The following is a 219,766-nucleotide window of genomic DNA, read 5'->3' as shown; positions in this document are numbered from 1 at the left end:
CACGGCTCTAAGAGGCAGCTGCCCCTACCTGCATCGCACAGATGAGAAAGGAGGTTCCGAGGATCTCGGCAACCTGCCCAGGTCAGGTGGCTGGAGGTGGCAGAGCAGGACTAAGACCTGGGCCTGTCTGGTTCCAGAGCCTGTGACCCTACCACCCACTATGACTCTGTCTCCACCTGTTTTTCTTGCCAATTTATTTTTCTTTTTAGCAGTATAAGAGTGGGAAAGTCTGGCTTCAAGTTGCTCACAATCTAGTTAAGAAGAAAAGATAGAGAAAAAGCATTTCCTTCTCTGTATAATGAGGAGCCCAGTGTTCAGGGGTTCTAACTGGAGCATCAGACCAGATGAGCTGAGCTGCAGATGCTGGAACAGAGCCCTGTGGGGATTTGGGTTAATTCTGTCCAGAGCGGTGTAGGGTCAGTGGGGGGAAATGCAGTGGGAAGCAGTGCAAGTCAGAGGGACCTGGATTTATACTGCTGAATGATGGGTAAGGTGTAGTGTAAGGGCAACCTCAGCAGCTAGTATTTATTTGGGCTTCACCTGGGCCAGGGTTTAAGAGATTTACAGGTTTTGATGCATCAAATCCACCTTCCACCCCTCAGATTAGGTACTGCTGCTCAGCCTGTTTTCCTTATGAGGGACAGAGATGTAGGGAGGGAGTTAGGGAGCTTTCTAGGCTGATCCCGCAGCTAGTACATGAGGAACAGGGATTTGAACCTGGGCAGGCTGGCTCCAAGCCCAAACTCTTACTATGCAAAGGACAGGATAGGTTACACGATGTTTCCTCTTGTAGAGCACCATTACACTCATCAAAATTGTAATCATTGCCTACCGTCTGTTTTCCCCACTAGACAGTGCCTCCAAGGGGGCAAAGATTATGTTTATCTCTATCTCAGAGGCCATCCCAGCACCCAGCACACAGAAGTCACTCAGAAGTTTTAAAAATGGACAAACGGCATTGGAGGTAAGGAAAGGATTTCTTTTCAGGAGCAAGCCCATCAGTGCCCTGTGGTACGCCATTCAAAAGCTGGTGAATATGGCCCTGGCTGGTGTGTCTCACTGGATTGAATGCTGGCCTGTGAACCAAAGGGTCACAGGTTCAATTCCCAGTCAGGGCACATGCTTGGGTTGTGGGGCCAGGTCCCCATTTGGGGGTGTGTGAGAGGCAACCACACATGATGTTTCTCTCCTCTTTCCCCCTCACCTCCCCTCTCTCTAAAAAAAATTAATTAATTTTAAAAAAGCCGGTGAGTATGAGCAAATTTCCTCACTTCCTCCTCACCTCAGTTTCCTCCTTACCTAGGTTTCCTCATCAGTAAAGAGGGGGTGAAAACAGAGGTGCAACTTTAGAAAACAGTCTGGCAATTCCTCACAAAGTTCAATGTGGAGTTACCAGATGACCTAGCAGTTCTACTCCTGAGTATTTACCCAAGAGAACTGGAAATACAGTATATGTTCACACAAAGATTGTATGTGAATATTCAGAGCCCTGTTATCATGAAAACCAAACCGTGGAAGCAACCCAAACGTCCCTCCGTGGATGAACAGATAAATGAACTGAGGTGCAGCCATGCGGTGGAGTAGCACTGGGCACAAAAAGGAACAAAGCATTGGTAACATGTTCAGCATGAGTAATCTTCAAAAACACCATGCTAAGTAAAAAAGGCCAGTCAGAAAAGACCATATCTGATATGGTTCTGTTTACAGGGAATGTCCAGATAGACAAGTTCATGGAGGCAGAATGTAGATCAGTGTTTGCCAGGGCCGAGGCGCGGGAGGAGTGGGGAGTGTTGGGGACGGGGGAGAATCACCCCTGTACCATTTTTTAGTTCTTACGGTTGGACTATTTACAAAAGAATAAAACTGGCACAAGACTAGGTTAACAAGAAAAAAACCAAGTTAATATGTGCACAGAGGAGAATCGTAGTGTAATATTCAGATCATGAAGTGAGGCTGAAAGAAATGATCAAGCTAGATAGCTTTCAGTACTTTTTAGACAAAGAAACAGTGACTCTGTGAGAAATTGACAGAACACAGAACGTTAGTGCTCATTAGCAAGGACTCTAAGCCAGGGTTGGGCCTGGGTGGTACATTAGTAAAGGAGCTGCAGGGTTAGTCTATACAGGCTTTGTCATCTCTGGGTTGTATAACCCCTGCGATAAAGTCGTCTCTCGGCCCTCAGCAGCAGGGAGGGAACCTATCTCGAGGAGATTTGTGTCCTGAACTTAGGAGGGTCAGAGAGCTCTTCTTGCTCCTGCTGCTTCTCAAGTGATTTTAATTTTAAACAATTAATATGCCATTGTGAGATATCTTACAGGAGTCACTACTAATGGGTACAGGGGTGTTTTTTGGAGTGACCCAGATGTTCTGGCATTAGGTACTAGTGGTGATGGATGCTAATACACTAAAAAACCCACTGAATTGCACACTTTAAAAGGGTGAATATTATGGTATGTAAATTTTATCTAAAAAAACAGAATGAAAGTGAGAACAAGGTACTAAGTTCTACATAAATTTAGGTTGGCTACTTATTTACATTTTGTAGGGGATTTTGGAGTTCTGGGTCTAGTCTCAACAATAAGGTTGGATTTTTTTTTGGCCCCTGGTCTTGTTCAGATGTGATGCTAAAAAGAAAGTCAAGAAGGAGGGAGGAGACACACAGGTTTCAGACTGGGATCCCCGTGCTTGTGGCTCTACAAGGCGGTCGGTAGTGCAGAGCATGTGGGCAGGGGACCGGCCAGCTCTAGACTTGCTTAGCCTAACATTCCAGAATTCTCCCTGCCCTTTGCCTCCATCCACTCTGCCAACATCCTGTTACAAGCCACCATTATTTTGTATCTGAACTACTGTAATCGTTCATTCCTGAAATATTTACGGAGCGCTGTCTAGTGCTGGGCACTGTTCTGGGTACTGGGGATCAGTGGTGAACAAAGCACATGAATGAAATCCCTGCTCTCATGGAGCTGATGTTCCAGTAGAGTCAGACAGTAAACAAACAAATATTCAAATTGTTTGATGTGTTAGCAAATGGTAAGTACTCCAGAGATAAATAATGCAGAGGAGGGAGGCAGTGAGTGTTGGTTGAGTTGCAATTACACATTTGGAGGTGGGGAAGGCCTCCCTGAGAGGGTATCATTTGAGCGAAGACTGGCAGATGAGGGGGTGGGCCATGTGGATATCCGGGGGGAAAGTGTTGCAGGCAAAGGGAATAGCCATTGTGAAGGACGCAAGGCGACTGGCCTGGAGTGGTCCTGTTTGTGGAAAAGCAAGCAGGTTAGTGTGGCTGTAAGGACAGAGGGAAGGAATGAGGTCCAAGAGGTAAAGGGAGGGGACACCCCCTAAAGTCTTAAGGTCATTTATTCTTTCTTCTCTGGAAAACTTTCCGGTGGCTTCTAGCTCCTTCTCACCTACAAGGTTCCACATGGTGTAAGCCCACTGCCTCCCAGAACCCAGAGCCTCACGTTCCCCCCTCACTGCTTTGCCAAGTTCTTTCCCACCTCAGGCCCTTTTCCCTTGCCATTCCTTCTGCCTGGAAAGGCTTTCTCCCACCTTCTCCTGTCTGGCTCATTGAAGTCATTCTAACTTCAAACCTCACCTTTGCTGTGGACCCTGTGTGAAGTAGCCGCTGCCCTAGTTACCCCATTACTGGTTCTATTTTCTTCTCGCTTTATGACTACCTAAAATGCTCTTGCTTGTTTTCCATGTGAGTGGTCTGCTGTTTGCCCCCCTAAAATGGAAGCCCGTGAGGTCAGGGACCTCGTCTGGGTCATTTACCTGGTATCCCTGGAGCCTTCCTCGATAATTACTTATTTGAATGCACAGATGACTTTGATGACCTCAGCCTTCTGGGAATTCCTGTGATTGAAGGGGTGGTTACTGGGTGTCACCAAAGCTAAGCTTTCCAGAGGAACTTATCACTGCACTATCCAGACAACCTTTGCCCTGGGGGGAGACTGTGTGTACCTTAGGCTGGGACCCAGAATTCTTTTTCTCTGTCTCTGTTAAGGACAATGCTTTATGCCCTCCACCTTCTGTTTGCCCTCAAGAACTTTCAAGGTCCTATCTGCTTTTCTCCTAATCTCACTGCAATGGACCAGTTTTCTGAAACCTGGGGTTAGGGAGAGCTTCTGAAATGACTGATCTCTGAGATTTGAGAGTACTGCATGGACTATCTGGTGAAGAGAGTCCAGAAAATTCATGTTATGGGTGGAGACACTGCAGCCTACAGTAGGGAAACCCTTCAGTCATGGAGAATTGGTGGAAGGTCCTAGGTAGAAGACAGGGAGGTCTAACTCTGAGTTTTACCAAAACCTCTAAAGTTATGTGCATAGTTTCATGGTAACTGTCATTTTTCTGAGAAGAGGATTCATCAATGTCTTAGAGATGTCTGCAATGAATGGCCTTAGGAGTTAAGAACACTTTAAGGGGCATGAACTCCTTTGAGACGATCCTAACTGAACTCCTTGGGGTGTTGTGTCACTGTTCTCCCTGTAAACAGCCGTGCCAGGCTCATAGCAGATGCCCCCAAATTATCTACTGAATGAGTGAATAAATGAATAAATGAATGAATGAATGAGGAATAAATAAATAAATCAATGGATCGATAGGTGAAACCATCTCCTCCATTTCATTTCAGTACTCTTTTCACCAAGTCACAAATGGAAGAAGTGAACCCTCGCACAAAAAGGACTGAGGACGTGGGGTTCTCATGGCCTCATCGCCCGGCTGCCCTGCCCCTCCTGCATGATCTCCTGGGCTGGCTGCACATCTCTGCTTTGGGGGTTGGGCAGGCCTTGAGAAACAATCTCTGAGCCCTCTGTTGGACCAGACCGTCTGCTGACCTGAAGGTAGTCCCATTGTACGTAAAGACTCAAGCTTTCCCTGACTCTGCCAGGTGTTAAGGAACCCAACCTCCTGCTCAGTTTTAGTCCTTGGTAGCCCAGCTCCGACAGGGACAGGGGCCAGAGAGGGGAGAGTGGATAGAAGTTCAAACTTTCCTGCCTTTTCCTGGCATACACCAGTGATTCTCCTGGGGGTGGTTTACTTTGGGACATAATAAGGTTCGTTAAAAAAAAAGTCACCAGGCCAATCCTTGTGTTTTAGACCTCAGTTATGTTGGCCAAGAAAGACCCTGACCAAGGCTCTGGGAACAATTGAGAAAGGAAGAGTCAGACTCAAGGCTGGGAAGGCTGCCAGGTAGAGAGTGGGGGGTCGGGGGGGGGGGGGGTGGGCCGGGCAGGAGGCTGGGGATTGGGAACTGTAAATATGGAACTTTCACTGTCAGGTCCCCTATTGTGAAAAGGGCTCTTGGCTGTGACTTTCGTTGGGAGCTCTGAGAACTTCCTGCGGCCATGGGGAAAGAGCACTGGACTTGGAGTCTGGTCTTAGCTTGGCTACTTAGAAGCTGAAAGGGCTGGGTCTTTGGAGACAGAGCTGGCCCTCTCTCTGCCTGGCGTATGATTTAGGACAACATGCTTCATTTTCGGAGCCTCGGATTCCTCACCTGTGCAATGGGGACCCTGACCCATTTTGATCCCCACCACCCTATTAGTTCCTTGCCCTGGTGCTTGGTGACAAGCTTAGGACAGGGAATGTCCCAGGTCCTACTGAACTGCCCTGAGGGCAGTGGGTGCCTTTCTCATTGCTCCTGACTCAGGCAGGGCCCTTCTCCTGTGTTAACATTGAGCCTCCTGCCTTGCAGTTACTCTAAGGAACTTCTCTTCCCCCAGGGTTTTTAGTCCTTTTCCTGCCTCATTTTCTCCCCTGCCCCCTTTTCCAATTACGTCTCACAGTACTATTTTGGGGACAATATTTGCTGAGTTTTTTAGACAAGGAAGGTGAGAAATTCCATGCCAGTCACCCCTTTTTAATGACTCCTCTAGGCTCCTTGCTGACTTCACGGAACCAAGGGAATGATACGGGGGTGCAGCACAGGCTGACGTCAGAGCAGAAAGCTAGCCCTACTTCTTGTGCTTGGGTTCCACGAATGCAGCTGGCTCACAGAGTGGGTTGGGCAAAATTAGCAATTAGTAGGCAGCTACAGAATTCCTTCTTTACCTACTGGTCAGGGGCTGGGTGCAGGCTGGAGGGAGAGGGGGTTGCTGTACAGATGGAATGATACCAGAGGACATTTCTTGTACCCTACTTATTTCAGAGAAAGCTTTCTGGATTTTTTAAAGCTCTAGGTGACCCCAATGTGCAGCCAGGTTTGAGAAGTAGGAGGCTACAGAAAGGGAGCTGTGAGCCTGGGTTCCCACAAGACCACCTGACCTACAGAAAGAAGGAGCAAACACAGCGGGTGTGGAGAGCTGTGGAGCAAGGAACCAGGAGCCTGGGTCCTATTCACCAACTCCTTTGGGACTCTGTGAGCCTTGGCCAAGGCCCGGCCCTCTGACGGGCTCAGCTCCAGACTGGCATGAGGAGGGGCTGGGCCCAAACCTTGGTTAACATCAGAATCACCGGGGAACTTACAAAAAAGTATACAGTGGTAGCTTGGTACTAGTTGTTAATGCATTCCAAACTTCTGAAGGAACTCCTGACAAATGCTGAAACGGGTGTGTACCGAAGGAATTTTTCCTGTAAGAAATTTTCTCTTGTGGGGCAGTGTCATGACTTATAGAAGTTCTAGCAAGTGAGACAAGCCCCAAGCAAGCACCAAGTGCTGAAACCTTGTCTCTCGTCAAAATGCAATGGGTACTGGGTTTGACGAACTCTGAAGCCGACCAGTACCGAGGTGACTGCATCAATCCCTGGGGCCTAATTTAGGAGGTCTGAGGCTGGTTCTGGAATCTTATTTGTTTATTTATTTTAAAAAAGGATTTTGTTTATTTATTTTTAGAAAGAAGGGAAGGGAAGGAGAAAGGAAGGGAAAAACATCGACGTGAGAGAGAACCATTGATTGGCTCCCCTTGAATACGCTCCAACTGGGGACCAAACTCACAACCCAGGTGTGTGCCCTGACCGGGACTCTGACCAGCAACCCTTTGCTTTGTGGGACGCCACCACACCAGTAGGGGCTTGTTTGTTGCCCCTGCCCCATTTCCTCAGCCAAGTTTGAGCACCATGAACTTGAGCTAGTGTGTACCAGAAGGCATTTGTTTGTTAAATACCAATGGTTGGGTCTACTCGCAGAATTTCTGATTCTACTGATCTGGGTTGAGGCCCCAGAATTCACATTTCTAGTCATTTCCCAGGTAATGCTGATTTTGCTGGTCTGAACCACACTTGGCCCATATCAGAGCAAAGGGATTCAACCTTGGCTGCATAGTAGAATCACTTTGGAGCTCTTTCAACTCTTGACTCATGGGCTGCACCAATTCAATCCATCTCTGGGGCCCAGGCATTAGGATTTTCTTTCCAACACTGCATCATGAGCTTTGCTAAATGTTCAAATGTTATAAATGTTCAAATATATAGCAAAACTCAAAGAATTTGACAGTGAATAGCCAAATACTCATCACCTAGATTCTGCTGTGACCATTTGACTTTGCTTGAGTCGCCCATTCCTCTAACAGGGTTTCTCAAAGTTGTAGCTCCCCAGTGTTCAGGCGAGTTTGAGAACCAGGTGCTAGTGTTTCTGGGCTTCTCCTCGGGTAGGCTGCTTCTGGCTGTAGTTTGCAGAATCTCTGCAGATGCTCCTTATCCCCACTTCCTGGGGTTTGCCAAGAAAAAAGACAGGCATTTATTCAGTGGTAGGTACCTACCGAGTACCTACCATTGTGGAAACCCTCTTCCTTTAGCTGTATTGCCTAGTGGGAGATTTCATTTTCTGAAATGTTTTGAAGTCAGGGAAATTCAGACCAAATTGCCTAGTGTACTTAGTATGCAGCCCCGTACTGGTGGAGAGGGCCCTGCCGTCCTCTCGTCGCCTGGACCTGACTGGATCTGGACGTGACTTGTCCTGGATCCCCTATCTAGTAAAGACAGGGAGGGGGTGACGCTTCCAGAGGGTGCTCCTGAGTCACTCATTCCAGGGTATTGACCAAGTTGTCGCTGTGAGACCTGTGCCTACCCTCAGGGCTCAAGGCTCTGGAGGGGCAAGTGAACTGCCCTTTCCAACCTAGCGCAATCCTATGTGGTGAGTGCTCTGCCAAGGCCCCCAAGGGAAGCTCGCCCTGGAGGGAAAAATGATGAAGAATTGTTCTGTTGTGTGGAAGCTTCCAGATGGGCAAATCTGACCAGTAACCATCCCTCCTACCATACCACTTGGCGCACAGCTGGGCCTCAGAATATAGAGGAAGAAGGAGAAGCCACAAACTCATCAACTGGCCCCAGGCTGCCTGAGACCTGGAGTTTCCAGCTGGCTGTGTACCTTTTTTTTTTTTTTAATTCTACATCAGTTTCTGGCAGCTGAGATAGAGGTTTTACCAGACAATGGGGTTTTGCGGGAGAGATGGTTCTGGGGTAGAGTAAGTGAATGTGTGTTCTTTTATTTCTAAGGAAGCAGTGGGAAACTTAGTTAACGAGGAAATCCAAGCCACAGTTCCCCTTCTAGGCTGCTTTCCCACCCTGTTCAGAGTGAGGAGTGGAGAGGCAAAGATAGCCCAGAGAGGTCAGACCACACAGTAGCCCTGCCATCCTGAACACAGGGCTGGCCTCACTCTCCGGCGGGCAGGAGGAGAGTCTGGGACTTCCTGGCTGGTCAGCAGGGTCAGGAAGAACTTTCTGAAGTGAAGGGGATTCCCCTCAGTCGCCAATGAATCAGAAGAGCTGCCATTTAGAAATACAACTTCGTGTAGAGGTAGTTTCAGCTCTGCTGGTGACTGAAACTTGGGAGCTGGGACTTCTTCAAACACTTTACTTCAGTCATTTTGAAAATGGAGAATTCTTTCGGGCCCCTCAGACTTGAGTCCCTTTTGCTGGGGCTTTTTAGTGTAATTCACTTTGTATATCTTCCAAAGTATCCTTTCATTTTACTGCAGTGGCTTGCTGATGTTCCTTGGGACTTTAAGGGCCAGTGGGACCTTGATCTTTGGGTGGCGCTCCAAAGTCATTGTTGAGTCAACGAACACAACTATTTTCCACATTGCCTCCCCCCCAAAAAAGGTGAAGGCCCAACAATGGGGAAATAATTTGTAATTCTGGCACAGGAGCCAGGACAGAAGAGCAGGTAGCCTTTGAAAAACTTAATTATGAAGACCAGGTGAGCATATATAAAAATGTAAATGGTGGGAAAATATTATCCCGTAAGTAGGTTGTGATCATTGCTGCTGTTTGAAAGCACGACGCGCATGTTGTGGTTTCAAACCAGAGGAAAAGGCAAATGGAAATCATTCTGCTAAGGCAGTGAGGTTATGGGCAGGGATGATTCAAGGTTTTTCTTAAATTTTGACTGTTACATCATCAGTATAAAATAAAAACCCAACCTCTGCAGCATGTTTCGTGATAGACATAACCAGGACTTGGGTGGCCGAAGTCCTTTGCTTACCCTGGATACATGAAGCTCTTCATGGGCAGGGTCCATTTTGTTCATGCCTCTCGCCCAGCCCCACACCTAGCACGTAGTCAGTGCTCAATAAATACTGAACAGTGGCTCAGTGGGTAGCTTATGCAAAGGTTTAGGTGCATTTTGAAGATACCCGTGGTGTTTTGATTAGGGAGGACAAAGCCTTGGGAAAAGAATCACATCTGATCCACAAACCACCAACCAAAGGAAAAGTTTAAGTACTGTGACTTCTTGTCTTAATAGTACATAAGTTGGTTCTTTTCAATTAAAGTGGTTTAGTAAATGTATGACCAAAAAATTTAATTTAATTTTTACCTGTAAGCTTTTTTGTGTGTAAACAAAATGTAAAAGGAAGTGAAAGCCCTTTGTCCACATGGCACCACATTCTGGGTTCAGAGTCATGGGGGTGATAAAGGCCACACTCAGGGAGAAGCTGCCACCTAACTGACGTCCCTTTTGACCCACAACTGAGCATTGATAACTTCGGGTGGATCTCCCTCTCGCTCCAAGCATGGGCCTCTGTGGCGCTGGGGGTGGGCATTCACTGCCATCTCTCCCTTCCTGGGGTCCCGGTGCATAAATCCACCACTCTGCCAGGCTCGCCAGGGCCTTTCTGCCAGCACATGGAAGGACTTGGCTTGTAGACAAAGAGCAAGTGGGGTGTTCCGATTTGGTTTGACATTTGCTAACTGGTACAGTCCCTGCCTCCGAATATTCCCTCACTAATGCCTTGTGTCTGAAATACCTCCGCTAGTTCCTCCTTGACAGTAGGGTTTTGAAGGCTCCTGTTCAGGTACAGATCTGGAAAGGGAGCCTCTCTGGACCATTTCTCCAATGAAAAACCAGCCACTGGTGACTCAGCTCTGAGGGAGATCAAGCACGGAAGCAAGTTGGGAGACACTGTATCTGGGAGCTGGTCATACGTCCTTAACAAGGGAGGCCCAGAGCAATTCTGTCTTCTCTAGAGTGTCTACCTGGACTAATATTAATTCACACATCCGGCTGGTTGGTCACTCAGCCAGCAAGACCTGAAAGAATGGTTGGTGTCTTACCCTTTGCTTTCCAAGATGTGCACTCAGTCCTCTCCACATAATATTCTCTTTCAGCCTTCTTGATTACCCTGTGAGACAGATATATCCTTACTTTACAAGAACAAAAACCATGGCTCAGGGATGTGATTGGCCCAATATCTTGCAGCTAAATATAATAATGGTAATTAATAGTGCTTACTACTAGAGGACTTCCTTAATACTTGTATCATCCTTTCGAAGGAGGTAGTATTACCCCATTTTCACAGGTGCAGAAACTGGAGTGCTGGAAGGTTAAGGCTCCCCAGGTCATCAGCTGGCAGACATCAGAGCAGAGATGAGAAGACAGACAGTTCCTGTCAGTTGTGTTCTCGCCCCCCACGCTGTGTACGGTAAGTGTTGGGTCCGGCTACGTCTGGTCTGCAAAAATGTCCTACAGCCTGCTGTGCACCAGGCACACACAGCCTGCATGGAGATCCCACGATGGTGCCATAGCACCAGGGTGGTCTGGAGATAAGCCAGAGAGAAGAAAGTGTTAGGATAGCCAGGAATAGGACACCCAGAGGACAATGGGCCCGGACAGGGAGTGGCCTTGCTTCCTGTCTCTGCTTGCATGCAAAGGGCAGTCAGGGGTGAGCCTAACCTCATCCTCTGTGGCTACCCTGAGGTAATGATTATCCTCCTTGGGTGACTAAAGCAACAGTCAGGTGTCTCTAAGGCCTCTTATCTCCAGGACTTGGACCTCTGTGGGGTCTTGCCTCGCACACCCATTGTGAGTTTCCCCCTATCTGTGCTTCACACACACACACACACACACACACACCACAGAATAGGAGATGCTGCCGATAGATCTTATCAGAGAAGCTCCTCCTAAGATTTTGAGGCCAGGAGTAGGGGGGTTAAATCGAAATTTCAGTAAGGGAAAAATTATGTTGGGCTTCAGGGCTCAGCCTTTGGAAAGCCTGTGGTGTGATCTGATTTGCGTTGTAACAAGCTGATTATGGCAGCTGCCTGGCGACGGGTTTGGCAGGGTATGAGTCTGGACTCTTCGCCTGACAGAAGCCCACCTTGGGTTGGGAAGGTCTCCTTTGTCCTGCACTCCCGGAGCTCATCCTCAGCTGATTAAACTGTATCCTTAGCTCCCTTAGCAGTGCATCCTCAGTGTGCTGTGAGGGATTACATGTGTTAATGTGCTTGAAAAGTACCTGGAGCCCTGCCTGCTCCTATTTTACAAGTGAACAGTTATTGTTATACCTACACCTGGCCTTGTTAACAGAGATGAGCCTATGGGTCGGCGTTGGTTAGGCCAACCTGGTAGAGTTGTGTGAGGGTCGTGTCTCTCACTCACACCCTGCCTGGCCCATAGTAGGCCCCTTCTCCCTCAAGATCAAAGAAAATGGGTTTAAAGTTTTGCTCCTGCTCATTTTCCTTCCTTACTCCCCAGTTGTCCACCCTCTTGCAGCCCCTTACCCCCAAGTGGCCCATCCTCCAGTTTCCGGATCTTTGTGTCTCCTTACAGCCTCTGTCTCAACCAGGACTACTATCCTTTGGTCCCTACTGTGGCTGTCTACCTCTAGGAAATGACCTATACCTTTAAGGACTTCTAACTAATGGTAAGGGTGCTTACGTCCTGGGTACCTGGCTTTGTTTTTTATTCTTTGTTCTTTGTTCTTTATTGCCAACTGCCAGGTCTTCACACAGATGTTTTTGTTTGATCCAAGTGTTCCTAGGAGGGTGATGTGATTATCACCCATTTAAAAGATAGAAAGACTGAGGCACAAGTGGTTAAGTAACTTGCCTGACACCACAACTAGGACATCACAGGTTTGAGCCCAAGCAGCCTCCGTCTAGGCCTCAGCTTCCAGCCACTGTATTTGCTAACCGCCGTATGACCCCGTGTTTAGAATCCATAAGAACTGGGAAAAGGAGTGTCATCTTTGTCCTACTGAGTGTCAGAGTTTTATGTTCTTGCTTTTTTTAAGGCAAAATGTATTTTACTCCAGAGCTGGGCGTCTCTAATTTCCTCTGGTTATATTCATCTCCTTCTAAGGAAGAAGACATTCTTTCTAAATCTCACTGAACTCTGCTGTACTCAGAAATAGGCATATTTTTGCTTGTTCTGTCACCTGTAGAGACGGAACACTGCCGATCAGCACATTCTTTCACATGCTTGAAAACAGTCTTATGATTTCTCAAAGTCTCTCTGAGCCTGTTCTTTTCTGAAGCAAGAGGGGCCTGGCTGGTTTCCTGTCCCTGGCCCTGAGTATTCCAGGCTCTCTCCCTGTACTGGTCATGCTCTGGACAATGTCACACAGAGTTCAAAGCAAGCCACACCAGGGTCCTCTGTCCCACACAGAATTTTATTTTACAATAGCTTAATTTATTTTCATATTCCAGAATATTTACAAATGAAATAAAAGCATAAAGAAGTAGGGAAAACAAGTTATCACTAAGGCCTCCTCCCCTGACATTTTATGCAGATTAGAGTTGACTTTGAACCTGAGGGGCTGCCAAGTGCTGGACGCTGCATCATAGACCTATGGCAGGGACACCATCCTTGCCCGGAGGGTCTTACAATCTGAGCTGGTGAGCATCGAGAACAGCACTGAACAATTTTCCATTTCCACTGTCTACCGTCACCAGGCGTACATCAGGAAACTAGCTTACGTTCTAGTGGTGAAGGCAGACAGTGAGTTGATAAATGCTACAGCAAAAAGAAAAGGGAGGGGGCTGGGGTGCCTGGCGTGCCAGGGCAGACCGCAGTACCAACTGCAGCGCTAAAAGGGCCCCTCAAGAAGGTCAGATTTGAGTCGAGACTTGAAATAGGTGAGGATTTAGCCGTGCGGGAATCGGGAAAGAGTGAGTTTCAGGCAGCAGGAATAAAGCCTCAGAGGAACAAGATCCAACACAAACATCAGGAAGGGGCCACCGAAAGATAAGGAGTCTGAGAAAGGCTATGGGGGAGGGAAGGAGGAGGGCTTGCATGCCTGCATTGTGTGGCTGCCCTGTTGTGTGGGGTTATTTACCCAACCCTGGAGACCAGGCTCTGCCCAAACCTCTGGGCTAACTGAAATCAGCTCTGATCCAGGCTCTTTCACAACACAGATGCGGCCTTGAGTAGGCTGCGTACTGGCCTCAGTGGTCACGTCTGTAAAAGAAGATAGCCCACATCTGGCGATGCTCTAAACTCGTGCCTGCCAGTCCTGAGTGCACTTTGTAGTAATAACAGTAGTAATAATAGTAATACCGATAACATCACAAATAAGATGACAATTGCAGCATCTTTCCAAGGTGAATGACTTATTTATTCTTATTATTGAGACTTTATAAAATCAAAAGTAAAACCATCTATAATTTCTGTGGTTTCTGAGGAAAAGAAAGGTGAGAATGTGGCCTTTGTTCAGGAAAAAGAATTGCCGGTAGGTGAAGGAGGCGAAAGGCTTCCTCTCACCAGCCTTTAACGGTCTTCCCCTTGTGGGAACTTGCTCGAGGGCCCCTCTTGGCTCCTTGAGGGTGTTTCCTTAGCTGAGCTTCAGCACATCCGCAAGCAGCCAACGGTCAGTCCAGGAACGTTTGGGAGTGTTATGTAAAAGGTGAAACAACGGTCTTTGACAAATAAAAAAATGAAAACCTGGCAAAGTTTCCTAACTTTTGGGATGTTGGGGCCAGAAATGCAAAATTGTGTCCTCACAGTCCACTGAGCTGCTGAAAGGAGGGATTTGAAAGCACCATATTGTCAGACATGGTTTTGCCCAAACTCCAAGATTCAGGGTCCTGGACCCTGCGATTCAGGGTCCAGGTTTCAGGAAAGCCCTGCAGGGCTTTCCCTGCAGACAGAAGTGCTTTGGTTTTTTAATGGCGGGAGAGAGGTAGTATGGGCTGGTTGGAGAAACAGGACTAACAAATACCCGCCCCCTCCAAAAGTTCATCCAGAAAGGAAAGCTCACATGAGGGGTCACAGAACTGATAAGGGTCAGGGTCAGAAGTCAGATTACCAAAAATAAAATTCCACATGCATGTACACCGCTCTGTGCCTCAGTTTCCTCATCTGTATGGTAGGTGTGACTTCATAGGGCAGCTATGAAGATGAAGTGAATCGATCCTCAGGGAGTCCTTCGAATGGTGCCTATGCCCTAGAGGAACAGCCAACAGTGGGAGCTCTTGCCTTTGGTGACACGGGCTTTTCCTAACTGATGTCTGAGTGTTTTTCATCGAGAGCTGCCTATTTAGAGGACATTTTCAGTGCAAGCACACTTTCAAGTCATGCACCTTTTTTCTTTCTAACCAAGGGTTTCCTCAATCATAAAGGGGCCATCATTTTCTAAGCCAGCACTGTCCATCAGAAATGTAATGCAGGCCATGAGTATATATTGCCATATGCGACTTCAAATTTTCTAGTAGCCACATTTAAAAAATAAAATGAAACAGGTGAAATTAATTTTAATAATGTTATTGACCCAATATATCCAAAATATTATCGTTTCAATATATATTCAATATAAAAATTGTTAATGAGATCTTAATGTTCTTTGCTTCCTTACTACAGCTTTGAAATCCGATGTATGTATTACACATACAGCACATTTTAATTCAGACTAATGGCATTTCACATGCAGTAGCCACATGTGGCTGCCATGCTGGACGGTGATGTTATAAATGACAGGAGGATGGATCTTAGCCTGGGTGAGCTAGTCAGGCTGGGCTCTGACTCTCTCCCAATCACTGCTGTGATGACCAGAAAGGGCTGTGAGATGGTGAGGGGGTCCTCTGACCATACGAAACAAGGAGGATCTTTTTTAAAAAGATTATTTATTTATTTATTTTTAGAGAGGGAAGGGAAGGAGAAAGAGAGAGAGAAACATCAATGTGCAGTTGCTGGGGGTCATGGCCTGCAACCCAGGCATGTACCCTGACTGGGAATCGAACCTGCGACACTGGTTCACAGCCCGCATTCAGTCCACTGAGCTATGCCAGCCAGGGCACAAGGAGGATCTTGATGCAAGCCCTCCAAGTCCAAGAGTGCGGTTTTAAACTGAGACCTATTGAGTAAATGCTTGTGTGCCCTTAACGGTCCTTTCCTCCCTCCTCACTAACCCCAACCTCCATCTCTTCTTGTCTTGAGGATTAAATTCCGAAATCAGTTTATTCAAAATTGTCATCCTCTATTAAGATGCAAATGTTGGGGTAATACTGTCATTGAGTATCCACTGTGACTAAGGTAGTGAGATAGAGATTAAGATGGGAAGCAGAATGCCTTTTGGGGTTCTTTTGGAAATCTCTGAGAAGTGACATTGCAGAGCTGATGCTGCAGGGTCCAGACCTTTAATGAGCCCTTTGAACACAAGTCACTTAGCTGTAATGGGCACTTCACTAACTAAAAGCAGAAGCTATGAGGGGAGGGGCTGATACCAACATTCTGGGCACCATGAGTATGTACTTTTCTAGGTGAATAAATATGAACCTGACAACTACACAAGGAGTTTCTTAAAATAGGAATTTTCAGACTTGTCTGCTAGTCCATTCCCAGCAGCCCAGAAGAAGGAGAGGCCACCTCTTTCCTTCTGGGGAAATGCCCTTTGATCCTATTCAAGGAGATTTCAGTTTGGTCTTTAAAGAAGGATGTGTCACCCTGACTGGTGTGGCTCAGTGGGTTGGGCATCCTCCCACAAGCCTAAAAGTCACCAGTTCAATTCCTGGTCAGGGCACAGGCCTGGGTTGAGGGACCAGGTCCCCAGCTGGGAGTGTGTAGGAGGCTGCCCATGGACGTTTCTCTTGTACACCAAGGGTTCTCTCCACCTCTTTCTCCCTCCCTCCCCTCTCTCTAAAAATAAATAAATAAAATCTTAAAAAAAGATAAAGTAGGATGTGCCTTGGAGAAGGCTGACTTCATTTCAAGGACAGAAATTTCTCACTTTATCTCTTCCTTTTCTCATTCTGTTGTTTTGGGGTGAATTTACACATCTTTCCTCCAATTCATATTATGATTTATATGAAGAGAGTCTCATTTCCCTAATTCCCAGTCCTTTGGAAGAGTGGAAGGGGCCTGTTTTACACCCATATGCTAGTAGTGTTATTACCTGGTGGATACTCTAAAATGTGAAAAGAAACTCTATTCTTGTTTCATCAGTGATAAGATTGAACTATCTACTCATCACACAAATGTTCTTTCCCTCCAGTCTTCCTGACTACTACGTTTTCCCTGTCTGCACTATTCCCAGCTACATTGCCTTGAGGAAAACTGCTTTTATCAGGCAGTTCCTAGTGCTGATCTCTGACCCAACTTTCTTAGTCTGGCTGTGCCCAAGGGGAGGTTAGTCAAAGAATGTTCTCCCTTAGTAGCATTTTTTAAGTTAAACTTTTTGCCAACAAAGTATGTTTATTGAGTTGTTTTTTCTTGATTACTAATATATGTAATTTTTTTCTGTAAGTTTGGCATAGTCTGGAAAAGATGAAGAAGAAACATTTGTTATCCTACTATTTAGAAAACACCACTACTAACTTTTGGGCAATCAACAGTGATGACCCTGGCTGGGTAGCTCAGTTGGTTAGAGCATCATGCCAAGACACCAGGGTTGGGGATTCGATCCCCAGTCAGGGCACATACTAGAATCACCAATGAATGCACAAATAAGTGCAACAACAAATTGATGTCTGTCTCTCTCTCAAATCAATAAAAATTTTTGAGGTTATCATATTTTATACCAATCAAAAATATACCTCTAGAATAATCTTGGTGTGAAGATAAGACTAGCACACGTGGCAGGCTCTCTCTTTGGAATGTGCCCGCACTTTCTTCCCTGTCAGACATGCATCTTAGTTTTCTCACCCAAACACTAAGGGTCTCCCAACCAAGGAGCAATGGGCAACAGCATCTGTCTGGGGCTTACCCCTGGAGCCTGTTTCCAATGCCCCTTCCCTCTGTCTTCTCAGGGAGCTCAAAGTAGCCCCGCCTTGGTTCACTTTTATCCCAGAATGTTTCTAGGGAGTCAAAGCAGAGCACCACCCAGGCTCTCTCCTGTTGCTTATTCTACCCTCAGTCAGAGGTCCCCAACCTCTGGGTCATGGACCAGTACCAGTCCGGGCCTTTAAGGAACTGGGCTGCACATAAGGAGGTGAGTTTGCATGTAATGTACTAGAATCATCCCTAAACCATCCCCTACCCCTGTCCATGGAAAAACTGTCTTCCACAAAACCAGTCTCTGGTGCCAAAAAGGTTGGGGATCGCTGCCCTAAGTCCTTCTTTTGTTTCACTGTTCCCAGCTTTAATGAACATACTCTCAAAAAAATAAAAATAAGAAGACTAGCACATGCAACAAAATAGAAGAGTTTGAGACAGCATTCATTCATTCCTTTGGGGGAATGTACAGAAACATACTAAACTAATCTAGAAGTTTAGTCCATCTGGGGATATCATCAAATAAAGGTCATCAAATGTAGACCAGACTATCTAAGCCAGAAGAGCAACCGGTTCTAGCAGTAGATACTATCTTTTTGGATGGAGGATGGGCACTTCCTTTTATTCTCTGGGGCAGGGAGGGTTGTGTTAAAAGGCAAGGTTTCCCATGAGAAAAATTTTTACTGTCTCAATGTAGTAACTGTGACCAAATGGTCAAGCTTCTAAATGGTGTTTCACTAAGGGATTCTGTTCATTTTTCATGTTTGTGACCAAGACCATAAAAAAAGAGCCTAGACAAAGAATAAGAACCAACTGAAGTGTAGTAACTTAACTAGTCAGTGTGGTCAGCCTTGGAGGCTTGAAACCAGTGAGCCACTGCAGACCTGGCTGATGCTCTGTGGCTACAAATTAAGGGGCAAGAACTTTTCTCTTCCTTAGTGGCCAATAACCTTAAGTATAATTGCAGAAGTATGAGTAAAATTTCAGTATGTGTTTTTGGAAATAGTGAGGTTGCGTTGTGAAGCTTAGGGAATATTATCACTGAGTTTGGGAACTTGGGTAGTTTGCTTATCTGCAGAGGTGATGAATTGGTGGATGGGTTACAGATTGGCTCGTTAGTTCTGGGGGCGTTTGTGGGACCGGGTCGTGCCACGGAGTAAGGTATAAAATAAAAGCAATAAGAGGAGATAAGGAGGAACCCAGTGTGCCAGCAAGTAGTCTGTGCCACTTTGAATCACCAAAGGCAGGGTAGGGCAGTAGTCTTCTCTGGATACAAGGTGATGAAAGGTTTGTCTTTTATGTCTTCCCTTGCCACTCCCCAACTGTCCACTTTTCCACAGTAAGCATTATTAATTTTTTAAATTTGAATGTATGTATAACATAGGAAATATAGTCAATACCATTGTAACTATATATGGTACCTGTCAGTTACCAGAAATATCAGGGAGAACACATTGTAAAGCATATGATTGTCTAACCACTATGCTGTACATCTGAAGTTAATACAAAATAATATTGAGTATAAACTGTAATTGAAAAAAATTTAAATGTAATTTACTAAAGATGTAAAAAATAACTTAGAGTAGGATTGATAGATAGTATGCCTTGGAAACAAGATAAGACTTAAGAAGTCAAATACAGACTTCCTTTCATGATTTATTTTTAAAGGGTCTGATTCTCCTCCACCTACATGTCTGCTCATGTTCTCTCATGTCTAAAATTTTCCTGAAGAGATCTGTTTCCAATATTTCTGATCCCTGTGAAAATATTCCCAAGAGAAGTGACACAGCCCCCTGTTCCCAGTTATTTACACCAACGACACCGAGCATGTGGCTCTTCCATGACAACTTTTGGTTTCTCCGAGACCTATAATTTTGGACTTGGAATGTCATGTTCTACTAGACTGAAGGTAGCATTTGAGAAGGCTTTACATCTTTAAAAAAATAATTTATTTTTATGGCAGTTTTAGGCTTATAACAAAATTGAGCAGAAGATACAGAGATTTCCTATATATCCTCTGCCCCTAGTTTTTTGTCTTGTGAGACTGTAGGCCCAAACTATGGTGGAGGAGCTCTTTTCCACCCTGTCCCAGTCCAAGATTAAAACAGTGAGGTTCTCAGACTTTTATGTTCTTGACCTCACCTGGAGAGGCTTCTGGGCTAGGGCCGTGGAGACCTTCAACAAGACAGGGATCCTGCTCCCGGGAAACTGGATGTGTGGCTACAGTTATGAGAGGGGGCTCAGCTGGGGGTGCTCAGGAGGCTGTGTCCTCTTCCATGGCTCCCACCCTGTGGGCACCCATCCACTGATACTCAGTGACCCGACGAAGAACACAGTGGTAGCTGCTCCCTTGAGCCAGAAATGTCAAGATGCTTTTCTGTCTTGGTTGCAGTCTCCCCATCCACCAAGGGGGAGGAGGTGAGAATGAGGATAGAAATGAAAGAATGGGAGACTCGAAGGCGGTGAGACCCATGAATATAGGAGTCACTTTTTTGGGAAAATAATTTTTTCCCCTGCAAGGTCCCTTTTATAGTTAGATGTTTTCTTATTGATATGGACTTCAAATAAGATAAAGGTACCCTTTTAAAAGACTGATTTTAAAAGTGTTTTACCATGGAGATTCTCAAACATATATTAAAGTAGGGAAACTAATATCATGAACCTCCATCTACCCATTGCTCAGCTTCAGCAATTAAATGTTCACTTCTATACCTCTCTTATCCTCCTTCCTCAAAATGAATTATTCAAGAGCGATTCCCAGCCATTTTATCATTCCAAATAGAAATACTTTGGTATGAATCCCTAAAAAGTAAAATAACTAAAAGGAATAACTCTGGTGACTTATAAATCTTGGTCTTCTTTTCTCATCATTCCTCATGTGTCATTGGACTTTGAATTCAGTAACTTGAGTTCTTGACCTTGTTTTGCCTCTCACCAGCTGTGTGATCAGTGGCAAATCATGTACCTCTCTGGGCTTGAATTTTCCCATTGGAGTGGGTGAAGTAGATGATTTCTAAGGTCTCTTCCAATTCTAGAAATATAAAAAAAATGCAAGTATCATCCTTTAAGCCTCAAGAAACACATGACATATTTTGGACTATAAGACGCACCCCTCCCCCCATTTGGGAGGGATAATGGTTGTTAATGCTGCTGTTGAGTTCTGTTTATATTTACATTGGTGAAATATTATGTTATTTATGTTATTAAATATTTTACCACATTTTTTGCTTCAAATTTTTTTTCCTATTTTCCTCCTCTAAAACCTTGGTACATCTTATGGTCCAAAAACACATGGATTTGGTACAGGATCTGTTTGCCGTTTGCTTTCTTGGTGCAGTGCCCAGTTCACAGTCAAGACCTTCCCATGCTTCACATCCCAGAGACTGCTGAGTGGCAGAATCTTTGACATGGAGCTCTAAAAAACAAATGAGCTTTGGAGGCATTCCTCAGGATGGTTTTATGTGCATGTCATTATCTCACGGCCTCACTGCATCTTGACAAGTGTTCTGCTGAGTCGTGATGCTGGGAAGGTTCAAGTGTTCCAAATGGATCCTTGTTTTAAAAAGACCATCCTGTCTCAGCTCGTGTAGCTCAGTGGATTGAGTGTTGGCCTGTGAATTGAAAGATTACCAGTTCAATTCCCAGTCAGGACACATGCCTGAGTTGTGGGCCAGGTCCCCAGCTGGGGTGTGCGAGAAACACTGATCAATGTATCTCTTGCACATCATTGATGTTTGCTCCATCTCTTTCTCCCTCCCTTCCTCTCTCTCTCTCTCTCAAAAATAAATAAATAAATAAATAAAATATTTTTTAAAAAGACCATCCTAAAGCCTATAGCTAGTAAAAAGTGATGTTTATATAGTTTGGGGGTGCAGGGGGTAAATTACTCTCTTATACAAGGAACTGATAGGTATCCCGTTACAGGGTAACTATGGAGAAATAAAGATAGCCATTCTACAGGCAAATCAATGGAGTGTAAAGTAAGGTACACTTAAGGTGCCTGGTAAATAAAGGATTAAGTCTGGAATAGAATATGTCTTGAAATTATGGAAAACATGCTTATTGTAGGGGCTAAGGTTTAGAGAAAGATAGGAGTCCTCTTTGGTTAACGGAAGAAACTTTGGGCGAGAAGATGGTACCCAGCCCAGAAGAGCACCACCAATGTGCTCCTCACAGTATGTGTCACGAGCTTTCGTGGGCACCCTCCACGGTTTCCCACAGCATCCTCAGAGCCAAGACAATAGGACTGAAGTGCATGTGGTCCAGCATGTCTCATCTGGGCAGTGAGGGAGACAAGCTCTGGACCAAGTTTCTGGCCGCCGCTGGCATCTGACCCATTCCTCCACAGTTTGAAAAGAACCAGTGTAAGGAAACTGGAGGGAGGCTGTTCGAGAAGAAGAAACTTAGTTGTCAGTGTACCAGCAGAGGAGCAAATGCTTTTAAAATCTGCAAAAATATTTTTTTAAATCACACCCCAAAGAAGGAAAAAAATGAAGTACCCAAATGGAAAAAGCCTCCAAAATCACCATTTCAAACACAAGTTTTAATCAGCTCTGACATTTTGCAGGGAATTAATTGAAGTTATTGACAGGGATTATTGTTTTGGTGCCAGGGTTTTAAACCAGGGGATAAGATTAAAAGGGACCAAACTCGAGGGCTGTTCTTTCCAGTTTAAACCAATATTCCGTAGTGGGAAGTTCACTGCACCTGGGAGCTGGGCTTGGTTACGGCACTCACAGGGGCGCCTGGACACACTTCTAGCTGGAGGAGGGCCAAACGTTCATTCTCAGTGACCCCGTGGACTCTCACCACAGCCCCTCAGAGATTAGATGCCGAGGCCTGTCCTCAGCAGGAAACGGTAAAGGAATCAGCAGGAAGCCGAAGCCAAGGGAAGGGAAACTCCTCCCTCCTGTCCAAGGACTGGCCGGAGTGAGGATGAGGCGGCAAGTGGGAGCTGTAGGCTTGGGAAGGGAGCTTGATTGAATCTTGAATGGAAGGAGGAAAAAGCATGTGCCCCAAGGGCAAGAACTGGTGATGGACTGTTGTGTTTATCTCTCCCTGGTGATCCTCAGTCCTGCGGAAGTTGCACCATCCCCTCATTCACAGGGGCGCTGGTGGATCGTGTGTTTTCTGAGGTCCAGTAGCCCACTGCGGACAGCCTCCTCTTAGTCCTGATTTTCGGCTTATTCAAGGCCAGAGGACCCAAACCTCAACTTGAAATTTTTTACCAGGAGAAAAGAGGAAAGTATAAATGGCATCAAATCGTAAGTACTCAGTGTGAAGGAGCAGAGGAATGCAAAATCATTTTTGTTTTACCTGGTTCTTTGTAACATAAAATATTCTATTCTTGAGCTACAGGGAGAGTCTGTGTTTCAATGGGAGAAACTGAGTCCAAGAAGAAGAAACTGATGATCTGGAATCTGACAACACTTTTCTTGTATATTAGAACTCCGATTTGAAGATTCACGTCTTGAGCTTGGCTCAGGGAGTTATGCTACTCTTGAAGAAAAAGAAAATTGAGAATATCTTGTGTGGAAAGTATTCAGTGATGAAAAAGCAGTACCTAGCTCCCTTATCTCATCAACAGTGCAGTGGACGCCAATGCTAGCAATTTCCTGTTTAGACTGTTACCTGAAGAAAGAAAAAACAAATGGTACTGAATGCTGATTCTACTGTGTCAGTGGGAAAAAATTTTCTGACAGGCAAATGGCAAACAACAAAGCTTTTGAAAAGCCAGGCCTGGGGAGAGTAATGCAGTTTCATAATGGGTATGAATAGTTATTTTGCTGCTTTACTTTTTTTTAATCTTTCTGGTATTTTTTTTTGTTGTGGGTCTCTTTCTATTTGTTCAGGAAATTGTGACGTGTGTTCTGGGCAGGGTCTGAGGTTTTAGAACCCTTCTAAAAGGCGCAGAGAACACCCTGCTACATTTCCTAATCGTGGGGCTGGCGTGCAGGCAGTGGAGCTGAAGCGAACTGGTCACGATGCGTGTGCTTCTCCCGTGCAGTCGGCTGGCCCTGGCTCTCGCCCTCATCCTGGTTTTGGACTCTTCCGTTCAAGGTAAGCCCCTGGACTCGGGTTCTCCTATAATCTTCTTCGTAAGCCCGGGGGCCACACAAGTGGTTCCACTCACGTGAAGGTACAGAACGTGCTCCACTTGGGAAAGTAGGCAAAAGAGGAGGATTGTGGTGACTGAACTTCTTCGTGTGAGTTCGGTTAAGTCTGATCCCAGGAAATATTAAACTCTTAGACAGACACAGCCTTGTAAAGTCTTACAATGACTGAATTGCACTACTTGATTTCTGGATGCATGTGTATGGTTTACAAATTTTTAAAAGCTCGGAGAGGAATAACGGCCTGTCACTTGGAGGAGACGGCACCTCCAAGGTTTTAGAGCATCTGCCTACCCCCGAGGGTTTGTCTGCATCTGTCCCAAGTTCTACAGTGGTGTCATGATTATTGTAACACTGGGAAGTGCTAGTTTTAATCAGAGAATTTTCTTTTTCATTTTTAAATGTAAAAATGTGTTTATTCACAATTCTTGAGAAGTCATCATTCCTTCAAAAATTCTTTATGAACAAAATGCCAAAAAATTACAATAGTATCTTATGCCAAACCAAAAATATATATGTGAAGTATACAAACTTTAGAAAGCATAGCACAGCATTGTAAATGTAGATTGTCTTTAAAATATTTCCCACAACATAGCTACAACTTAAATTATGTTAAGGCATTAATAATAACATTATCTAAAATGTTTACATATTTAAAGTGTCATATTTGTACTTCTTTGAGATAAAAAGATGAAATTATAGATGTCATTACCTAGCACTTCAAATATTGACAGGACCATGATTATTTTTTTAAGTACAACAAGGACTTTAAGTTACTGTTTCTCTCTGGACCTTCCTATGTTACTGAGAACATTCACTATCATTGTTACCAGAAAAATAAATTTAAAAAAAACTGAGGAAAAAAATCAAAAGAGTTTGCTTACTGAAATCATACCAATCCTCAGCAAAATCAAGACAAGAAATTAGGGAGTATCTTTTAATTGATACCTAAACTTCAGAGAAAAGAAGCATTCACTGCATATCACAAAAGTAGTTATATATATTCATATACTTGTGCTCATTAATGTGCCTTGTATTAAGAGGCAAAGGAAAGCTTAATAAAAATCGAAAGATCCTCTCACACCAGAAAGGATTTTATTTACTTTGAAATACCCATGTTACCCTTTTAGGTTTTCTTTTCTGGTTAAATCATGCATAGGGAACATATTCCATGTAAAATCCTTCTGAGACCAGTCATTGGAAATATAAAGTTAAAAAAATTTCACCTAGAAATTTAATGTATCAATTAACTTAAAATCAATATTCACTTATAGTACATGTAAAAAGAAGTGAAAAACTGAAGTCTATTTATTTTCTTCAATGTTATAATCAGGGTAAATTTATGTGTATTTTTCTTCTTTTTTAACTTGGTTCTTAGTGAAAATTCAATTATAGTTTGGCATAGTTTATGAAAATCCTCTCAGATTTTAAAGAGAGACCAAAGAATTTTAGTATTTGTGCTGTTGTTACTCAGAGAAACATCACATTTGGAAATTTCTTGTTAGGTTTCTTTGTCATTTAAGGCTGTCTAGTCAGAAACAAAACTTTGAATAACTAAGAAAACAAAAATGATCAGTTTCTAAGGAATATACAATGTCTGCTCTTTCAGTAAATAAGAGACCCTGTGTAAATAAGCCAGGAGGTCACGGCCTGACAAATAGATGGGAGAATTTACATTAGAAAAACATGAAGTTTCCCTAAATCGTAAAGGAAATACTGAGTCACGGTGACACATATGTCCCAGATTTGTTCCTTTGAAGTAACTCCTTCTTTGGCTTTTACTTCTTGCGGAAGTGAAATCGTATAGATGATCTCAGATACATGAATTATGTATTGGCACTTTATAAAGTCATTTTTTCTTGTCCTGCAATCATTGAAGAACACACAGCAAGTAATGTTGTGGAAACTTTTCCGCTAATCTTTTTATTTTTTAAAGTATGAAACATTGTTAACTGTAGGGAATAGGCTTCACTCGGATCTTTTAGGGAATGTCTTCAGCTTGGTGAAGTGGTTCCATGTTCTTACAAGGTCTGGAGCAGAGAGGCATGTGTTTGCCACGCAGCCTGGAGTGGCCAGTGGTGCTGGGCCCGCCCTGGCCAGAACCATGTGAGTCTTTCCATCGTCCAGGGTTCCCAGAAATGTCATGTTCCCCACTGAGATTCAACAGGTAAAACTAGAATTAAAACAGAACTATTCCTATGTAGTGGGTGTTCATCAAAACAAAGTGAAAAGAGAAAGAAACCCTTATGAAATTGTATAACAGACTAGCATTTATGTTCTCACCCGGTAGGTTTAGCTATGGGTTAGAAAAGAAACCAAAAAAGAGAACACAAGCGGAGTGAAAAACTGGGGTGTTTCCAGAGAAGGGCACTTGGTGTTGGAATTAAGAGTTTGTGTCCACTTCCAAGTAAGAGGGGAACTAGACGCCCACCCACACGGTGTGAGTGAGTGAGTGACAGGCACTCAGGGCTGCCAGGCAAAGGGCCATAGCACCATGTCACTGTGTAGTCACGTGGTGCCAGCTTTGATTCAACAGCATTCTTTCCCCCTCTTGAAAGATTTTTACTTAACCCATTGGTTTAACTGAACTGATCAAACTGACTAGGCTTTTGGCTTTCTTTTACTGAACAAATTCAAAACATCTTAGGTTACTGTGTTAGTTTGCTAGGGCTGCCATAACAAAGTATCACAGGCTAATGACTTCAGCAAAAGAAATTTATTTCCTCATATTTCTGGAGGCTAGAAGTCCAAGATCAAGGTTAATTTCATTCTGAAACCTCTCTCCTTGGCCGATAGCTGGCTGTCTTATATCTGTATCTTTACTTGGTCCTTCCTCTGTATATGTCACGTCCCAATCACCTCTTCTTATAAGGACACCAACCACCTTGGATTAGGGCTCATCCACATGACCTCATTTTACTTTAATCACTGCTCTTAAGGCCCTGTCTCCAAGTACAGTTCCATTCTGAGGTACTGGGAGTTAGGACTTCAACACACGAATTGGGGGACACAACCCAGTCCATAGCTGTTACTATGAGTCAAACCCAGGTAGAGACATGGTGTAACACTGTCTGCCGAATCAAAACCATGGAAGATTGGCGATGTGTGGGAGACCCTGGAGAGCACGGGGGGAGGGGGGGGATCCATTTAAAGTAGAGAGCTCTAGGGGACTGATTCCTGATGAAGCCTGTGAGTCCTAAACTCTTTCGTTGCCTCTTTTTTGAAGATACCCATAAAGGGAGAAACTATAAAATCCATGCGTAGGTGTGGTGCAGGGAGTCAGGGCTGGAGCACGTGTCCACTCCACACTGTCTCCTAGATCACAGTAACGATGGCAGTCCCACCCCGTGTGCCACCGTTTGGTGGCAGTGGGTTTTCACATCCATTCCCTGGTAAATGATCACTACATTCTCTGTGAGGAGGACTCAACACCGATACAGAGGGCAGAAAACTGGATCATACGCTCATCATCTCATTTGCTCTTTACATAAAACTTTTGCAAATAATTTCTGAGACTTGCCCAAGGCCCATTACAACTAATTAATGGCAGAACTCATCTAATTTCAAGGTCAGTTAACTTTCTACTGCAATTTGGCCATCTTCATGGTGAATTAGAGGTTTTCTTTATTTGCAAAAAACCTTGCTTTGACTAGAAATTGAAAGTAAACATGACACTTTATATAGCTTGTAAAACCACTCAGGGTGGGGACCCCCTCCGTGTTGTAGAGCTGACTGGTCAGTGGGAAGCAGCTTCAGCTTAGACAGTGAGGTCTGTTCGAATGCTGCCAAATGGTGAATCAGAAGGGTCTTTCCCCCCCTCCTCCCACGGCAGTTTCTGCTTAGGCTGCTCTAACACACCTGCGGCAAGTCCCCATTAAAACAGGAAATTAGTAAATCTTGATGATGTTGGGGGAAAATTGGTACTGTAATATAAAAGGGTACAGAAAGCTTAGTGGGGTTGAGTTATTTGCTCTGGTAATGTTTATTTATAGAAAGTATTTTGGTAAAGGAGGACTAGTGACAGAGAGAGAAGAAGGGCAGTGGGCAATGAGGGGAAAGGATTCTAAATAAAAGCCATTCTTCGCCCCAGGGTCCACAACAAAATTAACCAGCAGATCCAGTAAGTGAGATCTTTTAGGAAGATAATCGATCTTTCTGTTCACAAGCATACTCCCTTTTATTTTTTACAATATGGTAATCATAAAATATTTCTCTTAAGCAAGATAGCATCAAGAAACTCTCGCAGCATCGGAGGCTGGAACTGTTGAGTTTTCACATCCTGCCGACACCCTTGGAGAGTTAGGTCCAGGGCAGTGTGTCTGTGCCCGTGTTCTTTATTTTAAAGTAGATTTCCAAGCATCAGTCCCAAATCAAATAAACTTTTGGAGTGGGGGGGTCACTTCTACCTTTAATTTCTTTGTAAATCTTTAAACAGGTTTATTGAGATAGAGCTCACATTCCAAACAATTCACCCACTTAAAGGGAAAGCCTCCCATTCAGTGGTTTTCAGTGGATTCACAGATGCACACGACCATCCCCATAGTTGGCTTCAGGACGTTTCATCATGCCCCCCCCCAAAAAAATAAACCCCCTTTATAAATTTTAAAAGCTGATATTCTGAACTCTGGGGAAAAATTTGTATTTTAGATTTTTAAAAATTAATTTATCAAAGTTTTATTTGTTATACCAGAGAAAATATGTGGTCAATCACCTAGTTCCTCCTCACAAACTATGAGATTTCCTTTCTGTTGCACTTTCTATCTCTGTGAATAGTTTTTTGGCTCGGTACCCAGTGCATCACCACACACGGAGAGGACTGCCTGGACCTGCTCTGTCCTAAACAGTAGTCACCAGCCACTCGTGACTACTGAGCTCTTCAAATGCGTATGATGCAGCCGGTCCAAACTGAGATGTGCTTTAAGTGCAAAATATTATACCAGATCTGGTCTTAGTATGAAAAAAAGAATGTCAAAAGCCCACTAATAACTTTTATATCAATTATATTAAACAACAATATTTGAATATGTTGGTTTAAATAAAATGCATTAAAATGAGTTTCACTTTTTTCTTTTCACTTTTTGAAATATGGCTGCTATAACATTGAAAATTCCACATGTGGTTTCATCCTCTGTTTCTCTGGGACAGCATTGGTCTAGACCAGTGATTTTCAGCCTTTTTTAGCTCATGGCACACATAAACTTAATTGTCAAAATTCTGCAGCACACCAAAAAACATTTTTTGTCAATCTACAAAAAATAGGTATAATTTTAATTCATTTGCACCAGATGGCTGTTGTGTTGCCTGTTGTCATTTTTTTATTAAACAATCTAAGGGAAAAGAGGTCAGTGCCCCTGATTAAATAGTCAGGTACTGCATGTTTTAAAATTCTTGCCACACACCCATGGAGAATAAATAGCTGGTCTACACAATATAGGGTGTGAATATAGCGCCCTCTGCTGGATGCAATCTTGCTCTGTTATCTACAAGATCAAGCTTGTAAGTAGTAATTAGATTCCAAGTTTAAGCTGCTTCGGGAAAGAATCAAAGGAGAAAGAAAGAGCTAAAATGTATTAAATACCTACCATATGCAAAGGCTTGTGCTAGATGTTTCACCAATGTTTATCTCGCTTAAATAGGAACCCTTTGGGATACTATTTTTCACACTTGAAAGATGAAAAATTGAGAATCAGAGAGAGAGGCCTTAAATGGTAGAATAATAATTTAAATTCTGGTCTCTCTACAAGCTATTCTCTATCAGAGATAGGTCTTTGTTCTCCTAACCAGAGAAACTAGCTCTTAAAGAGTTATGCCCACGGTGCTATCCTAAAGACCTGATATTTGCATCTCATCATTGGGTCTACCATTGTCCCCATTTTATGGATGAGACAATTGAAGTATAGGGAGGTTAAGTAAGTTAGTCAACGCCACACAACTGGTAAGGGGCAGACATTGTGATGCCATCTTGCTACCTTACCCCCCACCTCCAGGCGGAGACAGAGCTGACCCCTCATCAGTGACAAGCTGTCCTGGACCTGACATTGTTTTGGGACCCATGGGGAAGACTGTGATAGGATGGTGATTCCGAAGGAAGGAAGGAAGGAAAAAAGGAAGGAAGGAAGGAAGGAAGGAAGGAAGGACGGACAGTGAAGAATATTTACCTTTTTCTACATTAGAATCTTGCTTTTTGTTTACATTTTTAAAGAAATATTGTTTACTATAGCAATTTAGAAAATAAATGTGAAAAAATCCCCAGTCTATCGCTAGTTATTTTTGTGTATTTTCTCCCATTTCCTTTCATATCTGTTTATGTAGCTACATGAACTATTACACACACAGAGTGCTATTCTGCTTTTTCCATTCATTTTAAAATACAGATTTTCCTATGATGTTAGATAGTCTTTTTCCATAGCCAACTACTTTTTTACCATTTGGTTAACATTGTCTCATATGAATGCACCATAATTTATTTGAGTATTTTCCTTTGATTACTTAGTTATTTCCTTGTTTTGAACAATAGAACAGTTTCATATATCTTTTATATTTTATCTATGTATATATTTTTCTATAGATATATGTATGTCTTAATGATATAATAACTTGTTATATTTATGAAATTAGTCAGAAATGCTAGCTAGACAAAAATTGAGGATAGAGATAATAGACAATCAGCAGGAAAGGGAACATAATAAGGAAAGAGGACATTGTGGAAAAGTTAACTGGTTCTGCAGTCTCTTCAGAACAAGTTTGTGGCCATTCCATTGAGATGTGATGTGAACCTGACCTCAGAAGAGGCTCCACTTTTCAACCTGATACTTGCTGTCAGAAGAGAATGGAACACAACTTGTGCACACTCCCCTAGAAACACAGACACTGAGGGGGAAAAAAAGCAAAACTCCTAAATCCATGAGCTCTGGAGAGTTGGATAATGACATTAGTGGTAATTTTCCCTTTCGTTTGCTATGTTTTTTAAAGTTTTACTTTGGGGTGTGCTGGATATGTCCATACCCCTGATTGTAGTTGTGGCTCCATGGGAGTGCACAGAGGAGGTCTGTCCAGGAAAAGTCCAGCCACTGTTAATATAACGAGAACAGTTTGCGTGACACTGGTGTAACCTGGCAGCCAAGGAGAGTGGACTGGAATGCACATGCATGAACAATGACAACTTCACTGTGCTAGTCAGTGAGGGCAGTAGACCCCATGTTGAGTGAGCATGGGTACTGTGTGGCTGTCACATTCAAAATGAGTGAGTAGAGCAACAAATCTGCATCAAATTTTACATTAAGCTTGAACATTGCTCTGTGGAAACTCTTCAGATGATTCAGAAGGTCACAGCTACGGGCAACTGGTGACTGGCAGCTTCATCACAACAATGTGCCCGCTCATGCATCACATCTTGTGTAGAGTTTTTTGGTGAAACAATAAATTATCCAGGTGACTCAGCACCTGGGTGACTCAGATTTTGTGCCCTGTGACTTCTGGCTTTTCCCAAAACTAAAATCACCTTTGAAAGGGAAAAGATTTCAGACTGTCATTGAGATTCAGGAAAACACAACAGGGCAGCTGATGGCAATTGGGAGAACTGTGTGAGGTCCCAAGGTGCCTACTTCAAAGGGGACTGAGGCGTCATTGTCCTGTGTACAATGTTTCTTGTATCTGGTATCTTCTTCAATAAATGTCTCTATTTTTCATATCACATGGCTGGATTATTCTGAACAGACTTCGTATGTCAAAACATTATATTGTATGCTTTAAGTACATTCAGCTAATTGAATGTCAGTTCCACCTTAATGAAGCTGTTACAAAATAAAAAAAGTTTTTTGAATACACAATGCATACATATGGCTCAAAAATCAAAAGGTTCACAAGGAGGTGCAGTGAAAAGCCAGTGTTCTCCCAGCCTCCAATTCCCTCCACAAAGGCAATCAGTTTGTAGTGCATCTTTTCTGAGGTGTTCCGTGCGGTAAACATTTATGTGACTGTGTTCTTAAAAACACAAACATACATAAGTGGTGATAGACAATGCGTAGTGTGTGTTACTTTTTTTCTTAATAATATACCTTGGAGATCGTTGCATGGCAGTACCCAGAGAGCTGCTTCATTCTTTTTATGACTGTATAGTATTGTAAGCTGTACCTTAATTTATTTAACATTTAATTTTCTAAGCTTTTGCTATTGTAAAAAATGCTTCAGTGATTGTGCACAGCATTGTGTGGTTTTTTTTCCTTAAATAGTTGTTATTGTTTACATTTCGATCTGTACAGGACAGCAGTGTGCTGGCCTTTAAAACCATCTTTCCTGCTTTTTAAGAATTTTATGTCAACTATAATTAGAAAAAGAATTTTCAACATGCCCCGTCCTGTTAGGTGATTAGTTGCACTTACATGAATAGAGTGTGTGCTTGGGTGAGGAGGAGATGAACCTTTTGAAGGGTGAAGTATTTCTTACCACTACCCTTGTTAAATTGAGGAATGAAGAATTTAATGAATTAATTAGGGATCTCCTATACAATCTCAGAACACCAGATTTGGAGCCTTTTGCACAGAAGTGAAACTCAAATGAAGCTATGATAGATGAGGGCATCCCAGCCTGTCTGTCCCTCCAAGAGAAGCCTTGTTCTTTTGAAATCTCTGACTAGATAGGAGGGCAAAAGAAAAAAACAAAAAGGCCAAGTTTTTGACTACTTTTCATTCTTAAAAACACTATGTTGCCCTAAAGAATGAGGCCTCTGTAATATGCTGGGTATGTTCACTATATGCCTTAACCTTCCTAAACGTGACTGGACTCATCTCTAGGAGCACAGACACGTTTGGGGGTCAGACACAGGTTCAAACCCCAGGCCCCCTGCTTAACACTTGTGCAGCCTCAGTTCTCCTCTGTGTAGGTGGAGATAATGGTGCAAACGTAATAATGGTTAGTATTATCAAGTGTTTACTGTGTGCCTGGCACTATGCTAAGGTCTTTACCTGCATTTCTCATTTAATTTTTGTGACCAGTTTATGAAAAAGAGACACCGTTCACCTCTTGGCTTTATGGGGAGGGCTCAGGGAAGTGAGAGTTCCACAGGTCATTAGTGGCAGAGCTGGAGCTGATCGCCAGAGTCTGCTCCAACCTTGAGCTCCGGGCTGCTTTGTAAGGGTGTTGTGAGAAGGACACACGGTGCACATGAAAGACCGGTACACTGGGTGCTCCTGTTATATTGGTGGTCATGAAACCTCGCCACACCTTGCCTTCTACCAAATCTAGAGTCTGCTTAAACATTTCTTGGGGACAGAGGGATTAGAAGCTCTGTAAGAGATGATTATTCACCACGTGCGTTGTTTGTTTGGGCAGGTTTACCTGCGCGGAGAGCCAGGTACCAGTGGGTCCGCTGCACTCCCGACAGTATGTTTGCAAACTGCATTGATGAAAAGGGCCCAGTGTTCGACTCACCTCCGGGTGAATCCAACAGAATCCCCCCTCCGAGGACTGACCCTTTTTCGTAAGTGGACTTGCCCTCTTTCGCTTTCACCAGTCTCTGCTGGGGTCTCCGCATGGAGGTGGGAGGGGTGTCCAGGGTGTGTCTTCAGGCTCTTGCTTTGACGTTTGGTTTTCACTGCACAGGGCTGGGTGAAACTGCGCTGTACCTGCTGGTGGATGAGGCGCGTAGGAACACACAGTTCGGGTTTTCTTCTGCAAAGTCTCTTTATCGTGGCAGAGACGAAATTGAGGGGAGGATTTGTGAAAATTGGTGAAAATATTTTTCATCAATAGATATTAAAAATGATTGAACACTATTTTATTTGTGTAAATTGAGCACAGTAAATACTAAAATCCAATAAAAGTCCATCAGTCTAATGCACACACAGAATGCGGTGTGTCCTGAGGTGTGATGTTATTTAGTAACAAGAAGGGATGAAGTATTGGCACCTGCTACTGTACCGTCTGGGTGCATCCTGAAAACATTATGCAGAGTAAAAGAAACCAGACACAAAAAGCCACACATTCTATGATTCCATTTATAAAAAATGCCCAGAATAGAAAAATCCATAGAGGCAGAAAATGGATTAGTGGTTGCCCCAAGCTGGGGAGAGGTGAGGGATAAAGAGCAATTCAAAAATTGCTAATAGGTAATGGGTTCTTGAGGGGGTGATAAAAATGTTCTGGAATTAGGTTGAAGTGATTTTTTTAAAGGATATTAGAGAAAGGAAGAATAAATGGCTATGACTTACAAAAAGAAAATCAAACCTCTCTTCTTGATTAAATAAAACCTGCTTTACATTTGCAAAAGAAGTTCAGGAGGAACTCATAAGCAACAAAAAAGTAAATTGCATTAGAATCCATTATTTCAATGAATATCAAAATTACATATCACACAGCAGAAATGAATTATTAAAAGGATTATCATAAAAGTTTTAATCCTTAGATTTAAACCTAGAAAATGCCAAAGCCAGGCATTTCTCCCCAAAGCCAGGTAAATCATCTCACCCAAACCCGGCGAGTCCAGCAGGGCCTTCGAGAGCCTGTTGGCCGTCTTCATCGCTGTGCTCACAGGAGAGGAGACTCCATCATCGCCACCCTCAGAATGAAACTCTGCAGTTCTGCCCCGTATTTTTGCTCTAAGTCCCCGGTTGGACTTGGACTGTGGCAGCTTCTGAGGCCTCTTCTCCTGTGCGGGCTGCACTGTCCCCACACATCTGCTCCAGGACCCCAGTTCTATAGTTACCCTTCTGAACCTGGCATGTGCCTCCCATCAGTGTGCAGACACTAGCTCGTATCTCCTACTTTCAGATAAAATCCCTTCCTTGACTCTGCATCCTCTCGCACTCTTGCCCTGTTCTCCACTCCTCTTCCCAGCAGCTCTGCCTGAGGGTAGCCTGTGCTTGCTGTCTCCCCCTCCTCTCCTTGACCCCTCCTGTTTGGACTTCCTACCTTCCACCCAGTGGGCTTGTTAAGATCACAGTGACTCCTGACAGCGCCACTGGTTCCTTCTCTGTTTAGCTTACCTGAGTTCTTAAATGCCTTCAAAAACAAGTGGATCACCTGTCCTTTGAAATGCTTTCTTCTCTGAACTTGCGTGGCCCCACCTTATCTTGGGTTTCCTTCTGTGTCCCTGGCTGTTCTTTTCTCCTCTGCTCAATATGTAATATGTTGGTGTGGCCCTGGCTCTGTCCTGCGCCTCTTCTCTATCTGCATGCTTTCTTTGGTGACCTCATCCTGTTCCCTGGCCCTTAATACTGTGTGTGTGTTGTGTGAAAAACCACCAAAGCTGTGTTTCCTGCTCTGACCCCTTTTCCCTGACCCCACAGTCTAAAATAGCCCCCTGGCCACCCTCTATTGCATTACTATACTTCATTTTTCTGCAAAGCATCTAGCACAACCTAATGTTTTTCTGATTTATTCACTTTTAATTGTCTGTCTTCCCCACTAAGTCATAAACTTCTTGCATAGGGATCTCATCTGTTGGTCTCCATTCTATTCCAGGTACTCAGAACAGAGATCAGATATTCAGTAAATATTTATTGAATGCATGCATGAATCAAACTCTAATCTGTTGCATGGCCTGTGGTTTATCATTTTCATGGAGAAAAAGACCCATGGGCTCTGACATTCAATGTTTGTCTCTGAACGTTGTTGCCTTCATTTGCCACTGAGTGGTGGCACCATTGCTCCAAACTTCTGATCTCAGTGAATTTCTAACCAGCATGCAAAACCCAGCTGAATGAATGCACTTATTTTTTTAGAGGAAATTGAATGTGAATATACTGGCAAATATAATGCTTAACTTGTCCCAATGAATTTCTTACAGAGGGCTTTGTTGAAGCACTGTGAATTATTAGAAGTTTTGTCAAAATTCTAAAATAGGAAGGGATGACATCAGTCTAGGTTGACTTGTTCATTCTTTCTTTAGTGGGAGAAAATGGAAAAAAGAGTCTTCTTTTTTTTTTTGAATAAAGGATCCCTTAAGTAAATTCCAAATATAGGATTGCTATGCTAGTGATAAGAAAATCAGCATTGTTCATATGAATTTGCAATGCATAGATGTGGAATTGATCAATGCAATGGGTTGCATAAAATATGCATAGGTAAACATGAGAAGGTCTGACTTATTTTTTGTTTCAAAGCATTGAGTAACTGGGAAATTTTAAACTTTTAATTTGATTAACTGGATGACTGCATTTATTTTCTTATCTTAAAACATGTATTCAATTATCTTTTTTATATCTCCAATTTCACTGTGGTTTTTTCATTTTCCTGTCTCACTTCAGAATGGCAAGCACTCAGAACTTGAACGATGTCTTCCCTCTTTCTGAGGACTATTCTGGCTCTGGCTCTGGCTCAGGATCTGGAGGCGACTTCCTGACGGGAGTGGAACATGAATACCAACCAGTAGATAAAAATGATGCTTTTTATTATGACTATAAGCCTGTGTCCTCAAACAACCCGGACTTGGGTCAGAATGGACTAGAAGAGAATTTTATTATGTAAGAAAGAATGTTCCCGCCTTGACACCAGGCAATGCATTTGGCGTATTTTGTGTACCATAGCAAAATGATTAATTTTGGGACAGAAAGTTTTATAGAAATTTTAAAACATCTGATTTATTTACTTTTATTGTCTGTCTGAAAAAGAAGTTTAAGTTTTATCACCTTTTTTTCTCATGGATTATTAAAGCCTCTGTTATCTATACTATTTTCCTTATACTTGCGTTTCCTTATATTATATTCAGCCAACATCACTGTGAAAGTAACTAGATTCCAAATGTCTATAAAATTGCTTTAAAGACTAAATTGTACTGTTTTGTTTTTTAAAAAATCGGTTTGAGAAGCAAATTGACAGGCAGTATTTCATATCTAAGTCTTCAGGAACCTGACTCTGATTTTGAATTATAGATATACCCTATTTTTAATTAAAAAAAAAACCCAGATGAAACACACAATGAATTTACAGAGTGGGTATTTGACATTCTTACAGTGGAAAGTGCGCAGCTCTCACATTACCTCTGGCTGCGTCTGCAGAGTGCCTGGACGTGGTTTGTTCAGAAGCACGATTGCTGTTACCATGACAAACTTAGGCCCAATTCACAGCGCAGTCGTGCTCTCAGTACCTCGCATGCTTTACCTTTCTCCCGGATATCTGTGTATTTTCCAATGTTATCCTATTAAAGCATAAGCATAATCAAAGGGTTAAGCTGTCTGGAATTTTTTGTTCTAAATGCAGGATAATACTTATTTTTGTGCAAACATTTTACTAACAAAATATCTACATTTTGCTATAATGAGATCAAACTTTGTAACTAGAGTCAAATCCTATTAACTAATAGATGAAGAAAACAATCATACTATATAGCAAGAGGGTTATTCTTGCCCAAGCACTTCCTCTTCTTGAGGGTGATTCCCATTTCTGTTTCCTCTAGTTCAGGGGTCCTGTTGCTTTGATTGTCATGGACCCTGATCTGCACTGTCCAGACCTATTCAGAACTGAGGACTCACATTAATCTTTGCTACAGAGAGCCACCCGTCCAAGGCCACACCTTCTTCTTAGGGCAGCCTGTCTCAATGACTGGTTGCTGTAGGCATATGAATGTGAGGCTCCTCCCCTGAATTTGGGAGCAATTTAGAAGGGCTGTCATGGATTTAGAGCTCCCTTAGGGGTCTGCTGAGTCTGTTGGCACTGCTTTGCAGCTCAATTTCTTCCTTAGTCTTGCTTCCTTCCATTCCCCTCACAGCTATGCCCCCATAGAAACTTTCCACACTCTAGTTTTCATCAAGAATTTGCTGCGAATCCAACCTGTGACAAAATGGGATTTTGGAGCTAAATCACCTGCTGCCTGGCTATCAATGAGAACCCCACTCTGGCCATAGATGCAGCACAGGCACAAAATAGCATTGCAATTGCTAAAACATCCACTGAGGATGAACTGGGATGGTGTACCAGTGGAAGGAAGTGTTCCAGGGTGTGACATATCAGGTATTTGAGAACTCTGGGGATGTAGGAATTATAAAGACAATGGTATTAGATAGTTATTGCTGGAGGCAATTAATGCTTTTAAAAGAGACAATGAGCTCTCATTGGTGTGGCTCAGTGGATTGAGTGCCAACCTTTGAACCAAAGGGTCACTGGTTCAATCCACATAAGGGCACATACCTGGGTTGTGGGCCAGGTCCCCAATGAGGGGCACGTAAGAGGCAGCCACACATTGGTGTTTCTCTCCCTCTCTTTTTCCCTTCTTGACCCCCTCTCTAAAAACAAATAAATAAAATCTTAAAAAATATAAAATAAAAGAGACAATGAAAGGCTACAGATGATTAATTAAAGGTTAATGGGAAAACTAGTGGGCCTCCTTGGCAGCATTTTAAGAAACTCTTCTTCAGTGGAAGGGCAGAGAAAGCTGAGGACCAGGTCCAGGATGTAATCATAAGAATATCAGAATTCAAAAATGTTTCATTGTCAACCTAGCCAAGTTGATTATACAAGGTCAGGGCCCAGATTGGAAAAAAAAAAATGGGACCCTGAGAGATAAGAACATCTGGAATGATACATTCAGATTTTAAATTCCCAGATTTCCTCAAACCCTTGGACTCTATAGAGGACCACTCTTTAAGAACTAGTGATTTCCTTTAGCTTGAAGGTGATTAAGAGACTTCTGCCCTTCAAGTCCACATGCATAATCCCTTAAGGTCTGTCCACACCTTCCCTCCCACCCACTAGATCAATAACTAAAGTTTAAAAAAAAAAAGAAGTAGGAAAGTGTTGAACCTGCTAAAGAGGGAAGGTAGCACACTCTGAAGGTTCTGCAGGACCTGTCATGTACCTCAGAAGCAAGGGTAGTGTCTATGCGACTTAAATCTAAGAGTGCTACATCACGGGAAGAAGATATAAAACATGAAGTTGGACAAGGCAGTGTTTACCAGTATTACTGGACTAAAGGTGTTTGCCAGCATGCATCACAGCCCAATAAGACACACACAAGAGCTTGCAGCAAAGAAAGTAAGGGTTTATTAGTTGAGGAAGTGGCCCACATCCGGAGTCACAGGTGAGCTAATGCGCAAGACCTAGCTTCCTGATGGCTCCTAGGGGATGGTTCATACAGGGGAAAATCATTAATTATGGTGACCAATGGAGTCAGTGTTGCGGTCAGGGTCGGCATGTCTACTGGTTAGTCAGCACTGGGGTATGAGGCAGTTGGTCATTGCATCTGGTCCTGATAACAGCCATGGCATCGCTTCATCTGGTTTCATTGCTTTTCTGAGCCTGGAGTTGGAACACAACTGGAACCTAGACATTATTTTTACTTTGATTGAAATGCTGTCTCTGGTCAATAGACCTGAGGCTTTGTTCCTAAGATTATTTGATGCCACCAGGTGCTTGCTGTCCTGAGGGCTTAATGATTAAGAGAGTGGACACGCAAGGGAGAAGGAAGCAGGTGAGTGGGAATGCTGAATGAGGCACTGAATCCAAAGGGAATAAAGGAGAAAAGGTCATATTAGAGAAATAAAGTTTCTGCACAGATACACCGATATGGAAGGACTCTTTTAGCATACAGGTTTTAACACCCTGGCAAGAACCCCAGAAGAAGGTATTGACATGCTGCTAGAACGGCTCTTAGAAGTTTGGAGAGAGTAACAGCCCTTCTTAAGTCAAGTAGAAAGGCTAGAACTGCCATGGAAGGAAGTGGAGGACAGGTCAGAGGTTTAAGGAAGTGAGCGTGCTGGGATGCACAGACTGCATAAGCCTTGAAAACCCTCGAGGTGACTTTGTTCTGTAGGAAGTCCAAACAATGAAGAATGTGCTGGTGAGAGAGACAGCATCTCTGAGCTGCCAGTAGTAAACCTCCTCTGAAGGGGAGGGTTGATGGTATAGATGTCACAGAACTGGGTTTTCTAATAGCAATAGGAATGATAAGTCCCCCAAATAATAGAGGCCAGCAGTATTCTCAGCCATCAGAAGCCAGGTGGTACAATGATCATAATGAGCACCAAGGTTAGAATGAAATCCAGGAGAGCCTGATGGGCAAAGAGTTATGGAGAGGGCCTCCCTAGAAGTAAAATAGTTGGTAAGAGTTCTGCATCAAATTACAATGTGTGTTGGAGAATGTGGGGCACCTCACCCCAATCAGCCAGTCTCCAACAGTAGCCAGGTATCTTGTAATTTACCTCAGTTCTGAACTGCCTACCTATAGATAGCATCAGATTCCACAGCTTACGGGCTCAGTCCCATAGACTGCTGCTCTCCAATCACAATGGTCATTTTTCCAGTCCCCACGTTATAATTAGGGTGGACATACTTGGCAGTCAGCATAACTTCCATGTTGCTTTCTTGACCTGTGAGAGAAGAGCTACTGTGATGAGGAAGACCAAGCAAAATCTTCTACCACTACTCCCCCCATATCCACCAATAAATAAAAAACATTTCGCCTGGGTGGGAATGTGGGAGATGAGCAGTGCCTTTAAAAACCTAACGAATGCAAGGATGCTGGTCCCCAGTGTATCTCCATTTAATTCACCAGTCCAGGTCTTGAAAAAACCAGGTGAACCCTGGAGGACGACAGTGGACTATCACAAATTCAACCAAGCAGTACTCTAATTGCAGCAGCTGTGCCAGATGTGGAACTTTGGCTGAGGCAGACTCCCACAGCGTCAGGTATGTGGTAGGCAAGCCCTGAGCTGGCAGGTGCTGTCTTTTCCAACCCTGTCAAAAGGAGGATCAGAAACAGTTTATGTTCTCTTGGGTAGGACAACAGTATATATTTATAGTCTACTCCCAGTGCCAGGCTAACTCTTCTACCCTCTGCCATGGTGATACAAAGAGACCTGGACGGCTGCACATTTCACAGAATATCACGTAAGTCTACTGTATAACAGGGTCGTGTGTGACCAGATACCCCACCTCATGTACCACTGATGCCCTGATAGCTCTCCTTCAGCTCACATCTGTGACTATATGGTGGAAGGGTATGTGGGTTCCTTACGACCAAATGACAGAGTAGGAATAAGGTCAAGCTTGGTTCACAGATGCACTGCCCTGGTGTGCGGGTGCAGGTCCAAAGTGGATGGCAGTGCCCATCAGGAGTGGCCTTGGGCATAGCTATGACAGGAAACCCTTCTGAAGTGCAGCGCTTCAGAAGGTGTACCCGGTCACTTACTCTGCATGGAAAGAGAACTAGCCCAACATTAGAAAACAGAGTTTTATGGGTAGTGGTGAATATTTTGGTCAGTTGGTTAGGAGCCTGAAATAGAAAGATTAGAAGTTTGGGGACTAAGAAGTCTGGGATAAAGACATGTGAATAGACCAATTACAGAAGATAGCAAAGTGTGAAAATCTTTTTTCTTTAAGCATTTTATGCCCTGGCTGGTGTAGCTCAGTGGATTGAGCATGGGCTGCGAACAAAAGTGTCGCAGGTTTAATTCCCAGTCAGGGCACATGCCTGGGTTGCAGGCCATGACCTCCAGCAACCGCACATTGATGTTTCTCTCTCTCTCTCTTTCTCCCTCCCTTCCTTCTCTAAAAATAAATAAATAAAATCTTTAAAAAAAGATTTTATTTATTTTTAGAGAGATGGGAAGGGAAAGAGACACAGAGGGAGAGAAACATCAATGTGCAGTTGCCTCTCGAATAGCCTCCACTAGGGACCCAGCCTGCAACACAGGCATGTGCCTTTGACTGGGAATCGAACCGGTGACCCTTTAGTTCACAGGCCAGCACTCAATCCACTAAGCCATCCCAGCCAGGGCCCAGAAAATCTTTATCAAATAATAATATCTATCAAAAAGCATCCATCACTGAAGAGGCTCTAAACAACCAGGTAGACAAAATGACAGGGGCAGATGTCAGCCAGCCTCTGTCACGGACCACCCTAATGCTAGCCCAGTGAACCAGTGGGGGTGGGGGGAGCCATAATGGCAGGAAAAAGGCTACAAATGGGCTCCCACTAACCAAGACTGATCTAGTTACTGCTGTTGCCAAGTGTCCCACATGCCAGCAACAAAGTTCATTGCTGAACTACTGATGTGACACCATTCTTCAAGACCTTGGTGGTGAGTTGCCTATTAGTCTCCTTCATCCTCGAAGGGGGGAGGGTATGGGGGGGAGGGGGAGGTGGGTGGGGCAGACATTTGTTCCAATAGAAACAGACATGTTCTAAGTATGGATTTGCCTTTCCTACCAACTAGGTGCCCTTAGGTGAGTTACTTAACTTCTCTGTGCCTCAGTTTTCTCCTCTTTAGAATGAATGATAATGCCTACCTTATAGGTTTGTTGAGAAGATTAAATAAATTAATGTATGTAAAGTTCTTGGGGGAATCTCACTGAGTAGGTGATCAATAAACATGGGCTATGATCATTACCTGTACTAGAGTTTAACAATATTTGCCCATAGGGTCGTGGTGAAGATTAAATGAAGCAATGTAAGAGATGTGATTAGCTCAGTGCCTGGTACACAGGACATCTCTATAAATTCTAATGACTAAAATGTGTGTCATAAGATTATTTTAAAGATTCCACGTACCAGGTACTTTGCCAGGTACGTGCGATACAGAGAAAAACAAGGACAAGCCAGACAGCCTTTGTCCTTGAGCTTCAAGTCTAACAAGGACTGAATGGGAGTGAATGTGATGTTAGTCTTGCTTGATGCAAAGGAAGGTAGATAGATGAATATGAATTTTCAGGCACAGAGGGGAGATAATGCATGCAGATGAGTTCTTTCTAATTCTTACTCTTTTACCTCTTGGGTCCTATTTGTTAATTATTTACCATAATTATAGGGTATTGAACTTTTTTGTTTCAGCCCTAATTGGCTGAAACAAAAAATATCAAATTTAGATATTAAACTTTTTTGTTTTAAAAGCTTAATATTTGACATTTGCAGTACTGAATCAGCTTGAGAGAAATGTGAATTCTCAGGTGATATTTTGTGGATCTGTAGCACTTATACTTCTGTAAGTGCCAAAGCTTATTAAAACTGCACCAAGACTTCAGGAGATACCTTATATCTTCATAAAAATGCCCTCCTCTTTTAAAACTAGTACTTTCAGGGGCTGTGCTGTATATCTGCTTTGATCACCAAAGTTATTTTTCTAGATTTGGTAATGGAAGGTCATGAGGGGCAGTGTTAATTCACATGTAATAAATTGAAAGAAATTAAACTCTATTAATAGTGATGTGTGAATGAATATGTGATATGAAACAGCTTTTCTATCCTACATGTTTTTTTAACTTTATTTTTATTATTGAAACTATTACAGGTGTCCACATTTTTCCTCCTTTCCCTACCTCTACCCAGCCCCCACCCCCTTCCCTCTGGCCATCACCACACTTGTTGTCTGTGTCTATGGGTTATGCATACGTGTTCTTCAGCTAACCCCTGTACTTTCTTCCCTTCAGTCCCCACCGCCCCCGACAGCTGTCAGTCTGATTCGTGTGTCCGTGCTTCTGTTTCTCTTTTGTTTGTCAGTTTATTTTGTTCATTAGATTCCACATATAAGTGAGATCATGTGGTATTTTTCTTTCTCTGCCTGACTTATTTCATTTAGCATAATAATCTCCAGGTCCATCCATGCTGTCACAAAAGGTCAGTTTCTTTTCTTTTCTTTTTTTTTTTTTTTTACAGCTGTGTAGTATTCCATTGTGTAAATGTACCACAGCTTATTTACCCACTCATCTACTGATAGGCTCTTGGGCTGTTTCCTGATCTTGGCTATTGTAAATAATGCTGCTATGAACATAAGGGTACATATATTCTTTTGAATTGGTGTCTTGGTATTCTTAGGATATATTCCCAGAAGTGGCATCACTGGATCAAAAGGCAGTTCCAGTTTTAATTTTTTGAGGAAACTCCATACTGTTTTCCACAGTGGCTGCACCAGTCTGCATTCCCACCAGCAGTGCACTAGGGCTCCCTTTTCTCCATATCCTCACCAACACTTGGTGTTCGTTGATTTGCTGAAGGTAGCCATTCTGGCAGGTATAAGGTGATCTATCCTACATGGTAACTTGACTGTAGTTTTGCTATTTAAGAGGAAACACACAAATGTTAGAAACCCTTATCTCAGGCTTTAAAGAGCAAGGAGCATATCTTGGCTCTCAGCAGTATCCCCCAGACCTGACAATCAAAAATGTCTCCAGACACTGCCAAATGCCCGTTGGGGAGAAATACACTTCCCTCTGGAGAACCACTGTACTAAGCCATGATTGTTTTTGGACTAAAGTCTTATCAGTTATGTTCATACCTTATAAAGATACAGTATGATTTATCATTTATCATTGGTCCATAGGAACTAGGAACTTCACTACCACAATCATTCAGCTACTTGATATGCAATTTGTTGCAGAAGAAATTATATCAGTGATTTATGTACAGATCTACATTTGTAAATGTTTACATGTTGACTACTGAATGTTTTGTTTGTCTTCAAAAGGACAAAATGCTAATAAAATGGAGCTTTCGGAGAAGGAGAAAGAGCTCTTGAAAATGAAAATTATCATTGCCCTCATTAGTTATCTATTGCTGTGTAATAAATGACTTCAAATTTAGTGGCTTAAAATAACAGAAAACATTTATTATTTCCTGGTTTCTGTGGTTCCAGTTAGGGGTCCCTTATGAGATTGCAGTTAAGATGTTATCTGTGGCAGCAGCCATTTGAGGATGACTGGGGTGGAAGGGTCAGCTTTGCAAGATGACTCACTCACACGCTTGGCAGTTAGTGCTCACTGTCCACAGGAGGCCTCAGTTCCTCCTTAACTGGGCCTTCCCACTGGGCTACCTGACAGGGCTGCTGACTCCTTGGAGGGTGAGTGATCCAAGAGAGAGCCAGTCAGAAGCAGCCTTGAAAGTCACATACCATCACTTCCACCTTATCCTGTTGGTCGCATGGACCAACCATGACAGAATTTGAGAAGGGGCTATATAGAGGTATAAATCATTGGGCGCCATCCTAGAAGCTGGCTACCATAACACAATAATAAAAGGGTTGGAGCTTAAAATTAGGGAAAATTACCTAGAAAGGAGACTAAAATACAGATAGATGGAAAATAGAAAAGAAAAAGTAAGAAAATGATATAATCAATCCAAAAATGCAGCTGAAGTCAAATATGACTGAAGATCCACAAAAACAGAGGAAAGAAAAGAGATGGGAAGAAATTATCAAAGAAATTTAGCAAGATTGCAAGATACAAAGTCAATACAGAAAATTGTTCACACATATTCATACCCACAAGCATTGAGCAATTGGAAAATAAAATTTTAAATTCCACTTAATACGATAGTGTCAAAAGCATGAATGCTTGGGATAAATTTAACAAAAGATGCAAAAAGACCTCTACACTGAAAACTACACAACACTGATGAGAGAAATTAGAGACCTAAATAAACAGAGAAATATGCCATGTTCATGGATCAGAAAGCTCAATACTGTTAAGATGTTAATGTCCCCAAACTGAGCTATAAATTCAACTCAATCCCAATAAAAATCACAGCAGCTTCTTTTTGGTGGAAGTAAATTAATGATTCAAAAATTTATGTGTAAATACAAAGAACTTAGGACAACCAAAATATTCTTGTATAAGAACTGAGTTGGTGTAACTGTACTTTCTTACTCCAAGGCTTACTATTATAAAGCTATAGTAATCATGATAATGTAGTATTGCATCAAGACAGACAAAGAGAATAATGAAGCAGAATGAAAAGTCCAGAAATAGATCCATTATTATATAGTCAATAGATTTTTGACAAAGTCACCAAACCAATTTAATAGGAATAGGAAATTATTTTCAACAAATGGTGTTAAAACCACAGGATGCAAATAAGTCCTCAAATCCCACCTCACATTATTTTCTTTCTTTTCTTAAATTATACTTTATTGCTTATGCTATTACAGTTGTCCCAAATTTTCCCTGTCTGTTTCCTTTCATCCAGCCCTCTCCACACTCCCTCAGGCAATCCCCACACCATTGTCCATGTCCATGGGTCATGCATATGTTCTCTGGCTACTCTATTCCCTATACTGTACTTTACATCCCCATGGCTATTCTGAAAGTACCAGTTTGTACTTCATCTCCTCACCTTTTTCACCCATTTCTCCTGACCCCCCCTCCCATCTGTCAACCACTAAAATGTTGTTTGTATCTATGATTCTGTTTCTGTTCTGCTTGTTTATTTTCTTTTTAGATTTGATTGTTGAATAGATATGTGTTTATTGCTATTTTATTGTACATATTGTTCCAATCCTACCTCACATTATTTTCAAAATTTAATTTGAGATGGATCACATACCTAAATGTAAAAGCCAAAATCTTGGGTCTTCCAAAAATGTTATTAAGAAAATAAATAGGCAGGCCAGAGACAGGGAGAAAATATTTGCAATTAATACATCTGATACAGATATTTAATAATAAATATGATTGATATATTTAATAAACTATAACTCAATAATAAGAAGGCAAATCTCCCAATAAAACATTGGCAAAAGTCTTACACTTCAAAAGGGAAGTATACCGATGGCTTGTACATGCACGAAAACTGCTTGACATTGTTCATTATAAGGACATGCAAACTAAAACCACAGTGAGATAACCACAAACCCACAAAAATGGCTAATATTGAAAAGGTTGACAACACCAAATGTCAGCAAACATATAGAGATACTAAACTTTCATATACTGCTGATAGAAGGGTAAAATAGCACAAGCATTTGGGAAAATGGTGTGTGGTAGTTTCTTGGAAAGTTAAATATACACCTACTTTACCCTGCAATTCCACTTTAGCTATGTTCACAAAAAGGACTTGTACATAAAAGTTAATAGCACTGTATTCACAAAACAGATGTTCCTTAACAGGAAAAAGGGACAAATACTCTGTGATCTATTCATACAATGGAATACTACTGAGCAACAAAAAGGGAAATGCTGATACATGGAATAACGTGAATGAATTTAAAATCATTGTGCTTAGTGAATGAAGTGAGACACAAGAGAGCACTGTGCCATTATGGAACACTCAGCGCTAACTAAAATTGAAAGAATCGGAATGGTGGTTGCTTCTAGGAGATGGGATTGAATGAGAGGATGTAAGAAAGTTTTTGGAGTTGATGGCTGCATTCTACAATTTGACAGAGGTGTGGATTAAACAAATGTTTGCATTTGTCAAAACTGATTAAATTGGACATTTAAGATTTGCACATTTATAAGATGTAAGTTATATCTTTACACATGTAAATTATATATCAATAAAAAAGGAAAGGGGAACAATGAGATAAAATATTAAGTATGAATACATTTAAGAAAAGAACTGTATGAGGTCTGTCTGGGAAAAGTCCAGCCATTTTTTAATATAATGAGAATGGTTTGCATGACATCCATGTAACCTGGCAGCCAAGGAGAGTGGACTGGAATATACATGTGTGAACAATAACAACCTCACTGTATTAGTCCATGGAGGCAGAAGACACTGTTCAGTGAGCATATGTACTGTGTGGCTGAGGATTGAAAATGACTGAGCAAGTTCAGCAATAAGTCTGCATCAAATTTTGTGTTAAGTTTGAACATTCTCATGGAAACTACTTGGATGATTCAGAAGGTTACAGCTATGGGCAACTGGTGATTGGGAGCTTCATCACCACAACATGCATGCCCATGCATCATGTCTTCTGCAAAGTTTTTTGCAAAACATCAAATCACCCAGGTGACTCAGTACCCCTACAGCCCAGATTTGGTGCCCTATGATCTCTGACTTTTCCCAAAACTAAAATGACCTTTAAAAGGGAAGAGATTTCAGACCATTGATGAGATTCAGGAAAATATGACGGGGCAGCTGATGGTGATTGGCAGAACTGTGTGAGGTCCCAAGTGCCTACTCTGAAGGGGACTGAGGCCTGATTGTCCTATGTGTGATGTTTCTTGTCTTGGGTCTTCTTTGATAAGTGTCCCTATTTTTCATATTACATATCTGGATACCTTCTGGACAGACCTTGTATATTATGAAAGAAATATTTGGCATTTACAGTAGTAACTCAAAAAAAGGAAACAAGAATATATATCATGATTACAGCAGCACTGGCTGAAGCTGTTAAACAGACTATATTCTATCTGTTCTGGGAGGTTAACAGAAAAATGTGTTTTTCTACATATTGACATGTTTTAAATTAGATTTTTATTTTTTCTTTATTTTTTGGCATGTTTTTATTTGGTTCTTTTTTCTTAGCTTTAGCTGTCAGGCCTTCAGATAGTTGCTTCTTGACATTCTCACAATTATTAATCTTACTTTTTAGTCTTCATGAATTTGAATGAATGGCTATTTTTCTCCTAATTGGTTCCTGGTAAATAGAGGCTCAAATTATATTCTCAACTAATATTTTTTTAACCTAAACCTGATACTTTTGTTTGTGAGAGTAAACACTCATAGTTTAGTCGTGTTTCCCCCCACTTCTTTTTTTGCAAAGAGAAAACTTAGAAATGCCAAAGTGCTTGGCTGTTGGGAACCGCCCTGCCTGGTTTCAGAAGCTGTAACCCATGCCATGGCTAAGGCTGAGTGAGAGACCTTGACACCATAAGCCACTAAGGAGACAAAGCTTATCTCCCTGGCAGGGGTGCCGCCTCTGCCCCCTTTTACTTCACCCTGCTTGGCCCCCAATGCTTGATTGGTTAGCCAATGACAGGTAAGATTCCTCAAGGGAGGGATGACTTAAGACAGGCACGATCATGGGGCCCCCAAGGAAGGCCTTGGGGGCTATAGAAAAAGGGGGTGATGGACCCTCAAAACTCAGCTTTGACATAGCCTGAGTCCTCATTCTGTCTGCGAAAAGTCTCCTAATCTCTTGGCTACCTTACTTCCTCTGCCTGACTTAAATCTGAAACAATGCCAGAGGGCAGTGCAGCTCTGGGCAGGAATGAGCAGTTCCCTGAGGCAATCAGGCCTAAGAAAGAATGCATAAAATCCTGTGAATCCTGCTTTGCTAATACCCTCAATTTTCTGATAAGAATCCAAGCACTAAATGAGCTTGTTGACCAAAGTTTTATGGCCCTTTAGCTAACTGATCCTGACTCAGAATAAGCCTTCATAATTTTTTGTATGTTATCCATTGTTTGATCCTTACTGCCTGACAAAGATTGATGAGATTTACCTGTATTCCTGTGCAAACCGAACTCAATAAAAGCCCATTGAGGAAAAGGCTCCTGGCCCTTCTCCTTTGAGAGATCGGCCACCTTTCCTCACCATGCTGATCATGTCTTGGTAGATTTATTCTCATCCGTGGTGGACACGGGGGCTCCGAGGGTGGAGTTCCCCCACACTTGGCTAGCAAAACACTGTACATCTCACACTCTGGCTTTGACTTTCTGTCTTGACAAATAAAAAGAGAGATAGATAGATAGATAATTCACTCAATAATTCTGTTGTTCCTTGCATCTATTACAACAGCACAGTTTTTGGGTTTTGATCAATAGAATAGATAATTAGTACAAATTGGTCTCTGCTGTAACCTTTGCCAGCTCTTATTTATACTTGGATTTACCAGTGTTTCTTCACTGCTGCTACTTTTATTTATTCTCTTTGATATGTTGAAATTTAAGTCCCCAGACTAGAGCAGGAACCAGAATCACCATCAAGGTAATAGGCAAGTCTTGTAAGTGGAAAAAAAAAATCATCTTCTTCTTTAATTCATAATGTCTTATTTCATGAAGACGTGAATTGTTTTTAACTTTTTCTTCTCACAGTGTGAATGAAAATACCAGTGTCAGTACAGTTGTAAACAATGTACTACTTAATACAACTTTTAAATAGTTTTTAGAAATTACTGGACTCCATCCAAATCTATCTAGCTTATTAAATGTGCTTTTACTATAGTCTGATGCAGTGATTTTTAACCAGTATGCTACAGCAGTCACACTGGTGTGCCACAAGAATTTTTAAAACATGCAATGCCTGACTATTTAGTCAGGGGCACTGACCTATTTTCTCTTAGATTGTCAAATTTAAAAAATGACAAAAGCCAAAATAATGGTAGCCATCTAGTATAATTGTCCTGTCTTGAACCATAAGTATATAGGTCATATAATAGAGTTGCATCTCATTGGTCATGTTGCATAATAAGATTACATCTGATTGGGTAATTCTTGGAACCAAAAACCTTTATATACAACTATAGGCACTTGATTTTTTTTAAAAGTCACTTTGGAGCAAAAAATGTAGGTTATTCATTTTTGGGGGTTTTTTTTTTTTTGGTAAATCAGTAAAATTATACCTATCTTTTTGTCAGGTAAGCAAAAGTGTATTTTTGTTTGTGCTGCAGAAGTTTAGTAATTTTGTTTATGTGTGCTAGGAAATGAAAAAGGTTGGAAATTGCTGGCATTATTTACTAATGTCAAGTGGTCAGTATGAAAGAGTTAAGGAGCATTCTGTACTGGGAGTCACCACAGTATTCTATACTAATCAGTTGTTCGGTCCTAATCCTAATAAAACATAAAGGTTAAACTAGTTGATTTCCAATTACATCTACAGCTCTAATTAAAAATCAAAACAAAATATTTACTGTAGGTTTACTGACTTTTAGGTGTTATGGTTGCCAGATGTGGGATGAAGCTGTCGCTTTTTGCCCCTTCCCTAAGTCTGTTAGGGAAGACAGCATATAGTCTAAGGGAGTAAACAGAGTGCTCCACTGGAATAAGGATGGAAGACAGGCAAAATCAGAATGTTTTGCTTTGAAATTCTGACTCAACAATCCTTCTGGTTCTGGAAGTAAGAGAGCAATATATGGATTTCCTCATACTCAACTGTTCTCTAACTGTTCCTCATCCTGTGTTACTTAACTGTCCCTGTTATTCAACGGGCTTCAGTTACACTGTCTTTCCATTCCTGGAAAGAATCAGGCCTTTTCCTGGTTCAGGACCTTTGCATTACCTGCTCTTTCTGCCTGGGATAGACTTTCTTCCTTCAGTGCTTCTGATAGGTGACTCATCCTTTCAGATATCAGTTTAAATGTCAGTTTCCTATCATCTATCTAACAATAGCTCTTTTCAACCCATCATGTCACCATGTTTATTTCTTTTCAGTGCTTTTTTTAATGGAAAATATTTGATTTAATGACTGGCTCTTGACCATTTCCTACAGTAAAATTTTAGCTTCTTAAGGGCAAGAACCTCATTATTCTTATGCTTGCTAAGTGGTTCTATATGCACAGCATACAACACCTGGCATTTAGTGACCACTCAATAAATGAATGTCAGGATCCCTGAATGCAAATGTCTGGCTCCAGCAAATACTCTCAGTTACTTGACAGAAACTATATAATTAAACACAATCTACAAAGGGGAAAACACTAAACATTCTTTCTCCTTTGGTTTATCCTTTTTTCTTTCACAGCCTTAGATAAAAAGGCTTGTATATGTTTCATTTCATACTTTATCTGTATATTATAAAGCTGACCTGACCATCAGCAATAATCGAAATACATTTTAAAACTTGTATTAAGATGTTGCCTCACTCTACTAAGTAGGAATTTTATAGGTACATGAAGGAGCACATTTAATTACAATGTAGGGCCAATCCACAGATCACTATTTTCATAGAAATTTCTGTGAAATAGACTTTGCTTAGAATTTTTGCAGCTAAGTTTATGAAGGATATTAAGATGCAATTTTCTTTCCTGTAATTTTTTTTGTCATATTTTGGTATCAGTGTTATGCTGGCCTCATAAAGGAGTTGTGTTCTCTCTTCCCATATTCTCTGCAAAAGTTTTGTGTAAAAAAATTAGTATTACTTCCGATTAAGATGGAGGCATAGGTAAACACACCTCACTTCCTTGCACAGCTATAGCAAAAATTACAACTAGATTATAGAACAAATATCATTCAGAATTGTCAGATAATCAAGCTGTATGGAATACCAATAACCAAGGATTTAAAGAAACCACATTCATCTAGATGAATAGGACAGGTGGAGAGAGACACAGATGCACGGAGAGGTGTGGAGGGGTGGAGAGGTGTGGAGAGCCACTGAGACACTAAAGGAGTGGTCCCACATCCTTGTGTGGTGGATAAAAATCAGGAGGGATGGCTCGGGAGCAAGGGGTTCCCGCCCCAGACCAGATCACCCAGTTCACGATTCCAGTGCCAAGAAAATAAGTCTCCATAACTTCTTGGTATAAAACCAGTGGGGGTGGGAATGGCGAAAGAAACTACAGGATTCTCAAGAGACTCCTCTTAAAGGGCCTACAATGGATTTAGGACTCATGCAGACCACCCCCTCTGGGATTCAGCACCAGGACAACAGCTGGAAGAGCACCTGTGGCATACAGGGAGAAATGAAGAGATTGGGAACAGAGTGAGTGCCTGGAGACAGCTTCCTCCTGGACAAAACTCCAGAGACCAGGCAGCAGCATTGCCTCCTCTCCAAGCCCTCCCCTCACACAGAGCCACAGAGTGGTGACAAGGGTTGCCCCACTCTGGTGATTACCAGAAGCTCAGCCCCATACAATGTACAAGTGCACTTTTGTACAATAGGTCATGCTACTAAGACAGGGAGTCAAAGCAGCTCTACCTAATACATAGAAACAAACACAGGGAGGCCGCCAAAATGAGAAGAGAAAGAAATATGACCCAAATGAAAGAACAGAACAAAACTCTAGAAAAACAACTAAACAAAATGGAGATAAACATCCTATCAGATACAGAGTTCAAGACACTGGTTATCAGCATGCTCAAAGAACTCACTGGGTACTGCAACAGCATAAAAAATACCCAGGCAGAAATGAAGGTTACATTAAGTGAAATAAAGAAAATCTAAAGGGAACCAACAGTGGAGGGGATGAAGCCAAGAATCAAATCAACAATTGGAACATAAGGAAGAAAAAAGCATTCAATCAGAACAGCAAGAAGTAAAAAATAATTATTTTTTAAAAATGAGGATAGGCTAAGGAGACTCTGGGACATCTTTAAACATACCTACATCCGAATCATAGGGGTGCCAGAAGGAGAAGAGAAAGAGCAAGAAATTGAAAACTTATTTGAAAAAATAATGAAAGAAAATTTCCCTAATTTGGTGAAGGAATAGACATGCAAGTCCAGGAAACACAGAGAGTGCCAAAAAATATGGACCCAAAGAGGACCACACCAAGACATGTAATTAAAATGCCAAAAGTTAAAGACAAAGAATCTTGAAAGCAGCAAGAGAAAAGCAGAGACTTACTTACAAAGGAGTTCCCATAAGGCTGTCAGCTGATTTCTCAAAAGAAACTTCGCAGGCTAGAAGAGAATATCAAGAAATATTCAAAATGATGAAAAGCAAGAACCTACAACCTAGATTACTCTATCCAGCAAAGCTATCATTTTGAATTGAAGGGCAGGTAAAGTGCTTCCTACTGAAAGTAAATCTAAAGGAGTTCATCAACACCAAACCATTATTATATGAAATGCTAAAGGTACTTATTTAAGAAAAAGAAGATCAAAATTATGAATGATAAAATGGCAATAAATCACAACTATCAACAATTGAATCTAAAAACCAAAGCAAGCAACAAAGCAGAACAGAAACAGAATCATAGATACGGAGGTCATTTAGAGGGTTATCAGTTGGGAGGGAGCAGGGGGAGTATGGAGAAAAGGTGCAGGGATTAAGAGGTACAAATTGAGCCCTGGCTGGCGTAGCTCAGTGGATTGAGCACGGGCTGCGAACCAAAGTGTCACAGGTTTGACTCCCAGTCAGGGTACATGCCTCAGTTGCAGGCCATGACCCCCAGCAACCGCACATTGATGTTTCTGTCCCTCTCATTCTCCCTCCCTTCCCTCTCTAAAAATAAATAAATAAAATCTTTAAAAAAAAAAGTACAAATTGGTAGGTACAAAATAGCCAGGGGGATGTTAAGAACAGTATAGGAAAAGGAGTAGCCAAAGAATTTATATACATGACCCATGGACATGAACTATGGGGATTATTGGAGGGAATGAGGGTACTGGGTGAAGGGGAACAAAGGGGGGAAATTTTGGGAAAGCTGTAATAGCATAATCAATATGATATATTTAACATATTTTTAAAAATTAAAAAGATTTGGTACTATTTCTTCCTTATATTTTGGTATAATTTGCCAGTGAACTCTATGGCCTAGAAATGTTTGTGGGTGGGAAGATTCAGTTTAACTGATGTAGGGCGGTTTGGATGTTCTATTTCCTCTTATGTTCATTTCAGGAAATTGTGTTATGGAACTTGTCTATTTCCCCTAAGTTGTCAAACTTAGGAGGAATAAAAGTTGTTCATATATTCCTTATTATTCTTCTGATGTCTATAGGATCTTAAGTGATGTCCTCTCTTCATTCCTAATATTGTTAATTTGTATTTTTTCCTTATTTTCTTAATCAATTGCTAGGGTCTTATTAATTATATTAACCTTTTCAAAGAACAAACTTGGATTTCTTCATTTCCTGTGTTTGCCTATTTTCTATTGTTAACTTCTGTTCTTATTTTTCCATCCTTCTACTCTTATTAATTTGCTTTTTTTTATTGTGGTAAAAAATACACAATATAATATATACCATCTTAACCATTTAAAAAAAGATTTTACTTATTTTTAGAGAGAGGGGAGGGGGAAAAAGAGAAGGGGAGAAATATCGATGTGGGAGAGAACCATTGATTGGTTGCCTCTTGCATGTGCCTGAATGGGGGGTCAAACCCGAATCCCAGGCATGTGCCCTGACCGAGAATCAACCTGCAACCCAGGCATGTCTGTGACTGGGAATCTAACCAGCAACATTTTGCTTTGCAGGACAATGACCAATACACTGAACCACACTGGTCGAGGTCCATCTTAACCATTTTTAAGTGCACAGTTCAGAAGCATTGTGAAACAGATCTCCGGAACTTTTTCATCTTGTAAATCTAAAACTCTATACCCATCGAACAACAATTCCCCTTTCCTCCTACACACAATTTTTGGTAACCACCATTCTACTTTGTTTCTATGAATTTGACTACTTTAGCTGCCTCATACAAATGGAATCATACAGTATTTGTCTTTTTGTGACTGCTTATTTCACTTAGCATAATGTCCTCAAGGTTTGTCCATGTGACAGAATTTTCTTCCTTTTAGATAGAATAATATTTCATTCATCTGTCCATAAGCATTTGGGTTGTTTCTACTCTTTGGTGCTATGATAAATGAGTGTGTGTTCATATGTGCTATAAATATTGAGATCCTCCTGTCAATTCTTTTGGATATATACACAGAAGTGGGATTGCTGGATCACATGGTAGTTATATTCTCAAATTTTTGAAGAACCTCCATACAGTTTTCCATACTGGCTGCACCATTTTGCAATCTTACCAGCCATCATAAGGGTTTCGATTTCTCCACATCCTCACTTACACCTATTTTTTTTTAATAGTAAACATCCTAATGGATACGATGTGATTATCTTGAGGTTTCTATGTGCATTTCTTTGATGATTTGTGATGTTGATAATCTTTTCAGGTGTTTGTTAGACATTTGTATATCATCTTTGGAGAAATGTCTATTCAAGTCCTTTGTTTCATCAGGTTATTCGATGTTTTGCTAGTGAGTTGTGAGTTCTTTATGTATTCTGGATACCTTATCAGATATATGATTTACAAATATTATCTCCCATTCCATAGGTTACCTTTTCACTCTTAATCCTTTGAAGCACAAAAGTTTGATGTATTCCCATTGGTTCTATCTTTGGTTCTCTTGCTTGTGTTTTTGGTCTCATAATAAAGAAATCACTGCCAAGTCCAATGTCATGAAGATTTTCCCTTTTTTCTTCTAGGAGATTTATAGTTTTAGGTCTTATGTTTAGGTCTAATCCATTTTGAATTACTTTTGTATAAGACGTAAGAGAAGGGTCCAAATTCATTCTTTTGCATGTGGATATCCAGTTTCCCCAACACTGTTGAGAAGACTGTTCTTTCCCTATTGAGTCATCATGGCCCCTTTACTGAAGATCACTTGAGCATATAGGTGAGGGCTTTTAATTTTTTTTAATAAACTTTATTTTTTAGAGCAGTTTTAAGTTCACAGCAGAACTGAGTAGAAAGAGTAGAGTTCCCATATAACCCCTACATCCTCTACATGCTAACATGCTTTTTAAAAGCTTCCTCATGTGAATTTAGATTACTGATTTTAAATCTTTCTTCTTTACAAATACATGCATGTAAAGCTATGGGTCTCCCTCTAAACACTACTTTGTCTGCATCTCATAAATTGTTATGTTGTATTTTCACTATCATTTAAACTATTTTTTGGATATTAAAGTTTTTTAAATTGATTTTTAGAGAGAAAGGGGAGAGGAACATGAACCCTGCTGTTGCACCCACCCACGTGCTCTTCGGTTGACTCCTTTATGCCCTGATAGGGATGGAATACACATCCCTGGCACCCTGGGAGGACGGTGCAACCAACCAACCAACCAACCAACCAACCAGGCTAGGGCTAGTTGAACTATTTTTCAAGTTCCACTGATGTCTCTTTTGACACAGAGGTTTAGTTTTGTTGCTTAGTATCTGTGGATTTCCTGGCCATCTTTTTATTTTTAGTTTAATTCTAATGCGGTTAGTGACCCTAATTTCAATCAAGCCTCTTAAATTTGAGACTTGCTTTATGATCCTGCTTCACAAACTTGATTTTGTTATGATGTGTTATTATGGTGCACTCAGACTCCCTCACCCCGCTTTTGTTGTGTAGAGTGCACTATGGTAGTTAAACACTGTTTTGAAATTCTAAAACAGCATTCCATCATCTGGAGGTTCTCCAGCCTGACATGACAGTGATTAGGACGAGGTTAAAGCCAGAGTACCCTTCAGCAGAATCATCGGACTTTTTGGGAAGGCTTTCCCCCCTCACGGAATGGCAAGACGATACGATTTATCCGAGAGCCTTCTACCTCGGGGTGGATCGTTCACGGTCCATGTACTTTAGGAAGCGACGTACGGTGGTACCCCAAATTTTTTCAATTGCTTGTTTCCTTAGAGGCAACAAAGCTAACAAGTTCTCAAAACCCAGAAATTCTCAGAGAAAGTGGTAGCTGGGTGGAGTTCGAGAAAGGTGGAGGAATGCCTCATCTCTGGATTAAATACATTACTAAGCCTAAGGCTGCAGGGCTTCGAGTAACAGCTTCCTTTCCCCTCCGCGGCTAGTAACCCACCCGCGGAGAGCGGCTCCCGAATAAACGCTTCCCACCTACGTCCTTTCCTAGCTACTCAAGCAGGGAGGAGGAACCAATCCAAAGGAGCAAAGAAGCCAGGAAGCAACCGCCGTCACATGATTAAAAGGAGCGGGAGGATGACCAGGAGAGCCAACGACGGCCCAGGCCCCTCCCACTTTACGACATCGCATTGCTCCGCCCCCTACGCTGTAGGGTGGAGCACGAGGCCCCGCCTCCAAGCAGCCTCTTTCGCACTATCCGGCTAGCTAGTAGGGCGGGGCGAGAGGCCTGGAGGTGGCTGGTGCGAAGGAAGGGAGGGAAGGCAGGCGGAGGTCACGTGCGGTCGGTGGCCCTAGGTCACGTGACACAGCGCGGGGGGCTGGGAGTTCTGAGAAAAGAGGAGTGAAGCTAGGGGGACGCGGTGGCGCGGCTCTGACAATGGTAAGTTCGCGGCTACCCGCTCGTTTGCCTCCTGCCCTAGCCCGGGAGCGCGCGGCGGTACGGCCAACGGCGTACCGGCGTCGCGGAAGGGGCAGTGGAGAGTGGCAGGAGGGGGCAGGCTAGCGGGGCCGGTTAGGCCTGTCGGGCGGGCCCGGCCGGGTCGGGGAAGTGCGGGCGGCACCGTCTCTTCCCGGTCTCCGCCGGGCTAGAGCCCCTGCGGGCGGCGACGCGCTCTCCGGGCGATGTCGGAGACTCTGCCCGCGTTTCTTAATCGGCTGTGGGGGCCCTGGTTGGTCACTCGGACTTCGCCTCTGCGGGAGCTCGCCGCCGCCTCCCCCTCCAAGGTAGCCAGTCTGTCTGTTCTTCCCAGGCAACTTCGGTGTCTTTAATGTGGGACGACTCTTACTCCTAGTTCCGGACTCGGGGGAAGAGGACGTGGTCACTCTCTTCCATAGTGTCACTAGCTTGATAAACTCTGTGATTTATTTATTTATTTTAACCTGGATATGGTGACATTCTGAGAGCTCCTGGCCCCAGTTACGCCTGATGTTGACACTTGTGGAATAAAAGGGAAAAAAGAAAAGGATGTTGGAATAGGGGACGTTTTTTAACTCAAAGGACCAAGTTCCGTGCCCGCTGGTTTAAGCACTAGCTCTCATTTACTTCCCCAAGCTATTTCTAAAAACTTAACGCTTTGGGTTGTTAAAATAACCTAGGGGGTAGAGGGCGGAAAGTCAGTATTTTAAACAGTGGGAATCATAAGCGTGAGCACGATGGCGTTTAACTTTGTGTATGTTGGCAATCTCTGGGTTTGGTCTCTTTTGACACATTTTATGGTAGTATTCGTTTATTTGTTTAATTTAGTAAGCATATCTTGAACGTCTGCTGTGTGTTCTTGTACAACCTGCTTTCCCAAAGCTCACCGGTTCAATAAGCTGCATGACACTTTTGGCTCAAGACCAAGCTAGATTTATTTTTTAAAGTTATGTAAAGAGAGACATGTTCCTTCTTAAACTTGGAGCCTTTTTCCCTTTTATTCAACAAATAATTACTTAGGTATATCCAGGTGCCCTGAGCAAGACTGAAAAAGCTATTGCTCTTGTAGTTTACAATTTAGAGGGAGATACACATTTGTGTAATTATTTGTTTAACGTGGAAATTACAGTTGTGATAAATACTAAGAAGGAAGTGTTGAGGGACCTTGCCTAGACAGGAGGTAGGAAAGTCTTTAATTGAATATAATTTGCAAAGAAAACTTTAAAAGGCCCTCTTATTTTTTGCTTACATTTAAAATAGCTACTTCTGATAAGTTTTTGAATTATGTTCATGAGCAATTTTATTTTCAAGTTAGTCATCAAACTAAATTCTAAGGCTTTATAACCTTGAAATGGGCACACATGTAATATATGTATGAAAATTTGCTGTTTCATTGCTGTGCATGGGCTAAGTGAGTAAATTTTGAGAGCCTCCCTTCACTCACCTTGAGGTGCATTTCTTTACATCCATTGGACCTATTGAAATTTCCTCAGTGAGAGCTAAAAAGTTCGTCTTTTATTGTAGCTACATATAGTTTTGTTAGATGATAATACTCAATATTGGATTTAAAAAATAATACGAATAATCTTAGGTTAACCTAAAGTCAATGATAGGAGGTTTAGGCGGCCATGATTAGATTAACTGTAAAAACAATTGCTGTAATGTTTTAATGGGCATATATTGCAGTCTAGTTATTTAAAGGCTACCTAAGTATTGCTCCTGAGAATCTCATATTCTGAATGCTTACTTGAAGATATCTTTTCCAGGAAAACTGAGTAGCCTTTCACTTTAAAGATCTTAAAACTGCTTTCAGTAATGTCAGCAAAAGTCTATGTTAATGCATCTTAATTTTATTTACAGTTTTTATCCTTGTTTCTTCTCAAGTCTCCACCAACCTAACAATTCTGTATTTTATTTCCTCTTTACATATGAGAAGTATTTAATTTGATTGTGAATAATTAAAAACTTTTATGACTTTTTGTTTGAAATGACAGGAGATACACATTTTGAAGTAAAAATTCTAAAAGCAAGACTTTGTGTAGAGAACTTTTCCTTTCAATTCCTTTGAGAAGGAAAACAAAAAAGAGACTTTTTTTTCTGTTATTTTTTCTTGTTAAATATAAGACATCCACAATTTTTGGAGGCTTTTAGTAAGACTAATTCATTTTTGATACATCCTAGTGATAAAAACTGGATGTTAATCCAGTGCTAAGTTTTCATGGTGTCATTAACTAAACCTTGTTAAAGTGTTATAGTTTACTTCTCAACATGCTATTATTTTGCCTATGTAATACAGTAGGTTGTTAAAATATCTTCTGATCTCTTCCAATCTTACTATTGGGTTGGCCAAAAAGTCTGTATGGTTTCTCTGTAAAATAAAAGACACATTTTTCATTTTTACCAATAACTTTATTGATTTGGATATTTTGAATATGTCGGCTATCTCCTGCATGGTATAACATTGATCGTTCTCAATTAATCTGTTGATTTGATCCCTGTCATTTTCAACTGGCTACTTGACTGAGGAGCATTATCAAGTGGGAAATCTCCAGCACGAAACTTCGAATATTTTGACACTTTCTATCAGTCAGAGCACCTTCTCCATTCACTGCACAATTTTTTTTTTTTTAGAAAGTAGTTCATCTTTAAAAAAAAGATTTTATTTATTTATTTTTAGAGAGGGAAGGAAGGAAGAGAGAGAGAGAGAAACATCAATGTGCGGTTGCTGGGGGTTATGGCCTGCAACCCAGGCATGTACCCTGGCTGGGAATCAAACCTGCGACACTTTGGTTCGCAGCCCACGCTCAATCCACTGAGCTACACCAGCCAGGGCTTGCACAAATCTTTTTTTTGTTCTTACATTTGAGTTGTGTTTTTACCTTCCTTGAAATAATAAAGCATAATGTCTTGAAAATGTCGCTTATTTTCTTCCATCTTCAATATTTTTAAAATGGCTACACAAAAATTCACCAGTTTTGGTAAGTTTTTTTTTAAATGCAGGCTGATATGACAGCTGCACAATACAATCTCACAAAATTGTTTCAAATGAAGCTGAAATCAACTAAGTGCTACTAGAGCCATCTTATGGGAAAAAAAACAAACTTTTTGGCCAACCAAATATTTTTATTGTGTTGAAAATTAAGTCTACATTTAGTTTTTGGGTATGAAATATTTAATGGATACAGAATATAATAAAAGATGACAGTTTTTACATATTTTAAATGTTTTAGAATTTTTAATTCTTATGTATTATGTCAGAATAAGACTTATTATTTAATTATAATCATGTTATTGTGAAGTTTTATAAGACAAGTCTGTTTTACATTTTAATTTGTGTCAATTTAAAAGATTTTATTCATTTATTTTTTAGAGAGGGGAAGGGAGGGAGAAAGAGAGGGAGAGAAACATCAATGTGTGGTTGTCTCTCATGCACCCCTGACCAGGGACCGGGCTGCAACCCAGGCATGTGCCCTAGGCTGGGAATTGAATTGGCGACCCTTTGATTCACAGGCCAGCACTCAACCACTGAGCCACACCAGCCAGGGTGGCAATTTTAATACTTATTTTTGATTACTTGATCTTTTCGAATCAGTCTTTAAATTCAAAGTTCAGCTCTCTGTGTTTGGGTAGATACCTTGGGGTGTAATTGCTGGGTCATAGTATATGTTTATCTTTAATTTTACCAGATAATGCCAACTGTTTTCTAAGCAGGTGTTCCAATTTATACAGTCACCAGCACACTGAAGGATTTTAAACAGAATGATGATCAGATTTATGTTTTTAAGAGATCACTCTGGTTGTTAGGGCAGAGTAAGAAGGGATGTAGGACAATAGGATAGGAGACTGTTCTCTGTAAATATTTATTTTATTTATTTTTAGAGATGGGGAAGGGAGGGAGAAAGAGGGAGAGGAACATCAGTGTGTGAGAGAAATATTGATCAGTTGCCTCTCACACGCACCCCAACCTAGGACCAGCTGGTAACCCGGTATGTGACCTGACCAGGAATTCATCCAGTGACCTTTCTCTTTGCTGGATGACACCCAGCCAACAGAGCCACACGGGTCAGGACTGTACATTTTTAAAAAATACTAGAAAATTAGGTTTCGTTTGTGACAGTAATCCACGACTATATCTGATATTGGAATTACTAATGAATTTTGTATTACTAATATGCTTTGGCATTCATAAGCAATTTATCTTTGTCTCTTACAGTTCTGTCATTTTCAGGATCTGCAGAACAAGGCTTACACATTTTCTTTGTAAAAATTCACAGAAATTTAATTATTCTCTCTCATTAGAATGAGTTTTATTCTAAGGGCTTACACATCCTATTCAGACCTATAGAGCAGTAGATTTTATAGGAAGTAGTACATTATAATAATTCATTTGGATTTGTACAAGCAATTTGGATTTATGAGTTCTGCTATAATGAAAGAAACTTACAGAAGTATATCTAAAGGTAACTTTTCAAATCCACATGTTAAGAATTTTTTATTTCAGGTATATGTATTTGTTTACAGTATTTTGCTATGTGTAATACATACTTTTTTGCCTAAATTTTTGAGGGAAAATAAGGATGCACATTATACATGGGTATAATGAATACATATTGTGGGTATAATAATCTGGTGTGTGATGTGCACAAAAACATAGGTGCACATTACACCTGGCAAAAACGGTATTTATAGTAGTTACTTATGGAAATGATTGAAATTATAGCATGTTTAAATTTGTGTAGTTTTGTTTTTATTATAAAAATCAACATGAATTTATTCTCTTAAATTAAGTTTACAGTATTAACTGTAAATTTAAGTTATTTCCTGTGAATTCACAGATTTGCAGACTATTTAACTGTAGGTCATAGGTAATTAAATTTGAATTACCAAACAGTGATTGAAAAAACATGATCATTATGAGCATTTTTCTTTTATTTCAGAGTTTTCTTGGTGGCTTTTTTGGTCCCATTTGTGAGATCGATGTTGTCCTTAACGATGGGGAAACCAGGAAAATGGCGGAAATGAAAACCGAAGATGGCAAAGTAGAAAAACACTATCTTTTCTATGATGGGGAATCTGTTTCAGGAAAGGTAAATTGTTTGTTTGTAGGATGCTAGACTTAGTCATCAAAGTGTGCTGTTTCTAAATTTGAATGATTTTATTAGAGATGGAATTCTTTTAGAAGGTTAGCTAAAATTCTTGATATATAACATTTACAGGAAAGATTCTTTTTTAAAAAAGATTTTATTTATATTTTTAGAGAGGGGGAAGGGAGGAAGAAAGAGGGAAAGAAACATTGATGTGACAGAGAAGCATTGCAGCAACCCAGGCATGTGCTCTGACTGGGAATTGAACTGGCAACCTTTCCCTTTGCAGGATGATGCTCAGCCAACTGAGCCACATTGGTCAGGTCTATAGGAAAGATTCTTAAATTGAAAAGGTTACAGGGGCAGAGTTCAAATTAAATTGTGTGCTAAATTTTGTGTGTTTGTGACTGTCTGCTTCAGACAGTTTGTCCAAAGGGGCCGCAATCCATGCAAAGTTTATTTCTTCTGTAACTTAAAGTTAAGTTGTAGAGATTAAGGATAATTGTCTAGTATACCTTTCTAAAAGTCTCTTTCTCATTCTTTGTAGCTTATCTTTCTGTACTACTGCCACTGCATCTCTCATTTCTTGGTACCAAGTAGAGAACTTAAGTACATTTGGAATGTGTTTCTACATGGTCAGATACATTTACGATATCTTCTATAGCGTTTCACTTTCTCTTCTTTTCCTTATCAAGTTATATATAAGATTCTTATACTTTAGGAAATATGATCAGTATTCATTAGTCTGTGATACTGAGGAATGGTCATACCATAGACAAAATCAAGCCATAAAACATTTGAAATAGTTTAATGTAACCTGAAAATTGTTCTTCTCTGCTTGTTAAAGTAATAGCAGACACATGTTCTTTTGGAAAATAGCTATAATCCCGTCATATGGAAAGATTCACTTAAAATTTGGGTATGTTTCGTCCTAGATTCTGTATTAATTAATGCTTATGTGGATATAGTATATTAAGCATACATTTTCCCTATTATTGGATATTTAAGTAGTTTTTGTTTTTCACATGACTTGTATAATCTATCACAATTGTAATATATCTATATATATAAATTTTCCTCCAAATTTCTGTAGAATAAGATTAATAGAATGAATCCCTGGAAGTGAGTTTTTGGACCAAAAGACATGAACATTTGAAGGGTGTTGACATATATTAATCTGGAAAATTTGCATCAAATCATATATCCATTATAATGTCTTGTTTCACCCAAAGGAGCATTGACTATAATCACTTTTGAATCTTTGCTGTTGTGATAGGTAAAATGATATTATTCTTATAATTACCATTTGTTTGGTTAGTATTATGGATAAGTTTAACTTAAGTTTATTAGCCATTTTACTGCATTGGCTGTTCTGACCCTTTGCCAAATTACTTCTATTGCCGATTTGGCATTATATCTGAAATAAATGTTTAGGTTTTCAACTTTACTTTTCTGGTATTCTTCCTTTAAAAAAGATAGGAAGAGAAGAGGCTTAAAAAAAGAGCAGACAAAATTATCAAAAGTAGGGAACATGTCAAATGAAAGAAGAGTAAATAAAAGTGTTTGGTCTATAGAAAAGAAGACATTCGTGTGGTGGGGCTGGAGGGGTAGGGATACCAGTGTAGTACCAGTTTGGTCTTTCTAAGGAAAGCTTGAACCTGCTAATACCTCAGATATTTAGTTTATAGATATGGCAAGTAAATAAATATCCCTACTGCTAGGTTAAAAGCCTTTGAAGATCAGGGAGTCAGTGTGTGCATATGTATTTTGTATAAAGTATAGTCTATTTATATCATAGGATCTCACTGAATATTTATTTGACTTGTTTATTTACGTTTTTTTAAGTCTAGTAGGGAACATTTCATCTGGTTTAAAGTAATCTTGTGTCTTCTAGGCCAATTAGGCTGATGTTTATGGAATAAATAAAGGAAGAAGGGAATGCTTAAGGAAATACAGCTACCTCAGTATGGTTTTTAAAAAACAGCTGGCATTCAAATTACATTTTTGGAATCGTTAGGGGTTGTATGTAGGCCTAATCAATAACTATAGAGCACATTTAAAAAATGACAAGCCTCTTACAGGTAAATATTTTGCTCAAAGGATAGTATATCTGGAACCTGATTATTTATTCACCTGAGATATTTTTGATTTTTAACCTTTTTGTGAAATAAAACACATAACCCATACAAAACAAACATTATGTAAAGCATACAAGTATTTTCTTACAATGACCATTCAAGTCAAGAAGAACTTTGCCAGCTACCTCATATGTTTCATCGTAAGCACAGCCCCTTCCCCTCAAAAGTAACCACTTTGCCAACTGTTAAAATAATAAACTATGTTTCTTTTTTCTTTTTTTTTTTTTTTAAGATTTTATTTATTTATTTTTAGAGAGGGAAGGGAGGGAGGGAGATAGAGAGAGAGAAACATCAATGTGAGGTTGCTGGGGGTTATAGCCTGCAACCCAGGCATGTACCCTGGCTGGGAAGTGAATGAACCTGCGACACTTTGGTTCGCAGCCTGCGCTCAATCCACTGAGCTACGCCAGCCAGGGTAAACTATGTTTCTTAATTGTTTAGTCTTGCTCCTTTAAAACGAATTTCTATGGCATTTAAATCCCTTTTAATCTCAGGTTCCCTCTTAATGCCTTTCTTTATAATTTATCTGTTGAAGAACCTGGGCCATTTGAACTATAGAGTTCTCTCTGGCGGCATACTCATGATGTAGTTATTGCCTGTTAATTGGCAGCTGGATCCAGAGGCTTGATTATACTCAAGTTTGATTCTTTTGGCAAGAATACAGGTGATGGTGTTTTTTTTCATCGGGGGTGTGGGATATCTAGTTTCCTGTTTTTCTCTTTTCTTTTTTTTGCAACTCTTGTAACTGTTGTTAATGTTGATTCTTGGCATACCTCTATAACAGGTCATTAAGTACGATTTATGAGCATTTTGAAAAAAAAGTTTAACAGAAAAAGAAGAAAAGCATTGGTTATCTCTGACCTAGCATGGGTCATTAGGAACATGTCTTACCACACCAGCCTGGGCTTGCTGAAATGTCTGGCTATAGAGTTGGGAGATTTAGCCTTGACTTCACCACTGTCTTAGTAGATAACTCTGGGTAGTCGTTTAACTTTCTGGAGCTCACTTGTAAATTGAGAAGGTTGGACTGAATCATTATTGGTTTCCAAGCCAATTCTCTGCTTGAAAATCCTTCATATATTAGATAAAATCTTGGAGACCTGGGAATTCTGACATCCTACCCAAGGCAAGAAGAATTCCACTGAACCATACCAGCCAGGGCAGAAATTTTCTTAAAAAAAAAAAAAAAAAGCCTTACTGAGTTATAATTCATATGCCACAAAATCCACTGTATTGAAGTGTACAATTCAGTGATTTTACTGTATTTGCAGGTTGTGCAACCATCACCACTATTTAATTCTGTCACATTTTCATCACTCCAAAGAAACACCATACCATTCACAATCACTTCTGTAGTGCCATAGGCTGAATATATGTGCTCTTGTAAGATTCATGTATTTAAACCTAATCACCAATGTGATGGTATTTGGAAATGGGGACTTTGGAAGATAATTAGGTCGTGATGGCAGGGTTCTCATGAATGGGATTAGTGCCCTTATAAAGACTCCCAAGAAATCTCATGCACCTTCTGCCACCTGAGGATATGGTGAGAAGACAGCCATCTGTGAACCAGAAGGCAAGCTCTCACCAGACACCAAATCTGTGGGCACTGTAATCTTGTACTTCCCAGCCTTCAGAATTGTGAGCAGGAATTTCCTGTTGTTTATAAGCCACCCAGTCTATGGTATTTTGTTACAGCAGTCCAAATGGACTAAGACACCTATTAACCACTAAGGTATAAATTTGCTTTCTTTCACTATGGATTTGCTTATCTTGGACATTTCATGTAAATAAAATCATTATGTGTATCTAGCTCCTTTTATGATGTTTTCAAGATTCACATCTTTTAAAAAATTTTTGGTAAAATATATGTATAAAGTAAAATTTGCCATTTTTACCATTTTTTAAGTGTACAGTTCAGTGGCGTTAATTAAATTCACAATTTTGTACAACCATCACCACTGTTTCCAGCATTGGTTTATCAGTCCTAACAAAACTTGGTAATCATTAAGCAATAACTACCCATTTCTCTTTTCTCCCAGTCCCTGGATACTCTGATCTGCTTTGTTTTTCTATAAGTTGGCCTGTTCTAAACATTTCATATAAGTGGTCATACAAGATTTGTCCTTTTGTGCCTGCCTTATTTCATTTACCATAATGTTTTCAAGGTTCATTCATGTTGTAGCATGTATCAAAACATCAGTTTTGTAGCTGAATGAAAATTCTAATATATAATCACGTGATATGTGGATATGCCACATTTCCGTGTTTCATTCATCAGAACATTTGGGTTTTTATTTTTTGGCTCTTATAAATAATGTACTTTCATGAACAAGTTTTGTGTGAATATGTGTTTTCATTTTTCTTGAATGTACACCTAGGAGTCTAACTGCTGGGCCATATGTTTAAGTCTTTAACTTTTAGAGGACCTGCCAAACTTTTCAAAGCAGTTGAACTTTACACTCTCCCCAGCAATGTATGAGGGTTCCAGTTTCTTCCATTCTTGACAATGCTTATGATTGTCTATTTTTTATTATGGCCATCTTGTCGGTATGCGGTGGGGTCTCTATGGTTTTGATTTGCATTTCCCTAATGACTAATTATATTGGGCAGCTTTTTGTTTGCTTATTGCTGTTTGTATATCTTCTTTGGAGAAGAGTCTATTCCTATTCTTTGACCTTTTTTCATTGAATTATTTGTCTTTTTGTTGTTTTGTGGTATGTATGTATGTATTCAAAATGTGTTTATTGGGATGTTTCCCCACTCAGCCTGATTCAGGTGCCTTTAGTGCTCCTTCCCTCTCTAAGCCTTGCTTTTCCTCCTGTAGGCTGACAGGACAGCGAAGCAATCAACACACAAAACTACTGTTTGTGTATGGCCAAAGATAGTGGTGATTTTATAGCATCCTGGGCATTTCACATCCATGAAGTAGAAATGGGGGTTCTGCACCAGGCACTTCCTGTGTTTCCTCTTTGTCTCTTCTGGAGAGGGGTGAAGGAGATCCTTAGTGAGAGGCTTCTTCTTGTGGGGAGGTCGTCACTGCTGGAAAGGTGTCTTTGTTGTCAAGTTCTTCATATAATTTGGATACAAGTCCTTTATCAGATATGTTTTACAAATGTTTTCTCTTATTCTGTGAGTTGTCTCTTTCTTTTGAAGCGCTAAAGTTTTAAATTTTGATGAAATCCAGTTTATTTATTTATTTATTCTTGCTGCTTGTGCTTTTGGTGTCACCTAAGAAAGCATTGCCTATCGAAGATAATGAAGATTTACACCTATCTTTCCTTCTAAGACTTTTGTAATTGTAGCTTGTATATTTAGGTTTTTGATCCATTTTGAGTAATATTTGTATATGGTATGAGGTAGGGATCCAACTTTATTCTTTTGTGTGTTGATATTTATTGTTCCAGCACTGTTTGTTGAAAAGAATATTTTTTCCACATTGAATTGTCTTGGAACTGTTGTGGCACACACATTTTAGGGTTAAATTTAATTGCTTTTGTCAGAAATGCTTTGGAGAGTTTTTGAGGCATTTCTTAAGACAATTGGAAATATTTAGATTATCACAAGATAAATTGGGAAATTTTAAAAAGCTACTCAGGTTCTTTTTATCCTTAGAATATTTACTGCTTTTGCTCATGTGACAAGTCTTCCTTGAGTCTAGAACAGTTGGACTGTATTACTGTATCTTCGAGATAGTGTTGCTGTGTGATTAATTATTGAGGTATATTTTTTTTTTGAATTGTGAAAACCACCTCTTGGGTCCAGCCATGCCCTTTCAAGAAAGAGAATAAGAAAGATTTATTTTCTTCTCTTTGACAAACTGTTGATAGAATTTTGTGTCAGTGTGGGGTGTCTCTTACTGTATCCTAGAACCCCAGGATTCAGGGAGGTGGTAGAGTGGCAGTGGTGATGAGTAAATTGTGTTGAAGTGATGGTACCCGGACCTAGCCACTTACAGTGAACTCTGCATCTATTCTTTATGGGAAGAGTGAGCAAAGTCTGAGATTATAAAAGTTTAGAATTTAGATCTTCAAGCAACAAATAATTATTGTAGTACCTCATGTCAACATGATATGGACCATATTCTTCCAGCAGCATTTGGGAACTAATCTTGGATAACCACAATCTCCAGCAACAATAATGTACAGATATCCCGGTGTCCACTGTAGATCACCCTATAATTGGCATGTAATATACTGAAATATATTTGTCTTAATACAATGCAGATGAATTTCACCCCTTAAAAGCTTTGAGATTGGCTTGTTAGAGCTGTTTTCATGGCCTTTTAAATATATATATATAGTCTCAAGTTTCTATACTGTAATTACTTATTAATAGCAAAAGGAAAAATAGTAACTTCAAATTGGACAAACCTGGAGGGTCACCTTGACCAAGTTGTCAGAGTGAACATCACCAATATTAGAACAAACTGGCATCGTGTGCTTCCTAACAAGATACACTGAGAAGGACACGACTTCTCTTCTGTGGTGTTCTTGCCCAAAATGCATAAGCTGAGTCTAATTGTGATAAAACATCAAACAAACCTAAATTGAGAGACATTCTACAAAGTAACTGACTTGTATTCTTAGAACATGAAGGCCAAGAATGGCAACAGCTGAGGAATGTACTAGATTAAAGGAGACCAAAGAAAAATAACTATGTAATGTATGATCCTGGATTGGAGTCTCAACAGGAGCAAGAAAGGATATAAAATACATTATTGGAACAATTGATGGAATTGAATATAGATTATGGAATGTTAACTTTCCTAATTTTGATAATTGCAGTATGATTATGTAAGAGAAAGTCCATTTCCTTAGCAGGTACATATGAAGTGTTTAGGGGTATCAGGGCATGATGTCTCCAGTTATTCTCAGTTGTGAAAATAAGTCATGTATGTGTGCATGCACATGTGTGTATATAGAGAAGATGATAATGATATGGAACAGATATAAACACCTGATGGGTTTGAATAAAGGTTATATAGGATTTCCTTGTGCAGTTTGCAGCTTTTCTCTCAGATTGAAATTACATAATTAAAAGTTACAAAAGTGTGACTGAGTTGGTGTTAAAATTCTGTACCAGTTCACATCATAATTTCATTTATTTTTCTATGCTCTTTTGCCGAATAGCTTTTAAGCCAATATACTTAATTATTCCTTCCTATTCTAGGATTCTTAAGATTCCAGAATAGTTTGAATTAGGCTTAAAAGCAATTATATTTTAACACCAGTGGGAATCAAGGACAATTTCAGCCTGTTAGCAATTTGGTGGGAACACAGAACAACTGTGCATTTCTACCTTTTGTGGTTTGAGTGTTTTTTTTTTTAACTGTAAATTTAAAAAATGTTCAAATAAAGATACTATTATATTGTTGCCAAATAGGCATTTTTTAAAGTATACTTTTTTTCTATGTGCTTTATTAGTACAGATTAGAGAATAGCTCTAATTACTGTTTGGCATACGAAACAGCTGGAAGTTATGCTTGTTTTATTTGTGGTTTAAACCTGAAATTTAACTAGTTTCTGTGTGTGAAACATATTTAAGTATTACCTTTTTTCTTAAGTATTTTTCTGACTTTGAAAGTATTATTTGCCTAATATTTTAAAAAATGAAAAAAACCCTTGAGAACTACAAGGAAGAAAACAAAATTACTCATAATCATACCTTCCAGAATACTCTTAACTGCTATCAAGAGTATTTCTTTTCTGTAGTTGAAAAAATATGTAATTGGCATGATAGTTGTGTACAGTTTGACCATGCTTCTTTCATGTAACATATCATGCACATCTTCCCACATCATTAAAAATTCTTTGACCATATTGTTTTAAACTTTAATAATATTTCATTATATGATGTACCACAATTTAATTATTTACTTATTTTTTTGAGATATTAATTTCGAGGGCAAGTAACTAACTCATCCTGGTTACAAATATGGAAGATGCAGAAGAGTGATTATTTTAATTTATATAGTTTATAACAGAAGTAATTGGACCTCTTTTTTTTTTAATTTTACTTATTTATTTTTAGAGAGGGAAGGGAGGGAGATAGAGAGAGAGAGGGAAACGTTAATGTGCGGTTGCTAGGGGTCATGGCCTGCAACCCAGGTATGTACCCTGACTGGGAATCGAACTTGCAACACTTTGGTTCGCAGCCCACGCTCAATCCACTGAGCCACTCCAGCCAGGGCTTTGGACCTCTTTTTTTATTGGTCTTTGATTTCCATTATCTCTTGAGAAGCATTGTTGAAAGAAAAAGCTTTCAACAGTCAAGTTACTAATATTTTTTATAGTAAAGCATATGCTTTTTTTGTTTGCTAGCTAATCCTTAAACATTTGGAATGTTTTTTAAAGATTTTATTTTTAGAGAGAGGGGAAGGAGGAGGAAGGAATAGAGGGAGAGAAACATTGAGCACCTGCCTCTCGCACTCACCCAACTGGAAACCTGGCCCCCACAGCCCAGGCATCTGCCCTGACTAGGAGTTGAACCAGTGACCTTTTGGTTGGCAGGTCGGCGTTCAATCCACTGAGCCATACCAGCTAGGGCAGGAATTTTATTTTTAATATGTATGTACTTTACAGATATTTTGTCAAGTTAAAAATTCATAAATTTACAGTTTTCATTTGGCAGATATAAATTCAGGGATTTTGAGATTATGCATTTTGCTTCATAAGTATGTAAGATAAATCATATTCAAAATTTAAAATTTAAATCTTTAAACATTCTTTAAATCTTTAAACAGTCTTTAGGATGAGTAGCAGACTCAGGACAAAAATTGCTCTTAAGGTTAGAAATCATAATAATTCAGCCATGGTTACCAAAAGCTGAAAGTGATCTTTTAGATCAGTTCTTAGAATTAGTGATTTACTTTACATTAAAATGCTATTGTAGGGTTGTTAAAATATTTGACCAGAAACACATTTGCATAGTTGAAAGTTTTCCCTTTTTTTTTTTTTTTTGATTGAGTCTTTATAGCTCTCCAGCTATAAGAAGGGTTCCTTCCTAGCAAAGCTTTAAGTGTACATGTAGGTAATACGTTCATCAGTGATTGTATATGAGTAGGTTATACGTTCTCTGGTGCTATAAAGGTCATCGTGATCTAGGTATGTGGTGGTGTCTCTAACTTCAAAAATAAATACCTGAAATATTTACACATTGCATTCATCTGGAAGGAATCAATTGATAGGCCCACTCAAAGGATTAACATCTCTTACAATTTCATGTTTTGGCAGGTAAACCTAGCCTTTAAGCAACCTGGAAAGAGGCTAGAGCACCAAGGAATTAGAATTGAATTTGTAGGTCAAATTGGTGAGTTGTGAAATAGTATTACTTTTTTTTTCTTTGATAGAGGGTTGGATTAGCACTTAAATAATTGAATTAGAGTTTAGCTATGTGGAAGGGCTTGATTTTGCATAATAAAAGATAATTTATTTTATAAACATTAAATTGTGTTTTAATTGTATATTTAATACAATTAACTCATCCTGCTTTTTATTATTAAAATTAATTACTAAAAATGAAAGGAGTTAACCGACCTTGAAAAATAATTCAGGTAAATTAGTCCACTCACTGAAATTTCCATCCACCTACATTTTTTTCACCAGCTTTACTCACACGTATGTGTCACCTTCATCTGTCACTTTCTAATTAGCTATGCCATTTGTCTTCCTAACCTAGTATGTACTTGTAGCCACTCACCTGTCAACAGAAACTTCCATGTGAAAAGGAAAGGCATAATTTCTTCTTGACTTAGATAAAATTCTGTACATTTCCATACATATATTCAGAGATACTTTTGATTTCACGGGAGTTTAACTGTATAAATCTTTTGGTACCGCAGATTCAGAAAATAGAAAATTAGTCTTTATAAAACTGTATACATAGCTAGTTTTAAATCTAGCTTTCTAAGTTTTATTGTGCATTCTTAAAGCATCAAACTTGGAATGGGTACATGTTATTTACATGTCTGCTCTACATGAGATTATGCTTGAGGGCCAAATTTTGGTAATTAATTGGTAGTTGACTTTAGTTTTTTTGTGTTATATATAGTTTTATCAAGATAATATATTTGCCTAACTAAAGCAAAAGAATAAAACACTTTTGGCCTTGAGGGGAGAGGGTTCGAGTAATTGCTGGAAATGTGTCTTTTAAATACAGCTTCATATTGGGCAAACCCTAACTGCATTAAGGAAATGAATTCATTTTTATTTGCTTTGGAGGTAGAAATTTGGGTTTCAATGAAATGATATTAAATATAATTGGTCTTTTTGCTTTTTTAAAATTTCTAGAACTTTTCAATGACAAGAGTAATACTCACGAATTTGTAAACCTAGTGAAAGAACTAGCCTTACCTGGAGAACTGACCCAGAGCAGAAGTTATGATTTTGAATTTATGCAAGTTGAAAAGCCATATGAATCTTACATCGGTGCCAATGTCCGCTTGAGGTATGCATAAGGTGTAATAGAAACTGTACAGTGTCAAAACTAGAAAATGATAGTTGTCAGAACTTCTATTATAATTCTGGACTGGAAGACTTATTTTTAAAGAGTTTTAAAAGTTCTGTCAAATGTTTTGTCTGGCTAACAGTGATCTGAGGTAATAAGAGCCTTCTGTCATTATAGATTTAGGGAACCTTGTTATGAGAAGTTTTAATCTTACACTTTCTTTGTATGAATTTTCCCTTATACTTTATTTGTTGTGTAAATGGAATTACTCTCTGAATCCATTAGTTTCCCAACAGTTCTCATTTATCATTTCCTATGTGGCTAGAGTGGTCTAGAGGGATTTTCTCCAGTAGGCCTGATGATAGCACTCCAAATTCATTTGAAAAGTGTGTACACTAGTCTTGAAATTGAATTCTTTTTTTTCCATATTAGGGGCATTTATTTAAAATTAGAACTCCTTCATGAAGTAAGTTGATTACAAAAGAGTTCTAGCAACGGGAAAGCTGAGCTAAACAGTCAACGTGTGGTTTTTTAAAACACTGAAATTTATCATAGATTTAACTTGATTTTTCCATTAACTTTGTAGGTATTTTCTTAAAGTGACAATAGTAAGAAGACTGACAGACTTGGTAAAAGAATATGATCTTATTGTTCACCAACTTGCTACCTACCCTGATGTTAACAACTCTATTAAGATGGAAGTGGGCATTGAAGATTGTCTACACATAGAATTTGAATATAATAAATCAAAGTAAGTACCTTTCACAAACAGATAAGTTAAATATTTGGGGAAAATTAAGAAGTAAGCTTTTCAGGTTTTTGTAAATTGGTCAAAATGAGGGTAGAATTGACATTAACCTGATTTTTTTTTTTACATTTATGGTATTTATTGAAAAACAATCCAACTGTAAGTGTACCCATGCTTTTCAAAGGTTAACTGTATTTCTTAAATATATTTTATTGATTATGCTATTACAGTTGTCCCATTTCCCCCTTCATTCTCCTTCACCCTGCATACCCACTCCCACCCACATTCATCCCCCTTTAGTTCATGTCCATGTGTCATAAGTTCTTTAGCTTCTACATTGCCCATACTATTCTTGCCCTACCCCTGTCTATTTTCTACCTACCATCTGTGCTACTTATTCTTGTACCTTTTCCCCCTCTCTCCTCCTCCTACTCCCCTGTTGCTAATCCTCTGTGTGATCTCCATTTCTGTGGTTCTTTTCCTGTTCTAGTTGTTTGCCTAGTTTGCTTTTGTTTTAGGTGTGGTTGTTAATAAGAGTAACTCTTTAAGGGTGTTAAAGAGTGAGTTTGCTGTCATTTTACATGTTTTTTATCGTCTTTTTCTTAGAGAAGTCCCTTTAACATTTCATATAATAAGGGCTTGCTGACGATGAACTCCTTTAACTTGACCTTATCTGAGAGGCACTTTATCTGCCCTTCCATTTTAAATGAAAGCTTTGCTGGGTAGAGCAATCTTGGATGTAGGTCCTTGCCTTTCATGACTTGGAATACTTCTTTCCAGCCCCTTCTTCCCTGTAAGGTCTCTTTTGAGAAATCAGCTGACAGTCTGATGGGAACTCCTTTGTAGGTTACTGTCTCCTTGTCTCTTGTTGCTTCTTGGATTCTCTCCTCCGTTTTTACCTTGGCTAATGTAACTATGATGTGCCTTGGTGTGTTCCTTCTTGGGTCCAACTTCTTTGGGACTCTCTGAGCTTCCTGGACTTCCTGGAAGTCTATTTCCTTTGCCAGATTGGGGAAGTTCTCCTTTATTATTTGTTGAAATAAGTTTTCCACTGGTTGCTCTTTCTCTTCTCCTTCTGGTACCCCTATGATTCGGATGTTGGATCATTTAAAGATGTCCTGGAGGTTCCTAAGCCTCTCCTCATTTTTTTGAATTCTTGTTTCTTCCTTCTTTTCTGTTTGGCTGTTTCTTTCTTCCTTCTGGTCCACTCCATTGATGTGAGACCCAGCTTTCATTCCATCACTATTGGTTCTCTGTGCATTTTTCTTCATTTCACTTATTGTAGCCTTCATTTGTTCATCTAATTTGTGACCAAAATCAACCAATTCTGTGAGCATCCTGATCACCAGTGCTTTGAACTGTGCATCTGATAGGTTGGCTATCTCCACCCCCCCCCCCCCCCCCCCCGCCCCCGGCTTTGGTCTGGTTGCACCTGTTACGTATGAGGGGCGGAGCCTTAGGTGTTCAGCAGGGCGGGGCACCCCAGTTGCTGGGTTGTGACATTGTACGTGGGGGCAGGGTCTGAGAGGGAGTAATGGCGCTTGCTCCACTCTCTGTGGGGCCTCAGTCCCTTCCGCTGCTTCCTTTGAACAAACTGGGCCCCTCTGGTGCCAATTCCCTTGTGGGTGGTCTTGTGCACACTGTGGAACTCTCTAAGAACTTCTCCTGTGAGGCTGGGAGTCCCTTCCTGCTCCTCAATCCCCACAGGTGTCCTCAATCAGTGCCCCAAGGCTCTGTTTCCCAGTGCTGTGATCCTGGGTTGCGCGCAGTGCCTTGCTTCACAATCGCCGCCTCGCTGGGTGTGCCAGTTGCCACCCCTCAGCCGGGGTCTGCCCGCTGTGGTCTTGCCGCCCCGGATGCCTCATGAGCCCGGCTGCCTGACACTGCCCCTCCTACCGGTCTGGATGAACACATCTGTTTTCTTGGTTGTCTGACCTCCATTCAGATCACTTTTCTGTCAGTTTTGGTTGTTATTCTGTTTCTAAATTGTTGTTCTCTCTATCTTGGTTGTGCGAGGAGGCACAGTGTGTCTACCTATGCCTCCATCTTGGCCGGAAGTCTGACATTAACCTGATTTAACAGACCAACAGAATCTCTGAGCTGAAAGAAACTTTAGAAGTTTGTTCTGGCTTGCGACACAATGCAAGTGTCTTTCATATTCTATACCTGAGTAGTCTCTGTATGGTCATTTTTTGTAGAGCATCTTACCATCTCAGAAGGTAGCCAATCCCTTATGTCCATAAAAATTTACTTTATTGGCCTAACATCACTTTAGCCTGGTCATCTTTTTAAAACTAAATAAAAACACTTTTTTTTCCTAACAAACAATACATTTTCATTATTAAAAATTTTGATAATGTGCCCTGGCTGGTGTAGCTCAGTGGATTGAGCGCAGGCTGCGAACCAAAGGGTTGCCAGTTAGAGTCCCAGTCAGGGCACATGCATGGGTTGCAGGCCAGGTCCCCAGTGGGGGCCATGTGAGAGTCAGCCACACATTGATATTTCACTCTCTCTCTCTCTTTCCCCTTCCTTCCCCTCTGTCTAAAAATAAATAAAATCTTTAAAAAATTCCTACTGAAAAAAATTTTTTGATAATGTGGGAGAGTAAAAGGAAGTAAACATATCACATATTTTCACCTTTATCATTTAACAATATATTCTTTTTTAAAAAAAATATTTTATTTATTTTTAGAGAGAGGGGAAGGGAGGGAGAAAAAGAGGGAGAGAAACATCAGTGTGTGGTTGCCTCTTCAGCACTTCCCTACTGGGGACTTGGCCTGCAACCCAGGCATGTGTCCTGACAGGGAATCGAACCAGCAACACTTGGGTTTGCAGGCTGGTGCTCAATCCACTGAGCCACACCATCCAGGGAATATATTTTCTTACATATTTTTCCATATGGGAGAGGGAGGTATGTATTTTTGTATATGTTGTGCTTTTACAGAAATGAGCTCGCCTTTGTTTAGTTTAATTTTAACTTTATTATGGAAAATTTCAAACATGTCCTAAAGTATATGAATATTATAATGAATCCTCATATACCCATTGCCTAGCTCCAGATTTGTTTTGTCTGTATTTGGCCTTACATTCCCCACAGATAATATAGCAGCAAATTCCACACATAAGATATCATTTACAAAAAATTACGTATCATTTTTAATATGACTGTACTGTTATATCTAAAAATATTAATAATTCCTTAATATCTTCACATATCCAGTTAATGTTCACATTTCCCTATATTGTTTCATACATAGTTTGTTCAAATCTGTATTCAGACAAGATTTGTTCAGATTCAGTGCATCCAAACACATTGCATTTGGTTGACTCTTAAATCTCATTTAAAGGTTTTTTGTGCTATTTTTTTTATTAAAGTTTATTTGTTGAAGAAATGGATGTATACACACTGTTATCTCTTTCCTGTGCACTCTTCTGTTATATATGACTTTTAATAGTTGTCACTCCCTAGTTTATATCACTGAAAATGTGAAATGTCCATTTAGTTTTTTCCATAAAATAAGAGACATGTTTTTCATTTTCATCAGTAATTTTATTGATTTGGATATTTTGAGTATGTCAGCTATCTCCTGCTATTGGCTTCTAGTGGTTAGAGGCCAGGGTGCTGCTAAACATTTTCCAATGCATACGACAGCCTCACAGCAAAGAATTATTTGGCTAAAATGTCAGCATTCCCAAGAAACTTACAAACCACTTTTGACATGATTGATCAGTTACAGCACCTTCTGCATACACTGCACGAATCTTTTGTGTGTGTGTGTGTGCTTCAGTGTCATTTTCACCTTTCTTGAAATAATAAAGCATAATAGGCCAAAAATGTTGCTTATCTTCTATCTTCAGTATTAAAATGGCTGCACAAACATTGATCAATTTTGATAAGTATGTTTTGACATGCATGCTGATTTGACAGCGGTCACAATACAATCTAACAAAATTGCTTTGAACTAAGTTAAAGACAACTAAGCACTACTAGAGCCATCGTATGGAAAAAATGAAATGTACTTTTCAACTAACCCTATATATTGTTGATAAAATTATCAGATGGTTTAGGACTTAAAAACTTGAAACTGGGAACCTCCCTTCAGATGACATAACTGCATCAGTCAATTCCTGGGATATTATTTTGAGATCCAAACCTGGGAAGAAGGCTTAAAAAGCCTTCTGGGTATTGTGGGAATTCCCAGTTTTATTACCATTTCAAGTTACTTGGTAAAGGTCTTTGATTATTAGGTATTACAGCAACAAACTCAACTAGGAAGTCCCTCTTTGAGTCCAAGTGATTTGTTAGCTACACTATTCTAGCACTTGGAGTTATGATACTAAACTCTTGTGTACAGTTTTTATTGTTCGGAAACAATTTCATACACCAAATGAATATTTCAAATATAAGAATCTTAACTTTCTGTGCTTACGTTCTTTGGAAACTAAGTTAACCTCTGAGTAAGGACTAACAATCAGGCTGTTTTCCTTCTTAGGTGTATTGATACTCAGGTAAAAGTTTGATTCCTTATTTTTATAGTACAGTCATTCACTGCAGAACGACATTTCATTCAACAACACACCACATAGACAAAAGTGATATAACATAAGCCTCAGTGTATAGTAGGCTATACTATCTAGGTTTATGTAAGTGTACCCTATGATGTTCACACAACAAGATTGTCAGTGATGCCTTTATTGGAATGTATCCCCATCATTAAGTGGTGCATACCGTAAATTGATTAATACGTTTTGAGAAAGAGGAACATAAACAACATGAATAATTATTCTGACTATTCTTAAATAGTTACTAATCTAAAGATGTTCAATAAAGCCTTTAGGCATATTTCACTCTTTTTTTTTTTTTAACTATTTAGTAAGTGAGATATATTCTTTTCCCAAAGGTATCATTTAAAGGATGTGATTGTTGGAAAGATTTACTTCTTATTAGTAAGGATAAAAATCCAACATATGGAGTTACAACTCATCAAAAAAGAGATCACGGGCATTGGTAAGTTGAAACAGTATTTGAATGGAAATTACTGTTTTAGTTGAAATTTTAAAATATTATTTAAACATAAATGTTCACACTGGGTACTAACTTTGGTACTTAATATTGTTGGCAGTAAGTTACTCATTTATGTATTTTAAAAAAATTGATTTTTGAATACAATAGTTCCCATATACCATGGAAGATACATTTTAAGACCCAGAGGGGATGCCCGAAACTATGGATAATATTGAACTCTGTATATACTTTGTTTTTTTTCTATATATACAAACCTATGGTAAAGTTTAATTTATAAATTAGGCACAGTAAGAGATTAACAATAATAGTAAAATAAAACAGTTAAAGAGCATACTGTAATAAAAGTTATGTGAATGTGGTCTCATTCTCTTTCAAAATATCTTTAAAAAAGATTTTATTTACTTATTTTTAGAGAGAGAGGAAGGGAGACAGAAAGAAAGGGAGAGAAACATCAATGTGTGGTTGCTTCTCTCACGCCCCCAACCAGGGACCTGGCCTGCAACCCAGGCATGTGCCCTGACTGGGAATCAAACCAGTGATCCTTTGGTTCCCAAGTCAGCACTCAATCTACTGAGACACACCAGCCAGGGCCTCTTTCAAAATATCTTATTGTACTGTACTGACCCTTCTTTTGATCATATGAGATAATACAATGCCTATGTGATGAGATGAAGTAAGGTGAATGATGTAAGGTTACTTGAACATAAGCCCTGTGACACCATGACAGTGGATATGATAACTGAGATGGCTACTACATGAGGGACAGCTTACATGGCGTGGATACACTGGACAAAAGGATGATTCACACTCTAGACAGAATGGAGCAGGTTGGCACGATACTCAGAAGAGCAAGCAATTTAAAACTTATGAATTGTTTATTTCTGGAATTTTTCAGTTAATATTTTTGGATCATGGTTGACAGCAGATAATTGAAACAACAGACAAGGGTGAGAACTATAGGTAATAAATTCACATGATTCAGAAATAAAGTATAAGGGACTATGCAGTAAAAATCGTCCTATTTCTGTATTCCAGCTCATAGGTAATAAGATTATAAGTTTAAAAATCCTTCTAGACTTCCTTTTTATCTGATATCTTATTGAGGCAGCTGCCCTTTGACCCTATGGATAACAAGAAGAAAGATGTCAGAAAGTCTGCCAAGAAAGACAAAGACCCAGTGAATAAATCTGAGGGCACAGCCAAAAAGAAGAAATGGTCCAAAGGCAAAGTTTGGGAGAAGCTCAATAACCTAGTCTTTGACAAAGCAGCATATGACAAACTCTGTAAGGGAGTTCTTAACTATAATGGAATTTCTAACTCCTTATAACCCTGGCTGCTGTCTCTGAGACACGAAGATCTGTGGCTCCTTGGCCAGGGCAGCCCTTCAGGAGTTCCTTAGTAAAGGACTTATTCAACTAGTTTCAAAGCACAGAGCTCAAGGAATTTACACCAGAAACACCAAAGGTGGGGATGTCCCAGCTGCTGGTGAAGATGCAGGAACAAAAGGTCCCACAAGCTGTGCATTTTGAAAAAGGAAACTTTGTTAAATAAAAAACCTAGAGATTTATGCACATAGGCCCAAGTATCTCTAGTTAAATGGTTCCCTACAGTACAAACGTGCTTTTTCACTTGTATCTTACAGATGTTTTTATATCAATATGTAAGAATGAACACTTCATCTTTTTTTATAGTACTCCATTTGGTGTATGTAGCAGAATTTAATCACTCTTATATTGGTGGACAGACAGGTTGTTTCCAGTCTTTTGTTATTAAAAAAAAAAAAGCTTCAGTTAATAATGTCATTTTGGCCCTGGCTGGTGTGGCTCAGTGGACTGAGTGCTGGCCTGTGAACCAAAGGGTCATCGGTTCTGTTCCCAGTCGGGGCACATGCCTGGGTTGAGGGCCAGGTCCCCAGTGAGGGACAAGCGAGAGGCAAACACACATTGATGTTGCTCTTCCTCTTTTCCCCTCTTTCTAAAAATAAATAGATAAATAAACTTTTAAAAAATGTCATTTTGCCCGTGTTTGTATGTATGAAGGATAAGTGGAATTGCTGTTGCAGAGGATATCTTCATTTTTAATTTTGATACATAATACCAGTTTGTCCTCTTTAGGGTTTGTAACAGTTTGCACCTACCAGCAATGAACATGGAGGAGTGCCTCTTTTTCCCTCTGTTCTCACCAGCACAAGGTCATAAAACTTTTAGCTGATCTGTTGGGTAGAAGGAAGAAGTTCCCCCATTTACTTGGAATATAGTTTTTCATTCTGAGTGAGAGTGAGCATCTTTTCATGTGTGTAAAAGCTATTTACATTTCTTTTCTATAAATTGCCTATCCATATCCTTTCCTTCACCTCTATTGGATTATTAGACTTTTTTATTTATAGAAACTAGATATTAGGGAAATCAATTTCTTTTTCTGTTAACAGCAAAAAATAATTTTTTTCTCTAAGATTGTCTTGCTATGGTGGTTTATGCCACATAGAAGTTCTTGATATTTATGTAGTCATTTATTAGTTTTTCCTTTCTGGACTCTGGGTTTTGTGCTAGAATTAGAAATTCCTTTTTTACACTGAGAATCTAAGAATAATTTTCTTTGCTTGATTCTACTAAAATAATACATTATAGTTTGGGAATTTTGTTTAAACCATTTTGAATTTGTACTGATGTAAGATAATAGTTATGGATTTAACCATACTCCTTCCAGATGGCTGACTAGTTACCTACAAATCATTTATTGGTTCATAAACTGCCTTTAAAAAAAATCCTTCCCAAGGATGTGTTTATTGATTTTAGGGAGGGGTAGGAGGAGAGAGAGAAAGAGAAACATTGATCAGTTACCCCTGTACATGTCCTGACCAGGGATTGAACCTGCAACCTAGGTATGTGCCCTGACTGGGAGTTGAACCCGCAACCTTATGGTTTATGGGATGATGCTCCAGCCAACTGAACGACCCCGCCAGGGCCATAAACTGCTTTTTAATTTTAATTAGTATGTAGATTTAGTTTGTCCTTTAACTTTGTTGAGGTTTTTTTTTTTTTTTTTTTTCTGAAAATAATTTCAGGCAACACTTTTTAAGAACTTTACTGGTAGAAATTATTTAAGAACTCATATTCACAAACATCTGTGATTTCTTAATCTCCATATTTCACCTAATAAATGTTTAAGTGATACAAAGACATTAAAAACAAACTCAGGTTTCCATTTAATTGTCTATTGAAATATTTTTTCTGAGTATAAAAATTATTATAGAAAATTTTAAATAAAAAATAACCTGTACTTATAATCCAGAATAGACTTCAGTCTTTGCATGTTGTTTATTTTACGACATTGGGATCATTACTGTATGTTTTGGTATACTTTTTTACTTACCACATCATTGACTTTTTAAAAATGTCTGGTACTTAACTTCGGCAGCACATACACGAAAATTAGAATGATACAGAGAAGATTAGCATGGCCTCAGTGAAAAGATAACACACATTTGTGAAGCATTCCATATTATTTACCCAATAAATAAATAAATAAAATGTCTGATTCCAATACTTTTTAGAAGGTGAATCCACAAATTTAAAAGAACTGTATGTCAGTCAAATATATAGTTTATGTTAAAGTTAACTTTAACTCCAGGAGAAGACAGTTTGGGTGTTGCAGAGGAAACTAAGAAGTCAGTTGTTGGTTCCGCTGTGTATTGCTAGTTTTCAATTTGGAAACTATAGAAGGAACTCTGAAGAAGATTCTCTCATATATAATCTTTGGGAGGAAGGGAGTGAAACATTCAGTGAGTGTTATGTCTAGATCATGAAATAAAAAAACAATGATCAACATTTTCACAAAATGGAAAGATAAATTAGTACTAAAATAATGTAGAAAAACAGGGAAAAAGTATTAAGACTGGGCACTATATTCTGGAAATATTTAAATTAATGTCATTTACATTATTGCACTAGGACCCAGTACCACAACAGAAACAGAAACAATTGCTAAATATGAAATAATGGATGGTGCACCGGTCAAAGGTAACACACTTTTCATTTGTTTCTTTTGTAATATAGATAGTGCAAACAGCAGTGTTCATGGCAGCTTGTCTGAAAGTATTTATGCAGTGTGAGAATATTTGTGAATCCTTAAACAATTCCTGTGATAGATGGTTTTAAAGATCATCTTTGTATATATACTGAGAAGACTGTAATAGTATTTTCTAGTCTGAAATAAGGTTTGATTTTTTTACTCAGTTTAAATTTAGAATTTAGAAGATATGTGTATCTCCTCTCTCGTTCTGAATTTATAATATTTTGATTGTCTTCTGTTACAGTTTATCTCTATAAATCTTTTTTATTCTTGCTGAACATAAGATGCAGTATAGGTTAGCATTAATGCTTGTGAGATTCTAGAGCCCTTATAGCCCCCAAGAAAGTAAGCAGTTCCATTACTAGATAATCTTCAGTGTGTAGTGAAGCCAATGTTTGTCATTTTAAATTTATGTCTTTGTCTTTTTGTTACTGTTAGTAATTACTTCAAAAAGTAGCTATCATTTTGAGTGCCAGTTACTCTCAGGTGCTCTAAACCTCTCTACTACCCTTTAAGTTAGGTGGTGGTATCCCTTATTTTACAAATGAAACCAAGATGCAAACAGGTTAAAAAACCTGTTAAAGGAGATAGTGTAGGGGAGGCAGAATTTTACTTTTATCCATCTTAGGTTTCACCTGGGACTGTTTAAGAAAAAGATTAAGAGGAGAACAGTTTCATTAGTGCATGCAGTGCACATTGTACAGGAGTAAACCACAATAAAAAATGTAAGTCAAAACCATGGCTTAGAATTTCAGCTTATATAGAATCTTCAAAAGAACAATAAATTTGGAGAGAAATGACTAAACAGAAAAAAGTGTTAGCCTTCTAAGGGTGGCAAACTGGGGAAGTAAACACATGGGAGGGAACTAACAGAATAAGGTTTGTTTGCAGATTCCTCTGATGCCATCCCTGGGCTAGTTTGTCTCCAGTAAAAGGAGAATTTATGTCCTGTCTTAAGATAGAAAAAGAAAAGGGCCAGCCTTTTCTGCTTTTGATGCTCCTTAACTGCCTTTTTTAGCTCAAAATAATTTTTATATCTGAGGCATATTTTGTAATGACATATTCTGATTTTCTTCAATAGCTAATGTTGCGCAGTTTGAGTTTGAGCCCAGGCCTTTCTGACTCCAAAATCCCTGTGTGTATACTCTTGAGTTAGACAGTATTACTTTGTAAAATTCCAGCAGCCGTAACTTTTTATGTAAAGTGATGAGTTGTATATCTTAGGAAATAGATATGCACAAGAAAAGTATTACATAAAAAAATTCCAAATGGAATATACAAATAATTACCCTCAGGAAAACAGAAGGTATGAGAATCTGAGTAACAATTTTTTGGTAATAAAAGAATTTCATCATTCTGAACATGTTTGTTGTTTTGAATGAATTAGTAGTAAGTATTCAAGAACTTACATGATTAGAAATTACAGTCAACTTCATGAAAGTAGAAAATAAAACTACTAAAGAAGCACTTATCTGCTGGCAGTGTTCTAAGCTTTTTGCATCTAGTGTTAACCTATACAGTCTTTACAAATTCTCTTCAAGAAAGGTGTTATTGGTATTCTCCATTTTACAGATGAGGAACTTGAAAAATTGTCAAGTGATGTGGTCAAGATCACACGGCCAGTAACGAGAGTTGGATTAGAATCCAGGCATTCTGGCTCTAGAACGGTGGTTCTTATCTAGGGGCAGTTTGGGGCCCCCACTCACTCTCTCCCCGACATTTGGCAATGCCTGGAGACATTTTTGATTGTCACACTTGAGGAATGCTACTGGCATATAGTGGGTAGAGGCCAGAGATGATGCTAAACCTCTTATAGTATGTAGGACTGTACCCACAACAAAGAATTAACAGACTCAGAATGTTAATAGTGCCAAGGCTGAGAAACCCTGGTGTAAGGTTTTAGTTATGCTGCCCGCTCATGAGGAACTGAAGCACTAGTATCTTCTTTATAATGATTAGTGACTATATTTAATAATCTTTCAGAATTCAATGGAAATTGCTTTTCTTTCAGGTGAATCAATTCCAATAAGACTATTTTTAGCGGGATATGACCCAACTCCAACAATGAGAGATGTGAACAAAAAATTTTCAGTAAGGTACTTTTTGAACCTAGTCCTTGTTGATGAAGAAGACAGAAGGTACTTCAAGCAGCAGGTATGGTGCCACTCAGGCTGGTCTTTTGTTCAATGAAAGTTCTGAAAATACCTGAACAAACTCATTTTTCTTAGCTTTATTGTACTGAACAAGGGGGTTACTAATAAGCAAAAACACTGAGATACTATGATAAGGAAGTAGGTGTGAATGGAGTTGTGTGGTGATAGATCTCTTCCCAGTCATTCTGCAAGACTCCAGAATGGGCTACAGTTTAGCATGGTTTTCATTTTTCTCTTAAACGCTTTTTTATAAAAATCATACCTGCTGTTTAAAAAAAAAAGGAAAAAGAAAAATAAATCAGGCAATGAACAAATTGAAGTAAAGGTCATCAAAAATCCCACCCTTGTTGTGACTGATTTTCCAGACAACATTGTGTGTGTTTCTAGGTCACATAATGCATGTTGTTCTTTACTTTTTCACTCAATAGTGTCTTGAGTATCTTTTCTTTATCATCAACAAATACAAATTTCCATTAACACTTTTTTAATGACTAAATTAACTTGATGGATTTGGGAGTCTTCCTTTTTTCCTTATTGATTCTATTATAAATGTCCATGAGATGATCCAAATTTCATACTTTTCTTACATAAAATGTTTATTCTAAAATTTGTTCTCATTTCGAAAACAAAGCCTTTGGTGAATTTTGAGTGAAGATTGTTATTAGAATGGTGGGGTTTTTTGTTTGTTTTTTTCCCCCCATATTCTAAACCAGATTAATAGGTATTTGAATGTCAGTTGAGTGTTCAAATCAATCACGTATTGTGGCCTTATTGGATAAGTATATTGCTTCCCATGGACATTCATTTGGATGTTTTAAATTCTGATAAGTTGGTTAAAGAAAAAAAAAGCCTGTCATGACTTGAGGGAGCAAATAATTTGGGAATTCAGAGGAGATCTCAGGATAGATTAGGGTCAAATTTAGATAGGCTGAGGAATAGTGTGTTAAAGAATGCATATATAGGGGAAGATTTAGGGCAAGCTTATTTGGAGTGTGTTGGAGGTAGGGGTAACTCAGTTTGGCTGGTGGACAGGTGGGGATTCTAGGGATGGAAGGAAGTGATATTGGTACATTGGATAATGGTTTTGGAGCTCCCTGAATGCCTGCTTGGAGGTTATCCTGTAGGCATCGGAGAGCTGTTGAAGAGCAGTCAGGCAGTGTTTTAGATTAGATCTAATCAGTCCTTCCTAGAGATAGGAAGGATGGATAAGGAAGGGCCTCAGGCAAGCAAGGCAGTCAGGTACAGGAACATAGTTTAATATCTAAGATTGAAGTGACAAGGGCTTGAACTTGGATAAGAGTAGTGGAATAGCAAACTAAAGGACACATTTAGTGTTTAAATCAATAATAGCTAGAATGTTTGTGCCAGATTGGGTTGGTGGTGGTGGTTGTGTGCATGGGAGCTGGTGGAGGGAAGCAGAGTGGGCAGAAAGGGCATTCCAGGATTAGACTTGGAAGACAGTGGGTCGGCCAGGGCTTTAGTAGGGAAGAATTTCATTTTGGTTAAAATTGAAGTGGTGGTATTTTCAATGTGAAAATTTAAGGTGTAAATAATATAAGAACATGAATTTTTGATATCTTCTTTGTTTTTAACTAGGAGATCATTTTATGGAGAAAAGCTCCTGAAAAACTGAGGAAACAAAGAACAAACTTTCACCAGCGATTTGAATCACCAGAATCACAAGCATCTGCTGAACAGCCTGAAATGTGAACTGAATAGGAAAAAGAAAGAAAAACAAAAAAAACTCTTATAACCATTGACATTAAGTTTGGCAGGTTAAAGATGGTTGCCGCATGTAGGGGGGGAAACACCAGAAGTCCATGTATAATAGCCTTCCTTTATCTTATAGTGCTGCATTTATTTTATGATATAACTAAATATTCTTCATGTACATACATTTAAAAAAGTGCTTTCTTTGAAACACTGGAACTTTACGCGGCTGTTTTTTTTTTTTTTTACTGCACACTTCGATGATAAGCACTCATGCATCAGTATAAACATTTTCATATGAGTAGGCTGGTATCTGTAATTTTGCTTTCTTTCTGCATAATGTTGATTATAAATCCATTTCTCATGCTAGTGATTACCTCTTATTCTCTACATGCAAAATTATTTTGTGTTCAAATAAAATTAGAAAACCTGAGTGGCCCTTACATCCCACAGAGATTTAAAATACGGCATCTCAGTATTTTTGTATATTACATTTTATGTTTTTACAAATGTATTTGAGAAACGCATATGGAATGTTTCATTGTAGGTTCTTCTGATCTACCATTCCATAGCTTCCTGAATTTTATTCTCTTTGTAACCTTCTGTGGTAAGAATATTAATTTTTTCCCCAAGGGGTTATGTGGCATGTCATTGTGGCCTTTAAAAATTTTATTTATTTTTTATTGGCCATGTTAAATAACTATTTGGCTACTACTATCCAGCAGATCCATTGTATTTTCTGCAATGTGGAGTTGACTCCATGTTAGCATTTTAGAATTTGTCAAAACTACATAATTTTCCCACTAATACTTTGAAATTATTTTTAATTTAAGGAATCTTTTTACTACATACAAGCAAATATAATTTTTTTCACAAAGACTCTCTTTCCTTTTCAGGGGAGAGTGAAGAGATGGGGGCAGTTGAGGTGGACCTGTTAATAAGCATGTAGTTATCCAGATCTGGACAATATCATGTTTGTTAAATTGGAACTCTGGCTTGTTCAAACTCAAATTTAAATTTAACCCATTCTGTTTAAATTTTAATACTAAATTCAAGTCATTTGTTCAAAGTATGAAAAAAGAAGGCTACAGTCATGAGCGGAAGGTCTGATCTCAAATACACTAAGTGTGGGGTGTAGGAACTAAACTCCGAAGCCTGTTGTGTGAAACTACTTTCACTTATGGTCAATTGGTTTTTGTACCAATATTTTTATACACTTCAGTGCAAGTCTTGTCAGTTAACCTTACTTTATGAGTAAGCTAAGTAACCCAAATTACATTTCTTTAAACTTATTTTACTACTATGGCACTTTGATAAAGTGGTCAGTAACCAACTTCTTTACTGACAAAAGGTTCCATGTACCATGTGCTGGAGAATCTGTTTTACATGTAGTTATCCATGAATGGTAATGTTTTCCTTTCATGTAAGTGCCTGTTCAGAGTTTCAAAACTTAAAAATGCCAAATATTTTCATGGTCACCTGCATGTAGTAATCTAGAAAACATTCAAAGGAAATTTGAAAACCAATTGTATTCATCCAGCCTCAAATTGTGAGACCATGATGTATAATAAAGAATTTGAGAGATAAACACATGTCTCTATGGTCAATTAATATTTGACAAAGGGGGTATGGGCATACAGTGGAGTAAAAATAGTCTCTTCCATAGTGGTGTTGGGAGAATTGGACTGGTTCATGCAACAAAATGAACCTAGACCACCAACTTATGCCATATACTGGAATAAACTCAAAATGGATAAAATAATTAAGTCACGATACCATAAGAGTCCTAGAGCGGAACTTAAGGTGATAAGAACTTAGGAAAACATAGGCGGTAAAAATTCACACATCTCACGTTAAAGTATTTTTGCTGATATATCTCCTAGAGCAAGGGAAATGGAAAAATAAACAACTGGGACTACATCAAATTAAAAGGCTTCCGCACAGCTAAAGAAACTATTAAAAAAGAACTGACCATATGGGCAAGCATATTTGCCAATGATATGTTGGACAAGGGTTTGATCTCCAAAGTATATAACAACTCATACAACTCAATACCAGGAAGACAGACAGTCCAATTAGAAAATAGGCAAAGGACTTGAACAGACACTTTTCCAAGGGCATAGACGACCCATAGACATACGAAAAGATGCTCAGCATCACTAGGTGTCAGATGCAAATTAAAACCACAATGAAACACCACACCAGTCAGAGTGGCTATCAATAAACAAGTGCTGGTGGGGATGTGGAGAAAAGGGAACCCTAGTGCACTGCTGGTGGCAATGCAGACTGGTGGCAACCACTATGGAAAACGAATTTTTGACCCTGTGATTCCACTGCTGGGAATATACCCTAAGAATACTGAAACACCAATTCAAAAAAATTTAGGCATCCCTATGTTTATAGCATCACAATTTACAACAGCCAAGTGCTGGTAACAGCCTAAGTGCCCAACAGTGAATGAGTGCATCAGAAAACTGGTATATTTACACAATGGAATACCACCCAGCAGAGAGAAAGAAGGAAGGAACTACTTTTGCGACAGCATAGATGGAACTGGAGAATGTTAGGCTGAATGAAATTGGCTAGTCAGTGAAAGACAAATACCATATGCGCTCACAAGAGGAATCTGATGAACAAAATAACAAAACAGAACCAGAGACATGGAAACATGGAACAGACTGACAATGGCCAGAGGGGAGGAGGATAATGGTGGAAAGAAGGGGGAAAGGACTAGTCAAAGAACCATGGACCTGGACAACAGTGTGGGGACTGACTGTGGGAGTGGGGGTGCTGGGAATGGAGGAGAGCAAAGGGGGAGAAATTAGGACAACTATGATACAATAACAAAAAGTTTGAAACATACTGAGCTTGCCATTTTAATGATTAAAGTGGCACCAGGTGTTGGACTGCTGGGGTCAAGCTGGACCTTGGTTCACCAACCTCAGTGCTTGATTTCTGGATAAGAATTTAGAGCTAAGACTTGAACTGTAAAAGAAAGTTTACTAGAAAGCCAGAGGTAGAGGTGAGTTGTAAAAGAAATGCTTAGGTAACACATTAGAGGCAAAAGAAGGGCCCTTGGCGCTTAGGAGAAAAAGGTGAGAAAAATGCACCTTGGGGAAGGTAGGAAAAGGCCTGAGAGAGCCCCCACCACATCCTCAATCCTGAAAGTATTTGGAGGTCTTGGGAAGATCCCAATGGAATATTCATCAGTTTTCCAGGTGTGTCCTTTCAGGGTCATGGTCTCTACTGATTGGTGCCAGGGAGACAGTTGTCAATGCATCGTGTCCTGATGTTAGTCATGGCATGGCTTGTCTGGTGTTGCTGCTTTTCTAGGCCTGGAGCTGAAACACAACTGAAGCCTCGATGTTATCCTTAGGGATTGATGCTTAAGGGAGTGGTCCTACAGGGCCTGCATGGGAGTCCCATGAGGCCATTCTTCAGCCCCTGTTCCTCCTCCAATGGGGTCTACTGCATGACAAGCAACATACCAGGGGAGGGAAAGGACAGAGGAGGGTCCAAACCACATAATGAGAAATACGAAAGGTTGGGGTGGGGGCAGGAATCTAAAATACATGATCAGCAAGGGGAGGAAAGATTACCCTGGGGTTGAGGTCCTTGTAGTCCCAGTTTTGCCAGGTGCTGGGCACCTGGGGCTTTCTGCCCTGGTGACCTGTACCTGGCCTATCTTTGCTCTGCTCATGTCTGTCTGACTGCCTACACAAAAATAATTCTACTCTCAAATCTCTTCTCTGTCAGATTTATTACTGCCGTCAAGATTGCTCAACAGTTCAGGCAGCTATAATTGTGACAATTTTTTATATATATTGTCAGTTTCAGTTTTCAATAGCTATACAATGCTTTCAATTAGGTGGCTTAAAACTGTCAAAAATAGGATGCTTATTCACTTTGCTTGAGGCTTTGTTGCATAACCAGTTGGAAAAATAAAAATTTAAATTTAGTACTTGGTGATTTGAGCAAAAAGTTGTTCAGTTTATCTAAAGTGACCTGGAAAAGAAACGTCCTTATAGGATAGATACAACATGTAATCTAGTGATTCTCAATCCTGGCTGCATATTTAAATCAGTTTGGCAGTTTTTGAAAATAACAATGCCAGGTTCTACCCAGACCAATAAAATCAGAATTGCAGGGGTTGGGACATAAGCACTGAAAAAAGTTACCTAGGGTTGAGAACCACCCAGGGGTGTCCAACCTGCGGTCCACGATGGCTATGAACGCGGCCCAACACAAAATCATAAGTTTACTTAAAACCTGTTTTTTGCTCATCAGTTTTTGTCTGTTGTTTGTGTATTTAATGTGTGGCCCAAGACAACTCTTCTTCTTCCAGTGTGGTCCAGAGACACCAAAAGGTTGGGCACCATTTAAATATTTTTTCTCACTAGTGAAGAATTTTCATTGTTTTGAGTTGTTGGGGAAGAAAACCTTTTCCTCTATCTCATCTATGTTTGGGAGCCTGCGTATTAAACTGACGAAAGACAGATTAGCAAGAGAAAAAACAGATTTGAGTGTAAGGGAGTTCACAAAATGTGACTTAAAGGGGTGGTTAGAATTGGGGGCTTAAATATCATTTCATTGATTGGGGAAGGGGGTGAAGGACACTTACAAACGACTTAATAGGGGAGTTGTGGGGGAAGGACACATAGGGAAAAACAAATGTCTTTTAGGAAAAATATATGGGTTCGTAGGAGAACAGATGGTAGATGTGACAGTTTTGTGACAAAGCCTATTTAAGCATGATGTGGACTTCTGTCTGGCAGAGTTTCCTGGTTGCTCCCTAAGATTTGTAACAATTGAGTTCTTTTGGGAGGCTCTGCTTTTAGGGAGGTAGGGGATTTCAGTAACTCAATACTTTCTCAAAACTTTTATGCTACGATGGCATATTCTGGAACCCTTTAGTATGGCTCAAGTAGTTGGAATACTCAATTTTAATAACCATGTGAGTCAGTGGTCTTATATTTAATTATGTCTCTCTTATGTTCAGCTGAATCTGTTCAACATAGTATGTAAAGGAAATCTCCAGGGATTTATATTAGCCTGGATTGCAATGTAACATATTTTAAGTTTCAAACCAGATAAAAGCATAGTGAGGGAAATGCATCATTAAATATGTGTAATTCATCCTTTTTTAGGCTTGGTGTCTAATTATGAACATAATTCTTGCCACTCTCCTATCTAAAATCTCACAGTGCCTACTCCAGGATAGTTTCAATTCCGTATTACAAAACACCTTCAGCACTTCCCTCCCTCCTGCACTCGAGCTAACTTCTAGTAAGGCTCTCCTGGCCAGTCGGGCTTGACACCATCTCCAAGTCAAAGCAATGTCTGTTTGCTGTGTAGCCAAGGCACGCTGTGCACACCTCTAGGACTGTGCTTCATACACTTTTAAAAGAGGTAAATTCAATGAATTTTAAACCTTTTTTAAAAAAAAAAAAGGGAGAGGGGAAGGTAGGGAGAGCAACAATCACTGCAGTGAGAAACTTTGATCAGCTGCCTCCCCTCCGGAGACCGAAACCCGTAACCCAGGCATGTGCCTTGAGAATCAAACCCACCTTTCAGTTTACCCAACTGAGCCAGATGATCCAGGGTGGATTTTAAGCCTCTTGAGGGCTCAGCCTGTTTTGTTTGGTATACTTTGTGCTTATCATACACACTCAATATCTGAATAAATGGATGAACCTAATTTTCCTAGTGATTATAAAATTAAAGCTGTGCCTTAACAAAATATTGGTTGGCCAAAAAGTTCCTTTAGTTTTTTCCGTACAATGGCTCTAGTAGTGTTTAGTTTGTCTTTAATGTCACTTGAAACAATTTTGTTACATTGTATTGTGACAGCTGTCATATTAGTGTTTTAAAAAAACTTAACCAAAATTGGTGAATTTTTTGGCAGCCATTTTAACATTGAAGATGGAAAATGATACACATTTTCAATGTATTATGTTTTACTATTTTAAGATAAAAATGCAATTAAAACACACACACACAAAAGATTAGTGTAGTGTATGGAGTGTGACTTACCGAGTGTGTCGAAAGAGGTTTGCGAAGTTTCTTAGTACTCTTGACATTTTGGCCAAATAATATCTTTGCTGTGGGGCTGTCTTATGCATTGGAAGATGTTTACCAGCAACCTGGCCTCTACCCACTAGAAGCCAAGAGCAGGAGATAGCTGACATACTCAAAATATCCAAATCAATGAAGTTGGTGAAAATGGAAAATATATCTTTTATTTTAAGGGAAAAACTAAACGGACTTTTTAGCCAACCCAATATATGGGCCCAAATGTAATAAAACTACTCTTTATCTTTAACATTTAATAACTATTCTGTAAGGAGGAGTATAATGGGACTAAATGGTAATGAAAAGAATAAAAAAATTAAAAAGTATTGTGAATCAAAAGCACATAGCAAATTATTGAATACTAGAATCCCATTTGACACACACTATTACTTATTACATGACACATTCCTTCAAGCTGCAAGATCTTGATGTTTCAAGTATAAGGAGAGGTGGAAAATCTAACAGCTCTATCTTGAATTTAATACGTTGCAACCTCACATGACAGTATCCAACCAGTGCAAATGAAACTAAACTTTGGCGGGGTGCAGAGGGCATATTTTTGCCATGAGGTTGTGACATAGCAGCTGCTTGGGTGAAGTACACAAACTGCTCACATCGAAGTGTAAGTACTTAGACACGTGCCCTAGAAGAGGGTTACCCTAGATACTGTAGACCCATGAAATATTTTGGCAACGCTGCTGTAGAGCAGATCACGTTATGTTCTTTAACGCTACGCTATCAGAAAACGAAAGTTAACACTCCAAGAAACCTTTGGGGAAACGCTGTTGGCGTTCCAGTGGGTAAGCCGTGCTCACAGGACAGGCACTGCTACTCTACCAAACTCCCGCAGCACTGCCCGCGTGCTTCTGAACAGGCGCCCACTGACCTGGCCAGCTTGCTTCACGTGACCCACTTCGCAGGCCCCTCCTCACATCTGTGACATTCCCAAAGGTGCCTGATTATTTTCTGGGTTTTTGTTTGTTATCTTAGAGAAAACTGGACCCGATATCTACATAAAAAGATATAACAAGAACCTATCTTTTCTGGTTTTCATTGCTAATCTTTTCTTCCCCATTTTGAGCAACCTTATGGCAGACACCTTTTCTTTTTGACAGGGCATTTCCCTGGGCGGCTCCTCGGCTCGGTCCGGGTCTTTCCGGAGACTAGGCGCTGCTGATACGCGTCATGTCCACCGCCGTGTCCCCGTGCTGCCCCAGCCAGTCTCTTTTAGCGCCTGTGGTCTAAATGTCCTTCTCCCGGTGTTCCCTGCTGTGGGCTCGGCTCCCGGCGGGGCGCCACGCTGGCCACCGGGCAGCCGTCTGCTCTGCCCTTCGTGCCCACTGGGGGCCCTTCCCTGGAGCTCTGGGGCGCCTTCCCGCCGTTGCCTCCGCCTCCTCCTCTTCATCTGGAGGTTCCAAAGCCCCGGATACGTCCTTGTTTGTGCCGCTGACTGTGAAACCTCAGGGCCCCAGCGCAGATGGCGACGTCGGGGCCGAGCTCACCCGTCCCCTGGACAAGAGTGAGTGCTGGAGCTAGCGGGGGCTGTGGGGTGGTGCCTGCTGGGCGGCCGCGAGGAAGCTGCAGCCCTTACCCCCGGAGATCCGAGGTCCCCCCGAACGCAACTTGCCTCCCTAGTAGTTTGTGAGCCCCTGAAGGCTTGGGACTAGGGCCGATTGATCCTTTCATATGCCGGCCCAGAAGTGGTCTTTTCCATTTTACTCTTCTCCTCTCAGTGGTTTAAACTCTCCAGGGATGGGACGATACACCTTTTTTGAGTCGTTAGTTGGACAACTGAATTTTCTCGCGTCCTCTGTTCCTCCCTCCCTGCCCAGAATTACTGCCTCTGAAAAGGGACAAAGGCGTGGGGTAGTGAAAGCCAGACGACTTCTTTCAGTATTCTTTGTCATTGACTGGGCACGGACGCAAACCAGACCCTGTATTGGGCTGTGTGGTGGTTGCCAAGAGGAACCAGACTCTCATCCAGATCTCTCTCGGCCCCAAAAGTTAAGAGTGTCGTGGGGAGGAAGGACATATGGACAACCATCTGAAGATGATACGGGTGTCCTTGCCGAAGGTGGTCGTCACCATGATCGTCCAGGGCTCCAGAGAGAAAGGAATCGCTTAGCATCAACAAGAGATAGTGGGTGTTGTCCCACAAAGTAACTGGGTGGATTTGACAGGGAGGCGTGTACTTCCGAGGAGAGTTTTAGATTGTAGAGCTGGGTGATTGGGGAAGTGAGGTAGTTTTCTCCAACCAGATGAAGCTCTGGGAGAATGAGGGATGCTCTAGCTTCACAGGGCACCCGCTCTCCAGGAACTCTCTTGCATTTTGCTTCAACAAGCAACATTCTGCCTCCTATTGTAGCTTCCCCCTCCCCCCCAAAGATTGTATTTATTCTTTTAGGGGAGAAAGGAGGGAGAAAGAAAGGGAAACATTGATATGTGGTAGCCTCTCACACGCGCTCCACTGGGGACCTGGCCTGCAACTCAGGCACTTCAAGTCAGCCCTGATCTGGGATTCAAACCTGCAACCTCCTGGTTCGCAGGCTAACGCTCAATACACTGAGCCACACCAGCTAGGGCTGTATCTTTATTTATTTATTTTTAAAAGATTTTATTTATTTTATTTTAGAGGGGAAGGGAGGGAGAGAAAAATCAATGTGTGGTTGTCTCTCGCGCACCCCCAACTGGGGACCTGGCCCACAACCCAGGCATGTGTTCTGATGGGAATTGAAACAGCGACCCTGCCCTGGCTGGCATAGCTCAGTGGATTGAGCACGGGCTGGGAACCAAAGTGTCCCAGGTTCGATTCCCAGCCAGGGTACATTCCTGGGTTGCAGGCCATAACTCCCAGCAACCGCACATTGATGTTTCTCTTCTCTCTCTCTCTCTCTCTCTCTCTCTCTCTCCCTTCCCTCCCTAAAAATAAATAAATAAAATCTTTAAAAAAATGCTTTAAAAAAAAAAAAAGAAAAAAAAAAAAAAAAGAAACAGCGACCCTTTGCTTCTCAGTCCGTCATTCAATCCACTGAGGCACGGCCAGCCTGGGTTGTAGCTTTAAAATATAGAGTACAACATGCTATGGGTCAGACCTTGTTTTTCAGGACAGGAGTACAATATTTTCACTAAAAATGTGACGGGTGACTTGCAGTATGTGTTATTCTTTAACCAGTCCTTCCAAGCCACTGTTAAGCCCTTTCATTTTACTTGGGGTTGGGGGCTATGGTACGTTACTTAAGTACTTTTAATAATGTAAATGTTTATTGTGTTACTGTTATTTATTTTTAAATTGTGACAAAAAAATCAAAATTTCTCACCATAACCATTTTTAGGGTACAGTTAAGCAGTGTTGAGTATATTTGCATTGTCGTGAATCCCATCTCCAGAACTTTTTCATCTTTCAGTAAAACTGAAACTCTAAATTTATTTAAAAAAAAACCATTTTCCTATTTTTAGTATTTTTTAAGAAATAAGTGATTTGTGTGAGGTAAATTTATTAGATTTAAATATAGAAAAATACATACTTTGTGTAACTATTTCAGTTTACCTGAAAGTGTAAATGTCTTTGACGCTTCCGGTAAGAAGACAGAATGAAAACAGATTGTCAGCACCAGGCTTTCTTCTGGTGGGGAATCCTTACGTACCTCCTTGAGACAGTGTGCGCTGGGTGATTTTTCATTTCCTTTGGCTAGGATTGATTCAGATGTTGACCTTACTAGAATGATTTTTTAACATTGCAAGACGGGCTGCAGAGAACAATGAAATACTGCAATTCCATGTAGCCATGTAATTAAGCTATCAGATTTTCACATGGAGTTTGAGACAAGAAGCTGTCGCTTCTCAATCAGTTGCCTGCTCTTGATCCCAAATGTTGGTGTACTCTAAGACTATCCTTCGTTACCGTGGCATCATATTCCGCGCTCTCCCTAGGGTGGCTCATTCTTTCTCCTTTCTCCTCAAGTCGGTGTTTCTTTTAGATCTTTCCTTCAGACTGGACCCTTCTCATTCTCTCTGGACCTGTATATCTAGTTACTAGTTACCTACGAGGTGTTTCCACTTGGATTTCTTACATGCACTTGACCTTCGCATGTCCAAGACAGCATACCTTCTTGACTTGCTTCTGCTCCAGGTGCTGCGGTAAAAAACCTGGTAGTCTTAGTTCTTCCCATACCTCACCCGTGCATCTAACAATCAGGTAGTACAGTTGAAAAGTCTGGTTGATTTTACATCATAAATATATATTGAATTAATTCACTTCCCTCCTCCATTGCAACCAACCTACCTAAATAACCCGGTTCTGTCTTTTGGTGGGACTGCTGAAATAGCCTTCATATGTCTCTACGAATACCTTTGATCTCTCTAATCCATTCTTTACCTGGAATCAAAAAATTCTTTTTAAAAAGATCTAATCATGTTGTTCCCCTGCAAGAAATTGTTTAATGTGGTTCCATTGTCTCCAGTTTAAAATGGTTCTCAATCTCTGATACAAACTGTAAGGCCCTGCCTGATCTGGCCTGGGTACCTCCCCAGCTTCATTGCGCGCCCCTCTGCATGTTTTAACCGTATTGATAAACTGTGGTTTTGTTCCAGGGCCTTTTACTTCCTCTGCCTAGAATATCCCTTTGAGTCTTTCCTTTTTTTCTTTTTTTAAGAAAGCAATGGCTTATATTGAGAGTTTGCTAGGCAGATACCATTCTAAACCTGTGACTCATTTAATCTTCCTAACAACCCTTATGGGGTAGACACTGCCTTTACCCCCAACGGATACTTAATGAATGTCTCCCCTGTGCCAAACGCTGTTGTAGTCACACAGTAGGTGATATGTACACACACACACACACATTTCCTGGTTGATTGTGACGCATTTAGCCATGTGCATGTCGATTGACTGGCTATAAACAGACAGATTGTGCATATTTATGATGCAGCAAGTGACTGGCCTGATTTACAATTTACTTACCTTTTCTGCATTTCCTAATTTGTACAATAAGAATAATTTGCCTTGGTTGGTGTGGCTCATGGATTGAGCTCTGGCCTGCGAACCAAGGGGTTGCCAGTTTGGTTCCCAGTCAGGGCACATGCCTGGGTTGCGGGCCAGGTCCCCAGTGAGGGGTATGTGAGAGACAACCACACATTGATGTTTCTTTCCTTTTTCTCTCTCCCTCCCTTCTCTCTAAAAAATAAAATAAATAAAATCTTAAAATATTTCTCTGCTTATATCTCTGGATTGTAAAAATTACCATAACCAGTCAGGGCACATGACTGGGTTGCAGGCCATATCTCCAGTAGGGGGTGTGGGAGAGGCAACCACACATTGACCTTTCACTCTCTTTCTCCCTCCCTTCCCCATCTCTCTAAAAATAAATAAATAAAATCTTTAAAAATTACCATAAAATGGTTCGTAAAGTGCTTTGAAAAGTGTAAAGGGATGAATAAATGTACACTAGTATCATTTGTACTAAACATTTGCTATGTTAAAAATCGAATTAAAAATTGTTGGGCTGTCAGCCTGCAGTAGAATCTGATGTATGGAAACTGGGAAAACTATTTCCCTAGGAGCCCAAATAACCTCCCTTACCTACATAATATAGGTTGATGTAAGGATTTAACAAAATTATATATTTTTAGGTTATTTTATAAATAGAGTTCCCCCCCCCCACAAGTCTCTCTCTCTCTTTAGGCTGTTAATAACTGGTATAAAATCCCTCAAATATATTTCCACTTATAATAAGCTATCTCTGTCAGAGCAGGGTTTTTAAGTTTTTTGGGCAGTCTTACGAATTTTTCAGTGTTTAGAAGTTCCAGCAGTGAGTTACAGGTAACTGTTTCCATGGCAGAGTAACCCTCTTCCTCTTTCTGGGCAAGTTAGCAAAGCTGGAAGCTTTGGGAGGTCTCACGTGGAGCAGTGGAGGGGGAAGGTAGCACTTGGGCCTCAAGGTCAGCTTGGTGAGCCCTGGCTGACCGCAGGTGACAGATGCACTACCAGAGCATGGTCTTCTGATTTTTTTAAAAAGATTTTATTTATTTATTTTTAGAGAGAGAAGGGAGGGAGATAGAGAAACATCAATGTGCGGTTGCTGGGGGTCATGGCCTGCAACCTAGGCATGTACCCTGACTGGGAATCGAACCTACGACACTTTGGTTCACAGCCCACGCTCAATCCACTGAGCTAGGTCTTCTGATTTTTGATTGATCACTGGTGTGTTTACAGGTGGCAGCAACAAATACTATTCATGGTTGATTTGATTAGCAGTTGTGACTCCTGTGGAAGGGATCGGATTAGTTGAGGCAGGCTGTAGTCAAGTCCTCATAGATTCTAGTACTGGTAGCAGGCGAATGCAGATTGGACCTTGTTCCTGCGCAAGAGGGTTGAAGCCTCTCACACAACCATGAGGAGGGTGAACTGAAGTTTTGGGGAAGCTTCCTTGTCAAAACAACTGGACTGACATGTTCTCACATTGTGCTTGTGAAGTGCAGAATTAGGGGGTAATGCTAAGGGAGGGAGGGGGTCAAGGTTATGGAGACAGGCCCTGTATAGGCTTAGGTGACACTTTTCTGACTTGAGTCCATTTAGCTTCCTGGATGAGAGTCATGGTGTTAGCTGCAGGAGGAACCTTATGAAAGAGCCTACTAAAGTTCTTGTCATTTGATGTGAGTTTACCAGGCACAGACACGTGGAGGTGTAGGGAATAGCTGAGGCTCCTCAGTCTTCACGCTGCTGTTATCCCATCCCCTGAGCAAGATGCAGAAAGGTCTAATGCAGCTGTCTGCTGCCATAGTGGCAGTTTTAGCAAACCTACTACAATCTGTGACTCCCTTTGTGATGTTATGAAAGGTTCAGCATGAATTCCTCCTACTACTAGAGCCATATTCTGTATAACCTAATGCTCAGTGACACAAGTACTTTTTTGTAGTTGAAAATATGTTTTCTTCTTTTTTGCTTCAACAACACCAATATTAATGTGTGTGCTGTGCTGCTGAGTCGGCTCTGATTCCTGGTGACTGAGTGAGCATCGTCCACCCTGTTCTGTCCACAGCAGCCCTGCCCAGCTCCTGTCGACTCATGCCTGTGGCTGGTTTTGGGAAGTCAGCCCATCTCATGTTAGGTCTTCCTCCTTTTCTGCTGTTTATTTTCCCAGCACCACTGTCGTTTACAAAGAACCTGCCTTTTCATGGTGCGCCCGAAGTAAGAGAGCTTCAGTTTTGTCATTTTTGTCACCAGTGATGTATCAGGCTTGATTTGCTTATCTTTCTAGTGGTCCAGGATATTCATAGAGCTCACGTTCGTTCGTTCGTTCGTTCTTTCTTTCTTTCTGACTTTATTTATTTATTTATTTATTTATAGAGAGGGAAGGGGGGGAGAAAGAGAGAGAGAGAGAGAGAGAGAGAGAGAGGGAGGGAGAGAGAGGGAGAGAGAGGGAGAGAGAAACAGAAACATCAGTGTGGAGTTGCTGGGGGTTATAGCCTGCAACCCAGGCATGTACCCTGACTGGGAATCGAACCTGCGACACTTTGGTTCACAGCCCGCACTCAATCCACTGAGCTATGCTAGCCAGGGCATCATAGAGCTCACTTTCAACATCGAATTCCAAATGGATTGATTTTTTTTCCTGTCAGCCTTCACTGTCCAACTTGCACATCCGTACGTAGTAGTTGGGAATATGAGGGTGTGGATGATCTTAGCCTTGGTCTATAATAAAACCTTTATTTCTTGCCGATCTTCCCGAATTCTTTTATTACTGCCCTTCTGAGTGTTTGTCTGCCTTCTCTTGATTTCTTGGCTCTAGTCTCCATTTGAATTGATGACTGAACCAGGGAAAGCAAAAATTTTTAACAATTTCAATGTCTTTTTTTTTTTTTTAAGTGGAAGAGTTTGCCAGTGAAGCAGTGGGGCGGAGAGAAGGCTGCTCCACAGGCAGAGCAGCCACAATTTCAGTGTCTTTCTTGTTTGCGTTAAAGGGGTGTATTTCCTAGCCCTTCAGTACTATAACTAGGGTAGTAAAACTAGTTGTAATGTGGAAGGGGTGGAAATCATGCCACTGCTACCTTGTCTTTGATCCATTGTCTTCAGGATTGATACGGCCTTTCCTTTTTGGACCCTAGAGACTTTCCGACCTATTCTGGTAACCTCTTTCTGCCTGTGTTACCACTGTGGCTTTAGCCTTTTTAATTCTGTTATGAAGAGGTCGAATTGCATATGTTTCTAATCTACTTCTCCAGTCCTCAAGTGACCATGTATGGAGATGGGCTTCTAGCTAATTATTGGTGAGTACAGTGCAACAAGTGAACTGAGACATTTTAACAAAATATCTAAACCATTGTAAGGTTTGAAGAATCCTAGGTGTAGAGCAAATAGCTACTTTGTTGTTCTTCAGGATGTAAGTGGAGTAAAAGTGGACCATTAGTTTTGTTTCAAGACTCTTGATGGTACACTTACATTTTAAAAGAGAACTTATGCTGATAGACTGTCTTGAACATTCTCTTTTCTCTTCTGAAGAATATGTAATCATTTAAAACCCAGTGCAGCTGGTTTAGAGTTTATAGTGGGTCTTTTAATTTTAGCAAGTGCAGTTTTGAATCCCAGCGTAGCCACATTAAATCCCAGGCTGTCATTGCATGGAGCTGGAAGAAACTGTTACCTAGTTAAAAGTTGTGCCTGTCATTTCTGCTGTGGCTGAAATCCAGAGAATGTCTACTTTAATCACTGTTAATTTTAATGAGAAGGGAAAAAAATCAGGTCATTCTGTTAAGAACAGTGAAACAGTTAAAACTTAATTTTTATGAAAAACAAAACTGCTTCTGTAGTAGATTCACATTTTTTCAGTGCTATTTCCATTGCTAATGTTTTATAATTAGCTTTTAAAAACTGATAGCGAATTTTAGAAAATCCTTTTAAATAAAATAAAGTATTGATATAGAGAACCCTTACATTTTTGTGTGTGTAATGTTAATTTTTAAAAACAGGTTTAAAACATTTACATACCATAAAGTTTATCCATAAAGTGTGTAATTAAGTGGTATGTTTTCAGGGTTGTACAGCTCTCACCATAATTTAATTTTAGAGCATCTTTACCGCCAGGAGAAATCCCTTGCCGAGCACCAGTCACTTCCCACCCCCTCACCCCACTGCCCTCTGCCCAGGCACATGGACCCACGGTTTCTGTTGTCCATCTCATGTTATACAATGTGTGGTCTTTCCTGACTGGTTTCTTTCACTTAGCAAGAGAAACCTCATATTTTTTAAGCATTTTACATTGAGTAAAGTATCATTCTTGCATAACACCAGAGTGTTAGTTACAGGGAATGGATTAGTTCTAAATAAATTTGATGTTTAGATTGAGTTTATAGGTCAGCAGAATTTCCCCAAGCAATTGCCTGTGCTTTATTCCAGTCTTTCATTTGTCACTGTTTTGCACTACTGCTGCCAAGAAACTGTTGCCCCGTTACGGGACGCCTGAGCTCTGGGGCTGGCTCTGTCCCACAGGGTGCAGGCCCTTCCACACGTCAGGCAACCTCCAGGGCCTGGACTCGCCCAGGAAAGAGGCCGGGGCGTGGGCTGTGCTGTGGAACAAGCAAAACATACGTGTCGGGCTGGAGAGTGAGTCGAGTGCGCGGCCATCTCGTTCTGGGGCTTCTGTGTGTTTCCAAGCGGTAGAGGGGTGGTCTCCAAGCTTTGTGGTGCCACCTTCTGACTCTGCCTTCCAGTGGGAGGGGGCCTTGCCGTGCCATGGGGTTCCTATTGTTAATTATTTCCCTTAGACCCTGCCCAGCAGTGGGAGCTCTAGTGAGAGGGTGTTGGCTCCTCCTTCCTCACGCTGCTTGTGTGGATCTTTCCCTAACTTTTTACCCTGCCTCACCCGCTCTGGGTAAAAAGTGAAAGAAACCCAGAAATGTCAGGGTAACAGCCTGTGATAAAGAATATGTATGTATCACATTTAGTGGGCAAATATAGTGGCTAAACCAGCCATTTTGAAATTCCCTCATTTTGCAAACAAATTTTTGTTAGTGGATGATTTATTCAGGCTTGATTTCTTCAGCGAGTGTTGGGTGTGTTGTGGCTGTGTGAAAACGCAGCTGGGAGGTGGAACTAGAGGCTTCTTGGCCTTTCTGTGCATCACAGGCAAAGACTAGATCTTCAGTTTTGGCCTGCCTTGCTGTTGGCAGCGAAAGGGCACCGGCTGTGAGACTGGTGGGGACAGACCGGAACTTGGTTCTGCAACCTCTGTACTTGAGTTCTGGCTAAGAAAGGATTCAGAACCAAGACTCAGACTGTAAGAGAAAGTCTACTTAGAAAGTCACAGAGGTAGAAGAAGTGAGCCGTAGGAGAAACAGGCTCAGGAAACAAGCTGCAGAGGTAAAAGAAGGGCCCTTGGAGCTGAGAAGAGGGAAGGGCAAGGAAAATGCGCCTGGCGTAAGGGGTGGGGCAGGGCGAGGGCATGCTCCCTAGAGGGAACCTTACTGGGTCCTCTGTCCTAAGGGTTTTTAAGGGTGGGGACTTTTAGGGGTGGTCCCAGGGGAGGATACAATAGAATATATTCATGAGCTTTTCAGGTGTGTCCTTTCAGGGTCATGGTCTCCACTGATTGGTCAGTGCCAGGGCAAGCCATCATTAATTGGTGCATCTGGTCCTGAGGTCAGCCCTGACTTGGCTTGCCTGGTTTTGCTGCTTTTCTGGCCTTGGAGCAGAAACACAGCTGAGGCCTAGATGTTTCCTAGGGGTCAGTGCTGAAGGGAGTGGTTGTGCAAGGGCCCGAATGGGAGTCCTGCGAGGCCACTCTTCAGCCCCTGTTCCTCCTCCAGAAGGAGGAGGTCTACTCAAAGGGGGTCTACAGAAAGACTAGCAACCTGCTGGGGAGGAGAGGCCAGGAGCCGTCAGGAAAGGGTTGGAGCCACATGACCAGCGATATACTAGGGAAGGGGGAAGGTCACCTTGGGACTGGGGTCCTTCTTTTCCCAGGTTTTGTGTTTTTATTTTAAATCCTCACTTGTGGATATGTTTTTTGATTATAGAGAGAAGGGGAGAGGAGAGAGAAACACCGATTAATTGCCTCCCTTATGCACCCCCAACAGGGATCAAACCAGCAATGTATTTGGCATATGGGACAGTGCTGCAACCAACTGAGCCAGTGGGCTCGGGCTGTTTTCCCAGTTTTGCCCATTGCTAGGGGCCTGGTGCTTTCCACTCTGGGGATCTTTCCTGCCTGGCCCCGTGCTCCTTGCCCTGCTTATGTCTGTCTGACTGCCTCCCACATTCCCAGGAATGCAGCGTGTGCGGCTGGATCAGTGAAATGTTTATCTGCACAGAATAATGCAACAGTATTTTAACATGTTTCATGGCAGCACAGTCTCAGCTTGATTAATGTAAAATATTTTATAAAATATTGACTCATAGTGGTATGCTCCCTCAGCAGGCATCTAATTCACCCTCTCCTGCAGTACAGTAATTTCTCTGCCATTGTCTTTGAAACACAGTCATTTAAGTCTTGTTTGAGTGTTCCCAGCAGCAAGGAGCTGGCACTGTTATGAGGCAGCCCTTTCTCATTGTTCTAATAGTTCAGAAGCTCTTGTATAAATTCCACTGAGATCTGCTTCCCTCCCTTCCCACTGACTTTATGCCATCTAGAACAAAATAAGTATAGTCCATTCTTCCTAAAATCATGTTCTTTAAACCAAAGACCATCCCTGGCTTCTTCAGTTATTGGCATAAAAGTGTAATGGTCTGGTGCTTGCAGTTTTGGTTGTCTTTCTAGAAACCGCTTAGCTGCTCACTGTTAGCCGTTGATAACGGTTGTAAGGAGACACAATGGGCCGTGGTTATCTAAAGGCGGTGGATGGAGGCAGGAGGCAGTGTCTAATCCCGTAGCTTCTTGCTGGTTCCTCTGCACCGCAGCAGGAGCAGTGTGTCGTGCAGTGTGTCGTGTGAGGTGATCATTCTCCTGGGTGCTCCGTCTCACCGCTGAACCACAAGGAGCTTGTGATCAGGTGCGGCCAAGTTTTCGCAGCGCTCAGTTGTGCTGCCTTGAGTGCTGTGATTTCGAGTCTCAGTCGCTTTTTTGGCATTTCTCTATTTGGAAAACAAGGGCTAAACAAATTATAAATTTTGTTATCTTTCTTCCAGATGAAGTAAAGAAGATCTTGGACAAGTTTTATAAGAGGAAAGAAATTCAGAAACTGGGTGCTGATTATGGACTCGATGGTAATGCTGATAACATGTCATTAGAGATATTTTATTACTTTCTAGGTTATAGCTTTGTCAGTGTTGTGTGGCACCTTGTGTGGCCTGGACACAAGGACACAGTTGTGACTTGGAGGGTGTCCCTGACCTTGGCTTCTGTCTGAGCAGGAGCTTGACAAGATATACCTGGCGAGGCAGATGTGCAACAAAGGAGCTGTGTGTTAGCTTTCCTTCGTGTTGTGCTGGGATTTCAGTTTTAACCCAGATCTGATAATTTTTAAAAAATGCTTCGATGAATTAGGTGTGTTGTGTGTATATACATCTTAAAATGAGAAGTGAAGTGAAAACTCAGCCCCGCCTGTTCTGACTGTGCGTCCCCCGCAGCCCGCCTCTTCCACCAGGCCTTCGTGAGCTTCCGAAACTACATCGTGCAGTCGCACTCGCTGGACGTGGACGTGCACATCGTTCTGAATGACATCTGCTTCGGCGCAGGCAAGTGGGGGCGGGTTTGTGCAAGTCCCGCGGAACAGGCTGTTTCCTCCCTTGCTTTGTGCTTATTTCCCCAGTCAGGGCTTCTTTGTTTAGAATAGGCCTTGTTAATGTTCTCTGTAAATAGTTTGGTGCTGGCCTAGGAGGCTGTCTATGTCCTTTTGCTTTTATACGGGGTCCCTGAGCTGGTTATTCTGTCACCCGTATGTCTTAGACTGGAGGTGGATTTGCTTGGTCAGCCATCTGCTCCTCACTGTGTGTTAATAGTCACAGTGAAACGAACTCGCACACGGGGTGGATCTAATGCACAGCAGAGTCCTGCTGTTTCTGCCACTGACTTCTTCCTCATATCAGGACAGAGTTCTTGACATAAAAGGAAAAAAAGTAAGAACATCATTATTTTGTTCCCATAGGCAGCTTGGCTTCAGTTATATATTTTAAATGTATCTAATTATTAGACGTTGACCTGTGCCAGGCACCGAGGCAGCACCTGTATACAGAGAGGAATGGGACAAGGCCCCACCCTCCTCAGAGCCACGAAGGTGTGGAGGCTGCTTGCTGAGAAATCCGTGCATTTTCATGTTTTGCCTCTCAGTGGTCTGCGGTCTAAAAAATGTTTGCACCTGCATTTCTCTTCAGTTACCACAGGCCTTTTCTCGAGTGTATATTTCTAGGTTATTTGTTAAAATTTAACTTTCTGCAGTACTGATCTTTTCCTGTTTGTTTTGGAAGAGTAGAACGTGGTGGTTGGCAGCCATTTTTCCGGTTTCCTAGAATATACAAGTGAAAATAGAGGAACATGTAACAGAATGCAGGATCTCAGAAGAGGTTAGAGTTTCTTGCTCCAGGGTTTTTCTCTTTATCCTGGCATTGTCCCCCAGACTTAGCTCATTAAGAAAAAAGGTTTCATCAAGTGTAATTATGGGTAATGTGTAGATTGCACCTGTTAATCAGTGTTTTATTTTCCAGCTCACGTGGATGATTTATTTCCATTTTTCTTGAGACACGCAAAGCAGATATTTCCTGTGTTGGAGTGTAAGGACGATCTACGTAAAATCAGTGACTTAAGAATACCACCTAATTGGTCAGTTCCTTCATTTGTGGATTTGAACTTTTCAGTTTCTAATCTTGGGAGAGTAATGATGATGATGACTATTTTTTATTGTATGCTGGATGATAAATCATAAGGAGTCTAGATTGTTTTGTTTTCTCTAGAAAGAGGCAGTTAATTCTGGCAGGCGATTAGCCGGTGTCTTCTCTCTATCCTTGATCCAGCTTGGTTTTAGGTTTTATTATTACAGACCTAGAGTAGCTTACTTTAAGGTGTCCTCACAATTCACACGTGCCTTTCTGTGTCTCAGCCGAATGCCTGGGTGTTAGCACACTCCCTCACAACCACCAGGGCTAAACTCCAGTGTCTCCCAGCACTTTGCCACCTCATTGAGACTTTCTGCTCAGACCCTTAGCAAGCTGTTCTCTGCTAGGCTGTGCACACGTTCAGCTCAGCCCTTGGCCAAGGACCCACGGAGAACTCCCACACAGACTTCAGGGCTCACCCCTGCACTGCACTCTTTCTTTTCTTCCTTTTAAAGTTCAGTTGCTTCAGCAACTCTGAACTTGATCTCTGCTGCTCAGCTCAGTGGGACTATAGTACTTGACTTGGGTTCCACCTCCCTGTGCCCTGCTGGGGTGCATTATGGTTTATCTCAAGCATTCCCTTCTTCCAGGGCCTGTAGTCCTGCATGGCCTGTTGTCCGTGTCCCCAAGCAGCTGCTGCATATATTTTGTCCAGTTTTGTACTTGTCTGTGGTGGGAGGGCAAGTCCAGTACCACTCACCATGGCCAGAGGCAGAAGACTTAGTCATTACATTGTACATGTTGAAATTCAGAAGCCTGGGAGTATTTCCTTACAAGGTCATGTGTTTAGAGCTGTGGAAGTAATGTGAACATATTTATGCAGCTAATAGTAGTTTAAACTTATTTGAAGTAACTACTGAGGAAAAAGGATTTGTACAATGGCAGAAATATCCAGGAAATTAATTTGCATTTGGATTTTTCTGTCCTCTAGTTAGTAAATGTCATTCTTGGAAACTCATCATTTTAGTGTGGATATAAAATTTGTCATTTAAGTTTTTTAAAGATGTTATCTTGTGAATGTTAAGAGGATGTTACATTGGAACATTTTTAATTGCAAACTTTGCCAAGGTGGATTTTGAAATTAATAAGATTAAGCTGTCTACCTACTCATCTTTTAGGTACCCCGAAGCCAGAGCCATTCAGCGGAAGATAATATTCCATTCAGGCCCCACAAACAGTGGAAAGACGTATCACGCAATCCAGAAATACTTGTCAGCAAAATCTGGAGTGTACTGTGGCCCTCTGAAATTACTGGCACATGAGATCTTTGAAACGAGTAATGCCGATGTCAGTGTATTACCAAATATTTGCTCCTTGTTAATTTTGTGTGTGGGGAGAGGGTAAGCATGAAGGTGGGAGGTGGAGTGCATATGTAGTATACCCTCCAGTAACCAAAATTGCCATATTGCTATGCATCTGATCAGCCATCAGCTGTAAGGTGCACCATTATTTTATGCACAACTGAGAAAGAAAAAGTGCTGCCAACTAAACTGACATGTCATCAGTTGTTCAGATATATCCTGATTCAGAGATACTGAAATGTGAAAAAAATGTGTATGTTAGAATGAATGCAGTACAGTGTTAGAGAAGAGTTCGCATTTACAGAGATAGGCAGAGAAGAACACAAATAACCTGATCCCACTCTCCAGTTTCCAACATTTCGATGCTTGTTTTTTTAAGAAATAAAATATTGACCTGGCTGGTGTAGCTCAGTGGATTGAGTGAGGACTGTGAACCAAAGTGTCGCGGGTTCGATTCCCAGTCAGGGTACATACCTGGGTTGCAGGCCATGACCCCCCAGCAACTGCACATTGATGTTTCTCTCTCTCTCTTCCTCCCTCTCTTCCCTCTCTAGAGATGAATAAATAAATATCTTTTAAAAAATAAAAAATAAATAAAATATTGATATAGTTGAAAGTCTCTGAACCGCCTCCTTTGACTCCTCAGAGTTGTAGCCACTATTCTGTTAGGATGTTTAATTTACCTTTAGGTTAGAACTCTGATGTGATCAATTAGAACTAATGATAAAGGCTGAAGCCACCATTTCCAGCCTGAAAAGGACCGAATGCTCTGTAGTCTGAGGCATTGATTTTTTTTTTTAAGATTTTATTTACTTATTTTTAGAGAGAGAGGAAGGGAGACAGAAAGAAAGGGAGAGAAACATCAATGTGTGGTTGCCTCTCTCACGCCCCCAACCAGGGACCTGGCCTGCAACCCAGGCATGTGCCCTGACTGGGATTCGAACTGGCGACCCTTTGTTTTGCAGGCTGGCTCTCAATCCACTGAGCCATACCAGCCAGGGCACATTGGTTTTTATAACAGGGCTAATATTTGGTTCATGTTTTATTATGACTATAATGTGAGATTAACCAGTTAGGTAGGTAATTTAGCTTCTCTATTTTTTGTTTTGAATAATTTATGTAATTTTTGTACACAATTGCCTCTTTATCCATAAATACTTAAAAAGTACTTTCTCTTAGAACTGCTCCTTAGAATCTCATGAAGCAAAGATTTTCTTTTGCATAGCCACAGGATATCTAAAGCAGGACATTTAGTATTGATAGACTATTATTATTTGATCCATAGTCTATATTCTAGTTTTGCCACTTGTCCAGTAACAATAACAACACTCTCCTCTTCTCCCTGCCCCAGCCACCCCCCACCCCTGGATTCTGTCCAGGCTCTCAACTTCCTTCGTTGTCTCATCTCTAGTTCCCATTAGTCTGAGACAGTTTCCTAGTCTTCCTTTGTCTCTCACAGCCTTTACATTTTGAAAGACTACTGCAGGTCAGTTGTGTTGTAACCTGTCTTTCAGTTTGGACGTGTCTGATGCTTACTCATGATTGGTTTCAGGTCACTGGCAGGCCAGCTGCCCCAGTTGCCTGGAGTTCCCCAGATTTAGCACTAAAAATTTTTCATCCTTGGGAACCCCTCAGTCCTGGGCGAACCAAGGTTGTTGGTCACTCTCATACACCATAGCATGAAGGAATTATATTAGGAAGACTTTACATTCTTAAATTTTATTTATAATATTCTTGAATATAGAGACATTTCATGTTTCCTTAAATAAACTGAAATAGTACAGAAACATACAAAGTTAAAAAGTGAAACTGCTGTGATTTCTCATGCTTTTGTTGCCTGAGAATTTAGCTGTCTTGAGATGTTTCCAAGTTTATATAGGTTTTGTAAGAGAATAGCTTTTATTTTTTATAGAAAAAATTTTAAAGGATTGAGAATATTTAGTTTCAGCTATTAGACAGATAAACTTGTTTGTAATGGAGAATATCCTGTTAAACATCCAAAAGTACTTTTTGCTATTGTTTTCAAGGTGAAAATAATTCCAGGTTTTTTGTTTGTTTTTTGTCATCCTAGGGTGTGCCCTGCGACTTGGTGACGGGCGAAGAGCGAGTGACTGTGGGTCCAGATGGGAAGCAGGCCGCCCATGTCGCTTGCACTGTTGAGATGTGCAGTGTTACCACTCCTTGTACGTGCTCGCCGTTTCTAAAGACTTAGTGTTTTTTTATTTTAAAATATTGATCATGTGAAATGCTTTTTGTGAAAAAATTTTTGAATTGAGACAAAGAAGGGAAGTGTACAAGAAGTACTCATTATCTGCTATCACTAATAAATGCCCAGAACTTTCTGTCATTTTTTTTTAATATTCTCTCCCTTTTTCTCTTAAAAGATATGTTAACAGGTATAAAGTTACCTTTGTACCAATCCTCAGTTCAATTCTTTCCCCCTCTCTTTTTTTCAGTATTATTTTATATTACTTTCAGGGGCATGGCATAGTGGTTAAACAACCATATACTTTACAAGGGGTTCTCCCTGCTATGTCCAGTACCCAAATGGCACCATACATAGTTATTACATTGTTATTGACTATATCTCCTATGCTGTACTCTACATCCCCATGACTGTTTTGTAACTGCCAATCTGTGCTTCTCAGTCCCTTTACCTTTTTCACCCAGTCCCTTTAGCCCCCCTCCCCTCTGTCAGTCATAAGTCTATTCCGTGTATCTATGCATCTGTTTCTGTTTTGTTTATTTATTTATATCGTTCTTTAGATTCCACATATAAATGAAATCATATGGTATTTCTCTGACTGACTTATTTCACTTAGCATAATACCCTGTAGGTCTAGCCATGCTGTTGCTAATTGTAAGATTTCATTCTTTTTTAGGGTTGCTTATTATTTATATTTTTGATATATTTTTTCCTTCCTCCTGCTCCTAAGGAAGACCCTTTAATGTTTCATGTAATACTGGTTTGGTGAAGATGAACTCCTTTAGCTTTGTCTTGTCTGGGGAGCTCTTTATCTGCCCATCAGTTCTAACTGATAGCTTTGCTGGGTAGAGTAATTTTGGTTGTAGGTTCTTGCTTTTCATCTCTTTGAATACTTCTTGCCAGTCCCTTCTTGTCTGCAAAGTTTCTTTTGAGAAATCAGCTGATAGTCTTACAGGAACTTCCTTGTAGATAACTGCTTTTCTCTTGCTGCTTTTAAGAGTCTGTCTTTAATTAAACTTTGGCATTTTAATTATGATGTGTCTTGTCTTAGTATGGGCCTTTCTGGGTTCATCTTGTTTAGGACTCTCTGTGCATCCTGGACTTGTGTGTCTATTTCCTTCACCAGGTTAGAGTGGTTTTCTGTTATTGTTTTTTCAAATAGGTTTTCAATTTCTTGCCTTTTCTTCTCTTACCGGCATCCTCATGATGTGAATGTTGGTACGCTTGAAGCTGTCTCAGAGGCTCCTTACACTAGTCTCATTTTTTTTGGGGGGGGGGGGGGGGTTTTTTTTTTTTTTTTGCTGTTCCGATTGGGTATTTTCTGTTTCATTGTATTCCGAATCACTGATTTTTATCCTCTGCTTCATCTACTCTATTGTTGATTCCCTCTAATTCTTTGTTTCAGTTACTGTATCCTTCATTTCTGACTGGTTATTTTTTATGGTTTCTGTGTCCTTTTTTGTGCTGTGGAAGTTCTAAGTTTCTTGAGCATCCTTATAACTAGTATTTTGAACTCTGTGTCTGGTTTGCTTGCCTCCCTGTCTTTCAGTTCTTTTTCTGGAGATTTCTCCTATTTTTTCATTTGGGACCTGTTTCTTTGTCTCTGCATTTTTGGCTACTTACTTATGTTTGTTTCTGTGTATAAGGTAGAGCTGCTGTGTCATCTGAACTTGGTAGAGTGGCCTTATGCAGTAGGTGTCCCATAGGGCCCAGTGGTACAGCCTCCCCAGTCACCCCAGCTGGGCCCTCTAGGTTCTCCTTGTGTGGGCTGAGTGCACTGTCCTGTTGTAGTTGAGCCTGGATTGCTGTTGGCATCACTGGGAGGTATTGACCCCCAAGCTGATCGACCATGAGGACTGACTCCAACTGCAGCAGAGGAGCTGCTGTGCAGGAACCAATCCCATGGTGCAGGGCTTGCTTCAGTGGGCTTTGGTGCTCGCCGAGTTTGCCCCTTGAGTGTGTCGCTCATGGAGGTGGTAGGGTTATAACCTGGTGTGGTCTGAAGCTGTCCACCGGGTGCACTGACCCTGGGGACTCCCAGGAGGTACAAGGTCAGCCACTGCCTGTGCCCTGCCTAGGGCCTCCCAGCACGAGCTACAGAGCTATATGCAAATACCTGCTAGTTGTGCTGGGCTTGAAGGTACCCAAGAGAGGCCAGAATGCAAGCCAAGCCCAATTGCCACTAGTGCTAGGCCTGGGGCCACTTAGTGAGAGGTTCAGGGTATTCAGAAGCCAGGTGCTGCTTGTTTGAGAGATTTTGGGAAAGTGAAGCATGAGGAGGGAGAGGCCCTTTGTATGGAAGAGCCACTGGAAAGGGCTTGGGTGGGCCTGCAAGTTGGGTGGGGCAGGGTCTCGGGGAATTACCAGGTTGGGGTTACCAGGTTGATGGGGTCTCAGATACAGTGCCCACCTGCTGGCTCTGTGTGGGGAGGGCTTAGAAAAGGAACAATGGCCTCTGCTGGCCCTTCTGTCTGGGGGAAAGCCACTCCGCCCCAGCTCTCACTCTAATGCCAGACTTCATTCCCTCCTCTGTGCTATATAAAATCCATTTTATGATTGAAATTATACATTCCTCCATTAAAGGATATTCAAGTCATCTAAAGTCTGTCACTATTACATATAGTACTGCAGTACACCATTTAAGAAATTTTGAAAATATTTTAAATGAAAATTATCTTTTTATTGTTATATAAACAATTATTATCATCATATAAAAACGTAAAAATAAATACAAAGAGAATAAAAAGTACATAATCTCCCAATCCCATCCATTTGGAATCAGCAGGTGTAACCTTCCGGTGTATATTTTTCAGATCTTTTTCTCTTGGTGTTGTTATTGTGTGTCCATTGTGGGTGTGTATATTATAAAATAGGGATTATATATTACGTGCTGTTATGTATTAGAGCACATATGTATTGTTTAGTAGTGTGCTTTTTTTCATTTTAATATTAACTTTGAGTAAATAGTTTTTTAAAAATTACTATATTATAAAAGTAGTACATGGTAAAAATTCAGATAGCACAGAAGTTTGTAAATCAAAATTCCCTCTTCTACTCCCTCCTTTCTAATCTTGTTTGTATATACCCAGATGCAATAAGCAATTTTTACTCTAGTGGTTTTTCAGTGTAAAATTAACTTTGTTTCTTAAGTGTCATTGTGGGCATATTACATTCTAAAAAATTTTAACATGCTCTTTATTCCTTGGTGTTTTGGGAAGAAAATTAAAATATAATTTATATGACTTAAAGAAAATGTGGTTGGAAGCATTTTGGCATTGGAAAATAAAATGAGGCACTAATTTCTGCCGTAGTGATGTGTTTAAAGCTCCAAGAATGGGCACAGCTGGAGCTCAGGGAATCACACCCTCCGCTGTGCTGGCTGCTCCTCGCAGCTGCCGGGGTTCCTGTGGTAGAGATGCTTCCTCTACTGCAAGGCCGTCTGCTCCCAGTTCCTGGAAGCATGGACCCTTCTTTCTTTTACTGCTGTGTAGGTGTGTTACCACATTTTGCTGTGTATAATGCACACCCATGGTTTTGGCACAAACTGAGGAAAAAAATTTTGTTTTAATTTTTTGATTATTTTATTTATATTTAGAAACAAAACGTATTTTCGTTTTCCAGAGTATTTTCCATATGGATATCATTACTGCCTGCTGGAGTTACACTTTTAATACATAAGCATAAATAAAAGAATTAAAAACATTTACATAGATACAGAATTAGTACTACCCACATACAGTGTTCATCTGTATTTTTTCCCTCAAAAATTTGGGCAACAAAGTGCACATTATACACACCAAAATCGGGTTGTTCTTACTGGGCAGATTCTCCAGGCTGCCTCTCAGGTGGCAGGAAGTGGAACAAATGACCCTGCCTTGTTTGGGAGGAGGAGGAGTGGGTAAGAGTCTGGACTGTGGAGCTGCGTGGCCCCGGCTTGCATTTCATTTTTTTATCTTACACTAAATTGTACATACGGTGTTTTTGGGCCAGTGACTTGACTTCTCTGGGCCTCAGTTTATTCTGTAAAGTGCAGATGATGATGATTTTTCTCTCACATTTGTTGGGAGGGTTAAAGGAAATATAATTGTGAAGCACTTAGTGATCAATGATGATGAAAGCTTGGATTTTGGTGTTGTGATATGTTTATCATGTTATTTAAGTAGCTCATAGTGCTCATGATAACTTTTTATTTTAAGATGAAGTGGCTGTGATTGATGAAATTCAAATGATTAAAGACCCCGCCAGAGGATGGGCCTGGACCAGAGCACTTCTAGGTTGGTGGTCTCGATGCTGTAAAACCTGTGCTGTGTGACGTTGCACTGAGATGCGTTTACCTGCTTGCTGTTGCCACGTAGGGGCAGGGGGATTCTTACTTTCTGACACAAATCAACAATTAGCTCAGCTATGTGTTAGTTTTATTTTTCAAATATTACTTAAATAATGGGAAGTTCATTTTTCCTACTATAAAATTAGCATAACCATTTAATTAAAGTTAAAATATTCGAATCTCATATTTATAACAACCACTATTAAGGTTTTGGTGTTTCACACCAGTTTTGTGACTATGTAATTGTGTATCTTGGTTTTTCAGTTATGTTGTTTTCAAGTATTTTTTAAAGAATTTATTTGTTTATTTTTTTAGAGGAAGGGAGGCAGAACGAGAGGGAAGAAACATTGATGTGTAATAAATACATCAGTAGGTTGCCTCTCACACACCCCAAACTGGGGATTTGGCCTGCAGCCTAGACATGTGTCTTGACTGGGTATTGAACCAGTGCCTTTTGGTTCTCAGGCTTGCACTCAATCCATTGAGCCACACCAGCTGGGGCTATTTCAGACATTTTTTTTTGTACCACATCATAATATTGTATATCCTCCATTGAAGAGTTGTAATATAATTTTTTCCACAAAGTTAACATTTTCCCCTACTATTAATAATGCTGCATAAAAATCTTTCTGGCCATAGCTTTTTAAAAATTTATTTTATTATTTCTTTAGGATAGCCCCCTGGAAGTGGAATTCTTGAAGTCCATGGACATGAATAAATGTTTCTACTGTGTGATATTGGAGTTTTATCAGCATGTTGTAGGGCAGGTGTTTTCAAATTTAAAAACAAATGGCTGTGCTCTTTCTTCAAAGAGTATTCATTGAAGCTTTAATGTAAAATAGATGAAAATGGATCTGCTCAGGGGTAAGGAGCTTGGAGTTTCTTCTACCCTCCAGCCTCCAGCCTCTGAGGTACCTCAGTGATTCCATGGAGGCTAATTTGAAAAACACAAGTATGGGACTAATGTTCAGGGCTGATGAAATGCCAGGTCCTACTCCTGGCTGGCATCACTTCCTAGTAGACTCAGAACCTTGGCCAAATCGATTTAAAAGCCTTGAGATCTATAAAAATGGAACTAATCTTTGTTGAGGTTTGAATCAGAGATAATATTTATGAAAACATTTGGTAAAGTTTTAAGGTAATAGGTAACAAACTTAAATATTTTTGCTATGTAACGTGTTGCTTATTTAATTTTATGTCTTTAAAGTTTTAAAAAGTGTGATTTTGCACTCAACAGGACTCTGTGCTGAAGAGGTCCATTTGTGTGGAGAAGCAGCTGCTATTGACCTGGTTACTGAGCTCTTGTACATGACTGGGGAGGAAGTGAAGGTACTGGACTCTGTGTTTTGTCCTCAGCGTGGCGTTCAGATCGCCCAGAGTACCCAGGCGGTGGCTGTATAGGCCCCAGGCAGTGGCAGAATCAGGTCTTAACTACAAAGAAAGCTGCATTTCCTCGTAGTTGACAGGATCGTACATACTAGGTTGAACCTCATGATTTGAAGTTCTGACTGAGTGGCCATCACACTGTAAGTCTTCCACAGCATAGGAGGTTCTTTGTATTCTCTTGACAAACCTTCTGGAGTTTCAGCAGGTCTCTTTAGAATTAAACACATGAGGAATCTTGGAGGTTTGAGGCTCAGCAGAAGTTTGTGGTTTTTGAAGTCTCAGTGGGGTTTTTGACATATATCTATTTGCTAGAGATAGTTTATATCCCTTTCCAAAATTCCTAGAGTAGGAAGTAACTGGTTTTCTTTTGATCTTACTTTTTATTTTCTTTGTCTGAGCTCTATAGTAAGATGAAGAAATATTTGAAAATTGGTCCATTACTTCAGTGTTGTGCTCAGCTTCCAGGGAGAGGTAGTGGAATGTAACAAGATATTCTGGGTTTTAGTCTTGGCTTTGCTATTATTAGCTTTGTGTTCTTAGGGAAACCATATAAGGCTAGGACTGGAAAAAATCTCTTCACATTTGATCTTTTATTGTACTCTATTTTACTCTTCTATAAAGTGGAAGTAATAGTTAATAACCCTTCTTACTAAGTTGCTATGAAAATCAAATGTATATGAAAGTGCTTTGAAAATTAATGGAACATTGTTTAACATTTTATTAGAGTTAGCATTGAGAACTAATGGTAATTTATTATAATATTAAAATAAATGTGTTTCTGTATTTCCTCTTGAAAAACATTGGAACTTGTCAGCTTTTAACCGCTCTCGAATGTCTGTAAGTTGAAGTTGAGTTAGGTGTGTTATTTCATGACATCATTAATATTTAATGATGTCTTTTAATATTAAAGGTTCGAAACTACAAGAGGCTTACCCCCATCTGTGTGCTGGATCAGGCACTAGAATCTTTAGACAACCTTCGGCCTGGGGACTGCATTGTCTGTTTCAGCAAGAATGATATTTATTCTGTGAGTCGCCAGATTGAAATTCGGGGATTGGAATCAGCTGTTATATATGGCAGTCTCCCACCTGGTAATTACTGGCTTTCATCGTGACAGAATATGAAATCTTATTTTTGCCATTTATGTTGAGATATGTATTGAAAACACAGTAAAAGACATTGAGTTAAGATGCTTGACATATCAGTAATTTGTTATAGATCATATAAAAATGCTTCTCTAGTTCATCTTGGTAGAGATGGAAGTATTTCAATTATTTCTAGCACTTATTATTTGCTACTATTATTAGATGATATTTTAAATGTTGAGCTGATGATTTTCTTACAGAAATGTCATTAAAATATGAACTGGGTAATGTTCTTCATATTGTAGTCCTGAAATGTGTTACGTGTCCTCAGAAGTGATAAAGTTGGTGTGTTGTGGGACCGTGTGGCTGTATGTGGGGATAGTTAACAGAGCAGAAATAAAAGATAAGTGCCTCTTTGAGGATATTAAGAAGTTTGAAACAATAAGAGTTTTATCCAAAAAAATGGAAAGTAGAAGATGAGGATTTCCAAGATATACTTAGTGTGATCCAGTAAAAGATTGAGAACACTGATTTAACATGAACTACTTGTTTTAGGGACCAAGCTTGCTCAAGCAAAAAAGTTTAATGATCCAGAGGATCCATGCAAAATCCTGGTTGCTACAGATGCCATTGGCATGGGACTTAATTTGTAAGTGATTTTGTTTTTAATAATTACATACATTCAATGGGTTAGATGGCAATTAAAAAATATCTAATTGGCATTAGAGTGACCAGAGACTTTGATTTAGGAGATGAGGACTAGCATATAGATCTGTGATGTATCTTGCTTACACCTAGGTGTTAAGGAAGTAAAAAGAAAATACCACATAGCACTGGAACTTTGAATGCTGCTCCCTCTTAGACTGCTGTCCGGTTATATTACCTTAGTTTTAGTTTTTCAGTCAGTAAGTTGTGTGAGGGCCTACTGTGCATATAGGGCTAGCCGTTATCTGTAGGGGTAACAGTATTAAGCCTAACCATGTCTCTCTGGGAATGAATCAAACAAACTATCCAGCCCCAGCTGGTGTGGCTCAGTGGCTTGAGCACAGGCCTGTGAACCAAAGGGTCACCAGTTCCATTCCCAGTCAGGGCACATGCCTGGGTTGCAGGCCAGGTCCCCAGTAGGGGGCGCACAAGAGGCAACCACCCATTGATGTTTCTCTCTCTCTCTTTCTCCCTTCCTTCCCCTCTCTAAAAATAAATAAATAAAATCTTAAAAAACAAAACAAAACTATATGAAGCTGTTAATAGCAGCTAACTTTTTTTTTAATCCTCACCTGAGGACATTTCCATTGATTTTAGAGAGAGGGGAAAGGAGGGAGAGGGAGAGAATCACCGATGTTGAGAGAGAAACATTGATTGGTTGCCTCTTGTATGTGCCCCGACCTGCAACCTAGGCATGGGAACCCGCAAGCAATCTTTTGGTTTATGGGATGACGCTCCAACCAGCTGAGCCACACTGGCCAGGGCAATTGCAGTTAACTTTGAAAAGCAGCCTGAGACCACTTTATGTGATGTATTTGTTAAAAAGTTATTTTCTGTAGCTTTATTGAGGTATAATTTACATGCTATTTACAGTTCACCTATTGTAAAAGTACAAGTTGATGAATTTTAGTAAATTTACACAGTTGTTGAAAAATACTATTTAAAGGGAAGACAAAGAATTACCAACCAGCTTTTTCCTTATTTTGAAAACAGGAAGAATTGCAAATAGGCCTAAACTAGAATTGAGTGAGTGCTTCTGCAGTGACCCAAATGATGGAGAGTTTGTTATCTGTGAGATCACCTTTATTTCTATTTCAGGAGCATAAGAAGAATTATTTTTTATTCCCTTATAAAGCCCAGTATCAATGAAAAGGGAGAAAGAGAGCTAGAACCAATCACCACTTCTCAAGCCTTGCAGATTGCTGGCAGAGCTGGTCGATTCAGTTCGAAATATAAAGAAGGAGAGGTTACAACGATGAATCGAGAAGACCTCCGTTTGTTAAAGGAAATTTTGAACAGGCCTGTGGACCCTATAAGGGTAAAGTGTAACGTGTTAATTACTTCTCTTTGGAGGACGGTCATTCCTTCCTTCACCCTTCTTCCAGACTCTTGCCTCAGACACCTGCAAACAAACAAAATAAAAATTTTATGCCATGAAAATTATGTCAAGAAAGTCCTCCTTCATTGTTTTGGAGAGGAATAGAGGTGCCCTGATCGAGAATGGTGTGCAGTGAAAGATCCAGAGTGAGCAAGTTCAGTGAACCTGATTTTCCGTTAGTCCTTCCTACAGTCTGGCAGCAGGTGGGGATAAGGGCTCAGCTGCTTCAGGTGGGCACACAGCCACGTAAGCAGTCTGAAAGGTTGCCAGAGGCTTGAGTGTGGGACACCAACAGCGCTAAGCAGTACAACTTGGAGCCAGTAAGGATAAGGTTAAATTTTGGTTAGTGTAGTTAATGGGGCAGAAGTGTACAAATTTCAGACAAACTAACTTAGATTTAAAGTTGCCTGGAAAATTTACTAAATGTGGGTCTTCTCCTTTTTCAATGACCCTAGGTAAAGGGGAATATAAATGAGATAGTGCAAGGAAAAATTCCTGGAGGAAAGCTGAGGGTGAAATAATTTCTGTAGCTTTTGTTAAGAGTGCACTCGGAGCCCTGGCTGGCGTAGCTCAGTGGATTGAGCGCGGGCTGGGAACCAAAGTGTCCCAGGTTCGATTCCCAGCCAGGGTACATTCCTGGGTTGCAGGCCATAACCCCCAGCAACCGCACATTGATGTGTCTGTCTGTCTGTCTGTCTCTCTCCCTGTCTTCCCTCCCTAAAAATAAAAAAAAAAAATCTTAGCCCTGGCTGGTGTAGCTCAGTGGATTGAGCGCGGGCTGCGAACCAAGCATCTCAGGTTCGATTCCCAGTCAGGGCACATGCCTGGGTTGCAGGCCATGGCCCCCAGCAACCGCACATTGATGTGTCTCTCTCTCTCTCTCTCTTTCCCTCCCTTCTTCCCTCCCTAAAAAAATTAAATAAATAAATAAAAAATCTAAAAAAAAAAAGGAAAATCTAAAAAAAAAATCTTTAAAAAAAAGAGTAAAATGTAAAGGTTTAAAAAAAAAAAGAAGAAGAGGAAGAAGAGTGCACTTGGTAATGGTGCACCGTTGCCCTCCTGTGCCCCTCATTTCTGGTGCTCATGTTCTTGTGCCCGCGACTCATACCTCTCTCCTTTCTCCTCTCCTGTTCCCTTTCTTCCTTTTTTTCTAGCTTAGACTTACCTATAGGCATTTCTTAACAATGCAGTGTGCACTTACAGAGATAACCACCCTCCAGTTTTTGTGTGCTTACATATGTGTGTATGTCAGGGGTTTTTTGTTTTTTTTTTTTTGTTTTTCTTTTAGATTTTATTTATTTATTTTTAGAGAGGGAAGAGAAGGAGAGAGAGAGAAACATTAATGTGTGGTTGCTGGGGGTCATGGCCTGCAATCCAGGCATGTACCCTGACTGGGAATCGAACCTGTGATACTTTGGTTTGCAGCTCGCGCTCAATCCACTGAGCTACGCCAGCCAGGGCTGTATGTCAGTTTTAATGTCCCCGTTAAAGCAGTTGGTTTTCCTTCTTTGGTTTTGTTCAGTGGAGAGAACTGAAAGCCTGGAAAGCATTTTGCTGCTTTTTATCAGATCATCATAGATTTTAGAAATATAACTAGAATGTGAGTAAAAGATTGACTGATTACTCAGTGGGTATAATTGGTTAGTTTTACTAAATCATCTCATTAGCTTTCCTAATTGGTAATAAATGGGAAAGTGATGCTTTTCAGCATTTTACTTATTCTTATATAGGGCTTTATCTTGAATTAACTTAGGAAAACTTGTTCTTTAAAAAAAAATGAGCTTATGGTGGTTTTTTTCTTTTACTAAAGGCAGCTGGTCTTCATCCAACTGCTGAACAGATTGAAATGTTTGCCTACCATCTCCCTGATACAACACTTTCTAATCTCATTGTAAGTAGAAAACCCCTTTTAAATCTCTTTTCTAAAGCTGTTGACATGTTGCCTGTGGTAAACAATGCTGTAATGAATATATGGATGCACTTGTTTTTTCAACTTGGTATTTTGGGTTTCTTCAGATAAATACCCTAAAGTGGAATTACTGGGTCCTTTTTTGTCTCTTGTTATAGCCTTTGTCTTAAAGTCTATTTGGTATAAGTGTTGCTACCCCAGGTTTTTTAGAAAATTACCTTAATGGGTTTTTTTAGCTTTTAAAGATTTTATTTATTTATTTTTAGAAAGGGGGAGGGAAGGAGAAAGAGAGGGAGAGACACATCAATATGTGGTTGCTTCTCATACACCCCCAACTGGGAACCAAGCCTGTAACCCAGGCATGTGCCCTGACTGGGAATCAAACTGGCAACCCTTTGCTTCGAAGTCCAGTGCTCAGTCAAGTGAGCCATGCCAGCTAGGGCCCCAGCTTTTTCTTTGTTTCCATTTTTATGAAATATCTTTTTCCATCTCTTTACTTTCAGTCTGTGTGTCTTTTGATCTGAAGTGAGTCTCTTGTGGACAGCACATATGTAAGGGTCTTGTTTTCTTACCATCTGGCCACCGTGTGTCTTTTGATTGGAACATGTAATCCATTGGCATTTAAAGTAATTGTTGATAGATATGTATTTATTGCCATTTTATTATTTGTATATTTTTCTTTACTCCTCCTCCTCCTCTTCTTCCTCTTTTTCCTTGTCTTTTCTTTCTTCTTCCTGACCCTTCATCATTTCTCATAGTCCTTGTTTGGTGGTGATGAACTCCTTTAGCTTTCTCTTGTCTGGGAAGCTCTTTACCTGTCTTGATTCTGAGTGTCCATCAATAGGTGACTGGTGCATGTATGCAATGAAATGTGACTCAACCATAAAAAGGAATGAAATCTTGCCATCTGCAACAACACGGATGGACCTAGAGGGTGATGTGCTGAGTGAATTAAGTCAGACAGAGAAAGACAAATGTCATAGGATTTCACTTGTATGTGGAGTCTAATGAACAAAATAAATGAGCAAGCAGAACAGAAACAGACTTACAGATACAGAGAACATTTTGGCGGTTGCCAGATGGGAGGGGGTTTTGGGGTGTGGGGGATAAAGAGAAAGGGATTAAGAAGTAGGAATTAAGCCCTGGCTGGCGTAGCTCAGTGGATTGAGTGCGGGCTGGGAACCAAAGTGTCCCAGGTTCGATTCCCAGCCAGGGTACATTCCTGGGTTGCAGGCCATAACCCCCAGCAACCGCACATTGATGTCTCTCTCTCTCTCTCTCTCTCTCTCCCTCTCTTCCCTCTCTAGAAATAAATAAATAAAATCTTTAAAAAAAAAAAAAAAGAAGTAGGAATTGGTAGTTACAGCCACAGGGATGTGCAGTGCAGTGTAGTGCATAGTTGGCAATGTCACAGCAACTGAATGCTGTCAGATGGGAACTAGATTTATTAGGGTGATCGCTTCACAAGTTACATAAATGTCTAATCACTGGGTTGAACACGTGAAACTAATACAATATTGGTTGTCAACTGTAATTGAAAAGTAAAAAATTGGAGCACTTGAGATGTTGCTTCCTTGCAGTCGTCATCAGTTTTGGCTGAAATAAAGTCATAAAAATTCTCAACTAAATAAAAAAATAAGAATTAAAAATAAAAACATAAATAAAAGGTTGATATTTCAGATAATTACTAGTTAACCTTGTGGCCATGAATGGATAGTCTGTTTCTGTGAAGTTGCTATTTGTGACATTTATGTTGAAAGTGAAAACTTTTGAAATCTTCTGGGACTTTTGTCTGAGTATTTTAGGCTGAGGAGGCAATGAATAAAGCAGACCTTCCTAGAAGTCTGTTAAGAGTGAAAAAGATGGCCTTTTGTACTTCCGGCCAACATGGAGGTGTAGGTAGATACGCTGTGCCTCCTCGTACAACTAAAAGGACAACAAATTTAAAAACAAAAAGCAACCATGACTGACAGAAAATTGAACTGTATGGAAGCCCAACAACCAAGGAGGTAAAGAAGAAACATCTGTCCAGACCAGTAGGAGGGGCGGAGACGGGCAGCCAGGTAGAGAGGACTTGAGGTAAGGTGGCAGCTGGCAGACCAGGCAAAGCAGCAGATTGCGGACCTGGTGGTTCCACATTCAAGTGTGGATATACCGGGAGGAACAACTAGGAAATGAGACAGACCACACAACCCAGAGTTTCAGTGCAGGGAAATAAAGCGTCAAACTTCTGATTGAAAACACCAGTAGGGGTTGAGGCAACAGTGGGAGAAACTCCCAGCCTCACAGGAGAGTTCATTGGAGAGACCCACAGGGTCCTAGAATGGACACAAACCCACCCACCCAGGAATCAGCACCAGAAGGGCCCAATTTGCTTGTGGGTAGTAGAGGAAGTGACTGAAATCTGGCAGAGAGCAGAGCAAGCACCATTGTTTTCCTCTCAGACCCCTCCCCTTCATACAGCATCACAAAGTGGGTTGCCCTACCCTGGTGAACACCTAAGGCTCCACCCCTTACTACGTAACAGGTATGCCTAGACAAAAAAAGAAAATGGCCCAAATGAAAGATCAGAGCTCCAGAAAAAATACAACTAAGCGATGAAGAGCCAGCCAACTTATCAGATTCACAGTTCAAAACACTGGTAATCAGGATGCTCACAGAATTGGTTAAATATGGTCACAGATTAGATGAAAAATGAAGTCTATGCTAAGTGAAATAAAGGAAAATGTACAGGGAACCAACAGTGATGGGAAGGAAACTGAGACTCAAATCAATGGTGTGTACCAGAAGGAAGAAAGAAACATTCAACCACAACAGAATGAAGAAACAAGAATTCAAAAAAATGAGGAGAGGCTTAGGAACCTCCAGGACACCTTTAAATGGTCCAACATCTGAATCATTGAGGTGCCAGAAGGAGAAGAAGACGACCAAGAAATTGAAAACTTACTTGAGCAAATAGTGAAGGAGAACTTCCCCCAATCTGGCGAAGGAAATAGACTTCCAGGAAGTTCAGGAAGCTCAAAAAGTCCCAAAGAAGTTGGACCCAAGGAGGAACACACCAAGGAACACATAATTACCCAAGATTAAAGATTAGTAGAGAATCTTAAAAGCAGCAGGAGAAAAGGAGTCACTTAACCTACAAAGGAATTCCCATCAGACTGTCAGCTGGTTTCTCTAAAGAAACCTTGCAGGCAAGAAAGGGCTGGAAAGAAGTATTCCAAGTCATGAAAGACAAGGACCTACATCCAAGATTGCTGTATCCAGCAAAGCTTTCCCTTAGAATGGAAGGGCAGATAAAATGCTTCTCAGATAAGGTCAAGTTAAAGGAGTTCATTATCACCAACCCCTTATTATATGAAATGTTAAAGGAACTTACCTAAGAAAAAGAAGATAAAAAACACGTATAGTAAAATGACAAGAAACTCACAGTTATTAACAACCACACCTAAAACAAAAAAGCAAACTAAGCAAACAACTAGAACAGGAACAGAAACACGGAAATGGAGATCACATGGAGAGTTAGCAGCAGGGGAGTGGGGAGAGAGAGAGAGCGGAAAAAGGTACAGAGAATAAGTAGCATAAATGGTAGGTAGAAAATAGACAGAAGGAAGTTAAGAATAGTATAGGAAATGTGGAAGCCAAAGAACTTATATATATGACCCATGGACATGAACTAAAGGGGGGAGGGGGTGCGCAGGGCAGAGGGGAATAAAGGGGGGGGGATGGGACAACTGTAATAGCATAATCAGTAAAATATATATTTTTTAAAAAGATGGCCTTTTATGGATTTGAGTACATTATTCATGTCCAACTAGGCAGTCCAATAATTTAATCTATCTTCCCCCTCCCCGCCCCCAGGATATTTTTGTAGACTTTTCACAAGTCGATGGGCATTATTTTGTCTGCAATATGGATGACTTTAAATTTTCTGCAGAGTTGATCCAGCATATCCCATTAAGTCTCCGAGTGAGGTATGTGTTCTGCACAGCCCCTATCAACAAGAAGCAGCCTTTTGTCTGCTCTTCATTGTTACAGGTAAGCCTTTATCTTGAGCATAATTTGAGTTGTTTCAGGTTGAGGTATTTTTTCCCAAACAGTATTTTGTTACTCAAAATAAAACAATTGGGGAATATCCTTTAATATGAGATACTATGTAAGAACTTGAATAGAAAGTGATTCCCTTTTTTGTACAAGTGATTTTTGGGGGGAAGGAGAACCCTTGCTTTGTATTTGGACTTATATGGTAGCTTTTGTGAAGAAGCTAAAACAAAAATACAGTTTTTTTCGAGGGAGTGGGGAGGTCCTTGACTAATGCTACACTTTTTCCTTAGTGTTGTGTTGAGTTGTATTTTTGGAAGGGAGGGCAACTAGGGGTTTAGTAGTGGCAATAGTATTTGGTTTTCTTAACCATAAGGCACTGAGCCAGGGATTGCTGTCTTGTATGAGTTTGGTGTCAGGGTTCCAGTCCCTTTTCTTTTTCTAACAAAGGTAGTTGATTCTTTTTTTTAATCCTCATCCGAGGATATGTTTATTGATCTTAGAGAGCGAGAGAGAAATGTCTGTGTGAGAGAGGAGCATCCATTGGTTGCTTCCCATACACACCCTGACCAGGGATTGAACCCACAAGCTTTTGGTGCGCAGGACAATGCTCCAACCACCTGGCCAGGGTCTGGTCCCTTTTCTTTTGACTCATTTGAGTAGGGATACAAATAGCTGACTTCTGAGGAGCACAGGATTCACCAGAACAAGGCCCCGGGAAGGGAAGGGGAAGCTGTGTCCTCTCACCTCTCTGTACCCTTGCTGTCCCCGTTGCTCTGCTTGGAGCGCCCTCACCCCCACCCCAGACCCAGGGGCCCCTCTTTGAATCGCTTTCTGACTGTGGTTGTCTTTTTGCTGCCTTGTCTTACATAGACCTTAGTGTTCTGTATGTTAGCTCAGTTTTTTTCCACTCTGTTTCTAAGTTTATTTTAAAATTACATAAATAATAGATAAATACTTTCTCTGCAGAAAATTAAAACATTACAGATAGGATAAGTTGGGCTACCCGAGTTTAGTGCTGAGACATAACTGTTACCAGTATGTGTGTGTATCCTTGAAGACCTTTTTGGTTGCATTTGCCTACCTGGATGTACCGGTTCATGTAGAAATTTTAGTTTTGTTGTGTGGGTGTGTTTTTCCATAAATGCTATGATGATTTACTCTGCACCTTGCCACTTTCTTTTTCCCTTACTAAGTCTTAGAGGTCTTCCATGTCTAGGTATTTATCTAGAAAATACGTTTCTCACACATGCTCCCCCTTGCAGAAGCACACCCATACCTTTTCCTTCCCCTCTCCTCCCTTCTCAGTCGTGCATCTCTTAAACTGTAAGGCTCCCCACTAGAGGCACAACCAGGGAAGCCATGGGCAGCTAAGCCCCTGAACCTGTCTCCAAGGTCCCCTTTGTTGCGTCTTCTATCCTAAGCCCTTCCTTGTTTCACTCTTCCCAGCTGTAATAAACATACTCTCAAAAAATATATATTTATATATGTGTGTGTATATATGTTTCTTAGAACTGGCATTTGTTAGAGAGTGAGCTGGCATAAAGTTGAAGTTAATGGAACAAAGTCTCAGGTGCTGCACACTGACCTGGATGGAACTTGAGCCTTGACCCCCTTATGCCAGTCTTCGAATTATTCTGATGAAGCGGAAGCATCTTACTAAGGATTAAGGACAGTTTAACAGTTGCTTATGTGTTCTGTTTCAAGATTAGAATGTGAAATCTAGAGATTTTTCCCTGCTCTCTGTTACTATGGAACTTTGAAGGAGCTCAATCCCGTTGATGGCCTCTGAGGCCAGTGGCTTTGTAAAAAGAAGGAAGTCATTCCCCCACCTTTAAAAAATTTACCTTTATAAAATATTAAATGTTTTTTAAAATACAGAAAAGTACAAAGAAGGAAAGAAACAAGCCTGCCTATCAAAACAGAATCACAGTTAACATTTTGTTGTACTTTCTTTTTTAAATCACAGACCTGAGTAAATTTTGATTCTTTTACTGAGCTCTTTTTTCTGTTTCTCTCAGTTTGCCAGGCAGTATAGCAGGAATGAGCCCTTGACTTTTGCGTGGTTACGCCGATACATTAAATGGCCATTACTTCCACCTAAGAATATTAAAGACCTCATGGATCTGGAAGCTGTGCATGATGTCTTGGATCTTTACCTGTGGCTAAGGTATCAAATTTTTCCTCTATGAGCTCTCATTTTTCTAAGTAATAGAGCAAATCACAGGTTTTATGAATGGTAGTTTGCTCTTTTTAATTAAACACATATTTGGAAGGTGTTCTATATTATGTTTATCGTCCATAAAGGCGGTTGAACCCGGTTTATCCCCATTTAAAAATGACTTAAAGCGTTCGTATTGACTCCAGTGAAGACAGGTAGGTGAGAGAGAAGGTCCGTTAGACCCTTGATACTCTAAAGGCGGTCTAAGGACCAAAAGCATTGCTGTCACCTGGAAGCTTGGTAGAAGTAGAGAATATCAGACTTACTCAAATTCTGTATTTTAATAAGATCCCCGGGTGATTAACTTACATATTAACATTTGAGAGGTGCAATTCAAATCCTCAGTTAATGTCATTGATAGGGTCTGCAACTTTAAGAGCAAGCCTATTAACAAAACCATTTTTACCATAGGCTAGTTGATATAAACAAGAGTTAAGTTCCTACGGCAGCTCATCAGTGTTATAATGGAACAATGTTAGACAAAGTGGTGTTATTTGAGGACCTGCTGTACTGCTCTAGATCAGTGATTCTCAGTTGGCAGGCGTGTCCCACTGAGGGGAGCTTATTGGAGTCACTTAGGGTAGGAGTGATGACCCATCCTCAAAATGATATATTGCTTAGGTGTATTGGGGCAGAAATAAAAGTTTAGCAAAGACATTGGGCACATTTTGCAAAAACAAAACATTCGCAATGAACCAATGTCAAGATGTACTTCTGTCATTGAGATTAACTGTGATAAGAGCTGTTGCTATAATATATGTCTTTTTCCCAGCTATCGGTTTATAGATATGTTTCCAGATGCCAGCCTTGTTCGAGACCTCCAGAAAGAGCTAGATGGCATTATCCAGGATGGTGTACACAACATCACCAAACTGATTAAAATTTCAGAGACACAAAAGCTGTTGAACTTGGAGAACTTGTCAGCAGAGAGCCGTTCTCGTTTGCAAGGACCATTAAAGAGCCAAGCAAGAAGGACACGCATGGCCAAAACTTCAGGGAGTAGAGCTGCCGAGCCGTCCGGCCCCGGTGCAGCAGAGAATTCCCTGGCATCCAGACTGGTGCAGCAAGGACTCCTCACTGCAGACATGCTGAAGCAGCTGGAGAAAGAGTGGCTGACGCACCGGACTGAGCGTGACAAAGAAAGAACAGAATCGGGGGCTTACTCAAAAGGGTCAAGAAGAAAGAAGGGACCTGATTCAGATTAGTGTTACTTTATTTTTATTTTTCAAATAAAACTCTATTTTAAAATCCTTTTTTTCCCCTAACCTGCATTTACTGCTTTATAGTATTGTGGCTATCTCTAACTGTTTTTTTGTTTGTTTGTTTTTGCGCAGAAAAATGAACTCTTAAAGATGAGTAAACTGGGTTTGTTTCTACATTTTAAAATATGGAATGTCTGAAGATTTTATTTAAAGGTTTATATAGTGGCCACTTGTAGTACAGCTCTAAGACAATGCACTGTAAGGAACTGTGTGTGGTAATAAAAATCAGTTTGGTGAGTTGTGTGACAAAAAATTGCTGTCTGTTGTACCCACATACCAGAATGCTGTTCTAGGTGCTGGAAATATGCAGTAAGCCAGACGTATTATATGGAGCTTTTGATATGGAGACACAGAGAAATAAGTCAAATAAATGGTGTCAGAAATGTGAGGGTAGAGATTGTTGTCTGTCTAGTTCACTGCTGTGTGTTCACTGCCTGGATTATAGGATAAGCACAGTCTTTGTTAAATGAATGGGTGTGATTTCGGAGATAACTGCTAGGCTAAAGTAGAATAAGGGAAGGGAATGACAAGTGGTAGCGGTGGGCTATTTTAGATAGAGTGGGTGGTCTTCCCATGCATGGAAAGGTCTATCTGATGCATGGTGGCCTCTACCCGTCCAACAAAGTTTTCGGCCCTGCTTAGAGATACAACTACAAGGAGTTTAAGGGCATAGGCTTTGGAGCTGGACAGACCTGTGTTTGGCTTCTCGCATCACTACTAGCGCAGTGCCCTGTGCTCTCTGGGGATTGGTCTCTGCATCTTTAGATGAACAGTAGTGCCTACTTAGAGTTGATCAGGGGGTTAGATGGGATGGGTGCTGTTTAGCACAGCACCTGATAGACAGGAAGTGTTCTGCAAATGAACTTGAAGGTTTGATTCTGGGCTGTGGATTGACCTCTGAAGTCATTCTAAGAACTGCACTGATTTCTTGAGCGACTGCTAAACAGGTTGACTTCAGACTAGGGATTAAACTGATTTAGTTGAGATTGGGTCAAGGAACAGCCAGTTTGCCAAGCTAGTCATCTCTTTTTGTCTTTTTCTTTGGTAGTTTTGAGTTCAGATGTTTCATTTAATTGAGATAGTAATCTTGATTCTTCTAACCTTTGCCTTTGTGGCAATAAAGGCTGAACAGGTGACACTGGCTACATGTCTCCCTTGTTTGTGGGTAAGCAGTAGTGCAGTGCCCACAAGGGCACATTTCATTAGATACTCTTCATTGGACTACTTTGGCTTCTAGAATTAGCCTTCCCCTGTGACTTACACCAAAGCAGGCCCAGTGCGTTTTTGTCCAGATGGTCTCAAGAAATACCCATGAATGAACAGGATAATGGATTTGGTCTCATTGTATTTAAGTGATGAGGCACATTATTTACAGGGTTAATTCTCCCACTTTCTCTGTTTTGGGGGCCAGTGTTGGCAAGTCATAGAGGACACTTAAACAGGACACTTGCAATCTTCGCCAAGTCAAATGTTAGTGAGGTCTCAGATCAGAGGGATGGAGGTGGGGGATGCTGTAAAGCAAGGGCTACTTGAACACTGAAATACGTAGAGTATGAATAGCGATGGTTCACGTTTTACCTTTCCTTTTGTCGGGGAGGGAGGGAGAGCTCTGGTTTGACGGAAGAAGAGACCACAGAAAGATGAGGTCGGATGAGACAAAATGAAAAACACAGTTGGAGTGGCTCTGCAGAGTGCTTGCAAGGTCACTCTGAAAACAACCTGGTCTTCTCTGCAGCAGGCCTGACCTGTCATTAACTCTGAGGGCTGGGCTAGCTGAGTCCCAGGCATGTTCCACTAAGGTCCTGTTCTCAGCCCTTTAAAACAGAACTCTCTTTCTCTTGCAGTTTTCTAACAGGGTTTGAAGCCCTCTTTGGATTGTTGTGGATTCAGCTGAACCTCAACTTGGGGCATGGACTGAGACCTGGGTGCTGGCCTCAATTCCATAGGTACAGGTCTGGGTGATTGAATGAGATGTGGTTAGTATGTAACTGGTTAGGAATAATAACCAATGACTAAAACAGGGTTTTGTACATTTAATTTGTGGACAAGTATAATTCTACAAAATGAAATTTGGTCTTTTGAAAAAGGCCTATTGTGAATCACAAACATGCAACACTATCTTCACAAATCACCAGAGTCTCTCACGGCTCAGACCTGGGCGTCTGTAATTCAATGCAGTCATTCTTTGTCCAACTCGAAACAAACTTATTGGAATGTAATGAAAAGCTGTGGTTTGCTAAAGCACAAGCAAATGATAAATGAAACAGGCTATTTTACTTTTCTATTTCAAAGCTGTAAGATATATAAACTTGAACAGAGATAGCAGTATTTATAAACATGCTCCTGAGTTGTCACTATTACCTAAAAGCCTGTCCCTTAATGGTGCACACAGAGATGATAAGCAATAGCTGCCTTTATGGGCAAAAAAATGCCAAAGAAGAAGAAAAAAGTAGGGTTGAGCTTTGAAGACCGACTTTATGATGCTACTTTTGGCATATTTTGGTAGAGGAGGTCAATTTGAACTTGGCCCTTTAAGGCTACACTCTAAGAATCTATCCACAGATTCAATATAATGTGTCCCTTACCCACTCCACACCCGTGAAAAGCCCCTGGTGCTTATGGAGGCTTGGGAAGGGCTTGTAGCCCAGGACTGCTTTGAGCCCCTTTGACATGCCTGTGACCTGCAGGGAGCTAGATCAGTCCTCGCCGGAACACATTTTTCCCAGGCACCTGTCATCAAGTTGAAATAATTTTTTTACAAAAATTCCTTAAGTAATTCAAAATGTTCATAAATCATCTTATATTCTTATTAACAGCTACATTTTCATTTTCTTACATGTTTATCACTCACTGTAACCCTTTCAAAATTGGTAAGTGAATGGGTGTTGATCACATTCTATCTACAGAATTTCCTCTGCATGTAAGTATTCGAAGTAATGCATAATATAAATCCAAAACAAAGCTCACTTTTAAGTGAGAACTCTCCCTTGACCCACACTTCTGCACATTAATTTATCTCTATATACATAAGCCAAATAAGCTTGTCATTTTTCAAAAATTGATTTTTGTGAAAGGAATATATGCACCTCTGTAAAAACCAGAGACAAGCACTTCCAACTCTTATCTACTTTTTCTAGTATTTACCTCATCAACTGTATAATATGCATCTCCTGTTATCTCCTGAGTCACCACTGTAAGGCTTTAGCTACTGGTTTCCTGTTATACCAGGTTAGGATTTAGCCTTAAATCACCCCTTTTCTGCACTTCCCTTTTGATATAGCTATTAATTCCTTTTTGTTAAATCAGTATTTAGACATTATACCTGTGACTTTTATACTACTTTCTAGGCAATTTCTGTAACTTTCTCTTCCAACTAGTGAAATTTTTGTTTATCATGGTTTGAATTTCATAGACTTTATTATTGTTACTTGGTTGTTCCTTTCTTCATTTGGAAAATAAGAGGAGTAACAATAAGCAGTGCAGTGTCTACATCAGAAAAGAGATTCAGGAACACCTTTGTAAAGAAAGAGTCATAGAATTTGGAAGACTAAAAGGGGGCGTGGCACTGAGGGAGCGAGAAGGTATGGATTTAGTTGCTGCTGGTGAGACTGTTGGCATTCTAACAGCTGCCAGTCCTCAGTTCTTGGTAAAGTGGGTGCTGTGAGCCGTTGGAAGAGTCTCTCCCTTGACGGGATGGAATAAAAACCTCTCATGACTTGATCTCTGAAATTCTGCACAGTAATTTAATTTTATTACCACCTGGTTCATGTATTACGACTTTTTGCTTAGTTACAGTATAAATTGACATTAATGATTTTCAGCTGAATTATCATTTCTGCCTCCTGTTACTTAATTTTTAGTAATATCAGAACTCATGTATTTTCACATATTCTTTTAACTCTAAGTCTTGTCTTGATCTTTAAATTTTTTAGTTTATCTTGCTTGTTTTCCTAGGCTAATGCTCTTCTTCCCTTACCAACTCAACACGTAATATCTTGTATCGTTATAACAGACAACCCCAGTATAGTATTTCTTATTACCTGCTGAACTTAAACTGCTCAAAACTGGTCAGTTTCTGTAAAATGGGTTTTTGTTTGTTTGGTTTTTGTTTGTTTAAGCATTTCCTTTCTGGCACTACAAGATACTTAAAGGTCATCTTGTATGTGTACCGTGTCCCAGCTCTAGAGTCGGCCATTTCTCCAGCAGCACCCCTCCCCCCTTTTTTTTGAAGAGTGATGTTAGACACCAAGGTCTGGGCACCAGGTGTGCTTACTGCTACTGGGTGTCATTGCCTCTAGGATTTCTCAGCTGACAGCAAGGAAATGTATATATGCGAATGTATTAACCTATGTGTGTGCGTATATATATAGCTGCAAATATATATTTATAATACATGTATATATACATCTCTGTATTAAGCTAAACACAAGTTTATACTGATGTTCTCAACTCTGATCCACTAACGTGGATCATTCTAGCCTTGCCCCTTGCTTGTGTATAACTTCCCACTGAAACAGTGAAAACCCTCCCCCCCACCACCCCCACTCCATTCACTGAACTGCTCAGCTCCAGTATACATGCGCAGTGGTTGCAGGTCTGTAAAGCCACACCCCTGGGGAAAACAGTGTTATCAACCAGGGTGCTGTGCTTCACATGGTTCCTTCTGCCTTGAGTCTTGCTGACTCTGCTCATGTCCAAGATTATCAGGTCAGCATCTTCTCATCCTCTTCAGTGAGGCTATTTCATACAATACAGTCAGGTTCCTTTGTCGGTCTGTGTTACATCCCTGATCTCCTAAATAATGTGTTTTAAATTCACATACATTAAAGTTCATCGTTCATCTGTAAAGTTCTGTGGGTTTTGACAAATGTATTGTGCCATGTATTCATTGTTACAGCATCACACAGAATAGTTTCCCTGCCCTAAACTCCCCTGTGCTTCTCATACTCAGCCTTCCCCCCTTCCCCAAACCCCTGGCAACCGCTGCTCTATTTACAGTTTCTGTAATTTTGCCTTTTTTCATGTCTGGTGTTTAAATTTTCCTGAGGCCATTTAGTTTCACCAGAGGAAAAATGGACCCCCTAGCTCCGCCCAGTGAGGGAGGGAGGACAGGCATGTGTACAGATAGGTGTGTGCTGGTAGAAACCAGACAGGAGGAAGAGTGGTTTTGGGGACTCGGTGTTCAGCTTGAAGTTTTCACTTTGTGGCTCTATTTACAGCCTTGCGCCTCACTCCCACTTCCTGTGGTGCCTAATAGTCCCAAGTCCAGAGGCTGTCCGGTTCAGTCTCTCCGGAGAATAAACACACGGTCTCTTTCCTGTGTGTAGAGGTGGGGGGTGTTGGTGGTCACTCATTGCTATAGGTGGGGGGGCACACCTGGGGCCTAACTACTTTTTTATTTAGACTTTTTAACCAATCTCCTGTTTTCAGCTCTGTTGCCTTCTGCTCTTTGGAGGCACCTGGGCCTTCAATTCCTGAGCCTTCCAGAGTTACAGATACCATTGCTCATTCTCAGCGGGATCACTCTCTGCAGGCACTTGGGTTTCAGCGTTTCCTCTGCTTGACCATTGCTTCTCTCTTTTCTGTCTTCCAAAATTATGTTAAGATCTCTGATCTGTCACTGTTGACTTTCTCTTTGTCTTGGTGAGTTTATGCCTCCTTTAACTAATTTGCTTTTAGAAGTTTGCTGTTTTGTGCAATTGTTAATTATAATCACTCTGAGAATTTTTAAAAGCCACATGTCCTTGTATGACTTGCCTTTCCTTGATATGTATTTTGCCAGTACAGCTCTTAATGTGCAATACAGTTGAGATAAGGAAAATAATTACGTGCAATTGATTTCCGCATGAGTATTTTCTGTCTTCTCTTGGGTCAGGAGTAGACCTATAAAAAATGATCAGTACCATTCTTTTGAAACTTGCTGAGGTTAACATTTCTGCTTCATTTGTGGTTCCTCCCATGGAGACACCATGGGGACTGTCACTCCTGGCAGGATTTGGATGTTTCTACACTGACTTCTTTTATGGAAGTGTGTGTTCTGACGCTGTCTTTCTCATCTTTTGCAGTGAGTGGAATACCAGCAGGCCATACTGATTCACATTAGGGACCACTTAACTTTGGACTTGTCATTACAAAGAATATGGGACAGAATTGAAGCTCTATTTTCTTTAGTAACAGGAAGAGAATATTTATAAAAGTCCTACCTGTGTATAATTCCAGTAAGTGGAACTGGTACCTTTTAATGGTTCATGGTTGTGTTTTACTGAGCACACTGAAAGGGCTGCATGCATTTTCTTATCCTAAGGGACCAAATGGAATGAGTTGAGAGCTTGTTTGGAGGTTCTAGCAAGGGAGCACAGCTACTCGCCTACCCTTGACTGAAGGCCAGCCCTCTCCTCTAGTTGGGAAGGTCGTCATGTTTGACAGAGGGTGCAGCTTTGGGAGGGACGCACATGGATTGCTAAGGGAGGAAGGGGACACCCGTCTAGCCAGCCAGATCACCCTCACATCCTGGAATGAGTTGAAATAGCAGTTTTAGTAAGGGGTCCCTAGCCAGGGGAAGGTTTAAAGAGATGCTTTTAGCATGCCCATGGTGGACCACACACCTTCCTTTATGTGACCTCATTTATTACTCATTCTCAGCGATCACTGAGGTAGCTATGAACCCTTTGCAGATACGAACTTGGAGACTTCTTCCTCAGCGAGGGCGGAGCCACAGTGGGAGCCCAGGGCCCGTGCACTTGCTGCTGTGCACCGACTTTGGGCTGGATGTCCCAGCTTAGGCCGATGTTTCCCTAGTGCTTTGCTTCCAGGTCGGTGAGAGCCAGTGTAGCACGGTGATTGCGCATGGACTCTGGAGCTATACCACCCATGTAGAAATACCGATTCCACCAGGTACTGGTTGGGCTCTGTGTGTTAGTCTCTCCACCTGTAAGATGGAGAGGATGATAGTGGGAACTAATATTGTAGAACACCTAGTGGGCACTATACAAGTGCTTACTAAGTAGACAAATGGTATTGGACTTCTAGTTTTTTCACCGTGCTCACTACTTAAAGGAAAGCAAGTATTGTGTTTTCTTTAGGCCTTGCCGAAGGGAGAGCTGTGTGGACACAGATGTGCGTAGAGGTGAGAGCATTTCCCTTCCTACGTGGAAGATTTGGGGCAGATGGGTAAAACACTTGAACTGAAATGTCACTGGGCAGTGCCATCCATCAAGCAGTTCTTCTTGAGCAAAATCTAAGATATGCTTACACCTTGATGTCCTTGAACAGCTACATAGAGCTTTAAAACAGGTGAAAAATTACAAGGGTTAGACTGAAATAATCAGACAAAAAATGGTGAAATAATTGAGTTACTTTTGTCCTTATTCTATAAAGTGAGGTGGTTGAGCGAGATGACTCCAAACGTGTGCGATCTTCATAATCATAAGCTTCCTGACTTAGTAGGCCAGTTCAGACCTGTGTAAGGCAGATGCTGATCTGCTTAGAGAAAAAAAGCAGAATGATGGAACAGATGGAAATTCTCTGGTGTTTTTTGCCTCATGAAGATTCCCAAGGCTGCCTTTCTGTGCCATTGCAGAACCTCTGGCTGTGGCCGCTGGCCATAGCGACCTGTACCTCTGTGCTGAACCAGTCAGCAGCAGCTGGCGCCGTCCTGCTCCACAGAGGCTACCGTCTAAATGGTGGAATTAAGGAAGTACCATTCTCGGTATGTTTTTCTCAGCCTGCCTAGGCTCCAGCACTGAGCGCCTGTCTCAGAATACCAGTAATTCCACATATTTGGGAACCAGAGAGTTGCAACAAGTGAAGGTTGACCTTTGTCTGCTCTTACAGTAGACAAGGAAAAGGAACTAAAAGGGTTCATAGTCTGAGGGTTAAACAGATGGAAAAGGGTTGGGTTTCTCAGTCTGGGAGACACCGACTAATATTTATTTCTCAGATACCAACCTGGAAAAGTATCTAGAGTAATTTTAATCATCACCACAGACGTGAGCTAGACTTCCAGTGGCTCGTCCCCATAGTGGGTGGGGAAAGAGCACTGGTTGGAGAATCAGTGGCATTTCGAGAGCTGTTGCAGGTTCTCTCACCAGGCGATTAGTTGTAATTGTTCTGATTACTGAGATTATGCAGTAGAAAAGCAAACAAAGTTGAGGCTGCCCAGCTGATCAGGAAAACATGTTTCTTCTCTTCCCTTCCATTCGAAGAGTTGTGGTGGTGTAGGAGCGGGTCAGAGGTGCCCAGCTGGTTTTCGTTAACCGCTGATCAGTTGCTAATTTTAGGAAGCATTTTATTAGTATTTGGGAAGTGTGGTCAAGAATTTCTTCATTGGCCTTTTTCCTCCACTGGGAAGACTCTGTCAAAGTGATATGTCTGTACTTAGTTTTCTGAGTAGTTGGAATTCTTGATAATAACCCAGCAGGGTGCTGCTGCTGCTTGGTTATCAATTGAGCATTTATTTTCAAGAGAAAGAACAGAGGCGACATTATGTACAGGGTCTGGCAGAAGTAAGGCTGCTTGTTGGTAGGGTAATAACATGGATGTGATAATTTATAGATTTAGTTTGAACATTTCACCTAAAATGTCATCATACCGTGTGCTCAGTGTAGTCTTGTTATGTTACAGATTTACATGCTGATGATTTTGTAAGAAAACGGGCGTTGTTTGTGCCGGACCTGCATTAGTTAAGAGCTGAGATCTGGTGTTGAACTCCTGGGTCTGAGTCCTCATTGTGCCCTTTCCCAGCTTTGAGATTCTCAGTGAGTCACTTAGTCTTTCTGGGCCTCAGTCTTCTCATCTGAGGAAGCAGGGCTAGTAAGTGCTCCATCCAAGTTAGCTGCTGTTACCACCGTTGTTACTGTTACTGATTTTGTCACCGGACCGATGGTGGGGGAAGAGTGCAGGGTGTGTTATGCCCACACAGCCGCCCCTGCCAGCGTCTTTCTCCCAGCGAGTTTGAGTGAGAGAACCGGGTGGGAACGACAGATGACTCGGTGGCATGAGATGTTTCCCATCTGTAACTTCAATTTTTCTCTCCCGCAGCAGTTTCCCAGTGAATATTGGTGATTTCAACTCATTCTTTCTCTTGCATATTTTTTTTTCTGGGTCACTACCTTCAAAATTAAGATTTTCTGCCCTACCATTGTGAATAGGTAAACCTTAATTGATTATTTTCTACTACCATGGACTATTAGTTGAGAGATCTCATCTATCCTACGTGGAGGAATCTGTTCCACACTCTTGAACTCCCCCTGACCCAGGGCAACATTTGGTCTTCATTAAGATGGTGCTGCAGCAGAGCGGGGCGTCATTTGGCTACACTGCTGAGTTGAGGAGAGAAGGGTTCAGGAGGAAAGCCCAAGAGTGGATATTTGCAGGGCAGCCGAGCTGCTTGAAAGTTGGTATTGTTTAACACCCAACTTCTCAGAAGATTTTCCTTGGCTGAGTGGGCTTGGTGGAGCCCTGGCTTGACAATGTTGCTTAGCAACGAGATTTTGAGACACCAGGCTGGGAGAGTCCAGCACTGGATCCCCTACCTCCCCTTCACCAGCCCTCAGCTGCCATCCTGAGCTTCCTATTAGACTATTGAGTGTGCTGGAGGGAGGGATCAGTGAGGGGGCGAAGTTTAATCATTGAACTGAGCAGCCTGGAAGTATTTAACCTGTAGCACCGAGTTCCCCAGAGGCCTCCAGCCTGAATTGGAAGTGGGCAGTACCCTGGAGACGGGAATAAACACTGCACAGATATCTCTGACTGACTGAGGAGAAACCAAACTTGGGAAAAATGTTTGCGGTGCACTTGATGGCATTTTACTTCAGCAAGCTGAAGGAGGATCAGATTAAGAAGGTAAGGAAGGACTCAGGAAGCTGAGCAATGTCTGGTTCATTTTTCATTGACAAACGCCTACATCCACAGGGATTTAAGAGAGCTGATTACAAAATATACAGGTGCCCTGGCCAGGTTCAGTTGGTTAGAACAGTGTCCCACTATGCCAGGGGTGTGGGCTTAATCTCTGGCCAGGGCGCACACAGGAAGCAACCAATAAATGCATAAATAAGTGCAACAATAAATTGACGTTTCCCTCTCTCTAACCCCCTTTCTTTCCCCCTTTCTCTCTCTAAAAATCAATAAATAAAAATTTTAAAACACACACACAGGGCTGCACTGGACCAGTAAAAGCTCAGAGGGGAGAGAGGAAGTAAATCTTACACAGGCTGGGCGCTACACACTGTCCTGAGCCCTGAGTTTCACTCAGAACTTCTGGCAGATAGCAGGTGGGAAGGGGGTGAGGAGAAGTCTTTGGAAACTGGGTACACTGAGTGATGTGGGGAATGTTTGAGGGGAAAGGGTAAAAGGAAAGGAGAGTCATTTTGAAAGAAATGTTGAGGACTTGTAATTTACATGATTTTGCATGTGCTTGAAAATATAAATACGGCACTGAGAGGGACGTGAGTTCTAATGTGCGGTAATTGAAACACTTCTCTGTATGTGCTGTTTGCTGTTAAAGGTGGACGTTATTTCGCCACTTCGTCCAAGAAAGCTGCCTGCCAGATTCACTGCAGGGTGGCTGTTTCAGAGTAGCCAAGGCTCCGCCAAGGCCTGTGGGCACTCTCCTGGCCAGCTGGAGCAGACTCAGCCTGCCACTGGAGCCCCTCTAGCCACGCAGCTCCAGGCAGTTGTCCCAGCCGGTAGGCTTGGCCAAGGTCACCCAGGTGTCTAAGGTGGTACTGGGGGAGTAAACCGGCGTTGCTGCCTCTTGCTCCCATGTCTTGATGCCTCTAGACAGAGAGAGGAAGCATGGTCTCACAGCTCTCGTGTTTGGTGGGATAAACTCTCACCAAATCCTATTCATTAGAGTTGGGTTGGAGGTTATAGCAAATCTTGAAGTATTATAAATCCATCAGATGTAACCTGTCTTAATTTTCATTTGTTGACTAGATTCACGAAGTCCTTGACTGGCTTCCTCAGGAGCTGGAAAAGTGCTCTACAACACTGCTTAAGGCTCGCTTTCTGGTGTTAGTTGCTCAGTAAGAGTGACACCTACACGGTGTCTCTCCAGCCTCGAGACCTGTGCTTCTGCAAATCAGTTTCCTCTCCTTGGGCCTCTGTGCTGGCTAATCCTTTGTTACATCCTAGAACCAGGCAGATGTGTTTGTCCACCAGCCCAGGTGCAGGCTCTGGAGGCCCCTTGCCTGGAAATGCAGCCGTCATGGATCTGTGCCAGGCTTTTTCGGTGGCAGGGCCAGCCTTTGTCAGGGTCTGCTGTTGACCATTCCTCTCCTCGTGGCAGGCAAGAAAGCTTGTGAGAGTGAGCGGTGTAAGGATAGTCAGGAACACTTTGTAGCCACCTCGAGCAAGGGGCTCCACGGGTACCTGGAGCGGCCGGGAGGCTGATTTATGGGCTGCTGGGGTGAGTCACAGGATCTGAGAACTTGCCTATTCACTCCAGGTGGTGAAAACACACCTGTTCAGAAGGCACAGGTGTGTCCTCCCTCTTGGGCCAGTCCCTCCTCCGGTCCGTGCTTCCTGCCTCTAGAATTGCCAAGATCCTGAGCCGAGCTTGCCTGCTAGGGTTATTGTTCAGGCCCTGGGACTATTTTTAAAAATTATCTATACCAGTATTAAAACAAAAACAAAGTAAACCATAAAGGTGGGAAGGAAAGAAGAAAGCAAGGAAGAGAGGGAGGGAAGAAAGAAACTACCCTGACAACTTCCCTTCCAGTTCAATATATTGATAGTATTTGACCTATGGGTAACATTGGGCTGGAACTGGCCACTGACCTGTGGATTGTTCACTCGTAAGAGAAGGACTAGTGAGGTTTTCACAGTGTCCTTTTACGGTTTAGAAAGTCAACATTACGAGAAGTGGAAATGTTACCTTTAATCCCACCCCCTCACAGCCCGGTCAGATCTGCCGTCCGGTCTTCTCACGGTGTGTGTGTTTACAGTTACCTGAGACGTGCAATCCCGAACCTGTGCCCTTCACTTATTGTTACTTTGTAACCACTTATGTACATCTCTCCATTTCTTTATAACTACTTTAACATCTTCCTAATATTCCATCAAGTTGGGTATGCCATAACTTAACTTTTCCCTTTTGTTGCACCGGCTACTTTCAAAACTATTTTTTCTTAACAGTTAAAAATTGCTATCATAAATATTGGTATATGTTTAATGTTGGCCACCTTTGGGCTTATTGCCTAAGGATGGCTTCCCAGAAGTGACGCCACTAGGTCAGAGTTGAGTGTTTTTATGGCTTGATTCACAATATGGGACCTTTGGATTACTCGAGCGCTGAAGTCCCTTGCAGCTCCCACACTTGCCATTCTGTAAGCTCTGCGCTTACATTTTGCTCTTCCTACATTAAATGTGCTGCTTGCTGGCTCTTTTGTTTATAAGACATCCCAGGTGCAGTTTGTGAGTCACTCTGAAAGTGGGCTTGGTGTCTGCGACTCAAGCACCCGCGTTGGTGCCTACGACATGTGTGTGCCCAATTACATGGGCCCAGGAATCACCTATTTGGGTTTCAACTATAAGGTTTCCCCCAGTGTGTGTTCCGTCCTTCCCTTCTAGCTCTGTACCAGGTGTTTGTGGAAGGTACAAAGAATAAATAAGAAACTGTTTCTAAGTTGACATCCTTTCTGTCCTAACTCGAATTACTGAAATAGCAGGAGCAGTAACCCGAAGTCCCGAATAACTTTAACTGCAGCTCGCAACTGATGTGGACAGGCTCAAAACCATTACACACAGGAGGGGTGACACTCTGCAGATGCCCAGGGAAGTTCTCCAGGGCTGAGTGAAAATGAGCGACAGGCACAGGGGCTCTGTGTGAGGGGCCCTAAGTGACGAAGGGGGCAATCTTCATTCTCGTGTAGTGCCTCTCACCCTTCCCAAGCCCCAATTACTTGGGTCACGTCCCTTTTGTTGGTTTTCTCTGTGTGCATGACAATGCCAACCAATTAGTCATAAACAGACTCAGGGTGACAGGAAGTCCTTAATGAAACATGACCTGGTTCCAGCCTAGCTTCTCAAACATGCTGAAAGCCCAATTGTCCTGTTTTGTTAATGGCTTTCTAATGGTTTTCTGGCCTCTCTTCGGCCCCCAAGTTCCTGGAGCCGTGGGCTCTTTCACTGGCTTGGGTGTCCGTGTTGGCCCGACGGAGCCGGGATGCCTACCCTCTGGGCCTGGCCGATGGTTGGGCACCTGTCCTGTAATGAAGGTCATGTGGCCCCTGCACTTTTGGTTTAATTTGTCTCTTGGGCTTGTGGGTCCTGCACAGAATTGTGAAGCAAAACCAGGCCACATGGCAAGGACTCAGGAGACTGCATTGTAGTACCAGCACTGCCACTCACTGACAGCTCTCCGAGTGCTGCTCAGTGGCCTGAACCTTGGAGCCCTTATCTCTCAATTAGGGGCAATCATGTTGCCTTACGTGGCTACCTCAAAAGGACGTCACGGATTTCAGGTGGGGGGACATACATGAGAGCACTCGTAGTCTGCAGTGCATGTTCTTAGCCTTTGATAAAAGTGTGGGAGACGATTCATCCAGAAACATGCTGGGGTCAAGTCTTGTGACCTGGATGGATAGGTCACTCAGCACAAAGCAGCACCTATGCCACTGGGCTGGCAATACCTGGCACCTCTGCCACTGTCCCTTTTCCTGCCCCAGGCAGTAACCCATCCCAGTGAGCCCTGGGAATCCGGGCCACCCCCACTGAATGATTAGCATGGGGGAGGAAGCTGTTCTTCCATTCTTGGTGTGACATTATGACCTTCAAGTGGACTGAGGAGAGCCCTAGTGATTTTTATAACTTTCCTACGTCTGGGGTCCTGTGACCCAGTTTCCTGGTTACTTGAGTGGCATCTATTCATTTCCAAATAGCAATTGGGGCTGGCTTTAGGAGTTAAACTTCATTCTAATTAGAATAACCTCAATTAAAAACAAAATGGAGATGTAAAAGATTGGAGTTTAGAGATTGTGGTTAGAAACTGATTTTGCTTTCAGCTTCCTAGCAGCCCACAAACAAAGGGAAACGTGATCGGATATATATTGTCATCATTGGATGAAAGAAAGCGTCTGTGTTTGGGAGTTCAAGGTTCCAGCTGTAGCTAGTCTTCTCTGGTGGAGAGGCGAGGGGATGATGGCGAGGGCTCTGAACTGGGGTTTAGAAACCCTGGCTCTTTCTCAGTTTTTGCCCCTCTACTGTCTTGTCAGAAAAATGGGGGATCATTTCTTCCTCAAATCTTGCCTGTTGGAGGAATAAATCCCACTTCTTTGATTCCACTCTGTCCTCCCAGCCCCCACCTGGCCCCCCAGCTTGATGAGGGGTCAGGCAAGGAACCTTCAGGAATCCGCATCGCACAGCCATTCCCGTGCAGCTTCAGCACGGAGCAGGCATGTACCGCAGGCAACCCCGGTCCCCCTGGTGTGTTTCCAGGTGGACAGGTTCCTGTACCACATGCGGCTCTCCGATGAGACCCTTTTGGACATCATGACCCGGTTCCAGACTGAAATGCAGAGGGGCCTGGGGAAGGACAGCAACCCCACGGCCTCAGTAAAGATGCTGCCCACCTTCGTCAAGGCCATTCCAGACGGCTCCGGTGAGTGGGGCTGGGGGCTGCCCAGGGCTTTCCCCAGGGTCGGGGTCACAGGGCTCCAACCAGGCTCCAGGAGCAGCTTTGGGGCTCTTGAAGGGGCAGGGATTGATATCTGAGGGCCTCTCAGGGGCCTTTGATTAGATTGGTCAGGTTCTGGGCCCCTTTGGTACAAGGCCTGGGTCAAAGCAGTTTGGCTCTGCAGTTTGAGACGCCCCTGGGAACTGGGGTGAGAAAGACCTGTTTCCTTGCTGGCGGGTGGGTGTGTAGGGTGGGGAGTGCACCACCCTGGGGGAAGCTTTGGAGAGAGGCAGTCCCGCTTTGAAGCCTTGCCCGGCTCCCGATACTGCTCCAAGGGCACTGAGGGCACTGTGGTCCTTGGCGGGTCATCCAGCAGTTGGGAGGAAGCACCTGAGTCATGGGGTGTGTGTGTGGGGAGGCACCTGGGCAAAGTCCTGGCTTCCTGTGTGGCGGCAGCTCCTCCTGCAGAGGTGTGTCGGTGGAAGCATCAGAAAGTGGCCTTTGATGGTCTGGTGGCTGTGGGGCGGACGTGCCTTCCTGGCCCTGGCTGCCTCAGGGAAGGTTTGGACGTGAGACTGTCCAAGTTTGAGAAACCGCACCTCCTCAGGCCAGGAGACACCCCCTGCTGCCTTCACTGTCTCCTCAGAGCCTCTCATCACACAACAAATCTTAAATGACTCTTCCTAGGGGTCCTGTTGCAGTGGGGTCGGAGCGCAGAGGCCTTGGCAGGTCCTGGGATCCCTGCACTCCTGTTCTCACCTGTACGAGGGCTGTGGCCGGTTTGTGCTACCAGCTTGCAGGGCCACTGGGGCCGGGTGAGGTTATGCGGCAGGATTGTTTGAAAGTCTCCAAAATGTCCCAGGTCCTCAGTAACTCTCGTGAGCTGGTGGTGTGGTTTCATGAATACTAACCACGCTGTAGTTTCCGCTCCTGTCATCTGAGCCTGCCTGATGGGGGTATAACCGTCTGAGCCCTAGTTCCCTCCCCGTGTTTCAGCCAGGGAGCTGCACCTGACTCTTCTCACAAAGTGCCTTCAAAGTGTTGTTACCAGTGGTCCCTTCCCCTTTACCAGTCCTGAAGGAAGTGCCCGTCATCTGACTGGGAAGGCCTGGCACCAGCTACCTGCCTCTCTTTGTGGTCTCTTCCTCCAGGCCGAGCCCTCCACCTCCTGGCGGGGCAGTGAGCCTTGAGGAGTGAGCCCCCGGGGTCTGCATCAGGATGGGGCCCCAGACTTGTGTGAGCTAAGACTCACCTGGGGAGATTCCTAAACAAGCAGTTTCCCAGGCTTGTCCCCCTGGAGATTCAGAATCTCCATGGTGTACACATGCAGTCACTGTGTGCCTTTGGGAGAGGCTGCACCAGGGACTGGGGAGGAGCAGGCGCCCAGGCCCTGACAGTGGCATAGGGGAGGAAGCCCGGGTGTCGTGCAGTCTGGACGGTCACAGGAGCATCGCCCGCAGCAGGTAGATTGTCAAGAAAATCTCACCATCTTGGGGGGTCATTTAAAAATTTATTTTTTAGTTATAATTAACATATAGTTTCAGGCGTATAGCACAGTCATTCAGTGTTTGCATATATTGTGACGTGACCACCTCAGCAAGTCCAGTTCATATCCATCACCACACAGGTACACATTTTGTTTTTCTTATGACAACTTTTAAGATCTACTCTCTTAGCAACTGTCAAATGTGCAGTACAGTACTATTAACTACAGTCCCCATTCTGTACATTACCTGCTTGTGATGGGAGGTCCTAATAATTTTAGTAACGACTGTAAAGACCCTGATGGCCCCACTTCTCTTGGCCAGGTCCTCGCCCCCACCCCCCACCAGGGTCCATGAGTCTTTTCTCTGGGGTCAGAGTCACAGAAGAGATCACGCCATGTGGTTCCCATGACGTAGCCTCTTGAGTCACGAGTGGAGCAGAGTGATTGCGTAGTGATAGTGGCACTGGTGGCCGGAGAATGAATGGTCCATGCCAGCACCGTACCAGGTCTCACACACAGTTTCCCGTCTGGACACAGCAAAAGAACCTCCCATTTTATTCAGATCCTTCGGTCTATTCTGGTTGGTGCCAGAGGTGTTTTCCCAAAATCTCAGCCAGAACTTGGCACCCTCTTACTTAAAATCTTTCCATGGCTCACACTCACCTTCTGGGTAAAGCCCACATTCCTTGGGAGTGGGGCGGCTTGTCTAAATCCTGCCAGCCTCCTTTCCTCCCTCCTTCTTCAAAAGCCCCGCCATGCCCCCTCGGCCCAGCGTGAGCTCATTTCTTCACGCGGTTTCCTGTCCACGGGGCCTCGGCTCCCGTCTGGCTGCTCTCCTGTCCTTCAGCACTCAGCTCTGTGTCGCCCTCTCCGGGCTGTCCATTCCTGCCCTGATGTGGATGCCACTCCCTGGCGTCCCACCGTCAGAGCACTTGCCCTCCTGGTTGGAACTGAGTCACTGACTTGTCCGTATTTCTGATGATGGAGCCCACAGTCTTTTATCTTTGCTCCTGGCCTGCCATGTGGCAGAGTCATGCTCAGTAAATTTGTGCACGGACTGTGTGATCCACCCCACTTCCTACGTGAGGAGATGCCATCTGTGAAAGCACTTGGTACCTGATGAGTGCTAATCAGATGGCTCAGGTTCTTGGATTCCCTCCTGAATAATAAATGGCTTTGTCAGGCTCCTTTGGAGGATGATCTGGGGAGGTGAGAATCTCGTTTTTTTCCAGATATCTCCATGGAAACAAAAGGTCCAGCTGGCTGGGTCTGTAAATGAGGGCTCTAAACCTTTGCTATTCTAACAGTGGTCCACTGACCAGCAGCAGGTGGCACCTGGGGCTTGTTTTTTTTTTTTTTAAGATTTTATTGATTTATTTTAGAGAGGGGAAGGGAGGGAGAATGAGAGGGAGAGAAACATCAGTGTGTGGTTGCCTCTCATACACCCCCTAATGGGGACCTGGCCTGCAATCCAGGCATGTGCCCTGACTGAAAATCAAGCCTGCAACCCTTTGGTTAGCAGGCTGGCACTCAGTCCACTGAGCCACACCAGCCAGGGCTGGGGCTTGTTTTGAGGTCTCCAAATCTCAACAGCTTAAGCACCATGTCCACTAAATCACAGTCTGTGTGTTAACACGATTCTTGGGAGAGTCACAGGCACGCTAAAGCTTGAAGAGCAGCTTCAGGGCCGGCCTCTAGTTCTTTGATCGCCTGGAACAGAGGATTGTTGTACAAGGACACATGACAGCAAACGGAGACACACAGGATCTTGTGGGACTCTGAGGGTGAAACTGTGTTCCCTCCAGGCCTCCAGGGGACTGGGACCCAGGAGTTTTCCGCTGTGGTTTCAGCCTACATCCCTGTGGCCACTCCAGCTACCCAGTTGACCTCTAGTTTTCAGGATGCTTCTATTTAAGTTTTTACCACCTACCAGCAATTTCCCTTTTTTTATATATATATTTTAAAAACACTTTATTTACTTCTAGAGAGAGGGGAAGGGAGGGAGAAAGAGAGGGAGAGAAACACTAATGTGTAGTTGCCTCTTGCACACCCCCTACTGGGGACCTGGCCTGCAACCCAGTCATGTGCCCTGACTGGGAATTGAACCAGTGACCCCTTCGGTTCACAAGCTGGTGCTTAATCCACTGAGCCACACGAGCTGGGGCCGGGGCTCCCTCTGTGTTTTATTTCCCAGGATGGGGATCTGAATAGCCAGCAGGCCCCCTAGATCCATGCATCAGTGTCTGGGGCCCCATGGTACAAAACAAGACCACTTGGGTGCCGGGGTTTGTGGGCCTGGTGTTTTACTTCTCTGTGTCTTCGGCATACCTGATGACTCATGCTCAGTGCAGGTAGCCACTTTTCAGGCACAGACAATTCTTTAGAAAGGCTTGCTGGTTCAAGGGTTCGCACACCTAAGTTCTCATCCCATATCCGTGGCTGACGCTGAAGGCTGTGGCAGGGGTCCCGGGAAGGAATGCTGTCTGGGTCCTGAGCTGAAGCCATTAGGGTGGGCCGGCTTGCCTCAACACGTGCATCACCTCCCCTTTTATCAATAGCATCTGTCTTGTGCTTGGCTGGGTGGTGGTACGTTTTCTCATTTCAAAATGACTTTGGCTCAAAATACTGAGCATACTTGACCCCTTAGTGGCCATCATTTGGTGCCTGCCTCCAGCCGCCGTCTCCCTTCTGTCCTGGAGTGTTTTCCCTCTGCCCAGGAGACAGAGGCTGGTATGGGGCTGGTTTCTCCTCCCTTTCCTCTATGCCGTATCTGCAGCCCCCATGCTTGGAGCAGCAGCTCTCTCCCCCGGTGGTGGCCTGCTAATAATAGGCCCCACCCTCAAGGCCCATCTCTTGTCAAGTTGTGTTTGCCTTTCTCCACAGGAATACAGTTATTCCCTACAGCCCTGCTCAGTGGGCGGGGCCGTGAGAGGCTTGGCTCACACCCCAGTTCTGCCCCTTCTTGGGAGGGCTCTGGAATCTCAGCAAGTGTGCAAAAGGATGCCTCGCTCTGTGGGGTGGTTGTGAGACTAATGACATGTCTTACACATCCAACTTCGAATGTTGATCTTGCCGTATAGCAGACCCTCAATAAATGATAACTTTATTTCGTTTGTTTTTAAATAGAGAATGGAGAGTTTCTTTCCCTGGATCTTGGAGGATCTAAGTTTCGAGTCTCAAAGGCACAAGTCTCTGAAGAGGGGAAACAACACGTGCAGATGGAGAGTCAGTTCTACCCGACGCCCAACGAGATCATCCGAGGGAATGGCTCGGAGGTACCAGGGCAGGGGCCTGTGCTCGGAGGGAAGGCCTCGGCCTCGTGAGTGTGAGTGGCCGTGCTTCAGTCCGGTGTCCTGTGCTCTCTTCTCTCTGCAGCTGTTTGAATACGTGGCTGACTGTCTGGCAGATTTCATGAAGACCAAAGGGCTGACGCATAAGAAGTTGCCCCTCGGCCTAACCTTTTCTTTTCCCTGCAGACAGACTAAACTGGAAGAGGTAAGGCTGGGGCTGGGCAGGGAGGAAGAGGTGCAGGATTTGGAGTGTGGGGCTGGAGAACGTGTGGGAGTCAGGCCAGGAACAGGAGGGATCAGGACTTTCCTTGCCTTCTTTGTTTTTCTTCTTGTAAACGATGACATGGAAATGTGAGGCAGAGAGCTGGTTAACGTGGCTGCCTGGATTGCACGCTCCACGTGGGCACAGCATAGGGGAATGGCGTGGTTCTCACCCCTTCGCTCAGTGGGTCTCAGACCTGGGCGGCATCCAGATCTCCTGGAGGGCTTGTTAGAGGTGGATTGCTGGGCCCTGCTGGAGTTTCTTGATCTGTGGGGCCTCAGGTTTGCATTTCTAGCAGGGTCCCGCGTGATCGGGATGCTGCTGGTCTGGGGGCAGCAGACGGCTGGCTAGAACTGGAATGGGAAGGCTGGGGGAGCCTCACCTCTACATGAGTCCTTAGGGGGAGGATTGCAGAGGGGTCACTGGAGGGACAATGGCGTTGAGCAGACACCACACCGGGGGCGTAGTCTCAGCCATGCCACTAGCCAGCTGAGGGCTTAGGTAATTCATCTCTGTGTGTCTCAGACTTTTAATTTGTGAATAGGAAGATGTCAAACCCAATTTTATATAAATCTGTGAAAATAAATAAAGGTCCATATGAAAGGAGAATAAACTTTCTGAGGCCAGGGGGTTATCGTCAAGGGGCAGGTCTTCCCAGGTCTTGCTTGTCTGGGGTGGGAGCCTGTGCTCACGACATGCAGCTGGTCACGACACCCAGCGGACGGCCATGCCATGGATGGCCTTGGTAGCGTGGACCACCCTGGGATGTGTGTGGTACCACTGACTTATGGGTATCAGAGAGTGGACAGGAGATGGGTTTTCACCTCCCACAGACCTGGCTTTGAATCATTGTTCAGGAAGGTTGTGTTCCCTGGGAAGTTACTTAACTTTTTGAGCCCCTTGTTTTCTTATGTGTAAAACTTGCTTAATAACATTTACTTGCTGCGGCAAGGTAAACCTCAGACAAAACACCCGAAATGCTCAACACCATGCCTGCTGTGTCAGTGGTCACTGAGGATGAGGATGATTGTCCCCAATTCAATGGATATCTCGGGAGGGCAGGCACTGTTCTGCACCATTCTTCCTCTCCACCCCCAGGGTCTCGAGCACAACGTCTTGTATTTCCTAGGCGTCTGATAACTGTCTGACAATTGAAGGGTGTGATCGATCATTTACTTGATTGCATTAAACAAGAATTTACCATCATCTATCCATACAGGGGATGGACTGAAATGTACTTTTTCATTATTTGATAAAGAAAGGATTAGGGAAAGCCCTGGCTGGCATAGCTTAGTGGATTGAGTGCGGGCTGCAAACCAAAGTGTCTCAGGTTCGATCCCCAGTGTACATGCCTGGGTTGCAGGCCATAACCCCCAGCAACCACACATTGATGTTTCTCTCTCTCTCTCTATCTCCCTCCCTTCCCTCTCTAAGAATAAATAAATAAAATCTTAAAAAAAAAAGAATGCCACAAAAAAAAAAGAGAGAAAGGATTAGGGAAAAACAGCAAAGGAAGTTTTCAGGGAATGTTAGAAGAGGCCAGGTGGAGCTGTGCTCTGAAGTGTCTTCTCCTTCTGGCTGGCAGAGCAGAGTCCCTGCAGTCAGTAGAGGAAGTGGGGGGGGGGGCGGTGGTCAGGAGTCAGGCCCGGAGGCCGGACTCGCCCAGCAGTGCAACACCTCTTACTCGAGCTCCGGAGATCCCACGGAGGAGGAAGAAAATTCTCAATCTCTGCAGGAGTCAGTCTGACTTGGAGAACCAAACTTCCATATTTTCTTAATAATTAGGGGTGAGTGTATGGTTTGTCCATCCAGGAATTTGGCATTTATCTAAGTCAAATGCCCACAGCATCTAATAATGATAATAATGGACCTCAGATTTTAACACAGTGTCTTACACTATGCTGATACTTCTATATTTGAGAAACATTGTAGCTCAGAGAGGTTAAAAGACTTGCCCAAGGCCACATAGCCAGTGACTCAACCCAAGCGCGCAAACTCCTGATCAAATTGCCTTTTCAGAAAGACACAGCTCGGGAACTTCGTTTCAATGCCAGCAGGTGCCTGAAAGCATTTCGGCCCATGTTGTGTCATATTCCAATGAGGATTTTCAAGGAACATTTGAATGAGGGAAGGGCGCTTGATTATATCAAAAAAGTGAGAAATGCTTTTAGTTGAATTACTTGTAATTTATACAATTTCCTCCCAAACTGCCTCTTAGTGAAGTTGAAAGTGAGGAAGAAAAGCTTTAGACACAGGAGATGAATTAATGACAGTAACTGAGTGTGGGCATGGCTGTTTAGCCTTGGCTGAACAGCAGGTGGAGATTTCATGATGCCGACATCCGGGCTCTTGGAGAAGGTGGTCTGCTCCGCCAAGCAAGTGCGGAAGGAGGAGGGGAGGGGAAGCCTTCGTGAAGAGGTCTGGCCCAGGGGTCTTCTTTGTGAAACTAAAACATGATCAAAGAAGGTAAATGCATGGAAATTAAAAGAGGACATCACTTTGTTTATTTTTGTCTTTGTTCTGTTGTTTTTTCGTGAGGGAACAGAAAAGTCTTAGGTGAAGAGAAATTTCTGTGTGTGTATGTGTTTCTAATGATAAAATGGTAATATTTATTCAAGATAGGAAAAACAGAGAGAGAGGGAGACAGAAGTGGAAAAGTTTAAGGAAGGAAGTAGAAATCACCTGTAATCCCCATCTTCAGAGATACCCACTACTAGAATTGTTTTTTTTTTAAATATTTATTTATTTTTATAGAGGGAAGGGAGAGAGAGAGAGAGAGACAGAAACATCAATGTGCGGTTGCTGGGGGCCGTGGCCTACAACCCAGGCATGTGCCCTGACTGGGAATCAAACCTGTGATACTTTGGTTCGCAGCCCACGCTCAATCCACTGAGCCACGCCAGCCAGGGCTAGAATTGGGTTTTCATGTCCATATTAGATGTTGTTCTGTATATATAGTTTAAAAAATATAGTTATAGGCACTACTTTTTTCATCACAGTACATCACAAGCATTTTTTCCTTACTCCTCCAAATATCCTACCCCCACAAATCCCACGTTGTCCCTAGCACCTTTTTGGTGGGGACGCCACCCCACCATGTCTCAGATGAAGCAGGGACGTTACCATAGCCTGTGAAGGCAGAAGTTAGGGAGAGTGGCCGCTAGGTGGTGCTATGGTGCGGGGGAAAGCCTGGTGGTAAACGGAGTCAGAGGCCTGCATTCCAGTTGAGCCCTGCCCTTCACTCCCTGTGACACCAGACGGATTTCTTCCTCTCGGAATCTCAGCGTCATTATCCGTAAACAGATGGGATTGGGAAGATGTGGTCAGTGTGTCTGTGACTTTGGGCTCAGCTACTCTTGACTGAGTAGCCTTGGAGAACCCTAAATCTCGAAGACTTCGTCTGGCCTGGCCTGAAAAATTCTGATTATTTGCTAGTTTAGACATGAAACTCTTGGGAAACACCAGTTTTAAGCAAATACCTGATAACACAAATTGAGAACCATTTCTGTAGTTGAAATTAAGTTCCCGAGGGAGTTCTACAAGGTAACACCATGTTAGTTCTGTCTTGTGGACCTGGCAGACCACACGTTCTGCACACAGGTATGTATCTACCACACACCAGGTGCTTCCATAGACCATTCCTGTGATGGGGGCAGGGAAGTGATGTTTGCATTTTACAGATGAGCGAACAGAGCGTTAGAGAGGTTGAATGGCTTGTGTGACGTCTTGTGATTCTTTTCTAAGTGTCCTAACTCTTCAGCAATTATTCTTTCTGCCACTATGTGTAACATTTCAAACTGCTCAGAGGAGAATAATAAAGATGCTTAAATTATTAGAAAAGGCCTCTGAAGAGATACTGAAAGAATTGGGGTGGTTCAGTTTAAAGAGAAGAGGGGGTTGCACTTTAAACATAAAATTCCTGCAGCTCGTTTTCAGAACTGAGTGACCTCTTTGTTTAGACTGCCTCTGAATTCTTCCCCCAGGGCATCCTGCTTTCCTGGACCAAGAAGTTCAAGGCCCGGGGAGTTCAGGGCACAGACGTAGTGAGCTGTCTAAACAAAGCCCTGAAAAATCACCAGGTGAGGAGTTTGCCTCCGGCTGGGGAGGTCTCACCCGGTGCCTGCCCGGGAAGGAGGACCGGAAAAGGAGCTGATCTCAGGGAAGGTCTCATGTGGTACAGGTGTGGCTATTTGGATAAACCCATTGGTGAGCCTTGGTATGTGAAGCTTGTTCCAGTTACTGCTGAACAGTGGGCCACATGCCCCTAGGGCCTCCCCAGCTGCCATGGCCCTTGGGAGGGGCATGTCTTGGTCAGACCCCTGCTGTGTGTAATGCTCTGACCCCCCCACCGCTCCTCCCTGAGGCTTAAAAGATCACTCTCTTTCCAGTCTGATTCTCTATTCCACTTCCACTCTTATTCATTGAGTGTCTGTTTAATAAATTGTATAATAACCTAAAAGCAAGACATGCTCCTTGCTAGTTGAAGAGTACACAAATAAACCCAGCTTAGTTGCTACCCTGACAGCAAGAGGACTGTTGTGATGGATGCCCTCCCACTTCTTTCCCTCTTTAACGCTGCGATCATATTCTTTGGTAGTCTGTGTCTCTCTCTTACTGTTTTCATTTTACTCCAAAATGCTCCCCCAAGCCTCAGGGAACAGTAATGCAATAACCCAGGCTGTCTTGGCAGAAGGGAAACCCAGGCGGGAAGCCCGTGATGCTGCCCATGGAGAAGACTTGGCTGGCTGTGCCTGAGGTGTCCCCACCGTGAGGACTTCAGTGTCTTCTCCTGGAAACACCTTTGCTTCCAGGATGAACATGTTTTCCTCAGTGTCCCTCAGACGAGGGCTGGAGCCCCGTGGGCTGCCCCTCACATTTCCGTTGCATAGAAGCCTTCAGCCACAGAGCAGGAGGAGCATGGGTCCCCTCTGCAACCACTCTTCCCCTCGCCTAGACCCCTGAACCGTGACAAAGGCCTGGCTACTGTCGGGCAGACCCAGCAGACAGGATCTAGTGATTTTCCCACCCAGCCGCCTTCACTTGGGGTTCTCTGTAGGGAAGGATGAAGGGGTAACACCCCCTTCCTGCCCACTGATGCCTTCTGGGGCTTGTGTTCCGACAGGACCTCGATGTGGACATCCTGGCCCTGGTCAACGACACCGTGGGCACCATGATGACCTGTGCTTATGACGATCCCTTCTGTGAAGTTGGCGTCATCATTGGTACTCAGTCTGACTTGCTTTTTGGAGATGGGGGAATGGGGCTGGCTTAGGGTTTAGTTTCAGCAAACTCTGCAGGGAGGGTATTGGGGCTTCCTCTTAGGAGAACATGAAAACCCAGTGCACACATCTGTCCATTCATTCCACAAGTATTTCCTAGATGCCTATTGAGTGTCAGGCCCTGTCTCTGCACTGGGTTCTCAGTGGTGAGTTCACACTCAAAGGCTCCTGTGCTTGTGGAGCTTTCAGTGGGGAGGTGGGTGGAAGGCAGACAAGGCCTAAATAAATGAGACAGTTTCAGGTGGTGCCAACTGGGATAAAGAAGAGAAAGCAGGGGGAGGCAACGGAGAGTGAGTGCGACGGTGGTTAGGGCAGGACCCTTGGAGGGGTCCATTTGAGCAGGGACCTCAGCAGAGTGGGGGAGGGGGCAGAGTGGAGATCAAGAGGCGAGTTATCGGCCAAGGAAAGAGGAAGCCTGTGTTCTCTGCAGGGAGAATGAGTCCGGTGCAGGAAGAACCCTGAGAGGCTGGGTGGGGCCTGAGTCAGCGCGAGTGAGGGCTGAGGGTAGCCCGGTGCTCAGGTTAGAGAGAGTGGACGGGACTGCACAGATTGTGTAGGTCACAGACACAGTCAGTGTAGGATCTTTGGCTTCTCCCCCAAAGGAGACAGGAAGGCGCTGGAGGACACTGGGTGGGGGATGGACAAAGGAGGTGTGCATTTTTAAAAAGCTCATTTTGGCTGCTGTGTGGAGAATTGACTATTTGGGCCAATAGTGGAAGCAAGGTGACCAGCCAAGAGACGACTTCACTGTGTAGGCGAGACGTGGTGGTGGCCGCACCAGGGAGGTGGCAGTGCAGTGGAGGTGTCTGGCGGGTGGTTCCTGAGCTGGGAGGGGAGGGGCTCTGCTGGAGGGGTCCGTGAGAGCGCAGCGTGGGGGGCAACTGAAGCCTAATGGGTCAGATTGAAAGGCTGTTCTTGTGTATCTCCTTCCACCTCTTCATTCCTCTACCACTGTTGGGAAACGTTTCCTGCATTGCCTTTTCTTGACTTTTTTTTTTTTTGTGATTGGAGGGAATTGCTGCTTATTTTTTAAATTTTATTTAAATTGTTGTTGCAGTACAATTTTCTATCTTTTACTCCCATCCCAACCCACCCACCCAGCCCTTCCCTCCTCCCTCCCATTTCCACCAGCCCCTAGTTTTCTAACCACAATCTGCTCAGCCTGACTTTCCTGAAGGGCAGGATCTTTATACCTCAGGGGCTTGATCTGCCTTCCTGTTTCTGTGGCCTCAGAATAGGACCAGCCCTTGCCAGGCCCGGCACCCAGCTACTGCCCACTGTGTCTGTCCTAGTGACTATGTCAGGCAACTCAACACAGTGCCCATGGTTACCCATGTGTGCTGTGCCTAAGCAGTGTCCATACTTTCCTGAGAAAGCTTTTCCCAAATAATGTATTATATTTTGTCTCTCTGCATTTCTTATTTCTCATGTTGGCTTTAAAATCCTCAGTCCAGCCCTGGCTGGTATAGCTCAGGGGATTAAGCGCTGGCCTGCTAACCAAAGGGTTGCCAGTTCGATTCCCAGTCAGGTCACGTGCCTGGGTTGCTGGCCAGGTCCCCAGTGAGGGGTATGCGAGAGGCAACCACACATTGATGTTTCTCTCCCTCTCTTTCTCCCTCCCTTCTCCTCTCTAAAGATAAATAAATAAAACCTTAAAAAAAAATAAAATCGTCAGCCCAGAATTTCAGCCAGGTGAAGACATTTAAATTTTTTTAAGAAACAGCTTTACTGAGGCATACAAATTTTCTCATTTTAGGTGTACCGTTCAATCAATTTTAGTAAATTTACAGTTTTGTAACCATCACCACTGTTTAATTTCAGAACATTTCCATTGCCCCAGCAGGTGCCAAACAGATGGCGCCCATTTGCAGTCACTCCCTGGTACTCAAATGTTCGAGGCATTTCCTTGGAGTGATTTTGTGTTGGAATAATGAAATTTTGCTTTCTTATATGACAGCTTGTCACTGTCAAAGGTAAGGATGTAGTTTATGCTAGGAGCAGTTTGTGGCAGTTCACGAATAAAGAATATCTTTACTATCAAATAGAGAAGAGATGAAGTGGCTTAGGGAAAGGATTTAAAAAATTACCGTGGGTTGGTAATTAAAAAAAAGTAAGGTTCGGTTAACTCATCCTCCTCTGTAAATGTGCTTTGTCAGCTCTCATACATATTCAATAGGGACTTCCTCACAATCAACTTCATTCATAACAGCAAACCACTGGCAGCCCGAGAAGTGTAGACTTGACTCGTCAGCTTTATTCCTCGTGAGCTCCCTGGGCTTGCCAAAGCTGCTGCTTCCTCAGCGAGAACCGGCCCGGCAGAGCCTCAGAAGCACTCTGTGCTGTAGTCAGAGAACTCCCAGGCAGGGAAGGGCTCTCCCTGCCTTTGCCCAGCTGGGAGCCCTTCTGTCTTTGCATCTTCTCTCCGATCCCATGTTCAGGCACTGGCACCAACGCGTGTTACATGGAGGACATGAGCCACATTGACCTGGTGGAGGGCGACGAGGGCAGGATGTGCATCAACACTGAGTGGGGGGCCTTTGGGGACGACGGGGCCCTGGAAGACATCCGCACTGAGTTTGACCGCGACCTGGACCTCGGCTCTCTCAACCCAGGGAAGCAACTGTGAGTGCCCTTGTGCGATAGACCAGGCATCAGCACCAGGAAGTACCTGTCACCCGGGGCACCTTATACCTGGGGGGCTTTTTAGTTGCAACTAGTTTCCCATCATAGGGAGTGTATGAGGCAAGGTCTGTATTTTAGTTTCATGGGCAGATGAGGAAGTGAAGCCAAGGAAATGGAGTGATTTTGCTTTGATTATAACCGAATTCTAATTCAGTCCATGTTTCTGGAGCACATGTGTGTGAGGCAAGGGAGATGCAGCTATGAACCAGATGACGCGGGTCTTGCCCTCTTGGTGCATTTGTATGAGTGGCCACAGAACACACCAGTGCTGCCGGAGGCCTGATCACCCAGCACTGGGTGCGACTCCTTCCCACCTCCCGTCATGGGCGCCTTCTCAGCCCTCAGCCCTCAGCCCACGCTTGCCTTCAGGGGAGCCACTGAGGGTCCGGCTCAGCGCTGTCTGCGTGCTGCGCTCCCGAGGGCGGGCTCCACCTGCTGCTCGCTTGTCCGTGCTGTACAGCGTCTCACACGTTACGGACAGCTCCTTAAGTGCTGAGTGGAAAAACACTAAAAATTAAAAAAAATAATTTTAGACTTATAGAAAAATTGAGAAAATCATACAAAATTCCCCTTCATTCAGATTTCCTAAATAGTAACATTCTCTCTCTCTGTGTTTGTATATGCTTATATACATATAAAATACACATATGTGCATAAAATACACGTCTATACAAAATTATTTTTCTGAACCATTTGAGACTAAGTTGCATACATAATATTCCTTCACTCCTTAATACATGAGAGTATATTACCTGAAAACAAGTAGTTTCTCTTACATAACCAAAGTATAATTATCAAAATTAGGGAGTTAACACATAATCTAAGATCTATTTTACTGACCTTATTCAGAGTTCACCCGCTGACCCACTACTGTCCTTTCTGAAAAAGAAAACAGTGGTGCTGGCCCTCAGTCCAGTCCGGGATCACACATTGTGATTTGCTGCCGTCTCTTTAGCCTCTTTAACCTTGAACTCTTCAGGGGTGTCTCTTTGTTTTTCATGACCCTGAAACATACAAAACCACTCATTTTACAGAATGCCTCTCAATTTGGGTGTGTTTGATGTTTCCTCACGACTAGATTCAGGCGGTGAATTTTCAGCAGGAATATCCCACAGTGGGTGTGTGCGTGCGCTTTGGTGCCTTGTGTCTGGAGGCTGGCGTTTGTCCCATTACCGGGGATGCGACTTGAATCCCTTGGTTCAAGGGATGTGGGACAGGTGTCCCCACCATAAGGGTGCTATTATTCCCTCTCGATGAATGAGTGTCTGGTGAAGAGATGTGGTTTCTCATTGAACTCTCCTCTTCTAGGTTTGGCATCCACTGATGAATTTCTAAATCCTTCATGTCCTCTGTTGATTAGTTGTTATTCTGTAAGAAAGAGGTTCCTTGTCCCCTCTGTTTATCTATTTACACTGATAGGGATTCATAGAGATTTTTAATTTCATGGGTTATAATTTCTTCCCATGTTTTTTTTAATCAAATTTTTTTAGATTTGGCCAGCGGAATCCCCTTCAAGCTGGTCCCTGCATCCTTTTGATGTGTTCCCATCACTTTTTTTTCTGGCCCGGTCAGATGCTCCAGGTTCATCGTGTGTTTTCCCAGCCCCAGCCCTGGGATCAACCATTTTTCTAAGAAGTCCTGGTGAACAAAAAGTTTAAGTACCTGCGAGAACATATTTAAACACAGACATGCTTATGTGGGAGGTGCATTTCTGCTTTGGATGCGCCTGCTCCCCGGCGTGCACCCAAAGCTTCACAGGTGGTGCAGAGCGGCCGCAGCCCGAGGAACGGCCACCCATTCGTTTTTGGCTTTGTCGCCCTGCCCTCCCCATTTCACTTCAGATAATTTCCACTCCCCCAAAGCCAACCTGGATCTCTTTTGTCTTTTGCTTCTGCAGTGTTCTAAGATTTTTAGTAATGAAATAAATAAAGTTGATTAAGAAACAGGTTTCCTTGATTTTTCTATCTTATTATATTTGGAGAATCAAAACATATTTAGTAGTTTACCTGGGAAATAATCAGTAACTGCTTGGTGGATGCAGACCAGAGTCCAGGTGTAGGGACCTTCCACCCGCCTTTTCATGGAACCTCCCGGGGCCGTCCAAGGCCACCTCACAGACACAGCCTCCTTCTCTCTTGAACAGAAGCTTGGTGTACGAGTGGGGAGCATCTGAAATTTGGATTTGTCATGCTGTGATTGGGAGAGTACCTGAGTCTCTAAAGTTGAGATTCCTAATGCCTAATATGAGAATGACACCCCCATGGCCAGGGGTGACTGGGTTACAGATTCTTGGAGTCAAGCACTTTGTGAGCAGGAAAGAACCTTAGATCTCCTCCAGTTTCATCCTCCCCTTTTTTAGGTGAGGAGAGGGCACCCCAAGCTGGGATGGGGCCGGAGGGCTCCTGGCCCGTGGCCCGGCCCTCCCACCACTCATGCTCCTGGCTTTGGGAAAGGATGTGCATAACCAAAGGCATTTGTGCCACGATCTGTTCACCAAACTGCAGGTTTGAGAAGATGATCAGCGGCCTGTACCTAGGCGAACTTGTCAGGCTCATCTTGCTGAAGATGGCCAAGGCAGGCCTTCTGTTCGGCGGCAAGAAATCCTCCAGCCTCCACACCAAGGGCGCGATTGAGACCCGGCACGTGGCTGCCATGGAGAAGTAAGCTGCTGGCTGGGTCCCCCCACACCTTGACCCTGCAGGGAATTAGTTCTGGGTGGGCAGCCAAGGCATGGCGTTGTCGTGATGGCAATCATGGGCCCAGAGAAGGGACTAGATCTTCCTTCTTCACCGGGCTGGTTTTAGACCTGGTCACAGCTTGAGGTGGGTTGGCAGTGTCTGCCATGTCTCAGATGCCGCTTCTTGCTGCTGGTCTCATCAGCCTGGGATTCCGCTGATGGAGGTCTGCACCCTCTTCATGTTTTGTTACCTTCTGCCTCCCTAAAATGGTGATTTATAAAATTTTTAGGGTCCCAGACCCCTTTGAGAATCTGACTCAAGTTCTGGACCAAAATGTATATTCGCACACAATTTTGCTTGTGATATCAGGGCATCTTCGGACCCATTAAAGCCCACGCATGGAACTCAAGAACGTCTGCTACAGCAACAGCCTTCTCTGCCTGGTGCTCTTGGGGACTGGCTTTGGCTTTGGCAATCTGAGGCCTCATACGTGGTCCCTGCAATGGGGTCTGGCCCCAGTCAACTCAGGGTCCTCTTCCTCTAGCTTAGAAACCCCAGCATTGCCTTGAGCTTTTTAATCAGTTTAGATTGCGAGCTCAGCGAAATGGCATCTGACTCCCAGAGTCTGTATTTGTGCAGAGCTGGACAGGGACTAAGTTTCAGCAAAAGGTAGTATAGTACAAGGTGGTTAAAAGGGTAGACTCTGTAATCTAATTGCCTGAGTTGAGTTCAAATCCTGGCTCTTGTACTTACTAGCTGTGTGACGGTGGACAAGTTGCTTACCCCCTCTGTGCCTTAGGTCTCTCTTCTGTGCAATATGGTAATGACAAAATTTCCCCCACGGTTGTGGTGAGGATTAAGTTGATATGTGTTAGATCCTTAGACAAGTGCCTGGTATGTAGTGAGTGCTCAGTAAATGGTGGCTCCTACAACTGGGTTTTATATTGTTGTTATTACATGACTGGGCCAGCCTGTTTCTTTTCACAGTCCTGAGAGGTGAGAAAGCTGGTTCTCCAAGGGGTCTGCCATGGGATGGAAAAGGGTGGTCCTCTCATTCCCGTCCTCTGGCCAGGTATAAAGAAGGCCTTGCCAATACAAGGGAGATCCTCACGGATCTGGGCCTGGAGCCTTCAGAGGCCGACTGTGTTGCGGTCCAGCACGTCTGCACCATCGTCTCCTTCCGGTCAGCCAATCTCTGCGCGGCGGCCCTCGCAGCCATTCTGACACGCCTCCGGGAGAATAAGAAGCTGGTGCGGCTCCGGACCACGGTGGGCGTGGATGGCACACTCTACAAGATACACCCTCAGTGAGTGCTGCCTGCAGCCCCACCCCCACAGGCGTGCCTCCCCTGGAACAGAGTTCCCGGGTCCTTTCTAAACTTAGCTGTTCCTCTGGAACCAAGCATCTCCTGTTGGTTCTGAGAATTCAGGGGAAAGGCTGAATTCAGAGACTGCATCCATGCAGCCATGTAGCTGGCTGGGTGCTTTGGGGGATTATTCGTAGAGAAATATTCTGCTAAAGCCATAAATTGCCTGACTAGCAAGATCATCCATTTCTGTGTTTAGCCATCTGGCCACCCATCTATTCATCTATTCATCTATCTGCCCATTGTCTTTGACTACCTACTGTGTGGGAGGATTGGAAAAACACACTCAGTTACATATGGGGAAAAATTGGGAAGACAGAGGTTGCAAAGTTCACATGAAGGATACTGGTAGGAAAACATGTGGAAACGAGAATGTCCCAGAAGGAGGGAATGCAAAAGCCTCCCTGGCTAACAGAGGTGACACTAGAAGTCAGGCTGGTGCCCCTGGAAAGAGCTGGGGACAGAACCCTTCCCCTTCGGACAGAGATGATGTTTGGCCAATATGTTATGCATGAACATATTGAAATATTAGTGGTAAAATAGCCACTTCTTTGAGCCTCCTGAGTGTCCCTTCCACTGTCACAGCTGCCCAGTCCCTCCCCCAGTCACACCCTGCCCCTGCACCGTCTAGCAGCTAAAGAAGCGAGTCTTGGCCCAGCAGAGCTCCCCAGCCCCCCACTCCACTGCTACACCTGTGTCTGTTCCCACTGGCTGGGCTTGGGCCTTTATAACCTTCACGTGTTTTGCCATCACCCCCGCTTTCAGATACCCAAAACGTCTGCACAAGGTGGTCAGGAGACTGGTCCCGAACTGTGACGTCCGCTTCCTCCTGTCACAGAGTGGTAGCACCATGGGGGCAGCCATGGTGACAGCGGTGGCCTCCCGGGTGCAGGCCCAGCGGAAGCAGATTGACAAGGCGCTGGCTTTGTTCCAGCTGACCCGAGAGCAACTTGTGGGTATGCAGGACAAGATGCGAGTGGAGCTCGAGTACGGGCTGAAGAGGGACACCCACCTGCTGGCCACGGTCAAGATGCTGCCCACCTACGTCTGCGGGATGCCGGATGGCACAGGTGGGCCATGCACACAGCTCTTTCCTGAAGGGCCACCAGAATTCCCATAGACCTCCTTAAATCCAGTTGGGTTTTTCTAAGAGCTTTGGATTCATGTCTGTGGTGTTGGGAGGGAGAGTAGGGTAGAAGGTCAGCGCTCCTGAATCTCTTTGCTGTGCTTGCTCTGGGGCATTGGCAATGAAAGAATACTTCAGTTAGGGGGATGTGTGTGTCTGTGTAGTTGAGACCATGGAGTGTACCCCATTTTGTTGGCAAACCGAAGACCCAGATGCTGTCCCCAGGAGCTGCCATGTGGACACTTGGAGTTGTCTGGCTTGTCTTCCTGCCGGTTTCTCTGCCTCTCTTCTCTCCCGAGGCTTGGCTCTCTCCCCTCTTTTCACTTCCTGCCTCTGACCTCGGCCCCTGATCTCTGTCCCAGTCCTCTGTGCTCAGCTGAGGAGCTGCTCAACAGGGGGGTCAGTTCTTCAGACAGCTTGCCTCCCCTCTTCGGACCTCATGAGCCTCACTCGTCTCGGAGTTTGTTTTGGAACACATCACTTCATCCTCACAACCACTTTGCATGTCACGTAAAGAGAGAATGAGTCTCATTTCATGGATGCCAAAACAGGCTCAGAAGGGCTAGATGACATTCTTAAGGTCACATTGCTGTACTTTGGATCTTTCAGCCAGAAACAGATCTTTTCCAAAGCCAATATCCTTTGGGTCTACACGGGGAAAAAACTGAGAGCAATAAAGGTCCTGTTAGCTACTCATCCCTTCCTCCCTTTTATCTTCCTGCCTTCATCCCTCAGAGTTTTGTTAGGCAACTGCTGTGTGTCAGGCTCTGTTCTAGTCCTGGTGATATAACAATGAGGAAAACACAGTCCCCACCCTTGTGGAGCTCTGCTCTACTAGGCCGGCAGACAATAAACACTGTATGATGCCATGTAATGATGGGTGTCATGAAGAAAGAGCAGATAAGGGGTAAGAGTTGTGTCTTTGGGAAATCCAAGGAACAGCAGAATGATCGGTGTGGCTGCAGCGGAGTGAGTGAGGCAGAGAGCAAGGTGAAAGTCCTCACAGAGCAGACTGTGATGCTCTGCGATGTTGGAGAAGTGAAAGGCGGTGGTTGGTATTGAGGGATGAACTTGATACGGTTTCTTATTAGCCAGATGGGGTGTGGGAATCCAGGGAGGGGATGAACAGTTCCTCTCGGCCACACAGACAGGATGGAACTGCCTTTCTGAGTCCCTGGGAGTCAGGGCAGCCTGGCCTGATTCACCCCCAGCGGCTCCTTGGGCACCAGTATCATGTGTGGCCTTTATGAGACACCAAGAAGCAGGCTGGCCTCAGACAAGTGCCACCCAGTCCTTTGACATTGTGCTTGGTGACCTCCATGTCCCTCTGGCCCCTGAGCCCTGGGGGGCAGGCTCTGAGTTCTGCCACTTTTCTTCATCTCCTCTTCCTCCCAATGCCTCCACACGAGTCCCTGCTCGGTGCCTGGTGGTGGAACGGAGCCCTCACTCTCTCCACTGCAGAGAAAGGAAAGTTCCTCGCCCTGGATCTGGGGGGAACCAACTTCCGGGTCCTGCTGGTGAAGATCCGAAGTGGACGAAGGTCAGTGCGAATGTACCACAAGATCTTCGCCATCCCCCTGGAGATCATGCAGGGCACCGGCGAGGAGGTAAAGTTAGGCTGAGGGTTTGGTGCCCCACGGTGCCGGCCTACCACCCCGTGTCACCGCCAGCCTGGTATGACAGCCACTCTCTCCCTGTAGCTGTTCGACCACATCGTGCAGTGCATCGCCGACTTCCTGGACTACATGGGCCTCAAGGGAGCCCAGCTGCCCCTGGGCTTCACGTTCTCGTTTCCCTGCAGGCAGACGAGCATCGACAAGGTGAGACAGCCTGCCAGAGCACAGTCAGCCCTGGGGGCTTCCCCCGTCCAGTAGGGGTGCCTCCAGGTACCTCTGAGTCACTGTTCATGTTATTCAGGGGTCTTAGGTCAGGGCAGCTGGAGAAAGGTGATTGAGAATTTTAACTATTTAATTTTTCTATTATGTTGCATTTTTTGTTATTTTTTTATTCAAGTTCACAAAAGTATTGAGGGTAATAAACAATAAAGGGACATGCACAGGAGACCACTGTGAAACGAGAGATCAAATCACATAATGGAGAGGCAGGCAGAGGTTAGGCCACTTGGGACACTTAGGCAGCAACAGCACAAGTGTCTTTCTGGGCAGCCCCGTGAGCAGGGAGCACAGTGGGCTGCAGGGTGCTCATTGTTGGGTGAGCAAAAGCTTCCCAGCGCATCAAAAAAAAAGCAGTGCCCCTCTTTCCCGATATGAGATTCTCAGAAGGGATTTATCACCTGGACACTTGCTTAACTGACATTGAAGAACATCAAAAGTAATAATTTTAATATGTTATTCATAATAATTTAAAAACATGTATGACAAGGTCTTCCTTGAAATTCTGGGGTGGAAGCACCAGTCACCAGCCTATGTGTATGGAGCCCTGTCTGTCTCTGACTGGCTCACACCAACCAAGGCATGAAAGCCGAACGCCACTCCTCCGCGTCCAGGGAGAGCTCTGCTCAGTGCGGCAAGTCGGCCAGAGCACTGGTGACAGGAGTAATAAGAAGGGCACCATAGATTTGTTAGGATTTTGTTTAATCCACTCAGTGTCTCCATGAGCTACACACTGTTTTTATTTTGATACATTCTTATCATTTTTTAAAAAATATTTTATTTATTTATTTTTAGAGAGGGAAGGGAGGGAGAGAGAGAGAAAGAAACATCAATGTGCGGTTGCTGGGGGTTATGGCCTGCAACCCAGAAATGTACCCTGGCTGGGAATCGAACCTGGGACACTTTGGTTCCCAGCCCGCGCTCAATCCACTGAGCTATGCCAGCCAGGGCTCATTCTTATCATTTTTAATGATAATGGTAAAATATACGTAACATGACATTTAACACTTTATTTTTAAAAAGCATTTTATTGATTTTAGAGAGAGAGAGGAAGGAAGAGAAAGAGAGAAAGAGAGAGAGAAACATCGATTTGTTTTTCCACTTATGTATGCATTCATTGGTTCATCCTGACTGAGGATCGAACCTACAACCTTGGTGTATTCGGATGATGCTCTAACGAACTGAGCTACCTGGCCAGGGCCAACACGTTGTTTTTAAGTGTAGAGTTTTGTGGTATTAAGCACATTCACATTGTTGCACAGCCATCATCATTGTTTATCCTCCGAAATTTTCCATTATCCCAAACCGAAACTGCATGCCCATTCAACGATAAGTTCCCATCCACCCCTCCACCCAGCCTCTGGCAACCACCCTGCTACTTCCTGTCACTGTGGGTTTGGCTGCTGCAGGTGGAGCCATGCCCTATCCTTTCTGTAACTGTCTTATTTCACATAGCATAACGTCCTCAGGGTTCCTCCCTCTTGTAGCACGTGTCAGAGTTTCTCTCCTTTTTAAGGCTAACATCCCACTGACATATACACACAGTTTTTAATCACTGTTTTGCAATGGAGAAAACAGGGGCACAGACAGGTTTAGTGAGTCATCCAAGGTGCCGTGCTCCTAAGTGGTGGTGGAGCGGCCCAACCCAGCGCACTGGCTGGGGACCAGGCTCAGAGGGGCATGCTCTCGATGCCCGTGGTTTTGAACTGTTGATATTTTGGCTCTAATGCACCGCACACCTGCATAGATACAATCAAAACAAAAAAAATATCAAGAAATAATATCCTTATTGTGCGCATTATACTATGTTTTCTATCCTACTTGATATTTCACGAGGACGCTGAGGCATGCAGGGCTCATCCAACAGGGAGGTGCAAGATCAGAAGCGAAGCGGAGCTGTCCCGGGCTCTGAGAGCCCCGTGAAAGCCAGTGCACCCAGGCCCACTCCACCCCACCCCACCCCACGCCACTCACTCAGAGAACGGAGGGGGAGGGGTTCACAAGGCTGCACTATCAGGTTACAAGGCCGGTTTCTCAAAATTGAAAATGCCAGAATGCTAACAGCCAGAAGATCCACTCTTCAAGATTCCGTTTCTTAAACATGTGCCCAAGGGGAATGAATGAGTTTGTTCACTATAACAATGCTTTTTAGTAATTTCTAATGAAAAATTAGAAACAACCCAAATGTCTGGCCATAGAAAGAGACTAAGTAAATAAATTATAGTATATTAATCATAAGGAATCTTATGATTAATCATAAGGAATCATAAGATTCCTTACTTGGTTTTTATTTAACAAACACAACTATAGTGCTTGCTCTGTGTCAGAGACTATTCTAAGAGCTTCCCAGATGTTACCTCCCGAACTGGGGCCGGCAGAGTGCACTAGTTAAGAGTATGCATGGGCCTGGAAGCTCATTGTCTCAGTTTGAATCTTGGCTTCTACCCTTACTGGCTGTGTGACCTTGGGCAAGTTACTTGACCTCCCTGAAGCTTGGTTTACTCACTTGAAAAGTGGAAATAAAAGTAGTACTTAATCTGCAGTTAAGTTTAGTGGATTTTTAAAATTTTTGTGTAATTATACTTGAGGAATATTTTCCTCAGTGAAGAAATATGTCAGATCTATGTTAACTGACCTGAAAAGGTCTAGGAGATTCATTACTGAGTGAGAAAAACAAATTACCACAGTCCATAGGCAATATGAATTTATTTAAAAATACATGCAAACAGAAAGAGGTCTGGAAGCATTCATATCAGAGAGTTCATAGAGGCTAGCTCTCTGTTTGGGGGGTTGGGGGGTTATAGAGGACTTTAATTTTTTTACGGTGGTAATTCATTCCTGTATTACTGCTGTCATTAAATACACAATAGGGTGGGTTGTGGACTCACATGCGGCTGTCCATGGTCTTGAATGATCGGTGGGTGCCAGGACACAGTTGCTCCTTTTGACCCAGAACACTGGGAGTTTTGACACAGAACTCCCAGAAGTTCTGACAGGTTCATGAAGACACAGCTTAAAAGGAGGGGAAACCTATAGAGCAAAAATGCTGATGGCTGGGGAGAAAAAAGAGACTTTCAAAAAACATTGTTTTTGTGTAATTGCAACTAAAAAAACAATTTTCAGTTGGGAGTATATCTCTGATGTCCTACAAATACCGGCCAGGAAAGAAGCAAGGGAGCCCAGCTTTGCAAGGACTTTGGAGAGAAGGAGGGAGGCTGGGGTCAAGGGCCTCAGGTGAGGTGCCATCCAGCCCCCTGGCTGGGAGCACTGCCATCAGAGATACTGGCCCCCTCTGCTGTCCCAGGAGCTCTCCTGGCCTAGACGGCACAGCTCCATCAGTCCTCACCACCCCTCCCCAGGCTCTGGAGCCTGAGGCTAAACTAACTGCTGCTCTCCGCTAACAGGATAGCCTTTGCTTCCGTTTAAAAATTAAAAACACTTCTTTCTTAGTATTGTAAAAAATTATACCTGCTAATTTTAAGAAAACTAGAAAACACAGCCAAAGAAGAGAGACTAAAAAGCACCGATAATCTTGCACCCAGAGAAACAACTATCCACCCTCTGTTTCAGATTTTTTGCCAAGGGGGAGAGAGCACTAGAGGAGGAGAACTATTTTAAAAAGAGTAGTAGAGTAACTCATAGTCTGCATTTGTTTAATGTGTGTTCACCTAACAGTGTATGGTGAACATCTTTCTTTAGATCTAACCTCTTACAGCATGGGTTTTTATGGCTATATGACATTTCCTGTATTGATGTAAAAGATGATAGATCCATGTTGTTGGAATGATAGGATGCTTCTAGTGTTTTACTGTGGAACAGTGCTTTAATAAACATTCTGTAGCTTAATCTTTAATCACATCTTAATCTGTCCTTGGCGACATTAGCAGTGGGGTCACTATGATCCAGGCCTTTGTTTTGTATCGTCATGGCCAGGGGACACCAGTGGACCACTGATGAGTATGAATTGCTGTGATTATCTCCCTCAGCAGTGGACCCTGTCTGGGCATCCTCCTTTGTAATGCCTCTGGGCCTAGTGTTAGGGCTGCAGAGATGCAAGCAGTGAAAAGCACACATATCTGACTACCTACCAGATGTTGAGGTTGTGCAGTGGTCCCAGAAAACTACTGCTCAAGTGAATTTCCCCTCCTTTCTTTCAGGCAACACTTATTGAGTGGACCAAGGGCTTTAAGGCTACTGACTGTGAAGGAGAAGACATGGTGGACATGCTCAGGGAAGCCATCAAGAGGAGAAATGTATGATATGATGTTGAGGCTCATGCCTGACCCAACCCCTTCCCCCAGGCTCCTGCTCTACCATCCTATGTCCAGTCCTCTAACTCTGACCACTGTCTCTCATGCTCAGACCCCATCTTGGGCTGATATGCCCCTCCTGAGTCTGCTGGGCTTGTACATTCTACCTACAGCAGAGCTGCTTCCTTTGCAGGAGTTTGACCTGGACATAGTTGCAGTTGTGAATGACACAGTGGGGACCATGATGACCTGTGGCTATGAAGATCCCAATTGTGAGATTGGCCTGATTGCAGGTGAGTGGTCAGACATGTCCCATTGACCTACTTCTGTCTGATTCTTGGAGGTTCCTTTTTAACACAGTGAGGGACAGGGGTCCAGCCTTCTGTTTATACAGAGGCTCTGAAGCTGGCTTTGTCCAAGGTAGAGATGAAGTTAAGATTCTGATTCCAGGTTTCCTAACTCCTAAATCTTCACCTGATATTTTCTTCACTAAGGGTACTAAGCCAAGGTTATCCTTTCTGTTGAAGAAAGAGAACGTTATAAAAAGGAGGATTTTCAGATTAGGGCCTTGGAGCAGGTTATGCTGGGAGGAGGGAGACCACAGTTGAGTCATGTTGGCCTGAGGCTGGCTCCAGCGCACACCTCTCAGGTCTTCACTGGCTCTCAGGGGGCACAGGATGGGAAAGAGTTGGAAAGAAACCTGAGAGAGAAGAAGGGAAAGGCCTGAGGTGACGTAGGCATTTTACGGGTCTTTGGGAGAACTCTGGCAGTGATTGAAGACCAGGGCGGATTCCAGGGGGATGACTCATTAAGAGTTGGGGGAAAGGGTGGGAGTTGAACAGGTGGAGATAGGGGTGAAGGGCATTCCAACTGACAGGCACAGGTTAAGTAATGACAGTCTGCAAAGGTGGTTTTAGTTGTTTGTCTGGGGTTCCTGGAGGTGAGTAGTAGGTGGAACAAGGAGATGGAAATATATTCAGATGTCTTCAATGCCAGGTAAGAGGTTTCATCTCACTCTAACCCCTACCTACTTTGTGACCTTGGGCAGGTTACTTATTCTATATGGACTTGAATTTTCTCATCTATGGGAGGGGTTCGGCTAGATCTAGAAGAGAAAAGAGGTGAACTTATTTAATTAAATATAATAGTTGCCTGGACTATAGTGTTGAGAACAGTTCTGAGGACAGGTCATGGGCAAGGGAGAAAAGATTGGCTTATAGATGCCAAATGTTTGCTTGTCCAAGACTAGGTTATTTTCCCTGGCTGGTGTGGCTCAGTGAATTGAGCTCCAGCCTGCAAACCAGAGGGTCACCAGTTCAATTCCCAATCAGGGCACCTGCCTGGGTTGTCCCAGTGGGGGGCATGTGAGAGGCAACTGCACTTTGATGTTTCTCTCCCTCTCTTTCTCCCTCCCTTCCCCTCTCTCTAAAAATAAATAAATAAATAAAATCTTTAAAAAAAAGACTAGGTGATTCCTCATGGTCCCTTCCAGCTCTGACTGGTAACTCCATGACTACTTGGAAGCTCACTTTGTGTGTTTGTAGCTTAACAATGGTGATGATGATGATGATGATGATGATATCACCATTTACTGAATACTTACTGCATGGAGAAAACTTACAAACATCATCTCATTTTTTAAAATTACCAGTCTACAAGGTCTGTCCAGAAGGTATCCAGTTATGTAATATGAAAAATAGAGACATGTATTAAAGAAGATACAAGATATAAGATATATTGTATATGGGACAATGATGCCTCAGTCCCCTTCAAAGTAGGCACCTTGCGACCTCACACAGTTCTCCCAATTGCCATCAGCTGCCCATTGTATATTCTTGAATCATATTGAAGGTCTGAAATCTCTTCCCTTTCAAACATGATTTTAGTTTTGGGAAAAGCCAGAAGTTGCAGGGTGCCAAATCTAGGCTGTAGGGGGGCTGAGTCACCTGGGTGATTTGATGTTTCACCAAAAACTGCACGGGACTTGATGCATGAGCAGGCACGTTGTTGTGATGAAACTGCCAATCCCCAGTTGCCCAGAGCTGTGGCATTCTGAATCATCCAAATAGTTTCCATGGAGGAATGTTCAAGCACAATGCAAAATTTGATGGAGATTCATTGCTGTACTTGCTTAGTCATTTTGAATGTGACAGCCACACAGTACACATGCTCACTCAAAGGTGTCTCCTGCCCCCACTGACTAGTACAGTGAAGTTGTTGTTCGTGCATGAACATTCCAGTCCACTCTCCTTGGCTGCCAGGTTACATCAATGTGCAAACTGTTCTCATTATATCTCATTATATTAACGATGGCTGGGCTTTTTCCAGATAGACCTCATATAAGGCAGGTACTATTTCCTCTTCATAGATGAAGAAACCGGACCTCTGAAAGATGATATGCTTGTCTAAGGTCACTCAGCAATGAGGGTAAAGCTGGAATCCACACCAAGTTGTATCTGACTCCAAGCCTAAATTCCTGTCCACTGTCTCTCTAAGACCTGGTGGTGTTTTCCAAAGACTAACGTCTCTTCACGACTCCTTCTAGGAACGGGCAGCAATGTGTGCTACATGGAGGAGATGAGGAACATAGAGATGGTGGAAGGGGACCAAGGGAAGATGTGCATTAACACAGAGTGGGGAGGATTTGGAGATAATGGCTGCATAGACGACATCCGGACCCAATATGACAAGGAGGTGGATGAGGGGTCTTTGAATCCTGGCAAACAAAGGTAAGAATGTGGACGTGTACCTCTCTGCAGGTTGCGCATATACAGCTTTACCAGATCTGAGGGGTGGGGGCTATTTTTACATCATAGACACTATACCTTTGTATACTTTTTACAATTCACTATCAGATGTCAGTGTACTGTCTCATTTGAACAAAAGCAAAATGTTATGACAAATTTCCAATATAAAGAAGGGTTGCCTTTTTCTTTTTTAAATTATATTTTATTGATTATGCTATTACAGTTGTCCTGGTTTTCCCCTTTGTCCCCTTCCACCCAGTACCCCCCACTCCCTCAGACAATCCCCATACCATTGGCCACTCCATCTCCCGTGCTGTACTTTACATCCCCATGGCTATTCTGCAACTACACACTTGTACTTCTCAATCCCTCACATCTTCACCCATTCTCCTCCTTCCCCTCTCCCATCTGGCAACCTTCCGGACACTAACTTCTTTTTTCTTGCTTTTAAGAGACTCTCTTTATCCTTAACCTTTGGCCATTTAATAATGTGTCTTGGAGTGAGCTTCTTTGCATCTATCATAATTGGGATTCTCTGTGTTTCCTGGACTTTCATGTCTATTTCCTGCACCAAATTTAGGGAAGTTTTCTTTCACTATTTTTTCAGATAGATTTCCAATTTCTTGCTCTTTCTCTTCTCTTTCTGGCACCCCATGAGGTGATTGTTGGACCTCTTAAAGTTGTCCCAGAGGCTGCTTATACTGTCCTCATTTTTTAAATAATTTTTTCTTCATGTTTTGCATGGTTGTTTTTTGCTTCATTATATTCCAAATATTTGATTTGATTTGTGGCTTCATCCATTCTTCTGTTGTTTCCCTTAAATTGTTCTTTATTTCAATCAGTGTATCCTTCATTTCTGACTGGGTCTTTGTGCTGCTGAGTTCCTCACTAAGTTCCTTGAACATTCTTATAAACAGTGTTTTGAACTCTGCATCTGATTGCTTATCTCCATTTCGTTTAGCTTTTTCTGGAGTTTTGATCTGTTCTTTCATTTGGGCCATGTTTCTTTGTCTCCTCATTTTGGCAGCCTCCCGTGTTTGTTTCTATGTATTAGGTAGAGCTGCTATGACTCCCTGTCTGGGTAGCATGGTCTAATGTAGTAGGTGTCCTGTAGGGTCCAGTGGTACAGCCTCTCCTATCACCCCATTTGGTTACTTGAGGTGTTCCCTTTGTGTGGGCTGAGTATCAGTTCCTCTTGTAGTTGAGCCTTGGTTGCTGTTGGCAGGTCAATTTGAGGGATTTACCCAGGCCAGTCATCTGCAAGGATTGGCTGTAACCACTGACCATTAACCTCTATTCTCCATGGAGGGTCAACTGTGCAGGGGCAGGGTGGTGGTGCTCCAATGTGGTCTGTAGCTCTCCACGGGGTGCGTTGGCCCTGGGGTTTTCCCCTGCGTTCCAGGCCAAGGTCAGCCCCCACCTGTGTTTTGCCAGGGGCCCCCTGCCTGAGCCATAAAGCAATCTGAAATGGCTGCTGATTGTGCTGGGCTTGGAGATTCCCAGGTGAAGCAAGCTGTGATAATCTGGCTGCTGCTAGGGCTCACAGAAGCCAGCTGTTGCTTGTTTGGTAGGATTTAGGAGCCAATACCAGCCATTCTTATGGAAAAGAAGCTTGGGTGGGCCTGTAAACTGAGTGGGGAAGAGACTCTGGATCTCCAAGGTGGGTCCCACAGTGTTAGCCATGTTGGTGGAGTCTCAGATATGCCACCAGCCTGCTGGCTCTGTAGGGGGAGGGTTCAACAAAAGGACAATGGCCTTTGCTCGACCTGATGCCAGACATTTCATCTCTCCCTGTATACCACTGGTGCCCTTCAAGCTGCCATCCCAGTGCTAGAGCTCAGAGGGAGTGAGTCTGAGTGGATGAGTCTGTGTGTGGGTTCCCTAAGGGGAACTGCTTAGTGCTCCATCAGCCTTCTCCACTGACTCGATCTCTGCTGGTTTTTGCAGCCAGTACTTGTAGGGACTTACCTTCCTGACACTGGAATCCTGGGCTGGGACTCCTCGCTCCTGAGATATCCCTGAATTTTTATCCACGGGTGTGAGGCTAACCCATTCTACTTCCTCACTCCTCCTATCAATCAGATTGGATGGATGTGGCTTCTTCAATTGCATAGTTGTCAGACTTCCATTCTGCTTGATTTCTGATGTTCCTGAGTGATGGGTGTTCTATATTTTAGTTGTAATTTTGATGTGGTTGTGGGAAGAGGTGAGCCATATCTGTCTACATTACCATCTTGACCAGAAGATGGGTTGTCTTTTTCTAATTTCCATAAGATACCATGAGGGCTAGTGGTGTCTTTGGAAGTGAGGCTGGTGTCACAGAGCAGTCTGTTTACTGTGGGCCGGTGTCACAGAGCAGGAAGGAATATGGTGACTCCATGGGCCCTCTCAAGATGGGCTTCTGGGAGGTCCAATTCAGAAGTCCAAAGCCTCAGACTTTCCAGAGCTGGCTGCCAGGTTGCTGCCCTCTGCTTTTCTGGGGTGAGGAAGTGGCCACAGGGGAAGATGGGAGTCCTGGTTCTCCACCATGATGTGATGTTGCAGTGTGGGTCACAATCGCCTGTGAGGTGTATTCCAATTACTAATCATATTAAAAATACTGCAAACAGTGAATGGGTTTTTTTTTAAAAAGATAGAGTACATTTTCACTTGCATTCTCATATACCTTCTTGAGTAGGAGAGAAAGGAGTGGGCAGGGGTAGAGTTATCATCAATAGGAATTGATGATTAACCCAGGCTTGTGCATTAGAACCGGCGCTAGCAAACCTTTTCTATAATGTACTAGAGAGTAAATGTTTTACTATCAGGTCACAACTAAACTCAGTGTCTGAATATATAAAATAAGATGGAAATGCAGATTTGTTGAGACGGGTGGTAGCCAAGTAAAGAAGTCAAGCGGACAGGAAGTGTCACGGAACGGGATGCCCAGGCCACACACGTCTGGTGACCGTTGCACTGAGAGCACTGTGTAGAGAAGGCCCCGAGGCTCCTCAGTGTCCTTGGGCTCTAGTCTCTGTGGCTGGAGGCAGGTGAGTTGCAGTAAGCTCAGCTGAACCAGGGATTGCCCCTCAAAGAAAAAAATCTGATAAATGTATTTATCTTTGAGTCCTGGGTTGGGGCATCTGAGTATCATGGCTCTTCTCATGGGGCAAGTTCCTTCTGATGTAGTTTTGTGTCTGAACCCACTGGAGACATATTTTTGGAGAGAGAATTTAAGGGAACGGCACATTTGAATTTGCTGCTGTAATTTGTCTGTTTCATCTTGGTTCCTTGGTTTCACGTTAGGGCCTGAGCAGTGAAGAGAACACACAAGTCCAGCACCCAAGCCTCAGGCACTCTCAGGTTTCCATTTGACCCTGCCAGCTGTGGGGGTCCAGCCCTGCATCACTGCAATTGGTAACTGTCACACGTACCTGTACAGAGTGCCTGGTCAGTGCCTGTTGGTGACAAAGCACCTTCTCTTGCTCCTTCCCTCATGTTGCTCACAGCTTGATAGAAAGGGGACAGGGAGATAACATTTTTTGAGCACCCCTGGTGTGTGCAGACAGTTTAAATGTATTCTCCCATAGAGCAGAATCTCTAGTGGGACATACTGTTTCCAAGTATAAGGCTATGAGAATCTCTGGTAGAACAGATTTGTAGTACAAAGCCAAGGAGAACTGGCTTTGGGGCCAAGAGAGGAACTAGCTTTTGCTTAGCGCTTAACTATATACCAGATACTTGCCTTCCAATAGTCTTGTGGGGTCAGTGGTTTTTTCCCTGTTTTATTGATGATAGCTTAGCACTTGCTCAGGTTATGGACCTAGTATGTTGTGGAGCAGAGACATGGCTCCTGGTCAACATGGCTCCAAACCCTGGCTTCCTCACCTCATTGCATTTCTCTAGCCTGCTGCTCACTCTGAAACACTCCGAGCCAGGCAACTGGCAGATGCCAATGCTGTGCCTTCCACAGCCTGATCCGTGGTCTTTTGGGAATCATTCATCAGTGCTGATTTTCCTGCTCTCACCAGCCGTATCCCCCTTCCCCAAACAGATATGAGAAAATGACCAGTGGGATGTACCTGGGGGAGATTGTGCGGCAGATCCTGATTGACCTGACAAAGCAGGGCCTCCTCTTCCGTGGGCAGATTTCAGAGCGTCTCCGGACCAGGGGCATCTTTGAAACCAAGTTCCTGTCGCAGATTGAAAGGTAACGTGTGATCACGTTCCCCTGCTCAGTGTGAGAGGCCCTAATTTGGATGTGCTACTGTCATGCCAGGGTTAGGCAGATTTGAGATTTAAAAATAAAACAGTAAAGCCAAGACAAGATCAGGCATGCCTGCTGAGTGTGCCCCCACTCCAGCTGCATCAGGACCGCAATGCAAGGGTGTGCACACAGCTGGCTGTGGGGTGAGGAAGTGGGCATGGGGCCAGCAGCCTGTTCAGGCCCTGAGGTTCCTAAACTCTTACACAGGAGTTAGCTTAGGCCAGAAAACGTTAACCTTAATCTTATAAAATATCCCGTCAGTGTTCCCATTTCCAAAATTACCTAAAAATAATGGTTTTTACAGTTTGTTTACCTCAGTATCCAAATAAGGTCCATACATTACATTTGGTTGATATATTTTTAAATATTTTATTTATTTATTTTTAGAGAGGGTTGAAGGGAGGGAGAAAGAGGGAGAGAAAAACATCGATGTGAGATTGGTTGCCTCTTGTATATATGCCCCGACTACAACTGGAAACCAAACCCACAACCCAGGCGTGTGCCCAGACTAGGAATCCAACCGGTGACCTTTCACTTTGTGGGACAACACCCAATCAACTGAACCAGACCAGTTGGGGCAATTTGCTTGATATGTTTTCTAAAATATTTTTTCAATCAATTGATGTTCCCTCCCTCTCTTGTTTCACATGTATTTGACAAAGAAGCTGTCCTTTTATCCTATGAGTTTCCTATGTTACAAATTTTGATCATCACAGCATTTAGTGTTTTCTTCTGTCCCTTGTATTTCCTGCAAACTTAATAGTTAGACCCAGACACATGGTTAGATTCTGTGCTGAGTTTTAGACAAGAACATTTCACAGGCGTACTGCGTTGTCTGTCCGTCTCTGTTTTACGATGTAAGCAGTTACTGGTGCTCACTGCTTAGATCCATGATTTCACTGGAGATTGTAAAGTGGTGACAGTGCTGTCACTCCTTCCGCGTTTAGTAGCTGGGATGCTTCTAGAAAGAGAAACTCCCCCAGATCGATTCTTTGGTGTAATTATTGTAAATGGCTGCCTCATGTTGCATTAGGTTGCTATACTATAATTTACTAAACTCCCCCTTTAGGTTTCTACCATTCTGTGTAACACCATAATTATTGTTTTTGTATACATAGTCATTTGCATCTCATGAATTACTGCCTCAGGAGTAGAAGCATTTGGCTAAAAGAGGCATTTCCCTATGGACACACTTTTTTAAAAAGGCAGTTCCAGATCCCACTACCACCAGTTATGCGCAGGTGTGCCAGTTTCACTGCTTTTCCTACCAGCCCTGGTTGTTATCGGAGTGTGCGTGTTTGGGATTTTTCTCAATTTTCATTCCTTCATTTAATTCTCCTGGCCTTTATGGCCAGGTGCCAAGAAGCCAAAAATCATTTTGGAAAAAAAAAGAAAACTCTTTCTTTTTTAAGGATTTTATTTATTTATTTCTAGAGAGAGAGGAGAAGGGAGGGAGAAAGGGAGGGAGAGAAACATTGATGTGAGACAAACATTGATGGGTTGCCTCTTAGGGTCTGAACCTGCAAGCCAGGCAGGTTCAGACCCTAAGCGGGTCTGACCGGGAATCAAACCAATAGCCTTTCTCTTTGTGGGATGATGCTCAACCAGCTGAGCCATACCACTCAGGGCAAGAAAACTCTTCATAAATGAAAGCAGTGCACTTCACGAGGGAAATCGGATGGACTGTTGCAGAGGAGTTCTTGCTGTTTAAGGAGGAGGTGGTGGGTAGAGTCAGCAGCAGCAGCAGCAGGGGCAGTGATTTTGTTTCTGAAGTGTTGATTAGCAAACATTTGGCATTCTTTTTTTTTTTTTTTTTGGTCTGGTCTTCTACTCATCAGATCCAAAGGTACAAGTTTAAAGTCATCACCTTTGGTGACCAGAGGGGTCTCTTTTGTGTGGGAGAAATAGTTTCTTGCTTGTGTGCAAGAGATAAACAGACATATTTTGCCTTGCTTTTTTGAATACAAAGAAAGTTGTTCTGGACAAAGCAAGTTGTCAGGACCTGGATGCCTCCACAGATATTTGCACCTGCCACTGAAGGTGTCTGCTTCGGATGCTTTGATTCCTACAGGCTTTTTAAAAAAAAAGCCTTTATGGAATAAAAGAAGATAATCCCCATCTAGTGCTGATGGGGAGATAGTAGGTGCTATGCTGACTGTGGCCCATTTCAAAACATGTTGTTGAATGGGCAGGACAGTGATTCTCAGGGGAAGAATCCTGAGTTTACAGTCCCAGAGCCTGAGCTTAACATTCATCTCTACTGCTTACCTGGGTTGTGCTGTGTGATCTGAGGCAGGTAGCTTCACCTCTCTGGACCCTAATTTCCTCTTATAAAAAAATAATTGCTCTTCTGCTTAACCCCAAGGATTGCTCTGAGGATCGAGGAAGGGAACATATATGAAAGAACTAGGTAAACTGTGAAGGACTACACTATGGAAGAAATTTTATACATGCTAATACAACCCCACTTTTTTCTTCCTGTACTAATATTGCTCAGTCATAAGCAAAAGAAGGAAAATAAGGATTACTGGTAATTCTACCGGCATCTGAATAGATTTCCTTCTGCTTTTTATGGTTGTTGTTCAAGGAAAAACATTATTTAAAAACAAAAACAAACCAAGGTCATATGGCACATAATGTTTTTATAATTTATTTTTCTACTTAATACATCATGAGCACTTTTCATAGCATTAAATATAAACTCACCTTTTAGGTCTACAGATTTTATTGCCTGGCTACACCCCCATGTACCTGTTGAATCTGCTATATAATCACAGAGTTTGTTTCTCAGCTGTTCTCTCTTTATCATGCTCTTCTCCCCTAGGTAGTATGTGAGACAGTCCAGGCTATAACTTCCCCTTCTTCAGCTGGGGAGTCAGAGCTCTCTAAGTTCACTGCAAGATAAGCAGAATATAGAGTCCAGGCTAACGGGTCCCCACAATGGCTGCTTCTCTGCATGGCCTAGCAGGTTCCCATTTACCAAGATGCTGACTGTGCATCGTGTGGTCGTTTATTCATTTGCCCATTGAACGTACACAGCCCTGACCGGCTACTAGTGAGACTACAGTCCTACCCTCAAAGAGCATGTAGTCTAGTTGCGGAGAGAAAGCATAAAATCAGAATAGTTGCAAAAGGACCGTTGGCCAGCTGAACGGGGCCAGAGTACCAGAAGCTAGTGTGCTCAGTGGGAAGGCTGGCTAGATGTGGTGCGAGAAGGTGTGTGTGTGAATCCTGCTCTCTAGTCTCTGTGGGCAAGTCTCTAGCACTCTGCACCTCAGATTCCTCTTCTGAAAAATGGATCCTTGATGTATCGTTTACTGAAATTAGTAATAGCTCCTAATGAGATAATAGGTTTGAACACACCTAACATAAGAGGTTTTCACACTTTATTTTTTAAGCATGAATGGGACTTCCTGGGGGTGGCATTCTGCTCCAACTTAGCCATGGTCTGGATAATTTTCTTTCTCCTTCCAGGACATCTAGGGGTGGGGGGCTGTGAGCCATGTGGGGCAGATTCAAGGGCACCCAAAGTAGGTACTGACATCTTGTTCTGCTTGCCTGCAGCGACCGGCTGGCCCTGCTCCAGGTGAGGAGGATCCTGCAGCAGCTCGGCTTGGATAGCACATGCGAGGACAGCATCGTGGTGAAGGAGGTGTGTGGAGCTGTGTCCCGTCGGGCTGCCCAGCTCTGTGGTGCGGGCATGGCCGCCATCGTGGAGAAAAGGAGGAAAGACCAGGGGCTTGAGCACCTGAAGATCACTGTGGGCGTGGACGGCACCCTGTACAAGCTGCACCCTCAGTGAGTGCCTGCAGAGGGCGGGGGCGGGAGGGTGCTGAGTTCGAGAGTGGGCCTGTTGAATTGGACAGACAGGGTTGAGCCCTGGTGGCTCTGCTTCCTGGTAGCATGCTGTGGGAATCCCCTCTGAACCCCAGCTTTTTCATTGTGAAAGGTGGGCTGTAGTAGCCTCTGCCTCACAGAGCTACGTGAAGGTTACAGGGTTAATACCTGTAACGTGCTTCACACAGTGCTCAGTAAACCCAAGTGATGATTATCAACACATTCTCATTGTCCTCTCAGGGGAGAAATGAAAACTGACTATTTTGTGTAATATAGAGCATTGTCAAGTAGGAGCTGCTTATAATTTTCTTAGCTCAGAATAAGTGGACAGAAGGATTAAGAGCCCGTCAGGCAATATGAGTTTGAATCCTGGCTCTCCCACTTAGTAGCTGGGAGACCTAAAGCCAGTTTCTTACCTTGTTAAATAAGGACAAAAATTATACCTGCCTTGTAGATTGTTGTGAGGATTAAGTTAAATAGTCTGTGTAGCAAGCATGGAACATCACAGAAATGTCAATGACAAAAGCTATAACTTTTATTTTCATTTCGAGTTTTACATTTCATTTTGGTGAAAAGAAAAAATATTAACAAGCCTATAGAAATTTCCAATCATGTGGAAATGTATACATGAACTTATTATTATAATCCTTGTTCCTTAGCCCTTCCTGTGATGCTAATTGTGTGAAATAACCAAGTGGTATCTTCTCTTGCTTTTTCCTTGAGATCATGTATTTTTGTTGTGGTTCCTATAAGCCCCTCCCTTGAACCATGACTTGACTGAAGAACAAAACCACATGATCATATCAATAAGTACAGACAAAGCACTTGGTAAAATCTAACACCTTCCAAGATGAAAAGTACTCAGCAAACTAGGAATGAGGAAACTTCCTCAACCTGGCAAAGAACATCTATGACAAATCCTCAGCTGACATCATATTTCCTGGTGAAAGACTGGATGCTTCTCCTTTAAGATCAGGAACAAGACAAGGATGTCCTCTCTCGCCACTGCTGGTCAACATTGTACTGCTGCTAATGCTGCCTCTAGATGGTTTGTGATGTCTGTCTATCAGTCAAATCTTAATTCAAGGAGAGGTTTGTAAGAACCAGACCCAAAATGTGTGACCTCAAGGGGAAGATCATGGGTAAGCCTAGTCAACACTGTTAGGCAAGAAAAGATAGTGAAAGGCATCCATGTTAGAAAGGCAAAAATAAAACTATCTTTGTTCACAGATGACAGACATGACTTAGAATATAGAAAATTATCAGGCATCCACACACACAAAACTCTTGGAACTAATAAACAACTTCAGCAGGGTTTCAGAATACAAGATCAATATACAAAATCTAATTATGCATTAGCAGTGAATAATCCAAAAGTGAAACTTAAGGAAATAATTTTATTTACAGCAGCAGTAAAAGGAATAAAATACTTAGTAATAAATTTCACAAACCAAATGCAAAACTTGTACATTGAAAACTATGACATCATTGAAAGGAATTAAAGAAGACTTATATAAATGGAAAGACAACTGTGTTAATGGATTGGAACACTTAATATTAAGATAGCAATACTTCCCAAATTGATCTTCAGATCAGACATAACCACTATTGAAATCCCTGCACACTTCTTTGCAGAAATCAACAAATTGATTCTATCATTCAAATGCAAATGCAAAGAATTCAGAATAGCTGAAACAATCTTCAAAGAAGAACACAACTGAAGAAGTCATACTTCTCTATTTAAAAACATACTCTAAAGTTACAGTAATCAAAGCAGTATGGTACTGACATAAAGATTAAATATACATGCCATTGGAATAGACATTGAGAGTCCAGGAATAAACCCACACATTTATGGCCAGTTGATTTTCAACAAGGATACCAAGGCCATTCGATGGGGAAAAATATTCTCTTTAACAAATGGTGCAATAATTGGATCTCCACATGGAAAACAATGAAGTTGGACTTCAACCTCACACCATGTACAAAAATTAACTCAAAATGGATCAAAGACCTGAATTAGGACCTAAAACTATAAAACTCTTAAAAGAAAATGTAGGTGTAAATCTTTGTGACCTTGGAATAGGCAGTGGTCTAAAATATGACATCAAAAGCATAAGGAACAAAATAAAAAATAGATAAATGGAACTTCATTAAAATAAAATATTTTTATACATCATACAAGTTGAAAAGAAAGAAGAAAATATTTGCAATCATGTATCTGATGAGGGACTTATATTTAGAATATATACACAACACAAAACAACTCAAAAATAAAAACAAGTAACCTAATTAACAAATGACATCTCTCCAAAGAAGATCTACAAATGGCCAATAAACACTTGAAAAGATGCTCAGAATTATTAGTCACTAAGAAGATGCAAATCAAAACTGTGAAACAGCATTTCACACCCACTTAGGATGGCTATAATAAAAAAGACTGACAGTAACAAGTGTTGGGCAGGATGTGATAAAATTGGAGCCCTGATGTACTGCTGGTGGGAACACAGTTTGCCAGTCTCTAAAAAAGATAAACAGCCCTGGCTGGAGTGGCTCAGTGGATTGAGTGCCAGTCTAACACAGTGCCCGAGTCACCCACTGGTGCTGTGTTCGAGTTGTGTTCAGAACCTGCTCTGGCGTGCTGGGCCTCAGAGATGGCCAACATCAGTACCACTACAGTAACCCAGGATCCCAGCAGCTGCAGCCCAGATGCCCAGGCCTTTGGTAAACATACATGATCCCACAGACTGGCCTGGTAACTGGCTCCCAGGATGTTGATTCCAACGGATTTATTATCACAAGTGCTAGTTGTGAGAGGCCAAGTGTTGTGATTAAGGCTGTGTGCTTTAGGGGGAAATTAATGGAGGGAGAGACAAATAAATGGTTGGATGGATAGAGCAAACAGGACAAAATTTTAACTTTGTTGAGTCTAGGCAGAAGGTATAGAGGTACTTGAACTGTTCTTTAAGTTTGGAAATTTTGAAAATAAAAATTTGGGGAAAATTTGAACAAAAAATGTGAGGTTTGGAAAAAGACTGGCCTGGTCCAGATCTTAATAAACTGATTAGTTGTATAAATTTGGACAAGTTTCTTACCTTTGGAGCATCAATTTATTTATGTAGTGAAGATAGCAATAATTATTTTCAAACTACTATTTATTACACTTTGATATTCTGCATGTCAAACATCTAGCATATTCTGTGGCATTAGCATTGTTCAGTAAAAGGTAATATTAAAACAGCTACTGATGAAATGGTAAGCTCTTCTAGAACCTTGAGAAGCAAACTGGAAGCAACAAACTAATTTGAAATAATTTATGAATATGCTGATTCCAAATGTCAGGGCTGATGAAGGTTTTCTTTTCCCTTTTTTACAGCTTTTCTACGATACTGCAGGAAACTGTGAAGGACCTGGCCCCTCGATGTGACGTGACGTTCCTGCTTTCCGAAGATGGCAGCGGGAAGGGAGCAGCTCTGATCACCGCCGTGGCCAAGAGGTTGCAGCAGGCGCAGGACAACTAGGCAGCCCTCCTGGTCGGCCGATGCGCCTCGGGTTCTGACCAACCTTCCCTCCAGCAGATGAGTGGGTCCAGGACCAACAGGCGGGCTTCTGGCCGACTTCGCCTTCTGGGTAGCCAGAAGAGAACCCCAAGTTCTTGAGTATTCTTAGCTTTTGTTTCTGGTTTTCAAGGGCAGTACTTGATATCTCTATTTGGTATATTTGGGCTCAAGATGAGCCAGCTTGTAAAATCAAAGCATGTGGCTTGAGACATCATCCCCTTTCAGTAAATCTCTCAGTTGAGAGCTGACCTGTGAGTTCTCCACGGCTTTGGGTCTTGTGGCCACTGCACTTGGCAGTGTGCGCCATCTGCCCCTGTGGCCCGGCAGGCTGAGCGCCCCTGGCTGTGCTTTGGCCTTTGCTGTAGCTCACTGGGCCCCCTACTTGTCACGTTGCACATGTTGTAGGGCTGGGGACTTATGTCGTCAGCTGGAGATTAATCTAACTTGTCCCTAACTTGTCATGTTGACTCCAAAGACTGGAATATCCAGGATGTGGAGGGCTGGACTGCCGGGGAGCCTGTGGGAAGCTGGCCTTGCTCACAGGGAACAGTGTCGACACCCTGTGGGACTTTTTCTCAATATGTGTGTGCCATTGGGGGGCGCGTCTTTGGGGCACCTGTTTTTCATTTTACAGGTGGTTTGTGCTGCTATTGTTGATACTAGTTTTAAGGACTGTTGGGTATAGGAAATCCAGTAAATGAATAAAAAGTATTTTACTTCCTAAGAATCTTTGCATGAGGTATTACTGTTTTACCTGGGAGGCGCGCTTGGTAACTTCATGCTCTGCTGGCGGAATAAGGGGCACAGAGTTGCTGAGAGCGTCTCTCCAGTCCAGCCTTCTTACCAACAGGGGGAAATGTACGGGGTATCTTCTACAATACCTTTAACAGATTATCCAAATTTCATTTGAATGCATACTTCCAGTGACTATCACGTGATCCCACAGTCTAAAAGAGTGAGGGAGAGGCCCCCTAGAACTGGGGACAGACCAGGGAGTGAGGTTCACTGGGAAATTTTTTTTTCATACATTCAGTAAACAGATACTGCAGTGGGCAGGTGCTAGATTAATCAAAATGAACTTTGTTGTGTTTTAGGGTTATATGTCCTTGGAGAGAGGTTGTATGGATTTCTTAAATTTATCCTTTTGTATTTTAGGGTTATGTCTCTTTGGGGAAATGTTTCATGGTCAGATTTTTGTCTTAGTGAACCCCAAACCTTGTTGTCCTTGTCATCCTTGTGGAGGTCTCCCATTCCTTGGTAAGACGCCTCCAGCTCCCAGCCCCGCGCCCCCGCCCCTGGTTCTGCTAGGGGTCTCTCCCTTTGCCATCTGCTTAGACAGGTGATCTGACCCAGGTTCAGGTAGCCGCACCACCACATTCTCCCACAGCCTGGTCTCTCAGCACATGTTTGGCAAGATGGCCAGCCATGGTCTGTAACCCAAGGTATCCAGGCAACTTTGCACATTCTGACTGATTGATGGCATCACAGAGTCCTTGACCCATAACGGAACTGCAAAGAGAGCAGACAGCGGCTTGCTGTCCTGGGACAGGTCCGGCCCCGAAACACCTGGGACGATGGAGGGCTAACTTTTCAAAGTTTCCTAGGCAAGACCAGCCACCACACCACACAACAAGGTAAATGATCCTCCCATGAGCCCACACACTTTTCCTCTTGGGAACAGCATCTTCATCTACATTTTCTGGTCCTGTGGTTACTTTCTCCCTGTAAACTTTTTGACTAGAAAGAAGAGATGAACACAGATTTAAGAACTACATTTTCTCCCTGACTCTGACTCGGTGGAACAAGTGACCTGATTCCCATTGGTCTGACTTTAGTTGGCTAATGAATGGCAATTGGGGGAAACGAATTTCTCACACCCACTTCCCTGCACCCCCACTGTCTTGGCAGTCCCTCTCTTGCTGTTTTACAGTTGAAACTCTTGGTAAAGCATATTTTATTAGAAGAAGGTGAGGACTTGGGAGAAGTTGGATAATAAAAGAGGGATCTGATAGCCCATATTTGGGGTGAACTAGGAGGGGCAATTAGGGTAGAGGAGTTTAATTCATTTCTGGTGCAGCTAGGGACAGAATGAAGCTGGGGAGAAAGTGAAAAATACTTTAAAAATTGTGTGTGTGTGTTTTTTAATATGAGAAAGAAAGATAAAAACAAAGGTACACCATTGAGAATAGTTTGGGGGCACTGGTCTAAAGAGCAGAGATGCATTACCACCACAAGAGGCAATTCCAAGGGGTGTCATTCACACCACAGTCTCTACATGGCCCAGTTTCCATTGAGTCACCTCTTTGGTAGTTAGCATGGTCTAGCGCAGCCCTTCCCAAAGCATGTTCTAGGATCAGCGAGGTATTCCGAAGAAGCCATTCTCTGGAGTAAACTTTTCCTTTAATTCTCAAACAAAATGGCTCATTTCTCCACCCCACATTCTGCAGTAAGGCCTCAGATTCCAACAATTCCTGAAGGGAATGCTTATACCCTCCGGTGCCTCCTCTAATCCCTGCTCCAGCTTGCTTCTCGTCTCAGCCACCCTCAAAAGTCCTGTGGCTGCTGCCTCTCTCTCTGTTTTGGCTGGTACATGGAACCGTCCCTTCCTCTTTGATTCTCCAAAACACTGTTAACTCATGGCCAGTGTCTGGAACAGACTTAACCAAAGGTTCGGGGATCATGGAAGGGACTACTTCACAGAATAGGCAACACTGTAAACATGAGTATTGGATAACGAAGTTCTATGGCCATCCCCACCCCAGAGAGTTTTCCACTGCCCATCTTTCTCCGTGAGCTCTGCTGGCTCCCGTGTTGTACAGATTCTTCCCATGTTCTCTGGAGACTTCTTTCTTGTCTTCTCTTCTCTGAATTCTAGACAACTCACATAAAATGAAAAATTTATTTTGCTTTTTTAAAAAAAGATTTATTTATTTTTAAAGAGAGGGGAAGGAAAGGAGAAAGAGAGGGAAAGAAACACCAGTATAAGAAAGGAACATCCACCTCTCACATATCCCCAACTGAGGACCTCGCCTACAACACAGGCATGGTCTCTTACTGGGATTTGAACCCACAACCTTTCATTCACAGGCCCTCAGGCTAACATGCAATCCACTGAGCCATACCAGCCAGGTCTCTCTTGGTTTGTTTTACAGAGCAGGTGACTCTCCTATGGTATCAGTCCACTCCTATCTCAAACCTTACCTTTCTCAACCAAAAAGCCCCCTTGAAGTGTTTGAATAAAAAGAGGGATTTTCTCTCTAAAAGGAATTATTCTGTTAGAGTCTAACAACAGCAAACTTTATATCTTGACATAAAGTAAACTGCATATTTAAAGTATATAATTTGATATGTTTTGATGACATTACCACAAACAAGATATTGAATGTGTCAATTACCATAAAAAGTTTCCTTGTGACCCTTTGTGACCCCTCCTTCCCACCTCTTATTTCTTCCCCCATACTCAGGTAACTATTAGATTTGCTTCCTGTTTCTATAAAATTTAGTTTGCATTTTCTAGACTTTTATATAAATGGAAGCATATAGTTGGTTTACTTTTTTTAATCTGGCTTCTTTCACTCAGTATACCTATTTTTATTTTTTTAATCCTCACCCAAGGACATGCTTACTGATTTTAGAGTGAGGGGGCAGTGGAGGGAGAGAGAGGAGGAGAACCATCCAGTGACTGGTTGCCTTTCCTGTGCACTCAACTGGGGACTGTTCTCACACATGCCAAGACTAGAGATGAATCCACAGCCCAGGCATGTGCCCTGCCTGGGAACCAAACCCGAGACCTGTCAGTTTACAGAATGATGCTCCAACCAACTGAGTCACAGTAGCCAGGGCTTAGTATACCTATTTCGATATATGATTCATGTTGTTGCAAGTATCAAGAATTCATTACTTTTATTGTTGAATATTCTGATTCTTGGATATATCACAGTTTGCTTATCCATTCACCTATTCATAGGTATTTGGGTTGTTTCCAGTTTTTGGCTATTGCAATTTAAGCAGCAAGAGTGTTATATACAATTCTTAGTATGGACATGTACTTTCATTTCTCTTGGATTAATACCTAGGATTACAATAGCTAGGTCTTTTGGTTAAACTTTAATTGATTGATTGATTGATTGATTGATTAATTAATTGTTGTTCAATTACAGTTGTCTGCTTTTGGTTAAATTTTTAGACAAAAGAAAAACTGCTTTTCAAAGTTGTTGAACCATTTTATATTCACATCAACAGTATAGGAATGTTCGAGTTTCTTCACATATTTGCGAACACTGGATTGGTTGGTCATTTTAATTTTAGACCCTCTAATAAGTGGGTAGTCATGTGTAATTATGGTTTAACTTATGTTTACCTGAGATTTAACATCTCATCATATGTTTATTGACCAAATGTTTCCCTTCTGTTAAATGTTTTATTCATCACTTTTGCCTATTTTTATACTGAACTGAGCCTTTTTTATTGATTTGTAGGAATTCCTTATATACTGGGGAGAACAAAAGTAGATCTACAGTTATAAATAAATAATACAATAATTAATAAATAATACAAAAATAAACTCTGTCTTGCATACTCACAACTATAAACCTACTTTTGCCCACCCCTGTGTTGTGGATCTAGTCCCTTGTCAGTTTTAGGTATTTCAAATATCTTATCATTTACAGCTTGTATTTTCATTTTCCTTAAGGTTTTGAGTAGCATAGTTCTATATGTAATATTGTCAAGAGTCTCATCCTTTTTTTAAAAATTAGCATTTTTTGTGTGTGTCTTATTTAACCAATCCCTCCTTACCCTCAAGGTCAGAAAGATCTTATTAGTACTGTCTTCTAAAAAAATTTAAAGTTTTGTTTTTGACATTTAGTTTTTAGTTTAAGTGAAGATGATTTTTATCTATGGTATGAGTCAGAAACAATTTCATTTCTTCCCCATATAGTTTTGCAAGCTATCTCTTTTAAATAGTCCCTTGTTTTCCACTGATGACGTGTCAACTAATTAAATTCCACAAAAAACAAAAACACCCTGTTGGCAATTGTATTGACGTTGCGTTGCGTCTGTAGATCAGTGTGGGGGAGAGACCTTTTTAAGATGCTGTTTCTGCCTAGCTGTTGCCTTGGGGTGTCTCCCCACTGATGTAGGTCTTCTCTGATGTTTTCCGAAACAACATCCGAAAGTGTTGTAATTTTCTGCATAGGGCTTGCACTCTTTTTTCCTTTGGTTTATTCTTATGTAGTTTATAGTTTTGTCGTGAGTATAAATGAAGCCCTTTAAAAAATGTTTAGACCCTAATTGTTTGGTTGCTGATGCAAAGATATACAATTGATTTATATCATTGATCTTATATCCAGTCACATACTTTTCCATTACTTTTATTAATATTTTTAACTCCCTGACCCCCCTCCCTGGTAATTACTAATCCATCCTCTGTATCTGTGATTCAGGGTTTTGGGCTTTTTTTACATTCCACATATAATTGAGAGTGTACAGTATTTGTCTTTATCTGTCTGACTTATTTAGCTTCTCGTAACACCCTTAAGGCCCATTCTGGTTGTTGCAAATGGCAGGATTTCCTTCTTTTTTATGGAAGAATAATATTCCATTGTATATGGACACCACATTTTCTCTATCCATTCACCCACTGATGAACACTTAGGTTGTTTCCATGTCTTGGCAATTGCTAATAATGCTGTAATGAACATGTAGATGAAGATAACTTATCTAAGGGAAATGATTCTTTTAAATAAATAGCAAGAAATGATCCTTTTAGATAAATACCCAGAAGCCCTGTAGGACTTTTTTATTGTCTATTTTTTCCCTTGTGTATGGGTCACATTTTTCTACTTTTTTGTATTAGTATCTCTATCTATCTATCTATCTTTGTACATTATGTATAACAGCCCTGGAGTTTGAAGTAGATTATATTTTCTCCCAGGGAGAGAAGAACCTTTTCTTCCTTGAGGCAGCTAGATGGTGGACTCATTTCTTCAATTTTTTCAGACTCACTTCAGTCTGATACTGAGCTGGATGAATTTGCCTTCAGTTTCAAATATCCTGAGAGTGATGTCCGTCTTGTGTTCTTTACAGGCCCTCCCTTCAAGCAGACTTCTCTTTCCCAAACATAATAATATCTCAGGAAATCTCTCTCTGAATTTCCTCTAGCCCCGAGTCTCCTCTACTGCTCAGCACACAGGAAACATCCCGGAGTGCTGGCCGGTGGGGGAGCCAGCGCGCACTTGCTCTTCCCCAGGCTCTGCTTTGCCCAGGCAGCCCGCGTGGCTGTGAGGCCGGCTGACTTGCTCTCTCAGAGCGGGCTGCCTCTGCTCTGACGCCCGGGTTCTCCCGGGCCGTGCCCAGGCTCAGCACCTGCCCTCCGAGAGGGAGGCAGTCCCCAGTGTCCCCTCACCTTGGACGGGCTCTGTCTGCTCTGGAATTTGGTTCCATTGGCCTTCTTTGTACTCATAGCTTTCCAGTGTCTCTAAAAAGAAGTATAATTTTTTCAGTTTATTCATTTGTTTTCTATTGTTACCATGAGTACAATGGTCGGCTTCTACATTTCACATCCTAACCACCAGTTTTAAAGACTTTAAATTCCCATTATGATTTCTTGTTTCACTTAGCTATTTAAAAGAGCTTTTCAGTTTGTAGTTTTGTACTTTCCAAAAATATGAAGTTTTAAAGTTTATTATTTTGTAATTAATCTCTAACATAATTGTGTTTTTATTGTTGAATATTGTCTATATCAGGAATTGGCAAACTTTTTCTGTAAGGGGCTAGAAAATAAATATTTTCAGGTTTTGTTGGCCACATGTGCTGCTCCATTACAGCATGAAAGTAGCTACAGACAATATGCAGGTGGATTCATACAGCTGCGGACTAGTAAAACTTAATTACAAACACAAGTGGAAAGCTGGATTCGGCCTATAGGCCATGGTTTGCTAAGCCCTGGTCTATATTATATTTATTATTTGGAAATCTATAGGCTTGTGTTATAAATATTTCATGTGTGCTTGAAAAGAATATGTATCCTTTATTAGATAAAGACTTCTATATATGTCTACTGGATTAAACTTGTTCACTTGTTGGTCAAATCTTCCATATATTTGTTGATTTTTGTCTGTTTGGCCTAACAACAGAGAGAAATGTGTTTAAACCTCCTCCTAAAATATGCAATTGTCAGATTTTTCCTGTAGGTCTAACAATTTTTGCTTTAAATATTTAGAGGCCAATTTATTAGAAATTTAGTATCTTCTTTTTTACCATTCTGGTAGAGCCCCCCTTTGTGTAAAGATGCTCTTCATTTTAATAGTCTGTACTGTGTGGTAATAAGTCACCATCTTTCTTTTGGCAAGTATTTCCTGGGATGGGGGCGGGGAATCGGTGGATGTATCCTTTCCCTGCAAAGACGAGTATTTTAGCATTCTCTCATGTACTCTGGTCTCTCCTAGCCCTTGGGGTGGGTGAGTGGCGCCTGAGGCGAGGCAGACCTTACCAGCTGACCCAGGCAGGGCTTAGCCCCTGGTGTGAGTCCATGGGCCTTGGTACTGGGGTCCGAGATATCCCTGCCCCTAGTGAAGGAGCAGAAAGGATTATCTCCAGTTATATGCAGAGAGGGGCAGGAGGAGATTTTCAGTCACTCTTCTCTAAACATCATTTTTCATCTACAAAAACAGACATTTCGTATGGTATAGTCGACACACATGGATATAGTTGTTTTTATTTGCGGCGGTGGTAACGGAAGTGGAACTCTACACATTATTCTGTGTCTAGCTTTCTTGGATTAACAGTACGTCATGGATAACCACTATGCTTTATGTCACTGTTTGTTTCTTATAAGTGTAAATAAAATACTGTTCATAAGGTATCACAGTGCTGATAAAAAGTTTGTCTTACAGTGAATGGTGGAGGGACAGGGGCCAGGACTGGGCACAAAAATAAATATGATGGTGGGTTAGGGCTGAGGGGGTGGAAGAAAGAAGATGGACATTTCCCAGGGAAAATGACAGGTGAGCCAGCATCCCAGGTCACATCCATCTTCTTAGGACCACTCCACATTTCCTCTGGCTCCTGAACACCTACCATGAAGCGCCTAGTGCTCACATTATGGCTGCCTGGCTCTCTTACCGTGGGTACTCGTGTCTTAATCTGGGTTTTGTCTATCGGCTCTGCCCTGTACTCTCCTCCCACAGCTCACCCACCCTCTTTCCCTCCTGTGCCTGGTACACAGAAGTCAACATTCGCTGGAGCAAGCGGGACATTCCTGTCTCCTCTCAAACAGAACTATGTGATGAGTCTCTGGGCCTCAGATGCCAGTGTGTCCAGATTTCTGAGTCTGCTTGCGAGGTCAGAGAATGCTTCTGGGGCAAAAACAGGGTGGACTGTCCCGGATTAAAGCTTGGATCTGAACCGTTGGACCGTGTCTGGAGTTTTTGCACAAAAGGGAATTAAACTGTAGAGCAGCTAGGAGGGTATTGTGATAGCCCCGGTGCCCTGCGCCTCCGGGGACTGGAGCCCTGTGGGAGTGCATAGCTGGCATTTTTTGCTTGAGATTAGGAAGTCTTTTGCTTCCTCTGTGAAGAGGCTTGAATTCAATGACTCTTGTGGTAGGATGGAGTCTTTTTTTTTCTGGTAAAAATGAAACAGAAGCTTGGCTCCTGTTGTTACAGGATGGTGGGCAGATGAGCACCCTCTCTGCTGGTGGAAAGCCCGTTTAAGAGCATGTGGTCACATTTTTGTCTGACATTATCAAGAGCATAGAGAGGCTGTGATCCAGCCTCAGACGGGTGAGCTGTTCTCCCGATGGGACTCTCCAAATGCCGTCTTCACAGCAAGAAGTGTCACAACCCCATTTCATAGTAAGTTTCTTTTGACGTTATGTTTTGTGAGATGACCGGACAGAGAGGCAGGTCTTTGTGTTGTGCTTCTCCCTGGGCATCAGTCTGGCTGTCTCTGAAATGGACTGGCCAGGCCTTTGCCCTCTTCTTCCTGTTGTGAAGGATGCTGGGAGAGTGTGAGAGTACAAACTGGAAAGAGAATTTAAGCTGCTTTTTTATACTCACCCACAGTTTGTTTTCTCTGAGTTGGATTTTTCATTAGTGTGTTCTTTGGAGCAGAATTATCTAGAGTTGACTTCACTTTCTCAACTGGAGAAGAAATTGGGTAGTGTCCGAATGCAGGCAGGCTGGGATTCCATATGCAGAGTGGTTCAGTGGATGTGTGCGTGACCATACAGTTGTCTGGGTGTGATGAGGAGCCTCGGAATAACCCAAACATGTTCCGAGGATTGTTTTCTCCAGAAACAAAGTAGGCCCTGGGCTGTGAAGTAGTTAATACCTGTGTAAAGCATTGGCAGTTTAAATATGCAATCCCAAAATATTTCTTCTTCATCAGCCAAATCACAAAGGCAGGATTTGACACAAACCACATGGGAGAGGTGTCACTGAGCTGGGAGGCTTGGGTCAGAGTTATGATCAGATCCCATGTCCTTTATTTAACTTTCTCCAGGATGTGGACCAATCTGCAAAGCCTCCCTCATGTCAGCAGGCCCAGCTGAAGGGCACATGTACTTGAAGTTTCTATCATGGTCATGTTGCTTTAATAAAAATACTTCTAAGTCCAGGGTCATCTCTTATACTTTGGTGGGACAGTGATTGTCTCTTCACTAAGAACCATAGGTAGGTAACCTTGGGAGGTTTGGGGGAAGGAGGAGGGTTTCTCTGTAAGAATTCAGAGCAGGAAGGCCAGCGGAAAGCAGTTGGAGGAAGGCAGCTTTCATCTCAGACATAACCAGCCAACAATGGAAAAGGCTGCTGTGAAGGGTGGGTACCATCTACTGGGTCTTGTCTTAGATGGAGGCGGGAGTGGGAGTGGTATAGATGTGCTAGCTTCTTTCCGGTTCCCAGAGAATATGCTTTTAGCTCCTGAAGTCTCATGCCCTGGGCAATTAATCTCTGAATTGCTAAAATTCCTGTATTTTATTCCCCACTTCACCAAACAACTTGTCCTATTTCTCTCTACAGCTTCAGACTCCTATCGAGGCTTCTCTCAGAATATCAGCTGTGAAATTCCCTTCTATGTGGAGAGCAGGAAAGAGTAAGAGAGAGCCAGGACTATTATGCTTTAGTGGGTGAACCCACTGAGTGCAGGCATCTGTTGGAACATGGCTCTCAGCTTCAGCAGGTCACGGGGTAGCCAGGAGGGCTTATTGAAAACAAACTGTTGGCCCTGTCCCAGATTTTCAGTGTAGGGCTTGAGGATAGGCATTTATAACAACTTCCAGCTAATGCTGCTGCCGCTGGTGTGCCAGGGACCGCACTTTGAGAACCACTTCCCTAGAGCGTGGAGACCCCACCCAGCCCACTCTCACTCAGTAAGGCCCACGTCTGGAAGGGGCAGATTAGTAAGTATTGGGCCACATTGTCCTCCTTCTCCACAGCTTTCTCTTCTCTTTCATCAAGGTTCACTTGATCCTTAGGGGCCTCCAAAGAAAACGCTGACCCAGACCAATGTGTCTCAGATCCAAAGTCACTTCCTCCAGGAAGCCTTCTATGAATCCCCAGGATTAGACATCATGGCTCCCGATACTTACCACACACAATTCAGTTTGTAAATGTTAATTCATGTGATTTCTTAATTCATATCTTTCTCCCACAGATGCTGTAAGTTCCATAAAAGGCAGAATTAAGAACAGTAGGAAAAATTTCAGGAACTACCATAAAGGACACATGGACAAAACCAAGGGGGAGGGTGGAAGCAAGGAAGGGAGGTGGGTTTGGGGTGGGGGGGGGAGAAAATACAAACACTGTAATTGAACAACAACAAAATAATTTAAATTAAAAAAAAAACCCAAACCAAAAAAGAACAGTAGGAAAGAAATGAGGAGATTAGGTGGGGGAATGGTGGTGTTTCACCTTCAGGACTGTGCAAGAACAGGGGGTTTTGTCCACAGGGAGGCCCCTCATGCAGGGGGAAGGAAGGAAGGAAGTGGCCTGGGACATGCACCAGGCTTCTGGCTCAGGTCTACCCCAGCTCTGCCTAGTACCAACCAGAGGCTTGTCTCCTCTATTTTTCTACCAACTTGGGCATTTCAGTTCTGCATAGATTTTAAAACCAGAGTTGGTATTACTAGCTCTAGGCCTCAACTACTGCACACACAAAATAAAGAGCTAAAGCCACAGGATGAGACAGAGCCGAATTCAAGAGCAGTTCTGCTACTGCTGCATTCCTGTGAGCACGTGAGTTAGCTTCTCTAGGCTTCAGCTTCCCTGGGCATAAGCAAATGGTCTCTGCTTCCTGATGTTGTTGGGAAGCTTCTGGAGTCCATGCATGGGCAGTCCTTAGCACAGTGCCTGGAAGACAAGGGCTCAATGGACATGAGCTACCATCATCATCATCATCTTCATTATCCTCTTCACCATTGTCACCATCCCTGTCTCCCCCCACCCCGCCCACACACTCAAGGTTTCTGTGATGTTCCAGTGGGACAAAGAACTTCATAACCATAAAGCACCATCTAAATGCACCATCTGAATATCAAGAGCATCCAAGTCCCCCACCCCCACTCACAAAGCCCACCAGGCTGCAGTAATGCACTTTAAAATTTTTTTTTTTATTTTCAGAGAGAAGGGAAGGGAAGGAGAAAGAGAGGAAGAGAAACGTCATGTATAGTTGCCTCTCACATGGCCCCCACTAGGGACCTGGCCTGCAACCCAGGCATGTGCCCTGACTGGGAATTGAACCAGTGACCCTTTGGTTCGCAGCCCTCGCTCAATCCACTGAGCTACACCAGCCAGAGCTGCAGTAACACACTCTTCACTGGAAACCTAAGGCCCATGCCTTTCCTTTTACAGGATGCTGATGCAGACTTCCCCCCTTCCAGTCCTTTGGTGGCTCTTGATACTATGACAAATGCATCTTTTGTCCTTTTCTGTTCTCAGGACTCCAACTAACCAACTAAAGAACTATTACTCAGAGCATTGTTCCCAAGGAAGAAAAGGCCCAAGACACCCACCCACATCTGCTCTGTGCCAAGAATCTACAGTTGGATTGCAAGGACAGCATATGTTGGCCTTTTGGAAAAATGAGAATGAAACCAAGTGAAGAGCCAGCAGAGGGGTCTCAAGTCATCCCAAGGCAAGTGAGTGGGTGGCTATGCCATGGTGGTATCACTCCTCCCTGGCCTTTGCATTAGGTAGCTTCTTGTCCCTCTGTAAAATACGATGATGAATAAAGAGATAGCCAAGTCTCATAGTCTCCAAGGGTAGATCCTAGAGTTCAAACACACTTACTTTACTGATGAGGCCCAGAGAGATTCAAATACTTTCCCAGGGTTACAGTGATCTGTGACTGGAACAGACCTCACACCAGTTAGGTCTTGTTGTTTGAAGTAACTGGGCTAGTGTGATTTTTTTTAAGGCAAATGCTGTGCTGGTATTCATTACAGCTTGATATGTTGTAAAAGGCCTCTCTCCCCTGTGTACTCACTTGCCCATTTCTATTAACCTCAGAGCTGAACTGATTCTGTGCTGTTGAGGGAAAGAGCAGTGCAGTGGTTGAGGGCGTAGGAGCTGGAGTCAGCCTGCATTCATATTTCAGCTTTGCTACTTACCATTTACATGACCTTGGAAAGTTACTTGACCTCTTTGCCTTATCTGTAAAATGTGATGTATTACTTATGAGGGGTTCCTATGAATTAATGCCTTGAGTTATTTGTAGCAATGCCTGACTGATAATAAGCACTCAATAAATTCTAGTTATAATTATCTCCAAGTGAGTTGCTTAAGGAAAAGATGGGAAGTCCATTGATTAGTGAGTGCATGCTCCCTGAAAAAGATGCTAAATCCATGCAAAGAAAGCACAGCTGGAAACAAACAAGGAGTCCAACCCTTAGCAGATGCAAATGAATTGTGGATATTTCTATTATTAGAATGCTGGGATATCGGGATCCCTAAAGTTAGGTAAATTACACAAGAAATGAAACATCTATTTTGAAGTTGTGTTAAGAAGGTGCCTGTGCCAGCTTTTTCTTGGAGGTATAATACTTGGTTTACACAGATGCTTTAGATTCTGAGGACAGAGTCCTAGAGAGATCTGTGGAAGTCCCAGAGAGGGGACCATAGGCTCCCATGGTGGTGGAGCAATGCCAGCTCCCAGCATGAAGTAGGGTGTGCATGCAGGATGCGGCCGTGGTGGCCAGTGGAAATGCCACCAATTTCTACACGAGTTCTGGACCAAACAGTCTTTTGCCAAAAAGTAAAGCTGCTTTGAATGACTCAAACTGAGTGCCCTGAGCTGGTCCTGATGGCTCCTTTTCTGCCTTCACTATTGTAACTTGGGTAACAGTAGACAGTGAGCTATGGAAGAAGGTGATGATGACAATCCTTTCTGTCATACAACAGATCTGTGGTGACTTAAAGGAATAAAGGTCAGTGGGAAAGATGTAACATTTTTTTTTTTCTGTAAGGCTGTCTTGGTGATCCAGAGCTGTGTTGGGACTAGACCAGCAAATGGCTTGGGTACCAGGAAGGAAGGCAAGAATGCATGTAGACTTTGTTTTGTTTTTTAATATACTTTATTGATTATGCTATTACAGTTGTCCCATTTCCCCCCCTTTATTCCCCGCCACCCTGCACACCCTCTCCCACCCACATTCCCCTCTTTTAGTTCATGTCCATGTGTCATAAGTTCTTTAGCTTCTACATTTCCCATACTATTCTTGCCCTCCCCCTGTCTACTTTCTCCCTACTGTCTATGCTACTTATTTTCTGTACCTTTCCCCGCCACTCCTCCTCCCACTCCTCTGTTGCTAACCCTCCATGTGATCTCCATTTCTGTGGTTCTGTTCTTGTTCTAGTTGTTTGCTTAGTTTGTTTTTGTTTTTTTTTAGGTGTGGTTGTTAATAATTGTGAGTTTGCTGTCCTTTTACTATACATGTTTTTCATTTTCTTTTTCTTAGATAAATCCCTTTAACATTTCATATAATAAGGGCTTGGTGATGATGAACTCCTTTAACTTGACCTTATCTGAGAAGCACTTGATCTGCCCTTCCATTCTAAATGAAAGCTTTGCTGGATAGAGCAATCTGGGATGTAGGTTCTTGCCTTTCATGACTTGGAATACTTCTTTCCAGCCCCTTCTTCCCTGTAAGGTCTCTTTTGAGAAATCAGATGACAGTCTGATGGGAACTCCTTTGTAGGTGACTGTCCCCTTATATCTTGCTGCTTCTATAATTCTCTCCTTCATTTTAATCTTGGGTAATGTAATTATGATGTGCCTTGGTGTGTTCCTCTTTGGGTCCAACTTCTTTGGGACTCTCTGAGCTTCCTGGACTTCCTGGAAGTCTATTTCCTTTGCTTGAATGGGGAAGTTCTCCTTTATTATTTGTTCAAATAAGTTTTCTACTTGTTGCTCTTCCTCTTCTCCTTCTGGTACCCCTATAATTCGGATGTTGGAATGTTTAAAGATGTCCTGGAGGTTCCTAAGCCTCTCCTCATTTTTTTGAATTCTTATTTCTTCATTCTTTTCTGATTGTATGTTTCTTTCTTCCTTCTGGTCCACTCCATTGATGTGAGAACCAGCTTTTATTCCATCACTATTGGTTCCCTGTGCATTTTTCTTTATTTCACTTATTGTAGCCTTCATTTTTTCGTCTAATTTGCGACCAAAATTAACCAATTCTGTGAGCATCCTGATCACCAGTGCTTTGAACTGTGCATCTGATAGGTTGGCTATGTCTTGCTTGCTTAAAAGTACTGGTTGTGAGGCTTTCAACTCTGTTTGAGCCATCTTTTTTTTCCCCCTTTTGTCTGGTTGTGCCTGTTACATATGAGGGGCAGAGCCTTTGGTGTTCACCAGGGCGGGGCACCCCAGTCGTGGCGTTGTGATGTTGTATGTGGGGGTGGAGTCCAAGAGGGAACAATGGTGCTTGCTCCGCTGTCCATTGGACCTCAGTCCCTTCCGCGCTTCCCCGAGTATATTGGGCTCCTCTGGTGCCAATTCCCGTGTGGGTGGGCTTGTGAAACCCATAGGACTTTTCAACAACCTCTTCTGTGAGGCTGGGAGTATCTCTCTGCGCCCCAACTCCCACAGGTGTTTTCAATCAATGCCCCAAGGCTCTTTTTCCCAGCGCCGGGATCCTGGGTTGCGTGCAGTGCCTTGCTTCACAATCACCACCTCTCTGGGTCTGCCAGTTGCCACCCCTTGGCCGGGGTCTGACAGCTGCCACTTGCACACTCAGGGTCCACCTGCTGTGGTCTTGCACACCCTGGATGCCTTATGCCCCTGGTCCCAACGCTCTCTGCTCTCCGAGCCGCAACCCACACCTGGCTGCCTGACTCCACCTCTCCTACCAGTCTGGATGAATGTGTCTATTTTAACTTCTTGGTTGTCCTACTTCTGTACAGTTCAATTTTCTGTCAGTTCTGGTTGTTACTCTGTTTCTAAATTGTTGTTGTCCCTATCTTGGTTGCGCAAGGAGGCACAGTATGTCTATCTATGCCTCCATCTTGGCCAGAAGTCCTGCATGTAGACTTTGTTGATGAACTGCTTTGAATGCCAGTGGTCAGCTGGGCTTCTGCAGGCTCTCCTTGCAGAGGGAGAGCTGAGTTCACCCCACTGCAGCATTCTGGAGGCTGAGACTGGAGAAGGAGTGCATGACATGACAGATTCCGGAGGGGAGGCAGCGTGTGCAGTGGAAAGGAAGTGGACTTTGGAGTCCAGAATATCTGAGCCCATGCTTGTCTACCATGTCCTGCTGTGTGACCTTGGGCAAGTCCCAATACCCCTCTGAACATCAGCAGCCTCATCTAGAAAATAGAATCACATTACCCCTCTTATCATGGTTTACCAGGATCAAATGAGAAAATGTGTAAGAAATTTGAGGTCCAGTAAATGCTCTGTGACTGTAACTCTTTTCCCCTGGGGCATAATTAATGACTGTTGGGCAACAAAGTTTCTGTACTGTCACCTTCCATCCAGACCATGCTAGTAGCTCCCTTGGAGGGACCCAAGGTAGCTGTGTATGTGTGATCTTCACAATGACCCTGTGAGGTAGACAGGAGAGCGACTATTACCAAGTGACACTGAGGCTTGAGGGGTTCCCATCTTCCCCAAGACCATCTAGGTAACAGGTGGTGCACCCAGGAACTAGAGCCAGCTCTCTGACCCCTAGTTCAGGGCTTTTCCACTGTAGTCTGCTCCTGGGGGGCAGGGACCAACTCCCTGGGGCTCGGCTACCTATCTTACTCGGGCTCAGTTGGGTGCTTGTAAAGGAAGAAACACTCCACCAGGTGTCTTCTTCTCACTACTCTGAGTCCTTCTGGCTACCAAATATGTGGCATTTCTTTCCCACATGGAGCAATTCTGAGATACAATCTGGGTATCTTATAATGTAACTGAATTGTGACACTCACTTCTGACGTTGTCTATCTGTAGATAACATCAGACCCCATGGACTAAGGGCTCTGTCCTACACAACTGCCCCTCTCCCACCTCAAATACCAATCACAGGTCTACGTTGTCACCTGTGTTTCTGACCCACCGACTATAGATCAGAGGTTCCCACAAGCCCCTCCTCATATTTGATTAATTTGTGAGAGTGGTTCACAGAACTCAGGAAAATAGTTTACACATTAGGTTACCAGTTTGTTATAAAAGGATTTAACTCAGGAACAGTCACATGGAAGAGACACATAGGGCAAGGTATATGGGAGAGGGTGTGGGGCTTCTCGGTGGGCTGCTCTCCCACCACCTTCACAGATTCACCATCCTGTATGCCCTCTGAACCTCATCCTTTTGAGTTTTTATGAAGGCTTCATTGCAGGGGCACGATTGCTTAAATCACTGGCCATAGATGATTAATTCAACCTCCAGCCCCTCTCCCTTCCCTGGGGTAGGGGCCAGATGCTGCAGTTTTCAACCCTCTAATCACATGGTTGATTCCCTGGCAACTAGCCTCATCCTCATGGACATAAACTCAGGTGTGGTTGCAAGGGGCTTGTGATGAAATGAAGGATAAACAAAATCATATCATCTCAATAGATGGGGAAAAAAAGCTCCAGACAAAATTCGACACCCATTTATGGTAAAAAGCTCTCAACAAAATGGGCAGAGAGGGAACGTACATAACATAACAAAGGCTGTAGAAGACAAACCTGTAGCTAACATCATACTCAGTGGCAAAAAGCTGAAAACTTTCCCTCTAAGATCAGGAACAAGACAAGGCTGCCCACTCCTGCCACTTTTACTTAATATAGTATTATAAGTTTTATTTTATTAATCCTTACCTGAGGATATATTAATTGATTTTAGAGAAAGAGGAAGCAGGAGATAGAGGGGCGGGGGGGAGAGAGAGAGAGAGAGAGAGAGAAAGGGAAACATTGATTGGTTGCCTCCTGTAGGCATCCTGACCAGGATCGAGCCCACAACCTAGGTTTGTGCCTTGACTGTGGGGATTGAATCTTCAGACTTTTTGGTGTACATAATGATGCTCCAACCAACTGAGCCACTTAAGCAAAGCAAAATAATAATAATAATAATAATAATAATAAATTAAATAAATCCAAATTGGAAAGGAAGGAGTAAGATTCTCACTATTTGCAGATGATATGATGGTACCTATATATAAAAACCCCCAAATATTCCACGCAAAAAAATGGTTAATACTAATAAATGGATTCAGTGAGGTAGCAAGATACAAAATCAATATACAGAAATCTATAACATTTCTATACACTAATGATGAACTATCAGAAAGAGAAATTAAGAACACATTCTCTTTTACAATTGCATGAAAAAGAATAAAATACCCAGGAATAAATTTACCCAAGAAGGTAAAAGACCACACTGAAAATTATACTACACTGATGAAAGAAATTGCAGAAGACACAAATAAATGGAAAGACATTTATTTCATGCTCACAGATTGGAAGAATTAATATTGTTAAGATGCCCATAGCACCCAAAGCAATCTACAGATTCCATGCAATGCCTATCAAAATTCCAATGTTTCATGGAACTAGAACAAATAATTCTAAAATTTGTACAGAAACACAAAAGATCCTGAGTAGCCAAGGTAATCTTGGGAAAGAAAGATAAAGCTGGAGGCATCACACTCCCTGATTTCCAACTATACTACAGCTATAATAATCAAGACAGTATAATGTTGGTGTAAAAACAGATACACAGATAATGGAACACAGTCAAGAGCCTAGAATTAAACCCACAATTATATGGACAATTAATGTATGACAAAGCAGCCAAGAACATACAGTAGGAAAGGATGGTCTCACTAATAAATGGTGTTGGAAAAACTGGATAGCCACACACAAAGAATGAAACTAAACCAGTCTTAACTCATATATGAAATAAAAAGAAACTCAAAATGGATTAAAGATTTCAATGTAAGACCAGAAACCATAAAAATTCCTAGAGAAAACCATAAAATTCCTAAAGAAAACATAGGAGGTAAGTTCTTTGACTTCCATTCTAATGATATTGCCATGGATCTGACTCTAAAAATGAGGGAAACAAAAACAAAAATAAATAAGTAAGATTACATAAAATTAAAAAGCTTCTGTGCTGAGAAGGAAACCATCATTGAAATGAAAAGGCAAACTACTGAACGGAAGAGGGTATTTGCGAATCATATATTCCACAGGGGTCCAAATTATGTAAAGAACTCATACAACTTAACAACACAAAAACCCCAAACAATCTGATTAAAAAATGAGAAAAGGATCTGAATAGATATTTTTCCAAGCAAGACATGCAGATGGGCTATAGGGCCATAAAAAGATATGTTCAATATCACTAATTATTAGGGAAATGCAAATCAGAACCACAGGGAGATAACACCTCATGCCTGTTAGATGGCTAATATAAAAAAAAAAGAAATAACAAGTGTTGGAGAAGATGTGGATAAAGGAACCCTCATACACTGTTGGTTGGAATGTAAATTGGTGCAAACACTATGGAAAAGAGTTTGGAGATGTCTCAAAAAATTAAGAACTACCATATAATCCAGCTATTCCACTTCTAGGTATTTACCCAAATAATACAAAGACATTAATTCAAAAAGGTATATGCACCTGCGCACCCCTATGTTAACTGCAGCATTATTTACAACAGCAAGATACAGAAACAACTTAAGTTCCCACCAATGGATAAAGAAAAATACACACACACAAGGTCTGTCTGGAAAAAGTCCAGCCATTGTTAATTTAACAAGAACGGTTTACGTGATGTGACATCTGTGTAACCTGGCAGCCAAGGAAGGTGGACTGGAATGTGCCTGTGTGAACAATGACCACTTCATTGTACTAGTCTGTGGGGGTAGGAGATGCTGTCGAGTGGGCATGTGTACTGTGTGGCCAATCATTCAGAATGACTGAGCAAGTAGAGCAAAGAATCTTCATCAAATTTTGTGTTAAGCTTTAACATTTCTCTGTGGAAACTATTTGGATGATTCAGAAGGCCGCAGCTATGGGCAACTGGTGACTGGCAGCTTCATCACAACAATACACCTGCTCATGCATCACATCTCCTGTAGAGTTTTTTGTGTAACATCAAATCACCCAGGTGACTCAGCCCCTCTACAGCCCAGATTTGGTGCCTTCAGACTTCTGGCTTTTCCCAAAACTGAAATCGCCTTTGAAAGGGAAGAGATTTCAGACTGTTGATGAGATTCAAGGAAATATGACAGGTCAGCTGATGGCGATTGGAAGAACTGCATGAGGTCCTAAGGTGCCTACTTTGAAGGGGACTGAGGCGTCATTGTCCTGTGTACAATGTTTCTTGTATCTTCTTCAATAAATGTCTCCATTTTTCATATTACCTGGCTGGGTACCTTGTGGACAGACCTCCTATACACACATGTGCACGCACGCACACACACACACAAATTATATATATACTACTCAGCCATAAAAAATAAGCAAATTTTTCCATTTGTGACAACACAGATGAAACTTGAGGGTATTATGCTAAGGGAAGTAAGTCAGATGGGGAAAGACAAACACCATATGATCTCACTCACTGTGGAATCTAAACAAGGGAGATGAAACAAACACACGCATAGATGTAGAGAACGTGTTGGTGGTTGGCAGAAGGAAAGGGCAGTGAGGGGACACAACGGGTGCGGGGGTCAGTTGTGTGTGATGGACGGTAACTAGACTTTTGGTGGTGATCACTTTGTAGCATATGCAATGTCAAATTATAATGTTGTATAACTGAAACCTCTATAATGTTTTATATCAATTTTATTTAAAAGGAAGGAAGTAAGGAAGGGAGGGAGGGAGGAAGGAAAAAGAAAAGGAAAAAAGAGAAAAGAAAAAAGAAAAGAAAAAGAAAAGAGTCTTGCAATGAATAATAAGACACTCCTTTCACCTTTATTACTCAAGAGCTATTTTAGGAACTGGAGATATTTGAGGACAAAATAATAATATAATACATATAAATATATGACAATGGTACTATAATAATATTTATTATAACAAAAGATTCTCCCATTGCTCTCATCACTTAGGAAGTCACAAGGGTTTTAGGAGCTGTGTACCAGGAACGGGGACAAAGAACAAATATATATTTCTTTTTATAAATTACAGCATATAGTGGTTCTGCAGAACTGAGCCAGGTGTGGCTGGTCTTGGTTGGGCTCACTCCTGCAACTCATTCAGCTCCCTGGTTAGTTGGGGGCTGGCTGGCTGGGATGGGGGTTGGCGGGCTCAGCTGGGATGGCTTGTTTCCGTCCCATTGTACCTCCTGCAGGCTAGCTGGGGCTTCTTCCCACAGCAGCAGTGGCAGCAGCCCTAAGAGCAATAAGAGAGAGTAAGCTCCCCCAGGCATAAGCACTTTTTAAAGTTTTTTTCTTGTGACACATTTGCTGTTGTCCAGTTGGCCAAAGCAAGTCATTGGTGAAGCCCAGGTCATTGTGTGTGGGAACTACCTAAGGGCATAGGTCCAGAGGCATGTCCCTGATTGCAATCATCCACTACGCCAACAGTGAGCAGGGGAGAAGGTGAGTGCCAGGGCCCCAATCTTTGTTCCACCTGGGCTTCTGGGCCATGAGCCAATGCTGGTGTTCTTACTTTGAAAAGCCTTCTTGGATTCCCAAATATATATAATTCAAAATGTAGTTCCCCACTCTTCCATCATCACAATGCCCTATAATGGCTCTTGCCCTGGCCAGGTAGCTTAGTTGATTGGAGCGTCCTCCCAATACACCAAGGGACCCACCATTGTGGGTTCAATCCTTGGTCAGGGCACATACAAGGAGCAACCAGTGAATGTGTAAATAAGTGGAACAACAAATCAATGTTTCTCTGTCTCTGTCTCTTTCTGCCTTCCTCTTTCTCCCTACATAAAAATTTAAAAAATATTGCTCTTTAACTGTTACAAGCTCTTCAATGGCAGGGATCATGTCCATCTTATCCCCTATTATGCTCCTAACATCTAGTACTGAGACTGGCATGCAGCTGGTGGAAAATAAATGGACATTTATTTAATTTCTCTTTTGAGAATTAGAGGTTTTTTTTTTTAATGATTTATAAGGGGATTACATTTGGCAGCCTGATCTCTTCACCTGGGCTTCTCATGGTTAGGATCATCATCTTGCCCACCATCAAATGATCAATGTAGAGAAAACAAAACAGCTATAATATTAATATTATTATTATTAATAATAATAGCTATTTATTTAGTACTTACAGTTGTCATTTTTTAAGTACTTACTGTATGCCAGGCTCTTAATCTGTATTACTTATCTGCAGTGCCCATCAGAAGTATTCCCAGGCTCTACTAACCCTCCAGATTCAAAGACTGCCACAGGCCACGCTGGGCCCCAGTCTGTAAGGCTCTGAGACGGGAACCACAGTTCCACATTGGGCCACGTCTGGTTCTTTTCTGAGGAAGTTTGTGCAACAGCCCACACACCCAGCAGCTCAGGTGGGAGAGACAAGATCTCACTGGGCAAGTGCAGGGTTCCTTTTGGCTTTAAAGCCTCCTGCCCCACAGGAGCCAAATTCTCTTGTAACAACTCCGCAGGGACACTTTCCAGGGGCCCTGCAGGAGACAAGACAAGAGTCACCTCACTCAGGGAAACACCCAGAGCTAAGGCATCCTGTCTAGTATTTGTAGTTCTTCCAACACAGAAGCTGTCTACCAACTAAGGATCATTTTCATCATAAGAATTGTTGCTCAGTAATACATTTGACCAGGAAAACAGAATGACAGAGTTAACCTAAGGACACATTCTAATGCAAAAGGGGAAAAGATTACTAATTCTTACCTACTGTGACACCGGTTTTGCAGATAAAAAGGAAACAAAACAAAACAAAAATATAGACTCAGAGAAGTTCATTAAATGGCAGAGTAAAGATTAGAACCCAGGTCCCAGGCTGCATTGGTTATTTTAACTTGTTAGCCTATCCAGCATAATTAGGAGAACATCTTTTTGTATAAAAATAAAGTTAGATCATAAATACAAAGCAAAACATAAGTTATATTTAGATAACATTCTGCTTTGGACTGCGCCAGCTACTGGAATTGCATACGCACGGGTTGACAGAGCCTGTCAGCTTCGTCGGGCCTGCAGGGCAAGCTCACAGCGGAGATGGAGACCAAAAGGGGAGGCTTTACACTCTCAGCCAGGGCTCTGCAAACCTTTTCGCTCATCACTCTGTCAGTAAGATATTTTTGCAGATATACTCCCCATTATTATTTTGAGATTATCCATAAACATTTACGATTCCAGATGCATGAAATCTCCAGACTGGGCAAATCCAGAGAGAAAGTAGATCGGTGGGTAGAAGGAGGGGTGAGTAGGGAGGGACTGCTGATGGATGAAAGGTTTCTTTGGCGGGTAGTGAAAATGTTTGGAATTAGACCATGGTGATGGTTACCCAGCCTTATAAATGTATTAAAAAACACTGAATTACATACACATTTTAGAAGGTGATGCTTTTGGATGGCAATTGTATCTCAAAAATATATATACATTAGTAATGTAATGAAATAATGTGTTCATTATAAATAGCCTAAAAACTTACAGTCATCAATAAAACTTCTGTTGTCTTCCTTCACTCCAACCAATTGTTTTGCATACTTTCTATAGACCCATTGTTTTATTTATTTGCTTATTTAAAAATAATTTTTAATTTTTCAGTTATAGTTGACATATTAGTTTCAGGTGTATAACCCCGTGATTAGACATTTATATAACTTCAAGTGATTACTTTGCTAAAGCTAGTAGCCAACTGACACCATAAATAGTCATTACAATATGATTGACTACATTCCCTATGCTGTACTTTACACCCCCATGACGATTCTGCTACTAATTTGCTACCAATTCTGCTACCAATTTGTACTTCTATATCCCTTTATCTTTTTCATCCATCCCCCAAACCTTCTCCCCTCCAACTATGGAAATGTTCTTTATCTATGAATCTGCTTCTGTCCTACTTTTCATTTCTTTTGTTTTTTTAAAATTCCACATATAAGTGAAATCACATGGCATTTGTCTTTCTCCGTCTGACTTGCTTCACTCAGCACAGTCCCCTTCGGGCCCACCCATGCTGTTGTAGAGGGCAAGATTTCATTCTTTTTTATGGCTGAGTCATATCCTGTTGTACATATGCACCACATCATCTTGATTCATTCATCTATTGATGGATGCTTAAGTTGCTTTCATATTTTGGCTATTGTAAATAATGCTGCAATGAACATAAGGTTGTGTATGTCTTTAAGATTTAGTGTTTTGGGCTTCTTTGGGTAAATACCCAGAAGTAGATTTGCTGAGGACTTCTTTATTTCTCATTATTGCCTTTGCTTTAAAGTGTATTTTGCCTGATATAAGCATTGCTACCCCAGCTTTTTGTTGTTGTTTGTTTCCATTTTCATGAAATATCTTTTTTTATCCCCTTAGTTTCAGTTTACGTGTGTCTTTAGACTTTGAGTTTCTTGTCACAGCATATGTAAGGGACTTGTTTTGCTAACAATTCAGTCACCATATGTCCTTTGATTGGAGTCTTTAATCCATTTGCATTTAAAGTAACTTGATAGATATGTATTTAATGCCATTTTATTATTCATAATTTTATCTTCTTCTTTTTCTTCTTCTTAAAGAAGACTCTTTTAACATTTCTTGTAATACTGGTTTCATGGTGATGCACTCCTTTAGCTTTTTTTTTGTCTGGGAAGCTCTTTATCTGATCTTCAATTCTAAATGATAACATTGCTAACCCCAACACACCCACCAACCCAGCCTTTCCTATTTTGGCAAGCTATAAAAGGTTTTGATTTGATTATTAGTGGTTTGAATATCATTTTATGCTTATCAAATTACCTCTATTTCTTCTTTTAAAACAATTCCTGTTGACATGTATATCTTTTTCTTATTAATTAGATTTTTACAGACTACTGAAAATAACTCTGTTATATGTGTGGCAAACCTTTTTTTTTTTTTTTGCCTTTTGTTTCTGGCTTAAAGTTATTATATAATAACATCTATACATAGTCTTCTTGTTTTGATATGTTTGTCATGCTTAAAAAGTTCTCCCAAAACCCAAGGTTATAAAAAGATTTCATATAATGCATGATGAAAATAAAAAACACAAATAACTTTAAAAAATAGGCCTGGTTGGTGTGGTTCAGTGATTGAGTGCCCGCCTTTGAAGCGAGGAGTTGCTGGTTCAATTCCCAATCAGGGCACATGCCTGGGATGCGGGACAGGTCCCCAGTAGGGGGTGCTTGAGAGGCAACCACACATAGATATTTCTCTGCCTCCCTTCCCCTCTAAAAATAAGTAAGTAAAATCTTTAAAAAATAATTTCAAAAGCATAAATGATAGCTTTGCTGGTAATCTTTTTTTTAATGTTTTTTTTAAAAATATATTTTATTGGACTTCTGGTCAAGATAGAGGCATAGGTAGACACATTGTGCCTCTTTGCACAACCAAAATTAAGGACAACAAAAATTTAGAAACAAAAAACCAACCAGATCTGACAGAAAATTGAACTGTACCGAAGTCAGACAACCAATCACCTAGACTGGTAAAAGGGGTGGGGTCAGCAGCCAGCAGAGAGGCGTCAAGGCAGGAAAAAGTGGTGGTTGGTGGTCCCAGGCATGCAGGTGAGGGCTGGCAGACCCTGGGAACCGGGTGGCAATGGGCAGACTCAGTGAGGCTCTCAAGGCTGCTGGCTGACTGTGGACACACATTTGTGTACAGATAAACCAGGCGAAAATGGGGAGCGAGACAGACTGTGAAACCCAGGGCCCCAACGCCAGGAAATAAAGCCTAAAAGCACTGATTGAAAACACTTGTGGGGGTTGAAGTGCCAGAAGAGACTCCCAGCCTCACAGGAGAGTTCGCTGGAGAGACCCACAGGGTCCTAAAACGTACACAAGCCCACCCACCCAGGAACTAGCCACAGAGGGGCCCAATTTACTTGTGGGAAGCAGCAGAAGGGACTGAGATATGAGAGCTGAGCAAGCGCCATTGTTCCCTCTCTGACCTCGCCCCCACATAAGCATCACAACCCAGCGACTGGGTTGCCCTGCCATGGTGAACACTTAAGACTCCGCCTTTCACTGTGTAACAGGTGTGACCAGACCAAAAAAAAAAAAAAAGGTGCAAACAGAAGAACAGATCGAAGCCCCAGATCCAATAGAGCTAAGTGATGAGGAGATAGCCAGCCTATCAGATACACAGTTCAAAGCACTGGTGATCAGGATGCTGACAGAATTGGTTGATTTTGGTTGCAAATTAGATGAAACAATGAAGGCTACACTAAGTGAAATGCAGGAAAATGCTCAGGGAACCAATAGTAATGGGAAGAAAACTGGGACATAAATCAATGGAGTGCACCAGAAGGAAGAAAGAAACAACCAAACAGAAAAGAATGAAGAAATAAGAATTCAAAAAAATGAGGAGAGGCTTAGGAGCCTCCAGGACATCTTTAAACATTCCAACATCCAAATTACAGGGGTACCAGAAGGAGAAGAGGAAGAGCAACAAGTGGAAACTTATTTGAACAAATAATGAAGGAGAACTTCCCCAATCTGGCAAAGGAAATAGACTTCCAGGAAGTCCAGGAAGCTCAGAGAGTCCCAAAGAAGTTGGACCCAAAGAGGAACACACCAAGGCACATCATAAGTACATTATGATGTACTTATAAAATATATAAGCAATGTATATATTTATATATATTTTATTGATTATGCTACTACAGTTGTCCCATTTCCCCCCCTTTATTCCCCTCCAACCTGCACACCCCCTCCCACCCACATTCCCCCCTTTAGTTCATGTCCATAAATCATAAGTTCTTTAGCTTCTACATTTCCCATACTACTATTGCCCTCCCCCTATTTCTATCTACCATCTATGCTACTTATTCTCTGTACCTTTTCCCCCTTTCTCCTCCTCCTACTCCCCTGTTGCTAACCCTCCATGTGATCTCCATTTCTGTGGTTCTGTTCCTGTTCTAGTTGTTTGCTTAGTTTGCTTTTGTTTTAGGTGTGGTCGTTAATAACTGTGATTCTGCTGTCTTTTTACTGTTCATATTTTTAATCTTCTTTATCTTAAATAAATCTGTTTAACATTTCATATAATAAGGGCTTGGTGATGATGAACTCCTTTTAACTTGATCTTATCTGAGAAGCACTTGATCTGCCCTTCCATTCTAAATGAGAGCTTTGCTGGTTAGAGCAATCTTTCATGTAGGTCCTTGCCTTTCATGACTTGGAATATTTCTTTCCAGCCCCCTCTTGCCTGCAAGATCTCTTTGGAGAAATCAGCTGACAGTCTGATGGGAACTCCTTTGTAGGTAACTGTCCCCTTATCTTTTGCTGCTTCTTGAATTGTCTCCTTCATTTTAATCTTTCTTCCTTCTGCTCCAAACTGTTGATTCAAGAACTGGTTTCTTTCCCATCACTGTTGGTTCCCTGTAGATTTTTCTTCATTTCACATAATGCAAGCTTCATTGCTGCCTGGGTCTTTTTTATGCTGTTGAAGAGTTCCTGGAGCATCCTGATAACCAGTGTTTTGAACTGTGTCTAATAGGTTGGTTATCTCTTCACCACTTAGTTGTATTTTTTCTGGAACTCTGATCTTTCATTTGAGCCATTTTCTTTTTTTTTTTTTTTTTGTCTCAGTGTGCCTGTTACATAGTAAGGGGTGGAGACTTAGGTGTTCACAAGGGCAGGGCAACCCACGTCACTGCCTTGTGATACTGTATGTGGGGCGGGGGGGTCTGAGAGGGAACAGTGTTGCTTATTCTGCTCTCTGCCAGCTTTCAGTCATTTTCCCACTACCCACAATCAAATTGGGTCTTTCTGGTGCTGATTCCTGGGTGGGTGGGCTTTTGTGCATTCTAGGACCCTGTGGGTCTCTCCAATGAACTCTCCTGTGAGGCTGTGAGTTTCTCCGGCTGCCACCTCAACCCCCACAGGTGTTTTCAGTCAGAGGGTTGAAGCTTTATTTCCCCACACTGGTACCCTGGGTTGTGTGGTCTGTCTCACTCCCCAGTTGTTCCTCCCGGTTTATCCATATGCGAGTGTGGGACTGCTTGGTCTGCAATCCACTGCCTCGCCCAGTCCTCCAGCTACCACCTTGCCTCGAGTCCTCTCTACCTGGCTGCCTATCTCCGCCCCTCCTACTGGTCTGGATGAATGTTTCTTCTTTAACTCCTTGGTTGTCGGACTTCCATACATTTTGATTTTCTGTCAGTTCTGGTTGTTTTTTGTTTTTAAATTGGTTGTTGTCCTTGTTTTGGTTGTGCAAGGAGGCACAGTGTGTCTATCTACGCCTCCATCTTGGCTGGAAGTTGGTGGGTAAAGTCATCTTAATCATAGGTTCTTGCTTTTCATCACTTTGTTTTTTTTAATATATTTTATTGATTATGCTATTACAGTTGTCCCATTTCCCCCCTTCTCTCCCCTCCACCCTGTACCCCCCTCCCACCCACGTTTCCCCGCTTTAGTTCATGTCCATGTGTCATACTTATCAGTTCTTCAGTTTCTACATTTCCCGTACTATTCTTGCCCTCTCCCTATCTATTTTCAACCTACCTTCTATGCTACATATTCTCTATACCTTTTCCCCTTCTCTCCTCCTCCCACTCCCCTGCTGCTAACCCTCCATGTGCCCTCCATTTCTGTGGTTCTGTTCCTGTTCTAATTGTTTACTTAGTTTGCTTTTGGTTTTGCTTTAGGTGTGGTTGTTAATATTTGTGAGTTTGCTGTCCTTTTACTATACATGCCTTTTCTTTATCTTTTCTTAGATAAGTCCCTTTAGCATTTCATAAAATAAGGGCTTGGTGATGATGAACTCCTTTAACTTGACCTTATCTGAGAAGCACTTTATCTGCCCTTCCATTCTAAATGAAAGCTTTGCTGGATAGAGCAATCTGGGATGTAGGTCCTTGTCTTTCATGACTTGGAATATTTCTTTCCAGCCCCTTCTTGCCTGTAAGGTCTCTTTGGAGAAATCCGCTGACAGTCTGATGGGAACTCTTTTGTAGGTTACTGTCCCCTTACCTCTTGCTGCTTCTAGGATTCTCTCCTTCATTTTTACCTTGGCTAATGTAACTATGATGTGCCTTGGTGTGTTTCTTCTTGGGTCCAACTTCTTTGGGGCTCTCTGAGCTTCTTGGATTTCTTGGAAGACTGTTCCCTTTGCCAGATTGGGGAAGTTCTCCTTTATTATTTGTTCAAATACGTGCTCAATTTGTTGCTTTTCCCCTTCCGATTCTGGTACCCCTATAATTTGGATATTGGAACGTTTAAAGATGTCTTGGATGCTCTTAAGCTTTTCCTCAATTTTTTGAATTCTTATTTCATCATGCTTTCCTGCTTGGTTGATTCTATCTTCCTTCTGGTCCACTGTATTGTTTTGAGACTCAGGTTCCTTCCTTTCACTATTGGCTCTCCTCCGCATATCTTCCTGCATCTCTTTTATGGTAACCTGCATCCTTTCATCTAAATTGTGCCCCAAATCAACCCATTCTGTGAGTATTTTGAACTGCGCATCTGATAGATTGGCTATTTCTTGGTCGCTCAAAAGGATGAGTCCTAGGGGACTGATCTTTTCTGTTGGAAACGTATCTTTCCCTGTCTCTCTTTCCCACCCCCCCCCCCCCGGGTCTGGTCACTCTTGTTACAGTCAGGGGCGGAGCCTTAGGTGTTCACGGGGCTGGGCACCCCAGTCGCTAGATTGTGACGTTATATGTGGGGGCGGGGCGGGAGCAGGGACAGGAGGGAACAATGGCGGTAGTTCCATTCTCTTGGGCTCAGACCCTTCTCCAGGCTCCCAGGCTGTGAGTTCTGCCCTGGTCCACAATCGCTGCCCCTCTGGGTCTGCCAGCCGCAGCTTGCGCACTCAGGGATCACCGCTGTGTTCTTGCGCCCCGGATGGCTGTCGCCCCGATTTCACGCCAAACTTTCCCCGACCTCCGTGCGCTGCTGACCCGAGCCAGCCCCGCACCCGCCCGGCTCGTCTTCTCCTACCAGTCCGGATGAACGCGTCTACTTCAACTTCTTAGCTGTCCGACTTCCATTCAGATAAATCCTCTGCCGGATCTGGGCGTTATGCTGACTGTAAATTATTGTTGTAAATTATTGTTGTTCTAATCTTAGTTGTGCGAGGAGGTACGGTGCATCCACCTATTCCTCCATCTTGCCGGAAGTCCTTTTCATCACTTTGAATATAACATTATTTCATTCTGGTCTTCTTGTCCTGCAAAGTTTCTGTTGAGAAATCAGCTGACACTCTTATGGGAGCTCCATTGTAGATAATTAACTACTTTTCTCTTGCTGCTTTTAAAATTCCCTCTTTGTTTTTTCCCTTTAGCATTAATTACGATGTGTCTTGGGCCTTTTTGGGTTCATCTTATTTGGGTTCTCTGAACTTCCTGGGCGTATATGTCTATTTCCTTCACTAGGTCATTTCCTTGCTTTCTCTCTTCTCTTTTCTACATCTCCATGATGTGAATGTCAGTATGGTTGAAGTTGTCCCAGTGGCTCCTTATACTATGCTCAGTTTTAGGGGGATTCCTTTTTTCCTGTTTTGTTTGGGTGTTTTCTTCTTCCTTATTTTTCAGATTGCTAGTTGATCCTCTGCTTCATCTACTCTACTGTTGATTCCCTGTAATGTATTCTTCATTTCAGTTATTGCATTTTTCATTTCTGTTTGTTTTTAATGTTTCCTATCCCCATTTTTGTTTCCTATCTCTTTATTGAAGTTTCACTAAGTTCATCTACTCTTTCTCTAAGTTCATTGAGCATCCTTATAACTAGTGTTTTGAATTCCGTGTCTAGTAGATTGCTTGTCTCCATTTTGTTTAGTTCATTTCCTGGAGTTTTGTTCTGTTCTTTCATTTGGGACATGTTTCTTTGTCTCCTCATTTTGGCACCCTCCCTGTGTTTGTTTCTATATATTAGGTAAAGCTGCTACGTCTTCCAGGCCTGGTAGAGTGGTCTTGTGTAGTAGGTGTTCTGTAGGCCCAGTGGCATAGCCTCCTTGTCATCCTATCTGGGCACTCCAAGTGCATGCTCCCCTACCCCTGTGTGCACTCTTATGTTTTAATTGAGCCTTGACTGCTGTTGGCGTGTCAGTGGAAAGGATTTACCCTCAGGCCAGTCACCTGTGAAGACTTCCCCCAATCACCATGGAGGATCCTCTGTGTCAATCCCACTGAGCAGGACTCACTTTAGCAGGGCTCTGGTGCCTGCTGAGTTCATCCCTTGAGTGTATCATTCCTGGAGATGGGGTAGTGCTCTGGCACGGTGTGAAGCTGTCCATTGGGTGTTCTGGCTCTGGAACCTCCTGGGAATTGCAAGCCAAGGTCAGCTGCTGCCTGTGTCCTGCCTAGGGCCACTGGCATGAGCTACAAAGGAATCTGTAGATGGCTGCTACTTATGCTGAGCTTGGGAGTACCAAGAAGAGGTCCATCTGAGGACCAAGGCTGGCTACCATTAGTGCCAGGCCTGGGCCACTTAGCAAGAGGTATGGGGTGCACCAAGGCCAGGTGCTACTTGTTTGAGAGATTTTTAGGAAAGTCTGCAGCATAAGCGAAGACAGGCTGTTTTTATGGAAAAGCCACTGGAAACAGGTTAGGTGGACTCACAAGTTGGGTAGGGCAATGTCTCAGGGAATCACGAGGATGGGGTAAACGGTGTTAGGTTGGTGGAGACTCAGATGTGGTATCTGCCTGCTGCCTCTGTGGGAGGAGGGCATAGAAAAGGAATAATGGCCTCTTATGGTACTTCTGTCTGGGAGAAAGCTGTCCCACATTTCTCATTCTGATGCCAGACAATTCAGTTCCACTCTGTATGTCCCTGGTGCCTTTCAAGCTGCTATTCCAGCACTGGAGCTCAGAGGGCATGAGTCCAAGTAAGTCCATGCATGGGCCCTTTAAGAGGAACAGCCTGGAACTTCAGAAGCCTCTGTCTCACTTAGCCACAGTTTCTGCTTGGCTGGTTTTTACAGCCAGAAGTTATGGAGAAATCTCTTTCTGGCACTGGAACCCTGGACTAGGAAGCCTGGTGTGAAGCTGGGAACTCTCACTCCTCCAGGGGTACCTCCACAGCTGAGATATCCCTCTTGAGTTTTAATCACCACACATGGGTGTGGGGCCAACCTGTTCTTTGTTTCCACCCCTCCTATCATTCTCAACGTAACTTCTTCAGTATATCCTTAATTATAGGAGTTCTGTTCAGCTGGAGTTCAGGGGGTTGTGAATGATGGTTCTTCTGTTGTTTAGTTGTAACTTTGATGTGGTTGTAGGAGAATGCAAGTATCACATTTACCTACTCCATCATTTGGACCAGAACTCTCCTGTGAACCCACTGTTTTAAAGTACCTCTGAATAGGCTACGCCTCCAGTTAGAAGCCATTATGGCACTTAGAGCCCTTTGTACTTTCATAACTGTTTTGAGTTTCAGTAAAATTGCTAAACAGTTCTCATGAAGTAACATATATTGAGTGCTCACTAGGTGCCAAGCACTGTTCTAAATCTTCTGTTTACATACACACACCTTACAATCCTGTGTGGCTCTAACATTACTGTCATTATCCCCATTTTACAATTGAGAAAACTGAAGTTCAGGTATGTTATATAACTTTTTCAGGGTCAAAGCTATTACATGGCTGCACTGGCTTTCAAATCAAGCCAAAGGCTGCATTCAATTGCTATGTTGACTTCTAGGCTGCATTCACCACCTACTGTTCCAGTACCCTGGGAGCTTTTCCTCTAACTGAGGAGGGTGTGTGACTGTCAAGTAAATAAAAGGCTAGTACCAGTATTTGTAGTTCTATGAAGAATGTATATCAACCAACTTCTGGGTCTTCCCTCTTCCAGAACGTTTTAGGATGAAGGGATTAAGTATGAGCTTTAAATCAAATTGTGTTTTATGCCTTTGAATTGGGCTAAGGAGGGTTTGGGATGTTAGGGGTGACAGGCATCCTGCCAAGACCATCTCTGACTGGATTCACCAACCCTGAGCTGCTGGGTTGCAGGGGCTGGGTGCCCAGGGTTACGCCAGTGTAAGAATGCTGGACTCTTGGCTTACTCTCTTAGAGCTGAAAAGGCCTTAAATAGCAGGAGGCTTTTGGATTTGTAGCAACATGCTAATTGTTAGGCAAATCACATTAACATCGATAAGCTGCTCAGAATGTGGCAGAGACTTAAAAAAAAGTGCAAGGAATTTTGACTTGGGATATCTGACACTTATTGAATAGAGACTCTTGAGTTAGCCTTTGTGCATATGAATTATAAAATCTGTACCCAGTGTAACCAATGAAATTAATGGGGTCCATATTTATTGACATAAAAAGATTTTGATAATATATTATTCTATGGGGGGAAAGTAGATCACAAAGAGATTTTTAAAAAGAAGATTTAAAAGGGGGCACATTTCTATTTTTGTATAGTTATTGCTATGTAGTTTTTCAGAGAAAAATATCAGGAAGGATATATACCAAAATGTGAATACAATTTATTTCTATGGGAGTAGAGGTGATTTTCGTTTTTAAACTACCTGCTTATATATTCCAACTATTATGGTGATGAGTTTGCATTGCTGTTATAATTAGAAAAGTAATTTTCACCCAGAGATCCTTCCTACCCTCTTTCAGTCAGACGGGGTAAGAACACAACACTGTGTTCTTAACACTGTGTGATGAAGACCACTCTTCTGAGATTTTGGCCTCTTGAAGCTGCTTTGGCTAAGCTCCTTTAAAGAAAAAAAAATTTGTTATGAGAGTTTATCTGAACCAAACTGATGACATGTGCCAGGGAGCAAGATCTTATATGCTCCAGAGATTAATCGTTTTGGAGCTTCTTTTATGCATTTGAAGTTAAGGAGGGAGAAGATGTTGGGAAGATTGGAGAAGACAAAGTGAGGACTGAGTTACAGGACAGTTAACAAGATTAGCTGCTCGCTGGAGGGCTACCGTATTTTTCAGACTATAAGGTGCCCCCCCCCCCCCAATTTGGGAGGAGTAATGGTTGTTAATGCTGCTTCTGAGTTCTGTTTACATTTACATTGGTGAAATATTATATTACTTATGTTATTAAATATTTTACCACATTTTTTGCTTCAATTTTTTCCCCTATTTTCCTCCTCTAAAACCTAGGTGTGTCTTACCATCCAAAAAATACAGTAATGCCCTTCTCCCCAGGGGTATTACTTCTGGTATTTCAGGGGTGTGTTAACCTAGATGCATAAGAACAATGGACAGGGCAGCTTAAAACCTTTCACTAAAGAAGTTGCAGGCCTGGGACATGACTACCCACCATGATCTGCCCAGTTAGGAATTTATAATCAGATCACCTAATTTCCATTTCTATTTGATTTCCTCCCCAAAGTACAACCCCTTATTAGACCTCACCTTAAGCACAGGAGACACCACCTGTAGACAGGCTCCAAGGAATTTCTTCCAGAATTATATCCTGCCAGAAACCTTACAACATTTTACTTGGGGTTACAGATTTTTCTGGACACACTCTGGGGTCTCCACTCTGTCCACAGTCTCCTGTATCCAGTGGTCAGGCTCCTGCCTGGTGAAGATTTGGTTGAGACTGACGAACCTCTGACACTGCCTCCTTTGGGCTTTGCTTTTTTCCAGGTGTCCCAGCCCCTGCTGCTGACAGCAAAAGAGAAGAAAGGACCCAGGGACAGCAGGTGTCCTCCAACTATGGGGCAGACCTGCCAGCGAGCATGCGTAAGATCTCCCCCAGCTTTTCTCTGACTTCACATGGTCACAGGCTCCATGGCCCTCCCAGTGTACCCTTTCTGGCTGGGTGTTATGTTGGGGTTTTAGGGAAACTCAGGCCAAGAGCGCAGCAGGGACAAGGTGGGAACCAGTCAGATCAAGCCCCTATCTCCCTGTGCAGATGCTCACCTGGGCCAGGTAGGCCCTGACTAAGGAAGAAATCACTCACATAACCCCTCCGGTGAATCACTTCTTAGCTGGTTATGCCATGAAGTCACGAATGTGTGCCGAACCCAGGAGTGTGGCCTTTTCTAAGAGAAGCCTTCCCTTTCCAGATTTTCTGTTGCCAGGGAAAAGCAGAGTTTTGCTTCTGCCCTGGATGTTGAACAAGCCCTGGAAAATGTTTATAAGGACAAGTTATGTTCTGAATAGCTCACCCATTTTAAATTAACCTATTCAGCTGATGGCCCATCCATCTGGAGTAAGAACTACAGGTGCTCCCTTTTTACAGTTCGGGAAATTGAAGCACAGTGTGGGTTAAGCCAATGACAAAACACAGGGCCAGGATTTATAGAGCGCTCTGGGGACAGAACTCAGGGCAACGTCTCAGTCCTGCCATGGCCTGGCCTGTTAGCCTTGTGAGGACTTTCTCCTCTCTCAGCCTCTGGGTGACTGCTTTTTCCCAGTTAGCATCTGAAAGCAGGCAGGAGGAGTGCAAGCTCAAGCAGCTGCTGTCACCTGTAGGTGAGGAGTCTGGGCAAGCCCAGAGCAGCAGGTGACTTTCCCTCAGTCCTGTAGGATGGTTGGAAAACACCCCCTTCATCCTCTCTTAGAAAGGCTTTGCAAAGCCAGCTCCACATCCTTCCTACTGCATGCAGCTTTGACAGGATTGCATTCTATCCCATTTCTAATGCCCACATGGCAGCTCAGTCTTGGTTTCATTTGTGGAATCCAAGGCTCCTGTTTGGGTTACGGTGGAGAGTAAAGGCCACTAAATACATTAACCAGAAGACTCTCCATGGCCCTGGGACCTCCTACACCTCTTCCTTCTCTTCTCCTTTACTTACCAGGGTGAAAAGTTTTGCCTGCCCTGGAAATGAAGAGCACCTCCAAACCAGGAGGTTTATTTGAGATGTCATTGCCACCTCTCATGGTCTCCACTGCCCCCTTCCTGGGCCCCTGCCTGCTCCTGCCTAGCTTTGCCAGCCCCGGGCAGAATGCCACTGAGAGTTTAAAGCAGGTCAGGCCAGCCTTGGAGAGGTGGCACAAAGCAGCCAGTGTCACAGGCGCCACGTGGCAGTCAGCAGGCGTGGGCACTGGCACTCGGAGGTTAGTGTCAACCTGTGGGTCTAGGGCTGGTACTTGGGGTTCCAGAGAGAGAGGAACACAGGCTCTTGGGTCTCAGACACAAGATGAAAACCCGGGAGTTGGAAATTGCTTTGACCCCTTAAGTGGCCCTGTGCCTCTAGAAATCCATGATCTTTACCACAGCTACTGCCATTTAACAAGTAGCTTCTCTGTGCCAGCCACTCTACTACACACAGGCTCCTTTAACTTTCACAACAGCCCAACAAAGAGGTATCATTCCCATTTTACAGGTGGGAAGCTAAGGCTTAGAGAAGTTAAAATTACTTGCTCACGTTTGCATAGTCAATCAGTGGCAGATCCAGGTCATAAACTCAGGTCTCCCTGATTCTAAACCTGAGCTCTTCCTCCCTCCACAGCAAAGCCGAGGCTGAAGGGGAGGTGTGCTGCTGCAGTCATAACCTCCTAAAGACGAGTTATATTTGGAGTTGTCCCAAGCTTAGAAATGTTGTACTCTGGATATTGATCCTTGCTCTTAATCCAAGGAAGGGCCCCAAATTGTATGGTCCATTCAGTTTCATTTTCCCTGGTTCCCTGGCTACTCCAAGCCCCAGGTAGTGATTTTCGCTGCTGCCTTTCATTTACTTCTCATGCAGGCCTATCAGTGTCTGCAAAGCTTCGTTAGAACCCTTTCTTAAACGTTGTTCTCATGGGGATATCGGTGTAAGGCCCAGACTGTGTGGGCCTTGGGCATGTGGAAAACTGGCCTAGATTGTCCTGGTCACTCAAGCTGTCTGGGATGCCTTTCCTAGCTTCCCTGGGACCATGGTTTCTACAAAGCTTCTTTGATTTGGGGCCCACTCAGAAGAGGGCATGGCTTTTCAGTTTGTGAACGAAAAACATTTATCGAGCACCTGCCCTATGCGAGGCAGGGCAACAAGAGGTGCTGAAAAGATGGCCCCTGCCTTCCAGGGAGGACACATGGGTTACCTCTGATTTTCACAGGGACACTTGGCGCATCTGTGGATTGCTAGGCAGCCTTTTAGAAAACCTCAGTCTCCGTCCTTGCAAAGCAGGGTTGCCTCTTGTGCTCTGTCATTCCGGGTGCCGTCCTCTCTCACCCACCAAGGATGGTGGTTGCAAGAATCCCGAGAGCAGTGGTGAGCGAGGGCAAGCACAGTGTTGTTCGAGTCTCTGCCAAAGCGGCCCCCACAGCCACTCCCAGGATCACTGTGGTTCAAGACTGTACGAGAGCACAGATTCAGGGAGGAGAATTGCAGTGGCTGTTTCTTACAGACAATGTACTACACCCTGCTTATCCCTCCAGCTGCTATCACAAAGAAGTACACATGGGCCTCTCTCGATGGACAGTGGCTTCCGAATCTGTGAGGAAGCGATGAAAGGGCAGAATGCTGACTCACCCCTCCCCAGACCAAGGGCTGGTCTATACTTGATAGGCTTGTTCCCTCTGTGCTCGTCTGGGACGCATTGTGTGCTGCCATCTTGGGGACATGTAGGTGCCAATAATTCAGCAGGGACAGGCCCTATATTGCCAAAGTTCCCTGCCCTCCTCTCTAGCACCTCAGCCAGCACTGTGCTTTGGTTGTTGACACATCTGTCTTCTCTGGTGGACTGTGGGCCCTGAGAGCAGAGCCACTGCTGTTTTTCATCTTTGAACCTCCCCCTCCTAGAACAGTGCCTGCCACATATGTAAACACCAAATAAATGTTTATGTGAATAAAATCATGAACTGGACTTTTTTGAGCTCTGCTGCATTTCATTCAGAGAACCATTAATTATATTAGAATTTGCTTAGCTATTTCAAGGTTACTTGTAATTACTTTTGCTTCCTGAGTATGATTCATTAGTTATAAGCATCGGTATGCTGTGAATCAAGTTTCTAAGATGCCTTTGTAATACTTGATCTTGTCCTGTCTTTCTTAAAGGAGATGGGATGTCAAAAATCAATCCGGCCCCGCATGACTGAAAATGAGGTAAGAAACCTGAATGGTCTTTCCATTTCTCCCGTTACATTTTCTGTAAAAGAGAGATATGGTGTGGTGGTTCTGTGTGGGAATTCTGATCATGGCTTTAGTGAGCCAAGCTGCCCTGCACTCCCACAGTGAGGAAGAGCACTTACCTGTAACCTGCTCCTTTCTGGGCCCAGCCCACCCTACAGGGCAAGTGCTTTCTGAGGGGGTCTTGGTTACTAGGCCTCCTTCTTAGTCCTTTCCTGCCTAACAAAATGCCTTGGAACTGCATGGCGTAGTGACTGGGAGAGACTCTGGGGGAAATAATGGAAGGGTCTCTCCCTTCTCATTTCCAATGTGCAGAATCGGGCATGCAAGAAACTTGGCATCCATCCATCTGCACTTGAACATGGACAAGTTTCAGATGTTTCCTACTGACATATTCCATAGAATCCCCAATAAGTTTCTGCGCTACTGGTGATGATCCCCCAAGCTCCCTCCCATTCCTCAAGCTGGCACATTTAAAATTACAAGAGTGGATCTGAGGTGGGTGGCTTCATGCAAATATGGTGAGATAGTGTTTAAGATCCTACTTGCTGGAAAAAGTAAAGAAACTCTCAATTCCTCTTGCATCTGGGTCCATTACCTTGTCCCAGGTGAGGCCCAAGTTTGGGTCTAGATCTATAGTCACTTCTACCCTACTCCTTATTACACTGATTGAGCAGCTATGTTCTCGTTCTTTCAAAAATGAATAAGGCACAATCTCTAGCCTCTGAGGACTTACGGCTGAGACGTGAAACTCAACATGAAAAAAAGTTACAACATAGG

General features: G+C 42.5%; 4 protein-coding genes, 1 non-coding gene and 1 pseudogene across 7 annotated transcripts; all 6 read left to right on the top strand.

The window, feature by feature from the left end:
- Positions 1-23,273: 23,273 nt before the first annotated feature.
- SRGN (serglycin) lies at positions 23,274-36,642 on the top strand. Its single transcript, XM_028513410.2, has 3 exons — positions 23,274-23,428; positions 32,812-32,959; positions 35,727-36,642. Exons 1-3 carry the CDS (start codon positions 23,353-23,355, stop codon positions 35,944-35,946), a joined length of 444 nt encoding a protein of 147 aa, XP_028369211.1. The 5' UTR covers positions 23,274-23,352; the 3' UTR covers positions 35,947-36,642.
- A 20,226-nt stretch (positions 36,643-56,868) lies between these two features.
- VPS26A (VPS26, retromer complex component A) lies at positions 56,869-88,038 on the top strand. 3 transcript variants are annotated; one of them, XM_028511746.2, is made up of 9 exons: positions 56,869-57,036; positions 62,010-62,159; positions 71,530-71,605; positions 72,586-72,742; positions 73,329-73,493; positions 78,392-78,498; positions 82,467-82,535; positions 84,599-84,741; positions 86,337-88,038. In XM_028511746.2, the coding sequence occupies exons 1-9, from the start codon at positions 57,034-57,036 to the stop codon at positions 86,448-86,450; spliced, it is 984 nt and encodes a 327-aa protein (XP_028367547.1). In that variant the 5' UTR covers positions 56,869-57,033; the 3' UTR covers positions 86,451-88,038. The 3 variants fall into 3 exon arrangements, with proteins under 3 accessions (XP_028367547.1, XP_028367548.1, XP_028367546.1); XM_028511745.2 differs by lacking the exon at positions 56,869-57,036 and adding an exon at positions 57,094-57,380; XM_028511747.2 differs by lacking the exon at positions 71,530-71,605 and having other exon boundaries at positions 56,929-57,036.
- LOC118500819 lies at positions 79,070-80,341 on the top strand (annotated as a pseudogene).
- Positions 81,917-82,022, top strand: LOC114498245. The gene has a single exon (XR_003684689.1). It is a non-coding gene; the product is annotated as a U6 spliceosomal RNA (small nuclear RNA).
- A 5,649-nt stretch (positions 88,039-93,687) lies between the features above and the next one.
- SUPV3L1 (Suv3 like RNA helicase) lies at positions 93,688-128,559 on the top strand. The gene is made up of 15 exons (XM_028513190.2): positions 93,688-94,041; positions 104,641-104,718; positions 105,082-105,189; positions 106,156-106,270; positions 107,442-107,610; positions 109,696-109,807; positions 114,027-114,104; positions 115,395-115,486; positions 116,454-116,634; positions 117,184-117,277; positions 118,432-118,651; positions 120,522-120,602; positions 124,479-124,655; positions 126,680-126,828; positions 127,652-128,559. Exons 1-15 carry the CDS (start codon positions 93,768-93,770, stop codon positions 128,082-128,084), a joined length of 2,361 nt encoding a protein of 786 aa, XP_028368991.1. The 5' UTR covers positions 93,688-93,767; the 3' UTR covers positions 128,085-128,559.
- An 8,936-nt stretch (positions 128,560-137,495) lies between these two features.
- HKDC1 (hexokinase domain containing 1) lies at positions 137,496-182,183 on the top strand. Its single transcript, XM_028512449.2, has 18 exons — positions 137,496-137,984; positions 142,578-142,740; positions 147,368-147,516; positions 147,617-147,736; positions 151,777-151,872; positions 152,916-153,015; positions 155,511-155,694; positions 158,259-158,414; positions 159,505-159,738; positions 160,564-160,868; positions 162,386-162,531; positions 162,625-162,744; positions 166,974-167,069; positions 167,260-167,359; positions 169,612-169,795; positions 173,847-174,002; positions 177,624-177,857; positions 181,273-182,183. The coding sequence occupies exons 1-18, from the start codon at positions 137,922-137,924 to the stop codon at positions 181,415-181,417; spliced, it is 2,751 nt and encodes a 916-aa protein (XP_028368250.1). The 5' UTR covers positions 137,496-137,921; the 3' UTR covers positions 181,418-182,183.
- Positions 182,184-219,766: the final 37,583 nt, after the last annotated feature.

This window comes from Phyllostomus discolor, chromosome 5, assembly GCF_004126475.2.
Source record: "Phyllostomus discolor isolate MPI-MPIP mPhyDis1 chromosome 5, mPhyDis1.pri.v3, whole genome shotgun sequence".
Lineage (NCBI taxonomy): Eukaryota > Metazoa > Chordata > Mammalia > Chiroptera > Phyllostomidae > Phyllostomus > Phyllostomus discolor.
The sequence above is the reverse complement of the archived record's forward strand: the minus strand, read 5'-3'. Positions and strand labels throughout refer to the sequence as shown.

Excerpts from the sequence above, each read along its gene's own strand:
- SRGN (XM_028513410.2), top strand. The coding sequence starts at position 23,353 with ATGCGTGTGCTTCTCCCGTGCAGTCGGCTGGCCCTGGCTCTCGCCCTC. Across the intron at positions 23,429-32,811 it reads TTTGGACTCTTCCGTTCAAG|GTTTACCTGCGCGGAGAGCC; the intron begins GTAAGCCCCTGG and ends TTGTTTGGGCAG. Across the intron at positions 32,960-35,726 it reads CCGAGGACTGACCCTTTTTC|AATGGCAAGCACTCAGAACT; the intron begins GTAAGTGGACTT and ends GTCTCACTTCAG.
- VPS26A (XM_028511745.2), top strand. The coding sequence starts at position 57,279 with ATGTCGGAGACTCTGCCCGCGTTTCTTAATCGGCTGTGGGGGCCCTGG. Across the intron at positions 57,381-62,009 it reads CCGCCGCCTCCCCCTCCAAG|AGTTTTCTTGGTGGCTTTTT; the intron begins GTAGCCAGTCTG and ends CTTTTATTTCAG. Across the intron at positions 72,743-73,328 it reads GGTGCCAATGTCCGCTTGAG|GTATTTTCTTAAAGTGACAA; the intron begins GTATGCATAAGG and ends TTAACTTTGTAG.
- HKDC1 (XM_028512449.2), top strand. The coding sequence starts at position 137,922 with ATGTTTGCGGTGCACTTGATGGCATTTTACTTCAGCAAGCTGAAGGAG. Across the intron at positions 158,415-159,504 it reads CACGTGGCTGCCATGGAGAA|GTATAAAGAAGGCCTTGCCA; the intron begins GTAAGCTGCTGG and ends TCCTCTGGCCAG. Across the intron at positions 167,360-169,611 it reads TGAGATTGGCCTGATTGCAG|GAACGGGCAGCAATGTGTGC; the intron begins GTGAGTGGTCAG and ends GACTCCTTCTAG.
- SUPV3L1 (XM_028513190.2), top strand. The coding sequence starts at position 93,768 with ATGTCCTTCTCCCGGTGTTCCCTGCTGTGGGCTCGGCTCCCGGCGGGG. Across the intron at positions 117,278-118,431 it reads ATTGGCATGGGACTTAATTT|GAGCATAAGAAGAATTATTT; the intron begins GTAAGTGATTTT and ends TTTCTATTTCAG. Across the intron at positions 126,829-127,651 it reads GATCTTTACCTGTGGCTAAG|CTATCGGTTTATAGATATGT; the intron begins GTATCAAATTTT and ends TCTTTTTCCCAG.